Source organism: Haemorhous mexicanus, chromosome 14 (assembly GCF_027477595.1).
Source record: "Haemorhous mexicanus isolate bHaeMex1 chromosome 14, bHaeMex1.pri, whole genome shotgun sequence".
In the NCBI taxonomy this organism is placed as follows: Eukaryota; Metazoa; Chordata; class Aves; order Passeriformes; family Fringillidae; genus Haemorhous; species Haemorhous mexicanus.
Genome location: NC_082354.1, coordinates 2479262 through 2750892, shown reverse-complemented (window position 1 = coordinate 2750892; position 271631 = coordinate 2479262). Strand labels below are relative to the sequence as shown.

At 51.1% G+C, this 271631-nt stretch overlaps 2 protein-coding genes across 3 annotated transcripts; both read right to left on the bottom strand.

Moving 5' to 3' along the window:
* Positions 1–56341: 56341 nt before the first annotated feature.
* ARHGEF9 (Cdc42 guanine nucleotide exchange factor 9) lies at positions 56342–259254 on the bottom strand. 2 transcript variants are annotated; one of them, XM_059858909.1, is made up of 14 exons: positions 258982–259254; positions 233289–236014; positions 227311–227458; positions 224414–224523; positions 119849–120028; positions 108269–108460; positions 101998–102177; positions 99319–99551; positions 95216–95345; positions 86812–86943; positions 70899–71142; positions 70193–70261; positions 60060–60219; positions 56342–57657 (listed from the first exon to the last, which is right to left on the bottom strand). In XM_059858909.1, the coding sequence occupies exons 2-14, from the start codon at positions 235944–235946 to the stop codon at positions 57651–57653; spliced, it is 4443 nt and encodes a 1480-aa protein (XP_059714892.1). In that variant the 5' UTR covers positions 235947–236014; positions 258982–259254; the 3' UTR covers positions 56342–57650. The 2 variants fall into 2 exon arrangements, with proteins under 2 accessions (XP_059714892.1, XP_059714891.1); XM_059858908.1 differs by having other exon boundaries at positions 56342–60219; positions 258982–259253.
* Positions 167781–168413, bottom strand: LOC132333824 (uncharacterized). Its single transcript, XM_059859295.1, has one exon. It carries the CDS (start codon positions 168065–168067, stop codon positions 167888–167890), a length of 180 nt encoding a protein of 59 aa, XP_059715278.1. The 5' UTR covers positions 168068–168413; the 3' UTR covers positions 167781–167887.
* Positions 259255–271631: the final 12377 nt, after the last annotated feature.

The following is a 271631-nucleotide window of genomic DNA, read 5'->3' as shown; positions in this document are numbered from 1 at the left end:
CAGGCTCCAGCCTGCCCTGTGCCTTTGCCCTTGCCGTGCCCGGCAGGGTTTCAGCAGGGATGGGCACTCCAACCCTTTTCCCTCCACCCTGGAAATCACTGCCCAGTCCTGCCTCAGGGCTGCTCCTCCAGCCACGGGGACCCCCCGGGCCAGCACAGCCTCAGCTCTGAGTGTCACAAAGCTTCAGGAGATGTCCCAGGGCACGTAAGGGACATTTCTGCAAGTGCAGCCAGCACTGAGGTGACCAGGAGGGAGCTCTTCTGTGCTATTTCAGTGCACATACCAGATATGTGGCTCGTAATGTAAGAGCACTGAGAATGAGAGAGTGCTGGAAGCTCCACAGCTGCCCCCACAGATTTTCCTTCCCAATAATCCCAATAATCTAAATAATCCCAACAATCCCAATAACCCCAATAATCCCAATCCCAGCAGGTGAGCTCCTGGGGACACTGGTGTGACAGGACCTGCAGAGCCTTACAGGAGAGCACTGCCAGTCCCTGTGGCTCAGTGGTGGGGTTGGTTGGGTTTTTTGTTCCTCTTGCTCAGTTTGTTTGCAAAAGAAAAGCCAGAGCCAGCAGGTGCACCAGACTTTTACAGGATGGAGATCAGGGGTTGGTGACAGGGCTTTTTCACACCTCAGCTTAATCCAGAATCTAAACCCTTAATGCCCATACCAGCTCTGAGCTCTTCACTGCCATGCACTGGAGCAAAGGGAGACACAGGTCCAGTTCTGAGAGTTACCATTCCAAAGGCAAATGGGCTCTTCAGAAGGTCAGGATTGACACCTGGTGTAGAAGTGTCCCAAATTCAACAAGAAATTGAACCCAGGCCTCAGATATTCCCAGGTTTATAAACAAGAGGCTTCATTTCTCATGCACAGTGGTAACTCATGAATGCTTTTCTCAACACGATCTTCATATAAATGCCCAGATCATTGTCAAGATGAAAAATTGCATTTTCTATGCCTAAAATTAATTTTTAGGATGTACAACGTTCCCCAGCTATGGGTTGGTTACAGTAAAGGAGTCCTAAATAACTATGGATAATGGTAAAGACTGATCCCATAGGAATTTAACTGGAGAATCAAAACTCCAACATAATTATAGGACTGTAGTTTATTTGTAATTTATGGGGAAGTGTTTAGAAATTTATTAGAGGTTACTTACCAGCTGGTAATAAATTGTGTTGTATTTGTGTAATGCCCCAGCTAATCTTTTATCTGTTGATAAATGTAATTGATCTTTTAATTAAGATTAAATTCCTCTAGTGTGTCGTTTCACTAGCAATTCAGTATTAGAACCTGGGCAAGCAGTCCTCAGTTTATAATACTTTATTTTCCCCTCAAAATACACAAAATAAAAGTAATTAGAAGGGCATGATTTGTTCCTGAGCACCTTCCTGTGCCTGGAGCAACCTGTTAGAGCTTTTCCAAAGGAAAGCAGACTTCCCTGGCACAGCAGCCTGTTCTGCTCACACAGATGGGAAAAGCCATTTGCTAGCTGGGCTAGAACTCTTCATAATAACCCAGCTCATTTTCCATGACAGATATTCCATCCCAGGAGCTCAGAGCTCTTTACCAATATTAACAAATACCAGCCTTGCCACGCTCAGGGGAGCAGGAGCAGGGCTAGGAAAGGTCATTTCCCTTCCTCATGAGGCACTTTGGGCTTTGCAAGGCACCCAGCAGTTGCAGCAGTGTGACCACAACTAAATAAAAATAATCCCAGCCTGGGGGAGTGAAGGTTGCTGTGTCTGTGTCCCAGACAGCTGGGGTGGGAATTCCTGCAGAAACCTGCAGGAGTTTGGCTGGAATTGCAGGGTGTGGAATCTGCTCTTTGTAGGAGCTGGCTGACCCCAGGAGATGCCCAGCCAGCCTCTGTGGTATCTGCCATCCTTCCACTGAGGATTACCTGTGTCGTGTTGGTGCCTTCTGCCAGCTTGGCACGGAGCAGTTCCAGAGCTGGAACCCCTTCCCTTCATCTCTCTCCTCTCTTGGTGCTCATCCATGGAAAGGGACAGTGGGAATGCCTGGGGATTGGGTCTGGAATTGCATCCTGTGCTGCTTTTAGCTTTAAAGGTAAAACATTTCTATCCCAGTGGAGTTGTCCAGCTCTGGGCTGGTTCCCAGGCCCAGTTCCAGCAGTCAGAGCCAGGCTCCCCTGACTCAGCCCCTGTCTCACAAATTCCCTGCCAGGTTCCTGCTTCCCTCCCTCAGCCACAGAGGGAGGAGAGGAGTTTAGCCCCTAATCCTGAATTTTAGCTGGGTAAATCTGCCCTGTGTGTTGGGGTGGGTGCCCTGGGGTGCCTTGGCTGTCAGCTGCACACACAGAACCCTGGCAGATTCTGTTCTGCAGGGTGGAATTGTTCTCCAAAGGGGCTCCAAGGCAGCTGGAGAGAGCTGGGACCCCCAGCCATGGCTGAGCTGGGGTGCTCCCAGAGCTGAGCTTTGCCTACAGAGTGAGAAGCAAGGAGGACAGAACAAGGGGTTGAAGGTCATTTCTCCATGTTGGTGATCTTGGTTCCGGTGCCTGTGACAGCCTTAGGGAGTTGGCACAGCCCCAGGCTGGCACTGTGGCCCGTGCTGCACATCCTTGTCCCCTTCCTGGATGGACAGTGTCCCACCTCCTGCAGACTGAGCCCCTGGCAGAGGTGGTGGAAGAAGAGAGGACATTGCCAAGGTGCCTTGCAGCTCTCTGTGGCAAATCCCTGCCTGCCCCTGCGCTCAGCTGTTGTTTATTGGATGCCCAGGCTGCCTTGGAGCATTCCTGCCCTCCAGGACAGGAAAGGTGCTGATGGATACACCTGGGATGTGCTCCCGGAGCCACAAGCAGGAGCAAAGCCATCAGCAGCCAGGGCACAGAGTCCGGCCCAGCCCCACCTCCCTCCAGGACAGCAGCAGTGCCAGCAGTGCTCCCTGATTCCCGGGAAAGCTGCAGGGCTGGGTGTGCCCCTGCCCACAGCCCAGGCTGGGTGCCCTGCACACATCCTCCAGCCCCTGGGCAGGGAAATCCCAGTCCACATCGTCACTCTGCGGGCAAACAGGGTGGAGAGCTTTCAGATAAAAATATTTTTCCCTGGAAAATGGCATGTTATCAAAACAGAAACTTTCTGTGGGAGAGCTCTGGCTGGAGTCACTTCTGCGAGGGATGGGCTTTCCAGGGAAAGGAAGCACCATCCCAGCCTTGCCTGCAGCTTGGTGATGTCCCGGGTGCCAGGCCTGGTTTTGAGTCATGAGCCTGGTTTGGGTCAGAAAACTGAATTTTCACCTCTTGCCAAACTCCTCAACAAGTCCACGGGCTGAGCTTTGGCCACTGCAATCAGCTCCTTGCAGACGTGTCTGCTTACTTATTCCTTTGTTTAGAAAAAGAAAAAAAGGCCTCAAGAAAACCCCATTTGGCTCAAGCACAGAATGGGAACAAAATGTTTCTCTAGCTGGGAAAAACATTTCCTGGCCAGCTTTGTTCAGGCTCCCAGCAGCACTCAGGGAGCTGTGGGAGCAGCAGGGCCATGGGCACGTCCTGGTGTCCTCTGTGGGGTGGCAGTGTCACAAGGGAGGGACAGGAAGCACACACAGCCACTGGCAGAGCTTCCCTGCAACTTTCTGCTTTCTGCAAGAAGGGAAAACAACAACCAAAAATGGTTTTTATGAATAATTCAAAGCTGGAAGAGGCCTGCCAGTCACTTCTAACAACAGCAAAGTATAGATAAAGTAATATACTGCAAGAAATTTTATTTTTGTATAAAAGCTCTGGAGAATGAGGAGTTTCCCTCGGGTGTCACCTTTTCTCCATTGCTGCCTGCCATCCTGACAGGTCCCTCCCTCCCTGTCCAGCTGAGGTTTGTCCCCCCTGCACCCATGGGCATCCAGCCCCAGCCCCAGCCTGTCCTGCTGCCCTTCCCTCCATCAGCCTGAGTGGAAAGCTCCTCAAACACATGCTCAGAGGGCAGAGGAAAGCAGGGCATTTCCTCCTAGTGCTGCAAACATGGGAGAGGAAAGGATGAAGAACACTCACCTCCCCTCCCATGGCTGCAGGAGCTGGAATGTTCCCTTAAAATTCAGCATGGGAGAATGGCTGATGATCCACCTCTTGTGTTCCCTCTCTGAGGTTGTTTTGGAGCATCTCCTTGTAGCTGTTTGACTCGAATCCTTTATTTCTGAGTCTGCCTGGGGAGATCCTTACAGCTTATAAATATAATGTAGGCCTTGGGCCCATCCAGCTCTTACAGAGAATTGACTGGTTTGGAGCAGCAGCCAGACTTCTGAGCCAAGAGAACAAAACAAGAGCAATGGTAAGGAAAATAAATAGCCATCAACAAAAGCAGACAGGCACGGGGTTTGATCTGCTTTGTTCTGCCAGAGTCTGTGGCAGGAAGACAAAGATATCTACCTAATGGGGGAGAAACTCCTGAGCCAGGTCTCGTCCACACACAGCATTTCAGGTAAGGAGAATATCCCAGCCCTTTGAGGTACCTTCATGCAGACCTTCTCCCAGCACTGACCTGAGTCAGAGGCCAGATTTTGTGTGCAGGGTTTTCCTTTGCCAGAGTATGAACTTCAAAGTGTGAGAAAAAATATGTTTCAGCCAGCGACCAAGAATGCTTGTTTTATTTATTTTAGTTTGGATTCTAATTCCCTTCTAACTCCTCCTCTCTCTGTGGGGATAAAGCAGGATTTTCTTACCACTCAGACTGGGAATGAGAAGCATGGTTTGTGTCCTGGTGCTCTGCAGACATTCCCTTCCCACTGGAGGCTCCTGCTCACGTCTCCAGTGAGATGAGTCAAATGATTCAAATATCAGCAGTGCAGGGAGGGAAGCTGAGAGGGAGGAGCAGCACAGGTGGGCCTGGACAGTGGCAAGGCAGGAAAACCACGAGTGTTTGCATTAATCCAACCCCATCCATGTCAGTCCAGAAGTGTTGGGGTTAATGCAGCCAACAGCACAAGGCTGTGTGCTGTGAACTCTTTAATTTGGCACCAGAATGGGACCAGTTGATCACTCAGCTCTTACCACGTACCACTGCTTGCTCTGAAGGGTTTCAAGCCAATGTTATAAATGCTGCCCCTCCTCCTGCTGCCTAATCCAAACTGGGGTGAGGTCTGGATTAGCCTTCCTGGCTTGTTTCCTCAGCCCTTGTGACTGCAGGAGCCACAGAGAGCATCTGGAGCAGGGTGAGATGTGCCCCCAGCACTGCCCTGCCAGGACAGTGGGGAGAGGCCAGCTCAGTCCCAGAGCTCCCAGTTCAGCCCCAGCAGTCCCAGTTCAGCCCCAGAGCTCCCAGTCCCTATCCAGCCCCAGCAGTCCCAGTTCAGCCCCGGCAGTCCCAGTTCAGCCCCGGCCGTCCCAGTTCAGCCCCAGCAGTCCCAGTTCAGCCCCGGCCGTCCCAGTTCAGCCCCAGCAGTCCCAGTTCAGCCCCGGCCGTCCCAGTTCAGCCCCAGCAGTCCCAGTTCAGCCCCAGCAGTCCCAGTTCAGCCCCAGCAGTCCCAGTTCAGCCCCAGCTGTCCCAGTTCAGCCCCGGCTGTCCCAGTTCAGCCCCAGAGCTCCCAGTCCCTATCCAGCCCCAGCAGTCCCAGTTCAGCCCCGGCTGTCCCAGTTCAGCCCCGGCAGTCCCAGTTCAGCCCCAGCAGTCCCAGTTCAGCCCCAGCTGTCCCAGTCCCATCCAGCAGTGGTGTGGGTGTCATTAATCATGGCACTGCTCTTCCTCCCTGCTGCAGGTGCCCCAGGAACGTGCCCAGCCCTTCTGTGCCTGGGCTGCCACAGCTCTGTCAGATTCCTCAAGTAAATGCTCCTTGTCTCCATAGGGTGAGCACTGGGATCATCCCTGCTTTATGCTCTGGCTCCAAAGTAAACCAGCACGAGCTCCATGACTCAGTGCAGCCATGAGGCAAAAATAGCAGGTTGGTGTGCTGAGATGATGGGGAGAATCAAAGGGACACTGTCTCCCAAAACTAAAATGTCTGCAAATGAGCTCTCAGCCAGCACAGGGCCAAAAGAAATGTTTCTTCCATGGACTTATTTATTTTTGAGATCTGAAAGGAAGCAGTTGCTGAGGACAAGTGCACATTGTGCTGAAGGTTTGAGAAATGAGACATGGTGGCACAAAGACCCTGATAGTGGAGCTGCCATCACTGATCTGCATTGTCCTCACCAAGAGGGACTGAATAAAAGCTTGAACTGGGGCCAGTGGGAGTGAATGGAAGGGAATGGGGAGATTCCCACTGCCCTTAATGAGCTTTGGCTCTGAACCTACATCAAGAAACATCACTAGCAGGGAATAAAGTGGATTGTAAAAATCCTTTCACCTTTGACAGGACAGGCTGGAATTAGTGAAGTGCCAGAGGGAATCTGTTTATGGTGCAGTTTTTCCCAAAAGTGGCTGTGCCCCACTGCAATAGAAAGGCTGAGCTGTGAGTGTTGTCCTTGCATGGGTCAGCAGCTGCAGCCATCAGGCTGGGACCTCAAAGCAGGAATCCCAAACGTGTCCTGGTTCCACCACCTTTGGCAGCCTCCTCTGTCCCCCTCCCCTGTTACCTGGAGTCAGGTGTCACATTGAGAAGAGCAGCTGTGAACAGCTCTGGATATAAACAGAAAGTGCTTCAGGAAAATGGGCACCTGTCTCCAGGCTGTGGTGATTCCTCTTGCTGGAAGGACTTGGTGCAGCCCTTGGTGCAGCACAAACAGGACATTGACACAGTTAATTGGAAATTTAAGGGGGAAATGCAAGGAGAGCTTATAGAAGGACAGCAGGGTTCATTTGTCTGTCCAGTTCCTGCTCATCCCAGGCTTTGGGTGTTGAAGGAAAGCAGCAGTATTCCATCTTTGTTCATCATCCATGCTTTGAGTGGAATCCAGTCTGAGGAGACCACGATGGCTTTTGCAGGCAGGCAGGGCTGGATGTGAGAGCCTTTCCCAGCAAGGTCAGCAATGAGTCAGTGCAGGGCCAGGAATAGTGCTCAGGAGCAGCCTGGTGTGGAGCTGGAGACAACAGGCCCTCCTTTGTCCCCAGGAGTCCCCAGCCCTGCTCAGGCCCTTGCTTCAGCACTCTCTACCCATTAATTCCAGAGATAAAGCACACATTTCTTTCCCAAGAAAAAAGCTGGTGAGACCTTGCTGTTCTCAGTGAGTGCATTCTGCTGCTTGGGCTGCAAATAAATCAGATATGTTCTTCCCATTTCTTCCCTTTCCCCAAATTTCTCCCTCAGCAGACTCAGACCCAGTGGGATGTCAGAGGTGGTGTCTAGGTTTGGAAAGCCAAGTGTCTGCTAAGGAGGGCAGGAGCCTCCCCTGAAATGGAGAATGCAAACCCCCTCCCTCTGAATTGCTGTAAATTTTAAATTAAGGGGCTCTCAGGCAAAAAACATGGGAGCAGGGAATTACAGTTCTTTAATAGGGAAGAAAATAAAAAGATAAAATAAACAATGCAGTACACTAGAACAACACTGACAGAGTCAGAACACAGCCTGACACCCTGTGGGTCAGGATGAAGGGTGCAGTCTGCCTCTGAAGATCCAGGGGCAGAGGAAGCTGCTGTTCCTCTGGGAAACCCAGTGGAAAAGCCGTGCTGGTGTTCCAGAATCTCCAGGTTATATCCAGTTAGGAATGCTTGGCTCCTCCCTCTGGGCTCACATCTCCCAGTGGGATGCTGCAGTTCTTATCAGCCATGCAGGGACATCCAACGGCCTCTTATCAGCAGGTGTCCCCCAGAGGGAGGAGTGGGTGTGGAAGAGATGAGGAAAACTGCCCACTGAACAGAAGACAGCTGCCATACAGATGGCAAATAGATACAATGTGCTTGGCAACCCAGGACAGGGGGGATGGGAGGAACCATCTCCCTGTCAGGGCATTCTGATCCAGTGGTGGGATCCAAACTGCTCCTGCTCCACAGCTCACCTGTGTGCTCCTGGGAAAGCCACGGGGGCTCCATGTCCTGCTCCTCCTCTGCACAGCTGGGTGAGGATTTACCCACGTTCCCATCAGAGCTGTGCTCCAGATCTGCAGTGACACAGGGGCTGAGGTTATCCTGAACAAGGAGCCTCAGCCTGGCAGGATCCCACATTTGCCAGCAAGGAGGGAATGTGCTTTGGGATTAAATAGGAGAAGGATGGCAGTGCAGCCTCCCGTGGCCCCCTGGCATGGGGCTGAGCCCAATGGGCCCTGGCAAGCTGAACTGGAGCTGCAGTCCAGTAAAACCTGTACCCATGGCTGGGAGTCCTGCTTCTTCCTGCCCATGATGTTCAGTAACAGGTGAAGCTCACAGGTAAAAACAAAAAATGCTGGTCCTCTTTTCTCAAAGCCCCCAAACTCTGGGCTCTCTGCAGGCCAGGCACCTGCCATCTCCCAGCCTTTAAGGAACAAACAGTGATTTTATAAAAGCCCTGGTATCCCTAACAATGCCACAAGGCTCTTCTCTACAGAGGCTCTTTGTCTTCTGGGCACCAGGAAGAAGGAAAATATTGCAGGGATTTCCAACTCAGAATGACAGAGGTGGAATAACAAGGGCTTTCAGTAGGAAACAAGGATTTAAAAATCAGCAAGGTGGGCTCTGAGGACTGGCTTGTGCATTTCTCATCTGCTTCCTTCTGTTATCATCTCCTTGTCCAAGCATTTGGCTCAGTCTCTGCTGCTGTGTTTGGCAGGGAGGGTTGAGATCCACCTTTTGAGCTTGTACTTTTCTCAGATAAGGGTTACATTCATAGCCTGGCTTAAAAATGAAACCACACCATGAAACTGCTGCTTCATCTTTTTTTCTCTGAGCTTTAGCAACTTGAGCCAGGCTTGCTGCATTTCTCCAGGCAGTGCTGAGCCCACACTGGCTGCTGGAGGATTTTCTGCAGCTAAAGGCACATTTGGGTGCTGTGTGTTACTCAGAGGTTTGTGGCAGCAATTAGTAGGTCACTGAAAACTTCTCCTCTTCTCCAGAATCCAGGGACATCCTCAGATTTATTGCCCCTTGCTCTGGCTTCATCCAAGGTGGGAGTGCTCGGTGTGGAAGTGCAGCCTCAGCCTTTCTTCAGGAGGGGCCCAGAGGGGATCTCCACTGGGACTGCTCTGGGTTTGCCTCAGTCCTCACTCAGATGTTGGAAAAAAGGACCAAACCTCTGAAAAAAAGTTGGGCAGGAGGGGAGGACTTGCACTTCTCTGTGTCCACACAGTGTGTCACCCTTACTCTATCCGCAGTGCTCTCCTTTACCATCCCCACAGGATCAGGGGTGGCTTTCAGAGGAGCAAACTGCCCTGTTTGCTCTCAGCCCTTGAACTGGCACCGAGCAGTGAGATTTCCCTGGGGACACCCTCAGCCTGCAGAAGGATGGAGCTGGCAGCTTCTTCTGAGGCAGCCCTGGCTGCAGAGCCACCGAGGGTTGCTGCCAGCACCCGTGGTATGAGGGGTGTTCCAAGGCCAAGAGCTGCCTCTTCCTTCCCAGCATTATCCCAGAGCACTGAGGAAATCAGCTGCCCTTTGAGCCCTTCCTTCAGGAAGGTTTCCCATTTCCACCTGCTGGAGCCAGCAATTGGCAACACCAGCACTGCCAGAGCCTCTGCAGGAAGGTTGGGCTGGTCTCTTCTCACAGCAGCATCCCTCCCCTTTCCCTGGTGGAGGTGTAAAGAAGGATAATTCCTGTGGAAAAGGCAAGGTGCAGGATCTGAAAGTCACCACGTGTCTCCTTTCCAAGGAGACAGAGGATTGTTGGAGGTGTGCAGTGCTGGGGTGCAATTTAGCACATCTCTGTTCCCCACCTGGGCTGGCCGTATTGCTCCAGCTCTGCAGAGTTGTGGTGCTCTGTCAGGGGAGCACAAAAGTGCTCCCACCACTTTCATGGGATTATTTCAGGAGTAAGGGACTCTTCAAAATGTACCAAGGTAGCAGAATCTGGCAGATTCTGCTACCTTGTAATAAGGAGCATTTCATAAGGTAATTTCTGCCAATTTTATCTGCTGTATTAAAATTTAATAGGCATGAAAGCACCCAGGTGCTGTAGAAAAATCTAACACTGTTCTACAAAAATGTTTTAAAAATCAAGCATTTTCTGTGTTTTCTCTTAGTGCAGATTGGCACAATCAGAAGTTCTTCTGCTGTTCATGTCTGTGCCATAAACTGAGGGACAGAGGGAGTTGTCTGCTGTGGGCTGCTGGTCCCAAATTGTGGGCTGAAGTTATCAGCCTGTGCTAAAACACTGAGAATTCTCCTAGAGGAGTTTTTCTGTTTGCTCCAGGAACATCAAAGTGCTAGAGCTTGATGGCTGAATAATCACAGAATCAGAGATTCATTGAATGATTGGGGTTGGAAAAGCCCTCAGAGACCTCGGAGTCCAACACTGCCCAGCACTGCCAGGCCACCCCTGCCCCGTGTCCCCAAGTGCCACATCCCTGTGACTCTAAATCCCTCCAGGGATGGACACTCCACCATAGCTCTGGGAAGCTGTGCCAGGGCTGGACAGCCCATTCCAGGAGGGAAATTCCCCAAATATCCACCCTGAGCCTGCCCTGGCCCAGCCTGAGGCCGTTCCCTCTCCTCCTGTCCCTGTTCCCTGGAGCACAGCCCGACCCCCCTGGCTGTCCCCTCCTGGCAGGAGCTGTGCAGAGCCAGAAGGGCCCCCTGAGCCTCCTTTGCTCCAGGCTGAGCCCCTTCCCAGCTCCCTCAGCCTCTGCCCTGAACTGCTTTCCCCCTGCCTGGGAAGTGCTTTGGGGTGGGAGGTGCCAGCACCCAGCCGGGCAGAGTTTTCCAGGTGATTCTGAGCCACAAACAAAAGGTTCCCATCTGTCCCTGTGGGAGGGACGCTGGTGCTTGGGGTTCCTGCAGAGCTGTGGCACGGTGGGGCATTCCATGGGGTGGGATTGTTGTTGTCCAGGTCCTGCACACACACAGAGCAGTGGGGCAGGGATGGGAGCCACTGCTGTCTCCTCTTCTCCAGGCTGAGCCCCTTCCCAGCTCCCTCAGCCTCTCCTGGGGCACCAGCCCCTTCCCAGCTCCTTTCCCTTCCCTCCAGCCCCAAAATGCCATTCCTGAACTGCCCCCGGGACTGGATGTGTGGCATTGATCACTTCCCTGCTGGCCACACTGTTGCTGAGACAAAGTCATGTAATAAAATTATACCATCCTTAACAAAACAATAGCACCCTTCAGACCCCTTCTCCTCACCCTGGAAATCCAGGCTGGATTTTACAAGTCCCTTTGACAAGTGACCTCATGACATCCTCACATGGTATCAGCTCAGTTTTGTGAACAGTTTTTTGACTGTTCTTTATCCTCTTCTTTGAATCAAGAAAGCAATGCCTCTGGATGACAAGGGAAATATTCCTGGGTCAGCTGCTAATTTTTGCTTTTTGCCCTCCAGTTTGGCAGTAGCTTACTACAAGTGTTGGCCTGCACAGCAATTGCAGAGATTTTGCAATGCAATGTTGTGGTGATAAAGAATTATTTACTGCTTCTGTCTCACAGCAGTGCTGAAGTCACTCCTCCACCCCCACCAAACACAAAAACAAGGTAGGGAAAATGGTTTGGAGAAGGAGGGAAAGCGTGGATCTCACTTTAGTAGTGACTGAACAGTTCCCTAGCCTGGATGAGGCTCCTTTCCAAGGGCCACATCCCTCTGGCAGCTGTAGCAGTTGCTCACTGAAAAGTCCTGTTATTCAGCTGTACTCCTGCCTTTTTTAATGCAGTTTAGCAGCTGGAAATCAGGAGGAGAGCCAGGAGCAGCCAGCTCCCAGTGTGCCTGCACAGCCCTGGCTGCAGGGATGGAGCTGCTCCCAGCACAAAGGCACAAATCCTCCCTTTGGCTCCCACATTCCTCCTGCTTTCTGCACAGGCAGGTTTAAAACTCTGCCTTTGGATGCTTGTGGAGAGCAGGGAATATCTAAGGATAGCAGGGAATATCTAAGGATAGCAGGGAAAGGAACCCAGGAATGGGAGAGGGAGAGGCAGCTTCCAGTGATGTCCCCACTCAGCACCAAAACATTTCAGAACATAAGATCACCCACAGTGGATCCTGTCAGAGATTTACCCACCCCAGCACCCAGGGGCTCAGGCTGGAGCCTTTGAGAGGGCACTGAGGAAATTGTCTTTTCCAGGGTTGGTTTCCCAGCCTGGCACAGGCTGCCAGAGAGGTTTTTGGTTTAATAGTCCTGACTTCTTTGCTGTGACCTTCCCATGCTCCTCTGGAGGGCACGTGATGCTTTTAACACCCACAGCAAGGTTTTCCAGAGCAAGGTGCACACAGGAACCTCTCCTTTGCCTTCTTTCCTGCACGTCAACTGCTGCTTTCAGCTGCTGCTCCTCAAGGCTCTCAGTGCAGCTCTTGCTGCCTCTTCACCTCCTTGAATTTAAAGGCCTACATCATTCCCACCCTCAGGCTGGAAACTCACAGTTCCCTTTGCCATTGCTGGTATTGAAGCTCTTCCATCTCACCTTGTCATTTTTATTTTTTATTTTTTTTTTTTTTTACTTTTTCCAATGGAGTTCCTAACTTGATGCTGATAAAAGAAGCAATTCCTTCCTCTGCACCTGTGGAACAAACAGCCCAAGGAGGGGTGGAGCTGGCCAGGATGTTGATGTGGAAAAGGTTTTAGCCCCCATAAACCCGTAATATATTCTAAGAGAACTGCAGGGAGTTCCCAAGAAAATGAGAAGCAGAGCAGAAAGCACTCTTGAAGCTATCTGGGAGAGGTTCTGAGACAGATTTCCCACCTGCCTGGGTCTGTTTATTCCCGTGCTGAGCTCTGTTTTCAACAGGCTCACACTTTGTGCTTGAGGAAGCCACCTGGGCAGGACAGCCCCAAGCAGAGACCTGAACCCCTCATCCAGAAACTCCATCTCCCCAGCCCTGCAGAATTCCATCCTCTCTCCTTTCCCTTCCATCAACTGAGCTGTGCAACTCCTCACCCCAGTGGCAGCAATTTTAGGGTCCCTCCACGCTCTGAAGCTCAGCCTGAGGTGCCTCAGAGATCATTAAAGAGAAAGAACTTGTTTATCTCTTTCTCATTCTTTTAAACACGCCCAAGATGAGCATGCAAACTCTCAGAGGTAAATCCCAGGCACAGACTGTGGGATGAGCCCACAATTCTGCCATGGAAGTCACAAAGGACACCTGATAGTGCACCTGGCTGGGCTTTCACTCTCGTCAGAGTGGAAAAACCCCCCAGGTTTTATGCTGGCCACTGTTCCCAAGGCTGCCTTGCCCTCTCCCTGCATGCTCTGACAGTTAAAAGCAGAGCCACAGATGATTAGATCATTTGTCTCCCCAGTGCCTGTGGTCTTTGGCCACGTGCTGTCCCCAAGAGCCATTATATAGGAAACTCCAGGGAAAATGGGAAAGCTGCTTATTTTTCTTGGCATCTGAATGATTGTTCTGGCCAGGCTGAGTCCAGTTTTGTGTGTGTTTATGTCACACTTTATTATTTGCATGGCCGGCCCTGGTAAGGCTTTCAGGGGCTGGTGGTTTTGTAATTTGTACAGCCCTTGCTCTCTCTGCCTTTGCTGCTCTCCCCTGGAGTTGTGGCTGTTTCCTTTTTGATGGCCACTTCCTCCTGAGGGAGCAGTAATTTATGGTCAGAGGTTAACCTCATTTGCTCAAGTATCCAGCTCCCATGCCAATAGATCTATAAAAATGGAGAGCAGGGATGAAAAGATGGGAAATAAATAAACCAGATCTTTTTCAAATGACACACAGAGCCCTTCTTGGAGAGACACAGAAACAAAGGAATTCTTGCAGGGTTTGAGATCAGGATCAAACCCAGTGTTCTGCCTTTGTTGGTGCATCTGCTCCCTGAGCCAAATGGGCAGTGATGGACACCTTGGGGCAGAACATTCCCAGGTTTTTATGGAGTTCTGTGCAACCCTAGGCCCTCCCCTGGTGTGAGCAGCCCTGCCAAGCTCCTGACTGGGATGAGATTTTGGGGTAACATTTTTCCACAGATCAGCTGGCAAAAAGGTGTTTCCCTTCCCTTCCCTTCCCTTCCCTTCCCTTCCCTTCCCTTCCCTTCCCTTCCCTTCCCTTCCCTTCCCTTCCCTTCCCTTCCCTTCCCTTCCCTTCCCTTCCCTTCCCTTCCCTTCCCTTCCCTTCCCTTCCCTTCCCTTCCCTTCCCTTCCCTTCCCTTCCCTTCCCTTCCCTTCCCTTCCCTTCCCTTCCCTTCCCTTCCCTTCCCTTCCCTTCCCTTCCCTTCCCTTCCCTTCCCTTCCCTTCCCTTCCCTTCCCTTCCCAAACCTTCCCTTCCCTTCCCTTCCCTTCCCTTCCCTTCCCTTCCCTTCCCTTCCCTTCCCTTCCCAAACCTTCCCAAACCTTCCCAAACCTTCCCAAACCTTCCCTTCCCAAACCTTCCCAAACCTTCCCAAACCTTCCCTTCCCTTCCCAAACCTTCCCAAACCTTCCCTTCCCTTCCCAAACCTTCCCTTCCCAAACCTTCCCTTCCCAAACCTTCCCAAACCTTCCCAAACCTTCCCTTTCCCTTTGTGCTGCCCCAGGATGAGGGGAAGGACAGGGCTGGGTTTGTGTTCCCAGATGTTGTGGGGAGCTCCCAGCAGAGTGTGAGAGCTGAGCTGACCCCTCTGCAGGTGGCCCTGGCTCTCGGAGCTGTGTGCAGGTGCCAGGTGCTGGTGTCAGGCTTTGGGTTTGTTTCGAGGTGGATTCCAGCTTTTGCATGTCTGCGTGGTGGGGTGAGCTGGGAAATGGGAGCACTCTTCCTTCCAAGGTGTACCAGGACTTTATCACTGCTGTGGAAGAAGGAAACTGAATAAACACTGAATTCTCCAGGCTGGGACAGCAGCCACAGACTTCCTGGCCCTCCTCCAGTGAGGTTTTGGGCTGTTGGGCACAGTGCTCTGTCTCCTGGCTCAAGAGGGGCTTCTCCAGAGCCTGGGCTCTGGGCAGGGTCTGGAGCTGGCTGAGACCCCTCCGGGCTGTACCAGCCCCAGGGCTGGGCCTGCAGAACTGCACAACATCTCTCCAGGCCCGGGATGTACCTTATCTATTTCATATTTAGTATTTTTGTACATTTCTGTACCATGCTTCCATGAGATTTCTGTAGTACCTCCTTTTTGTTTGTTTGTTCCCACACATGGAATGTGTCTATAAAGCTCCCAGGATTTCCAAGGCCTGTATTGAGCTAAAAACACCACAGGATTTATTTCCACTTACACGTTCCATCCTCCCCTTCCTGCCCCAAAGTGACTTTTCCTGGCACTCCACATTCACCATAAAGCAATTTTCCAAGAGCTCATCACTGGTTCTAGGGCCGGATCTGCAGGTTGATTGGCAGCTGTCAGGAATGGCTGTTCTGGGGGATCCCCCACATCACAGCTCACCCAGCCACCTCTGCTGCTGTCTGACCCCTCACGGAGAGCTGTGTGATCCTCATGGAGATCTCCTTGATCCCTCATGGAGAGCTGTGTGATCCTCATGGAGATCTCCTTGATCCCTCATGGAGAGCTGTGTGATCCTCATGGAGATCTCCTTGATCCCTCATGGAGAGCTGTGTGATCCTCATGGAGATCTCCTTAATCCCTCCCAGAGAGCTGTGTGATCCCTCATGGAGATCTCCTTAATCCCTCATGGAGATCTCCTTAATCCCTCATGGAGATCTCCTTAATCCCTCATGGAGATCTCCCTAATCCCTCATGGAGAGCTGTGTGATCCTCATGGAGATCCCTTTAATCCCTCATGGAGAGCTCTGTGATCCTCATGGAGATCTCCTTAATCCCTCACGGAGAGCTGTGTGATCCTCATGGAGATCTCTTTAATCCCTCATGGAGAGCTGTGTGATCCTCATGGAGATCTCCTTAATCCCTCATGGAGAGCTGTGTGATCCTCATGGAGATCTCCTTAATCCCTCATGGAGAGCTGTGTGATCCTCATGGAGATCTCCTTAATCCCTCATGGAGAGCTCTGTGATCCTCATGGAGATCTCCTTAATCCCTCATGGAGAGCTCTGTGATCCTCATGGAGATCTCCTTGATCCCTCCCAGAGAGCTCTGTGATCCTCATGGAGATCTCCTTGATCCCTCATGGAGAGCTGTGTGATCCCTCATGGAGACCTCCTTAATCCCTCCCAGAGAGCTCTGTGATCCTCATGGAGATCTCCTTAATCCCTCACAGAGAGCTGTGTGATCCTCACGGAGATCTCCTTAATCCCTCCCAGAGAGCTATGTGATCCTCATGGAGATCTCCTTAATCCCTCACGGAGAGCTCTGTGATCCCTCATGGAGATCTCCTTAATCCCTCATGGAGAGCTCTTTGATCCTCATGGAGATCTCCTTAATCCCTCACAGAGAGCTGTGTGATCCTCATGGAGATCCCTTTAATCCCTCACAGAGAGCTCTGTGATCCTACATGGAGATCCCTTTAATCCCTCACGGAGAGCTGTGTGATCCTCATGGAGATCTCCTTAATCCCTCCCGGAGAGCTCTGTGATCCTCATGGAGATCTCCTTGATCCCTCACGGAGAGATGTTTGATCCTACATGAAGAGCTGTCTGATCCCTCATGGAGATCACTTCAATCCCCCATGGAGATCTCATTGATCCCTCACAGAGAGCTGTTTGCTCCTGTCCCCAGGCACTGCCTGTCCCCCAGTGTCTCCCGGTGGTTCCCAGCAGCCCCAAGGGCAGGTGCTCACCATCCCTGCTGCTGGGCATGGATTGGCAGATCAGTTCCTGCAATTAACCATGGCTCAGGTGCACTAAAGCACAGAAGGCTGTTCAGGCAGGTGAGCAGAGCTGGAATGACCCAGCTCCTCTGCAGAACTGTGGGACTTGGATCTCTCCCTTCCCTTTTCCCTGGGTGGGATTCCTGGGACAGGCTCCAGCCCTGGCTGGGTGTCCCCTGTGTGTCAGCCAGGCCAGCCCTCAGCTCCACGGGGGTGATGAAGCCACTGCTGCTCCCTGGGTGCCTGATTTTGGCTTGGGAACAGATGATCCTGTTAGCACCTGCTGCCCTGAGCAGCTCCTCAGCCTTGGCTGGCTCTGCAGTGCAGAAATCACTCTGTGCTCCTCATTCTGTCCCCAGAAATGGGCTCCATGTGGCCAGGCAATCACTTCAGGCTGCAGGAGTCACGTTTGGCTAAGATGAGCTGGCAGCTTCCCTGAGATGGAAAGAAAATATTTGAATGTAATAACGAGCACTATAAAGCCTGGCATTAAATAAATATTAGGCTTTGACACCAGCTGGGAGTAGCCAAATTTCCAGCTGCCCAGGAATGTCATCTGAGGTCTTTGGCTCACTTCATCTCAACAATTCAAAAATCGTTTGGGCTGAAAAAGCCCCAGAGTGTTGTCCATCAAAGTGATTTTGAGGATGGGTTAAGGCTGTGCAGAACAATCCCCCAAGGCTGCAGCCCAGCCTGGGCTCTGCTCCTGGCTGCTGGGATCCCCTCACCCCAGCACCTTCTCCCTCCTGCTCCAAACACTGCCCTGCCCCTGGGGGCTCAGCAGAGCTTGTAACACAGGGGTGACACCAGAGCCTGGCCCCCAGGCCTGTGCAGAATTCCCATGAGAAGCCTGGTTTGAGGTCACTCCTGGCTGTGGCTGCTTTTTGGCAGGCCCTGTTTGGTGAACTGCCCCGAGCTCTGTGTTTACTGATGGGAACAGGGTGGAGATGCTGCTGTGATTATAAATACATTCCACATCCTTCCAGCCACGGATAAAGCAACTCCCCTGCTCTGAACCAAGTGGCTCCAGGTCAGCTTTCAGAGCACCCAAGCTGTGTGATCCATGGGCTGCAAGATTCCCTGGTGGCAGACAGAACATCCTGGAAAAAACCCCAAAGCCTAAACAAAGCATCCTCCAGTGAGCTAAATACAGGGATACACAGGAAAAGCTTTTAATCTTGGAGAGACAGTCATAATTGTCTTCCTCCCTCTGAGGAAAAATGAGAATCCTATAAAACATTTTCCTGCCCAAGAAGCTGTCTGATAATGGGAGAGGGGAAGTGAGAGAGGAGGGAGCACCTTGTGGAAGAGTGAAGTGCTGGGCTTGGATGGAGGACATTAATACAGAGCACACCTCCTGCTCACAGAAAAATAACCACAATCCCTCCAGGAGGATTGTAGATGAGCAGCATCGATGTTGCATTTAATTTTCTTTCCTCTGTCATGGCCAGTTGTTTTCCTCAGGATCAATAAACACTTTAATGCTGGAAATCCCACCAGGAGAGCAATGAACTGCATTAAAAATGTAAACCCCACTGAAACAGATGCACTGAGAAACACCAAGTCAGCTCTACAGAGACCAGAGGGGGAGATCTGGGGCTCGTGTCCATTGGAAATTGTGCTCAGGTTATCTCTGGGGCATTCAGAAGAGGTTGGGTTCTTTTTCCATATCTTAGGATCATCTTTTCCCCCTGTTAAATGCCTCCAGAGCAGCTTCACCAAGTATCTGTGCTGTCCTAGGCCTTGCAATGAATATCTGTGTGGCTCCTGCTCTTGAACTTCAGGGTCTTGATTTGATCATAAAAGATTTCACTTCATTTCATTTCATTTCATTTCATTTCATACTGAGGTTAAAATCTGGATTTTGGGGTTGCCTCTCTCAGCTTCCTCCAGTTCCTACCAGCTATTCCAGCTTCCTCCAGTTAGAAATTCCTACCAGCTCTTCCAAGGGTGTTTTGTACACACAAGTCAAGGTCTCACACCCAGATCCAGACCTCAACAGCATCCACACATCCCTAAATTAATTTCTAGCAGCAGCAGCAATGCCTTGTTCTAAGACAAAAGCAGGCAGATGTGGCTGAGGCTGAAGGGGAGCATTAAATGTTCCTTTTCCAGCAAGGCTGGGCACGGTGGAGCAGCCAAGCACTCCGTAAAAGTTGTTCCTATGAGCTCTGCTCTGGTGTCCAAGAGCTGAATTCCACCCCCTGTACCTCGAGACTGCTTTTTTAGCACCACCCTTCCTCCTGAACAGCTTTGTGGTGCAATAATTTCAGCTGTACAACGAGAAGGAAAAAGAAAAACAAACCAAAACCTTGAGTCAGACCCTCACCTGAGGCAGCCTTCAGAGAGGAGCCAAAGCTCCCCCAGACCTGGGTCTGTTTCTCACCAAGGCAAGAGCTGCTGCCAAGGTGTGAAAGGCTCTCCCAGCAGAGAGACAGGCAGCTGCTTTTGTGTCAGCTCGATTACTTCTTCATCCTGAACAGGTGTAGCATGTTCAGGACACTTCTCACACTGCAATCTGAAGGCAGAGCTTGAACCTTTCAAGCTTCAGGAGGGATTTCAGCTTGGTTTCCTATTTTACCTCTTGTTATGTGTTCCAGCAGGACCCACGCATCGTCCTTCTGCAAAGCCTTTTATTTAATCACTTCAAAATGCTTTGAAACCATTGGACTTTGTAATAAGAACTGGGTCAGTTCTGCCTTCCTCATTTTGGAGATGAGGACAAACAGGTAAAGAGGTTAAACAGTTTGCCCTGCAAAAAGGAAATGTATGTGTGGCACAGTTTGGAGGAGGGCTTAAAACTTTTGGCTCTGTTACCTCTGTACTCACCACAGGAATGAATTTCCTCCTTCTGTGACCATTCTTCCCTCTGTGATTACTGGCAGGGAGGCTGCCAGCCAGAAAATTGCAATTAAAGGGATCCCAAAGAAGATCAACATGGCAAAGCTGAGTCTATCTCTACGACACATGGGAAGGATGATTTAGGGGAGCTTTTGGAAGGGAATGGGGCTGATGGGGCTTCTTTGAGAAGAAAATGGGTTCACTGAAGCAACTGCAAGAGGTGTCAGGGCCTCCCAAGGCAGCCTTGGCCCTGCTGCCAACAGCCCTGGGCAGAGCTGCAGCAAGACCCCAAATGAGAGGGGATTTACCTCATCCCTACAAATGCTTCAGGGAAACTGCAGAGCCAGTGATGAACCTGGCTGGCCAGCACACCTCATAGGGCTTCTCCTCTCCATTTCTGCTTTTTTTCATGGCTGTCCTGGGTTGTAAGATATGGTTTGGGGCTGTGTGTGTTCTATTCCCATCTGTCAGAGCTGGGGCAGTTCTCTGCTCTTCACTGGGCAGTTTTCTTTATCTCTCCCACAGCCAGCCCTCCCTCCAGGAGATCTCTGCTGTCCATGGCCACTGAGTGTCCCTGCAGGGCTGATCAAATTCCACCATCCCATGGGGAGATGCTCCGCCCAGGGGAGGAGCCAAGCATTCCTACCTGGATCCAATCTGCCCTGGGAACAGCCCAGCAGCCTTTGCCCACTGCATTCCCAGAGGAGCAGCTTTCTGCTGCCCTGCATTCCCAGAGGGAGAGCAGGCCCATCTCCAGCAGCCCTGGAGCTGCAGAGGAAAACTCCCCCCTTGTGCAGGATCCCTGCTCCAGCAGAAGCACAGCTGGCACTGCAGGAGGGCTGAGCCCCCCTGGGATGGGACTGTGCCACCACCCTGAGCCCCCCTGGGATGGGACTGTGCCACCACCCTGAGCCCCCCTGGGATGGGACTGTGCCACCACCCTGAGCCCCCTGGGATGGGACTGTGCCACCACCCTGAGCCCCCCTGGGATGGGACTGTGCCACCACCCTGAGCCCCCCTGGGATGGGACTGTGCCACCACCCTGAGCCCCCCTGGGATGGGACTGTGCCACCACCCTGAGCCCCCCTGGGATGGGACTGTGCCACCACCCTGAGCCCCCCTGGGATGGGACTGTGCCCCCACCCTGACACACAGGGCCCAGGGCATGTTGTTGTTTTGTATTATTGCAATTTTTAATTTTTTTTTTCCTAGTAAAGAACTGTTATTCCTAATCCAATATCTTTGCCTGAGAGCCCTTTAATTTCAAAATTACAATAATTGACAGGGAAGGGGTTTACATTTTCCATTTCAGGGGAAGCTCCTGCCTTCCTCAGCACACCCCTGGCTTTCCAAACCAGGACAATGGCTCATCCCACCCTGAGTGTGGCACTCATGGGAAGAACATTGCTTGAGCATCTCTTAGTGCAGGGTCTTGATGCTTTGTGTTTACCTGGGGCTGTGTCCTGCAGACAGGAGGGAGTGGCAGAGACTCACTTTTCATGGGACAGGGAAGTTTGCACAGATCACAGCTGAGGGGGAAAGCCCAGGTGAGAGCTCCCAAATTCCCTGTGTTGGGGAGTCCCAGGCTGGGGAAGCAGGAGCAGCTCTGCAGCACTGTGTGCCAGATGCACCCCCAGTGCCTGTGGCAGTGCAGTGACTGCAGGTCAGGAGTAACTGAACAACATTTCAATAAAGCCTCAACAAAATCTCTCAGGGAGCTTAAACAGAGTGGTGTGGTTAAAAAGTTAAAAGTGTGGTTTTGCTAAAAGATCTTAGAATTAAAAAAGAATGATCTGCATTTATTTAATTCCTTTCCAAGGCTGATGCAAACTAAGGGGCCCTTCACTGCCCCAGTGCTGAGTCACAGAATACCTGAGGAGTTCCTGTGGGGAAAAGTCACTTATTAAACAGAACCCCATGACAGTTCCTTGAGCTCTGCCTGTGTTTGGCCTTCACCTTGGGCTTGATTTGCTTCTGTTTACCTGCAGTTTTGCCTGCATCACGTCTGCTCTCAATGATCAGGTCTGGAATTATGAAGGAAAATTCCCCAATCCAGTGGTTCCTGTGGGATCATCTCAGTGCCACCCCAAGCAGCATCAAGTGCTTTGGACAGCACTACAAAGCCTGCCTTGGAGGAGAGTCCTTGGGCAGAAAAGCACTCTCAGGCTGAGGATGGGCAAATCCACACCCCAAATTTTGTTTTGGGTTTGCTCCTGCAGGATTTCTTCTTGCATATATGAGCAGTGGGGTGATACAGGCTGGGCAGCTCAGTGGTGTAAAGGAGGGATGAGCAGGAACAGAGGGTTTAGGCACCACTGCTGGTCCTGGGGACCCCAAAAATTGCCCAGGTGGGACCTCCAGTGAGGGGCTGTCCCTGCTGTGACTGCATCCCCACATCCCTGTGGGAAATGGGTTTGTGGAAAAGTTTAGAACAGTTTTTAAATATATTTTAGTTTTAGTAATTTTTTTAGTATTTGTTTAGGGTAAGGTACTAGGGTAAGGTACTAAGTTTTTTTTTAAATATTTAATTTTTATAGATAATTAGCTGTAAGGCATCTTCAGTATAGTATAGCAAATCTGATAGCCCAAGAAACACTTACAGTGTATTGTAATTAAGAAATAGCTAACTTCTAATTGTAATAACATAAATTATAACATCTGTAGTGTCTCACCCTTCGCATGAGACTAAAAATAAAATAAAAATTTTTAAAACACCTCTCAGTTGCCCATCTCTAAGTCAGAAAAGGACACAGCCTAGTGCCCCTGGTGCTGCTCAAAGTGCAGCCACTGCTCCTTCTGGTGGCAAATATCCACCAGATGCTTGTCTGTGCTCTCCAGCAGGGCACAAAAACCTCTGCAGAACCAGCTCAAGGCTCTTATCTGAAATTTAAAGAGTAACACTCAGGTGAGCAAACCCCAGTTTTATTATCCTAACAATTTTCCTGCCCTCTGGGTGGGTCCTTGCAGAATAAGGGAGATGAGGGATCCAAAGACACGACAGGTTTTCCTTTCTTTGGAAAAATCCATCTTTCCTAGCCAGGCACCCAGAGCCAAAAGTGGGATTGACTCATCCTAAAATTGAGAATGTCCAATCCCAAAAGTGGGATTTCTCATCCTGAAATTGGGAATATCCAAGGAAGGACATTCCATCCAGCAGGAACAGCAGCATGTTCTTATCTAGACACTGGAAGGGGAACGGTGGCAAATTCATCTGGGACTATTATGGAACAAATATTTAACAAATGTCTCCATTTGCATGTTGTTTATAAATAACTGTACTTTTAAATATCTCACCAATATCTCAGGAAGCTTAAAAAGAGAAGAACAAATGTGTGATTTTGCTACAAGATCTTAGAATTAAAATAAGAATAATCTGCATGTATTTACTTCCTGTCCAAGGCTGATGCAAACTGGGATGCCCTTCACAAGCCCAGTGATCAGCCACAGAATCAGCTGGGAATCTCTGGTGGGATCCTGCTCAGTCTGGAGGCATTGTGTGAAAACCAGCACCTTTTTTCAGTTCTCTCCAGAAACCCGGAGGTGTGGGAGCCCCTGGAGCCCAAGAGATGAAGGATCAGGGAGTTTTTTAGAGCAGTTCCTGTTTGAGCAGGGCCACAAGGTGCACAGAGCTGGGAGAGCCAGGGAAAACGTGGAGAGACCCCTTGGATCCACCTGGAATATGGCAGGAGCTGCAGGAATGACCCTTCCAGACAGGAACTGATCTTCCCAGGATTGTCAGGAGAGAAGAAATGTGCCTAGGATTAACAGAGCACAGACAAAACCCAGGGTTGGCTTCCCTCTCTCCAAGTGGACAAAGCATCAAGAATTTCAATGCTGAAGGACCTGAGTGCCTGAAAAGTAATTTTCAGTGAACCTGCAGGTTGTCTTTCTGTGGGCTGAAGGACAAAAATAAAATAAAATAAAAATAACCTGCTCTCCCTGCTGTGGTGCCAGCACGTCTGGGCTGGGCCAGGACAGGATCAGGGCCTGCCCAGCAGCTCCAGGTGGATTCCCTTCCCAATTTTCACTCCCTAAATGCCCCTTGGAGATTTGCCTTGTGCCAGATGATCATTTAATGGCAATAACAGTGTTTATTTCAGACTACTACATCTCAAACAGCAGCAAAAAAGAAAATAGATGATATCTTTAAATTCCAATCTGGAAAAAATTATTGAATTTGAATTAGCTCAATATGTGTCAACAAGACAGAGCTCATTGTTTCTTCCACACTTTTCCTGTTCCCAGGCACGGGAAAGAGGAGACAGAGGGGATTTTTGGGGTGGGATGATCAATGAGCAGCAATTTAGGCCTGGAAGTTCAACCTCCTCTCAGGACCAGCCCAGCTCCAGCTGAAAAAATCATTGTTTTTATAGAAACTTGACAATTAGTCAAAATCTGTCTCTGCACATCGCCTGTTAAATATTTTCTCCCTCCTATTTGTGAACAAACAAAAAAATTCTTCCTGGTTCAAAATGTGTAGGGAGGGGAGGAAACCAGGAAATCTGTGCAGAGCAGAGAGAGAAGGGGGAAGGCCCCCAACACACAAGTTATTAGCAGGGCTCAGGATGTGTTGTTTTACTTGCAATAACCAAAGAAACCAGCTAATAAAGGAAAATTATGTTTTAAAGGCAAATGAAAGGTAGTCAAGGAAACACAATATCTTCCCTTCTCTCCTGTCTAGCCTCAGGAAAAACACATCTCTGATACTGATGCCATCATGATAAAATCAGAGTTTAGGAATATCTCTGCCTGTGCTGCCCGTAGATTATTACAAGGATGAGAGCTGTTCCCACTTGTGTGGCAATTTCCATCCCTGCCCGCCAGGGCCAGCCTTGTCTGAGGGAATTGGGTGCTCAAGGGTTTCATTTACAGGGAGAAAATCATCTGAAGAATGGGCTGGGGATAAATTGCCATGTCTGTGCTGCTTTCAGAGGGGAAAACTGCATTAAAACTGGGATGTGGCTGCAGCTGAGAGAGGGGAGGGGTGAGGGCAGAAACAGGAGCCTGGTGTGGGCTTTCTGCAGCCTTGGTGCTCCTGTTCCTGGGAGGGATGAGGGTTGGACCTGGCATTCCATGTGGGAATGTGGTGGGAGTACAGCCAAGAGCTGCCAGCAGGCACTGCCCTCCCCACTGCACACAGGATCTGGGCAGGGATTTGGGATCTAGGGATGCATTTAGGATCTAGGGATGTGTGGCAGCAGCTCTCTGGCCACAGAGAGCAACGTAAAACTTTTCCCAGTCCTGGGGAAGGCTGTGAGAAGATCAGAGAAAAGAATGAGAAACAATTCTTACCTTCACTTGCTGCACCTGGTGTTGTGAGCATGTGGAATGTGTTATGGAGATTTGCTTACTCACCAGAGGGTGGTTTCTTAACTGGCCAGTGGTGATGGTGTTTGGACTCAAGGACCAGTTGGGTCCACCTGTATTGTGACTGTTGGGAAGCAATGGGTTTCTTAGTAAGTATGGTAAAATAAAATGAAGTGATTGGTCAGCCTTCTGAGAACCATGGAGCCAATGCTAATTATTACCCAGCTGGGGGCCTGGGGTGACAGGCATGAATTGAAGATCTAGGGATGAATTTAGGCTCTAGGGATGAATTGAAGATCTAGAAATTAATTTAGGACCTAGGAATGAATTTAGGATCTAGGGATGACTTTAGGCTCTAGGGATGAATTGAAGATCTAGAAATTAACTTAGGACCTAGGGATGAATTTAGGATCCAGGGATGACTTTAGGCTCTAGGGATGAATTGAAGATCTAGCTCACCTTTGTTTCACCACCCATCATTCCCTCTGTTCCTTCCTGGCTGGATAACTCCCTGGGCAGGGATTTTTTGCAAGGCTTATGCTTAACACTCAGCTTTGCCTTGTTATGGAAAATGCCCCTTTTTGGTGGCTGTCAGTCCCAAAAGCCCTCGGGGCTGACTTGGAGGAAGAGAGGGCAGTCCAGAGCAGCCTGGTGTGGGAACTGCCTTGGGGTCACGTTAGAAAGGAAATATTTCCAGGTTTGGGGCTGATAAAGCTCCATTGTGACACTGCCAGTTTCCTTCCAGGGCTGCCAGCACGGCTCCGGCGTGGCTCGGAAGGAAACGGGGACGGGGTGGGGACTGCCCAAAACACCCATGGAATATTTGACAGATGAACTGAGGAGAATCCACAGGGAAGCCAGGGCAGTGCTGGCACTGCTGGGGTAACTGGGCAGGGAGTGGGGGGCTGAGATCAGCTGTGAAGGAGTTTCCTGAGCTGTTAGATAGGAGCAGAAGGGTGATCAGCACCCTCCCCCTGAGGTGGCACTGCTCCTCGATGCCCTGCTGGCTCTGCCTATCCATGCAGGGAGCCCCCAGCCAGGGAATGATGTGCTCTGACTCCATGCTCTCAGAAGGCTGAACCAATGCTTTATTGAGCTATTCTATGTTACACTAATACTGTACTAAATTACATACTAAAGAGAGACTTGACCATACTATAGAGCTAGTATACTGCTGAGATACTAAAGAAAAACCCGTGGCTGTCTCAGACAGTCAGGACACAGCTTTGACCCAATTGGCCAAGGCATGAAAACAACCCTCACCGGTGTCCAGTTAACAAATCCCTTTGGGTAAACAATCTCCATAACACATTCCACACGTGCCAAACAACAGGGGCAGCGAGTAGAGATAAGAATTGTTTTCCTTCTTCTCTCTCTGAGCTTCTCACTGCCTTCCCCAGGAAAAATCCTGGGAGAGAGAATGATGTCTGTCTCTGTTCAGAGAATGTGAATGCCATGAGTGCCCCCCCTGCCCTAGCACCACCACCCTCCCCAGGAGCCTCTCCTGCCCTGGCAAGAGCCACCAGCAGGGCTGAAGGGCAGCAGGGGAGATCCCAAGGACTGAGGACTGACAACTCATTCATATTTCCACTGCTGACACACTCAGGCAGCACCAGAGGCCTCCATGCAGCTTTGTCATTTTTTTCCACGACATTTATTAATGATTTTCTGCAGTTTGAAGAGCACCCAGCATTTCCACCCAGACGATGGTGACAGTAATGTGGGGGCTGGCGGTGAGACAGCCACAGTGAGTAATTCTCAGGGTGAATTATTCACTCCAGCTCTCCAGCCAGAGTGGTTCCCATCCCAGGTGATTCCCTGCCCTTGCAGGATGGCCCCTGTTCCTGTGGTGCCTTGTTGGACTACCTAAAAACAGCGGCCAGACCAAATTAAGGATTAAAACAGTGGTTATATCTATTGAAGGGCCTTCAGGTACATTCTGGACAGATGAAGCCACCCAGGGGCTACACTCAAAATGGACAGTGGGTCACAGGTTTGCACACTTTTTTTTGGTCCATTTGCATATTGGGGCTTAATTTTCCAATTAAAGCTTCAGCTAATCAAGTCATTTACCCCAAGTTTGCTCCCCCCAACTCACTTTTTTTTCCATCTCTCAGGGTCTGTGACAGTGAGGTGTCCTTGATTCCCAGGCCTGGAGAGGGATTTTTGTGTCTGCCCAAAATGGGAAGACAGCAGCTCACACTGTGTGTGGAGTTTAGAGTTACACACTAATGAATTTTGGGATTACAAATATATGAAAGATATAAAAGCTCAAATCCTGAGGCATCAGTGCCAGGGATTGATCACTTCCCTGTGCCTGGCACACAAATTCTCTGCTGGGGAGGACACACGTCATTGGCAACCTGCTCTGAGCTCCTCTTTTACTCCTCTGGCTTTTCCTCCTCTTTTTACTCCTCACAGGCTGGAGAGGGGCTGGGAACACAAACCCTGGGAGGAAGCCCTGAGGGAGCTGGGGGTGCTCAGCCTGGAGAAAAGGAGACTCAGGGGTGCCCCCATCACTCTCAGAGCTCCTGAAAGGTGCCTGTGCTCAGCTGGGGCTGGGCTCTTCCTCCAGGAACTGACAGACCCAGAGCTCACAGCCTCGAGCTGTGCCAAGGGAAATACAGGTTGGAAATCAGGAGATAGATTTTTACAGAAAGGTGATAAAGTTCTGGAATGTTCTGCCCGGGGAGGTGGTGGAGTCCCCATCCCTGGGTGTGTTTAACAAAGCCTGGATGTGGCACTGGGGGCCAGGGTTTGGCTGAGGGGCTGGGGCTGGGCTGGACTCGATGGTCTTGGAGGTCTCTTCCAGCCTGGTGGTTCTGTGATTCCTCAGCACCTCCCCTGCTTCCTCCTGACTGCTGCTGGGATTGAGAGTCCATCAGGACGCCCCAGAAGTGCCCCAGCCAGCAGGGTAGGGTGCATCACAGCTGTCCCAGTCAGCTGGGAGACCCCACAGGACTGGAGCCTTCTGTGCCTCAGAACTGCCACCCCAGGGCAGAGCCCCTGGAACCACCCTGGAACTATTGTAGGGAAGCCGAGCTTTGCTGAGCACCTGGAGCAGCTGCTGAAGAAATGCCAGAAGCTCCCTGTGCCAGGTGAGTCCCCAAAGCATCTGGTCCCACCTGCAGAGCTTGAGAGGAGCACAGCAGGCTGGGGACTGGCTCTCTCAGGGTGAGAAATGTGCACTGCTGGCCCGTCCCCCTGGCACTGCAGGCAAATGATCCCTCCTGAGGAGCACAGGGAGAGGGGGAGGGAAAATTGCACTTTAAAAATGAGCTGCTGCAGGCAAGTCCCTATAATTCTTCTTGGGTTCATTTTTCCAACTTAAACAAACATGTAAAAAATGAGATAAATAGGGGGAATATTTGTTTTTTTAAAAATTTCAAGTCCTTACATGATTAATCAAATCAAGTTTGATCATGAGTCATGTGACACTGAACAAATGACACAGAAATAGCCCCAGTAACCAGGTGGGCAGGTTGCAGTGAAGGTTTTAAAAGACATAAGGATTTTAATATATAATATACATATTAATATTTTAAATAGTTTTCTATATATTAATATACATATATAATATATACTGCTGTGTATTAATATATGCTTATAATATATCAGTTAATACATTTAAATTTATATTATATTATATTATATTATATTATATTATATTATATTATACTATTTGTACTATTTAATATTTTATTTAATATTACTATTATATAAAATACATTAAGTATCAATATGTATAATAGAAAAATATAATCTGTAATTAATTATATTTAATATATTTAATATTTGTCCCATCCCTGGACATGTTGCAGAGCAGGGTGGAGCCCTGAGCAGCTCAGTCCAGGGAAGGTGTCCTGGCCTTGGCAGAGTTTCCAGGAGGATCTGCTCCATGCTCTTGCCAGGCACAAGTGAGCCTGACTGGCCTGGAGTTCCCAGCTCCTCCTCTTCTCCCCTCTTTAACCATGGGCTCCTGTTCCACTTTTCCAGGCAGTGAGGTTTCACTGGATTGCCACAAATTCCTGGCTGTGATGGGATGGGCTCAGCTGCTCCAGCTCCCTCAGGAGCCATGGGTGCCTCTCACCAGCCCCGTGGATTTGTGACCTTCAGCTTCCTTGGATGCTCCAACCTCAGATTCTCCTTCCTGGCCCCAACCCCTGGATGCCTGCAGGGTGTGCCTGGGGCACTGTGTGTCCCCCTGCTGGGATGTGCCGCTCCTGGGGAAGCTGACCCTCGGGGATCATCCCAGACCCTCTTCCCCCCAGGGTTTGTCCCATGGCACTGTGCCAGCAGAGCCCCAGAGGGGCCAGATCTGCCCTCCTGAAATCCAGGATAAACTGCTCAGTGCCCTAAGGATCTCAGCTCCACCATTTCCTGGTCACTGCATTGCAAACCAGAGTGGGAATGGAAAAGTGATGTGATAAAAGATTGGTGAGATGGACATCTCTAACGTGCCGTGCAGAAATGCTCTGCACTTCATTAAATTATTCCTTCACTTCAAGGAACAACATTTAAACTCAGTAAGATTAGGAATTTAAATGACTTCAAGAGAGCTTCATTTCTCAGAAAGCACATTCAGGCACACGGTGACATTTAATTTCTTAGCAAGCTGCAGAGCGAAGCTACAAAATTGGCCACAATTAACATTTCCTTAAAACCTGGCTCCAGTCTTGCAGGGATTCAAACAATGAAACCTCAGTCAAAAAGGAATAATTTTCTCACTGACTTTGCCTCTTCATTTCTGCTCACAAAAGTTTTCTGAGCAGCTTCCAAACAGCTGCCAATTCTGTGCAACACCCCCATTCTTTCCTGGGAGGCACCAGGTATGCATCAGATAAGTTTTATGAGTAATTCTCAGTCTTTCCTTGCTCAGTTCTATATTTAGAGTTTCTGCTGCAGTGGCTAATCTGGAGGGGAGGCTTAGGTCACCCATTACTATTTCCATTCTCTGGCTGAGTGCAAACACACAATTCTGAGCTCAGACTCCACTTCAAATGCCCTCTGATTCCTGCTCATCTCCTCGTCCTCTTCAGCACTGGGCAGAAAGGAATTGAAAAGGAAAGTGTACAAATATTAATTGACCTCAGCACCATTCTGGGCTGCTGGGGCAGATGTTTGATGTACTACACTGCCAGTGCTGATTTTAAAACCAGAGGATACAAAAATCTGAAGTGACATTTAGAGGGGGTGGTTGGAAACTACCTCTCCACTTAGAACTTTGCCTTTGGAGAGCAAGCTTAGATGTCCAGCTTAGATAGAAAATATTTTTTTTAGACATCCATATCTGCATGAAATGAGTCCTGTTTGAAGTCAAAAAAACCCCCCGAAAATCTCAGACAGCATTTAGTTGAAGGAAGTTTCCTATAAGAAAGAAAAATAATTTTAGCAGACACATTTCAGCCTCTGGAATCTATTTTTGCATCTCTGCAAATGCATCCCAACCCTGTATATTTTGTTTGGGCTCAGCTCTACAATTTTTCTTAGATTTGCTCCCATTCCTTCTCTGTCAGCATGGATCACGCTGCCAGGCACAAAAATCCATTTACATCCCAATGATCCCAGATCCCAGACCCTCTGTGGCTCCTGAAGAGCCCCACTGCAGGGTCTCCGTGCTGGATCAGCCAGATTTTGGGGGATAAGCTCCACCTGAAATGGAGACGTTGCAGCTCAGGAGGTTTCCTTGCTGTTATTCAGGGCTCCTCATGGAATGCCAGCTGCATTCCCACTGCCTGGAAATGTCAGGGGCCGTGTGTCTCCCCAGGGGCTCCCCAAGTCCTCGCTCCCCTCCCTGCTCCCCAGTTTAGATGCTGAACATTTCAGACTGCAGTGTTTGACTCAAAAGTCAACAAATAACCAGCACTTAGAGTGCTGCTCCACACTGCTTTAGGAGAGAAATTGTCCTTGGAGCTGTGAAAAAACAAAGTGTTGGACAATTTCAGCTTGAATCCCACCCCTGAGGGAGGTTTGGGAAGGAGCTGGGCTGGGCTGGGGCTGCAGGAGCTGCTGAGCAGCACCAGGGGCTGGGACTGCCCTGAGGGTCAGAGCAGAACCCTTGGAGGGGATCTGTGGGCCAGAGGGATGCCCTGGGAGCTCCTGGAGCAGAGGCTGGGCAGAGTTGAAGGAATAAAGCAGGGATTTATTAAAAGGCCTTCACAGGTTTCACCTTGGGCAGCACAAGAGCCCAGCCAGGGCTGCACCCCAGCTGGACGAGGGTCACCAGTTCTCACACTTTTATCAGTTTTGGTCCATTTCCACATTGGGGTTAATTGTCCAATTCCAGCTCCAGGGGATGCAGTCCCATCCTCCCAGACTGCTCTCCTCAATTCTCTGCTGTTTGCACTTTTTGGGCCTGAAGCTGCAGTGGTGTCCTTGGTTCTGGGGCTGGAAAAGGATTGTTCTGTGGGACTGAGCTGTGAGGAGAACTTGCTAACACTTGATATGAAGTGCAGAGTTATGAACTAATGCAGTACAGAATCTGGAAAACATGAAAACTAAAACTGAAGGTGTCAAGAGGACATGGGTTTGGAGGCCCATGGGAGGAACCTCGGCCATCCTGGGGGACCCAGGGGTTCTCCTTCCAAGCCTCACCTCCAGAAGAGCCCCAAGCAGCCTCTTGGGGGTGATGGACTGGGGGATGTGTGTGACACACATCCAGTGGTGTGGACACAAATCCAGGCTGGGAATCCAAATAACCCCAGTGCTAGTGGTTACCTGTGCCCTGCCATGGGCCAGAGGGGTGCAGGAGGGCTGCAATTCCTGCAGGAGCAGCTCCCAGAACCTTGGGCTGTTTTTCTGCACTAGCTGTGAGCACACACACGTGGTTCTGGCTGTTTTACTGAGGGCCACATCCTCCCACTGTTCAGGTAAAGCACTCAGGCACCTGAGGGAGCTGTGCCTGTGCCAGTCGTGGTGCAGCTCCTTGAGGGAGCACAGCCCTGCTTGCTGAGCCCCTCCTCACTGGCAGCTCAGGGTGCATCCATCCTTTACTGAGGGTTTCACTAACCTGCAGGAGCTGGTTTTGTCTGGGCTCTGACACATTTTTCTAAAAACTTAGAAGATTTGAGACTCGTGGTCACCTCTGTGCTGGGGCAGATTGCTCAAGACCTCACTGGGGGGTTTGTGCTGAGCTCTTCAGCTGCACTGCCCCTGCTGTCCCCTGTCTGTCTGTCTTTCCTCTTTTTTTCTGTGGTTTCCTCCAGTAGACAAGATCAGATTTATGCAAAAAATTGTTTAGAGAAGGCTCAGCTGTGTCTGTGTCAAAAACCTGTGCAGGTGTCCCTGCAAAACAGTGGGTTCAGCTTGAGGGGCTGCCTGGCTGCTCACTTTGGGCTTTAGGTTGTTTGCTGTGTTCAAGGAAGTTTCTGGAGTCCCTGCTGGAAAAAAAGACATGGAATTGTTAACAAATGTCAGAGTGTAGTGCTCTGTAGGTTGAAATGCTCTGAACCATCTATTTTTATTGTGCTTATATGCTGGAAATTGCTGACCAAACCACAGTGATGTGCTGGAGAATTTTTCCAAGAAATCTCCTCTGGTAAAGATGGGGTGAGGTGAGTTCAGCACAGAACCAGCAGCTCTCAGATTAATGGATTTGTTTAGAGGGTGAGGAGGAGAATTGGTGGCTGTGACTCACTGGCCAGGCCTGTTTTCAGAGGACTTCCAAAGTCAAGATGTGCAAAAGGAAGGGGCTTGGTACCAGCTGTGCCCTCTGCCCAGTGCAGACAGGTCAGGATCCCACAGGGAGCTCAGCAGGAGCTGAACCTGGCTGGGGCTGCTGCTGCTCCCACCCTCCTGCACAGCCCAGGGGCAAACCCAGAGCCTGGCCCTTCTCATGGCTCCCAAGCTTTTTGGAAAAAGAACAATTGATGGTGAGAAACTGAGCAGCACAGAGGGTGGTGCTGCTTCTCAGGGCTGGATCAGAGCAGAGGGCAAGGAGACAAAACCCCAAATCCTTTCTTTCCTCTGCCCTGTCTATCCTTAAGCAGCAGAGGCAGGGCAGGTGGGGAAGCTGTGGTGGTTTGGAGGGAGGGAGCTGCCCTGCAATGCCCACTGCCCTGCCATGCCCCTTCCCCTGCAATGCCCCCTTCCCCTGCCATGCCCCCTGCCCTCAATGCCCCTTCCCCTGCAATGCCCCCTGCCCTCAATGCCCCTTCCCCTGCAATGCCCCCTGCCCTCAATGCCCCTTCCCCTGCAATGCCCCCTGCCCTCAATGCCCCTTCCCCTGCAATGCCCCTGCCCTCAATGCCCCTTCCCCTGCCATGCCCCCTGCCCTCAATGCCCCTTCCCCTGCAATGCCCCTTCCCCTGCAATGCCCCTTCCCCAGCAATGCCCCTGCCCTCAATGCCCCCTGCCCTCAATGCCCCTTCCCCTGCCATGCCCCTTCCCCTGCCATGCCCCCTGCCCTCAATGCCCCTTCCCCTGCAATGCCCCCTGCCCTCAATGCCCCTTCCCCTGCAATGCCCCCTGCCCTCAATGCCCCTTCCCCTGCAATGCCCCCTGCCCTCAATGCCCCTTCCCCTGCAATGCCCCTGCCCTCAATGCCCCTTCCCCTGCCATGCCCCCTGCCCTCAATGCCCCTTCCCCTGCAATGCCCCTTCCCCTGCAATGCCCCTTCCCCAGCAATGCCCCTGCCCTCAATGCCCCCTGCCCTCAATGCCCCTTCCCCTGCCATGCCCCTTCCCCTGCCATGCCCCCTGCCCTCAATGCCCCTTCCCCTGCAATGCCCCCTGCCCTCAATGCCCCTTCCCCTGCAATGCCCCCTGCCCTGCAATGCCCCTTCCCCTGCAATGCCCCCTGCCCTGCAATGCCCCTTCCCCTGCCATGCCCCCTGCCCTGCCATGCCCCTTCCCCTGCAATGCCCCTGCCCTCAATGCCCCTTCCCCTGCAATGCCCCTGCCCTCAATGCCCCTTCCCCTGCCATGCCCCTGCCCTCAATGCCCCTTCCCCTGCCATGCCCCCTGCCCTGAGTGCTCACTGCCCTGCAGCTGGCACCACGGCTGCCCCACTGAGGAGCAGGGCATGGGGTGGGTGAGGCCATCCTGCTGATGCCAGTGCAGTGACTGCCACCCCATCCTGAGCAAAACAAGCCAGCCCCTCACACAACTCTCAGGACAGCTTTGTTCCTGTCTGACAGAGAAAAGTGAGGAGGGGGAGGCCATGATGAAAATGGAAAAACCCGCTGTGATTCTGAGTTATATTTTAAGCTAATCCACATAAGAGGAAAATTTTTTTTTTTTTAAATGGGGACAATGGTAAAAAAAAAAATCAGTTTGTTCCTCTAAATAAAGTGCAGAGTGGACCTTGGATAAACATACATAAGCAGCATGTGACCCAAGAACATTATTGATTAAAGAGGAGAGCTCCTCACCCAGGTGCTCCTGGAAGAATGCAGCATTGCCATTTGAAATCCACCAGTTTCTGCTCTTAATGAAAATGCTGTAAGTCAGAAATCACTCTGCAGCACGGTGGGTGCTCTTTGCTTGCTTGGCTCAGCACAGAATTTCATGGAGGGACAGGAGGGAGCTCAGCTTGTTACCCTGCTGACCACTGGCAGACAGAATTCCAACCACTGTCAGCCAGCAGTGGTTTCAGATTTTCAGATCAGAGTTAAGAAATCCTTCCAGCAATCTGGGTGTTTATCAGTCACTTTGGAAATAAAAGTTATTCTGTTTACCAGCCTGTGAGTGAGTTTCCCAAAGTCCTCATGTCCTGTTCTGGGAAATAAAGTGAGATGAGAACTCAAGAATTCCCAAGGCAATATGCCTATGGAAAGGAAGGAATTGGAATAGGCTGAGGAAACCTTTGTTAACTGAGAGTGGATGTGGATAGAACAAAAATGTTTAGGTGGAAAGCAGGGGTTTGTTAGGAGCACAGTGATTTATTTCTCTTTGGGGCTGTTCCCTTTAGGAATTGTAGGGAAAACTGACCATAGAACTTTGCAGAATAAAGAGCTTTGATTTTTCTTTTTTTCCCCTCTCACTGCTTTTGAGCCCTACCTTTGTGTTTGCTGCAGGAGGTTAATTGTTTCCAGGGCTGGTTTACAGAATCAGCTGTTCTGGAAGGCAGCCAAGGATGAAGGAAATAGTTAAAAGTGCAATTTTAATGGAGAGTGGAGTTTGCTGATGCATGGCAGAGCCTGAGGATTTTGGGTTTTAATGCAGTGTTGTGCACCCAGAGCTTCCCCAGCCCAGCTGTTCACTGCTTGCTCCTCTCCAAAACAATGCTAAAAATGGATTTTAAAAGGGATTAAAAAGCCACAGAGCTCCTCACTGGCAGGGCAATGAGTGAAGGGCTGCCCCAAAACCTGGCTCCACAGCCTTGTTCATCCCTGCAGGGCCAGGACAGGGGGACACCTGAGCCCCCCTCTGCTGCCAGGCTGAGTGTGCTGCCCTGCAGGGCCCCACCAGGGCTGGCTCTCTGCAGGCACTGCCAGCTGGGTTTAGAAAACTCCCTGCTCTGGCCCCCAGACTGGGCTGTGCCCAGGTGCAGCTTGCTGGGTAAATCCTGCCAGGTGGATTGTGGCTGCTCGGGCATTCTGTGTTCCAGAAGTTAGCTCAGCTTCCCTCAGCAGCTCTCTGGGGCCAGTCTCCAGGCAAGGCTCAGCATTTCAGTCTAATTCAGAACCCTTTTTTTCCCTTTTCCCTCCTTCTCTATTTCCTTTTCTCTCCCCCCCCCCCCCTCACCTTTTTACTTTTTCCCTTTTCCTCCCTGTGGAAGTGATTGAATCTAGTTATGGCAGGTGGAGGAGAACCAACCAAACTGAAGCCCTGATCCTTTTCCTCCTCTGCCACGAGGGCTTTTCAGTGCTTTACCCCAGTGATCCAGCTCTTGTCACCCGTGTGTGACTCCCCTTGCAATCCCTGTGCTGTTCTCCACTTTGGCACAAACTGTGGGGCACAGCTCTCCTTTCAAGGTTTGGAAGCTTTTTGGGGTGGTTAGGGAGGACTGGAGCATCCTCATGGCACCTGGAAAGCCACCCAGGTGGGTGGGGAACCTGCTGGGAGGGATTTTCCCAAAGAGGGGCACAGAGGTGGCTCAGGTGTCAGCTGGCTGTCCCCAAAGCAAGGCTAAGGATGCCCTGGGTGATCCCAGCCCTGGCAGGGGCAGATCCCTGCAGTTCCCACTCTCAGGGATGCCAGGGGATCACACACCTCTCCTGTCCCAGCCCTGACAGACACTTCTGGGAACTCCTTGGCCACTTCCATGGGTCAGAGCATCAGTGGCCACAAACCCTTTCAGCCACATCTGCAGCTCTTCATTGTGCTGAAGGAAAAGTGAGCAAACTCTGCAATGCATTAACCTTTGTCCCAGCAATGGGGATCTCTTGAGCTGTCCCTGATTCCTGGAAAGCAGCACTGGTACATCACAGAATTCATTCAGCACCTTCTGTTTTCATCATCGAGTGTCTTTTCCTTGTATGATGTTCTCCTTCTTTTCTCTAGTGGATACATTGCCTGCTTTCATATTTTCTCAGTACTTAGGAGTGGAAAAAATTGAAGATCTTTCTTCAGAGAAGTTCTGCTAGAGATGCTCTTGAGATCCATCCTGCTCTGTCTGATGCCTGACATGCAGCAGGAGTAACTGAGGAAATGTTTCTGCGTCAATGGCAGTAAATAATCAGTGTCTGTTTTCTCCCACAGAAAATGATTCCTGGGCTGGTTTCAGAAACTGAAGTGACTCTTGTTTCCTTGAAAGGAATTATATTAAATGGCTGATATATTTCCACCACTGCTGTTGTCAGAATCACATTCAAGGACAGGATATGGGGATTTTAAAAAATAATTTAATAACACAGAATTGTTTGGCTTTGGCCTGCAATAAGAATTGTGTGAACTGCTCTGCTGCACACTCAATCCCAATAAGATGGCTCAGGGAAACTCAATGGTCTTCAGCAAATTTAGTTCATTTGCAGCCACTCCTAATCCTTCTCCCAGTCATTCCCACTTCCTTTGACTCACAGGCTCATCCTGTGTCAGGATGTTGTGTGGGCTCAGTCTCCATCCCTGCTCCCCCCTGCCCTGCTCAGGGGATCCTTCCCTTCAATCTTTCTTTGTGCCCCAGACCCAGACCCTGAGCTGCCTCGAGCACCTGGGGACACGGAGGTGCTGCTGGGGCTGGGTGGGACAGGGGGTTCAGCTGCTCTGTCAGGAGCCCTGGCTCTGGGGCTGCATCCCTCATGTCCCAGGCACTTTGGTACATCTCCAGAGGACAGGGATACAGTGCTCCCAGCCTGGCTCTGGGGCTGCATCCCTCATGTCCCAGGCACTTTGGTACATCTCCAGAGGACAGGGATACAGTGCTCCCAGCCTGGCTCTGGGGCTGCATCCCTCATGTCCCAGGCACTTTGGTACAACATCTCCAGAGGACAGGGATACAGTGCTCCCAGCCTGGCTCTGGGGCTGCATCCCTCATGTCCCAGGCACTTTGGTACATCTCCAGAGGACAGGGATGCAGCCCCAGAGCCAGGCTTGGAGCACCACACCCCTCATTTCCCAGGCATTCAGCTGTGGCATCTCCAAAGGACAGGGATGCATCCCTTCCATCTCCCTCTGATGGTGGGAACACCTCATCCCACAGAGGGCAGGAGGAGCAGACAAACTGCTTGGAAACTGCATTCCAGAATCGTTGGTGGGAGCATTAGGGCAGAGCAGAAAAACCAGATGAAGGTGGGGCAAGCACAGCATTCTGCTGTTGGATTAAAGCCTTTTCTGACCCAGGGATGGGCAGCTGAGAGGAGGGTTAAAACTTTTCTTCCATTTCCAGTCTCATGAGAAGGGTGAGACAATACAGATGTTATAATTCACACCATCACCATCAGAAGCCAATTATTTCCTAATTACAATGCACTCTAAGTGTTTCTTGGCCTATCAGCTTTTGCCACCCCATGCTGTAAATGCCTAAAACCAAAAATCTAAAATTACCCGTCGTGGATCCTACTGCAGTGCATCTTTCATAGTTCTGCTTCTCCAAAGTATCCAGTCTTATTTACAAGGCCATCCTCTGAAACTTGTTTCTAGCTCCATTTCTCTCTCAGCAATGTCTCTCCTATCCCAGGGCATTTCTAACTCAGCATTTCTCATCTCAAGGTTTGCATACAGGTGCACACTGTGTCAGCCTTCTGCCAGGCTTGGAGAATTCCCTACAAATCCACTTCCCACATTCTGAAATAGCAAAAGATGGAGTTTCTAAGAAGTTTCTCTCCAGGTAACTGAGGGCTCTCAGGTTGGAAGGGGCCTCTGAAGCTTCATCTGCTCAAAGCAGGACCAACTTCAGCCATGGATTGGGGCATGAAGCCACCACGTGTCATGGTCCCCACTGCTTCCAACTGCTTGGAGAAGATCCAGCCTGCTGGAAAATTGTAGGTGGATGAGTTGAAGATGACTTGCATTTTTTGCTCTCATAAATGCTTCTCTCACTTGGGTTCTTTGAGGAAATTCTTCCTATGGACACATTTTAAAGTGACAAAATTAGGGCATCTGCTACTGCCTGCACTGTCTGTTATGTCTTTGTATTTTGAATTTCACTTCCTGTGGTCAGTAAAAATACCAGATTATTAGATTTTGCTTTAACTTCTTCCTGTCCATGTTTTCCATCAGACTCCTCAGTGGCTCCCTGCAAAGTGTGAGGCTTTTCCTGCCTGAGGGATAACTCACCTGGATTTGGTGCTGCCATCAGAATTTTGGGGGTTGCTTATAAAATCTGATGTGCTGCAATGCTCCTTTTTGGCCAAACCTTAAATATTCCCAGCCTGCTTAAAGGAATATCCTCTGCATGGCAGCTCAGCTCACCCCTTAAAGGCCTGGAAATTCCCAGTGGGGAGGTTGAGGCGTGGGTGTTGGGTGGATGCTGGGGGGGGTTCTTCCAACACAGTGATCTTTCCTCAGGGAGCTGCAAGGATGTGTGGAAATTCTGCATTTCAGAGGGTGCAAAGTCAAGTTTCTAAGAAGGAAGGGGGGACCAAACTGAGCTCGAGGTGTGCAGAGCAGCACAGGGACAGCTCGGGGGCCGTGCCCAGACCTGCCCGTGCTCCAGGGCCAGAGCAGGATGGCTTGCACGATTTCCCAGTGGCTGTGTGGTTTGGTATCTCCAGATGTGAGCTCCCTGGTGCTCCCCAGCAGGGCTGGTGCTGAGGAGAGCAGCAGAGCTGGACGAGGCAGAGGAGAGAGCAGAGCAGAGCAGCAGCTCCGGGCCGGGCGCGTCTCTGAATGTTCAGGGAGAGGCTGGGCACACACAAAAGGTCAGCACTGCCCAGGCTGGCAGCGAAACAAAGGCCAGCTATTTTTAACTTCAAGTGGGAAGCCTCAAGCCATGAGCTGGCCTGATTGCAGGAGGCCTTGGCTGTGGTGCTGATCAGAGCTCTTGGCATCGTGGGAGCCCAGGCTGCGACCCGACCCCGGGAGCTGCATCCCAAACCTGCCCTCACACCTGGGGATGCTGCAGGTGGGGCTGACCTCCTGGAGCCCTGCAAGCACTGCCCCAACAATCCCATCTTGTCTTGGAGAGTTACTGTGTTTGTGAGCACACAGAAAATGGGCATTACTTAGCAGTGCCCCCGCCTGCAGCTGTGCACTGCCAGGGGGTAAAACCCAGGAGGTTTGCTGGGCAAATGGGGCAGGTGCCATAAGATCCACAGCAAAGGGATCTCCTGTTCTGCTTGGAGAATCCAGGGCTCCTTGGATGTGTCCTCTGCAGGGCACAAAGCTTTGACTCCAAGGCCATTTTCAAAAATCAAAGCTGGTGTTTTCTTTTGAAGACAGATCTGCAGGGACCCTGTCATGCACCTGCCAGCAGGAGTATCAGCACTGGCAGGACAAGGTCTGCACCTCTGGGTTTTTGGCTTTCTTCACCCTGGTGACAGAGCCGAGGGAAGCCAAGTTCTGGTCTGGGAGCACTTGCAGGTCTCTGTTCATTCCTTGTTTCTGGTATTAAAAAAATCTCCTCAGACTTCTTGCTGAACCGTCAGGGTCTGAACAGCCCCTGGGGAGGGGAAGCAGTGCCAAAGTTGCAGCACACTTCTGGCAATTCAACTTTTCTGGTCCTGTGTCAAGAAAAAAGAAAAGGCAAGTCTGGAGCAGCCTTACTCCCCCTGATCAGTACTTGCAGCAGGGTTTTTCTCAAATTAATGGTGGAAATATGGAATATTTGCCTGGTTTCTGAGCTGCCTGGCAGTGCAGGCCCCGTGCTCAGCAAGGTTTCCCACTGCAGCAATAACAGCCCACAGCTGATTTTCTGTGCAGCTGTGGAATGGGATCACTTCCTGATTTTGTCACTCCAGAGGAATGAGAAGACTTTTCCTAAGAATAAGCTTGTAAAGTTGTTTGTTTCCTTGAGGTTGCTGAGGGCTGGGGACACAGAGTGGCTCCTGGAGCTCCTGAGCCCATCCTGGCCCTGGGATTCACCCTTTCCCTGGAAGTGCCTCTGTCAGAGCTGAGCTCTGGGGCTGGAGTGTTCTGGGAGCTCCCAGCCTGCAGCAGGGCTGGAGCTGGGCAGGGATTGTGGCCAAATTAATCAGTGCCCCCAGAGCAGCCTGGCCTGGCTGTGTCCCCACAGCCCTGCTGGGATGGGTGGTGTCACAGCGAGGGGTGACAGCCACCCAAAGGGACCCCAGGGGATCCTGCAGCTCCCAGCCCTCAGCTGCTGACCCAGCCCCTGCCTCCTGCCATGCAGGTGACCCCAGGGCTCAGGTGACCCCAGGGCTCAGGTGACCCCACAGCTCAGGTGACCTCATGGCTCAGGTGACCCCATAGCTCAGGTGACCCCAGGGCTCAGGTGACCCCACAGCTCAGGTGACCTCATGGCTCAGGTGACCTCATGGCTCAGGTGACCCAGGGCTCAGGTGACCCCATAGCTCAGGTGACCCCATGGCTCTGGTGACCCCACAGCTCAGGTGACCCCATAACTCAGGTGACCCCACGGCTCAGGTGACCCCATAGCTCTGGTGACCCCATAGCTCAGGTGACCCCATAGCTCAGGTGACCCCATAACTCAGGTGACCCCATGGCTCAGGTGACCCAGGGCTCAGGTGACCCCATAGCTCAGGTGACCTCATGGCTCAGGTGACCCCACAGCTCAGGTGACCCCATAGCTCAGGTGACCCCATAGCTCAGGTGACCCCAGGGCTCAGGTGACCCCATGGCTCAGGTGACCCCACAGCTCAGGTGACCTCACGGCTCAGGTGACCCCATAACTCAGGTGACCCAGGGCTCAGGTGACCCCATAGCTCAGGTGACCCCATAACTCAGGTGACCCCATAGCTCAGGTGACCCCATAGCTCAGGTGACCCCATGGCTCAGGTGACCCCACAGCTCAGGTGACCCCATAACTCAGGTGACCCAGGGCTCAGGTGACCCCATAGCTCAGGTGACCCCATAACTCAGGTGACCCCATAGCTCAGGTGACCCCATAACTCAGGTGACCCCATAGCTCAGGTGACCCCACAGCTCAGCTCCCAGGCCAGCCCATTCCAAGGGGAATTCTGCTGCTGCCATGGTGCCTCCATTCAGATTTGTCCTGCAGGGAGCCTGCACAGCTGCTGCTGCTGCTGTGTCCAGATGTTGTGGCGCCCCCAGCCTGTTCCCTTGTCACAGGATGGTTTCCCAAAGCCCTGTGGCAGCTCTGGGGCTGAGCCCAGGGTGAAGCCCAGCCACCCATCCTGAGGGATTTGAGGAGTGCCCGAGCTCCTGAACACCTCCAGCACAGCTCTCTCTCTAATGCTCTGCACTGCCCCGTGTTTGTGAGGAAATCAGTGTGTTCCCAGGCTGCCAGAGCACACTGAGAGCATGGGCACACCTCATTTGCAGGATTTCCCTGGCCCCAGCCATCCCACATTCCCTGAGCAGCTGCCAGGAGCAGCAGTTTGGGATCCCAAACTCCATCCCAGTGGAGGTGCTGCCCTCACCTTCCCACCAGGGGCAGAGGTGTTCTGGGGTTTGCTGGACTCATGGAGTCACAGAATGGGCCCCCATCAGGAGCACCCAGTGCAGCTCCTGGCCCTGCAGTGGGGGAAATGGATTTGTAGGGAATTCTCCAAGCCTGGCAGAAGGCTGACACAGAGTGCACCTGTATGCAAACCCTGAGATAAGAAATGCTGACTTAGAAATGCCCTGGGATAGGAGAGACATTGCTGAGAGAGAAATGGAGCCAGAAACAAGTTTCAAAGTGTCCTGGTTTGAAAAGCCAGGTGTCTGCTCAGGAAGGCAGGAGCCTCCCCTGAAATGGAAATGTAAATTGTAAACCCCCTCCCTCTGAATTGTTATAATTTTGGAATTAAGGGGCTCTCAGGCAAAGATATAACAGTTCTTTATTAGGGAAGAAATTAAAAATAAAATAAAAAATGCAGGGATACAAACCAACACTGCCAGAGTCAAAGCATGCCCTGCCCCCTGTGTGTCAGGGAGGTGGCACAGTCCCATCCCAGGGGGGCTCAGGGTGGTGGCACAGTCCCATCCCAGGGGGGCTCAGGGTGGTGGCACAGTCCCATCCCAGGGGGGCTCAGGGTGGTGGCACAGTCCCATCCCAGGGGGGCTCAGGGTGGTGGCACAGTCCCATCCCAGGGGGGCTCAGGGTGGTGGCACAGTCCCATCCCAGGGGGGCTCAGGGTGGTGGCACAGTCCCATCCCAGGGGGGCTCAGCCCTCCTGCAGTGCCAGCTGTGGTTCTGCTGGAGCAGGGATCCTGCACAAGGGGGGAGTTTTCCTCTGGAGCTCCAGGGCTGCTGGAGATGGGCCTGCTCTCCCTCTGGGAATGCAGGGCAGCAGAAAGCTGCTCCTCTGGGAATGCAGTGGCCAAAGGCTGCTGGGCTGTTCCCAGGGCAGATTGGATCCAGGTAGGAATGCTTGGCTCCTCCCCTGGGTGGAGCATCTCCCCATGGGATGCTGGAATTTGATCAGCCCTGCAGGGACACTCAGTGGCCATGGACAGCAGAGATCTCCTGGAGGGAGGGTTGGCTGTGGGAGAGATAAAGAAAACTGCCCCAGGAACAGCAGAGAACTGCCCCAGCTCTGACAGATGGGGACAGAGCACACACATTATTTTACAGTCCAGGACACAAAGGATGGCCTTGTAAATAAGACTGGATACTTTGGAGAAGCAGAACTATGAAAGATGCATTGCAGTAGGACACATGAGGGGTAATTTTAGATTTTTGATTTTAAGGCATTTACAGCATGGGGTGGCAAAAGCTGATAGGCCAAGAAACACTTACAGTGCATTGTAATTGGGAAATAATTGGCTTCTGATGGTGAAGGTGTGAATTATAACATCTGTATTGTCTCACCCTTCTCGTGGACTGAAAATGGAATAAAAGTTTTTAAAATGCCTCTCAGCTGCCCATCCCTGGGTCAGAAAAGGGCTTAATCTGACACTGCACAAACCCCCCAAAAATCCCACCCTGTGCATCCCTGAGAGATCTCAGCATGGGATGTTCCTGATTTTCCTCTTTCAGGTCTTACCCCTGGCTCTGCCTTTGTGTGGAGCTTTCCTGTCCTTCAGAAATCCCCACATGTGGGGGTTGTACCTGAACCCTCCCTGTGCTCTTGGGGAAAACCACCAAACCAAGTCCAGGCTGCATCTCCAGCATGTCCTGCAGTATCCCCTCAGCTCTGGGCACTGCAATTAACAGCAATTAAGAGCAGCAGGGGAGGGGTGCCTGTCTCACTCTCTCCAAGCCCTTGCAGGTTGCAGCTCCAGATCACAGCAGGGAGGGAATGCCACGGGGAAGGAGAACTGGTTAAAAAAGCCCTGGCTGCTTCCCAGAGAGCTGAAGGATTAATTAGGGCCATGGACTAATTCAGCCCTTAATGAGCCCTGAGGGACTGGGAGATACCAAAAGCTGGGAAGGAGCAGCCCTGGACAGAGCTGGGTTGGGACTGAGAGCCTGGACAGGAGATGTGGCTCCCTACAGGCAACTGGGAGGGAATGGTGGAGCAGGAGCCTGTGGAGTCTGGGCTGTGGAGGCAGAACCCCCTCCTCTGGGGCAGATTTCACCTGCTAAAAGGCAATGTTTGAGATGTCTGCAGTGGGAGCTGCAAAACTGGGCTGTTGGCTTGGGGTTGGAAAGAGAAATTAAACCTCTCCAAAGGCGGGATCAAAGTGTTCATCTTGTTTGGAGGAACTCTGGACTGGAGCTTAAATTTCTTCTCTGGGCAGTAATTTTGGGTCTGTGGTCTGCCCTTGTTCCCCTGTGTGGGAGCTGACCCTCTGAGAGACAAGGGCAAAAAATGCAAGGCAAAAAAACAAAAAAAAGAGAAAAAAAAAGAGAAACCCTCAGAGCTGGCTCTGCAACCTCCGCCCAGAGAATCCCCTGCAGCTTTTTGTCCCTTCAGTGCCTGGGCCCTTCACCTGGAGCCTTTGTGGCCCTTCCCAGCAGAGCCCTCCCCTCTGGGATGTTTGCTAAATGTTTAACTGAATTATTCTGAACTCCACCATGAGATTTCCTTTTTGGGGGTGTCCTGGCAAAGCTGGGGCTGCTCAGCCCAGGGGAACATTCCCAGCTGCTCCTGCTGCCTGCCAGGGCTGAGCCCCAAACCCTTCTGGGGTCTGCCTTGCTGCAGGAATTCCTGCCCCATTCCTGCCCCTTTCTCCTCCTGGCCTTGACTCACAGGCTGCAGCATCAATGGTCTGCTTTGAGCCTGCTGGAAATTTGGTTTTCTTCCTGTGATTTTGGGTGAAAGCTATGATGTCATGCAGATTTTTCAATCCAAATTCCCCCGTGGCAGTTCTTCTGAGCCAGCAATTTTTAGGAAGCAGCTCCTGGAAGTCTCACCTCCCCCATTCCCAGCTCCCAAACCATTTCAAAGAAGTGCAGCCAAAACTGGGAGAGTGCTAATGAGGGCTGAGGGAATGAAGCACCACTGAATTCCACTCACCCCACACATTTTTCTGCTCCACCTCTCCCACATCAGCTCCTGGCTCCCTCTGAGCCTGGCACTCGGCAAAAGGGGAATTTTGGGTGGAGAAGGGAATTCAGACACTTCTCTGCCTGTGCCTGCGCTGATCCCCTGGGCTGGCAGAGGTGTGCTGGTGTTGCTGTACAGGTGTTTGTCCTCAACCACTGACTCTTGGAATTGTCTCCCTCCCAGCCAGGAGGGGATGATCCCTCTCTGTGTGAGGGATGTGATGTGTGTGTCCACTGAAAGGAAAATAATGCTGCCCTGTGAATTCCTCTGGATCCTTTGCCTCTTCCTTCCAGCTGAGTGACATTTGTGGATGCTCTGCTGGGTGGGTTTGATGGGGGTACCAGGAAGGAAACAACTCTCTTCTGAGCTCTGAAGGAGTTTTTATTCAATTATTTCAACTTAAAAATATGGGAAGGCAAATCCCCCTTCTCCCTCAGCAGCCTCGAGCCCCCAGGCCTGTAAGGAGCACAAAGAAATAATTTTATGTGTGAATCTGGCTCCCCCCAGACAGGGAAATACCTGCAGAGAGGCTGTGGAGCCAGGAGGGGAGAGAAGGGAAATACAATTCCCTTCCAGCTTTGTCATGAGAAAACTGAGTAGAGAGCTGGGTTTGGGTCAGGAATTCCTCAGCCCTCAGGAATCCCTCGGCTGTGCTGAGCTCCCCCTGCCTGGCAGAGGAGGGCTCACCAGCACGGCAATGATGTACTGGGGGGTCTTTTCCTTTCCTCCCCTCCTGCTCCTCGGCTGCTTTCTCCAGCACCCTCTCTGCTCTCACATTTTGGGAGTAACAAGGCCCTGAGGGGCTGTGGTTTATTGATTTCCCTCTGGGATGCCTTTCCCCTGGATTTTCTCAAGTGTTTTTCACGTGGGGAATGAACCCTGCCTGGTACTTTCCCTCCTCACCAGGGTTTGATGGCATTTTCTGGCACAGAAATGCAGGAAAAAATAATTAGCAAAGCTCCCAGCAATAACAAACTGTGCAAATCTTTGCCCTCCAATTCCACTGTTTGGCATTATCCAGGAGAAGAAATGTGAAAATGGTAACACACTCTTTAATTCATTAACGTGCTAATTGATTTCACAAAATTAGTTTGCAGGCACTAAAAGCAGTTTCTCTTATCTGCTTTTCCTGAGCTGCCAGTACAAAGCAGAAGCAGAAGTAGGGAAGAGACTTGCACAAATAAATGGAAATAGTGATACAGCAAACGTTGCCTGAAAGCAAAAATCAAATTCTTCCCTGTTCTGCTGAATTTGGCATGCTTCAAAAATACAAATTTTCTGCATTTCCAGCACTCTGGAGAACAAAAGGGCCAATCTTTTACCCCCCCAGTAACAACAAGCACTTAAGGGGCAGTCAGAACCCAGGGACAGGGACCAGCCCAACTGCCTGGATTTATTTTATTGTCAGAAACCCCCTCACCACTGTTTGTCAGAGATCACAGCTAGAGAGAAAGGGGACAGAGAAATGAAATGGAGTCGTTGTCTCCTCTCACAAGCCCTTGCAGTGGTGTTGATTTTTTGTATTGATCTCCAGCACAGGTCCTCTCTGGCCTGGATGCTTCCTTGGGGAACTTTCTCCAGGTGTTTTTTTGAGCACAGGTGGACAGTGGAGAAATCAAACCAGCAATGCAGCAGGCAAAGGCAGTGGTTTCAAAGTTTCCCCTGGAATGGTTGGTGTTTGGCATCACTTTCTCAGCAGCTTTGCCTGGATCCTTAAGCCAAAGGCTCTGCTGCTCTGGGGGAGAAGAGCCCTCTTCCCCTGTGTCATGGTCTGAGTCTGGTGAAATGTCAGTGCTTCCATGAGAATACTTCTTTTCTTGGTATCTACTGTGAGATGTGATCAGAGACAGAGCAGAGCTGGCTCCAACTTATGATTGAAAGAAAAAAAAAACTTTATGAACTTAAAGCTACAGGGAAAAACACACAGAACACAGGATGAAAACCTTCCAAATTTCCTCCTCCTCCCCCCACTAAATTTCTTAATTCCGCTGCCACCCTTTGGATAATCAATTCTCAATTCTTCGAGAAGAGAGGAGTCTCTCTTGCACCACAGACTTCACCCAGGAAACAGTCGAAACTTCTCGTGTCTCTGTGTCACGTGTGGTACTGCCCGGAGAACATTTTGCCATCGTGACCTCTTCCTTCCATGTCCAGTGCTCTCACCACTGCACATGGACCAGAGCTGCTTCTAGGGTTTTTTCCCTTTAAGGATGCTTTGTCCAGTTCCAAAAAAGAGCACAGTCCCTCTCCTTTTGGGACACCTGTCCCCCCCAGGTTTCACCCCCTGGGGCTGAGGGGTCCCTTGAACAGAGATCATCTTCCTCTTCTTCTTCTTCGAAGATGGAGGGCACCACCACAACCCTCCTCCACCCTTCGTCTCTGTTCACACACCTTCACATCACCGCACTCTCCTGGCTCTGAGCCATTGCCTCCCCCTAGAATGCAGTCTCTGTGTCACAGGAACTCAAGGGTTCTGTCCATAGCTATCCAAGAAAAGTCCAGCCAAAAGCCACTCCATCATCTCCTCCCACCTAGAATTCTTCTCAACTTCTCTCAATCTCACCAACTCCAGGAGGAATCAGCATTTGCAAGGTTTCCATCGTCCCAAGAAGGGTTAAAAGTCCCAGGCTCTGCTGGTTTGGTTCATGAACTCCCACGGCTGGCTGCCCTGCTGGGCACCCCCCCCCTTCTCCTTCACGCCAGCCGCGCTATCACAAGCACAGGCTGCTCTCTCTCTCTCCCTCTGGGGAGGGGGGAATGGGGGATGGCTGCCCGAAGCCCTCGAAGCCCTGGCAGTGCAGTGCTCCTCCACCCTTCGGCCCAGGCCTGGCCTACCTCCCTCCGGCCACATGGCTCCCCTCCCCCCTGCCCAGCTCGGAGCTGGACAGGGGAGAGGTCTCCTCTGGTCCAGGGCCGGAACTCAAAAGGAACTTCCAGTGAGAGTTCACAGCTTTTAATCCCCTGTGTTCTCAGAGGCGTATCCATGCCCTCAGTAGACAAATCAAGTGCCAATATTAAAATCTGGACACCGATTGGCGTGACCACACCATCCCAAAAAAAAAACATTTCCCCTCAAACCACGACACCCTGCTTTCCCTCTGACCCACAGCCAGGGGATAAAAATGGTGCTCTTAGAAAGAGGAAAATAAAAGTGCAGATTGCTCATTTGGAAAGAAAACATTTTATTTTTTCTCCTGTTTCAAGTGAAGATGGGCTTTAGTAAAAAGGAAGGGAAGGGATTTGTCCTCCGTATTTCTGATGCATGCAGAGAGGGCTGGGCAGGCACTGCCAGGCAATGGGTGTTGCCCTCAATGAAATAAATCTCAATTTGCCCTTCATGGCTATTTTCAGGTATTTTTTGCTGGACATTTTCAACTACCCAACCAGTCTGGGTCATCTCCATGTCACCTTTGATTTTGGGAAGTAGTTCGGGGCTGACGTGGGGCTGCATTGAGGGTCTCTGTAGCTGAGCACAGAGGAGAAGGCAGTCCTGGCCCTTGCACCAAGGAGGGTTTGTTCCCATGGTTTTCCAGCCTGGGAACAACCTGCCCAGCTGGGGATGGAAGGAATGTTGAGCTGAACCTCGGGATTGTGGCTACCGTGGAGCTTCCAACTGTTTGGGGTTTAGGAGAGGTTCAGCCATCTGAAAGTGCATCATCTGAACATTTGGCAAGATGGAAATCTGGAGGAGAGAGTATTCAGAATTTACTTTTCATTAACAGGAGCTAATTAAACCAGCCAGCCAGCACTCTCCGTACCCAGAGCAGGCAGCCGCATCTATTCTGAGCTTTCCCTTCTCCTGCCAAGTCCAAGTCTCCAGACCAGCTTTATTTTTCAGTGGGAGCTGAGGACTTTGGGACAATGTCAAGCATCACGCTCTGGATCTGCTAATTTGTGGCTGGGTTGTGCAATTCTTGCCCAGCTAATTTTAGCTGTGCCTTGCAGGGTGAGAGTGGGACAGCCTTGGTAAAGAACAGGCCACAGGAGCAGCCCCCAGCTCAGAGTTTAATTGTGTAAGAAGCCAGCAGAACCATGGGTAAGGCTCATCTGATGGAGCCTTTCTTTAATTCTGCCTTGTTAATGTGAGCTCTGCTGCACTCCAGCTTTCCTGAGGATATCATTTATAACACACTTGCTTCCCAACAACCTTTTCTTTCTCAGCAGCAGAACCTCACCCCTCCTGTGGCTTCAGCACTAAGTCTGGGAAAAGGGGAAAAGGAAAAGGGAAAAGGGAAAAGAAAAAAGGGAAAAGAAAAAAGGGAAGAGGGAAAAGGGAAGAGGGAAAAGGGAAGAGGGACTTTCTCCTGGTTTGTTGTGCCATCATCTCTTTGCCATCATCCCCTCGCATCTTTGCTGGATGTGGACTTTGTTTTCCTTGAATGAACTTATTTTAGCTCAGTAAAGTGCACTTGAGATCCCCTCCTTCCCTGGCAGCCTTGCTGCTGCCTGAGCAGCCTTGTTCTTCCTGCAGCATTTAGGGGAGGGGGGATTTGAAGCTGCACTGAAACCCTCGTGGTGCTTGGACTGGAGTTTTGTTTCCTGGGAAAGGGTGAAGTCCTGGAAGCCCAGAGTAAAACCCTGACTGGCTCTGGAGAGGTCAGGATGAAAGGGGAGCAGCCAACATCACCAGGATTAAAACTGGGGATCCGAGGGTGTCCAGCAGGAGCAAACCTGACCCAGCTCCTCAGCTCTCAGAAGCCCAACCAAAGCACCCCCTGCTCCTGCCCCACTGCTCAGCTGTGGGGGACCTGAACTCAGGGCTGAGAGCTGCTCCAGCCCCTGCGTGCCCAGGGGGCCTTTCCAGGGGCTGGGAAAGGCTGCAGAGAGCCTGTGGAGCCAGCTCTGTGGCCATCCCTGCAGGACCATGTGGCCAGGAACGCCTCAGAGGGGCTGTGCTGTCACAAATTCCCAGCTTGGGGCGGCCCTTGGGGACACCCAGCCAGGTGGGAAGGAGGCACCAAGGGGCTCTCAGCTGTGCTGTGTCCCCAGGTGTCCCCTGCAGCAGCACTGGGATCTCTGCACACACTGCCTTTGATCACAGCTGGCTTTGGGAGCCCTCAGCCCCTGCAGGGATGTCCCTGAGGCCACCTCAGCCTGGCAGCCCAGTCCAGTTCTCCCCAGCTCCAGCACTGCAGCCAAACAGAAATGAGGATTTTCCAGAGCAGCTTTAATTTGTTATGAGCCACAAGTCAAGAGGAACAATTTTTTAAAAATTCCATATATTTTACCTAGACAAGTGTTCCCCTGTCATTCATTCTGCCTTTGCTGCTGAGGCTTTTTCCAGCCCCTCAGCCTGGAGCCTCCTCACTCCAAGCACAGCTGGACAGAGCTGCTGGTGGCTCTGCTGGCAGGTTCTCCATGCTCAGCTCCACCTGAAGGATCCCCTCCACAAGGTTTGGATAGAAACCCTCCCAGCCACGGTTATTTATTGGGACCATCTGTTTGCAGTGGCACTCTGGGAGCCCAGCACAACATTTCTCCTGGTTTCCAGACTCTTTGCACCCCTGGCAGATCCCAGAGAGCAGCCCCTGTGTTAACATGATGTGGTTTGGTGCAGGGATGAATAATCCTGGCACTGAAGGCAGTGCCCTTTCTCTGCTGCCCTCTTGGAATTTCTCCTGGGAATGGCAGAGAGATTATAGCTGGGGTGCGGGGTGGAATTCAAACATTCAGACTGGCACTTCTCCAGCAGTTTGGATCAGCCTTTGTTTGTCTTTGCTGCAGGAGGAGTGTGGCCTTTACCCCCCTTTACCTGTCACCAATGTGCCTTTTTACAAAAAGCCAGGAGAATCACAGGGTCAGGACAAAGCCCAGTGCTGAGCAGGTTTTCTCCCCCTCTCACAGCTGTTTTCTCTGGATTTTTGGGCTCTGGTCATTCCCTGAGTGCCAGCCACCCCCACTAACCCTGGGTCCACCCCTCACACCCAGGGGCTCTGTGTGAGGAGTGGGATGAGCTCTGGGGTGAGCGTGGGCTTTGCTGGAGCAGCCTCTGGGAATGGGCTCTGATTTCTTCTGCACCCTGCAGGAGATGACAGAGCTCAGCCCCTGCCACCTCAGCCTGGTTTCCCTGTGCTGGGATCCACAGTCAGCATGTCCCAGGTGCAGGGATGGCAGAATCCAAGCACCCATTTCCCCTTGCCAGGGAAGTGTCATTACCCCCCTGCACCACAAACCCACCTGGGACCCCCACACAGCCAGGGATGTCTTTAATGGAGCCCTTGGAGGATGAAAGCACTCAGCTGTGAGCAGGCAGCACAATCCAACTCTTTAATGGTGCATCCAGACAGAAGGAACGGGGCCTGGCAGCACGGGCACGCCAGCCTGGGCCAGCATTTCTGCTTCTCTCCATCCTTCTTCTGCCCCAGCTGCCCAGCAGGCTGGGCACTGCACAGGCAGGGCATGGCAGCCAGGGAGGGGCTGGGATACAAACCTGGGGTGCCACAGTCACCTGTCCCAGCAGCAGCAGGTGCCTCCAGCAGGAGATGCAGCGGAGCAGGCACGCTGGGGCTCTGGGAGCTGCTCAGTCCTTGGGCAAGGGCTGCAATCCCTGCTGGGCACAGCCAGAGGCCTCAGCCCCCCCTGGCTCCCAGCAGTTATGGGTATTTATTGTATGAGCTCCTATTCTCCTTTCCTGGTCCAAAGATTCGGGATTTCCTCTGAATTGCGTGAAACCACCGCAGCAGCAGGGCTGGCCAGGGACTCCTCTCGTGCTGCCCTGGATCTGTGGGGGAGGGAAACTTTGAGGAAAGCAGAGTGATCGTCACATATTCCCTGAAAAAGCTGTGGGACAAGGCTTTGTTAAGGCAGGAAGGGACAGCTCCCCTTGGAGCTGCAGGGGGAGTGTGGCCTTTACCCCCCTTTACCTGTCAGCAAGGTGCCTTTTTATGAAAAGCCAGGAGAATCACAGAGTCAGGACAAAGCCCAGTGCTGAGCAGGGAAAAACCAAAAACCGCTCCCTGTTCCCTGTGCACACAGCCCCACCCTGGTAATGAACCACCCGTGGGAGTGGGAGGGCTCCTGGGCTCTGTCCTGGGCGTTTGTGTCACCTGGGTGTCCCCTGGGAATGCCAGAGCTCTCTGCAGCTGGCCATGGACACCCACACAGCAGAGCTGGGCTCCAGCCAGGCCAAAAAATAAATCACAAATCAACTCAAATAAATCACAGAATACAAACAGTCTGGTTTAGGACAGATAAGGCAGCAAGTGACAGAGATTTTGACAATTGCACTGTCAGTGCAATTTGCTTGTCTTGTCCTTTGCTGATTTAGGGCCGTGTAAAAACCAGGCTCTGTAAAGAGCACCCACTTTCCTGTCAGCTGAGCTTTGTGCTCTCAGGCTGCTCTTTTTTTGGCACAGAAGAAGCACAGTTTGGCTGCTGAGGAGTTAAACCAGAGCAAATGGCACTTTGCTTTATCCAACTTCCAAACAGAGCACAGAGAACTTGTGTGATGGCTCAAATGTGTGGAAAGCAATTCCACTCCAAGATGTGCTGCCATTCCTCAGACTCAAATCTCCCTGCACAGGAGTGACTGATGAAGGAAAAGCTGTCAAATGTCCAGGTCAGCAGCACCAGATTGATATTAAACCAGCCTGGGCAGTGCAGCTCAGCAGAGCTCTGCCCAGACCATTCATCTGGAGAGGCCAGGCTGGAGGAACAGCAGTGACAAAGGACTTGGTGACACAGCAGCAGGGATTGACTCCTGTAAATGTCTTCTTTGTTCAAACCTGCTGCTCCCCTCACGTTTCTGCAGTGCTCAGAGTACCAACCCAGCCTCTGTAAAACCAGACTTAAAGACTGCTGTCTTTAGGATGAGGCACCTCTTAAGTCCCAAACCACTTCCACCCAGGGCAGACCATGCTGTGGGCAAGGGACAGCTGCTTTTTGATCTCCTATGACCTTGCAGAGGTCTGAATGCACATCCACAGCCTCTGAGGATTTACTGAATAAAAGCTGTACAGCTTTTGTAAAGGTGACTAAGAAGAGAAGCAAATACACCAACAGATCCTGTAATTGCTTCTCCAGATGAAAAACAGAGAAGGAAACTTCTCTGCTGAAGTTAACTCCACTTGCTCCAGGGCTGGCCATGAAGGCAGCCCTAAGTGTCTTGGAGCTGATTCTCAGAGGTTATTTACAAGTGAATTTAGTGGCAGGATTTGTGGGGAATCCAGACCCTGGCAAAAACCAGATCCGGCAAAAATGTGTTTCTGTTCCAGCTGTGAGACAGGAACAAGGCCAGAGGGGCTCTAGGTGTGTGTTATGGGTCTGTGTGTGTGCAGAGCTCTCTGGGAGTGAACAGGATCTGCTCGTGTCCAGAGCCCTGGGGGTGCAGAGGTTTGTGTGTCCAGAGCTCTGCTTGTCCAGGATCTGTGTGTGCCCAGCTGTGTCCAGCCCCTTGTGTGTCCCAGCTCTGTGTCCAGCCCTGTCTGTGTCCCCAGTTCTGTGTTCCCCCCTCCTGTCCCCCCAGTGTCATTCCCAGCTCTGTGTTCCCCCCTCCTGTCCCCCCAGTGTCATTCCCAGCTCTGTGTTCCCCCCTCCTGTCCCCCCAGTGTCATTCCCAGCTCCCCCCCAGCTGGGAGCTGTGACAGCCAGCAGTGTCATATGTGGCAGGTGCCCCAGACCTGGCACTGCTTGCAGCACGGATGATTTCTTTATGAGACACGTGTTCCTGCAAGGGTAGCGCCGTTAACACCCTCTCCTGAATGGAAAATAAATCCTCCCCAGTGTTGCCTGTCTTGTTTTTTTGGTATCAGGAGAAGAGGAAAGTGCTCTGTGTGCTCAGACAACACACAGGCCACCCTGGTTTTGGACAGGGACAGGCTGGAAGGAAATTGGGGGTGTGCCCTGAGGGGCTCTTGAAACAGGGAAAACTTCTGAGCCATTTCCAGCCTGGGAAAGGGCTGAGCACAGAGATCTGTCAAACCTCCAAGAGGTGACAAACTCCTGTGGCTCTGACAGGAGAAGGTGCAAATCTTCACCAGGATGAATTTTGCCTGGAGAGAGCTGGAAGAAAAAAGGATGTGAGCATTAAAAGCATTTCAGAAATACCTTCTGTCTCTTTCCTGTAGCAAAGGTGGGAGGTGCAGACAAGCAAAGACAGTTTTACAATTTGTACCCACAGCTTTGGGGATTATATTTGTATTTAACAGCTCCTGTCCTTCCTTAGCAGGTGGCTGTGGAACCCTTGGTGGACAGGGCTTGGAAACACTCTGAAAATTCCAGTTATTCCCATTCCATCTCCCCAGCACATGCAATTTCAGTTTTCCTTATAAACCAGCACAGATGGTGCATTACATGCTTTGGGATGCTGCCCTGCTGCTGCACTTAGTGCAGAACCCAGTGCTGCTTCTTAGCTCCAGAGTAAGAAGAAAATGGATTGTTTGGGGTGGATTGGGGTGTGTAATTCCTGCATCACCACTCAGACTGAAAATCTCATTCCTTAAAAAGCAAAAGCTGCTCTGTAACACCACGGACACACACAGGGATAACCCAGAGCTGGCTTTGCCATAGAGCCCTTCCCAAACCCTCCTGCCATTCACAAACACATCACTCGCTCCAGGAGGAGCCAGGCCCACCCTGCCCGTGGCTGTTCCCAGCTCTACACGAGTTCCTGCGCTCCAGGTGAGGCACAGACACACCGGGGCTGTCACCCTGGAACACACCCCAGCCTCCCCACAAGAGAAGAGGGGTTGAAATGGGTTTCTTTGGTTTTGCTTTTTGTTTTATGCGAGCAAAGTTTGGAGTAGCTGAATGCTGGCTGGCTGGAAAAGCTGAAACCAAACAGATCACACGGGAGACGGAATTTGGCCATCAGCTCCAGGCGGCAGCAGCGTTCCCGGCCATGGAGAGGCAAGCCGGGCTGGGAGCAGGCTGCAGGGCTGGGAGCAGGCTGCAGGGCTGGGAGCAGGCTGCAGGGCTGGGAGCAGGCTGCAGGGCTGGGAGCAGGCTGCAGGGCAGGGAAGGGCTCCTTTGGAGCTGAGGGAGCCTCGGAGGTGCTCCTGTGCCAGAGCACAGCCAGAGCCGGGTGCCTGCGCTCCTCCTCTGGGTGCCCTGCCCATCCATCCCCGGCGGGTCCTGCGCTCCCGGCCCTCCCGGGCTTCCCCTCAGCTCCTGCCGCAAACCCGGGGAGTGCCGATCGCTGGGAGGCTCTGCTGGCCTGCACAGACAGCGGTGGCAGCAGAGGAGCTCTCCAAGGGCGGGTCTGACACGGAGCCGCAGTTTGGGGGTGCCGGCCCTGCTGTTCCCCCCTCCCCTCAGGTACACCCAGAGGGAAACAGCACCACTGGGAGAGGTGACCCCAGCACAGCCCCAGCGTCCTCTCCACTACAAGCAAGGCAAGCAAAAAAGCTCGGCTGGGGGCGTTGCTGAAGCAGGAGGCAGATGTGAAGCTGGGATGTTTGGGGTCGGGGCGAGGCTGCTCCTGAAGCTGCTCCAAGCGCGGCCCCGCAGGAGCCTCGGCGCGGCTTTGCCTCTCTCCTCCCTCATTCTCTCAGAGCAGAGTTCCTTGGGCTTCGTGGGGTTTTACCGCCCTGACTGCTTCCCTCACCTGTGCGGGATGTGTGATAGAGCCCTGGTCCCTCCTCACCCCGACAGGGAGCCCAGGGCAGAGGGGGACGGGAGGAAAACCTTCCCTGAAGAAGGAGCAATCTGGTAATCCGGGATTATTTCCAGCACCCGGCCCCTGTGCCCGAGGGACAACGAGCACCGCTCCCAACCCCTTCTCCTGGTTATAATCGCATTTTTAGGCTGTCTAGAAATACACAGCTCACCTGCCTTACCTGGGAAATGCCACTGGGGCTGCAGAGAGCACCTGGTTTTTCAGGCATAAACCCCATTCCTTGTCCCGGGACAGGACCCTTTGCAGCAGGGCCGGGTGTGGCCGGGCTCCCTCCCCTCCAATCCCTCCCTGCTCTATTCCACGGGTTCCGAGCTGCTCCTGGGCTGCCCACAGCACTCCTGGGCTGCCCACAGCACTCCTGGGCTGCCCACAGCACACCTGGGCTGCTCACAGCACACCTGGGCTGCTGACAGCACACCTGGGCTGCCCACAGCACTCCTGGGCTGCTCACAGCTCACCTGGGCTGCTCACAGCTCACCTGGGCTGCTCACAGCACTCCTGGGCTGCTCACAGCTCACCTGGGCTGCTCACAGCACTCCTGGGCTGCTCACAGCTCACCTGGGCTGCTCACAGCACTCCTGGGCTGCTCACAGCTCACCTGGGATGCTCACAGCACTCCTGGGATGCTCACAGCTCACCTGGGCTGCTGACAGCACACCTGGGCTGCCCACAGCACTCCTGGGCTGCCCACAGCTCACCTGGGATGCTGACAGCACACCTGGGCTGCTCACAGCTGCTGACAGCACACCTGGGATGTCTGTCTGTCCCCTGGGGGCTGGGAGCCGGGCAGAGCAGGGACAGAACGGATTTAACCCCGTGTCTGATCTGAGCTGCACTCGGAGCAGCCCCTGCCAGGGGTTCTGTCCTCATCAATTCCCTGGGTTCAGAGGGAGGGCACAAAGCAAGGGCAGGGGGATTTTTCCAGGACAATCCTATTTTTTGGTGGCACGTGGCTGTCTCGGTGGCCACTGGAGCTCAGCCCACCCGTGCTCAGCCTTGGGAAAAGGGTGACCCCGCTCTGAGGAAAATGATTTAAAATGCCTTCAGATGCCTTTTCACTTCTTTTTATTTAATTCCATAAATATTTTCATAAGGCTCAGTGTCTTTACAACACTTTTTTAAACACTTTTTTTTGTTTTATACACACAACTTTGACACTTGTTTGACAGGGTCAAACAGTCCAATATAAACAAAATAATAAAACTGGCAAGTGCGGATCAGCTGGGTTACCAAAATCCTTTTTTTCTTTTTTTTTTTTTCTTTTTTTGCTCTTACTGTTAAAACCCCAAAAGCACTAAAATATCAGTATTTGGCTTCAAACTAGAATTTTAAAAACCTTTTTTTTTTTTTTTTTAAATTCTCTGCTACAAGTCCCTGTCGTCATAGTGCCTTTAAGCTCCTACAGACTCTTCTTTTCTTCTTAAGGAAAAATAAGCTTGGTGATGCCATGCAGAACTTACAATAGCTACTAAATATACATGTTCCCTGAAATGTAGCTGCAATGAAAAGATGACAGAGCATAAAGAGAACAAAACCAGAAACCCAAAGCACCACAGTGTACTATCAATAACATTGCAATGGACGGCTGGTGCCCATCCAGAAACTGAAACAAATTTCAAATATATTTCTCTATGTAGTATTTTCTATTTACAACTGTTAGATGCACCTAGGTTGGTTCTTGTTTGACTTTTTGGAGAGGGTGGGGAGGCGAAAGTCTTGAATTTAGATCCTCTGTTCTAGTGTCTAGGTTAAGAGTAATGCATGTCATTTACCTAGGGAAGAGGGTTTCTTTTTATTTTTTTATATATATATATATATATATAGATTCAGCCAGAGAAATACCGTAAACATGTAAGTTTGTTACAACTCTCTTGTTTCTGCATATGGAATGGGAAGTGGGTTCCTCCTGTCTGGCATTGGAATGAAAAGTCTGTACCAGATGCTCAGTCAAGTCACCCCCGTCTGCATGGGCGCTGCTCCCAGCGCTGTCACACACACGCTCCAGCCCTGCTCCCTGCTGGGACAGCCACAGCAGGGGCTCAAGTGGGACCCAGTGCTGGTTCTTCTTTGTGCCAATGCTCCATCTCCTGCAGCACCTTGGCAATTTATGGAGGGGAAGAGCTTTCTTGAAGGCCCGAGAGCCAAGCCCCTCGTCCCTGCGGCCGCTGTGCCAGCGCCAGCGCGAGCGGCGCTGCCCGGGCGGGCTTCCCACTTAACAAAGAAGCTGTGAGTCCAACAAGTGGCCTTGTCAGATCTTGATTTATGATGCAAATAATGGTGTGGCGGTGGTGTTTCTTTTTTCCTAGTGCTGAATACTTAGGAAGCATCTTCTCATAAAAATTATGGATGTCTCATTCTCACTCTCTGAGGCACAAAACAGTAAATGAACAGGCTTAACTAATGTGCTTTTTACTTGGTTGGTTTTTTTTTTTCCCTAAGCAATTAAAAAGGCAAAAGGAGTAAGTGAAATTTTTATCATGTTGACAACATTTTGGAATCTCTCTCTTTCTCTCTCTCTCTGCTTCTCTCCAGCCATTCAGAAATAGTAAAACATTTCAGTTAACTGACAAGAACCCATTTCATGCACTGCTTTAAATACCCATTCTGTTAAAGAAACAAAACAATATTTGCTATGTATCCCACATTAAAATCTAGCCACAAAAACGCGAAGATACAAAAGAGCAAAAAAATAATTTCAGATAAAAAAATGGGGTTGCTTCCTATTTGGGATTCCTGGTGTTTGCCTGCTGCCTGTCACAGAGGGGCCACTCCTCCTCTCCAAAACACTAATCTGGCTTTGCTGGTTATTGATAGTTTCTAGATTATTCAAAAGTATAAGATAGATTATTTTTGGATTTAAATAAAAATAATGCCGCCCTTGTGACATGCCCTGAAATAAAACAGGCTCCATGGAAACAATGAAATCACACTCTCTGCTCTTCCCATTCACTTGGATTTCTTGGGGGCAAAAAAAAAAAAAAACCAAAACCAAAAAACAACAAAAAAACCCCCATATCTCCACGCTCTTTGTCCTGGGGTGCTTATGTGGTGGATCAGATTCCAAAGAAAATGACAAGTACCCTGATCAATCACTTCATCCCACATTTTCAAAGGAGCTTGCAGAATAGCTCTGCAAAGATTTCAAGTTCATCTTCTAAATCTGGTTACACAGTCTCATTTGCCCCAGGAAAAAAAAAAATCCTCCTCCTGACAATGGTCTGTTTTACAAGCTTAACCATAAGCTCCTGCACTTACAAACAAATGTACTTAAGGCTGAAATTGTAGGAAGGGTCTTTAAAAATAGAGCTGTGAGTCTCCAGAGGGAGAAAAAGAGAGAGAAAGAGACCTGGAGGCTTGGGCTGGTCCATCAGCCCAGGCCCAGTGCTCTGACCCCTCCAGGGGACATGGAGGGGCCTGGACTGGACCAGCACCAGCTGGGACTGGGCACAGAAGCATGGCCACACTGCCCAGTCACACCCACAGCTGCCTCAAGGAGCTCTCAGCTCCTCTGCAGCTCGGGTTCACCTCAGGTGGGCACTCCCAGGGCTGGAGCAAGGATCCTTCCGCTAAGGGGGCTCAGGGGAACCCGGCATGGGGGGGGCACTGAGAGCAGCCATGGGCCTCACTTTTGGGGTCACTGCTCCTGCAAATGGCAATTAGTGCTTCGTTAGGTGCTGCTGTGCAGGCTGAGTGCGGCCAAAGGATGGGACCTTAGTTCCTGAAGACAGAAAACTGGCCGCTTGTCGGAGCCTCGGAGCCAATTTTCCTCTCTGCAATGGAGGCATGAAGCCATTGGATTTAAGCTTTTATCTTTGCATGGAAAACAAAGATAGGAGTGGGCTTTTCAAGTGTCTCAGCTTGAAAAGAAAATAAATCAAAATTAAGCCCACAGAAACAAAGCAAAAAGAAGAAAAGCCTCTGATTCTCTTTTCTCCGTCTTACTCCGAGTGTGAACAAATCACACCGAACTGAGAAAAAGACAAGTGCTTTAAAAAACGCAAAAGATGAACTGAGGAAAACCCATCCCTCACTTCCTAAATAGCTGCTTGCCCTTCTGCTGGGTTTCACCTGCCCACGAGAGAACAGTTAAAGCCAGAGAAATACTGTGCAGCGGAGCGGGAGCACAGGGAGCACATCCAGACAGGCACGAGTGACACCGGGGGATGCAGGACAGGGACAGCGCCGGGCCCGCCCCGGGCTGGGGACCGGGGACAGCCAGGGAGGGACAGAGAGGGAGGGACAGGGAGCAGAGACCTCCCAGCACTCCAAAAAACAAACAACACCCCCCCATAAATAAAATCAAAGGAAATATACACCAATGTAGTCCATGAGGAAGTTCCATGACGGAGTCACACAAGCGAGAAAGCGTTCTGGGATGCCAATGACGACTCGGATGGGAATGAAGGAAAACAGGAAAAAAAAATCCCAACAAAAAGAGATGTCCAACCAATGGAGTAAAATAAAATAAAACAGGTCACATGGTTAGAAATCATTGGTGCTTCCTAGTATCTAGTAGCAGATTACTTCCCAAAAACAACAAAAAAAGTTTTTGGTCCTTCTATATATATACATATATGTATATATATTATTATTTTTAAAATGTGTGTATACATATATATATGTATATATATTTAGTTGCAACAGTGCTTCTCCGAAAAAAGGTCCATCTATAAATATAATTTTATTTATTTTTATTTTTTAAATTTTAGTTCTTTTAAGTTAAAATTCTCCATCTCTCTAGGTATTATTTTTTGAATGGTGTTAACCTGCTGAAGTTTTGCCAGAATGGTGCCTGGCTGCGTCTGGGTTCGGTGAACTCGAAGACCTGGGACTGGGATATGCCATCTGTCACCATGTATTGTCCCTGATTTAATGGATCCTGGGGTGGTGGGTAGGCTGGAGGAACCGACTTGGAGTAGCTCACACCTGCATCGATGATTGGGGGGAAAAAGAAACAGATCAGTCAAAGAGCAATCGGGTCAATAGTCGTTCTTCGTCATGCTACTGCTCCTTATCACTCTTCATCTCGCTCCTTATCACTCCTTATCACTCCTTATCACTCCTCATCGCTCCTTATCACTCCTTATCGCTCCTTAACTGGTCCCACACACCAGGACCTGCCAGGCCTGGCCAATCTCCAATCTCTGTGCCTGCCTGACCTCTCGGCTCCGAGGCTGCCTCCCTAAGCCAAAGCTCCAAGGCTGGGACAGGATCCATTACTTTTGTTGGGCAGAGCTCTGCCCGCCCTCATGGAAAAGTCCTGTGTGAGGCAGGAGAGCCAGGACAGGCCCTGCCCCGTGAGGCCAACTGATCCTGCTCCCATGTAAGAACTCCTGTTCCAAGCTCCTGCTCACCCTCCCTCCCAGCTCTCCCTGGAGAACGGCCTTGCCCCACCATGCCCCGCTGACCAGCCCCGAGCACGACCCCGAGCACCGCCCCGCTCCGGTTCCCGCACAGAACGGAGCAGAGCTGCTGTGGAAGAAGCCCTACCCTGCAGGGATGCACCTACACAGAGGGCAACTCGTTCTTTAGAACAGTTTAGGACTTTTCCATAGGGTTTGTTCTCAATTCACCAGTCTGGTTTCAGCCTGAAAACGGCTGCACACAACGCAGAAAAGGCTGATTCTGCTCAATCCAAACTGGGAGCAATCAATGGACTGGCAAGGCTACGCTTTTAGGGTTGAGATGTTCAATTCCCACACAGGTGAGGCACAGCTCCTGTGCAGGATCGGGGAGAGGGGATGCTGCCCTTACAGCTTTCCCATGGAATGAGGGGGCTTTGGCATCCTGTTGTAGAGGATGGAGAGTAAAGGGTGACTGAAGTGGAACACAAGGGATGTGTGTCACCACCAAAGCGCAGCCTACGGGGCACAGTGACACAGTCTGGATGTCCTTCCCCACAAAGACAACCCCTCCTTCAGCCTCGGGGCAGCGGGGCCAGCTGGAAACCATGACTCCAGGAAGGAGAGAGAAGCAGGGCTGTGGAGCAGCTTGCTGTAAGCTCTGGCCATCTCTGGATCATGCAGAACTGCTCTTCCTTCTGCAGGAGGGGCCGTCGCCTCCCCGGGCTTTAACCACAGCAGCGAGGCCACTGTCCCCAAGCAGCTCAGTGTCCTCATCTGGACAGCGGGATGGCATCCCCCACCTACCTCACAGGAGGGTTGTGAAGCTAAATTAATTAATGTTTGTAAAACACTTTGAGATCCTCGGCTGGGAAGGTGCTGGAGAAGGCAAAATACGGTGATTAGCGCCCAGGTACCAGAGCAAGGTGTGCACAGCAATGCGGCTCCTACCACACACAGACACACCAGCGCTGGCCGGGCACGGACGGCGGCACACGACGGGCACTGACACACAGGGAAAGCCTCACGAGGGCACCCACAGAGCTCACCACACAGCTGGGCCAGGTGCTGCTTGGGCAGGCAGGGCCTCTTTGGGGTAGGAGCTAAGGCATGTCTTTAGGGAATTGATTCTCCCTGCTACGGAATTCACCGACGGAGGGTGAAAATGCTCAAAGGGTTCAGATCAAACGGAGATGTCTTGAGGACATCTAACTGATTTCTCCTCCTTTACTGTCTTTTGTGCAGCTCTCTGTCCACTGTAAAGAATAACAAAGATCATTCCTCACAGTGGGCAAAAACTGCTCTGCGATTCACGCTCGTTAACCTTTAATGAATTCATCACAATTAGCAGTTCAAACTTACTTGGAAACATCGACCTGGAGATGTTCTGCATCTGTACCTGCATGCTGGAATAGTTACTCATCAAGGACTTCTCTACTCTGTCTTCCCAAGTCTGTCTGCCAACTGCAGAGCTGAGGGCAGCCCCAGAGCTGTGCCAGGGTCACACCTGGGCAGGGGCAGCTGCAGGAAACCTGACACAAATTCTGCACCATCCTCCTTGGTACAGAACTCCAAGGAACAGTTTGAATTTCAATCACTGTGTGACTGAAACCCACAAGGGCAGGGCACTGAGCTCCTCTCTGTCCACCTCTCCCATCCCTTCTCCTGGCACTGTCCTGCTCCAGGCTGGCCAGTGTGTGGCCAGTGAGACCAACTGCAGAGGACAAACTCCAGCCCTGAGCCCATACAGGAGTGTCAACCTTCTCCTGGAGGCCAATTTTCCCAGGAGAGACTGGTGAGGGATTTTAGGATCTGTGGGACTGTTAGGATCTGTTACAGGTCCCTTACATGCCTAGAGTGGGAAATAAATCTGCTTTGGCTCTCAGACCGACCACAAATTACCTCAAACAGTCCTTGTGCCACTAAAATTACTCATATTCTCTAACAGCAGAGCTGTGAATCTAAAGCTGCTACTGGGGGGGAACACAGAAATTGATTTTAGCTTTGGAAGCCCTTGAAGCCACCTTGCTTTAGTGACATGGCCCCATGGCTTTGGCATCCTGTGGCTGGGCTCTTTACTGCCTCTAAACCAGTCTGAGGAGGGTCAACTAATGTGTTTTAATGATGATACAAAATGCTAGGAAGTCTCCTGGATCAGCAAAATGCTGTGCACTTGGAAAGCTGAGGGAGTAGAAAAAGGACAGTCTGGCTGATGTCCACTGACAGTGATGGACTTACTGCAAGGAATGGAACCCATAGTCTGTCTTCTCCAAAAGGGAAAAGGGCAGACTCCCCTGGCCAGATCACTTCTAAACCCCATTCAGTTCTTTCCCAAAACTCCTGAAAGATGTCTGTCCTTGCCTGAAACGCACCCATGCACAGCCTGCCCCCTCCCTCAGGAAAGCAGCTCTTCACACAGGTGGATGTGTGGCCCTGTGATCTGATCAACATCTGGGCTGGAGGAATGCCAAAAGCTCCTGGCTGGTTCTCCTGGCATAAGCAGCTGAAGGTTTCACATTTCTCTTGTTCCTCCAATGGCCTGAAGGATCAAACCTGTGGATCTCAAGGACATGCACCCTCGCCGTGTGTGGGACATGCAAACACAACCACTGTGCTCTCATCATTCCAGAACGCATTTCCTTGTGGAACTGTGAGACAGCACTTTGCCATAGCCTCAGGTGCCCCAAGAACGACTCCTCTATTTTTTTTGGACACACCCATGTTCTGGAAAACAGAAACTGGGAGGGCAAGTAATGTGCACATCTTCGAGTCCTAAGAAAGAGCAGTTCTGGGAAAGGTCTGGCAGGCAGGTATTTTTCTGTTCTGCTCTGAAGTAGTTTGTTCCCTCATCAGAACTTGGGGCCATCGTGCAAAATTGTCTCTTGAGTGATATTTTTTAATATGCAAAGCCATAACTCCGCTGCAATTCACCAGAAAGAAATGGGCAAAGCTTTTTTCCAAGGCAATTTTGGGCAGCGTGGCAAACGGAATTCAAAGCACAAAGGGAAGAATCAATGGATAAGGAACGATTTCCAGGCACAGCAGCCAACTCCACCCCACGGGCAGAGCTGGAGCTCCTTCTGCTGGTTTGTGCCTCATTCTGCAGCGCGGCTGCAGCTGCACGGAGGGATCGCTCACAGGGCGGGGCTGGGAGAGCTGCTCACGAGGAGAAGAAGAAAATTCCCAGATTCATAATTTGGCTAGACAAAACTGGTGAGAGATGCTGCGCTGTCACTTGAAATCGTGTCTTTTTATAGCACCAGGCAACGTCACTTGGAGCCTTCTGGATTTCTCAGCTCAGAAGGAAACAATTAAAAAGATTTAAAACTGTCTCGTTTTTCCCTTCTAGGTTGGGGGGCTTTTTTTGTGTTTTGTTTTTTGGGTTTTTTTCCAAAGCGTCTCTTCTCTTTGAGGTTACAACACGACTGGAGCAGCACGTGAAGCATGCTGGTAACCCACAGGCAATCCACAGGGACTCGTGCAGACAGATCATCCAGCAGGACAATGCCCCTCCCCGGGCTCACACGACACAGACACAGAGAAACACGCACATCTCCTCCACACAACCATGGAAATTGCCTTACAAGCTGTTTACTCCATCCTCCACCTCGGAGATTTCAGCTTATCCTTTCATCAGCAGTTGTTTCCCAGGCTTGGCCCCCACCCTGCTGTCCAGTCCCAATGCTGCTCATGAGCCAGAGCTGGGGAGGGGACAGTGACATCGCCACCCCTGCTGGCAGTTCTGCCCTGGCCAGTGCTGCCTAAGGACCCTTCCAGCTCCCTCAGAGCTCAACAGCAGCTCAGGCAACTTGCATCTTTCAGGAAATGCTCAAAAACCCCACAAATTCAGTTTCCTCCTGAATACCGTACCCCACACGCGGGGAAGCCATGGACACACCTCTAGAGCACTAAATGTTGTATGTATAATTAAATTAAAATGTTAATTACTCCTGTCACAGCAAAGAGTTTAAGTTAAAGAAAAGAGCATTACTGGCTGGGTGGGTCCAGCCCTTTGCCCTCTTCAGCACATTTCAACAGAGGATCTCAAAGCACTGCCCCACCACTGCCTGGGCCAGGTGCAGGGCTGGCCAAGGATGATGTGTCTGGAGCTGGCTGTCCCCAAGGTGAGGATGGAGCTGGGAACAGGAACCCTCTGCCTCCTCAGGCAGTCCTGACCAGCTGGATTTCCTCCTTTACACCTCCCTGCTGATTCACCCAGCTCTCACTTTGCTGCACTTGCCCAACTCCAGAGGAATTTCAGTGGTGCCTCAGGCACAGCTCTTCACTCAGCCAGGATTTCTCCCCAGGCCCTGCTATTCCCAAGGATGGTGAACATGCCCTAGCTCCCCTTTCTAACCATGAACCTCCCCTCTCTGTTCAGGAGGGAGAGGGCTGGCTGCAGTTTGAGAAATGCAGGAGGAAACAGTCATCTCATGTCCTGATGTTCCCCAGACAACCATAACATCTACCTACACACACTGAGCTAACCCGACCTTCTGGAGTCTATTTATTAAGTCTGCTGCTGCAGCCTGATGTCATTACAGCAGCCATTAAGATAATGATTCCTCGTGTGATAAGAAAAGCTAATCGAGGCAAGATGGAATAAATGATACTGGGGCTTTATCCATCAGAGCTGGGTGAAAACCAATTCCTGCCATCCTGGGTTTGTACAGCCTGCCTCTCCTCCAGGCCGATCACACAGCTCACTCCATGGGTTTCCTGATAGGAAAGGGTCAGTTCACACCTGGAATGCTGCTGCAGCTTCTGGGGAGCAGCTCCTTCTTAAAACCCCTCACCAATTCAAGGTGCAGGAGAATCTGGGCTCACAGACTTATTCCAGTGGGAATTTCAACATGTCATTGGTGTCAACACCTTGGCTCTTCCCACGAGGGCCATTAACACCTCACCAAAAACTGCCCTGGGATTTGCTCAGCAAATGTCACCAGTACCATCCTCAGAGACCCCCCCAGACAAGGATTTATTCCTCATTTGCCTTAGCTGATAGATCTGACTGGTTCCTGGGGGAGGCTGAGGATCCCAGCTGGATTCCAAATGCCATCAGTGGGATGGTGCTCGTGGACCCACAGCATTGGTAGGGTTTGGATTTTACAAGAAATAGGGTAAACTCTGAGATTGCCCTGAATCTGTGGGGAAATACCACTGACAACACGATCAGCTCCACCCCTTCACCTCCTGTGCTTCGAAAATAGGCAAGTGACCCTGATTATCCAAAAATGCAAATGCCCCTCTTTGTTTTCGAGCAGTTGGGCTGGGTTGCTCAGGCTCTTGCAATCCCCCGAGGCTGTGCCTACACGTGTGAATCGATGGGGAAACAAGGCAGGACCACGTCAATCTCCTCAGCGAGGAAGATGCAATAAAATGGGATTAAACAGCCGAGAGAAGCACGGGAGAGACCCTGGTCAGCCCTGCTGGGGGAGCAGAAGTGCAGAAGTGTGGGAAGTCAGAGAAGCTGCTGCATGTCTGGGTCAGGGTTTTTATGACATAGTTGGCTGTGAGCTCTAGTGATCAGAAAGGAATAAATTAACAGGAAAATCCAGTGATTCAGAGGGTGTTTGGTGACAGGCCAAGGCAGTTCATGCTGGCTGATGATTTAACCCCTGCTGGGTCTGCATGGCTGAGTGCTCATGGGCAGGTTTAGTGGCAGCATCTCAGGTGATGCTCACTGAATCTCTGCTTACCTCATCCCAGAGACCTGTCAGGGCTGAAGGCATCTCCTGGGGGAAGGGTGCACAGGGCAGGGAGAGGAGCTGGGTGCAGTGTGGGGCTCAAGAGCTCTCCTGAGGTGGGACACACCCCCAGCTCACATTAAGGTCACTTATTTAAATCTCAACAGACATTTCCTTTTCCAGAAGTGGACAATGGTGCTTTAAGAATGGAGTCTCCTTCCTGGAAGGACCTCTAATTCCCTGACACCACTGGCTGGCAGCTGCTAGGAATGTGAACCATTATCCCTTCTGTGGACAGGCTGTCCTGAAAGGGGTCAGATGTGGACAGAGCTGGGGATCAGAGAGGGACTGAGTGCTCCTGCAGGCTGCAAACACCAGTCCTTGGAGTGGGGATCACAAGTGGCCAGGGAACAGAGGCCCCTCACGGAGAGAGGCACTCCACGAGCTTCTGCTTTCAAATGCTCAGAAATGGAAAAATGACCCTGGATTAACCTTTGTCTACATTAAGAAAGGACTGGAGATCCACAAGGGATCCATTCTCTAGGCAGTTTCCACACCTTTAGTCAGTGACAAGCATGGTGCTGGCAGCAGAGGCCAGTGCCACCCTTGTGCTGCCCTGTCCCTCAGCGGGAGCCAGGCTCTGCACAGAACCTGCCCTCCTGCCTGACTGCAGCCTGCAAAAGGGCTGCAGGGAGGGGCTCTGGCTGTTTTTCTAAGATAAAGCAAATCAATTTCTCCAGTTACTTCACTATTTCTAGGAGACACCAGACTGAACTCTGTTCCCAGTTCCTACACTGCTACCGAAGGGCAGAACCAAGAGGCAAACCCTTGAACAATCAATGCAAAAGGCAAAGAGCAGCAACCAGCCCTTTTCTCTGTCACTGGGGGGCAGAGCCAGCACCACCCATCCCCTGGATGTCTAATGGACTTCAAGAAGGCCAAAAATTGGTTTAATGCTGTCTTAAGGCACCTGGTCTAATACTGTTATGTCCTGCCCAATCCAATAAGGAGTGCAAATCCTGGGATGCTGCCCATCATGAAGTGGGTCTGGCAGGGAGCCTGGCCCTGCACACACTGCTGGGCACACCTGAGAGCCACGAGGGGGCTGCTGTCCTACACAGCACCTTCAGCTGGGCAGCAAACACTTCTCAAAACGCTCTGAGAGTGTTCTCACTTAATCATCTGGATAAAGGTCCTGGTAGTTTAAAAAGCAGAGTTTTAAGGTTTCTTCTGCTGCTCTCAGCTGCTCTCCCCCTCTCCTGCTGCAGCCAGCAGAGGTTTAAATGCCTCCTTCTCAAAAACATGCCAGCCATCTCCAGAGCAATACTTCTGGGAGGTGTGGTACAACAGTGCATGAAATAAGCAGCAGTTTATACTATTTGAAAAATGTTTTTCTGCTTCACCTCTAACAAAGTTGATTGCATTTTCCATTTCACCTCCTTCACGGCTTTTCTCTCTTCCTTAAGTGTTCTGTGACAGGGGAATTACCATGGTTTCCCATTTAAGAGGTGCAGGGAACAAGTGAGATAATCTAGGAACAAGTCTGTAATAGGCATCCTGTGACACAGGAGCCGGGCTGGCAGCACCTCGAGCTGCTGAGCTGCCAAGCCCTGCTGCAGCCACTGAGACCATCCTGCATTTAAATAAATAAATACTTCTATTGAATACAGTGACCTATTCCTCCTTCTGATGGGCTTCCCTGCTTTTCAGGTATTTCTGATGCTCCAAAAGCAGCTCCAAGCCTCTTCCCAAGGCGCTGCAGGAGGGCAGAGGCAGCAGCAGCAGCCCCTGGCAGAGGCACACCTGCAGCCCCAAGTGCTGCCAAGGTCTTGGCACAATAAAACATTGTCAATATCTGTAAAATGCATAGGGCAAGATTTAAAAAATCAGTCACCAAAAGCCAGCTCTCAGGAGTTTCCTCCTACCTCCCTCTTCTGAGCAGCGCCAGCAGCTCCCTGCTCTGGCAGCCTCGTGGCTCTCGTTGGGTCTTGGGCACAAGAGGACAAACCATAGAGTAACAAAATGAAGAGTTCTCAGTGTCAATATTTAATTTAATCAACCTGAGACTGGGCTATGATCACCATAGTGTAGGGCAAAGCATAGAGAGCTATCATTTTAATGACACTATTTGTTGTTTTTCAGATTTCACATCCTAAAACCAACCAGGCTGTGCTTAACTCAGGGCTGGGGTGTGACTGAACATCTGTCTGGCTCAAAGACTTAATCCCAGAAAAAGAACTGCCAGTGCCACAGCCTGAGCTCGTTCTTCACGACAGAAATGCTGACTGCTGTTTTAGGAGCTAATGAATTTCATAGTCCGAGAAGCTCAAGATAACAACCCCTCCTTTTTCATCTCAGAGAGAAAGAGAGAGAAAGACAAAGAGAGCAGACAGAGAGCAATTGCTGTGTAAGACACAAGTCCTGTCAGGCAGATTGTATTTGTCAGGATGCAAGTCCAGTAATTTACGTGGGAATACTGGCAGGCATGCTCAGGCACCTCCCAACTGTGTCACTTACTGGCTGAACAGCACAATTATTAATTAATACCTCTATTAATTAATAATCTAACAAACTGAACAGCAGCAATAACTGAACCTGGTTTTGTCACGACAGTCATGCAAGTCAGGCTCTCTCATGGTGCAGCTCCACGAGCCCTGTGGATGCTCCCGTGCTGAGGGACAGACATGCAGGTGCTGAGGGGCTGTGACAGGGGCATGGGGACACTGTGAGGCACCTGGGCCTGCTCTGGGTGTGCACACTCTGAGCTTAGAACATCTGGCCAGGAGAGTTTTTAGAAAACATCTCAGGAGACAACAGAAGTTAGTAGAGAGGAGAAGACTGATGACAATGGAGAGACACAGCAAACCAAGAAGTTCACAGCTGGCCTGGCAAACCACTCCTGGACCAGCAAAGCCAGTAGACAACACACAGGTGAGGCAGAAAGCAAAGAGCTCCTTCAGCTTCTGCAAAACCCCCCAAAACATCTGCACAGAGCAGGGACCAACCTGCCTGCACCTGACCTGAGCCAAGCCTTGAGGAGCTCTCTCAAAACCCACTTGTAGGCCTACTTGTGCTATGGTACTTTGGTAACAAATCAATACATCCAAGACTGTGTGAAGCTTTGGAGAACTTGAGGAATGAGCTCTCTGACCTTCCCTCTGTGTTGAGTATTTCAAAACCTGTAGCTGCAAGAGTTATTGCAAGAGAGAATTAACGCTGGCTTTGGCCAGCTGAGGCTCTGCCTAACACCAGGCAGGGTGCTGCTCAGCTGGCTGCAGCCTGCCTGGCTGGGGAAATGAATCTGACATTCCAGAGGTACAATGTCTTTACTAAAATTCTTTATTTCCTAGAGTTGATGCTACTGTGCTGTCTTAAAAAAGTTACAGGCAGCCCCAGGAAACAAGAGTGTCCCTTTCCTTCCAGCAGCAGGAAAGGGGTACTCCCTCCCCAGTTCCAGCATTTTAGCTTTTTTTTTTTTTAAATTTTTTTTTTTTTTTTTTTTTTTTTTTTTTGCTAATGGGAGACTTTGGGAATTAGCAGAACCTCTACACACCTCCGCACTCACTCCCATTTCAGCCTGAGATAAACAACTGAGATAGATTTCTGCCCCCAGGGACAGCTTCTGGACATCAGACTGGAGACACGAGATCAAATTCATCTCTGGTGCAGTTCCACTGGCTTTCAACCACCCTCGACCAGAGATTAATTTGGCCCACAGATACATTAAGGAAGGATACAAAGCACAAACGGTATTTGATATAAAAAGAGAAGGGAGGGGAAGTTGAGGGGATGCTGGATCCCAGCCCAGCAGGATTCAGCCCAGCCCGCTCCACCCTCACATCACCAGGCACAGAGCGTGTTGCCGGTTACCTTTTTGCTTACTGACTTTCTTTACTGTCATTGCCGCTTGCCGCTTTTGATTCTCAGAAATTTCAAAGCCTGGAAAAGGGAACACGGCAAACACAATTCAGAAGGTTGCTCACAAAGCTTCACTTCCTTTTGGGGAGGGGGATGCTCTGCACTGTTTGCAAACACGGAATGCTCAGGGTGTTCTACTGAAAAGCAACTCTTCCTTGGCCTCCTTCTAATCTCACTTGTGCAGGGGCTGGATGAAAAGTAAGATTAGAGATATTTTTATTTATATAGTGTCATAAATATGCCCAGTGCTTTAGAGCTGAGCCACAAACTGAGCCTGGACTGACACTGGTCACAGTCAGTTTAGGGGCTGGTGCAAGGGAAGGGCTGCCACTGACTTTGCTGCCTACCTCTGCATGAAACATCCCTAACCAGAGCACGAGGATGCAGCCAGGAGACCCTGAGGTGGATGGCCAAAGACTTCTCTCTCCCACACACCCACAGAGCTCCAGGCTTGAGCCATGGGCAGAATTTGTTTATTGAGGGCCAAAAAGAACTGAGCTGGAAAGAGACCTATTTATGACTAGGAGAGCAACCAAGGACATTTCAACAAGGTTAAACTGTAATTCTACCACAAAGAAAATACGGGCTCCTCCACACATTGGGACTAAATGAAACACTACCAACAACCTCCTTTCAGATTCATTTCCACATTCCTCACCTATCTTTTCATCTTCTTTTACCATCTTCCTTTCTTCTCTGAAAGCTCTAAGCCATCGTAACTTCTCCTCCAGTTTCTTGGCAAAGAATAAGTGCATTTCCTCAGTCTCCTTGTTATGCAGTTTGAAGGCATTCTTCATGCTGACATTGAAGTCATCATCTCTCCCATCTTCTATATCCACCACTTCATATTTATCCATGTCTATGCGCCCTTTGTAATACAGGATATCCCTTCTGATCAGATCCTGCACAGGGAAAAGGAGACAGGGACCATGGTGAGATCTCATGGGGAGCCTGAGCTCAGCAGGGAATTCCTGGGAGAGCTGAGGGAGAGAAAGAAGGGATGGTGAAACCCAGTCAGATCCTTCAGTTCCTGGAAAAGCTGAGGAAAATAAAGAAATTATGGTGAAACCTGGTCAGATCCTTCAGTTCCTGGAAAAGCTGAGGAAGAGAGAAAAGTGATGGTGAAACCTGGTCAGGTCCTTCAGTTCCTGGGAGAGCTGAGGGATAGAAAGAAGAGATGGTGAAACCTGGTCAGATCCTTCAGTTCCTGGGAGAGCTGAGGGATAGAAAGAAGAGATGGTGAAACCTGGTCAGATCCTTCAGTTCCTGGGAGAGCTGAGGGATAGAAAGAAGAGATGGTGAAACCTGGTCAGATCCTTCAGTTCCTGGGAGAGCTGAGGGATAGAAAGAAGAGATGGTGAAACCTGGTCAGATCCTTCAGTTCCTGGGAGAGCTGAGGGATAGAAAGAAGAGATGGTGAAACCTGGTCAGATCCTTCCAGCCTCACCTCTGTGAACACACCTCTTGTTGGCCGAAGAGAGCAGACCATAGGCAGAGAGGAACAAACCACACATCCCTGAGCTGCAAAGTTCAGTTTGTAGGCACAAAGAAATGCCTCTGAGTAGGTGCCGTGTTCCAGCATTTCCATCTGGGAGTTTCTGCTCCACAGGGTGAGAAATGTGAGGCCCAGGCCTGGCAGGGGCCCAGCAGGCTCTGCACACACCTGGAGCCATCACTGCTCTGGCAGCACAGTCCAGATCTGTTTTCCACACACACTCCCACTCCAGGAGGGACTGTAAAACACTTTGAGATCCTCCTTCTCCTTGGGCCCATCTCCCATTCACAGACAGCTCATGGTGAGAACCCACCCTGATTCCTAGCTCAAAGCACTCCTAACCTACCTCTGGGCTCATCCCTTCCCGGATTTAACCTCTTGATCCAGCTTAGTTTTTTTCCTTTTTCTCTCCTTGGTAATTAGAACCTTTTCAGCCAGACCTGTTCACGCTCACCTCCTTTCTCAGTTGGTTGTTCCTTGATTTTCAGCAACAGCTCATTTCTCTGCACTGGGAAGGGAAAAGTAAATTCCCCACAGGCCCCACAGCTCTGTCCCTGTTCTCTCAGATAACAGAAGATGATTATCAGAAAACAGAATGTTAATTCTCTAGTCATGGCCACACAAGGCGATTCGATTTTTTTAAAACCAAATTCAGCAACCCACAATTAAGATTTACTTCCTCTAACCACTCTCAAAAGTCTCTTAATATTTAGGCATATTAAATCAATTTAACCTTAATACCTTTGGATTTTTCAGAGTGCCTTAAAGATAAATGCTATGTCAAAGGATTCATTTGAGAGGAGAAATGAAGGCAAATATACAACATTTATTTATTGAAATAATATTTAGCAGTGAGGCTTTTTCAAGATAAGCAGTAGGTATTATTTTAAACAAATTAATCTTGAAAAATAAACTCCACATCATAATGATTTAGGAAACTTGCTCATGAATCTGCCAGACAGTATTAACTATCACAAGACTAGCCAGAAGCTCACAGGCTTTAAATCCTGACTTCTTCCTCTGGAATGCTCTGGGCAGGGGGGAGGAATTCCATTAACAAATATCTTGTACAAAAACCTTCCTCTGGTGCAGGCCTGAAATAGTGACAGTCCAAAACAGAAGAAAAAGATATTTCAGGCTGAATAGGCAACAGAAAATCTTTTTAGTCTCGTCCTAACTTAGGCAATTGTTTCTTCCCCTCGGTGCTGTGGAAAGGCTGCAAGAGCCACACGGAGCTGATCAATCAGTCAGTGCCACACATGGTGTCTATGGGAGGCTGGGGCTTGTTCCCATTTATCTGCACCACCTTCTCAAAACCACCTGACAGCAAACCTCTCAGCAGCAAGGATGTGCTCCTTCCATCAGCTGCACAGCAGCTGCTCCCCTTCCCACTGCTGCTGAGAACTTCCACAGCCAGCCCCAACAGACCATGCTCCTGTGAGGATGGATCCAGTGCACCTTGCCAGGCAATTCTCATGATTGTGGAGAGATTTGTTCATAAAGGTGTTCAAGAATCAACAATCACAAGCTCTGAAAATCTCTGTGCAGTGCTTGGGCAGGATAATAAACAGGACCAAAGGAACAGAGCCAGACTGTGAACAAACCTATGAACAAATCTCTAATCCTAGAGATTAATAATTTCTTCATTTCTCTCATTCAAATTCCCTCATTTATCCCTGGATAAACTGGAACTGTTGGAACCCTGGATGCTGAGAATTTTAAACTCTCTGTGCTGAAAGGCACAGACCCACAAAAGAATACTACATTTGACCCGAGGCCGTGGAGAAGGCTTCCAAAATAGATTGATAGCACTGGCATTGTGGGTGTGGAGTTTGAATAGAAATGTGTGATATCACAGGGTGGAAAACTTAAGAGTTTAAGGTTTTTGAATATAAATAATAAATAAATAAATAAACAAATAACTAAATAAATACTGTGCATTCTTTCCTTACACACACAAAACACATTTTCCCCCTCTTATCTCCCCAATTTTGACTCAGAAAACATTATGAGCGATTTTTAACAGCTTTGTGCTTCCAGAGGACAATCCATGGGTTAGGACATTTCTGATTGAGCTGGTCCACACACTTCCCCTCCTGGGATGCAGCAGGAGCTGCCCTGTCTCCAGGGAGGCTCCTGAGCTGCTGAGTACTGGATGTGAAGATCAAGGTGCTGCCCAGGAGTTCCTGAAGGAGCAGAGAGGAGACAATGGAATCCTCCAAGTGCTTCTGGAGATGCAATGGCCCCACAGGTTATTGCTGGGGAAATGCAGGAGGGGGGAAGCAGCAGAGGAAGAAACACTGTGGTCTGGCCTTGAGCTGAGCAAGAAAAAAGCAACAGCACAAATCTCCTGTCTGCCACTTCCACTGTCACTGGAAGAAGGAATTCAATAATGACTCCAGAAGAAATGGATCATCTTTTCTCCCAATGTTTTCCTTCCAAAGGACCATTCCTCCCTTGCTGGCCATGAACTCCACACTGGTACCCTGAATTATGAGACTTTATTCCCCACACAAACATCTCATGAGCAGCACGTGCCTGGACATGGAGGACTTTGTCCACAGCTGGTTCCAGAAAGTTCAGTCCACAGATTAACAACTGTAACTGGATATTTTCATTTTTAATGGGCTCAGCATTTCCTATTATCATTCTCCCTTTTTCTTGCCAACACTCAGTGGATGGATATTATTTCCCAAGTGACTAAATTTTAACACCCATAATATGGGAAGCACAATAATTATTTGATCCATGGCTATTTTATCACAGCTTTTAAACAATAAAAGACACTACTCAGCTCTTTAGTGAAGCATGGCCCTCTTCAAACACCTTGCAGTGTAACTGACCTCAGAAAAATGCAGAGACTCATCAGGCCTGCAGCAGACAGCAATCAAGGCCAAACCCTTGTTTTAAGGAGCTTTTTATGCAACAGACAAGAGGAAATTGAGAGAGCACAGAGGCTGTGAAGGGATGGTGGTGGTGTGCTCTGCCAGGTGCAGCAGCAGTGCTCAACCTGCTGCTCCTCACACCACTCTGTCCAGCACAGTTCTGTCCTTTTCCCAGCACATCCATGGAGCCAAAGAAAAGATGAGATTAAGGAAAGCAGCTGTGAGGCTGAGGAGGGAAATGGATTGCTCCATCAGCCTGGTGTAAGCACTGCATGGCAGGAGGACAAAGCAGATCCGTGCACAAAAATGGAGATTTATCTGCTGCAGAAGCTGAGGAGAGCTCTGGCTTTGCGAGGACAGGAATGCTGCTCCTGCTCCTGCTTATCCCTGAAGGTCATCACTTCAATCCTCACACGGGGCACCACCAAATGCTGATTCTTTAACTTCTTTTCTGCCTCTGTAAGGGCAGGATTGAAGCACTCAAGATGGTATTTGGTGTTCAGACTCAAATGTTTATTATATCTTATCTTAATCACAGTCCTACAAGCTGTGAGTCGTACATATTCTACTAACAAGCTACAAAATGGCTAACTATCTTTCTCTACAAGGTCTTTTAAGGCTAAACTATCCAATTAAGAAATAAAACCTAAATTATTTTCACTTTTAACCCAGCAACTAATCACTCATGTCCCTCAGTGTGGACTTTTCTGTCCGGTTACACAAAACCACCCAAACCCATGGAGAAGAAGGTGGAGAAGAAGGTGGAGAAGAAGGTGGAAAAGAAGGTGGAGAAGAAGGTAAAGAAGGTGGAGAAGAAGGTGAAGAAGAACAGCTAGCCACCACCCTAAAACGTCCATCTTGCCTTATATATATTGCTATATTCTAAACCCTTAAAACTCTAAGTTTTTCACTCTGTTACATTACACACTTCTATTCAAACTCCACATGCACAATCCCAGTGCTATCAATCAATTTTGGAAGCCTTCTCCAAGGCCTCAGGTCAATAGTATTCTCTTGTGGGTCTGTGCCTTTCAGCACAGAAAGTTTAAAATTCTCAGCATCCAGGGCTCCGACAGTTATCCAGGGAATTAGAGTGAGAGAAATGAAGAAATTATTAATCTCTAGGATATAGCTCTGTTCACAGTCTGGCTCTGTTTCTTTGGCCCTGTGTATGATCCTGCCCATGGCTCAGCCAGGGTGACCAGTTCTGAATGTCACACGAGATTATTTCTTGTAGTTCAATCAGGCAAGACCAAGAAATTACAGAAACCCCAGAAAAGACTCTCAAAACCTAATCAGTGGGGAAAGGCCAAAGAAATTGAGCTGTTTCATCTAGAAAGGCCATAACTAAAGAGGAATGTGCTGTTGGTATTCCAGTATGTGAAAGCTGCTCCTCTTTTAAGGAGGCTGGTGATCAGTTATTCTTCATTTTGATTGTGGCTTGGCCTTATTTACCACAAGGGAGAACAGGATTAGAAACTTGGGGAAAAAAATGTTTCTATCTAGAAGAGTAGTTAAACCTTAGAACAGACAAAGTAGGGAAGTCTTGGGATGGCACTCCTGGGGGATTTTCAAAAGAAGGTTAGACAAACATCCATCAGAGATGATCTGAGTGTGCTTAATCCTGCAAAGGGAATAGCTGCTCTCCCGGGCTGCTCCCCAGCTCTGCAGCTGCATGGTGTGAGAGGAGGCTCCAGATGGAGCAGGGCTGGGAGCAGGTAGGATGAGCAGGACCTGGGGCAGTGTGGGGCCAGCAGCAGGAGCAGCAGTGGCACAGACTTGCAGCCTCTGCAGAGCACCCAGCCTGCCTGCCTGCCTCTAAAGGAAATTGATGCATCTGGGTCATTTGCACTTATTTGTCTAAATATGATCTTTTTTTACCCTACAGCTTCTACGATTTCCTTTTTTTCCCCTCGCTGAGGTTAATTAACCTCTTCTGAATAATGCTCTGCAGTCTGTTCACGTAATCTGTACTGAGGATGCACAGGGAAAAGATGAAGCCAAAAAAAGTGGTTTGACAGGAGCACAAAGCAAAGTTCTGACACGTTACATAAGCCCCCCAGAGCTCTGCTCTCCAGGTGCTGGGCTGGGCTTTGTGGCCACACTCAGGGCTGGCCCTGCCTTGGGACCTGCCTGGGCCACCCCCTCTGCCCCACGTCCATCACTATCCCCTCCTGGAAGGGGGAAGGTGACTTTATGTAACTGTGCTTGGAAGGAAAGAAATCTTTGTGGCCATCATGAGGAAAGCAAGGCTGAGCTCTATTAGAGCACCTGGACACTGGGATGGGCTCCCACAACCAATTATGCTCCAGTTGGAGTGGATTTAGACACCTGCAAGAAGGGTTGCACCTGTAAATCACTGGTCAGTAGCTCTTTGAGTCTTACTTGTCTTCTGTACTGCTTCTCCTGCTCTCTAGTTTTCATCTCTAACTTTTTTTTGCCCCACTAGTCCAGAGCACAGCTCCTTGTGCCTGGCACTGCCTGTGGGAGAGGAAAGGTCAAACCCCCCTGGGACACTCCAGGGGAAAAAGAACAATAATGACAAGGAGGGCAATCTGCAGTCACCAGTGCAAAAAGGCATCACCAAAAGCCATTCAGGGGTTCAGCAGCACAGGGCACCCAAGGAGGAAACGAGCCTTCCAGAGCCTTCCCCATCCTCGTGGCTCCCTCTGGATGCTCTCCAATGGCTAAATGTCTTTTTTGTATTGTTGTGCCCAAAACTGCCCCAGCACTGGAGGTGAGGCCACCCCAGCCCGGGTCAGAGCAGGACAATGCCCTCCCTGGCCCAGGACAGGGATGTCCCTCATGGCTCCAGGGCACTGCTGATGTTCTGTGGAGCTGCTGGGGATGGAGTGATGATCCCTCCAACAGCACAGGGCACCAAGGAGGAAATGAGCTCCTGAGGGGACCTGGCCTGGTCCCAGAGCTCCATCCCATGTGTGCAGCATTCCAGGAGTTCCATATTCCCCCATTAACCCCTGAGGGCAGGGTGTGCAGGGGTGGATGGGGAGGCCTGAGGCACGGGTTTGGATTTAGGATGGTGCCTTCTCCCAGGAGCTGTGGTTTACTCCGTGCTGGGTCACACTCCACTTCTCATGCATAGAACAAATCATCTGTGAAGCACAAATGGGGAAAGAGCCATTTCCAGCCTGAGTCATCAGATCCCTCTCAGGAGCTGACAGGACAGGAGATGCCAGGCACAGAATCATCCATTACAAGCTCCTCACTGCATATGTAGGTTATTGGTGCTCCTGTTTATCAAACCCTGCACATTCCAGTGGCAAAGGAGTCTCCAAATGACTCGAGGAGGAATTATGTGCTCTGAGGGCATGGATGCAGCCAGGCCTTGGGAAGGCAGCTCCTGGGGCTCCAGGGGAAATGACATTTCTCCCTCAGCCCTTCCCCATCTCTACCACGGGATAATGGTATTTATTTATTGTACAGATCAATGGGGAGCTCTAAGCAATCAGTGAGACTGGAGGGCTCTGATGGTGGGTCTCAAAGCTGCGTGGGAACAGGTCAGCATTTCCCATGCCTTGGGATCAGAGCTGACAGAGCCCAGGGAAGCAGAGGAGGCCCGTGGGCAGCACAGCACAGCCCCTCCAGCCCTGCGAGGCACAGGAAGGGAAGAGAAACAGGCAGCACGCTGGCTCTTCCAACAGAGATCATCACTCCATCCCCAGCAGCTTCACAGAACATCAGCAGTGCCCTGGAGCCATGAGGGACATCCCTGTCCTGGGCCAGGGAGGGCATTGTCCTGCTCTGACCCGGGCTGGGGGGGCCTCACCTCCAGTGCTGGGGCAGTTTTGGGCACAACAATACAAAAAAGACATTTAGCCATTGGAGAGCATCCAGAGGGAGCCACGAGGATGGGGAAGGCTCTGGAGGGGCCTGGAGGAGCAGCTGAGGGCACTTGGTTTGTTCAGCTCGGGGAGACTGAGGGGAGACCTCAGTGAGGTCTTTGACATCTGAGGGACAGCAGAGGGACAGCTCTGATCTCTCCTCACTTGTGACCAGTGACCACCCAGGGGATGGCCTGGAGCTGTGCCAGGGCAGGGTTAGGCTGGAGATCAGGAAAGGTTCTTCCCCCAGAGGGTGCTGGCTCTGCCCAGGCTGCCCAGGGAATGGGCACAGCCCCGAGGCTGCCAGAGCTCCAGGAGGGTTTGGATAATGCTCCCAGGGATGGGCAGGGTGGGATTGCTGGGGGGTCTGGGCAGGGATGAAAAGCAGCAATCCCTGCAGATCACCTCAGCAGAGATGAGTGTCCCCAGAGTCCAGGGGAGAAGAGCCAGCCAAGGATGAGGCTGGACACTGACCCACCCTGTCCAGCCCTGCCCAGGGGAGCAGCTGCCATGGAATGGGTGATGACCAGTGAACAGCTGGTGCTGGAGTTAGGCAAAGACTAAGCCAGGGCTCCCAGCAACTGCACCCAAACACCAGCTCACGCTTTGGGAAAGACAGAGGCTGGGAAGAGGCTGAGCTGCCTTTTGCACTGAGTTGTGGGTGGGTCTCAGACCCCTCTGTGATTTCCCACTGCTCTGGGCACTGACTGCAGAGCAGAGGAGCAGAGTTTTCCAGTGTACTCCTGAAATTTGTCCTGATTTTCCTGCTAGCCTGCTCTGTCTCTCCCCTCTGCCCAGGCTGCCGTGAGCCATGAGAGCATGGCACGCTGCCACTTCGCCATGTCTGTGGGTAGCTTTCAACGTTCTTTGACTTCTAAAAAAAAGATTCTGAGTCTACATTTTTAAAGTCTAATTTACCTTACAGAGAGCCTTTGATGGAAGCAGCCGAGCCTGCTTTTCATGAACACCAAGGGGACAGTTTTCTGTAGCACTTGTACATTTAATGTAACCCTCCAGTGGCTGAGTGTTCAGGTGGGACAGTAACAGTGACACATGGTGGAGCCCAGTGCAGCACCACATTGGGCCTCTCAGACCAAACGAGACCCTAGATCTCAATGACCCCTTTGGAGTGTTTTTGTCCTAAATATTCTTGATATCAGGAAATAAATCCAAGCCATGCTAAGAGTTTGGATGCCAGAGCCTGCGAGCTTTGCTCTGAGCCCACAGACACAGCATCTAATGGCATCACCAAATGCCATTCAGGGGTTTCAGCAGGACAGGGCACCCAAGGAGGAAAGGAGCTCCTGAGGGGACCTGGCCTGGTCCCAGAGCTTCATCCCATGTGTGCAGCATTCATGAGACACACACTGGAGGGCTCTGATGGTGGATCTCTAACAGCTGGGCTGAGGGAAATGGGGTCTGCTCAGCCCAGCCAGGAATGAGCTAAAGGATGGATCCTATCAGGGACAGGGGGATGTCACCACCACCTCCCCAAAACGCTCTCAGCCACTCACCTCCCACCCCAAACCTGCCAGGAGTGTCCCTGGGGAGCCGAGCTGCCAGCTCTCGGTAACTCCTCCTGCACAAGGCCAGGGGAGGGGAGGTCAGCACATCCCTGCCCAGGTATCCAGCACATCCCTGCCCAGGTATCCAGCACATCCCTGCCCAGGTATCCAGCACATCCCTGCCCAGGTATCCAGCACATCCCTGCCCAGTTCTGCAGCACATCCCTGCCCAGGTATCCAGCACATCCCTGCCCAGTTCTGCAGCACATCCCTGCCCAGGTATCCAGCACATCCCTGCCCAGGTATCCAGCACATCCCTGCCCAGATATCCAGCACATCCTGCCCAGATATCCAGCACATCCCTGCCCAGTTCTGCAGCACATCCCTGCCCAGGTATCCAGCACATCCTGCCCAGGTATCCAGCACATCCCTGCCCAGTTCTGCAGCACATCCCTGCCCAGATATCCAGCACATCCCTGCCCAGTTCTGCAGCACATCCCTGCCCAGGTATCCAGCACATCCCTGCCCAGTTCTGCAGCACTGTCTGGCTGCTGAGTGGGGAGGAGAGGTTGGACTCATCCTCGGCAGCTCCGTGGAGCTATTCTGTGGGATCCCAGAGGGGAGGGCTGGGGCTCAGAGCGTTTGTGTGGCAGTGCTATTTTCACTCCATGGATTCAGTGGAGCACCACTGGCATTCTGGTGCCTTCTTCCACCCTTGTTCAATCCCTCTGGCTGCAGAGCAGCCAGGTGAGGGTGAGTGCCTTTCCAAAGCACTGATGGCAGGAGGAGATGTGTAGGGATGTGCCCCCCTGTTCACGGAGTGACCAAATTATCCTTTGTCTCCTTAAAAAGGAAAAAAGCCCAGAAGTTTCTCTCCTCAATTAGGTAAAAAGACACCTCATAGGACCTGGGGGACTTCACCTCAAACTTAAGGATAGCCAATTGGACAGGAGCCAGAAAGTCCCACCTGGGCAATTTACCAGAAAAAGAAGAGAACAAAGGAACTCATGGCTTTTGTGAGGTGTTTTACCAGGAGCAAGAACCTCTTGCGCCTCGCTTGGGTTTTCTCTGTAAAGAGCTTTATTATTTTGCCTTTTATTAAAACTTTTCTGTTTCCAACAGTACCACAGAAGCCATCCTGCTGATTTTATGCCATCTGAGGTGGCTGAGCTATCTCAGGTGTGATAGAGATCTCCAAGAGCTCCTAAGACCTGGCTGGAGGAGACCCCTGTATCAGAGATGGGAAACCCTTGTACAGCCAGGTCTGTACTGCTCTGCTGGCCTCCCCAGCTGCTCCCACATGCTGCTGATGAAAGGCCACAGCAGCAGGGGTACGTTTTCAGCTCTGCAGGTTTGCCTGTGGACCAAATTTGCACCCCCTGCCAGTCCAGGAGGGGTAAGTGAGGCACAGAGTGCTTTGCAGAGCATCCTGCAAATCTGTATGGTCACAGGAGGCTAAAAACAAGCCTAGATGTGGTTTAGTGGATATGTAAGGCCATGGGTTGGATTGGTGATCTTTAAGGTCTCTTCCACTGCAGTCATTCTGTGAGTTCTGTAAACCTGATCCCTGCCCAGACAACCACACAGAGGTGTAGAACTCCAAATTCAGCCCTTTCTGGATTTCAGCACTCTTCCTGCTGTCCCTCTGGATCCTGCTCTTCCCCCTCTGCTGCCCCTGGCAGTGGAAGGGCAGCATGAGCCCCCTGTGACACTGTGACACGAGGCCCTGGGACATTGTGGCATGGGCCCGTGTGACACTGCTCAGGGCACTTCACCTGCACAGCCCTGCAAAGGCTCATCCAACATTCCAGGCTGTGGGACCATTCACAGGAATGTTCTCCTCCCTGAGTATCCCTGCCTGAAAGCTGCAGTGCTGTTTCATCATTGGTTTTAATTGCTGGACTTGCCTTCCTTGGCTACCTGCTGGCCAAGGGACTGGTGAAGCATCCAAATTCCTTCCATGCCCTGTGCTCCCACAGAAACCTCCTGCCTGCAGACAGCACCAGCTGGGCAAGAGCACAGGGGTCTGTCAGAGGGGCTGGGGCAACCCTGCTCTCTAAAAACTTCCTTTCACACTTTGTGACCAAGCCACTATGTTCTCTCTGGTGGTCTCCATGCCACCTGATGGAATCACGGGATGGCCTGGGTTGGAAGGGACCCACAAGGATCCTCAGAGCCCAGCTCCTGGCCCTGCACAGGACACCCCAGGAATGACCCCAGCTCCAGCAGCAGGCTCTGCCTGTCAGGGCAGCACTGAGTCTCTCCTGAGCTGCTGCAACCCAGCCTGACCCACTTCCCCACCGCTGCAGGCTGGGCCCAGGCCTGACCCAGACCTGGCATTCTGTGGAGATCTGTGTTACTGGGAGAGAAAGAGAACAGCTGGGAGGTGCTGATGAAGTCAAAAACCCACTTAAAGTAATAAGAACTGTCCCAGGGCTGCTGTGTGTTTGCAAACAAGGTTTCTGGCTGCTCCCACAGGCCCTCTTTAGCCCGGAATAAAATCAGGGCCGTTGTTTTGGAGCACAGATCACCTCGGTGCTTCCACCAGAAGCTACATGGGAGCTAAACCTTCTTCCACTGAAAGGGCTCTGAAGTGTCTCTTTTATCTTCCCATTTGGAAACCTGGCCTGCAATGGAGTCTGACAGGATTATTTTCTTTACTCCATCTCCTGTAGCTCCGCTATTTCTGGCTGGCTGATGCTGCTTTAAACTGGTCTCATTTTGCTTCCCATCCAACCTGCTCTGCTCAGGCAGCTCAAGGGAAGACAGCAACAGCAATAAACCACAAGCTGGAGCTTGCATTGCCTCCTGATTACAAGAGACACATAAAAAGCACAAATGAAAACTAAATGTGTTTCATGCAGTCACTGATCTTTCTGCACTGTCAGAAAACACTGAACACGGGGCCCCATCAAGGACTGCTCAGCTATTGGTGAAAGAAAAGTGGAATTTAGAGCAGGAACTCTGTTAACCCTTCCTGCTTCACACTGTCATCCCCAGCCTCACACCACAGTGCCCTGGAGCCCATTGGGGGAATCCAAATTATTACCCAGAACAGAAAAAAGAAGATCCTCATCAGCTAAGAACCTCAAGCATCCCCAAAGGTACCATAATTAATGCTGTGTGTCACAGGGCTGGATGTTAAGTACCATGATTTGCAAATCCAAAGCATCTCTGTGTCAAACTCTCTCAACTTCAGGGTGATAAGGAAAGTGGACCCTGTGCCTTTAAGGCAACATTTAGTGTTACCATCATCCAGGATTGCCTTCATTTCTTGGTAATTACGGCCAGCATCCCAGAATAGGCATTTTTTTCCTCATTATACACATATGGCAAGGCACACTGAGGCACTGCTTGTTCCTGCCCAGCCTATTCCCTTCTGCCTTCCCCACAGGCAGCTCTGAATTAGGGTCTCCAACCAGCTCCTTGGAAAAGGTGCCACCTTGTCCTCGTGCCCACGGCAGTGTCCCAGCCTGTGCTTCAGGAAACATCCCCTGGGAGAGTTTCACATTGATCCAACAGCTGAAAGTTACCTGGCTTTGCAAGGAAAACCTGGATCCTGAGCTCTCCCAGTGGCTCTGGATCAGGAACTGCTGCATCCAGCCTGGTGTTTCAGCATTCAGTTTGTGGAACCCTGGAACAGCTGACAAGGCCATTTCACCTGTTCAAACTGCTCACAGCCTGACACCAGGAGAGCATTCACTGGTAATGTTAGCAAGTGACCAGTGGCAAAATCTAAGCCTTATCTGTAAAGCCTGGAAACTATTTTTGTGAAAATGATCCCACACAAGTTGCTCTGCAAGGTGTTTGCCAGCAGGGAGAGGTGCCTGCCACAGTGTCAGCTTCTCCACTTGCTGCAGCCCCTGGAAACCTTAGTGCAACTTTCCTGCTTGGAAGAAAGACTTCAGTACACCCACAGTGGTGGAAATAACATCTGCCAAGCACACCTGAGTGCAGCCCTGGGTAATCACTCATTTCCCAAGCCAGCTCTATCTGAAGGTGTGCTGGTCATGGAAATGCATCCAGGAACTCCCAGTCTTGCAGCAGGTGGCAAAAGCAGGCAACAACCAGGTGACAATGTCAGCAATGATCACCCTGAGAGTTATTCCCCTCACAGAAATGCCCTGGCCAGGTGTCCAACAAAAAGCAGCCCTGAAACCTTGAAACATTTGCAGACACCAAGAGAAAGGGGAGGCAAAGCCTCTGGAGGGCAGGACCCGAGCAGAGCAGATGGGCTTTGGCTGGAAATGTGTTACCTGCTGCTGAGAGCAGGCAGCTGGACACTGGAGATACCTGCACAGCCAACAGTGTTCCTCACCCAGGGAACACTGGATGGGCCAGCAGGGAGACCCCTCATCTCCCACTGCATGAACTGTGAGCAGGAACCTGCAGGGTGAGCCCACGGGGAATAAGGTTTGGAGGCAATGGAGCTCACAGGAGTGTCAGCAGCAGAACTGTCACAGAGCTCTGGGACATACCTGGTTATGAATTATTGGATATCAAACTCTGTCCCACCAGAACTCCTGTGTCACCCTCCCCAGCCACAGATCCATCTGAATTACCAGGGGATGCAAACACCTTGACAGCTCAGGAAGGAGAGGAGGATGTGCAGGTAACTGCAGTGAAGGTCTGGAGGAGAGAGGGATCCTGTCTGAAATGTCTGTTTGCCTTCTAAAGCCACTCAGGATCTCTCCCATGCCTTCATCAAACTGAAGTATCTGTGGCATATTTAAATAAAGAATTAGATCCCTATTTCTATTAAAAATCTCTTTGGGCCAACAAAGAGATAAAAATCACCATAATAATTTGTACAAAGTATTTTCATATAGACTGTGTCATGATGAGGGATGTATCACACCTGTTAATTTATTACACCTGAAGAAAACCCACAAATGCAGATTTTCTGAAGATTCACTGAGATGTGCCATCCTAACTGGTTCCAAAGCTGCTCTCGGGGGTGTGCAGATCAGAATCCACCCCTCCCTCAATTTTAGAGCAGGGAATAAGGAAGGCTGGCCCCAGCTTCCCACACCTGGAGGTAAATGGTGCCTCCCTGAGGGGCCCCAGCTCTGAAGCAGAGCTGATCCTTCCTCTTGGCATCTGCCAGGGGGGTCAAGGCAGCACAGACTACACACCACTCATACTTATTTTGTACATGGGATGTGTGGTCCCAAAATGGAGCTAAAACTCCTCTGATCTCCAGACTTGGAATTGGAATTCCAGAATTGGAAGATCCCAGCTGGAACCTTATCTCCCCTCCTACCCCAAGGCTGAAAAGCAGCAGCTGCACTTTGATGCTGGGAACAGACACAGAGGGAGAACTGCAGTGGGGTCTGAGCCCTGTGCCAGGGGTCCCAGGGGGGCTGCCCGCTGTCACCCCCGAGCTGGGTGGGCACACACAGCCACGAGGCCCTGGCAGGTGGTGACACGGAGCCAGTGGCACTGCCAGGAAGGCCCAGACCCTCTCACAACCCACTGGGGGCTTCCAGGCAGCACCTCCACACCCCCCAAAAGCCTTTTCCATGCAGAAGGGAGGAGGACACTGAGACACTGGCACTGGCTGGACTCTGATGAACCCTGAGGCCCCCAGGAGCCCACTGTGAACTGCTGACCACTCTCCACTCGTGCTGATGACCACAGGAATCCCAGCCCTGATTTTCCCAGAGTTAAAGGAATGTTCAGTATCTCTCTGGACCAGAGCCAGTGCAAGCCAGACTGGATGCTGCCTTCTGAATTGGGAATTCAGGGTCACAGTCCCAGAGCAGGTCAGCATTAGGAAGGAAAGCAGCTGTGCCCTCCAGGCTCACTGCAGCTCTCAGTGCTGCTCTGTGGCTGCTCCTGTTCAGGGCTGAGCCAGGAGGGAAAGGCACAGCACCGAGGGGGGGAAACAAGCACAGGCATTCCAGAAGGCAGAACTTCAGTCAACCATGACTCAGGAGAAGCAAGTGCCACCCACTGCAGTGCCCGGGCCGCCGAGGGGGCAGTGATGCCACGCTGAGTCAGGAGCCACCCACGTCCCCACCCACACCCTTCCCACAGTGCCAGGGCCTCCTCAGAGGGTGCCAGGCTCAGCCTGTCCTGAGCCCAGGAGCTGGGACAGGGACACAGCCCTGTGCTGTCCCAGGGACAACCCCCTGCACCCTTCTGTGTGGCTGCAGGGAGTGACAGCAAATCCTGACCTGTCCCAGCCAGCACTGAGGAGCTCTGTCCCTTCCTGTCACACAGGCACGGTGGCAGTGAGCTGGGGTCACCTCAGTGGGCCACCAGAGCTGCTGCTGGACACAGTTTCTGTGGATCACAGCTCACCTGCTGCTATTAACACCACAGCACAGCATCCTGCACTGCCCTCCCTCCTTCCCCATGGCTTCCTCCAAGGAGGGGCCCCATAAACCCAGAATGGCAGAGACAGGAGGATGAGGCTTGGAAAGCCTCTCCCCAAGCACCAGCACGGACACCCAGCACAGCCTGGCTGCTGCTCATCACCATCTCAATGCAGCAATTGGGCTGTCAGCCCCAGTGCCAGGTTTTGTAGTTCATGCAGGAATTGCAGGGCTATCTAATCCCAGATCACACACTGCAGCCAAAACCTAAAACGAGAAGGGAGGCAACGAGCCAAACCAGGGGCACATGAGATAAAGGCATGAGAAGAGCAAGTGGAGGCTGGATTTGCTATGAGCACAAAAATCCCTCTGTCACAGAGTGCTCCCCACCCCGAGCATGCAGACTGTCCTTCCTCAGGGCTCTCCACATCCTCTTCTGCACGTGCAGCCGACAGCCACCGTGCCCTGAAAACCACTTGGGACTGGCAAGCCTGCCCACAGCATGCCCTTAGCTGTGTCCTTACCTTCTTGCAGAGAACCATCTGGTGATCAAAGAGAAAGAAAACTCGCTGCTGGTTCCGTCCATAAGGCTGGTAAATCCAGGACATCTCTCCCGTGTAGATCAGCTCCGAGCTGCGGTCCAAGATATCGTCTCCCTGGAGGGCACAGGGAACGAGCCTGAGTCAACTGCACTGGCAAGTTTGCCTTTGCACGATGGGCAGAAGCAGCAATTTAGAAAGATTTTGGCCCTTCTGCAGCTCTCAAAGCCACCCCATCTGATTTCAGACCAGAAACTGGGATTGGGGATAATTCTGAAGGAAGGGCAATAAGTGAAGGAGGTGTGGATGCTTGAAACGTGGTCACTGCAGCTCCCACTGCAATGGGGAAAGAGCTGCCCCAGACACGACCCCCACTGCCCTCTCCAGGTACCCCCAGAGCCTTGGATCTCGCTGCAGGTGCTGGTGCATCAGGAAAACAAAGCCCCTTCCTCCTCAAAGCCCACCCCAGAGGCACTTTGAATTCAGGGCACCAAATTCCCTGCACACCCTCCCTTTAGAGGAGCATCCCAAAGCACTTCCCCTCCTGAGATCTCCAGCCAGCTACAAAAGCCTGGGACACACTGGGGCAGCAGTTCCCCATCTCTGAGGCTGCCAGAACTCAGCTCTCTGGATTGCTGCCTCTCTTCTCACTCATCCAGGCACTGCCAGTCCCTTCTCCCACAGCTCATTAGAGCTCCCCACCTCCAAAATCCTGTCAGGACCACCCTGGCTCCTGTGGCAACCCCGGGCCCCCCCTAGCTGGCCAGGCCTCCCTGCTGGCTACCAGAGTACCCTCACCCTTCCCTGCCTCCAGCTAATGCTTGCTTTTATCTCCCGAGTTTTTTTTAAGGATTCATGAGCAGATGGTCTTGAAAACACAGTGCTCTCTCTCCCCCACTCTCTGAGAGAACAAATGCAGTCACCCTCCACTAATTGGAATGAGCTGGACTTTTTAAAAAGTTAATTAAAATCTATTTATTAAAAATGGGTGAATTCACCACCACCTGCCCTGTGGGCATCTCAGCAGAGCACCGTGGAAGGAGGCAGGATGGCTCCAGCTGAAAGGTAAGGCAGGATTCAGGAGCAGCACTCAGGAGCAAGACAGAAAAAAACTCTTTTTTTTTTTTCTTTTTGGCTGTGAACTACTGCAGTTCTGGCTTTGATGCCAAGCTGGAACCGATTTCTGGGCCGAGAGCATCCCAAAAATCCCAGCAAACAGCTTGTCAAGGTTCAGCCAGCTATGGGGGGCACCTAGCTAGACACACACTTCTGGTGCTGCTCACACTTGCAGGTGCCAAGGCAGCCAGGAGTCCCCCCCCTTGGTTCCATGGTGAGGATTTCAAACTGCTGCTCAGGTAAATGTGTAATTAACCTCTCAGCATTGATTGGGAGCGACCGCCTGTGTCCCCGGGCCCTGTGACAGCAGCAGCTTCATTAAGTCACTGCATCACCAAGCTGCAGCACAGACTTCCAAACCGCCTTAGCCAGGGCTTGGTCCAGCTGCCTGCCCCACCCCTGTGCCTGTGCTGCCCCAGGGGCTAACGAGGGGTGACTCCCCAGGGACAGAGAGGGTCAGTGCCCACAGAGATGGGCTGTGACCAGCCAGTGCTTTAGCAGGTCCCACTTCAGCCTGGCCAGAGCCCAGGGACTGAGTGCTGCTGCCACAGCTCAGGGGGACATGAGCCCCAGAACAAGAAGCCTCTGCAGAAAACACATCAGCCCCAGAAACTGTGAGATTTCCTGGCTACACATGAGTGTACACGAAGAAGATTCCTACAAGCCAATGGATGGGAGCTTTAGGAGAGGAGGCGAGCTTAGGAGAGGCTGGTTGCTAAAAATAGAAAGCCAGCTTTGTCTTTTACTCCTGTGGTAGCATCTGAAGCCTGAGGACACACAGAGGGCTCTGTAAACACTTCTACTTGATTAGCTGAATCCTAACTGTGTAGTCCCTGCAAGCAACATAACCCAAAAAACATCCAGATCCGAAATGATGGGATTTGTATTGCATTTCTTATGTGGGGAAAACAATTTCTATATCCAGTCTCTAGGCCAGAAATAGCTGATTTCCCACTTGGGGTGAGCAAATTGGGAAATACAGATTGCACAGAGTTTGGGACTGGCACGTGGCTGTCAGGAGCAGCGTGCCCATGGTCCTGCCCTGCTCCTCCAGCCCAGGCTGCTGTGCCAATTCCCACAGAAGAGCCTCAGGGCACAACCTCTGAGCCTCCTTAGGCTTTTCTTGTCCTGACACAGTTGGACCCTTCTGAAGAGCACAAGTTGTCTCCTCCTGGTCCCCACTGAGGGGCTTGGGGGGCAGTTGCAGGGTGGGGGGCAAAGAGGGACGTTGGCTCCTCAGCACACCTCGATCCCTGCTCCAAGCAGACTTCCCCAAATGTCTGTCCCAGTCCCACACCTCCAAATCTGTACAGAACCAGGAAAAAATTTCCTGTTTCTTCTCCATTTTTTTCCAACTCCCACAGAGGCTGGATCATCTGTATCCTTCTGTAAGTTAAGACAAACCCTGCTGAAAAAGGAAGAAGCTGAACTTTTAGTTGCTCTGAACTGGCAGACGTTCAGCAGAGCACAGCAGCAGAGTGGCCAAGAGAAGCCCTGACTCCTGACACCCTTTCCAACCTGACTTTTGTCCCTTAAGCCTCCAAAAACCCCCTCAGCCCTCCCCAGATGCACCCAGGCTTTTCAGTGCACATCCTGCAGCATCCAGAGGGCAGCCAAGGAAAGCTGACCCCCCTCTCCACGCCGTGCCAGGCAGAGCCCCAGTCCCTGTGTGCAGCAATGGGAGCAGAAAGCCCCAGCTCTGGGCTGGATGTGAGCCCCCTCGAGCCCTCAGTGACACATGGAGTCCCCAGGCCACTCCTGACTGTGACAGCTCAGGGTCAGCTCTGCTGCTGCTGCCTGGGAAGATGTGGATGCCCAGCTCCCCAGTGCTGCTGCACTGGCCGTGCTCTGTGATGGGCAGCTGGCAGGAGCCACAGAGCTTTAAGAGTGCCATGAAATAAATGGGAGCACCAGGGAAGCAGGGCAGGGCTGGCACTGAGAGCTGCTCCCCCTCCCAGACACCTCCCTGGGCTCAGGAATGCCCAGAGCCCACCAGAGCTGCCCCCTGCCCCCAGCCCACCCCAGCACAGCCCTGTGCTGGGCACCAGGAGGGGATTTGTGCCCTCTGCAGCTGCCAGGGAGGCAGCAGGGCTCTCTCGTGCCTGACACTGCTGTTCTGCAATTAGAGACTGACAGGCTGATTAGCACCCGGGGCTACACTGAGATCACACAAAGGAACCGCAGCGGCAGCGAAGTGTTGTCCTTTTCAACAAGCTCAGTTCTGATACCTTCTGTTGCTGGGGGGAACAAAATAAAAGAAGGAGAAAAAAGAAGGCTCCATTTCAGTCTCTGCCGTGGTTTTTTTTTTTTTTTCCCAGGAGGATTTCTCATCAGGCTGCCCCCACTTTGGTGGTTCCAGGCAGCTTCCCTTCGTGGCACTCTTGGATTCACTGATGCAGTATCAGGCTGAGGCCAGTGATTATAGATTACATAATTAAGGGCAGCAAGTCTTGATTTAAAGGACCCGTAAATAACAGGAAGAAGAAGAAATTTAAAAGGACAATGCTCATTAAATTTCTCAAATATATATATATGTCTCCCTTCATGGAAATTTAATACTCTTGGAAGCTGCCATATTGGCAACCCAAGAGAATCTTTGGTAGAAATATCTAAATATCTACACAAACCAAAGTCATCTGTTTAAATAGCAAGTTCAAACCCATCCAGGCTGATGAGCAAGGCTCTGTCCTCTGCCAAACCTGGTTAACTGTCCCCTGTTGGATCAGGGACCTCCAGAGATCTCCTCCCAAGGAACAGGAGCCAATTTTTCCTCCTCCTGTGAGAAAAAACTGGGCCAAAAGGGAGGAAAATGCTGGTGGAGATCTGGAGAGGGAGCCTGAACTGCTGCAGTGATTGCTGCTTCATTTTGTTTTGATGCACTTCAAGAGCTGTGTGAAAAGGCATAAAATTGAGCAATTCCAGGTGTGCTGAGGCACGGACCTGTTTTCCATCCCCACATCATCCATACAGGGCACTCAGGGAGACTGTGCTGAGCCCTGCCCATGGGAACAGAGGCCAGGTCTGCCTAGGAGCAGAGCCCAGCGAGCTGGGCATAGTGGCATAGTGGCACAGTGGCACAGGTGGCACAGAGCTCCTCAGGCTCACAGGATCCACCTGGGGGGCAGGAGACAGGGACCAGGAGCAGAGGGAAAGGCAGGGATGTGCCTCTGAGGGGTGTAAATCCAGCCCTGGGCCTGGCAAGGACTTGGAAATGGTGATGGGCTTTGTGGCAATCTCTTTTAATCCTGCTCTGTGAGTGTGTGGTCTTGTATTTGTGGGGTTTTCAGACAAAGGAAGGAAAGATGTATTTGATTTTATGTTTTTGAAGATTTATTTATTATTTTATGATACTATATTATATTAAAGAATACTATACTAAACTATACTAAAGAATAGAGAAAGGATTCTCAGAGAAGGTTAGGAAGATAATAATGAAAAGCTCGTGACTCCTTCCAGAGTCCTGCCACAGTTGGACTGTAACTGGTCATTAAGTTAAAACAATTTACATGAAATTAATGAAACTATCCCTAGTTGGATAAACAATCTCCAAACACATTCCACATGTGAGCACAACACAGGAGAAGCAAATGAGATAAGAATTTGTTGGGTTTGGTTTTTTGGTTTTTTTTTCTCTCTGAAGCTTCTCAGCTTCCTAGGAGAAAATTTTGGCGAAGGGATTTCTCAGAAAACGTGACGGTGACATGTGGAGCTATTCCCACCAAGCTCTGAGGGCAGGAACAGGGAAGGGAGAGAGCAGCAAAGGCTGCCCAGGATGCTCTGGCTGCCCCCTTTGAAGGCAGCTCTGTGTGAAGGTTTGCCTTTAAAAGTCACTGCTCTGATCTGAGGGTGTGTCACTGCGAGCAGGGGGACGATGCTGAGTGGGGGAAATGGAGCTGGAACATCAGGGAGCACTTCAGAACTGAAAGGCACTGAAAGGGCTCGGTGGGAGGTGGTGGAAGCCCCAAATTCTGAGCCATTACCAGCTCAGAGGACTGGAGGACTGGTGTGGGCAGCACCTCTCTGGGTCTGTTTATACGCTGGGAATTCAGGTTACAAAATAAATGAGTCACACGTGGCAGCAGACCAAGGCAGGCTTCTCAGTCAAGCCCACATTGCCACAAATTACTCAGGAACTCATCTCAGAGTGACTGGGATTATTCCTGATTTACAGCAGCCAGCAAGATCAGAATCTTCCCTTACAATTCTGCTCAGTCATTTCTTGTCTACAGATGCCAAACTGCCAATAATTCCTTAAGACTTCAGGCCTGGCCACCCCTTCCTGGTCCCACTGGCAATTTAAACAATCAGATCCTGCTTGCAGGATTTCTTGAGGAAAACCTCTGGCTTTGCTTAACTCAAGGATGTTTGCAGTTTTCAAACACTCACCCTGAAATTCACCACCATGGGGCCAGACATGTGATAAATTTTTATCCCATGGAGGGATAAAAATGATTCCTAAAAAATGGGATTCAGTCAAACCCCTCTGCTTAAAGCAGCTTGGACACACCCTTACTTTTCCTATTTGTTTTAGGATCAGCATTCCCAACACCACCTCTCCCTGCAAGAAACTGTGCACACATTTTATACACCAGAACATTTCAGATATTCCCTAAGTGGTTTTTGTTTGGTTGGGAATTTTTCCTTCTTCTTTAAAGAATCTTTTTCTACCATCTCCTGACAAAACATGGGTAAATTTAGAAATGAAAACTTCAGAGCAGAGAATCAGCATCATCAGTCTGGAGATGCTGAGGAAAAACAGACATTCCTCCAAATGAAATATCTCCACGTGCTGCAACTCTCAGCCACTGGAATCATTTGTGAAGTGCCAGCGTGGTAGGAATTTGGGATTAGCTCTATCTAGTGCCCTGCCTGCATTTTGGGTGGAAAAGGACTGAATTGGTAATTTTTTATGCCTGGTTCCTGTTTTCTTGAGGTCAGTGACGTTTCCAGGGGGTCTCAGGAAGGCTGGGCTGTGCCTGTGCTCTGGAGCCACTGGGATGGACAGAACAGGTACAGAAAGGTCAGATTAGAGCAGGGCCAGGAAAGCTGGGAATTACAGCTGGGGCTCCTCTCTCTGCTCAGGGAACTCCACAAGACTGGACAGGCCCTGTGGCAGCACAGCAGTGACAGCAAACACCAACTGGAGCTGATCTTCTCCTCAAACCAGAGCTGTCCCTTCCCCAGAGCCTGGAGAGGCTGGGGACACACACCAGGAGGTCCCTGCTGTAGCCCAAAACTGCACAGGAGACAAAGCTCTGAGCGCTCAGGGCTGGGTGAGGAGCCAACCCTGATACTCCACGTCCTGGGGACATCCCTGCAGCCTCCAAGTGGGATTTGGGGTCTGCAGTGCCAAAGGAACACCTGCACACATCTCAGCACATCCAAGCACTTCCCAAAGTTCCAATCTTTTCATTTCTCCCACTCTCTTCCTGCATTACACTGTGGCTCACTCCCGGGTATTTTGGGTTTCTGTGCATCCTTCTGGCTGTTCCATGGACAGCTGTGCAGTGGGGGCTGGATCTGGTGATTCAGAACTGCTTAAGAGGAAAGAATCAAGCAATGAATTCCTCTGCTGGGTCCAACTCTCATCCTCTAGTGTCTCATCAAAACTCTGTGACTCTTCTTGATCCAAAATCCAGAATAAAAAGGGCAAGGAGGGTGTTTGCCTTTGTCCAGGAGCTGTGCTCCCATGGGATTTCTGAGCATACCAGCAGCAGGCTGGGCTATGTTACGAGAAGCTGAAGGATGCTGCTGCAATAATGTGCTCAAAATCTGGAATAGCTGAAAAAAGCCTGGAAGAATAATTTGGCGAGTGCCTGAGGATGGGATGGAGATAAAGAATGAGTACTGCTAAGCAGGAATGAATTATCAAGGACAGGGCCAAATAAAAATGAATTATCAACTGAGCTAATGTAAGAGAAAAAGCAACTGCTATTCCATAGATCCTGTGTGGAGGTCACCTTGGCTTCCCTCTCACACATGAATATTCACTGGCTTGGAATGGATCTGTCCTTAATCGAGATTTATTTACAGTGAGGGTCTGGGAGCTCCTCACAAATGACCCCCATTAGCTGATGCCATGGAACACTCCAGGGCTAAGCAAGGAGCTGATGGTCCTGTGCCTCCTGCAGAGCAGTTTCCTCATTCTGGAAATGAGTCTGCCTGGCAGTGAGAGATGTTCCTGAGCAGTAAAACAATCAGACACATTGTCTGTGCTATCTGCTCTCCCAGCCAGCCACAATCCCAGCTCTGATTGCTGCATTTATGTGTTTTATTGTGTGTTTTATCACCAGATCCAGGGTGATAAACCTCCATCCTCCATCACAGCAATGAAACCAGCTCAGCCAAGGAGGACACAAGTGATGCACCTGTATTTCTTTCCCTCTCCTCCAGCCTTCACAGATCTTTGCCAGAAATAAATTAATTAAAGGATGAATGCCTCTTTCCCATACACTCACTTCCACAGTAGGATCCCCATGACTGGAATGTAGAGTTATTTCAGACTTCACAAGTGAGGAAGCAGAAAGGCTGCTCCATCACTCTGATTATCTCCTTGCTGAACACATGGGCTGATGACAACAGCGAGAGGATTTACAAAAACGTTTGTCCTCAATCTGCTGCAAACCCTATTTATGGATTACTTCCATACAATGATTTTTAAAAATCAGGGATGAAAAGAAACAGAGAACATAATTTTAGTATGGCTTTTCTTCCAAACACATGGCACAAACGTAGAGACTGAAGGCCTGCTGGTGAGGAATCCTTCTGCTGACTCTGCCTTCCCTGTGCCTCTCAGCTCCTTAATTACACCATCACTACATACAGGGCTGGTTCAGAAATATCTTTAAGTGGGATGTCATTTATAAAATGCAAATAACATCTCTAACTCCAGTTTAACAGTTTGGCTTCCAGTCATAAAGCAATCACCAGAAGGATTTTCTTAACCTCTTGCAATTTCCAGAGCTTTTTTGCTACGTCTTTCCCTCCCTCCTCCCCAGTGACACAGCACAGAGGCAAAATGCACATGGGGTTTGCTCCAAGTCTCACCTACTACCAGCACTGCAACCACAAAAGTCACTCCAGGTTGCTAGTGATGAAATTGGAACTGGATTTTCCTTAGGGCACCGTTAACGCTTCAGCCCCGCCCCAAAGTCACGACTGTGCCTTCTCCGCCCCAGGCTTCATCCCAAACCATGGGAAATGAACTACAGGGTCTTAGATAAGCCAAGAGCAGCCTGGACTTGGCCAGGCTGCCAGGGCAGGTTTACTGTACCTCCCAGTCCAGGACAGAGGCCTGCCACTGAGCTATCTTGTCGATGTTCTCCAGCCTCCGCTTGCGCTCGTTGATCTGGAGCGTGACGTTCCTCATGACGGCGAGGGCAGCGGCCACGTACCTGTAGTCACTGCACACAGAGGGAAAGGCCATCAAAGGCAGCAGGGCATGCCCAGGAGTCTGTCACAACCTCCCCAGCCCACAGGGACACGGGCAGGGGTGACCCCTCAGTGCTACCACGGGATTTTTCCATCTAGATTGTCATGACGGAGCAGCTGGATGGAAAGGGGAGCTGGGAGCCCAGTCTGGCCTCTACCAACCCAGCACTCTGGGTGAGCCCTTTGCAGCCTCAAGGAGCCCAGCTGAAGAGCATTCTAAAGACAGGCTGAACACTTTTACAGCCTCTGTCTTTGGGCCTGGATTTTTCTGGTTTTAAAACAAACATTTAGTGAAAGGATCATTTAGACTAAAACCAGAGCACCTTCCAAGCCACTCCCAGAGCAGCCACCCCATGGAATTCACTCTCACTGCAGATTTCAGGTGAGCAAATCAAGCAACTTTTTTTTTTTTTTTTTTTTTTTTTACCCTGCATGGCCCTGTGAGTGCAGTAACACAGAGTGAGAACAGGCTCCTGCCAGGGCCACTGAGGATGATGATCAGTCTTTTCAAAAAGTGATGCTGAAATCAATGCCATTGATTGCTGCCCTGTGCCTGCTTTCCCATTCCAAGGAGCTGCAATGTTCATTTCCATTGGGAAGACAGGCAAGGCCAGCTGCCACAGCACCACCACAATGGATTATTAACTTAAGGGCTGCTATTGATTGCTGACTAATGAGAAAAACTGCCATCTTGGGCAGCTGCAGGGGGAATGGCTTTATTGATTATTGCTAAGGATTGTGCTGGTGACAGCTAAAAGAGGGGTGAATACTGGGAATTAGATACCTCCCCTCCATGTGTTCCCAACAGGATAAATACTAAGAAACAAACACACCGTGATATACAAAAAATATTATTTGCTCTTCTGGCATCCTTGCTTGGGTGAAATCTTGAGCTGAGTTTTCATTTTTTCTTAAATTCTTATGTCAAAATTCTAGGTGAGGTTAAAAATAATCCCACAAATTCCAGACAGCAGGACTGGGCCTTCAGCAAAATAAAGGAAAATAGAGGATGGGCTGCCTGATATGTCCTATCCATCACAGAGAGCTCTGGGTGAGGAGGGACTTAAAGGCCATCCAGCTTCACCCCCTGCCATGGGCAGGGACACCTTCAACTGTCCCAGGGTGCTCCAAGCCCCATCCAACCCAGCCTTGGACGCTGTCAGGGATGGAAGGGATGTGCTACACAATGAAGAACTTCTTGTGCCTCCCTTTGTGCAAGCATCTGTGTGAAGGGAGTGTTGGTTGTGTCAGGCAGGAAAGGAGCTGTGCTAGGGGGACATCAGGGTGGCCTGGAGAACATCCATGAGCTCTTCAGAGAAACAGGGAAGTCTCTACAGCCAGGAAGCATCTGGAGAGGCAGGGAGAGATGCAGGGTTTACAGACAGTCACCAATGATCTCCCTGCAGTGATGCCCATGCTCAGAAGGCAGGGCACTCCCTGGCAGGGTCTCCTCACCTCAAGTGTTCCTACATTCCCAACTCCAGCTCCCTTCTGCTCTGGGAATGCTCAGGATTCCAGCAAGCTGCACTTAGGACCTTCCTATATTTAATTAATATTAAGCTGGAGTAGATCTTTAAGAGGTGAACAGATGTGGCTTTGTGAAAAATTCAAAGGAGCCAGGCTGCAGACAGGCAGGAGGGAGGGAGGCAGGCTCTGAGCTCAGCCCCATCCTGCCTCCATGAAGAGTGGGACGGTGCCAGCCGTTCATCCTGGGAATGCTAATTCCCTAATTCCAGGGGGAAAACCCCAGCAATGTCTTCCTGTCATGCTGTAATGAAGAAAAAGGCTCAGGACTGAACTTCTTGGGCTCCCAGCCCATGTCTGTGGCAGAGCTGGCAAAAACTTAGAAGAAAAAAACAGCAGGAGCAGAGCATTTGGCCATGAGGCAGTAATAGGATCCCATTAACCATGAGATGAAGGTAAATAAATGGTTTGTCAATTCTATTGGGGCTGCAGTGGCCACTTCCCAGTGCTCCATCAGAATCCAAGGCTAGATCCTTGCCAAGCATCACGTGCTATCCCTGGGGAGCCTGGTCTGGATGCTGGTTTCAGCATTGTCCTGACCTGGTGCAGGGAAAACCCACAGCTCTGCAGGTGTGGTGGCAGTGAAAAGGAAAGAAAAAAAGAAAAAGAGGACATGTTCCTCTGTTAGATGAAGCTCACACTCCTGCTTTCCCTGACAATCCTGTGTTTCCCCATGATTTGCCTCACTCCAGGGCTGGGATATGGCACCACTGTGCAACCACAGGTTTCCTCCCTGTGCTGTCAGAGCTTCAGGGGTTACTCCTCCTAATGCAAGGTGAGCAAACCTCACCCTGCCTTCCCTTCCCAGAGCACAGAGGAGCAGGAGAAATGGAGTGTCCATGGCAATCCAGTGCCACAGAGCCCTCAGGCTGAGTCACCCAAGTGCTGCTGACCACAGGAGAGCTCCCAGGGCTCCTCAGAACACGACTCTGTGGGATTCCTTAACAACATGGTGAGTTTAGAACATCCCTAAAGGAACAGCAATGTGCTCCCAAAATAACCCAACCCTGGTGTTATCATACTGCCCACATCCCCTTTGCTGTGGCTCCCAAATAACTCACAGAGGGTCATCTGAAACACCCTACTGGTGGGATGCCACATCTGAGCTCCCAGCCAGTGCTCTGGGTCATCCTGTGGCTGCTGAAGGGGAAACCCACAACCTGTGGGATCCCAGAGCTGCTTTCTGATCCTCTGAGGTTCCCACGAGTCCATTCCAAGTTTGATTTGGTCTTTGGAAAAGCAGGAATTGGATCTGAAGCCAAAGGCTTGTCCAAATTGGTGATTTGGGGCATTTGGCTACCCTGAGTCACTCAGATTTATGGGTCAGGTCAAAGCAGATCAATGCAACTCTGCTCCCATCACACTTCTGCTCTGGGCCTGGAAAAAACAAGCCATCAAACACTTGCAGAAGTTTCAGAAACATCTCTGGTCTTTTCTGTTCTCGCTTGCTTTTAAATGGGTTTTGGAAAAAGTAAGAAAATTGGCAGGGCAGGAACAAATCTGCTCTCACAGGGCCCGATTTTTCTTTCACCTTATTTTCACAGCAGTAAATCCCAAGTGGTATCACAGGCACTGCTCCTGATTCACACTGTCAGGCAGCCAGGCTGATTGTCCTCAGCAGCAGCAAAAGAGATGCTGGAAATTTTGGGAAGCAATCAAACTGCGGGTGCTCCTCTGAACCTAAACTCCACAGCAAAACCAGAGATGGGACTGAAAAGCTGAGCAGGTTTGGAGCTCTCCCCACATCAGGCTCCAGCTGCAGACCCTGGCCCTGTTCTCACTGTGTGCCCAGGGCCTCCCTGGGAGCAGGGAAGGAGCCCCTCAGACCACTGAATGATAATGAGGTAATTTCTCCAGTGTTACTGGTAGCATCAGAAAGTACATCCAAGGGTAATTAGTTCACATGTCTGATTAGAACAGAGCTGAGTGTGTCTCCATCGAGAATTGCTGCTTGGAGAAGACTGAACTGTCTGCTAACCCTTTGTCCTGCTCCTGTTTATCCAGGATGTCACAGGGACAAGAGCTGGACAGAAAACCCCAAGCCCTGGTGGGGATGGAGCAGTGGACAGAAACCCCAAGTCTTGTAGGGAAGGAGCCCTGGACAGAAAACTTCAGGCTCTGTTGGGAAGGAGCACTGGGCAGAAAACCCCAAGCCTTGTGTGGGAAGGAGCCCTGGACAGAAAACCCCAAGCCTTGTGTGGGAAGGAGCCCTGGACAGAAAACCCCAAGCCCTGGGTGGGAAGGAGCACTGGGCAGAAAACCCCAAGCCCTGGGTGGGAAGGAGCCCTGGACAGAAACCCCAAGCCTTGTGTGGGAAGGAGCACTGGGCAGAAAACCCCAAGCCCTGGGTGGGAAGGAGCACTGGGCAGAAACCCCCAGCCCTGCAGGGCAGCAGCCCTGGCCCCATGCCTGCAGAGGTACCTGTGCTCCTGGGCCGTGTACTTGAGCAGCTCTGCCAGCTGCAGGGGGTACTTGCAGATCTTCTGCACGGGCGTCAGCAGGAAGCCGTCGATGGCGATGTCGATCATCTGCTGCAGCAGGCGGCACGCCTCGAAGAAGTGCTGGTACCTGCTGTCCTTCATCAGCTTGGAGAGCTCCATGCATGCGTCCAGGTGGTTGTTACAGTACTCAGAATAGATCCAGAAGCCGTCTTGCTGTGAGGGCAGGAGGAGGAGGACGGGTCAGGCAGAGACCTGGCTGATCAATGCCACACCAGGGCTGGGAAGGGCAGGGCTCTGTGGAATCTGTGGGGCCGGTGGGTCCCACAACTCGCCCCTGGAGGGAGAACCCTTCAGGCACTAGGCTGAGAAAAAGGCTGCTCCCAGCCTTTTCCCTTGCTGTGACATGCAGATTCAATGGATCCCACTGGCCCTGGTGCTCTGTCCTGCCCCTCAAGATCCCTATATAAACCCCTGCTTTCCCTGCCTCAGTGGCTCCTTTGTCACCGGACCCTTCGGGGAGAAGCTCAATAAAGGCTCTCCTTGGAACCCCACAAGAAGACCCCATCTCTCCTCCTGTGTCTCCTGGATCCCAGAAGAGCTGAAATCACCCAGTGTGAGCACAGACATGCCTGTGCCCCCCAGGTGTCTTTTTCAAGATCCTTCTTCAGGAAGGTCATAGCACTCTGAACAACACCCATCATGACAGGGATACTGGGAGAAACTTCTCCTGGGAGGGTGAGGAGGCCCTGGAATGGAATTCCCAGAGAAGTTGTGGCTGCCCCATCCCTGGAAGTGTTCAAGGATGAGCTTGGAGTCTCATAAGTCTATAAAGGTGTCCTGCCCACAGCAGGGTCTGGAACAAAATGATCTTCCCAACCCAACCCTTCCAACCCAAACCAGTCTGGATTTCCAAGAAAGCTCAGCTCAAGCAGGAGGAAGGACAGATCCTACAGTGCTCCTCCTGTTTGGAAGAGGTGCTGGGAAAGGAGGGACTGCAGAGAGGGACCTGCACTCTGACACATGGCCAAGGTCCCTGCAAGGTCCACAGCTCTGTGCAGGGCTCACATTAACACCCGAAGGTGCGTTCATGTGAGCCCTGCACAGAGCTGTGCTTGCTCTCAGCTTCAAATCGTGCAGGGAGGGTTTGAAAGGCACAACCCAGCAGAGTTCTGGCTTTGGTAAGACAAGAGGACAACCTTGTTATTTCTAGAGCTCTTTCCCTGAGCCTAAAGCACCTAGCAAGTGTTTGGGGGCTGGGTATGTTTGAAATTCCCTTTACCAACGGGGAACCCAAGGCACTGCCTGGATTTCCCCAGGAACAGAGCCCCAGAAAACACTGAAAACAAACAAAAAAACCCAGTGACAAGTGTGCTCCTCCACCTTTTGGACTGGTCTAACAAGTTTTCTGGTGTCTATTTTGCTGGGATGTCCTTTTTCTGCCTTCACTGACCACAGACTGTCACCTTTAACTTGGGCTTGATTCATCTGGGCCATGCAGACAAGGCAATGAAAGGGCAGAGGAAGATTTCACTGGGAAGGAGGTGGGCACAGCCCAGCACCACAAATTAACTCTGAGACAGCCCAGGTCAAAGGCAGGTGTTGCAAACCAGCCAGTTCCACCGAGCTGTGGTCAATGCCTTCCGAAAAAAGGACAGATTCTATTTAGCCAAGACATGCCTGCCCAGCAATTACTTCTCAATCCCTGAGGGTCAGAACAAGCTGCTTCTCTGGGAACAGGGATCCAGTGTCCTTCCCATCCCCACAGCTGACCCAGCCATGCACTGACAGCTCTCTCTTCCTGAAGAAAATGAGGAACAAGATGCTTTGGAGATCTCTAAACAGGATCTAAACATCCTCACCCCTCAGTTTCCCAAATGGCTAAGCAGGGACAATTTATCAGGAGTTTATCAGCCAGCTCTCAGCCCCTGTCTGGTGACAGGCAAGTGTCAGATCTTCCTCTGAATCGCAGCAGCAATTCTTGCTATTGTCACTATCAATGAATTGACAGCACAGCCTCAAGTCATGACATCTGAGTTACTGATTCTCAGCAAGATCTCCTACATCTTCCCAGCACAGAGGTGGAATGTGATGCTGCTTTTTGCAGGCTCTGATAAGAACCAGCCATGTTAACACCTCATGCACCTTCTCAGAGGAAACCCCAATGAGAGACCCAGGGATGTTTAAAAGATGCTGTGAAACTCTTAAGGGATGTCCTGCTGAAGTTTCAGGAAAGTTAATCAGGAGTTTCCCTGATCAGCAGTGAACTGCTGCCCTGACACAGCACAGGAGCTGCAGCACCTGTGAGCTCTGATACCCTGCTCCCCTCTCCCTCCAGGAAAGCCTGCAGCTCCAGGGCTGGCATTTGTTGGACACTTTCTGCCATATTTACAACACTGGCCAGTTTATCAGCTCTTGCAGGAGGTGGTTTATGGAACAGCAGGATGGGCTAGGCAAAATCCTCCAGGATCTTCTTATCCATGTGACTCAGATGTACTGGGGGTTATCCAACTGCTTATCCAAGCTCTCCCTCCTCTGTATCTCCCACAGCACACGGAGACCCAGGGAGCAGTCCCTGATCTGTTAACAGAAGAGGTTCCTGCCTTTGGGGCTTTCCCTCCCTCCCAGCCCAGGCCTGGAGGGACAGTGGCCATGCACTCACGTGTTCCAGGAAGCAGGGCCCGATCTCGCTGAGATGGGGGTCCTCGTTGTTGTACTGCTTCTCCAGGTCCCGCACGAAGCCCATCTGAAATCTGTAGATGTCTTCAATGTTTCCAAAGATGATTTTCAGCTGCTCGTCACTGAACATGTCCCTCCTCTTCCGGCACTGCTTTAAGTAACCCTGTGAGAGTGAGCAAGAAGGATTTGTAGAGAGCAGCAAGAGCCAGGGGACAGCCCCAAGGAGGGGTGCTCAGTGCTCCTGCAAACCCCACTGCCCCCAACACCTCCTACCCAGGTCTCCTACAAGCACTGCTGCTTCTCCATCCTTCCAGCGGCTCAGCCTCCACAGAAAGCTGTGAGAGGCTGTTTGAGCCTGCTCTGATTTCTCCTTTCAGCTCAGTAATCAGGACAAGGAAGCTGTTTAATACCATCAGCAAGTTCTGTTTAGTATCTTTAGCAACCACCTGGATGGTTGGAGTGCACCTGGAGGGGATAAAGTGCACCCCCAACAAATTTGCAGCTGGTGTGCTGGAGGGGTGGGAAGGTTCTGAGCAAATCCCCTCATCCTCCCACACTTCACCTGTCAGCCTGATCATCCCTGAATCACAGAATTGTTAACACTGGAAAAGACTTTAAGGATCATTAAGTCCAACCAGAATGATTTAGACTAGAAACTTTGCAAGGCCAGATCTCAGATCTTGCAACTGGCCTGGTCTATTTTGCAGCATCCTGACAAGAAAGAAACAACACAGGGATCATCAGGAGGTGACTGTGCTTACTTTGCTTGCCTTTATTATATAGGAAGGGGAAAAAATGAAGGGAAGAAAACGCCAGCAGCTCCAGTGGAATGGCTAAATTTGGGAACTTGGGATGCTTAGTCACACTGCCAGCTGGTGACATGCAGCTGCTGGGCCACAATGAACACTGGAACCCTGCAATGAACTGTCCTTCAGCCACACCATGTGGTTCCTGGCAGGGACAACTTCAAACATGAATGAGAAATGCAACTCTGGCCGACCTGGCCTGGACCCAACCTCTGCCATGTGCAGCTCAGCTCAGAGGATGCCGTCACCCTGAATTTCCTGGCTTTTCAGCTGAGAAGTTTGGGTTATGGAACACCTTCTACACTTCCTAATCTAGGTCTCTCTTCCCCCAGGAGCTCCTTGATGACTCATTTCCCTGGGTTTCCCCCTCTGATTTTCCAAGGCCACGAGGAATGGGAGCAGGCTGCTTCCCACGCTGTGGGATGGTCACAGGGCAAACCAAAATCCAGACTGGGGAGAAATGACACAGAGCATCTCTCCATGCAGATTTTCCTGTTTACCTGATGATCTCAGAACAGCCTGGGAAAAAAAACAGGGAAAAAGCCGGGAAAAAGCCAGGGAAAATCCCTCCCTGTGCCCATAGGGCAGTGTACCCTCACTGTGCTCTGTGACATCCCTCCCCTCCCAAGAACACAAGAATGTCTCCCAGCCTCAGGGCTGCCATTGGCTGCAATTCCCATCCTCACTATTCCCATCCTCCCTGTGCTGCTTCTTCATTTCTCTGGAATCACGTGTCTGGAGGAGCTGAAGCAGCACATTTCTGTGCAGGCACCTCTGAAAGCACAGGGAGAATAAAGGAATGTGAGGAGTTCCCAAGCCTCATCCTCTCTGTGTGTTTGAAGGTGGTTTCCAGCACAAGACAGGAAAAGGAGACTGAAGATTCCTCCACAACACACAGCAGAGGAGGCTGCTGCAGAGTTTTTCCAGTAAATTTACTTCTGTTACATAAAACAATGTCATCTTCCTTCTGCTCATCCCGTCAGGTTTGCTCAGAGAAGGGAGAGCTGACTGATGAGCAGATGTTGGAGGGTGTTTTGCTCAATGAATACCTAAAAATAGCTGCCAAACTGTCTGTCTTTAAAGTACTTTTCCATGTAGTCCCTGAAGTATAGGCCAGAGTTGGGCAGGATTTGCAGAAGGTTAAGTGCTAAGTTTTCTTCACCCCACAGTGGGCTTAGAAACAGCCAGGAGAGGTGGTCAGTCTGTCCATCCATCATCCATCCATCCATCATATATCCATCTATCCATCTATCTATCCATCCATCCATCCATCCATCCTCCCTCCATCCATCCATCCATCCATCCATCATCCATCATCCATCCATCTATACATCTATCCATCCATCCACCATCCATCCATCCATCATCCATCCATCCATCATCCATCCATCTATCCATCATCCATCCATCCATCCATCATCCATCCACCATCCATCCATCATCCATCCATCCATCATCCATCCATCCATCCATCCATCCATCCATCATCCATCCATCCATCCATCATCCATCCATCCATCATCCATCCACCATCCATCCATCATCCATCCATCCATCCATCCATCCATCCATCCATCATCCATCCATCTATCCATCATCCATCCATCCATCCATCATCCATCCATCATCCATCCATCCATCATCCATCCATCCATCCATCCATCCATCCATCCATCCATCATCCATCCATCATCCATCCATCCATCCACCATCCATCCATCATCCATCCATCCATCATCCATCCATCCATCCATCCATCATCCATCCATCCATCCATCCATCATCCATCCATCATACATCTATCCATCCATCCATCCATCCTTGTCTGGCTGGCAGCAGGGGGAAGGAGAGAAGGAAGAGGCTGCAGGCTGTAACTTCAAAGGCAGCTGTGATGATATTCTGCATTTTTTCCTCTCTGAGCCAGTCTGGGGCTCTTTACACTGCCCTGGAGCCATCCCCAGGCCAGGCCCAGCAGCACTTGGGCTGCACCCCAGGGCTCTCAGTGCAGGGCTCCCAGCACAGGTGAGGCTGGTGCCAAAGGGCACCCAACCAGAACCAGCACAAGAGCAAAGCTCAGACTGTTTCAACTGGAAAGACAAAGCAGAGGCAGAGCTGGTCCCAGGCAGCCAGGACTGGGACACTGGTCCACAGCAAGCCATGGGAGCAGTGGGGCTTTGCTGTGGTGAGGAATTCCCTCTAATCCACCTGCTTCCCACAGGCCTTGGCTGGTACAGGGGATTTTCATCCTGGTGCTGGCCAGCTCCTGAGCTCCCTGCCTGGCCAGACTCGTGCCATGGGTGTTGGGAGCAGTAACAGGGTGTGCAGTGACACAGGAGCAGGGAGTGGAAATGCATCCTGAAGCAGAGGAGAGCAATGGGAGGGCTCTTCATCACCACCCTCCAGGAGCAACCTCCATCCTCAGGTGCCTCACTGGTATCAGGATTTGTTATTCACTGCAGCTCAGAAACAATAACCACACACTGCTAAACTCAGCACTAAACCAGGCTCAGCCCAGCCAGAGCTGCTCTGCCATCCCCTCTCACACCTCATCATTTGTCCTACACCTAAAACTCCCTAAACCAAAGAGCCCTGGGAAGAGGGGGATGTGCCACTGTCAGAGCAGCTCATCGGGGCTGTCTGCTGCCTGCTCGTGCTGTGGCACAAACAACAGCCCTGTCCAGCCCACCAGGGGACAGGGACCCCAGCCCAGCCCATCTCTCCCAGCCCAGCCCATCTCTCCCAGCCCAGCCCATCTCTCCCAGCCCAGCCCATCTCTCCCAGCCCAGCCCAGCTCTCCCAGCCCAGCCCATCTCTCCCAGCCCAGCCCAGCTCTCCCAGCCCAGCCCTGCTCACACCCCGCTGTTCCAGCCCCCCGGCTGACAGAGCTCCAGGAGCCTTCCCCAGCAAAGGGATTGCTGGGATTAAAGTGAGCATAATGAGCCCCTCTCCAGCAAGGCACAGCCCATCGTTGCACAGAGGAGAATGCCCATTTCAGCCCTCCTCCCTGCTTAGCTGAATCACTTCCTAGTGCTCTACCTGCAGGTAAGATTTATCCCTTCAATTCCAGTCTGCATCACTCAGAGCAAAGAGAGAGCTTTCTGGATCTCTCCTGTCTGGGATACATCATTAGGGGCAGTAAATCAGTGCTCCCCCACTGCAGCTGAACCTGTCTGCACCTCCTGAGAATCCCAATTGGCAGAAACATGGTGACATGGCTGGAGATGCAAGTTAAGGTTTATTTTAGTTTCTTTTGTTTTCGTTTCCAACAGAAAAGTGCAAATGCAGGAAAAGAAACAAAATGTGGAGAAGCGTCTGCAGTCTCCCCTTCTCCAATGCAAAGCTCTCTGACCAAAATAGCACATTGAAATTAGGCTCATTTGTTTCCAAATTGAAATCCCCAGGCTCTTCCATATTTGAAAAGTGTCATAGATGCTTTTTGGATGGCTGCTGTGCTTTGCTGGGAGAAAAGCAGCAAGGATGAAGGGAGGAACACATTCCTCTAAGCACCATCTCCAAGGGGCTTCACCACATTGAGACTGGGCACAGGCTCACTAAATCCTAAACATTGTGAGGGATGAGCTGAAAGCCATCCCCAGACTTTGATTTCAGGGCTTACAAACTTCTGCCTCTCAGTGATAAGGACATCTCCACACACAGTGCCCAACTCTGGCACAGCCACGTGTTCCCCCTCCCAGACACCCAGCACCACAGGCTCTGCACTTTGGGCTCAGCTCAGGGCACTAATCCTGAACTTAAGGGGTTGTAGAGGTTAATTGTAACCTAATGAACAAGAACCAAGTTGGGAATTTGTGGGGTCAGTCACTGAAGTCCATTGCTTGCTGGTTCCCTTCTTCATTTCCCATGGTGGAAACATTTTGCCCTCAGTCTCACCATAAAAAAGGCAAATGGGGGCCATCCTGAGCCAGGGGAAATTGTGAACCCGACATGAAAGGCACAGATGACATGGGTAACTGATTGGTTTAATTACAACCTAATTTCCTCAATCACAAGTTCAAAAGTAGATGGCATTGGGTTTTAATTAAGAGGGCTGCTTGAAGGATCTCAACCTCATCATGTTTTAGTCAAAGAGCTATGGAATAAAGGTCAGGAAATTGCACTTTTGGTTAATACAAACTAAAGGAATTATCAGATCCAGCAGGAAATTCTCAGAACTGTCAATACATATTGACAGATGCTGCTCCTCCATTAGACACAGTCCTCAGACACTTCAGCTTGTTCCCAAATCACCCAGGGACAAACACAGGTTCAACCCTTGCCAGCCGCCCACCATGGGCAGGTGTCCCAGCCCAGGTACCTCACAGATGTCCTTGAGGTGTTTGATGTAGTGGGGACAGACCCAGGCCAGCCCCAGGTGTCCCAGCCCAGGTACCTCACAGATGTCCTTGAGGTGTTTGATGTAGTGGGGACAGACCCAGGCCAGCCCCAGGTGCCTCAGGCAGGTACCTCACAGATGTCCTTGAGGTGTTTGATGTAGTGGGGACAGACCCAGGCCAGCCCCCAGGTGTGCCAGCCCCAGGTACCTCACAGATGTCCCTGAGGTGTTTGATGTAGTGGGGACAGACCCAGGCCAGCCCCCAGGTGTCCCAGCCCAGGTACCTCACAGATGTCCCTGAGGTGTTTGATGTAGTGGGGACAGACCCAGGCCAGCCCCAGGTGCCCCAGCCCCAGGTACCTCACAGATGTCCCTGAGGTGTCTGATGTAGTGGGGACAGAGCCAGGCCAGCCCCAGGTGTGCCAGCCCCAGGTACCTCACAGATGTCCTTGAGGTGTTTGATGTAGTGGGGACAGACCCAGGCCAGCCCCCAGGTGCCCCAGCCCAGGTACCTCACAGATGTCCCTGAGGTGTTTGATGTAGTGGGGACAGAGCCAGGCCAGCCCCCAGGTGTCGCAGCCCCAGGTACCTCACAGATGTCCTTGAGGTGTTTGATGTAGTGGGGACAGACCCAGGCCAGCCCCAGGTGCCCCAGGCAGGTACCTCACAGATGTCCTTGAGGTGTTTGATGTAGTGGGGACAGACCCAGGCCAGCCCCAGGTGTCCCAGCCCCAGGTACCTCACAGATGTCCTTGAGGTGTTTGATGTAGTGGGGACAGACCCAGGCCAGCCCCAGGTGCCCCAGGCAGGTACCTCACAGATGTCCCTGAGGTGTTTGATGTAGTGGGGACAGACCCAGGCCAGCCCCAGGTGCCCCAGGCAGGTACCTCACAGATGTCCTTGAGGTGTTTGATGTAGTGGGGACAGAGCCAGGCCAGCCCCCAGGTGCCCCAGGCAGGTACCTCACAGATGTCCTTGAGGTGTTTGATGTAGTGGGGACAGACCCAGGCCAGCCCCAGGTGTCCCAGCCCCAGGTACCTCACAGATGTCCTTGAGGTGTTTGATGTAGTGGGGACAGAGCCAGGCCAGCCCCCAGGTGTCCCAGCCCCAGGTACCTCACAGATGTCCTTGAGGTGTTTGATGTAGTGGCGCTCGGTGCTCATGATCTCGTTGATGACGTTGGCTCTCATCTGGTCGCGGTTCTGCACGGTCCTGCCCAGGCACAGGCAGTCGGCGCTGGGGTCCAGGTGCCCGTTCTGCACCTCGCTGGTTCCCTCCTCCACGCCATCCTCCTGGTTCACCCATAGCTGAGGGCAGAGGCAAGCACAGGGATTACTGCCACAGCAGCTCGGGCTGGCTCAGGGCTGCAGGGCTCTGGGAGATGTTGGACCCCCCCCCTCCTCAGCCCACGGGGTGTGCACACAGCTCCCAGCCCCCCCTGTGGAACTGGTTCCATACTGGTGCAAGCAGCCCCAAACGCTCCCCACACACTCCCCACCTCCTGGGGATTGCAGTGCTGGCTGCTTTGACCCCAGAAGTGAAATCCCCTGTGACAGGGTGAATGAATGAGTGAATGCTGCCAAGAGCTCTTGAGCGAGAGGGACACGAGTGAGACGGGGCAGCCTGAGGAAAACTGCAGTGCTGGTGGCAGGCACACGGTCCCAGCTCCTGCCACCCCCAGCTGGCGTCCCTCTGAACACAGGATCCTCTGGGAGCAGGGGTAAGCCCTTCCCAGGGGACTGATTCCAGGTGGAGATGTGGCTGGTCCAGAGATCTGAAGTGCACATCAGCTCTGGGCTGCATTTCTGCAGCTCTGTGACCTCCCAGGCCAGGGGCTCTGAAGGAGCCCTGATTCCATTTCTCAGCAGCTTTCCTCATCAGCTCAGAGGGACAGCCTTCCTGGCTCAGGTAAAGCCCACATCTCAGCACCCCAGCACCGGGATCCCCAAACCATGGCACCCCCAAAGCACATGGAATGGACACCCCAGAGCAAGTCTCCTAAACCTGGGGCCTGAGGGCAGCTTGGGACAGCTGCACTGGGCACTGAAAATTACACAAAGCAGTGGAAAAGGATCTGAAGCTGCCTTCCAATCTCAAATAAAAAGCATCCACAGAAATTGCAAATTCCACCTCTCCTGTGTGTCTGAACCACCCCGTGCTCTGCACACACCATACAGATCAAGGGCTCCTTCTGTTACCTTTTCCCACAAATCTTGCTTCAGATAACTCTGACTCCAACTGGGCTCAGGGTAGTTTGCAAACAAACATTAAATACAACTTAGAGCTGACAGAAATACCCCTGTCTTTCACAGACCACCTCAGCTGTGATGGAAATGAGGCAATTTCTCTCCTCAGTGTTTGAAGTCCCCAAATCCTGGGGACTTTCAAACTAAAAATACATTTTCCTGTGAGCAGTGGAACTGTCCACACACAGAGTACAAGCAAACCAGGCAGCATCATTAACCTGATCTTCAGGTTTCCTTTCAATGTTAATAGTGTTTCCTGCTTCCCCATTATTCAGTTTAAACTGGGCTTTGCACAGATTGTAAAGGGCAGTGTTCCTGTAAATTGGGAAAGTGAAAACCTCCAAACCTGCCCCTGCTCTTTCCCTGCATTCCCAACCAGCAGCTGCTCTGCTAAACCACCTCTTGCAGCTCCCACGTTCTGCCCTCCCACAGGGAGTTGGAAAGGCCAAGAAAAAAAACCAAACACCAAAAAACCCAAACCAATCTCTTCTACACAGGATGATAATGATGCTGCAAATCTGGGGGATCAAAAAGGGGGTTTGTAGGATTTCTATCAGCACTGGGAGGCCTGGCTGAGGTCACTGTGAGGGAAAGTAGGGAGCTGGTGATCCAATCCCACCAAATACAGTGGAATCCAGCATGGAAAACCTCTCCTGCACACGGAAACAAATGTCTCTTGTTCAGAAAAACAACCCAAAATCTGGCTAGAAAAGTGTCTCTTTCAGCAAACCCACCCTCCTCTGGGAGAGGTCTGGGGTCCACTGAGCAACACCCCATGAATGTGAGCAGTGGTTTCTGCTGAAAAATAAATAAAAAGGAAATTAAAATTAAATAAATAAATGAAACAATTGTTGCTGCTGAGCAATGTCCCTGTTGGGGTAAGAGCCTCAGGGCCAACTACTGACAGCAGTGCCACCAGTTTCAGTGCTGGAAAAACCTGGGGACACCTTGAGAAGGGAAAATGGGTCCTGGGAAGGCCTGAATGGCACAGGGAGTCCTGCAAGGGACATGTCCTGGTGGCAGCCTCACTGGCATTCCAACAAACAGATGTGGAAAATCCAGCAGGACCAGTGTGGGGATTACACCCTGTTGGTTGAAATTTAAAATAACTTCCCACCCTGCTTTTCCTCTCCTACAGAAAGGGATTCTGCAGCCTTCCCAAACCCAACAGGAACATCCTGTTTCCAAGTTTGAGGACATTCCTGCCAGTTTGGCAGCAGAGCACATTTTTAAAGCTCTACCTCCTAGAGTCAGGTGATCATGAGAAAAATTTTGATTTTCACTTAAAAAAAACCCAGAAAGATCTAATCATTACAAAGCATGTGTGTGTAAGCCTGAGTCATGAATCTTAAAGGCTTTGAAACTCCAAGGCAGATAGCAAACTTACAAACTTCCATGATTCCTCAAATTCAGGCTGCCTTTTGTGCACAGCAGGAACACTCCCCCTCCTTCCTCATCTGTGAATCTCAGGAGTCCTGCTTTCCTCCTTAATGAAATTCTTGCTCCTTCCTGCTAGAATCCATGTTCCCAAAGGGAATAAAAAATACAGTTCTAGTCTAGATGACTTCTGCCTTAGATTAAAAACAAATGCAACAGTTTTATCAGCTGCAGAGGAAGCTGAAGGTGTTTCCACCCTGCACCCTCCAGCCTCTGCTGCTGGAAGGATGAATCCCACTGTGTTGTTCAAACACTCCTGTTTCCATCTAAACCTCTGAAGTTGCCTGAAATTCCAGCAAGGATCCTTCTTCCAGAGCATCATTTGAAGTTGGGACCATGACTAATAAAAGCTGAGGTGCAGTGGCAGCTCTGGCACTGACCTTGGGCCAGTCCCTGCAGCTGGAGGAGGTTTCCTCACCCACACCCAGGGCTAACCATGGAAAGACTGATGGAGCTGTTGAAATATGGGCTGAAGTGCATCACCAGACTCTTGTTCTCACCCAGGAGCAGCACTGGTGAGACACATACGGGGCTGGCTTTGCACCTCCAGCTCTCAGCACTGGCGGGGAGCTGGGCCGTGCTGGGCCAAGGGAAGGTGGCACTTCAAGGGTTAACTGGGCCCCCTGTCCCAGTGCCACCAGCCCAGGCTGGATCCTTGTGCCTCACTGACAGTGATGGGGCTGCAGGTGACAGCAAGGTGGCCCAGCCACACTGGGGAGATGCTGGCCTTGCCCAAAAACTCCTGCAGTGTCACACTGAGTGATCTGGACACAGCTGCAAATGCTCCTGTTTTAACCCAGCACCTCTGACAGGGTGATCCCTCTGTTCCACATACATGGGGCTCCCAAAATGCCTGAATTTCCCTCCTTGCTGTGGGGAACAGCTGAGCTCACACTCCTGGAAGAAGGTCTGTCTCTCCCATCTCTCCAAGGGGGCACACAGGCACAGCTGCCCCTCCCTCTCAGAGCAAGTATCTCCATTCTTAGAAAAGAAACTTCAGAACTCTTGTTGTCTCCCAGCTTCATCTCACCTCTCCAGCACTCCCAGCTCGGGATGGGTGGCTGCCATCCCTGTGGGGATCTCCAGGGAACCCTACAATAATAAATCCAGGGTTTCTTTAAACACCTCTGCAATGGACAACATCAGGGGCTGTAAAATCAAACAGCAATGGGAGGGCTTCCCCCAGGCCATGAAAACCACCCAGCAAGCAAACCACCAAGCCCTGAGAGCCATTCTGAGCACTTTGTATCAAGAATTCATTAAAAGAAATCAGTAAAAACTATAGGGAAAAAACATCAAGTTGCATAATGCTGGTCCTACGTGATGCTTCCCATGGAAAGGCCCCTCCATGTGGAGAGGAACAGACTTACAGTGAGGCTCCCAGTCCTATTCCAAAATTCAACCCTAATTGGGAAGTCATGACCAGCTCTTTTGTAATGCAAGAGCTTGGAGAGGCAGATAAAAGTAAAATAATCATATAAAAAAGGCCTTTTTCCCTAAGGACCTCTTCTGGGAGCCAGGGAGAGCTGATGGCTGCATTGTGCTAACTCCTGTTCTCCATGACTGACATCCTTTTGGAAAGGGAAAAAAGGAAGAGCCAGGGAGCCACAGGCCAGGCAGGCTCACCCCAGTGCCCAGCAAGAGCACGGAGCAGATTCCTGGAACATGTGTTCAGGCTCATGGAAGGCTAGGAGGTGACTGGAGAGAGCCAGCAGAGCTTCCCTGAGGGCAGAGCCTGACACATTCAGTGACCTGGGACAAGGTGTTACAGAGCTCAGAGCCCTGCCAGGGCCTGAAGGGGCTCCAGGAGAGCTGGAGAGGGACTGGGGATAAGGGATGGAGGGACAGGACCCAGGGAATGGCTCCCGCTGCCAGAGGGCAGGGATGGATGGGATGTTGGGAATTGGGAATTGTTCCCTGTGAAGGTGGGCAGGCCCTGGCACAGGGTGCCCAGAGCAGCTGGGGCTGCCCCTGGATCCCTGGCAGTGCCCAAGGCCAGGCTGGACAGGGCTGGGAGCAGCCTGGAACAGGGGAAGGTGTCCCTGCCATGGCAGGGGTGGCACTGGGTGGGCTTTAAGGTCCCCCCCAGCCCAAACCAGTCTGTGATTCTATGATACAAAACTTCTGTCAATACAATTTATCAGCTTGCAGCTTTACCCAAATGGCACTGGGCCAGCACCACTGACCTGCAATTATTGCAGATTTGCCCTGCTCAGGGCAGGCACTGGATGGAGAGGACTTTTTCCTTCAACAGGCACCGAGGCCTGACCACCTCATAATGATCAGAAACCACAACAAGGCAAACATGTTACCAGCCAGCTGGATGATTAGCCTGCTGCCACTGGATATTCACAAGGAGAAATCCAGAGATAATGTGCCATTCTGGATCCTCACTCCCAATTAACTGATGTGGCAGATTAATGACACACACACATCCTTCAGAGAGCTGCTGCCATCCAGAGAATCTGCACTGTACAGGACAGGTGTGGGCAGTGCCAGGGGATACAGTGCCCATCCCCACCCTGTGCAGTGTCACACCCTGTGCAGTGTCACACCCCCGTGCAGTGTCACATCCTGACCCCTGTCCATCCCCAGCTCTGTCCATCCTGACCCCTGTCCATCCTGACCCCTGTCCATCCCTGACCCCTGTCCATCCCTGGCCCCTGTCCATCCCTGACCCCTGTCCATCCCCAGCTCTGTCCATCCTGACCCCTGTCCATCCTGACCCCTGTCCATCCCCAGCCCTGTCCATCCCCAGCCCTGTCCATCCTGACCCCTGTCCATCCCTGGCCCCTGTCCATCCCTGACCCCTGTCCATCCCCAGCTCTGTCCATCCTGACCCCTGTCCATCCTGACCCCTGTCCATCCTGACCCCTGTCCATCCCCAGCTCTGTCCATCCTGACCCCTGTCCATCCCCAGCTCTGTCCATCCTGACCCCTGTCCATCCTGACCCCTGTCCATCCCTGACCCCTGTCCATCCTGACCCCTGTCCATCCCTGACCCCTGTCCATCCCTGGCCCCTGTCCATCCCTGACCCCTGTCCATCCCTGACCCCTGTCCATCCCTGGCCCCTGTCCATCCTGACCCCTGTCTATCCCTGACCCCTGTCCATCCTGACCCCTGTCCATCCCTGACCCCTGTCCATCCCTGACCCCTGTCCATCCCTGACCCCTGTCCATCCTGGCCCCTGTCCACCCCCAGCCCTGTCCATCCCTGACCCCTGTCCATCCCTGACCCCTGTCCATCCCTGACCCCTGTCCATCCCTGGCCCCTGTCCATCCTGACCCCTGTCCATCCCCAGCTCTGTCCATCCTGACCCCTGTCCATCCTGACCCCTGTCCATCCCTGACCCCTGTCCATCCTGACCCCTGTCCATCCCTGACCCCTGTCCATCCCTGGCCCCTGTCCATCCCTGACCCCTGTCCATCCCTGACCCCTGTCCATCCCTGGCCCCTGTCCATCCTGACCCCTGTCTATCCCTGACCCCTGTCCATCCTGACCCCTGTCCATCCCTGACCCCTGTCCATCCCTGACCCCTGTCCATCCCTGACCCCTGTCCATCCTGGCCCCTGTCCACCCCCAGCCCTGTCCATCCCTGACCCCTGTCCATCCCTGACCCCTGTCCATCCCTGACCCCTGTCCATCCCTGGCCCCTGTCCATCCTGACCCCTGTCCATCCCCAGCTCTGTCCATCCTGACCCCTGTCCATCCCTGGCCCCTGTCCATCCCTGACCCCTGTCCATCCCTGACCCCTGTCCATCCCTGGCCCCTGTCCATCCTGACCCCTGTCCATCCTGACCCCTGTCCATCCCTGGCCCCTGTCCATCCCTGACCCCTGTCCATCCCTGACCCCCGTCCATCCCCAGCCCTGTCCATCCCTGACCCCTGTCCATCCCTGACCCCCGTCCATCCCCAGCCCTGTCCATCCCTGACCCCTGTCTATCCCTGACCCCTGTCCATCCCTGACCCCTGTCCATCCCCAGCCCTGTCCATCCCTGACCCCTGTCCATCCTGACCCCTGTCCATCCTGACCCCTGTCCATCCCCAGCCCTGTCCATCCTGACCCCTGTCCATCCCTGGCCCCTGTCCATCCCTGGCCCCTGTCCATCCCTGGCCCCTGTCCATCCTGACCCCTGTCCACCCCCAGCCCTGTCCACCCCCAGCCCTGTCCATCCTGACCCCTGTCCATCCTGCCCCACCCCTCCTCTGGATGAAGGAGGTCTGTTGCCCATCTGCAGCCCAGGAGGGCCCGTGGTGCAGAGCTCTGCACAAGTAAAGCAGCAGCAGCCTCCAGGCTCAGCCTGTCCTGGGCTCTGCCGAGGAGTTCCCCCTTGCCAGCCTCCAGGAGGAGTGAGGAGCTGCCTGAAGAGCTGTGTGTCCCACGGAGCTGTCCCTGCCAGCCTGGCCCCTGCCCAGCAGGGAATCTGGCTGGGATGCAGTTTGTTGGGGAGCACAGAGCATCTCCTGTATCCTCTTCCAGGATGAAGAACAGGACATTTGGCAGCAGAAGGAAAGGCAGCTGAAGCAAGGTGCTTTCCCCTCCCCTGGTCCTACCACTCATTTCCTTCCCAGCCTGAATTTTTCCCTCAGTAATCTGGCCCCAGCCTCAGTGACCTCCACACCTTCCAGCCCACAGGTTCTCTTCTCTTTCCTCCCTCCACTACACCCAGCTTTAGCAAAGCCTCTTCAGCTCTTCCTCTCCTCTCTAAAATTCTCATTCCCAGCCTCAGAAATTCCCTTTACCCAAGATGAGAAAAACCCTTTATCCATTTCTGGGAAAGGAAAAAGCAGGGGATCCTGTAGGGACAGCTTCAGGCTCTGTATCCCTGAGAGGTGAACAAGAACAGCTCCAGAGAACAGGCCCTGTGCTCCCTCCCTGCTCCCTGCAACCCAAATGCACATTCCTAGGGGCTGCAGCTCCAGCAGGGACCAAAAGCTGCTTGGACACTGCAGCAAACTGCATGTGCTCCATCCATCCATCCATCCATCCATCCATCCATCCATCCATCCATCCATCCATCCATCCATCCATCCGAACCCTGGGAATTAGGGCTCAGCCCCCCATTTCCCAAAGCCCAAGCCCTGCTGGCACACAGGTGGGGAGAGCAGCAGCTCAGAGCTCACTCAGAGCCCGGCCAGGCTGAGGAAGGGCAGGCCCAGGGAAGGGGCTCTGCAGATTTGTGTCTGGAGGGGCTGTGGAGACTCCTGCCTGCTTTGCCTGACTCAAAGGAAGGCCTCAAAACTCTGTCCTTGCCCCTCCAAACCAGCTTTTCCAGGCAAGGACACAGTGCCAGTGTGGGACCCTTTGGGGGCCCTGTCTGGGCTGCAGGTGGCACAGGGAGCCCTGGGCTGCTCCTTGCCTTTAGGAACCCCAAACTCTGCAGCTCAGCCTGTCCCCAGCAGTGCTGCCCGTGCTGGGCCCTGCCTCCAGCACAGCTATTTGTGAGCTGGATTTGCCACAGGAGAATCAAATCTCCTTTAGAAGGCTCTGACTGCAGCTCCATCCTCTTTCTTTGGGAAATCTGATGCCCCTGGCTCTGAGGGAGTGCTAATGCAAGGGCTGCAGAGGGGGAAAGCAGGTGAGTGATGAGCTCAGCAAGATACAATCAGATTTTACAGGCAAAAAGAAGCAGATGGGGCAGCAAAATGGGGAATTACAATACAGAGCAATACAGAGCAGGCACAGCCAAAAGCTAAACCCAGCTGCCCAGTAAAGGCATGAGCTGCCAGGCACTGGGACCGGGCTCTGGGTTCAGAGTCTCCTTCTCCACAGTGCCTTAAAAGCTCACTCCAATTTATCCAGCACTTCTCCTTTAGCAGCAGAAAATAAAGTGGGTCAAAGGCAGCTTTTCAGCAGGAAAATCAATCTAAAATTACAACACTTGGGGGAACCAAGGCAGTGGTGAGAGAGAACATGGAGCACTGCCACCCCTGCACCTCTCCACCCCTGCACCTTCTCCTGGAAGATGAGACCATGAGGATTTTATAGCCCCTCCTTGCTCCTTGGCAGGACCATTTCTTCCCTTCTTCAGTCACCAGGCACTACAAGAAGCTGCAGTAAAAGCTCCTCAGCCCCAGTTTTGCTCTTTACTTTGGCTTAGTAACATAAGGAAGGGAGACTCAGCATTGCTGAGGTGAGAAGAAATATATTCTGCAAGCTCAGTCTGGTATCCAAAGAGACTCTAGTGAGCTTTACACAGGAATAAATCCCCCTCTCTGCCCAGGACAGGGGCACTCTGCCATGTCTCTGAGGAGAGATTCCACTGCACAGCATCCATAAGCTTTGCTCTTTGTATTTCTCTTGCAGTGGAAATATGTCAGAGTCCAAACATTAAGCCATTTGATTTCCTGTGTTTGGAGTGTCTCACCTGGGCTGTTTTGGAGCCTTGATGAGGAGCTCTGCAATCAAAACTTTGTTTTGAGGATTGCTGTGCTTTCTGAAGGAGACCTCAAGGTACAGCAATGGGTCCATGGGCAGCCCTGGACTGTTATTCTGTGCTGAAAATCCCTCCCTCCCAACACTGAGCCTGTTTTTCTGAGCCACTGTCAATGTGCTGGTTATGCAAAAACTCATCTGTAGTCCACGATGTTCAGACAGCCCAAGGCTCTGCCATCCACAGAGGGGAAAAAAGTGGCATTTCCACCACAAGAATGTGAAATCTTGTTTGAAATTCCTGCTGGTTTTTCTCAGCTGTACCTCCCAACCTGTCAGACCACTGGAAGGTGACAGGATGTTCAAAGACACCGTGCAGCCACACAGCTGTGCCCTGTGGGTGTCCAGTGTGCTCAGAACAGGCACTAAAATACACCACAGACACCTTCACCTGTCTAATCCCAGCTTGTTGCTGGGTCTGAACTTTAGTTCTGGAGTTCTTATCCACCTTTCTGACTTAGGGGTGTCCATGACCTTCTCCCTGAGTGCAGCAGCTCCCTGCAGAAACCATTCACCATTCCCTGCTGGATCCAAATTTTACTTCTCCTATGCTGTGCTATCTCTTCCCCCCCAAAAAATACATTGCTTTATCCATCCAGTTTCTCCTTGAAAGTTCCTGAGCTCCCAAACCTCTGTGGTTTCCTCTCCCCACCTTCCTTCTATCCAAGCCCCAAGCTACTAAGAGGATTAGAGCAGGTATGAGCAGGGAGACAACAATTTCTGTGTGTGCAGGGAATTCAAGGAGCCTTTCTGTTTGCCACCCCTGGCTGTCATGTAAAGGAGGCCAAGGGAATCAGCAGGTTCCTGTTTTCCTCTCCACTTGCAAATGTGAAGTTCCCTGCTATGAGATTTCACGAGTGCCAAATGCTTTGCCAAAAGTTTTCAGATGATCTGGCTGGAGAGCAAGAAGCGTCAGACAGCTCATTGCAAACTGGGTTCCCAGCCCAGTTTTGTCCTCAGAAGTGATTCAAAGGACTTTGAGAGGAGCCCAACTGTGCAGTGATCTTCTCCTGCACTCCTGTCATTACCTACAAGAGGCCTGAAGTCTGAAATATCCTGAAATTAATCCTATTTGGCTTTATACCTGTCTGGTCTGTCTGACATCCCTCACTTGAACACTATTCATATTCTGAGCAACATATTATTCCCTTTTCCTTCTGTGCATGCAGAAGAGAAATACAGATATAAAGAAAAGCAATTATTTTGCAAGTAAAACTAGAACCACACAGGCTAAATCAGGCAGTTTTCTGGCATCCTCTTAAAAAAGCAGGGCTCAAAGTACAACAGAGAAAAATGCAGCCTGCTCATGATGTGAGTGATCACCTGCTCTTCTTGCAGTTCTTTCATTCCTTATTCAGCTGCTTTGGAAACCTAAGGGGCAAATCTTTCCCTCCAGCCTCCCTTCAAGACCTGCAGAAAAAATGGGCCAGAGGTGTTGTTTTTAAATATTAATTCTCACTAAGGCAGCAGAGGCAGGCATTGCTCCTCTCTGGGAGGGGAAAGGGCAGCTGGTCCCTGCCTGCCCTCAACAAGTGATTCCCAGATGGAACAGCCAAGCCAGCCTCTTGCAGAGCTGATGGAAGGATTGCTCTCATTGGGATACTGGACAGGACAGGCAAGAAACCTGCCTGGTCAGGCTGTTGTGACCCTCAGCACCAAGGATGAGGATGCAGGATTTGTTCCAGACATTTGTCTGAGATTCATTGATTCCCCTCCCCTTTGTTCCCCAGTTTCTAAAACCATCCTCCCAGCCTTTGGAAAGTGCAGGGAGAGATGAGATGGGGGATTCAGGCAAGACCATGATCCATGGGCTGGGGCCCTAGAGACACTGGCTCATTTGTTTTTCTGTTGTGTTTTTTAAAAAACAGGACAGTGTTTTCCAGACTATTCTTAAACCTCCTGCAAACAGTTTGTTTGTGACACCAGACCAAAGGGCTGTTAAATCTTTTCCCCAGAACCACAAAAAAATCAGCACTGGTCAGTGCACTGAGAGGGTAAACTGGCCCAGAATATTTCAGTGTTTAAATTAAGCAAACAAAATGAGATTGTTCTGTTCAGCCTTTGCAGCTGCAGCCCAGAGGAGATGTGTTAGTGACAGGGGTGAGAGTGTTTCTGCAAGAAGGCTTTCACCTCAATCACACCTGACACAAATCCATTTTCCAGACTCATTGCCACCATTGGCTGCAGGGTCAGACTCAAAATACCAAACACAATTTGTTATCCCAAAATACCCAAATCCCAAAATACCAAACACCATTTGTTATCCCAGACCAGAGTCACAGCATGAACTTTTTTGGGCAGCCCAGCTCCAGCTCCCGTCATGGATCTCTCCCTCTTGGCACTGGCCAGACCTGGGGGAGACAAGAGCTGCACCAGAGGGGAAACAATTGTGTGCTGGGGAGGCAGCAGCAAGCAGAAACCTTTTTGCTGCCCATTTTTTGGACAGAAAACAGACAAAGAAGTGGGAATCAGCATCAGTGAGAACAAACACAGTAAAAACTGAGTGAGAGCTCAGTTCCTGATGTGCTGAGCACGGGCAGGGACTCCTTAGGGCAGTAAAAAGCAGAAAATCACTCACCCTCACGAAGCTGGCGGGAAACCATCCCTCCTCATCGTCGATCTGACCCCACCACCAGTCCTTGTTGGAAGCATCCAGGACCTTGATGACGTCTCCTGCTTTAAACGCCAACTCCCGGTTGGCCATGGTGACGTGATCCCATACTGCCTCAGCACTGACAATGGAACCACCACTGATCAGCTTGGGGAGAGAAAGGCACAGTTAGGGCACAGCCCCAGCCCCAGCCCCTCACATGCACAGCAGCACAGAGCACAGCTCGCAGCCAAACCCCATCCCCATGGCAGCTCCACCCTGCCCTGCCCTGCCCTGCCCTTCCCACCGCCCTCATCCTGCTGCCAACCATGCCAGGCAAGCTCCAGGTGTTGTGTCCTGTGTCCCCCAGGGCCTGGCACCTCCCCTCCCCCTCCATACAGGCACATCTGTCAGGGACAGCTCCAGTGACACAATGTGCAATGCCCAAAAACAAGCAGTGGTGTCCCGCAGGGGAATCTTCACTTTGGCTGAAATGTCAGAGGCTTTCCATGCAGATCCAAGCAAAGTTAGTGCACATATTCAGAAGGGGTTTTTGAAACTGGAGCCTGCCTGTTTTAGTGCTGGTGATGTACTGACACCCCTCACTAGTGACACACTGCTGACCTGCCCCAGCCCTGGCCTGCTGCTCCTGGCTGTGGGGACAGGCTGCATGGAGCAGGTTGTGGGCCCTGGACACTGGATGGGGCCAAGCTGGTGTGTGACAGGACCTCAGGAACACCTCTGTGGAGCTCGTGGAGCCTCAGAAGTGCACCAGCACAGCCCAGGTCTCCTCTGTGACAGCCATGAAACTCCTGCTCTGTGCTGACAGGAGGGAACATCCCAGCACTGGTGCCTTCCACACCACCAGCCATCCATCCACAGCCAGGACACCCGCTGCCCCTCTGAGTGACAGCTGTGTGCTTTCAAAAGAGCAATAAATTGTGTTTGTGTGTTGCCCACTGCAGGCATTCTGTGCTGAGCACTGAGGCTGCCCCAGAAATGCAGATTTTGCCCATGTGCTAATCAGCCTGTCAGAGCCATCCTGGGTTCCATGGTTCTGCCACTGAGACACCCTGACCATGGACCTGGGCTGCCTCCAAGTCCCAGTTTGAGCTCACAGGGGCAGAGCTCAACCCTGTGGCCATTGCAGACCTTGCTGTGGCGAGGCTCTGAGAGACACAGTGTCCCCTCAGCTGGGGGAGCAACACAAGGCACACAGACAATGACCCCTGACTGTGGGTGAGCAAGTGGAGAAGCTCTTAATGCAAGTCTGGCATCCCCAAACCCCTGTTAATCACTGCCTGCACAGTGAGAACCTGAAGGAGACCTTCCAGCACAGCTCCAGGTTCTCAGCATCAACAGAGAACACTGAAGTCATCCAGACAATCCAGTCAACAGATTAAAGGGCCTGATTCACCCTTTGCCTTGGACTGGCTCTCCTTTACAACTCTGATCTCCTTGGCTTTGGGACAGCTGGAGCTGCACTCCCAGCCCTGCAGTTGTGGAGTCAGTCACACAAAGCAGCAAGACCTACAAGGCTTAACCTGGCAGTGCCTTTCATCCCCCAAACCCAGAAAGATCCAGTCAGTGGGCAGCAAAGTAAAGCTGTGCTCCTCCCACTTTGACAAATTGTCCCTTCTAATTCAAAATCAGCTGCAGAAGAAACCTTTGTCCCCTGTGTGTGACAAACAGGGGATTGCCCACACGAGCCCCACGAGGCCCTGGGGCCAGGCACAGAACAAGCCCTCAGGGGATGGCTGAACTCGTGGGCACCTCCTGCTTCACTGAGGGGTCATTCCACATCTGGGCTTTTGAGACACAGCTGAAGGGAGCTGGCACCACAGGGTCCCACCCAAACTTGCCGTCAGATGATGGTGGACCCCCAGCTCACCCCAGAGCTGGGCTCAGCAAAGCAGGGAAGCCACATCTGGAGAAGTAACAGTTATAGAGACTGATTTCTGACCCCAGTGCAACAGCTGGATGCTCAGAGGTGTTTCAGTGCCTCCTCACAGCCCCTTGCTCTGCTCCCAGTCAGGGTTCCTGGATGCTCTCATAAATAAGGATCAGTTTAAAGCATAGAGACCCCCAGGACAGATCTGGAGGGGATGAGACTGCAGAGCTGAAGAAACCCCACATTTGATACATTTCAGACTGGGTACCATTTACCTGTTCATCTGCCAGGACTGAGCTCTTGTCCTTCACCAGGAGAAGAGCTGCCATATTTATGGACACTGTCCAGGTCTGGTTTCCCAGGTAAGGAAGTTCTGCCCTTCCAGCCCCCAGCTTTTCCTTCCCCCAGGCACTCCACCAGCCCTTTCAGGCTTCCACATATCCTGCCTGCATTCTTCTGGAACACAGATGACCAGAATTGCAAATACTATTCCCAAAGGGACCTTACCAGAGATTTGTGGAACAGCATGAAATATTTATTCCAGTGTCACAGAGATCTCCCAGCAATGCTTCACATGTCCCCCTTTCCCCACGGCCACCTCCCACCCGTGGCTCACAGGGATCCTGCACCCCGCTCCTCTCAGGAAATGCTGTAGAGTACGTTCTCTTTGGCTGGAAAATCAGTTTTCTTGTCAAAAAATGAACAGGGTTGGCCTGACACTTGTTCCTTTTGTTAATGCCATTGGGTATTTCAGTCCCTTCTGCACTGATGAGGAACCAGGAACAGAGCTATTACGCAGGAGCCGTGTTCCTGCTGCTTCTGCTTCAGCTGACAGAGACTCTGCTGTCACTTCACACACAGCCAGTTCTGGGCACAAACTGCCACAGAAACGTCACTGAGCCCAAACTTCAGAGGGACTGTGCTTCAAACCCTCCCAGCCTACTTTGTAAAAATCCATTCCCGAGCCCGAAGCACAAATCCCAGCTCTGAGAAGCAGGCAGGGACTGCAGAGGGACACAGAGGGACAGACAGAGGGACACCTCTGCCCTTTTGTGCTGTTAACACACAGGTCTGAAAGGTGCTTTCAGGGGATGTCAGGAGCTGGGGGGACTTTGCAAGGTGCTTCTTGATCTCAAGGAGAAAGGCTCCAAGTCCTTGGTTCTCATGGATCAGTGCCAGCCCCTGGCCCTTGCTCTCAGCTCCAGGAAGGGATCCACATCCCAGGAATCCTGCAAGCAAGCCTTGCCCTTTTGGAACACAAATCCAGCTCAGCCTGTACCAAAAGGACGGCGAGAACTGGAGCTCCAGCCATGCCACGTGCTGAGCCCACTGAGAGAATGTCAGGGCCCCAAATGAAAAGATCCAGTTTAATTTATCTCGCAAGACATCTTGCTGCATCCATGGAGCCATCCAGCTCTCTCAGGGCAGGGTTATGGAGACAGAACCTGACATCTGCAGCAGCAGGAGATGACAAACTGGAGAAAGGTCAGCATGAAATATTATTTTCTCAGAGAATTCAACACACGAGCTCTTCACTCCAGAAAGTTCACATCTCTCGGCTTCAAGGCTGAGCTCAGTGCTGTGGTCAGAGATATTCAGCCAAAGACCTTGGAAAGAACTTCTCTGCCATAAGGTCAGGTTCTCCCACACTGCAGCTGAGGGAGTCATCTGGACTTCCTGATAGCAAGTGAAGAGAAAGAGGCACATCTGGAGTGTGATTCATCCTGGCTATTTCAGCAATCTACCTTCCAGCCAGGTGAATCATGCCCTAGAATTCACTCTGTGTTTAACTGGCTGAGGCAGAAGTTTGCATTTCCCACATCTTAATGCTCATCCCATCTAAGATCTGGCCATTGCCAAAACCAAAGAATGGAATTTAAGAATAATAATCACTATAGGAATAGTGAAATATTAAAGCACACTCTCCCAGACAGTGCAAGTTTCTGAAGGGTGAAGGCTGATGGAAATTAAGTCATGTTTTCTGTGCCCACCAGAGCAATTCACAAAATCTTAGCCTTGTAAATTTACAAAAATTAGAACTTAGATATTTGGGAAAGTGTCCTACCCATAGGAAAGGAGAAGCAGTGAGAAGACATGCAGCAGGTGACAAGGATATTCAGTGTGACATCCTCTGCACACTGCCTGTCTGCCAGGTGGAAGTCCTACTTCCTATTAAAATCAATTATTCCTGTCAGTTGCTTGTTCAAAGTAAAGAGCCCAAAGAGAAAATTCCTCAATGCTTTCACCTGGTAACACGAGTGCAGCCATGCCCAAGAGCATTTGGGAACTACAGGCCTGGGAATAATGATTGCTGCTGTACAGGAGCCTGCAGAGCACTTTGGGGGGTGGAGGGAAAACTTTCTCAGTGGGCAGAAGAGAAGATGAACTCTTGGAATGTTGTGTGGGCTGGGCTGGGCACCAGGCACTGTCCAACACACACCAGGGCACAGAGAGGAGGGGCCACTTCCACAGCCCAGCAGCACAAACCAATGAATTTAGTGAGGAAAAGAAAGAGGGCAAAAAGACAAGGCTCTGTCTAACTCCATGCACAGCTTCAGCACCCTAAGAGCAGGGGGTGATCCCTGAACCACCAGCACCAGCTCAGCCTTCCCAGGGATTTCCCCCAGAGGTTTCCACAGCAAACCTGCAAGAACTCAGTCACAGACCCTCCCTCTAGAGATGCTCCTTCCCCCCCAGCACCCCAGCACAGCAGGTGAGTGCTTTACAACAGCAAAGCCAGAGGAAAGGAAGGAAACCATTCCTGCTGAAGGGCTGGGAGGATTTTGCTCTCTCTTCCTGTCTGTGGCATTTCCAGGATGGAACATGGCCACTGTAAATCCAGAATTACATTACAGGTGCTGCCAAAATAAAATGACAACAACAACAAAGAGTAAAAAAGGGTTTCAGGGGATCCTGCAAGGCCCCACCTCTGCCAGCATGTGCCAGGGATGCTGAACTCTATCCTCACCAGGGCTGGAAAAGCTCAGAAAGGTCCATCTGGCCAGAGATCCCTGCTGCCTCCCTCTCCCCTTGCACTTTCCAAAGCCAAAGGGCTTTAAGGTGCCATTAATGCCACACAGGAGCTTCCAAGGAATAAAAAGGAGGTGCTCAGAAGTGGGAGTCTGACTCCAGATTTTACAACTTTCTCTTCCAGACATGCCTTTGTGGCACCTTTATCAAGATCAGATAAATGTCCCCATCAAAGTAAGCAGGAAAATAAAGAATAAAATGAGTAACAGGAACAGCTGCCTGTTACAGGTGGGATCTGTCTCACCCTGTTACTGGAGCAGGTCTGGAGCAAATCCCCACGAGCCAAAGGAGAGGAAGGGAAGGGGAATGCCTCTCCCAGCCTGTATCCACAGCACATCCTGATGAAAAAAGCCCAGGAACACCACCTAGGATGGCTTCCCAAAGCACATTAACAGAGTGACCTCTGAGCCAGGGGTCACAACTCCTCCCAGGCCACTGCAGGGGTTAAATCTCTGAGCCGTGACCCAGCTGTGCCCCTGCAGAGGGACTCTGCTCCAGCTCCACATGACAGGGCCAACTGGAAAATTATTCTGGGGACTGGGTGAGCCTCTGCCTCCAATCTGCTGCATTTTCCCTGGCTCTGCTCACTTCCCAAGCCAGGATGCACAATTGGACAAGAACATCTGCTCCACCTCAGCCCCTGCCTGCAGTGAGGCAGTCGAGGATTAAACATCCTTGAGTGAAAGCAGCCACTACTGCAATGTTTTGCTAAATATTCCCAACACACCACCACTTACTGGCTTCTTATGGGCCAGCCTGAAGAAGAAATCAGGGGCTTAGTGGTCCATGGAGACTGAAATGTGCACAAAAGGGCCATTCAAACCACTCTCACCTGTCCATTCCTCTTTCAGGGATAAATAATCACCGCCAGCCCACAAGATTCCAAGATCCTTTTCAGCACAGAGCTTCTCAAGAGTCCAAAATGCACTTTATGAAGAGCCACATTCACAAAAAACCCTAAATAAATCTATCATCATTCACCATCTCCTTAGAAAACTTCAAGGACCTCAAAGTTTCCAGCACCATGGTCTCTGGGAATATGAATAATCTTTAAGGCAGGAAAGTGTTTCTCTATTGGATCACTTATTACTGCATCAGTAGAGTTGTAACAGTAAAAAATGAGAGCTCTGGGTAGTTCCCTTTCAAATCTGTGTTACATAAACTGTGTCCTCCTCCACGGGAGCAGGATGCAGGAATAGGAGCAGGCTGTGAGGGGAGGAGGGAGAAATGTGGTGAGTGGATGCCATTTGCTCAAATTGTTCTTGTACAGAGCTGCCCTTTGTTCAGACAACATAAAAGCCCTGTAAAACCACAATAGCATTTCCCACACTGTGTTCACCGGCCCTTCCACAATGGAGACAGCCAAAACAGCTTCAAAAGGATACACAGAGGGTGTTCAAAGAAATCACTGCTGGGGGGAAGGACAGGGCCCAGCAGAGCTGCAGAGCCCAGCCAAGGGAGAGCAGGGCTCTGCTCCCCCTGATCCCAGAGGGGAGGCACCTCACACTGCCTGAGTGGCAGCAACCACACAGCACAGGCTGCTGGGGCTGGGAGCCTGCTGGGACCTCCCAGACCCTCCCCAGCTCTGCTGGGACTCACTGCCATCAATTCCCAGCACTGCCATGCCCACGGAGTGAGGAGGGGAGCAGTGCATGCCAGGTTTCAGTCCCACACCCTGCTGCTCCTCCCAGCCAGGACAGGGCTGCTCAGCTGATGGAGCAGAGCACAGGAGAACATCCTCCAGCCCATCCTGCTGCACTCCTGCTCTTGCATAATCTCCCCAGAGTCCCTTTGATGGTGTGTTTATTTTTAAACCTCTCGTCAGGAATTATACAAAGTGAATAATGCCCAATCTCAGTGAATGGCCCCACGGCTCATTCACAAACACAGGGGAGGGCAGCTCCACTTGATTTGCTCATTCTCTCAAGAGGTGCAATCACCCGAAGGTTAAGCACAAGTCAAAGAATTTCCCTTTCTGCTTTCAAGCCCCTTGATGAATTTAACTAATGACTGGATTTCAGCTGAAAGAGGCTGATTGGAGTGAGAGTCTCCCATATCCCAGATTCTGGGAAGGCTGCCACACTTGGTTGGAAGCTTTATCTATCTTTCATTTATCTATATGTTATGTGGAGAGTCAGTACAGACACAAAGGTTCCTTAGGACTGGGTTGTTCTGTTTTTCATTGATTTCCATTTTCTTGAGCAGATCTCACCTGGCAGATAGGAAATCACCTGGCCTGAGCCAGGCTGCAGCAGCAGAGCCCAGGGGATGGCATTAGTCTCATTTTCCACCTTATTTTGATTATTGCCCGTGTCATTCCTATTAATAACAGCAGCCACAAGGCAGGGCCATGGATGGAGAGCTGAGTAAAACCCTGGCAGCAGTGAGGAGGAGAATGGAAGGTGGTGAGGAGGCAGAGGGGCCCCACTGAAGCACAGCCCCTCAGGTGTGAGGTGTTGGGATGGAGCATATGTCACCCTAATTGCTCCCCAAGCCCTCCTGTGAATGGGGCACATCAACCTCCCCTTGCCTCACGACATACCTTTCATGTAGAGTAATTACAAATAACCACCTGCCACCATCTTTTAACTCAGTTAAATGATGAGACTGGGGCTGGAAGTCCAAGTTTGAACTGCTCCAGGGCAAGCAGCACCTTCAGCAAGCAGAGCCAGGGCAGCTGCCAGGGCTGTGGGCTCGGGGCAGGCAGGGGCTGTCAGCACAGATCCCTCACTGCAGCACTCAGCAACAAACAATAAACACCCTCCAAGAGCCAAACCTAAGATACTCACACAAATCCCAGCCTCCTGCCCCCAGAAGGGACTCCTGACATTCCCAAGCCAAGGCCACAAGAGCCTCAAAGACCTGGAGTTGTATTGAAATCCCTCCTGAGCAGGGGGCTGCAGCTTTGCCTCACACCCAGCCCAGCCCCAGTGGCTGAGCCTGCAGGAGGCTGCCTGGGTGGGGAGCAGCCAGGATTCCCAAGGTGTGCTCCCAGCTCCACAAAGCCCAGCCTGCTGGAGCTCAGGACATCCCTCTGGCTGCCCTGGATGGCACGAGGCCCTGCCAGGGGGCTCAGAGACCCTGGCACAGAGCCAAAGACACCTGTGCTTTTGATTTTAACCCATGGAGAAAATGACCAACTTTGTGTGAAGATTTACAAGCCACAAGAGTTTAAGTAGAATGACAGTTAGTTTGTCACTAGGTAGAAAAGTAGAATTTTGGGATTTTTAGAAAGGGGGTTCAGAAGCCAAGATGTAGGGATTTGGGTGTGCCTTGTCCTTCTTCTTAGCCTCCATCTTCTGGGTGATGGTGGCACTTTTGGATTGGTTTAGAGTAGAGATGGACTGTCTAACATAGGTGATAGGCATTGGGAAATGATTGTAAATGATGTACATGTAGTTTTTAGTTAAAAAGCTAAAACCTCCCTGAGAGTGGTCAGTGTGCCTCAACCCATCCTGCTGGACAGACCTCAGCAGGTCAGAAAGAGAATGTTGTGGATAACAGAGAATAAACAACCTTGGAAACCACAGCTGAGGAATCCTGACTCCTTCTTCGATCTCGGGGCTGGGAAAAAAAGACTTTCCAACACCTCGGGGTCATCCTGAGCACAGAGAGAGCAGCCCAGCAGCAGCACTGGGCCCAGTAACAGAGGCACCATGAACAGCCCAGGGCAGCACCAGGAGGGACCTGCTGCTCTCTGTCACCCAAGGGGCAGAGTAAGGCAGATAAGCAAACAGAATATTACTAAATAAATAGAAACATTACTAAATAGCTATACATTCAGCTCTGGGAATGTACAGAGAAGGACAAGATGCTGCTGGGGAATGCTGAGCCCAGGGCTAAGGGGCACAGCATGGACAAACAGCATCAACACCATCCTGAGCATCCCTATGCCCGTGGTGCAGCCAATTTACAGCCTCAAAACCCCACCAGGGATGACCAAGACTTGACTGGAAATGTCAGGAATGCCAAATCCACGCTGGTTTTACCCCAAAAGCCTGTCCTGATTCAAACTGGAAAGCAAACAACTTCCCTGCCATGGAGCAGACTGTGGGAAAACTGAGTTCATCTGACTAAATGGTGTTTGCAAGGAGAGGAGATAGAATTGTCATTGCTCTGAGGAAAGCAAGAGTAACCCTCCTTTTAAAGGATATTTATGTTAAAATGTACATCACCTGTTACTCTGGACATGGAAGTTTCCAAAGCAGAAAGGAATTAAGGAGAAAATCCCAAAAAGGCCTCTCGGTGGATGGAATTATTTAACACAAGTCCTTACAAAGGGAACAACACATGGATCTGCTCATCCCAGACCTGGGATCTGTGTCCCTGCAGCTGCAGCAGTGCCAGCAGCCAGCCCAAAGCTGGTGACACACAGCTAAGCCATGCAGCTGTCCCCAGCAGGAGGGATGGCACAGACACACACCAGGGGCACCCAGAGCAGCCACTTCCCTCCCCCAGAGCCAGGAGCTCCCAGGGGAATGAGAAAGGGACAGGAGCAGAACTCACAAAACTCTGTGTGGATACTCTGTCCTCCAACAGCTGACACAGTTGGCCAGGTTTAAAAATCATGGAAGGAAATGAATTCAAATGAAGGGCTAGGAATACAAACCAGGAAGATCACTCCTGGATGGCCAGGAACAGGGAAGCAGCAGCAAGAGCCCCTTCATGACTGAGTCACTGCCACGTGCTCGAAAACCCCATTTAATAATGAAGCAGAGGCCTGGACTGTGTCATACTGGACCACAATGTATTAAACACATCCCCAGGAATCCTCAATAATGCATATATTGGTATTGTAGCAAGAGGCCAACATGATAATATTAAAAAAAAGGATATTTTTAGTACTGACAACTTGGAACTTAAAAAGTGGTGGCTGTTATTAGAGCAAATCAATGTCCAGGCTAGATTAAAGTCCAGATGAATGTATTACACTGATTAAATTCACCACCTGGGCTCCTTATTTGCTGTTCTCATCTCCTGGTTTCAGGGTAAGTCCCTGCAGGTCCCATCTACCAAAGTCCAGGAGGGGCTTGTTGGCAGAGGAGGGGAATGACATCTACAAACTGCTTCCCAGAGCCTGAGCTCACAGAAATTTAATTAAAGGAGGCACAAAAGGAGCAATGGCTGGAGAAGCAACACCTGACCCCAGGAAGCAGCCTGGCCTTTGGGTGACTGCAGGGCAGTGAGAGCCTTTTCTCCCAAGCCAGGGGGAAGCAGAGCCCATCAGCTGCCCTGAGCAAACCAAGAGCCACCCAGTGAAAAATCCCATTGATTCCACTTCCAGCAGAAAAAGGAAAAACCAGGATGAGCACCCAGAATAAGAAATGGCCAGACAAAGCTTTTTGCCACCAAAATGATGATATTCATGAGAATTACTCCAGCAAAACCACAAGCCTTCCTCACGATTTCCAGGATTCCAGCACCTGGACCAAAAAGCAGCCATGGGCATCCTGAGGGAACACAAGGATGAGCAGTCCCTGCCACCCAGCATCCCCATGCTGGCAGCAAGAGCACAGCAAACCCAGCTAGGCACAGCTCAGGTCCTCACAGCAACCACGTCTCACACCCACATCTCAGCCCCCATCCCCCAGCTCTGAGAGGGCAAACAGGCAGGACTCCAAAGAGATAAAGCCAGGAGGTGAGAGCAAAGCAGCTCCTCCCCTTGAGACTCTTGCTGAGCCAAAGCCTGTGGCACCCCCTGGCTCTCCCCACTCTGGCCCATGCCCTGCCCCACCCAGAGCTGGAAAGCTCTGAGCACTCCCAGGGCAAACCCTGCCTTCCTGCTGGTTTGGGAAGCAGCACCCAGGGCAATGGAGAGCACAGGGGTGGCACTGCAGGGCCATGTCACACCCCACCTTTGTCCCTGGCTTCCAACAGTGACAATCCAGCTGGGATCTGACATCATGCTCTTATTCCCAGCACTTTTGCCTCCTAAAAGCTGAGGGCCAGTGCTGGCTGGGAAGGCTGTCATTACAGGAAGGTAATTGTCACTGTGATATTTTATGAAAAATCCTTTTGCTAGCATTTCTTTTCCTGGGAAGCTGGGAAGCTTCAGCTTCTCCCTGTTTTGTTGTTTTGGAATGTGATTTGGAGAATTGTTCATCTAATATGCGAATTGTTTTAATTTAATGACTAATCTCAGTCCAGCTGTGTCAGGACTCTGGTCAGTCACGGGTTTTTATTATTTCCTCTTTTCTAGACTTCGGATATGTTTTTTTTCTTTAGTATAGTTTTAGTATATTATTTTTTTAATATCATATCATAATATAATAAATCAGCCTTCTGAGAACATGGAGTCGATTTTTCATTTCTCACCTCGTCCTGGGGACCTCACAACCCCACAGTAATGACTGGGTGCTCGTTAGAGGCACGGGATTGTCCTGCAGATTGCCATGGGATCCTCTGAGCCTCTTACAGGGACTGGCCAGATCAGCACAGGGATGTGCAGCCTTCCACCTCTAAGCTGCTTTGTTCAGCTCAGCCTAGCCATGAATGAAGTCATGGCTGATGGCTTCTCACCTTTCATGGACAACTTCCAGAGCCAAGATGTCCCTTCAACAGCACTAACTCAAGGCAGCCACTGGCTACAGCCTGCCACGGCCTGCATGGCACTGCCACGGGATGGAAAAGTAAGATCAGGTGTTTTTCCAAGCCATGGCCACATTCTGACCCAGGAGTTCTCCCCCAAGCCCCTTGGGGCTGCTCAGGAGCCAGCAGCAATCCAGGCACAGTGAGAACAGCCATGAGCATCCCCATCTTCCTGCTCCCATCTCCCAGCCTCACACCCTGAGAGCTCTGGCAGGAGCTCTGAAAGCCCTGCCAGAGGGGTGGGATGGGCAGGGACTCCGCCAGGACACATCAGTGTCACCTCATCCATCATGTAATTGTCCCTTTCCCCTCTCTCCAGCTCATGCTGCACAGGACACGAGCAAGTGCTGTCCCTTCCCTGTCCCACTTCACCTCATCAGGGGGCCACATTTGCTGCCTGCTGCAAGGAAATGAGCACCTGGATGGCGCTGGAGAGATCAGCTCTGCACCAAGATAATACTACTCAAGGTCTAGAGGGCAAAGCAGCCACAGATGAAGTATGTCTGTGCATTATCAGTTGGCAAACACGGGATGTAATGGCAGCCACTCAACTTAATGGCTCAGATTCCAGCTCCTCCAAAGGAGCCCATCGCCCTGCATGCAATCACAGAATGTATTTAAAAGTATGATTTCCATCCAAAAGGACCAGAGCTGGAGCAATATGACTCATGCAGCTCCCTGTGCATTGGGAAACATGTCAGGAAGCCTGGGAATTTGTGAGCCCGTTGCCATCTGTGTAGGAACTGGGCCGTGGACACGATTCCTCAAACCATTCCTCTGGCATCCATGGGAGCCTGGAGGCTGCTGAGCCCCCACAGTTGGGCCTTTGCCTCTGCACCCAAGGGAGCAGAAACACTCTGAAGCACAGGGATACAAATACTAAAGAGAAAGGCAATGGAATTAAAAGGCATCTCTCCCCATGTACCTATTCCAGCACTCCAGAGCTCCACAGTTACAGCTGCAAACTCAGCTCCATTTCTGCCATAACAAAATCATCTCCACAGCATAATTAGTGTGCTCGTGTTAAAATGGGTACAAATGCAGGGGAAGAGGCATCCAAATATGATTTGTTTTTCAAGACAACATGATGTTTTCCCTGGCTAATAGATTCGATTCATTAAGGAATAACAAGAGCCAAGCACCACTTGCAGCAAACCTTGCTGCTTTTAGCAGTGAATTATCCATCCCCAGACTGGTTTGCACACTCTTCTTTTTTACCTGCTATGACTTGACAACTTTTTTTAGTCTAACCTGCCTACACACGGCTTACAAAATATCTCTTCTGTAACTCCTGCTTAAAATCCTGCTTATTCCTAATTTCCTTAATGGCTCAATTAAGTCCCCGGCACTGCTCTGCTCTGGGACTGGATGACTTCCACATTCACAAGCAATTTTCAAGGTATTTGGACAGTTTGTGTGAGCAGGTATTTGCACTAGGATTTGCAACACTCTCTCAGGGCAAACATCTGAGTTGTCTGAAGGGGTTTTGAATGAATAATTTCCTGTGTTATCCACCTTCCTCTAGAAATAACGCTCCATCTGTTCATGGAACAGTTCCCTTCTCTTACCCAGGCAGGAGGAAGGTCACGCAAGGGAAAGAAAAATTTGCACATCCCCAACGCCCTCCAACAAAACACAAGGCACGTACCTGGCCAAGGTCATTAAGCAGTCAGGGGAAGAAATACAGCTGTCAGGTTAAGGGGAGTGAGTAATCACCCAGTGCATCATTGCTGCGACAAGCACCCCAGGACACGGGCTGGAGTCACAACATGTCCTGTGCAATTAATCACTCATCACAACCTGCTACAGAGAAGGCAAATGGCAACTCCAAAGACCAACCAAAATGTTACCTTCAAAACACCTAAGCTTAAAAACAAAAAACCCCAAACCTGAAAAAAACCTCAACTGTCCAAGCTGAGGGGAAAGGCAAATGGAGTGTGTATAAAATGCCTGGCAGCCTCTGGGTGGGAAGCAGCTCCTCTGGGACGTGATTCACCCCAGAAGAACTGGCAGCAGCAGAGCCCAGGTGAAGCTAATCCATGGCTGTGCTGTTGTGGAAGATCTGTCCTCTCCCTGGCCTGTTCCACTGCCTGGTCCACAGAACCCTGCAGTGGTTTCCATGAGAACAGCAGGACTCTGCTCATTCTCCCTGGCTCCCTGTGCAGACCTTCTGCCTCGCCTGGGCTCCTTCCTCCTGCATGTCTGGGATAATCACTGGCAGTAAATTGGTCACAAATAGCAGCTGGATAGCCCTCGACCCAGGAGCACTCCCAGTTACAGAGTTACCAAATCATTAAGGCTGGAAAACAACTCCAAGGTCATCAAACCCAACCTTTGACCGGATGCCACCACACCATGGAGCGCCAGGAAGGAACAGGTTAAATGCAAGAGCTGCTCTGGCTTGAGTTCAGAAATGATCCAGGAGCCTCAGGGACAGCTGGGCTCCTACTATGAAGAAAAGCAACCAAATTCCCTCTCAGTCACATCTCCAAAGCCTCTGGTGGAAAGGGGCCCCAGGAGCAGCTCTTGGATGGAGGTGATGCATTCCTGGGCTGGAGCATCTGATCCATCCCCCAGACTGCCCAAACTGCAAGAGGTTCTTGCTGCTCCCTGCTTGGACAGGGCTGGGAGAGGCTGGGATTTCCTTGCAATCCTCCTGCACCCAGCTGAGCACAGCCAGCCTTGTGTGAGACTTTGTCCTTACTGAGGAGTGACACCAAAGTCCATGGGAGCACCTGGGAGCCCATGTTCATCAAACACCTCGGGTTCTTCCCTCAAGGAACACACAACCCTGGTGGCTGATGGACAATTCCAGTGCTGCTTTCCATTTCTAGAGCAAAACTGGAGTAAAGCATGAATGGCAGTCCAGGAGGTTGGCACACACAGGTACAGAGAGATCTGAGAGCACACAGAGCTTTGGTCTGCATTGAAACATGCCCAAATGGAGCTGTCAAGGCTGAGTCCAAGGAATTCCCATCCAAGGATCCACTCAGGCTCAGCCTCAGCTATTCCATATATTATCTGCCTGGCAAGCAGTCTACATTCAATTATATCCAGTATATAATTATTATTCCTTTCAGACATAGGTTTTCCCAATGCAGAACATGGAAAAGATGCCTTAAAGGACTGGTACTTCTAGGACAGGAATATCCAAAAAAGGGACCAAATAACAAAGGTGGGAGATTCTGACCTAATGGGAAATCTCCAGATTTTCTCAGTGTGATTTTTTTTTTTTTAGCTAAAATCAGAAGTTGAGTGTGTGAGCTTCCCTCAGGTGTTCCGTGGTGTGCAGGTCATACCAACCACACTATGGATGGGACAAGCACGGCAAAGGGATCCACCCAGGGAACTCACAGGGATTTTACAATGCAGTAGCACAGGAGATTACATTAACTGATAGTGAAATATGGCCAGATCTCTGAAATAAAACTTCAGCTAGAATTATTTTGACTAATTGCTGAAAAACAGAGCATGTACCCTCACTGCTCTGCAGCCCATTTCACTCCTCTCTCTATCACTGGAGCAATTTCCAAACATTCCCAAGGCTATGCCAAGTCCTGCCCCACTCTCAAATGTACCATCATTAAGAACTGATTCTGCTCTTTGAAGGCATCCAAGATGTTCTCTTCAGGAAAGTGCTTGCTAAGTACCCTCCTGAAGACATCTGTAAGGAATTTTTACTACTGGCCTAGATATTTACTTCACCTGGAAGAATTAAGTGGCTCTAAGGAGCTTTTAGTTGAAGTAAATCCTCATTTAAACAAGCCCCAGGAAAGTGGACAGGGAGTTCCAATTGCCTCATTTGCTTTTGTTTTATGACCCACTCAGAAGAAAAGAAACAAGGAAGATGGAATGTGATCTGTGTCTCCCAGGTTTCTGTTGCTATTCCATACCTCACTCCTCAGTGCTCTTCTCTCCTCCAGCACTGCCATGGAAACAATAAATTATCCGACTCTCACAAATTTGCACAATCATTTTTATGGTCAGTGCTGCACAAGAAAGGAGCTGCCTTCCTGGAGCTGCACAGCTGGGGCAGCCAGGCTGTGCATCCAAAAGGAAGAACTATGGAAAGAGAAACTGGAGACATGTGGCCAGTGGCAACAGGGCAACTGGGCCAGTGCCCCTGATGATGGACAAACCCCTTCTCCTTCCCATTTCATCTGTGATAGCTGGAGTCAGGCAGAACCTGGACATCCCAAAAGCATGGAGAGGTTCTTCCCTGGGTCTGTGTTGGGTTGGCTTCCTGGCTGAGATCCTGTATTTCCTGGAGTGACACAGGTGGGAGAGGCTGTCCCAAGTCTGCTGTTACCCCACAGGAGATGGCATCGTTTCCACACCAACATGATGGAGGAAAGGATCATTTCCCCTTCAGTTCAGCTGCAGTCTTTGATAACCTGGATCACAGCCTGAGTCTGCTGTCACACAGGTTTAGGATCCTGTGATGCAGCACAAAGCAATAAAAAACAAGTGCAAAAAACCAAAGCCAACCTTTGTTGTGGTCTTTGATAGCTTTCCATCTCCATGGCAGTGTGGAAGAGGTGATGCTCTTCCCTGACATTCTCTGCTGATATCAAACAGGCAAACCTTGGGAATGCATCTGAGAACTGAGAAACAGCTGATAAACAGGAGGGAAACTCATTCCAGCCCCATACTCAATGGGAGAGATGCTCCCAGGGCCAGGAATCACAGGAGCAGCAGTGGCAGGGAGTCAGAGAGGAGCTGGGAATGCACTGAAATGAGAGCGAGATCCAGGGGAGTCTGTAACATTCCCTCCTTGTTCTGCACCAAGCAACTCATTCCAGACAGATATCGACAGCGTGGGAGGCATTCAGAGAAAAAGCAACAAATTTTATCAGAGGTTCTGGAAGGATTAATACCCAGGAAAAGATTAAACCCGTTAAAAGCTCAGCTAAACTCCCATTTCAGAGCCTGCTAATACAGCTTCAATAGTTCCAGAGAGGTATTATTATGTATAATGGGGAGAGCTGGGAGTCTGAAATGGAGAAAGGCTCCATTTTAGCCATCTGAAAGGAAAACACCAGCAAAGGATTTCAAACAGAGGATCAACAAGGTGAGAAATATAAAATCAATTAAGGAATTTTCCCAAGGCAGTCCAGGAAGGCTGGAGGGAGCAGAGCCAGGGGTGAGCCCCTCTCTGCACCAGGAGCCAGAACTCTCCAAACCATGAGAGCTTTGGATCCACCTACCCCAGCAGCCCCAGCCTCCCTCCTGGAAGGAACACAGTGCTGCCAAAAACTTGAGGCAATTCCTTCAAATCCTTCCATGCTTTTGTGCCAACAGCCTGTGGGTGTCTGGGTGTTCAGCCTCACCTTTCCTATCCTTCTTGGAATTCACTTATCCCAAAAAGCACCTAAATACTTGGACACATCCTCTTTCTTTCCTTAAAAAGGCAAAAATAATCCCATCTCTGTTATTTATTATATTCCTTGGAAATGTAGCTCCTCAAACAACTTTTAACAACTCAAATCACCAGCCAGTAAATCCAGAGGACATTCGTCAATGTTTCAAAGCACTTTAGTGCCCAAAATAGCCTTAATTAAGTAGGAAGAGATATATAAATACCACAGAGTTGCAATAAAGGGGCCTGCACTCTCACTAGTGCCAGCTTAGAGCACTGTTGCACTGGACAAAGCCCCCGGGGTCACTCAGAGGAAGAACTGGCAATATTTTTTTGCACTTAGAGCTGGAGGAATTAAAATCTAGATTAGGTGCTGGTATCAGGCCTTGGCACAGGTGTACTCAGGGAGCAGCAGCTACCTAGGGGAAAGGAAGGTTTTCCAGGATGCAGCATTCCTGTTTGACAGGGGCAACCATGGAAAGAGAAAATAAAAGCACCTACTTTTCTGTGAGCTCTGGACACTGGGAACACATTTTCCAGGAGCTCCTGTGTCCAAAGCTGCTGCCTCAGGTGTGCACAGGCTGGGGGCACCTGTGGGACCTGTGCACAGTGTCACCTGGCACAGGGACTAAGGACCCACTTCCCAGGAGAGCACAGATCTGGCACAAGGAAAGGCACAAGCCTGCAGTGCCCAGAGATGAGGAGAGGCTGAAGTCTCATGGGGGAACCTCCTTCAGTCCTTACCCTGTTAGTCCTGCTGCACACGTGGGGAAAGGCAGATTGCTCAGAGCTGCTGGGGATGGCAGCACTGCCCCCACTCAGTCCCTGCTCTCCAGCCAGGGACATGCTCCAGAGCAGCCAAACCCATAACCAAGCAGCCAAAACCAAAGCTGATCCTGCTGATGGCACCCCAAATTCTCCTGCAGCAGCCCCAGTGTAACACCCACCCCATCCTGGAGATCCAGCCCCAGGGAAAACCCCTCAGTTCCCTGCCTGCAAATGTCTGACCCCCCAGTGCCAACAGCTGAGACTGCAGGACCTCTCGGTGCTGAAGGCAGCAGAGAGTTTGAAGATCTCATTAAGAGCCCTGAAGTACAGTCATTATTTCCCAGGGCTCCTGGTGGCTGCAGGTAATTGCTGCAGGAGCAACAGGACCGAGGCAGGCAGCTGTGGATCACAAGTCTCCACCAAGTTTTGTGAGGTCGTGGCCACCACCACGCAGGAGCTGCTGAGCCCCAGCTCCAGCTAATTAAAACTGCAGGAGCAGAGCATTCAGCAGGTCTGAGGACAATTACCCAAGGAAGAATTCTGCCAGGACACTGTGACTTAGCCCAGTGCTTTGTGCACAAAGTGCTGAAGGAGTTTAATTGTCACTACTGATGGGAACCAGGTCTGTGACTCATCCCCAGCACACAGGGGCTGCTTTGCCCACTCCTGATTCACTTCCAAGGCCACCACTCCACCACCAGGACCACGCTGGGAAGAGGAAACGTCCTCTGCATTTCAGGACACCAGGACGGATCCGTGGTCTCCCTCTGGGCCATCTCTAACAGCTACCAGAGCAACTGGAGCGAGAGCCAGCAGAGGGGGCTGGAATTTGGGAGGAGCCCTCAGGAACTGGAGGTTTTTTCCTGACATAAAATACTGTAGTCTTTAAACGTGCATTTTTTGATTCTTTCAAGCATTTAACTTCTAAAATTGACTTGGGCTTTATTTAATATTTTAAACACCAAAAAAACCCGAGTTGAAATGTCATAACAAGGAAAAAAAAAAAAAGGAACAAAAAAGCGTAACTGCTTGAGTTATGCTCTTAGACATTTGTCAGGATAATTTTATTCCTTCCAAAACACAAACCCTTTCCAAATGGTGAGCAAGGTTTCAGTCTGAAAGCTGCAAGGTCAGAGTAACACAGGTTTGTGTTATCTGGAGCAGTGTGAGCTCCATCCCCAAGCACACCTTTGGAGTGGCCATTCCCAACTCTTCCTCCCAGATCAATCCTGTCAAATTAATTCATCAGCAAGGACAGATTTTTTTTTTTTTCCCTGGCTACTGTGCGTTAATTAGCGCAAGGGTTGCCATGGGAACCCAGCAACACTCGTTAGCACCACAGAACTCACCATGCTGGAAGTGAACGTGGGCAAGAGCACCAGCAGCAACAGCCAGGGCTGGGGACGTGCTGCAGGCAGACTGGCTCACTGATGGAGGCTCTGATGTCTCTCTGCTCAGTGGAAGTTGGGAAAATTTCTAAAAACCTGGATATTGCAAGGATCTGTGGTGATGGGACAAGGGGGAGTGGCTTTAAACGGAAGGAGAGTGGCTTTAAAAGGAATATTGAGAAGAAATTCTTCCCTGTGAGTGGTGAGGCACAGGGTGCCCAGAGCAGCTGTGGCTGCCCCTGGATCCCTGGAAGCGCCCAGGCCAGGTTGGACATTGGGGCTGGGAGCAGCCTGGGATGGTGGAAGGTGTCCCTGCCATGGCAGGGGGTGGGATGGGATGAGCTCCAAGGTCCCTTCCAATCCAAATCCTTCTGGGATTCTGTGACATCAGGACCAGTTACTGTGAGGGTCAGTCTGAGCACAGGCTCCATTTTCCTCATGTTTTAACAAATACAATTTAGGACCCTGGCAGGAATCAAAGTGAAGCAAAACAGGTTAAGCTGAGCGTGTATGAAAAAAGCTCAGGCATGTGCCCAGCCCCAGGCACTCACTGCAAACAGTTATCAATAATTATCAATAAACCTTGTCCAGCTTAAAGCCTGGGGCACAAACTGGGGTCAGCAGCAGGGTGAGCCATGGCAGTGACCAGGCTGCTCTTGAGGGGTCCCAAACACCCCCTGCCTGGAGGGATCTCCACTCCCAAGCCTCTGTTCCTCTGGATTTGCAGCCCTGTGACACCCCAAGGGAGTTTTGTCCATCACCACATTCCTGCCTGGTGATCAGACACTCCTCCTAAGAGCCTGGATTTTGCTGGGATCATCCCACAGCTGCTGGTTCCTTTCCCTGAAGCAGTTCTGCTCAGCAGCTCTGTCCTCAGAGCACTCAGAGAGCAGCTCCTGCTCCACCAGCACCCTGCCAGGCCAGCCAAGGCTCTCTGTGCTCACCTGCACAGACACATCCTTCATTGCCCTGTCCTTGTCCCTGTGGAATTCCACTCCTGTGCAATGCTGCCCATCAGTCTGCCCAGTCCTGTCACTGTGACATTTTCTGAAAAATCCCTTTGCCAGGATTGTTTTCTCCTGAGAAGCTGAGAAGCCTCAGAGAAGAAATATAAACGATATTATCTGATGGCTTCTCCCAGGGTTTTGCTGCTTTGGAATGTGGCAGGTGCATATTTGATTAGTTCCATGTGAATTGTGTTTAGTTAATGACCAATCCCAGTCCAGCTGTGTCAGACTTTCTGGTCAGTCACGGGTTTTTATTATTCATTCTTGTTTTAGCCTTCTGATGTATCCTTTCTTTTTCTTTAGTATAATTCTAGAATAGACTAGACTAGACTAGACTAGAATATCACATCACCCTTCTGAGAACTTGGAGTCAGATTCTCATCTCTCACCTCGTCCTGGGAACCCTCACAACACAGTCCCAGTGAGGCTGCCCCACTGTCAGCCACAGGGCATTCACCTCTCCTTTCATTAGGAAATCCATTTCCTAATCCATCCTTGAATCATACCTTGCTTTTTCCTGGCCATGTCACACTGTCAGCTCCCCACAGGCCTCTGATGCCCGGGAGGAGGCCAGGCTTTGTCCTGGCACGGGCTGGAAGCTGCAGCAGGCCCTGCCATCCCTGGGAGCCTCACCCTGCTGCCCTGCACTGCCAGGGACCTCAGTCCTGCTGCCTGCTTAGCTGGAGCCCTGGAAATATTCCACATCCTCCTCTGCAGGAACGTTTAAGGCTTCTACCACCTCTCTAAATAGTCCACTTTCACCATCTGGGTAAAATTAAACCCAAATCTCAGCACAGTAATAAGGAAGGTATTTCACAAGCAAAACAAGATCTCAGCTTCCTCCAGCCAACAAAACCTGAAATAAAGCAGGGATTTGCCTGCACTGTGCTGAGCCAGCTCCTGAGGAAGGCAAGGCCAGGTGCTCACCAGGTCAAGGCACATTCCCTTCTCCTCCACTTACTGGAAGAGAAAAAAATTTGGCTTTTCCATCATGTGAAATAGCAGCGACCCCAGGCAGAGCCCACCCTGCTGAGGGCAACCACCCCCCCTGCTCCTACAAATGCTTCACAAGGAAGGAAGAGCCAGATATGACATTTTTAACCTTTTCCCTTTCTTTCTCTGCAGAAGGATGCACATGGCTTGTGGCAAATCCTGAAGAAGGACCAGGGAACCAGCCCTGAACGTGTCCCTGCAGAAGGTGGGGTGGCTTCCCACATTATCCCACCTCCAAACACCTCCCACTCCAGGACTGCTTCCCACTCTGCAGATCCTCCCCTCTCACACCACAGCACCAGCCATGCCACAGCTCAGCACAGCTGTGCAATGAGAACCAACCCACACACCTCTGGGTTTTAAGGGAAAGAAAGGGATGTTCAGGTTCACCAGAGCAAGTTATGTGGGCAAGCTCAGCTTTTCCAGGAGTATCCACATTAAGAAAATTTAATTTCATCAAGCCATTAAAGAAATCAAGCTGAAAAAGATCCCCATTGCCAAGTTTTTCCAGCCCTTCACATAATTTTCTAGCAATCCACCCGCAGGAGTTTTTCTCATCTTGAATAAATAGTCATTTTTGCACCTAAGGGAAGACGAAAACATTTTCTATACTTTCAAACCTTCTCTGGCATCTCCATCAAGCTGAAATCCCTCCTCAAAATACCCTCCAAACTCTTTTTGGAGAAAACATTTGTGCTTTGTGCTAAAAGCTCCAGAAACTTTCCTTCACAGGCTGATGTTTCTGCAGTGACTCGCTTTCCTCTTACATAAATCAAGGGCCCAAAAAAGACACAAACAGTGAGGAACAGAAATGCTAAACCAAGGCTGGTCTCCAAAGCCCAACTGAATGGGAAACCTACAACAAGAGAGACTCAGCCTCTGGAAAAACAACTTTTTGACAGCGCAGAGCATCTGCCACGCCCCCGTGCCCGCTGCTCCACCTCAGGTCAGAGGGACTCAGAGCTTTCATGTCACACAGCCCAAGTGGAGAGAGCCCTCCTCAAACCAAGGGCACTAATTGTATTAATGAAGGCTGAAGGTCAGTACATCCCCATCAAGCCCAAATTGCTGTTGCCTGAATTAACAGTTCTCCGTCCAGTTTCAGGCAGATGGGAATCCAGAAAGCACCAGTGGAGCTGGGAAATCAATGTCAATATGTTAAATCCAGCAGGTTTAATTTTTGGGTTTTAGGAGAATGAATGAGATCAGGATTGGGTCTTCTTGTGCCAGGGTAGGACTGGGTTACCTACTCCTGCAGGATTCCTGCTAAAGGGAAGAATAACAAGGGAGATCAAGAATTAAGGGGAATGGAGAAAGTAGACAGGTCATTCAAATTTGCAACAAGATATGACTATACTTGGATAATTCCCAGGCATTTTGTGAGTATCCAAGCCAAAAAATAATCCAGGAAAAATAATAAACATGCACAGAGCCCCAAGGGCCACAGCCATGCACTACCAGCCCTGTACATGCAGAGGTACAGGTACAGCCCACACACAATAATGCCATGATCCGATTCCAGCTGCTTCAGGCCATAATTCCTTATACAAAGTGGGGCTAATGGACTTTCTATGCCTTCGTTACAGAGAGAACCCAAAAACTCCTGTGAACTGCTCAGTGGGTGTGGGTGCACAGTTCTGTCTGTCAGAGTCAAGCCTGGATGAGCCCAGGGGCAATAACGCCCTGCTCTGGCCACTCCCCTGCCCCCCCCGGAGCCAGAGCCGTGTCTCACCCACACAGCTCTCACCCCAGACGGAGCTGCTGTGACTGAGGCCAGGACCTGCCCCAAGGAAGGGCTGGGGACAGGCAGGCAGAGGTTAAAGCAGAGGAACACAATGTGTGAGGCTGGAGGCGCCGTCACTGGCGACTCAGCAGCATTCAGATGGAGTGACCTGACACAGCACAGCTGCTCTGGGTGCTCAGCACAGATCTGAGGATCTGCCTCCTGAGAGAATCCCTTCCCTCCTGTAACCCACTGAGCAGCTGAGGAGAGCTGCTGGGCCCAGGCTCCTGCAGCTCTGGAACACGTGGAAATGTGGGAGTCTCTAGGCCTGCCAATCTCCAGGAGTGCTTCTTGCTCCGGTGTCTGACCTGGGAACACTAAATGCCACCAAAACTAAGCAGCTCAAGGAGACAAGGGACATGCTTGGAGAGGGAGCACCAAGAAGCAGCACAGCAAAACCAGCCACATGCCCACAACCCTTCCCTGCAGCTCCTCAGCTCTGCCTCAACCATTACTGCTGCTTCAGAGTCTCTCAGAGCTACCAAAGGTGTCTGTCAGCCTCCACTGCAAACCTCCAGGGTAAGAGATGGAACTGATCCTGATCCTTCCCTCCACCACTTAATGACTTTTATTTGGCCAGACTGGATGGTCTGACAGTCACTGCCCCCCTCCAAGCCCCCCGTGTTGGGCAGGCACAGCTGTGAGCCCCCCGAGCTGGGGCTGCAGCTCCGTGTGTGCTGTCAGCTCAGCTCTCCCCTCATCTCCCCTCACTGCTCTTCCTAGGTCTTCTCTCCAGCAGCTTTCATCTGAGCATTGCCCTGAACTGGGAGCTGCAGTGCTCTTGCTGTCAGAGCTTTCTGGGCAAGGCAGATTTATCCTGATGCATGCAAATGATGCCAGCGTGCAGGAACTTGCTTCGGACAGAGCCGGGAGTTTGCAGTGCGAGGCTGCTCTGGAAATGTCACTGTGCAGGATCCGAAGGGGCCTCCACCACCTCCTCATTCCCAAGGCCATCAAGGTGTGTGCAATGCTTCCTCCACCTGGGTGAAAACACTCACGGAGTCATCCATCCATCCGTCCATCCATCCATCCGTCCGTCCATCCCTCCATCCATCCATCCATCCATCCATCCATCCATCCCTCCATCCATCATCCATCATCCATCCATCCATCCATCATCCATCCATGGATCCACGGATCCATCCATCCATCCATCATCCATCCATCATCCCTCCATCCATCCATCCATCCCCCATCCATCCATCCATCATCCATCCATCCATCCATCTGTCCATCTATCCATCCATGGATCCATGGATTCATCCATCCATCCATCCATCATCCATCTGTCCATCTGTCCATCCATCCATCCATCCATCCATCCATCCATCCATCCATCCATCATCCACTATCCATCCCCCCACCTGTCCATCCATCTATCCATCCATCCATCCATCCATCCATCCATCATCCACTATCCATCCCCCCACCTGTCCATCCATCCATCCATCCATGTATCCATCCATCCCTCCATCCCTCCCTCAGGTTTTCCAGGCTCACAGAGAACAAACATCCCAGCCGTGAGGCAGCAGCACTGTGCCTGTGCCTGGACTCCCTCAGGGCTGCAAAGCATCACTTGGCATTACTTATCTACACTTCCAACCCCAAAATCCTCCAGATTTCTCCTAAAGAAGAGAAATACAGTACACAATACTGTACAGAAGACAAGTACAGTACACAGCTCAGCAGGTCACAGATACATGAGCTGTTACCAACCCTGCATTTTCAGCTTCTGAACATTTCACAGCATCTCATACCAAATTCCTCGCTTCAACCAGCACAGAAAGTCCTTTTCTCCAGCACCTTGGATGTTGAACAGAAATTAAGCTCCACACAACACAACCTTCTCCCATACCCTCCTAAACCTCTTTTTTCCCCACTGCAAACCCAGTGCAGTGGGGCTGAAAAGACCAGAGTGAGCCTAAGAATTCTAAAGAGAAATACAAAAACTGAAGAAAACCTAAAGAAAAATGAAACTGAAAACTGGGTTCCCCCAGCTGGACAACAAGGAAAGCACCTGGAGTCCATGGAAAAGCTGTCATGGCCCTGCAATTCCCTCCCTGCAGTGCCCCAGGCAGTACCAGGAGGTTTTAAATCACTGTTACCTCAACCATCCTCTTTTTATTTGGGCCTTGCAGAAGGGAGATTTCTCTCTGTTATTTTTAAACTGGAGACTTTACAGATGCCAACCTTTGCAGCCCAGCTGGCAGCTGGGATGGTGCCCGTGGGAAGGCACCAGAGCCATGCCTGGAGCTGTGGGGATGCTCAGCCTTCTGTGGCACAGCTCGGGAATCAAAAGGAGCTTTCCTTGCTTTCCTCCACTCCCCATCCTCAGTGCTGGAAAGAATTCCAGACTCAGAGGGACCCAAGGGACATTCTGCAGAGGAAACTGTGGGCAGCTGATACAGCAGGGTAATTCTGGAACTGAAAGCTGGAGGGACTTCCCTTTATTTTGGCTTTTTTTGAATGTTTTTTAAGTGTCCTGAGTGAAATTCTCTTCTTTCAGTGGTGCCTCTAGAAAATTAACAACAGAGATTTGCTCTGAACTTGAAAGCTCCTGTCTGCAGTAATCTGCAAACACTGACAGAAGATTTTTTTGTGTCTGTGTGTGCCTTGTTTCTGAAGGACCATGAGTGGGATGAAGGTCCCACAACAGCAATTCCCACACAGCGTCCATTCACTGCTTGAGAGTTTGGCACAGAATCTTCTGAGGGCCCAAAGAAAGGGTGCACACACCTCCAAAACCTCTGTGCCATGCAGATCCACCCTCTCAGAGCTGTGCTGCTGACACAGGAAGGACACTGCCTCTCCCTGCAGCAGCCACAGACACCAGTCACAAGGCTGGAGAGGGGAGCAGAGCTGCCTCACCAGTTATTGGGCTAACCACACTCAAATCCCTCTGGGAGACAGAAGGCCAAGGAGATGTGCAGGTGGATGGTAAACCAACCAAAAGTGTTGATGTTGTGGTGGTTGTGGTGAGCACCAGCCCAGGCTGAGAGGGCACATCCTCCACCAGGGAGGAACAGCAGCCTGGCCAGGGCTCCCTGCAGTCTTGGATTGATCTTTCCCATTTTCCACCAGCACAGGATCTCAGAGTGTGCAGCATTGCACACAGTGGAAGAGCAATTCACCTCAGAGCAGCTCACCGTGCTCAGTCCCCTCTCCTCCAGACAACCTGGCCAGAGGATTTCCTTGGCTGGTCAAGTTTGAACAGACACCATTCAATCCCTGCTTCCAAACCAAAGCTCAGTTCCCTGGGCCAAGCTGGGAGTGTCACCCTGACTCCAGAGCATGTGGGTGACTCCCACAGCCCCTGCAGAGGAGTTAACTATTGAAAATTGCTGGTGCTGCTGCCTGGGGTGTGCAGCAGCACCAGCATCCATCCCTCCCGAGGCTGGCAGAGCCACTCCTCCCAGGAAAGCCTCTCTGCCCCAACAGGCTCCAGCCCAGGCACTCCTTTGATGCTTCCTTCCAAACCCTGACAGCCAGGACCATGGATGTCAGGAGAGGATGGGATCTTAACCGAGAGATAAGGTGAGCACTTTCTGCATTTCCACTGCATTTTCCCTTGTATTTCCTACCCATGTCCTTCTGTGGGCAGCCCTGGAGCATTCCTGGAACAGCTCTGGGATAACACAGCCAGACCCGAGTGCAATCACTCTCCCTTCTCACATATTCCTCCTGATTTCTGTGTTCTAAACACACAGCAGCCCTGAGCAGCCACTACTAGAGGGTGAAGGCTGCTCACTCTCTGCCTTTGCAAGAGGCCAGCCTCAGGGATGGAGGGTTTGGAGTGATGCCTCAGGTTTGAGCTTTTCTATTTCTCAGGTTCTGTGCTGCTTTAGGGTGTGGGTCTGGGCTTCATATGAGGGGATGGTGAGCTCTCTGCACAGAGCAGGGAGACAAAACAATTCCTGCTCTAGCTGGGACCAAGGACAAATGATCCAAATCTCAGGCCCAAGAGCACAAACACTGTGGGCTGACAGAGAAAAACAAGAAGGATGGGACTGCATGGGCTAAAGCTGGAATGGGACAATGAGCTCCAACATGCAAATGGAGCAGAACTGATCAAAGTGAGAGACTCCATGTTCAGTTGTGCATTTTGGGACCATTTTGGGTTGTGCTGCCCAAGGTGGATCTGTTGAAGCCTCTTAATAAATCCCTACTTTATTCTTTAGCTCTGTCCAGCCTCTGTTCTAGGCCAGCCTTCACAAGGCATCCGGAGGAATAAAGTCTTGGAGCAATGAATTCTCAGCTCAGGCTCCTCATCAGGCAACACTGGAAAAAGGGAGGCACTATGGGATCCCTAAAAACCTCCCATCTGCATGGAACAGCAACAAACTATTCATCAATTAGAGGAAGGGTAAAGACCAAAAGCTCCTGTGGCACAGTGTCCTGCAGCCTCTGAGAGCTCATGTGAGCTTCCTGCAGGAGAAGAAATGCAGCCACATGCTTGTACCACCTCAGGGAATTTGGTGTGCAAAGGAAATACAGGAATATTTATTCTGCCTGCTCTTCCCAAGTGCCACAGACAGCTGAAGAGAAGGGAATCTGCTCACCCTGTAAACACACAGAGATTTGGGAGCAGAATTCCAGGAAAGACTGCAGGGCACAGAGCATCCCACCTGCAGAGAGCACAGCACCAACACCCTCTGCCTGCTGCAGCAAACTGGGCAAAGTTCATTCAGGGATGAAGAGAAAAGGAGATAAAAGACAAACCTGGCATCGCAGGGGAGGAAACATCTCAGTGCCACAGAATTCTGATGTGCACCAGCTCTCAATTTAAACCATTAGGGGCTTTGGATTTTCAGACACAGAGTAAAATTCCAGCTACAGAAAAACATCCCTGCTGCTGCTGCATTTTGGGACTTCTCTCTAGGTCTGGTACAAAGACCCTGCCACCCCTCCAGCTATCAGGAAACATCAGCTGTAAACAACTGCCAGGTCTCCTCTTTATCCACAGAGGTCTACATTCCCTCAAACTCCCAAAAAACAGTATATTTTGTTATACTGGTCAAAAATAACCTTGAAAATATGCAAAGAGTTATGATTTCTGACCTTCAAAATATTGTACTTGTGACATTTCACTTTGTTATTCCAGCCATGGACAAATGGTTCTGCTAAAATATCTGTCACAAAGCAATCCCCTATGCCCAGACCACAATAATCTTTTTAGCAACTAAAAAGGTTCTGCTAAACCATTATGAACTTAACTCCAGGCAGGAAAGAAATGGAAGAGCTGAAGCACCAAGGCAGCAGCTATTCTTGTTAAATTGGTCTCAATTTTTCAAGGATCCTGTTGAACATTATAGAGGTCACAGCCTGCACCACTGTGAAAACCTAAGAAGTCTCTAAAACCCACGGAGTTTAATAAGGAATGCCATATTCCCAAACTGCCTCAAATGTTTTACAGGGTATTAGGACTTCCAGTTCTATAGGTCCAAAACACTAACCAGATAAAAAGTCTATTTCCTCCAGATTTTCAAGGTTCAGTTTTTAAAAGGCCAGAGGCACAAACTGGTCCTGTGAGCCAGGGAAGTCTCAGCCATCAGCTTCCATCACAGACCCAGGTGTCCTTCCCAGCTCCCAGGGCTTGTCCTCCCTGTGCCCAGGAGTTGGTTCCCATGCTAACCTGGTGCCATTTACTTTTCCCAGTGCCCAGGAGTTGGTTCCCATGCTAACCTGGTGCCATTTACTTTTCCCAACTTTCCTCCTCACAGAATCATGGAATGGTGTGGCAGCACCCAGCTGGTCTGTCTGTGTCACCAAAAGAAGGAGGATTGCAAAGAATGGTTTGGGTTGGAAGGGACCTTCATGCTCATCTTGCTCAGGCCATAGGCAGGGACACTTTAAACCACCCCAGGTGCTCCAGCCTGGCCTTGGACACCTCCAGGGATCCAAGGGCAGCCACAGCTGCTCTGGGAAATGATGTTCCAAGGTCTGAAGCTCTTTTTGTATTTTTGAGATAAAACTTCTCCTAAAAATCTGAAATCACCTGTCATGGGACCCTTCAGGCTGAACAGCATCAGATGATGGACCTCAGGATCCCAGGGAATCATGGTGCCCACTTTCCTGGGCTGTAGAGTTTCCCCTAAATCTCCTCCATGGAGGTCCCTATTTTCCATGAATGGACTAAAGTAATTCCTTTTTTTCTCCCTCCTCCTGCCCTCATGGCCACGCTGCTCTCCCCTGGCAGCCTCAAGCCCTGCCTAAGGCTGTGCCACACCAATTTGCTGATGGACACCACAGGCAATCCTGGGCTCAAGGCAGTTCCATCCCTGGCCTTGCCAAAGATCTGCACACAGGGACAGGAGTTATGGCAGGGATGGTGCTGCTGGTGCCTGTCCTGCTGGACTGAAGCTGGGACATTCCCTGGGGTCAAACAGGGCCTTTCCAGGCACTACCAGTGGATTTACACTTTTCATCTACTCAATGCTGGGGCTGTAAAATTCCATCTTTCTTTCCGTGCTGCCCTTCTCTCCCAGATTAATTTCATTAATAGCTCTTTTTATGGACACTATAAAGCACCATGCCACATTTGGGCACTGTCCAAGAGGACAAATCTCTACAGGGACTTTCTGGGATCTGAGGGTGACTCTTCAAGCACATTCCTGGTTTTCCTCTCTGGATCAGACCTCTTTATCCCCTTCAAAGGAAGGGACCTGTGACACACCCAGTCAGGTACTGCAATACTGCAGCTGCTTTCTCTAGGTGCAGATATTGAACATTATCACCCCCAAAATGCACACAAAGATGCTCAGGACCCACAGCCTTCAGGTCAGCTCAAATCAGCTGCTGGAAAACCTATGTAAACTCTGTTTCTTTGGGACTTCTACTTGACTTTCCCCCCTCAGGTTTCCCAAATAAAACCCAATGTCTCATTTCCCACTGACTGACAGTGCTGCGCTTCAGCAAATTAACAAACCCGTGCAACACTGTGCCTTGATTACTCCCTCTCTTTTTTTGTGAAAGAAAATGTCAAATCCTTTCATTTGACTCTTTGAGAAGCCTTGAGCAGTTCAGGAGCAGTTTCTCACCTCGGAAAGGGGCTCACAGGGGCTGCTCCACATAGCCCCAGCTGCCACAGCTGATCCCAGCAGAGCTGCAATCCAAATCCTGCCAGGCTGACTCCCAGCAGAGAGGCCAAATCTCTGCTGCCTGGCACTGAAATTCTTATCAGATATGGAGACTTTAGGCCGGATTTTCATCTTGATGCTGAGCTGCAAACAGCAGCTCTGGGTAAGCCGAGCTCTCCCGAGACACCCATCCAGCCCAGGGGCCATCACTGCCATCGTGCCCCCTCAGATTAGGGTGTCACCACAGGCCAGCCCTAAGCACCTGCCTCCCACCAATGTTACAGTCCCTAGACATTTTTCACTCTCTGATGTAGCCTCCTCCACCCTGTCCCAGTGTTGGTGCTCCCAGCAGGCTGCACGCAGCCGTGTGGCTCCAACTCAACATATTAATGAACTTTTGATGGAGCACTCAGCTCCTGCCAAGTCCCAGGGGATGTTTTCCAGGGAGCAAGTGAGCCCATGCTGGGGGCTGGGGGCAGCCCAGCCCTGGTGCTCAGCCCTGCCTAGAAAGCAGAGCCAGCAGCACAGTTCTGGAGTGTCACTCCTCCATCCATCCCTCACCACGGAGAAACATCCTCTGTGATCCTTGCAGAGGGGTAAAATGCTGCTGTCCTCACTTTCCAGAGCTGTCTGGAGTGCTGCAGGTTTGCTCCAACCACAGCCATGCTTGCTGCTAAATGCTGAGTGTCTCGCTCCCTCCTCCTCTCCCTCGGAATTTTTCCTCCCCTGTTCCAACCAATCGTGCAGGGGAAAATTCCAGCCTGAGCTTCATTAGGGTAAGATATAAAAATAGAAGTGCATTATCTTCTGTAGTTCTCTCAGTTGATTCAGTAGCAGCGTGAAGGTAAAATAATTAAATGTTTGTCTGGTGATAAAAACAAGCCCAACAGGAGGGACTGGGACTGGGCTGGGCTTTTCTGGAAGCTGAGCGTGGAGATCTGGGGACTCTTGTGCTCCACAGGCTTTGCCCTCCCCACTCTCCATAGCTACCAAAAGGATGATGATGCCTCCCTCCCTCCTTCCCTCCTCCTCAGCTCCAAAATAAACACAGGATGGAGGCTTCAGGAGAAGCTGGCAAATGCCTCTGCTGCAAAGCACAGCCCTCCTGCAAGAACTTTTCCTGCCATCTCCCCAAGCCCTGCCTGGCAATTCCCTCAGCACCACCAGAAGCTCTCCCAGAGCCAGGAGAGCTGCAGGAGCGGGGGATGTCTGTGTGGACCAAGGTCAGCACAGGAGATGTTCAAAAAACATTAGTGAGTTGACTTGATCCTTCATCAAAATACTTTCTGCTCTTCCTTCCTAACACTTCACTGCCCACGACGTGGCAGGCTGAGCCGATGTGACAAACTGTCGAAACACATTTTTTTGAACAGAAAAAAAAATTAAACCTAGACTTTAAAGGTAAAACTGGCCCCTTTGAGTCCCTCTATCATATGTGACATTCCTGCTGGAAAAAAAGGGCTCAGAGAGCAACTTGCTGGGAAAAGGCTCCAATCAGCTGGTAAGAGCTGCAGTCTGCAGGGAGCTCCTGGGCTTCACCTTGTCTTTTAAGCTCCCATTAGTTAATAAAAGCAAGCACAGAGGTGCAAAAACACCTGAGCATTTGTCAATCCCCAGACACAAACCTATGATAAGATGCTGTTCATTGACTGCATACAGTAACCGGAAAAAAATTCCCAAAATCATTCTGCTGGCACCAGCAAAAATACCTGCTACCAAAGGGAAAGGACCATCATTTCTCCCTCTCCAAATTGCCCCTCTGTGCTTTATTCCTGCTGCTATGTTGGTAATGACCTATTTACCACCAGGCTGTGGAGGGTGGCAAATCCCACCCACCTCCGAGTTCCCTGCTGGAGCCTGAGATTGCTATTGATGAGCTCTGTGGTTTGATGGGAAGGAAATGAGTTGAGTTTAAGGGCTGCTGGCACTCTCTCTGGAGAAATGCCAGGGAATTTTTAGACAGTCTTCAACCCAACAATGAAATGCCATGGCTGTGAGTCAGAGTGGATATGAGCGTCTCCGTGGGAATCTGGGAGCAGCCAGCTCTGTCTGGATGTGCAACATCCCTGCCCAAAGGAGCCACCTGAGAGCACAGGTGTCCAAACCCCCTGGTCTGGGGCTCTGGAGCTGCACACAGCTCAACACTCCCTGCATGCACAGAGGGTCACCTTCACTGCCCTGGGATCCCCCAGCACCTGGGCAGGTCATTTCTGATGTGTGGGGCTGCAAATCAATGCAAATCAAATTTGCAATCAATGCAAATCAGCACAAATCAATGTTGTGCTCACACTGTAAGAGCCTATACAATTTTTATATTCTTAGCTTATAAATACATCAGGTAGTAAAAACCAGCCTTTTCTAGGGGTGGATGGGGAGTAAGTGTGTGTAGAAAGCAGCTTACGAATGCCTGGCCATTTTCATTAATACAGACTCCAAAGAAATGAAACCTTTATGTTTGTCTCCACAAACTGGTTACATACTTACTTTTCTTTCAAAAGGATTCTCCTGGAAGTGGAATGGTTTAAATTATTTGTATCTTATGTCAATGCAGGACAGTGTAGGACTGTTAATTTTTAATTTTTAAAAAAATTAAAACCTGATAGCTGAAAAAAATCTTGTGATTTCCTAACACACTGGAAAGCGCCGAAGACTCAGCTAACCAAGGATCTGGTTCATGATTTTAAAGGTCTTGGGCTCATGGCCAAACTCCCAGAATGTCCCCTGTGTGCTCCATTTTTAGGTCCATCAGGATGAGCAAGATCCCTGGAGTTCCAGCTCACAGATTTAAAATGGCTGGAGCTACTGCAGGGAGAGAAAATGGGGGGAAAGTCTGTTCTGCATTTATGCACCAACACCAGGTGGGGAGAGGCTCTCATAAGGAGCACAGGATGCAACAGAATTATCTACAAATTAAGGCCTGTTTTATGTTAGAAGAAGAACCCAGTGCTCTTGGTAATAAATACAGGAGCCTTTTTAAAAATCAGACCTTGAAGCTGCTGGACACAGATATAGCTCTGTGGCCTTGTCTCTGCAGCACCTCAGCTCCCCCAGCACTGCCTGTGCCTTTATAAGCTTCCTAAGGTCATCCATAAATCCAGAGCCCTTCTGGCCACACCACAAACACCAGGAAGGCTTGGGGCAGGCTGCTGAACTGCCAAGATAAATCCTGCTCCTGCAGCCAATCCACCTCCATCCATCTTCTCAAAAGCAATAAGCAAAACACTCATTTGCAAGATCTCACTTACTTGTTTCTCCTTCTCTAGGACCAGTGCCAAACCCAAGACTTATGTGCAGCTCCTGGCACCTCTAACCACAGCCTGCACCAAACCACCACCAAAGCAAGCCCTGACCTTCCAGTCCAGCAGCTCCCAGAGCACTGCTGGGACATTGCAGCCAGGATGGATGGATGGATGGAGGGATGGATGGATGGATGGAGGGATGGAGGGATGGATGGATGGATGGATGGAGGGAGGGATGGATGGATGGATGGATGGATGGATGGATGGATGGATGGATGGATGATGGATGGATGGATGGATGGATGGATGGATGGATGGATGGAGGGATGGATGGATGGATGAATGGATGATGGATGGATGGATGGATGATGGATGGATGGAGGGATGGAGGGATGGATGGATGGATGGATGGATGGATGGAGGGATGGATGGATGGATGGATGGATGGATGATGGATGGATGGAGGGATGGATGATGGATGGATGGATGGATGGATGGAGGGATGGATGGATGGATGGATGATGAATGGATGGAGGGATGGATGGATGGATGATGGATGGATGGAGGGATGGATGATGGATGGATGGATGGATGGATGGATGGAGGGATGGATGGATGGATGGATGATGGATGGATGGAGGGATGGATGGATGATGGATGGATGGATGGAGGGATGGATGGATGGAGGGATGGATGGATGGATGGATGGAGGGATGGATGGATGGAGGGATGGATGGATGGATGGATGATGGATGGATGGATGGATGGATGGATGGATGGATGGATGGATGGAGGGATGGAGGGATGATGGATGGATGGATGGATGGATGGATGGATGGAGGGATGGATGGATGGATGAATGGATGGATGGATGATGGATGGATGGATGATGGATGGCTCCACTGCCCAGCTTTCCAGGACAGCCAAACTCGCAAATCTGTTAAAGGCTTGGATCCACTCCAGGTAATAACAATAAAACACTGCCCTTCCCCTGCTTCAGCTCACCCACGGCCCATTTCCAGAACCCTTCTACTCCTGACTCCATCTGTCCTGGGGAGATTGGCTGCCCCTCTCTGCAGTCATAAGCAGAATAAACTCTATTTTGAGCACATCCTGCTGGTGCTGCCCCTCATCAAGCTGTGCTGCCCAGAGGTGCTGCAGGAAAAGCTGTGCCTCTCGGAATTCGAGGGGCTCTGGGCTCCAAAATCAGATTTAAATCCTCTGTTCTGCTCACAGGCCAAAGGAAGACTGTCTCTTTGAGAACCTGTTCTGATATTTTCTCTAATCCCGTGAGAACTGCCCCACGTGAAGATACTTCAGTTATTTTCCAGAAATACAAATCCATGGCCTAGTGGAGTACATTTTCTGCATGTTCTAATTTGTCCTGACCTCCAGCCCCAGATTTCCCTTTATAACACACTCCTCTATTCTTAGTTTTACCTCCTGCATTGTATCCTTCCCCCTCTTCCAGCTGCACTCTCTCAATTTGGAAAAGCCTGAATGTTCCCTTTCCCTGCCTTCTTCCCACAGACTGAGGATGGCTCCTTTGCATGCAATCCCATCAGATTCATCCCAACTCATCCCAACCTGCTGCAAACTCTGTTCCCATTTCTCACTGCTGCTCCAAGCCAGTATTCTAAACACGAACACATTTAACACCCTGCAGTGATAGCCTGAGAGTGACATGGTGAGGGGGACATGCTTGGAAGCCAGGAGGGAGGTGAGGGTGAATTCCCTACCTGGACCCCACTGCTTTTGGGCCATTCTGTGAGGAATGCCAGTGTCTGGCTGTCAGGAAGCTCAGCTGCTCCCTGGATTGCTGTCTCAGAGCCTCACCTGCCAGTGAAGCTGCTGTGTGATCTCTGAGGAGCCTGGCTGCCTCCCGGGGAACTCTGTCCTTGCCTCACCGCCTTACTCCCTCTCCAGGTGGGACAAGAGGCAGGAGCAGAGCAAAGGGACACTCCAAAGGCCATGGCAGCACAGCCTCTTCCCTCCAGGAGCACAGGGATCCTCCTGCAGCCCCAGCTCTGTCCAGACCCATCTCTGGGCAGTCTCCACAAGGCCCTTGCCAAAACTGGATTCAAAGCAAGGCACCCTCAGCAGCCCCCAACGCTGAGGATGGACCAGAAACAAGGTAAAACCTCCCTCACAAATGCCACCAAATCCAAGAGAAATGTCATGCTGGCCTTTCAGGAGACTGCTGGGAATGACATGGATGACATCTGTGAAAGTCAGAACTTAATTCTGCTGAATTACCCAAAGCCTTGAGCACTGATGGACTTTCACCAGTCTCTTAAGCTGGGAAATCCCTGGGAGTGAAAGGACTCCCAGATAATGAGGCAGCTCCTATGCCAGTGCTACACGACCTCATCCCATGGATTTAAAGGAGCTGATCAGAGAGAAGAGCACAGCATGGCCCCAGCTCCAGCACTCACACAGAATTCCTGCCCAGGGAAAACTCCCTGTGAGGGGACAACAGCCTGCCCTGCCCCCTCAGCCACACCTGGGAGATTTGGGGTGATGCTAGAGAAACCCTGGGGCTTCCACATTCCAACACCCCATTGCCATCACCAAAACCACTCCAGGGCCTTCCTCAAGACACAATGAGGCAAATTCAGAGCAGAAAGCCCCGGGACAGCCCTCACTGCCCACCTCCATCTTTCCCTGGCCACTGCCAGGAAGGAGGGACTCAAATAAACTGTGGGAGGAAGCTGAAAATAACAATCCAGAAAGCTGCAAACATCTGGAAGGCCAATGCTTTGCTCTACAATTCTGCATTGATTTCTTGCCTCAAATAGATTTCTAGATGGATTGCAATTAAAATGAGTTACACAATGCTGGAAAAACATCACTCATTTCCGCTTATGATTTTATTTTTGCATCTTTGCTTTCTAGATCCTTTTGCATTTCAACAGCCACTCCTTGGATCTCAACTTTTTTTTTTCTTTCCACTCTTCTTCTGGCCAAATTGCTCTGCATCCATTTTTACATTTTATTCCAGCAAGGATGCTGCTGGTGGTGGCTCACACAGCCCTGGAACAATTCCCTGGGCAGTGGTAAAAATCCCCACTGTGAGCCCTGACTGCAGCTGCTGAGCAAACCCACAGAAACCTCTGAGCATTTATCAGAGGCAATTCTTTTGTGAGCTGCCCTGAGCCCTCAGGATCCCCTTGTCACATGCCTCCAGGACATCAATTTCCATCTACTGTCCTGATTCCTGCTCAGAAGCCACAGGGAGGGAGGAAAACGGTGAGGAAGGCTGGGCTGCAGGGAAAGAGATTTACTTTGCTGCAAACCTTGTAAAGGCAGGCCAGCTCCCCTGAAAAGGGCAGAGCTACCACTATCCCTGCTCCAGCCCCTTGCTGGGCATTCCTGCACTGGGATGGACGAGGTGCAGAGCCCCTCTCTAGTTTTCTTTAGTTTTCTCTTCTTTTCAAACAAGGTGACAGATCGTGGGATTTCCATCCAGGCAGCAGCAGCAATGTCAGACACCAAGCCCAGCTCTCCTGAGCATCAAGGCTGAGTTTCACAGAGTAGCTGGGACAGATTAACTAGAGACCAATGAGAGAGAGCAGATTTAGAGGGGATATTGAGGAGAAATCCTAAATCCTTCCCTGTGAGGATGGGGAGGCCCTGGCACAGGGGGCCCAGAGAAGCTGTGGCTGCCCCTGGATCCCTGGAACTGCTCCCTGGATGGGACTTGGAGCAATCTAGGATAGTAGGAGGTGTCCCTGCCCATGGCAGAGGTAGAATGGGATGAGCTTTAGGGTCTCTTCCAACCCAAACAATTCCATAATTCCACTATTGCATCATTAGGAGCACAGCAGTCCCTTTGCACTTTGCCAATACAACCTCAGTCTCGAGCTGCTGTGAATACAGAGAGCTGCTGGTATTCCCAAGCCTTTGATCTTCATTTGACTTTTGAGGGTTTTCAGGCACCATTTTCATTTAAAAATAGAAGAAGTACTCAAGTATTTATACAGCACAAAGGCTTTAAAGGCTTTAAAACTTCAGAAAAGATTTTTAAGATGCCGGGATGAAGAATGTCAAGTATTAATATCGCTTGAATTTCAGCCCGAGTTGGAAAAACCCTGCAAAGGTAAAACTGTCTGCAGGAGAAACAGAGAGGCAAAAAGGGCAGCAAAACCCACTGCAGTGATGGGGAGATGTTTCCAGCTGTGGGAGACCTGTTCAAAGGAGGAGCAGAAGTCTTCCCTGACCAGCTGAGAAAATCACTACAGACACATCCTACCCGTCCTGACACAACAGGAGGGAACATGCCCCAGGGAAAAGTCCTCCTTTTGGGGAGAGGATGGCCGAGCACAGAAGCTCAGAAAGGAAAGATTTCAGAATTAAGATGTGAGCTTGTGCCACTCAGTCAGAGACAGCACTTCCAGGCCATGCCAGCACCCAGAGCAAGGCTGGGCTGCCTTGGGTGCCTTTTGTGCCATTCCTTTGTGCACCATGAGCCTCTCCTGGCTCTTTTTGGTGGCTTTGGGGTGGGAATTGTGGATACCCTGCATGGTTCTGCCCCAGAGCTTAGGCCACAAGAGGCTCAACAGCTACTCCAAAGCTCCTGGTTTTACTGAGGTACTTCTACTTAATGCAGATTAATTTCTCAACAGCACAGAAATACCACAAAAGGCTTAGAGAAACAAAAAAGCCTCATTTAGATGAATTAATAACAGAGAGCAAGTGTATTATTATTGAAGGCTCTAACGAGGTGCAGAGCTCTTCTCTAGCTGCAAAAACAGAAGGCTGAGCTCTGACGCTGCATATGCAAAATATCTGAGGCCAAATGAATCTTTGGTGGAGCCCTGCTGACATCACTGTTGGGATCTCGGGTGGAATTCAAGATGTTGCTTTAAATTAAAGCAGGGAGCTCCTGGGTGGGAGCTCTGCTCTGCCAGGGGCCCCCGCAAAGCCCCAAAGGGTGAGAGGCATTTTTCATCCATCTGCTCCAATCCCACCTGCCTCCAACACAGCATTTTTCATCCTCACTTGCCAAACCCTTGAACAGGAAAGGGCAATTTCCTTCTGTACATTTTACAGAAAGAGAAACAAAGACATAGAAAGATGAAACAGCCCCTGCAGCATCACCCTGGCAGCAAGAGGTGGGGAATGGGGGGCAGATCCCCCAGGGCTCAGCCCTTGGAGGGCCCCATCATTCCCCAGTTGCTCCAAACACAGGGCAGACACAGCTTTTCAATAAATAATGGAGAGCCCTGATGGACAGTGGACAGAAAAGCCCATCCCCTCTGCTGAGCTCATTAGAATTTCTGGTTGTAATAGAGACTTTTGGTTTTAAAAATATAGAAGATTTAAATTCTCTTGTCTTCAAACACCTGAAACTCGAGAGCTAATGGAGGTGAAGACTGAGTGCTCTGGATAAACAGGTTATTCTGTCACCACCAATTGTTGTGTCTCTCTCAGTGTGCTCTGCAGCCAGTGGCTCAGACACTGTCCCAGCCAGGGCACAGAGCTGCCTGCACTCCTGCTCTCAGCCAGCATGGCAATTTTCAGCCTCCTTGGGAAGGCTTTGATATTGGAAAACCACAACCGAGCTTTCTCTTTGCTTGAAAGGCACCCACGGGCTCAGCCACTGCGAAAGCGTTTGCACTGCCCTGAGAGATCAAAGCGGCTCAAAACCTTTCGCTTTTATCGGACAAATTAAAAACAAACAAGGCCTTTCCTTCCTTTCCTTTCACTCTGCTAACGCCCATTCCCCTCCCAGGCTTTCCAGGCATCCTGCAGCAATACAGGGATTCCAAGAGCAGCCTGGAATTAGGGCTGGCATTAGAGATGGAGGAGCAGAGATGCAGCACCGTGGAGAGCTGAGAGCACCCGCCCGCCGCGCAGGGCTCCGTGCCTCCTGCTCCCATCCCTGCCCGTGCCAACGCTCCCACGTGTGCCCAGGATTCAAACCCCTGACACTCCTGCTGTCTGACTCCTTTGGGTTTTTGTTTGTGCTCCTCTGAATGTCCATAATTCCTGCTGCTCCCCCCTCCCTGCCCGGCCAGCATGGAGCAAACTGCGCATCCCTCTGATCCCTGATGCTCCAGCACAGATCCCCCCGTGCCAACGGGAGCAGACAAGTGCTCATCCAGCTGCAGGAGCCTTCAAACGGTGATGAAACCCTTCTGAATCCTGTGTGGGCAGGACATGCACGGCGAGGGAGAGGGGGAGAGCCGAGGAGCAGCAGCCCAGGGCTAAAAGTGGCTGTTGACTTCACTCTCCCATTTGGGAGTAGGTGGAGGAGGTGGGTGGCCGTGAGCAGAGGGGAGGTGGAGGGGGCAGCAGCTATTTCCAGCTGCACTCATGTGCCATTTCTCTCTGTGCTGAGATCTGAGAGAAAACAGCAGGAGGTGGGGAGTGGGGGGGAACCAAAAAGGAAAATCACAGACTCTGTGCAGGAGAACATGTTAAGGAACAAGGGAGAAGTCGTTACCAACAGCACAGCCCTGAGATTCTACCAGTACTGGGGGGTTTAAAAATATAACAAAACCCAAGGCTGCTGGGACTGCTCCCCTGCATTGCACACGAGATGATATGATGGAAATGAGGCCACTGACCCAGGGGCCCAGGCCAATGTGTGGCCCCAAAATGATGGTAAAAGCTGCTACTTGCAGAAAGCCTCCCTCCTAATACACTGCGAGGTTTTCTTGGCTCCCAGAGATTATGTAATATGTTCTTGCCTGCTGCTGCTGCTGCTGACTCATATTTTCCAAAATATATCTGGGAAGGAAAACATATGCACATGTGTTTTAATGCATAGGTTTCCCTGGCCATGTCCAGAGTGACCCACAGGGAGGTGCAGCACTGCCTGCACACATGTGTACACATGTGTGCCCTGACATGGGTGGGGAGGAGGGACAGGGACAGCCTGGCAGCTGCTGGAAAACAGAGATTAAAGCAGCACTGCTTTCTGGGGCAAAGCACACAACTCTACCACAGTGCAGGAGGGACCAGGGGACAGGGAAGCCAGGGAGGGAGATAGCAAAGGGAGAAGCACGGAGCACGCGCTGCCAACAACCTCCAGCCAGACCTGGGCTCTGGGGACCAGACAGACCCATACTGAGCTTCAAATCAGCTGGGAAAATGGGCTTTGTGACAGCTGGGGCCACGGTGACAATCTGCAAATGGCAGTGGGCTGAGAGGGACATCAGGGCTGGCCTCAGCACGTGGCTCAGCAGCACCCACCCCTGCACAGGGGTGCTGGGGGCAGCAGGGCCACTGCTCCCTGAATTCCATAAATCTACAGTCTGGCTCCTGTTCATGCCTGGGAACACACTTGCCAGGCTCTGGGTGTGCACTGAAGAAGCCAGGCTTCTCCTGGCTGAACATTTCTAATTCTAAGGCAGCCCATTAGTCTTAAGCAAATTTGTTCCCAGCCTGCAGGTTTGGGTGGTTTAGCTCCTCTGCTCCATGCCTGGGTGCTCTTCTAATTCCTCAGGAAAGACTTTTTGACAATTCTGCAAAACTCTCAGTATCCAGGAGCTTGGATCGATCTGCTGCTGGGCATTGGAACAGAAATCCATCTCCCCTGGACCAGAGGAGACTGAAAATCTATCCAGATGTCAACCCCTGATCACCAAATCACGGCAGAAGCCTCGCACTGATGACAGCCTAGGTTCATGCACTGCCTGCTCCTCGTGCCTGTGTGCTCGGGCAAAAGCAGGGGACAATTCCCCACACAGGCACAGGTGACAGTGCCCCTGTCCCTTCTCACCTTACACACACCTCTGGAGAGGGAACGGGCCCTCTCCTTCAGCCCTGCATCATCCTCATCCCCATACAAGGGCTCTGCTGATTATTTCCTGCCTTACTCAGCCAGCACCAGAGTTAAGACAATTCTATTTTAACACCTGAAACTTCATCAGAGCCAACTGCTCTTTCTTGTTTTACAGCAACTTTAAAATGTTTCATCTGCATTCAAAACTGGTTCTATAATTGCTACTTTTTAACTTAATTCTCCTAGAACTTCACAAAAGAGCGAACATCCAGCATGCCTAAAAGGCTGTGGAATAAACCTTAAAAACAAACATTAAAGATTGATCACGCTTTCTCAAGATTATACTAAAACTGACTGAAGCTCAACTAGATAAGGAAAGAGAGTTGCATTAAATTAATCAGCACCTTATCAAGCCAGGAAGAAAGACTGTAGATAACAAGCCTTCCCTAAATTTGGTATCAGAACAGAAACTTCAGTGCACAACGTACTGAAAGAACCTTGTCAGATTTACTGAACACAATACAGGGGAGTGGAGCAGCAGAAATAGCAGGGGAATGAGGTCCACAGAAATGCTTTGAAAAAACCCTGTTTTCTGGTAATGCCAGCAAGAGCTGATGCTTTTGTCAAATGGAACAATTTAATTTGACAAAACTTTTCCCCAGATATGCCCAGCAAATTAACCCACTCCTATTGGGGTAGAAGACGGATCCTTAGGGGTTTGCTGTGCACTCCTGTTTGCGTAGCTGAGGCCAGACTGCATTTGCCCGATGACAAGGGAACAGTTCCTACACAATTCTGTCCCTTCTGCTTTCCAAGCCCTCAGAGCCGGGCGGATTACTCCCCCGGCATCTCCCGGCTGAGCTGCAGCCACTCTCACAGCTCTGAGCTCCCGTGCAGGGGCTCAGAACCCCCAAAGCTGGCACCAGCAGCAGCTTAACCCTTTGGAAACTTCGGGGCAAACATCCCGAGTCCCGGGAGTGAACAAACCCAGCCAGCAGCACCCAGGGATTTTGCCGGATGCCTGGCGAGGCTGCGGGCTCTCTGCGGCACAGGGCAGGGCATCCCTGAAAACCAGACACTGTCCTCAGCATTCCAGGCGGGACAGGAGGGGAGCAGGGCTGGGGACAGAGGCCCTGGCAGGGAACAGGACAGCCAGGCTCGCTGCTTCCCCAAGCAGAAGCAGCGGGAAGGACATTCCAGCCTCAGCCCCTCGGCAAAGCGCAGAGCCCCGGGCGCGCCGGGCAGCGACAGCCTCGCTCCGGAAGGACAGGGGACACCGGAGCACACACGGCTCATGTCACCACTGTGACCAGCCTAGAAAGTCACTTGGGGCTCTATCCAGGGACAAAGAGGGAAAACAAAGAGCCGAGCTGCTTTAACTGCGGTGAGCCTGCTCTGCCTCCCTGGAAGCCAGGGTGCGCTGCCGGCTGTCCCCAGGAGCCACAAGGGTCAGTGCCTGCCCTGCCCATCCCGGACAGGTCCTGGAGGAGGGCAAGGGGCTGGAGAACAGCTCATCCCTGGAGAACAGGGGTACATCCATCCCTGGGAACAGCTCATCCCTGGAGAACAGGGGTACATCCATCCCTGGGAACAGCTCATCCCTGGAGCCTGAGCCCAGCCCGGCGAGCAGGGCGGGCTCAGCGCGGCCCCAGCTCCGCCGAGGCGCAGATGCAGCCGAAAATAGCCCCACGCCGGCTGCCAGCAGCCCATACGTTGTGTTATATATGTCTCGGCTGATGCAAAGGAAGGGGCAGGCGCTGAGCCACATGGCCCTTCACATGGGCACGGCCACACTCGGCTGCTCCCGGCTCCAAAATCCCCCAAACGCAGCCTCAGCCCACAACGCCCGGCACCAGCCTGGCCCCCGACGCTGCCCCCTGCTCCAGATCCCAGCCCCACTAACCCCCATCCCAAAATGTGCCACTCTGCAACCACCCTGTGCCTCAGTTTCCCCAGCTCTGTGACAGCACAAGGGGTAGCTGTCCAAAGCAGCACACTCCTATAAAATTATATCCCTGTGGATAAACGAGAGTCAGTTGAGATCCAGACCTAATTCTTTAAATCCTTGCATGCACGCACTCCCTTCATCTCCCAAAATTCTCTTTAATTCAGGTGGTAAAGCTTTCAGGCTGCCCAACACAATCCCCACCAGCACAGCTCTGGGGGCTTCCTGCCCACCATCAAGGTGGTGTTTCTGAAAATGCCAGAGTAATTCCCAGGAAAGCCAGGAATAAGGAGCAGATGCCACATGGCCCTTTGCTGGTTAGAGCCACCCCAGCCGTCTGTCGTGCTTGCAGATTAAGACTCATTTCCACTCAGGAAAGAAATTCAACTACAACTAATAAAATAAAGACAATAAATCACAGCTCCTCCAGCAGCTCTTCCTCCAGGAGCATCTATTTTTAGTGGGAAGCATCAATCACCACAGCTCCTGCTGTCTACAGCAGCTCCAACAGGCAGAACCCAGGTAGGCAGAGCTGGGCCAACATGGGCACATACACGTTCCCCACCTGCACAGCTAGCAAGGGGACACACAGGACAACATCAGCATGGTTACACCTCAGTGCTGTGTGATATTCCTCTATCCCAGATGGAAAAGAGAAGCCACAAGCCAACATAAGAACAAAGGAAAGTGCTCAAGGCCGTACAGTAAATCAGTGGCAAAACCAGGAGCCGGCAGAATTATCCTCTGCCAGCCCTGGAACCCCTGCACAAGCACCCTCCTCAAACAGGACAATTCTTACACAATTTTTAACATTTGGGAGTTTTCCTCAAGCTTCCCAACTTCTCCTCATTGGAGCCTCCGCAGCTCTGAGACAAATCCTTGACTTTTACCAAAATATCCCTCCCGAGGTTTCACTGGGAGAGACACACCAAGCACACTGTCACACCCAGCTGAGAAAATGCACACAGGAAATGGAACACACAGGAGGCTCCCCGGGAGGGATCACCATTCCATCACGGAGCACACGGACACGCACGCAGGCAGGCACGGCACACCGTCTGAGCACACAAACCAAGCACCACAACAAAATGAAATGACAACACAGACAGGGGTTCTAGTCACAAATTGAAACTAAAGCAACTAAAAAAAACAAAAACAAAACCAACAAAACAACTAAAAAAAAAACCCAACCAAAAAACTTACATGGATTTTTGGCAATTTTCCTTCAGACATTATACACAGCAGCTGGGCTGTGTACTGAATACCTGATCCAAAAAGAAATATAACCACATTATGCAAACAGATGGGGGCAGGAGTCAGGTGAACATGCAGCTCCTAATAACAGTCATCTACGGGCTGAGAAAGCACCTCTGCATTCCCACAGAAGGGCTGACATCGGGGCAGATCTTCACTCCCTACCCAGCAAACGCCAGGGCTGTGCTGCTGCCATCCCGGGGGAAAAGCCAAATGGCAGGACAGGGCAGAGCCACCGCGTCACAGACCTCGGAGCTGTCCCATCCCCTCCAACTTGTCATGTGAGGTTTTAAACAGAGGTGGGAAATAGCCAGGGTGGGGGAAGAAGCCTTTAGAAACCCGAAAGGAAAGCACTTTATCTGCCTTAAAGACAGAGCATTAGAAGTGCCGTGCAGGCAGGACAAGCCGGGATCATCCCGACACTTAAGCTCCCAGGGAAGCACCCGGAGAGGGGCACATCCCCCTTCCCCTGCCGAGGAGGGTGCCTGAATCTTTAAGACGGTGGATTGCTGCTCGGGAGGAATGGACTTTTTATGGACTGTGGGAAACGGGGTTGCTATGATACAGGCAGAGGCATTTTCATGAATCCTGTGGCAAATAACATTGAATCCTGCTTAAGCAGACAACAGCAAGGCAGGTCTCCCATCACCCAGCCTCAGCAAACACAGCAGAAGCGCTGGAAGAGATTATACGCATCACAAAAACGCTATTTGCAGACAAATCTGTATTTTTTTCCTCTGGGGCCATATTTTTCAGAGGGTCAGCACTTTGATTCCTTTAAAGGAATGATCCCTCTGCCTCATCCCTGGGTCTGAGCATCCCCAAAAAGGTGAAGAAACCCAGGGGAGTCACGAGGCTGAAGCACCCCCAGGGACCCGAGTGTGACCCCGATGGTCCCATGGAGCTCCGGGACATGGAAAGCTTCAATCCCAGGGAATTTCACAGCAGGCAAATGCCACCCAGAGCACTGCAGGCACAGTCCCTTGGGGGCACAGGGATACAGTGGGGACTGGCAGCAATGTCACCCCAAAAAGCTCCCGGTGCGCACCATGGGCTGAGCCGCTGTGCCCAGCTCGGCAGAACAGAGGGACTCCTGCACGCCTGGAAATACCAAACTGCAGCTGCCAAAATACAAAACTGAGGCTGGGGCAGGGCTGGAGAGGTGGTCACTGAGGCCTGGGGTGGGAGACAAAGACCAAGCTAAACAAGCAGCAAGCCCAGCCCTCGCTCACTCTTTCACCTCTCACTTCCTCTCTTTCCCCCCAAAATTCCATCAGGAAGCCCGAGATAACAAGAACGGTGCTGCTACAATAACAAAGTTGCCTGCTGCCAACTTTCCTATTGCTCTGCATTAACTTTCCTTCTTTAACTCCACCAGCCTTCAGGAGGATAAAAGGCAAAAAGTTGTAATAAAATCACAGGAATTCTCCCAAGCAAGCACGTTCTGTGGCGGGAAGAACTCAGCTCCCGGCGCTCCCTCCCAGCAGCTGAGCATGCACAACCCCTCATCCTCCCCATGCAGCCCCAGCACAGCCCCCAAGGGCTGGAACCACAGGGGCACTGCAGAAGGAGCCGTGGGGCATGGCAGGAACATCCAGCACCCAACACACACAACCCCCAAATATCTCCCCAGGAGTTCGAGCTCTGGATCAAGGAATGCACCAAGAAACTGTGGCAGGCACCGGGCATTCCTTGTAGAAATCATATTGAAAGGTAAACCTTAGTGCCAGAGAGCCCTGAGAAAATAAACATTCAGGCACAGCCACGGCCCATTTTAACTCGCTGGTCAGTTTTGGGGTTGGGTTTTTGCTCATTTTTCCAGCCTTTCTCCTCCAAATCCCTTTGTTGCTCACGGCCATTCCCCTGAAAGGATGATTTTGGCTGCTGTTTGATCAATTCCCTCTCCATGGTGATCTCAGCTCATTTATTACCTTTCCAGGAGATTCTGCAACCTATAAAACTAATGACACAGAATGGCCAACAGGCAAATAGAGCAAATTTGAGCTGTTTAACAACCAAACCCATTGTCAGCATCAATTTTATTCACTGGGGTTTTTTTAGGGAAGAAGATTGACTCAGTCTCCTGTGAAGTGAAGCAGGTACCTCCTGCAGATAGCTACAAGTGAAGAGGGCAAACGGAGCCAGCAGGCACCAGAGCATCTTCCTGGGCTTGGATCCCTGGCTCCTGCCTTTCCTCCCCACTAAAACAGGCTCCTGCCCCACAACACTTCTGGGGATGATTGTTCCCACCCTGGGACTCAGGGAAAATTTTTTCTCTTTTATTTAGAGCTAAAAGCACTTTGAAAGTGCCAAATTTGCAGGGTTTAACTCCATTTCCAATCATGCCACCATGCAAAAGCCATCGGCTCCCGAGCCCTGCTCGGCATTCAACTCCCAGCACACAAATCCCCACTGGGAAACAACTCCATGTCTCCATCTGTAACCTCCAGCTTTGTCTTTATCCATCAGTTACATGTCGTTTTTTTTTCCAGAGGACATCAAATAAATAATAGACAGCCGGAATAAGCATGAACTAATTAAATTATCAAGGCAATAAAATTCCAATGACCATCAGCAAAGATAAAAAACATTTTCAAACTGATATTTCTGTTTGTTTTAAGCAATTCTGATTTTTCTGGAGGGTGAAATAATACATTAAAAAAATCCTGAAGACCTCTAACAGAAGCACAGAACAGAGACATATTTTCCAGAGGAAAAGGCATTACTCTTTCCAGACATTCCCTTCGTATTCTCTCCAAACTTCTCGTGCTGCCACTGGAGCCCCCAGCCAGCCCTGCTCCCAAGCTGTAAACATTGCAATTTTGGGCTAGAAACACCTCTAACTGCTGGACACCTTTCCAGCAAGCCCATAATACACAACTTAGCACTTCATTTTCCAGAAAATCAATGTAAATAAAGTCACGCAAAGCAACCCATCTCAAAAGCTCATTATCCTTGAGGTGGGCAAAGATTTTTCTTAGATACATTCCCCAAAATTTTATAAATACACACACACATGAAAAAAATAAAAGCAAGCCAAAATCAGATCTGTAGAAAATCAAAGCAAAACCCAACCCCTCCGTATCTGTTGCTTTAGCAAAGAAAAACAAAGCTTGTATTTCCCTTTGATCTTTCCTTCCCAATTTGCAGAGACAGAAACCACGTACAACCAGAATAAAAACCCAGCAGGTTATGTTTTGGTGCCTCTCACATCTCTAAAGAAAGGAGCTGGGTTACATCAGTGTGGACATATAGAATTTGGAGGCTTTGGGGCTGAATCTTCAGAAATCAAATCAGATCATCAAGGCAACACAGATAAATACAGTAAGTAGAATTTTTCTCTTTTTTTTTTTTCTGTGGCTGAATGTTATTTTAGCAAAGATTTAATCCTTTAATAGGATTTCTCAAACACCACCCTCCCCCCTAAAAAATGCCCACAGCTCGATTCCGTTGCACACAGCAGCACCTCTCACCTGGCACCTACACGGTTACTCTCACAGACATTGCACATTAACTGCTTGCTAGAAATCGCACACAAAACGACTTATTATTAACTTGAGCCTCTATTTGAAAGGAAAGCAAAACAACACAGCCAGTGCTCACCCCAGACAGATCATTTCCACTCTGCTGCTGCCTAAAGAAGCCCAGCTCTGTCTCGTAGCACAGAACCACGGAGCACTGGATCGCTATTATTATTTATCACATTTAAAACCCCAGCAAAAGCAGCTACACTTACAGGCATACTTAAAAGACAAGACATGACAAAAGATTTAGGGAGAGATAATAATACCAACGTCATACATATCACAGCGAGGCCATGTTGAAGCTCAACGCGTTTCCCCCCTCAGTAAGAAATCTCTCTCTCTCTTTCTCTCTCTCTCTCGCCTTTCTCTCTCTCTCTCTCCCGCTCGTGCTCTCTTGTTGAATTGCTAGTGGTAGTAGTAGCCCCCAACAGCTCAGGAGAAAAAATCCATTTAACGAGTGCCCAGGAAGAACATGAGTATGACATTCACAAGCAATAGCACCACAATCACTGCAAAAACGACCACCGTTTGAACATCCAAGGTCATGGTGCAATGCAGAACACTGTAGTGTTCGAGGTGTGGGGCTGGCAGATTTGGAGAAGTCAACCTCTGCTCTGTAAGACTGTCCATACATCCACCATGCTAGAATAGAGGAGAAAACTGTTCCTGGTTTTGGGTTGGTTCGTAATGCTTTGTGCTCTGCCTTTAGTTTCTCCCCTATCTGCTGTCTCTAGCTCATTCTGAGCCCGCTAAGTGAAGCATCATCACAACCAGTGAGCACTCGGGATGCAAAATCCTTCCTTTAGGAAAAGAGCGAGCGCTGTCTGCAAGCTTCTCTCTGTCTCGTCCCCCCTCTCTCTCCGGGTCTCTCTCTCGCTGGCTGGCTCGCTTTTTAATTCGTCAAGCCAGTGCAGATACGGAGCCCGTGTGAGTGTGACAGCTCTGCAAGCTGCTGCGGCTGCATCCCTCGGAGCGAGGCGGACCCTGGCGCATACTAATCAGCTCCAGTGACCAGGCAGCGACAGCATCCTGGCTGTCACTCAAACGCAGAAGGAAGCGCTGGCTCCATAAATACGCGAGGCTTCCGCCCGCCGTGACAGCGAGCGCCACGCAGCCGCGGCTCTGCCCCGCGCTCCCGACGTGGCGCGGATGCTCCGGCCCGGCGGCTCCGAGGCGGCTCCGAGGCGGCTCCGAGGCGGCTCCCAGCGCTCCGAGCCGCGCACACGGCGCTCCGCACCGCCCCGGGATGCGGCTGCCCTGGAAGCACCCAGCTTCCCTGGAAAACACAGCCCCGAGAGCCGCTGCTGCTGGGAGCCCGGTCGGAGCGGGGAGGGGAGCAGGAGCAAAGCGGCCAAAATAACAAAAAGGCAACTCATGGTAACCTGGGAATTTGCTGTGAGCCTGAAATGTGGGAGCTGGGCAGGGGGAATCACGGTTTTGCTCTGTGCAATCGTTCTCCCATCACGAATCCTGTAACCTCTCCCCTCAGCACTGCCCTGGCTGTCTCCAGCTAAGAGTTAAACTGAATTCTGACTCTACAGACAGAGATCTATAAAGGAGGGGGGAGGACAGATGGAGGGCCTTTATTCCCTCTGCAGCAGCCAGAAATGCTCGTTCCTACATTAAAATCACACTCACACACACTCAGAGTTTATGGTCCAGGTGCCAGGTGCTATATCCCAAACCTCAATCTCAGTTCCCAGAACCAGCAGGTACCTCAGAGAGGCATCACAATGCACACAGACCAGATACACTCAGCTGGAAAAAGCAAATGATTTTCCAGACAAAGACAAATATAGAAATGCTGCCAATGCATATGCATAATGCACTAAAATGTGCATCCGGGGGCTGAGCACGGCACCTTCCAGGAAAGCTGCGCCTCCAAACGCTCCCACACAGACACGAGGCCAACAGGCACCACACAGCACCTGGTCTGTTCTCCTGCAGCAAACGGGGAGAGCTGGGCAGCCCTTTCATGTCTAAACCTGGCCAGCTTCATGCTTTAACCTCAGCCCCACCACCAAGGGGCAGCCTGTCCTGCAGTGCCCTCCTGGGGAAGGGGAAGGGGCAGGGGGTGATGCTCCTGCCCCAGCTCACTACTCACACCAACACCAAACACAGCTGTTCAAGCAAGGCTTGGTTTTATTTCCTTTCTTTGCCAAGAGGGCTCCTTCAAAACCAGGAGGGTCCTGTATCCACCCCAAACACCATCAAAGGAGAGACCATGGCAGGACTGAGTCTTCACAGGACATCGATGGCCTCCACTCAGACCCTCTGGTTTGTGCCAGAGCAGCACTCAGCCAGCACCATCCTGCTCATTTCTGACCAGCTCTGGAGCACGTGCAGGCTGTGATGCATTCGCAGATGCAGAGGCTGGGCTGTGTTGAGCAGCATTAGAAACAAGGACAGTTTGGGTTCCTTAGGTGGTGTATTTTGGGTGATAAGTGCCAGCCAGAGGCTCCCTCCAGCATCTGAGGCCCCTACTCCATCCAGGCAGGGTGTTTCTCATTCAGGAGGGCCGTTAAAAGCCCTTTTTCACCTGTAAAATCACAGGAAGCTGCTTTAAATTTGCCCCAGGCTGCCCCATTAGCACACATGCCAGGCTGGATCCAGGTCATGGATCTGCCTCATCCCCAGCTTCCAAACCTGCATTTTCTATCAAGGATCCATTTTTAGGATAGCCAGTCTGTCTGATGTAATTTTAGACTAATCAGAATAGCAAACACAGAATGATTTGGGTTGGAAGGGACCTTGGAGATCGCTTAGTTCCAACACGTAATAGATGTGGAATATTTATTATTATTGCTACCATCCTTTTCCAAAACAACGCAGGCAATTTTCCAAACCATAAACCTGAACTTACAAAAACAGCCAGGAAATTCCAGTTTCAATCTCAGAAGCAGCAACGACTTCCCCAAAACATACAACCAGCCTGAATTCAGAGGGATTTTACGGCCAGTTTATCTTTTCCTCTAAACTGCAGTGAGCACAGAGGGAGCCTGGGTGTGGAGCCCAGAGGAAATGTTAGAAGCAGCCCGGTGGAGATGTTCTGCTGGTGCACACCCCCCGGGGCCTGGGGACCCTCAGCAGGCACAGCCCATCCCTGGCTCTGTCTCCTGGAAGTGCCAGCGAGGTTTCAAGGCAGAAGCCGTGAGGCTCTGCAGGGAGCCAGGGGAGCCGAAGCAGGGCAGGGGGGGAGCAGCAGAGGCTGGGAAACCTCCAGAACGAAGGTGCACACCTCACACATGCTCACTAAGCACTTCCGGAGCCCAACGGGAGGGTTTCACTGCCAGCACCGAGCCTGGCAGTTCTGGGCTGGCATTATGCGAGAGCTGAGCCACTCAGAGCGCGGGGGAGGGCACGGATTGCAAACAGAGCCACAGTGCCACGGAGCCAGCCCCGCCTGAGCTGCTGGCCCCAAACCCCCCCACGGGAGCCTCGGGAGGCTGTGGGGACCCCACTGCTGTGCTGCCTGCCCTGGGGAGCCCGGGGGATGCTGCACCCGGGGGATGCTGCACCCGGGGGATGCTGCACCCGGGAGGCTCAGCAGCAGCATCCCCTTCACCAGCTCCAACACCCCCTCAAAGACCAGGCAGGAAAGCTCCGGGTGCCTCCCCTCACCCAGGGACAGGTTTGGGGCTCCAGAGGAGGCTCTGTGTGTGTGACAGCAGCACAAACAGATTTACTGCAGAGAAGCTTCTATTTAAATTATATTCGCAGTATTCCCAACAGTACTTGCTGCTTTATATAATTTCCCATGCCTTCTGCGTGCACTAAATGTTAATTTTACTACGAAAATGGATGGTACCTTCTCTTAGAAGCCTTCCTGATAAAGCACACCTACACAGCAGGGGTTTATATAAAACCACGGTGAAGTTGAACTTCATGGAATTCTTTCTGGGAAGTTTGGTCTAAGGCTCTGTACAGAGCGAAACGAGGAAGGGGGAGATTTGTATCAGTTACATAAAACACACATCCCTCAGTGCACAGAACACGCCACAGGAGCTTTGGGGAGCCCAGTTTGTGATGCAGGACCAGCCAGGGCTTGTGCCGGGCCAGAAAGGAGGGTGGGATTTCAGCACCCCTGCGGAGGGACAGCAGCCGGGGAAGGAGCCGGGGCTCGGCTCACATCGCACCCACCCCGCTCCGCACCCGTCTGATGGACACGGGTACAGGACAGGCAACTCTGGGCACCCGGGGAACAAACTGAGGGGCCCTACACTGACATTAATTACAAGACGAGAATTCTGGAGGAAACGGATGAAGCCAAATCCTCCCGTGCGGAACGCGCCGGGCTCAGCCTTGTGACCACGTCTCCCTCCAATGGATGTCTCCAGTAATTAGCACATCCCACTCCTTGCGGCTCGGCAAACACAGCAGCCGGGATTTGGGGCTGCAGTGTGACAGCCCCTGCACTCCCCGTGCAAGGACAGCTCCCAGGTCCCCACATCAGGTGCCAGGACAGTGCAGGGACACGGTGTCAGCTCCAATTCCCTGTCCTGTCATCGATCCCTGTGCAGAGTAACAGCCTCCACCCTGGGACAGGCAGAGTGGAGTAACTTGTTTTAGATGCTTAACCTTGGAAGAGGAAACTCAGACTAAAGATTGTGTCATAATTACAAAGGAAGATCATGTTTTCATTATGTTGTGTTTCCTACTGTTAAAACCAACTGAAGGCTGACATGAAGAAATGTAAAACCACACACACAAAATAAATCAGATAGACTCCTCAGAGGCAGTCTGGGGAGTTAGATGCTCCTGTGGCAAGGACTTGTACCCTGCTGGGCATCCTTTAGACTGGTCAGGGCTCTAGTCCATCATGAACAACTCCAGAGGACTGTGAGGAGCAGAGTCCTGACACAACACACCAGCTCCACCTTCTATTAACTGGGAAAAAGAGCCACAAAACTCTTAACCTTAATTAACCAGAGAATTGTGGCCATGCCACTGGAGGAAGTGGTGTGGCTAGCCCTGGGATGGGACAGGAGGAGCCCAAATCTGCTGCCCTTTGGCCAAAGGAGCTAGGTCTCAGTGAAATGGGGGAAATTTCACACAAAGCAGTGTGGCTCATGATTCTGAGCAGGAATAAAACTGGTCTGGTTGGATGAAATCCATGGCCAAGGGGAAACCACTGCTGGTGGCTGTCAGCCCCAAACTGCGTCAGCTCCTTTGCACTCCCACCTGGAGCACGAACCCCACTCCAGAGCTTTGTGGTACCATGAGGGAAGTTTAAACTTTCCAGCTGAATTAATCCTGCCCCCAAGAAGGAACAGGCAGTCATGGAATCCAGGGATGTGGGAGCACCTGATCCTCCATTCTCAGGGATGGTACCCAGGAATGGTACCCAGGGATGGTACCCAGGGATGTGGGAGCACCTGCTCCTCCATTCCCAGAGATGTGGGAGCACCTGCTCCTCCATTCCCAGGGATGTGGGAGCACCTGCTCCTCCATTCCCAGAGATGTGGAGCACCTGATCCTCCATTCCCAGTGTCCCACACTGGGTGCTCACAAACGCTGCTGTGACACTGGACACTGTGGGGGGGGACTCACAGACTCCAGCAGAGATTATAAGAAAACCATTAAATTTTTTTTTTTCTAAATCTAGGCAGGAATTAAACTCGGGGTTTCAGAGATTAAAGGCTAGTGAGATTATGATTTGCTGTTTCCAAAAAGGAGTATTTCCTTAAGCTGGGAGTTGCCTCTTTTTCCTTTCTCTTCACAGAATGCCTGGCAGAGCCCTCTTTTCCATCCTGGGCCAGATGGGAGGCACCAGCCTGCGAGCTGCAGAGCTGCTGCAAAGGGCAGATTTTTTCCTCAGGAATCTCAAAAATCTTTTATGTTTATGGAATGGTTTAATGGGAACCTTTAAAAATCCCCAAACACCTAAAATTCCTTACCCAGACTGCAAGATGGAGGAATACTTGTAGACACTTGGACTTGGGCCTGATTTTGGCTGTGAAAAATCAACTTTCCAGTCACCCACAGCTCCTTGCCTGTCCACTCCATCCCTCAAATGGAAAGCTTCCTCACTGTCCACATGAACTTGGGACTTTTTTCCAGTAATTTCCTCTTCCTAAAGGACTGCGTAAGTTGAGAGTCAGCAAAGCAGTGAAGTGGGAGAGAAGGCAGATATGGGACAGAGCAGGGAAGGACTACATGAAGCAAGATGCCCTTGTGGCCAGGCTGGGAGTGCTGGAAAGAGAAGCAATTAAGTTCCTAAGCTCACTTCTGCAATGTTTAGGGCACACAGGGCACTGCTGGAGGTTGAATTCAGCTGCACCTGCATGGCCACCTGGCCAAGAGCTGCACAAAGCTCCGAGGCCATGGGGAAGGACCTGAGCATCTCCAGGTCACTTCTCCAAGCATTCCATGGAAAAACCCCACAAGAATTCCACCCAAAGATGGGCAGCAGCTGAGCCACAGCAGCGATGTCCCCACGGAACCAGTGCCACAGCTCCTGGGACACTACACAGACCAAGCTGAAATGGCACAGAGAGCCTGTCTGGGGGGCTGAGTCCACTGTGCTCCTCTGGATTGCACTGAGAACAACAAATCTTCTATTTTTAAGTTGACTTGAACTTAAAGCATTAAGACAGACTAAAATCTCCTGCCCCTGGCAATGGTGTTCCGAGTGCTTTCTGCTCTCTTTGCATCTGCAGCACACTCCAGCCTGCACTCCAGAAGCATCTTCAGATTCCCAGTAGTAAAAAAGGAAATAAAACCCCCTCAAATCTTGCAGAAATCAGATGTGGTAACACCAATTACCCTGGTCACAGAAAAAGACTTCAGGGGCCGAGCAAGTTCTGTTTAAAAGGACCCATCCAATTCAGATGCTGAACCTTATGTAAGATCTCCTTGTCTGAAAAAACCTCAGCCCCTGGCCTAAAGGAACTCAGAGACCTTCACTCCTTAATTTCATTTCTCAGCTTTTGGGCTCACTGTTGAGCCTGGAAAAAGGTAAAGAAAGCAAAGCCCAAACTGCAGAAAAATGCAAGCCAGGTCCCTTGCTTGGGGGAAGACAAGTGCTCCCTCCAGGCACTGTGACATTAAATTGCAGGATCTTCACATCAGCACATCTGGGCAAAGTACTGTGTGAAAAAAAATTATTACATGCTAGAAACTAAATTCTGAATTCTGAATTCAGGGTCAGTGTCACCCAGAGAAATTCAGCTGCACAGACACAGGGAAACTCTATGGCATGAAAATCAAAGGGTGCATTTCAGCACCTGCAAGGGAATGAGGAGGAAAAGCAATCGGCCAGAGCTCTCTGCAGCCTCCTCACCCCCTCCTGTGACACTTGGCTCTGGCTTCCCTGGGCTTCTCCTTGTCAAGACACTGAGAAAAGGAAAAAACACCTCATTAAGAAGCTGACCCACGGGTCTCATGTTCTTCACACAAATTAACCCAGAGAATTGGATGTGTTTCATATAAATCGTTTTCTCCCCCTCTCTCTGCCTCCCAAAAAAAGGAGAGGGAACAGCCTATTGAATCTGGCACTCTTTTAATGAAGAAAACAGTGCAAGCCAACCTAATGAAGTAGGAATTCCAGATGGATGGCAGTAGGTGTATGAATAGAACATAGTGCACTCATTTTTATCAGCAATATCAGCATTAAAAAAGAACTTTAGAGCCTCTCTCCACTTTTTTTCCCTTTCTCCAATCAAGGCAGGGGATGCCAGTAGGCTCCATTCCCTCTCCCAGCTCAGTGGGACTCCTTGCAGTGACAGTGAGCACAGGCTGCTGCCTTCCAGGAACGGCCAGCACTGCCCTCCTGCAGCTCGTGACAATGTGTGACAGCCAAGGGGACCCTGGCTGTGCCAGAGGGATCCTGGCTGTGAGGGATCCCAGGGACAATCCCCCCTGTGTGGGACACAGCTGCACACACAGGCACAGGAAGGCACCTGGTGCTGTGCTGGCACAAGCAGCACTTTGGCAGGTCTGTGCTGGGGATCAGCAGCACCAAAGGGAAAATCCAGTGGGATGGAGCTGAGGTTTGCTGTCCTGCCTGGAACATGGCCCTGCAGGAGTGGGGAGAGCTCCGGGTGCTGCCTGAAACAACCTGGCAGAGAAGGTGTGGTGCAATTCACTGCGTGCCCAGCGTTATCCTGGGTCTGAATCCAAGGAATTCTGCAGCAGGGCAGAACGGGGAGGAAGGGGCTGGGATCCCCTCTGAACACACTTCTGTACAAGAGCACAGCTCCTTGGCTTCAGCAGGAATCACCAGAGCTCCAGGCAAGGAATTCTGTACTTCTCATCCAGACTGAGCTGGAGATGCCACAGCCTGAGCCTGCACTCCTGCCTTTCCCAGACACAGCCCTCAGCCAGTCCCTACCAACACCTCTCCTCTCCCTGCCCATATTACATAATAAGCATCTTTGTATTTTTTTTTCATAAGTTGTCTTTTCATAACAATAGAAACTATTGGAGCCCGAGATAACTTGATGAATTTTTCCTATTATCTAAGAGCTTAGTCACTCAGGGAATTAGTCATGTTCAAAATAACAGCCAGGCTCAAAGAGATTCAGAGCAACCACTCCAGAGCAGAAGCAGCTAATGTCATAAATACATTAAGATGTCAGCTTGAAGCATTTCAGAGATTTTTCAAGAAGTGTTCAAAAAAGAAAAACCCTTTGATGAGATACAAGGAAATCAGGTTCTCAGCAGTTAAAAACCATTGTGGTTTGCAAAGGCTGCGGTGCTCAAACACAAACCCTGAGCAGGAGGGACAGATGGACACAGTGACCACATGGGGTGTGTGGCTTCCCAGCAAGCACAGCCTGCTCAGAGCTCCACAAAATCCTGCTTCCTATGCCACAGCCTCCCAGGGCTTTCCAGACATCCCTGATGTATGTCAAGAGACAGAGGAGTTACTGGTGTGTCCCTTATCCAGCAGGTGGGAACTCCATGGAAATGGAGCCAGGCCTCCTCCCAGCCCCTCCTGGGACTGACACAAGGACAATCATCAGCACGGAGCATGGATTTATCAAACATTTTTATTTACCACAGCATCAGCTCCTTCTTATCCTGGACATCTGGCATAGCAGCACCAGCAGGAGGCTATAACTGAAAGGTTAAAGCAGCCCCAAAGTGGGAGAGAAATGGAAAAGTGAACAGCAACTATGTAAGAAAAATCCCACAAAGAAATGCATTTGGTGGGATGGACTTGGGGCTCTGGGGGCTCCATGGCCCTGCAGCACCCACGGAATTCTCCACTGCATGCAGAGCTCAGGCAAGCCAAGCACCAACCTGCAGTGACAGGAGACCTGGACGAACAGGAACAAACTTCCAAATGTCCCACTCTGCTGGAAAAGCCCTCCCTGCTGAGGCCACAGGGCATGGAGAGCAGGCAGCATCCTTTGCAGGACACCCACAGCACTCAGGAGCTTGCCTGGGACTGCTCCAGCAGCAGCCAGCACTCCCTGCTCCCTTTGATCTCTGCAGGAATACGGCTCAGGGCCTCTTCAGTCCCATTTTTCCCTAGAGCCTGGATACCACAAGCTCCTCTTTCCATCCTGCCCTGGCCTGGCTGCTCTCCACCAGCTGCTTTTGCTTACCCAAACTTTCAAAAACGAAAGTCAAACCCAAACTGCTTTTTTCTACTTCTCTTTTCCAGACTTCACATTGAGATTTTTAGGATTATGGAGTGCAAAGAGTACTTTGTGGTTCCAATTCCCTGTGATTTTTGGACTGACAAGTGGAAAAGAATCAGTGAGGAAAAATGCTGCTGACCTGCCCCACTCAGGGGCATCTCCACCACTTGCAGCTTCTGGCCCTTTGATTCACTGAATTCCTCCTCACCATATTTAAGGTTGTTATGATTTACAAGAGTTTTACTTTTTGCTTACAAGAGAAATGGAAAATATCAACAGCAGCTTGATTTTAAGTATTTCAACAACAGGCAGTGTAAAAATATCACTATTTATGGCTGTGAAAGAAAAAAGCTGCAACTGCACCTATTGAAGGTGATGGCTGCACTCCCCTGGACTGTCACAGGCACAGCATTAAACCCAAAAGGAGACCCTTTGTGAGGAAATACCATGGAAGATTCACACTTGTGTTACTTGCAATACAGTCAAAGACTGGGGAAAAAACTGTGCCCTTGTCAGATAAAAAACTATTCCAGAAGAGGCTGTATTTTGTCCTGATTTAATCCAACTCATCTGATTACCATGCTGGATCAATACTCTCTGAAGAATGCCAGACCAAATAATCATTGCACTCACACACTGCTCAGATGTGCAGATTGATTCTCATCACTACCAATGACAATTAGTTGAATTTTTCTAGGTTAGGAACAGATACTAGAGAGTTTAGCAACGTGGTACCAGTGAAGCATGGAAAACACCCCCGTGGGATGCCAGCATAATTGGCAAAAGATTAATTGTTTAAAAAATGGGAAGCAGCACATGCAAAGGAGGGAAAAAAGAAGCTCCAACAGCTTAATATTATGGGATAATAGCTTGGGTTTAGGGGCTGATTTGGGGAAAAAAAGCCACCTGCCACAAGAACAAAAGGTACTATCACTTGTAAAGCATTAGTGACACACTTCTTAATGATGAGTAACTCTAAAAGGGAGCAGATCTGAGTCTTGAACCCAAGCTGAGAACAACAGAAAACAGCATTTTTAACAAATCAGTGCTGTGCAGAATCTGGGAGAAACCAGGCTAAAATCCAGGTTTTGACCAATGTGCCTGAGCAGAACAAAGTCATGGGATGCTGCCAGAATAAATGTGTATTGCACACTGGTCTTTAGCACACAGAAAATACTGGAGTAAAAAAGACAGCTGAAAAACCATAACAGAGACTCAGTGCCCATGGAAATGGGTCTAGTGATGCTCAGGATGAAAGGCTGAGGTTGTGCACAGCATGGCAGGCTGTGTGAACAGAGCAGCCAACCCTCACTCAGGAGCAAGCAGAGCTGGCTGATAGTTCCACAGTACATTTTAGCCAGCAGACTGAGGTGATAATATTCCCACTGAATTACTGAAATGCAGCTACCCCGGTGTGGAATAACTCCCTTGTTTAGCACAGTCCACCAAATGATCAACACCTGAAGTACTAAAATTTCAAATAACTTACCAGTGGGGACAGCAAGGAAAATCTGCATTGGAGGGAACACTGCTATCCACACTAGCACTCAGCCAGGACATCTGGACCAACACATCTTGTCTTGCTAAAGGAGCAGAACTTGTAGGGACCAAGTGTTGGCAGGACTTTGGCTTTAGGTGCTCCAAGGGCAGGAGCCCCTGACACCTCAGGCCACCCATGCCCAGGGAAACAGACTCCTCACCACCAGGGACTGCAAACATCTCCATTGGATTTATCTTATTTGGTTCAGTTTCATTTTGCTGTTTTGAAATAATTTTTTATTTTCAGATATCTGAAGACATGTGGGTATCTCCAACTGTACTGCTGAACTGCTGTATGAAATTAGGAAACCACAGCTCTCTCTTTTATTTTTCCCTTGTTAGAAGGAGCAATATTGGGGAATTCCTGCTACAAAACCAACTAACGGAGTTTTACTTTCCCCCAAAAATATCTTCTATTACACCCTACAGTAACCACTGTAATTTCTCTCAAAAAGAAAGCAAAGATTAGACTAATGAGAACAGAATAACACAGCCGGCAGCAAGGAAGGGATCTGGGAAGATGAGAGGGCAAGAAGATGTCAAGTCCTGTGCTGGGGCAATTAGAAAAGCACTTCGTCCTGCAGCACGCCAGCCCGGCCCCAGCGGGGCTCAGCAGCCGCCTGGGAGAAGAGGGAAAGGGAGGCAAGAGCCGCCCCGGCTTCCCGGCACCACTTTTATCCCTGACACGGCACGGAAGAGGGCACGGTGCGGGACAAGGAGGACAGAGGAAGGACTGCCATCCCTCCTGATGCTCCGAGGGTGGAAGGTGGCAGCAAACCCCCCGAGGCGCTGCTGGGGTGGCAGACAAGCCTTACACAGCACCCCAAAGAAACCTGTGCTGTGCTGCGGGCTGCTGCCTACACCGCACACGGCACTGCCAGCACCGCCGGAGCCCTGCGGGAGCACAGACCCCCGGGCCCGTGTGTGTGAGGAGCGGGGAGGGCACGGAGGGCAGCAGAGAACGGGCAGCGATCCCTCCCGAAGGCTCCCCGCCGGCGGCAGCATCTGCCGGTGCCCCCGGAGCCGGAACGCGGGGGCTGAGCCGGGTGACGCCAGCTCGGCCTGAGCCCGAGCGGTGCCGAGCCGGGAGCAGCCCGCAGGGATGCCCGAGCCTCCCGCAGCACGGAGAGAGCCGGGAAGGGCAAATCCAACAGCACCTGCAAAGCCCAGCCCCGCACGGAGCCGTGCGGGAAATGCCAGCGCAAAGGCGGGCTGGGCAAGGAGGGCGAGCTGGGGCGGGAGGAGCATCTCCGAACACCCGCATCGCTTCCCGGGGAAGTTTCTCAATGAGACGGGGGGGCCCTGCTGGGCTGGGGGAACTTCCCCGCTTCTCCCCGGCCACGCAGCCCTCGGAGCCGGCTCGGCTCGGCTCGGCTCGCAGGGCGGCAGGAGCTGCCTTGGCGGGGCTGGCGGTGCTCGGCGGCTGTGCCGAGCCGGAGGAGTGTCTGCCAGGCTGCTGCAGGCGCGCCCAGCCTCGGCACGCCGGGCTCCCCCCGCACCGCAACTCATCATCGGCGGAGGGGCACAGTGACAGGTCCCGGCTGCCCCGGGCACAGCCAGCCCTGTGCCGGCACTCCTCTCCTCCAGCGCTCTCCCACCGCACACCCCACACGCCGGGGAACCGGACAAACCCTCTGCTCCCCCGCCGAACCCACCGGCTCGCCCTACGGAACCCCCTCCCACGCCCCGAGGCATGCCCACCCTCCTTCCTTGCTTTTAATTCCTTCTTTTGCTCAGCAGTTTGGGAACGCAGAGTCTATAAAATGGCTACAGAGTGATCAATGGTTTCAAGGACAGGGAGTAAAGGAGGAGTCAGGAGATAGGACGGAGGTTCATTTCCCTGTCAAAGTACTGCAATAAGAGGAAAAGAGAAAGACATAGCTACCTGAACTCACCATTCCTGTTCCATCCCTTAGCCACTGCATCTTGCTTCTGATGATGTCCTTATTATCAGGAAGGGGAAGGAAAAAAAAAAAAATCCCTACTGCCTGGCGAGAGCTGGCAGGAAAAAAAAGAAGCCCCCCACCCCCACCCTAGCCTGGAGCTTTCAGTCAGCCATCCCTCAGCCCGGCAATCCCGTGCCTGTCAGGAGCACGTTATTAGCAGCCTCCTCACTACCTGTGATTGTGCTTATTTATTTCAGTCACGGACCGAGGGATTTGAGGGGAGGGGGATGTCCTTTTTCTTTTTTTTTTCTCTGCCGTGCTTTGAAACTCTGCAGGAGGAGAGGAGAGTGGAAGGGAGGGGAGGGAGGGGGGAGCGATACGAACTTGGGGAGGGTCCCCGCAGGCACCCAGCGCCCCGGGTACCCCGTGCCCTCCTGCCGGGGCCGGTCATCCTCGTCCCCAGCGCTGCAGGACGCCAGCTCTGCAGAGCCAGCACATGCTCCACGCTCAGCAAGAGCTGGGGATTTTGCTGACGTTCAAAGGGCAGCAGGTTCTCGTTCTGCTCTGCACATGAACAAGGATGAGTCCCCTTCCCACTGAAAGCAAAGCTCCCGGCCCAGCCCAGCGCTGCACCTGCCCGGGGTGATCCTCCCCCAGCACCGGCGTCCTGCTCCCTTCTCCGGCTGTTCATCCCCTGCCTGCTGCCCCGGATTTCCCCCACTTTCTGGCCACAGCTGCACAGTTAAGAAAGCAAACACACTCGCTAAGCGTTGCTCATCGATCCGGCCACCCACCACGTCGAGGGAGAGGAGCTGGCGGTGTCTGGCGCTGGTTAGAAGAGGCGGCGGCAGCATATGGGATGTGTAGAGCCAACTGGGAACGGGGCTGAATCCTCGCGGATCCTCCAGCTGGGACACGCACGTCGACATGGTCCTGCCCATGCTGGGACAGCACACGGGGCTGCCAGCACCTGGCCAAGGCCGCTCACGGCGCCGGTGGCGCAGCCCCTGCCGCCATCCCGGGGCTCGGTGCCCACAGGAAGGGGCAGCCCGCAGAAGGACTGACACACCCCTGAGGACAGGAAAATGCCCCACCAATATTCCCAAAATCCCCTCTTTGGCAGCTGAGTCTGCAGCTGGCTTCAGGGACAGGAGGGGGCAGGTAGGAACCCTGGAGACAACGCGGGGAATGGCTGGCAGCGTGCTCTGGGCACAGGCAGGACACTGGGGACACTGGACAGGCTGGATCCACGCACAGGATATGCTGTAAAATCTGAGCAGGAGCTCCAATCTCCTCACTTACAGCTGCAGAGGATTTAGGGTTGCATTTGCAAGGGTTTTTTCTCCACGCCTCAAGGGCAGAAGGGCATTTGGATCTCCCGCTCCTAGCCTCTGGAGGAGTCAACATTTTTCCTGCAGCTGGAGATTTTGAGTCAGGGAACAACACGCAGCTCCTCGTGACTGCCACTTTCTGCTGGTCCTGTGCCACTCAGCAGGATCAGGGCTTAGGTGTCTTCACTTATTTATTGAAATGGGACAGACCAGAAGTGCAGGCAGGACTGAAGGGATGCTGCCCAGCATCTCTGCACTGCTGGGGCCCCACACAGCCTGCTCCAGTTCCATCAAGCCATATCCCATCACCTTTTGCACAGGCACTGACAGTCATCATTATTCCCAGAGATGGCTGACAAAAGAAGGAGTCAGGAGGCAAATGCTTATAGCTGTCCAAACTTTGGAATTCTGCCTAAGTTTCGAGTGACAGAAACACCAGGAAAGTTATTCACATCCACAGGAAGGCTCTGGTTGGAAAATCCCACCTCTGACAGTCAGTCTGTGTGTTGTCAATCAGGGTCCTCTCTGAGGAGGGCCCCATGTCCTGCAGCAGGTGATGGCCACAGTTTTGTGCAGCCCTGGAATTCAGATCTCACAGGTACCTCACCTGCTCAGGATGTCAGACACAGGCAGCACAGCTTCACCCACTGATTCAAAACCTGCAGGGGCTGGGAGAGCTGGAACAGCAGAACTGACTGACAGACAGACATCCTGAGTGCACACTTGTTCCCCCAGAAACTTGCACTGAAAACAGAGCAACGTTCAGGTTATCTCTAACTGAAGGGTAAATATTTTTTCTACCAGGAAATATTAAATGAGATCTGCACTGTTGTCACCACACACACATCATACAACAATATAGAATATTGAATAAAATATACAGAATATAGAATATTGAACAGAATACTGAATAGAATATATATAATATAAAATATATATAATATAGAATATTAAGAATACAACAATGACCCTCTTAAGCACAAGATCAGCTTTAAACCATGCACTGCATCATCCCAGTAACTCCACTCACTTTGCTCAAAGTTGTACCCTGGCAGTGCCAAGGGAAGGGATGTCTGGCACATCCCAGCCTACTGCTCTGACTGGGAGTGTAGATCTGGAGGAGGAGGAGGACAATTTCTGTGGAGGACTGCTACACACGAGCAGAATGATCCCAGTTTGTCTCCTCCTGCCAGCTGCTGACCAGGCCTGTCAATAAGGCTTATGTTCCACAGTTTCACTGCCTATGCCTTGTTTACACCAAGCTGATTTGAGAAGCAAACCAAGAGTTGCCAGGTTAGTTCTGGCTCCCTGCAAAGGTGCTGAAAGGCAAGAATGCCCCAAGATCAGCTAAATCTCTGAATGGGCAGCAGGCTGCACACAATCCCATCCTGCCCAGAGCGCTGGGGCAGCCCTTCTCTCTGGCACAGGAAACCTCAGAGAGAACCCAGCTGCATTTCTCTGCCAAGAAAATGCACCTCTGCTGCTTCATTGTCAATGCAAAGTGCTCTGCAGGCAGCCAGCGGGCAGGGGACCAAGCCCAGAGTCCCTGCCAGAGCAGGGGGAGCAGGGAAAAGCCACCTGTGAGCTTCTTCTGGGTCCTGTGCAGGGCCAGGAGCTGGGCTCTGATGATCCCTGTGGGCCCCTTCCAGCTCAGGATATTCAGTGACTCTGTTTTTCCATTTCCACACACTGGAAGAAAGCATCTTCCAGGAAAGGGCACCACGTGCTGGCCTCTCTGCCTGGTGTGCCAGGGAATGCTACAGCCCAGCCCTCCTGAGGGCACAGTGGGCTCTGGGCCCACCCAGCACACCCCAGACATGGAATATTACCAGGCACACCCTGAGCTGGGTGTGAGTCACAGAGCACTGTGGGATTGTGCCATGGGCACTGCTCTGGTAGGAAAACCCACAGTGCCCACAGGGAAACAGAGGCAGCTTCCAGTGTGTGCTGCTTGGGCACAGAGCTGGCACTGCAGGCTCCTGCCCTGGCATTTAGCCTGCAAACAAATGGGATTTCTACCACCTGTGTGAGCACATCCCACTGGGGAGGCAGGGACCAGGCTTTGCTCAGGTGGTTTGTCTGGGGGATCACTCCAGAGGAAACCCCCAGAAGAACTCCAGGATTGCTCATCAATAACACAATGTCCCAGTCAGCCTCAGCAGAGCTGTGGTCTGGTCATATTTGACCTGTCACAGCCTCCAAAAATTTCTCACTCTCCAGAATAAGGACCAGCTGCTGTGCTCCAGTCCAGTCTGGAGTGTCCTTGTGACTGCCAATGACACCAATAATGGGCAAGAACCTCCCAGGGGAGCAGAGGAGTGAAGGCAGGGAAGGAAGGGGCAGTGAATACCTCTGCAGAAGCAGTGACTGCCTAAATTATCAGATTAATGCCACTTTTCCATGTGGAACTTATTTTCTCCTCATTCCCTGCAGCTGGAGAGCCACTCAAAAGCCAAGCTGGCTATGAACAGGAGGACACAGTCTCACATCACAGTGAAACAGCAAAAATAACCTCCATCCCTGTGCCTCATCCAACACATCTGGAGTCATGGAAATGGCACACAGGTGACTTTACCAACATTCCCACCGCAATCCAATCTCCAATCCAACCCTCCCAGAAGCCACCCTGCTCTCCACCACTATTTACAGTATTGCAGGGCAGCTTCTGGGAGCAGAGTCCTGGTTTGAGACACCCAGACCACAGCCCTGGGATCCCAAACATGAAGGTTCCTTTTCCTGCAGCCTGTGGGAGCAGCACTGCAGGATTTCACCTGTCTCTCCTCTTTTCTTCCTGCTATTGTGTTACCACATCAACACTGAAATCTCCTTCAGATCTTTAAGGCTTCCCTTCCTTAATCCCACTGAAGAGTTTTGCTCTAAACCACTCCCTGGATGTGCAAACTTTTGCCAAAATGCTCTTTCCTCCACCCTGCTGCTGTTTTCATGAGGGGATTTCCCTTCTTTTGCTTTTCAGCCTCTGCCTTCCCTCCCCAGCTACGATGCTGCATTGGACAACATCCCCCAGCCAGCAGCTCCCCACTGAAATTTCAGCCTGGAATTTCCTCACTGAGGAAGCAGAGGCTGGCAGTGCCCTTTGGAGGCACTGGTATTTCACTGCTGCTATTTCACTGCTGCAGAAGGCAGATGTTCTCCATTCCATATCAGAGAGCACAAATATGTTCCTGCAGTCATTGTCTCTACTGAACTGCAAAGAACAGGCACCAAATCCTACAGGTTAATTAATGAGAAAGGAGGGGAATTTGTCTAACCTCTACTAGGAATTACCCAGCCTGGCTTTATAAACCAATCAGCCACGCTACACAGCTATGAACCACGCACATTCCTGCAGGAAAAAAGCCCAAACCCCATGGAATACTCTCATAATGGCCCAGTGCCTCCCTGATTAGCACAGCAATAACACAGTGCTGCGGGCTCTTGCAAAGTATTATTATTATTTATGGTACATTACAAGGGAGTTTGTTTGTTCTTTAATAGGAGATGACAGATTCAGAAGCCCAGATACGAGTGTCCTCCTGAACTAACTCTGACACAAAGATAGTTTCAGTCATAAATTATAGAATCATAGAACCATAGGACTGGAACAAGTGCCTGGAATGCTTTGCTCTGATGGATGTGATTGGGATCTGGCTGTTTACCACAGCAGGGGAGAGACATCATTACCTGAGAGAGAACCAGGGGCTTCCCCTGCCCTCCCAAGGGGACACAGTGGCCGCTGGCAGGGACAGACAGGGCAGCCCAAAGCTGTCTCCCCCTGCTCCAAACCTCTTCTCCAGTCTGGATCAGCTGTGAGCACACTCTGTATGCTGGTACAAACTCGAGTTATTTCTAATTTAGTGATGTGCATTGGGCATTATTAATTAATTGCAGTATTTATATTTAGCAGTCACAGAGCAAACAGCCCCCATCTGGCTGCAGGCAGAGGCGTGTGGCACACACTGCCTGCTCCATGGGGAAGGAGGGAGGGCATGGATTGGGCATGGCCATGCTCCCCCAGACTCCTCTCAAAGGGCTTCTTGTGGGATTTTACCAACAAAATGCCAGCTTCAGTTTTGGAGAGGATCAAAACAAACTGGAACTTTTGTAAAAGCCCTAGTGGGGAAACCAGAGTTTGGAATCCTGTTTGTAAAAATCAATTTTTTTATTAAGTAACCTCTTCAGCTCACTGTCCACAGTCAGCCAGACACACAGAGGTTCCTCCCAGCCCTCTCCAGTCCATTCAGCCCTTGGGAAAGCAGGAAAACAGGCAAATCCTGGATCTGCCTCCTTCCAAAACATCTCCTTCAAAACAGTCTGCATGTTGTTTACTATTCCTTCTCCTGTCACCCCCGCCTGACTGACAAGACTCCTCATGCCTCAACCCATTTGATTTGCTAATATCTCTCAACTTTTTCCATTTGCAAACCTCCCACCTCTGCTTTAATGAACCCAGGAATCTGTTGCCAAGGAACGCTCTCTGTTGCCATGCCCTCTGCTTTAGAGGTGAAAATTAACAGCCTGCAGACAAATTAAACTCGTTGGGTGATGAGGAAAGCACCCCAGTTCAGATCCCCAAGCCCAGTAAAGTCTCTCCAGCATCCAAGTCTTCTTTATATCCATCTGTCACGAGCACTGCCCTAGTTCTGCTTATTTAGGGAAAATCCTATGGAGATTAAAAAAAGGACTAAAACTAAATTTGAAACTGAAAGGGCTTTACAAGCAGCACAATGCTCATATATAAACTCATTTCATTTGTCTACTAAGAGATCTGCAGCCAAAAAGATATATTTTTTTAAAGAAAACTAGAGCTTAGCATTGCTGTTTGTGAGAAGATTGACAGGGAAACAATAAATGCTGCCCTGGGTCTGCATTTGGAGGTCACAAGGGACTGGTAAATCCATAAACCCCGAGGCTGTGCAACTCCCTAGTGCCTGAAGAGACATTCCATGCAGGAGCCCACGATGGAGCTTCCAGGGCCTTCAGCATGGCCCTTTCTCACGGTCTGGGGGCTCTCAGAGCCCTGCCCTCTTCAAAAACCAACAGCCAGACTCACAGCTCAGCTCCTGCCTGTCCCAAACCAACAGCCAGACTCACAGCTCAGCTCCTGCCTGTCCCAAACCAACAGCCAGACTCACAGCTGAACCCCTGCCTGTCCCAAACCAACAGCCAGACTCACAGCTCAGCTCCTGCCTGTCCCAAACCAACAGCCAGACTCACAGCTCAGCTCCTGCCTGTCCCTAACCAACAGCCAGACTCACAGCTCAGCTCCTGACTGTCCCTAACCAACAGCCAGACTCACAGCTCAGCTCCTGCCTGTCCCAAACCAACAGCCAGACTCACAGCTCAGCTCCTGCCTGTCCCTAGGCAACAGCCAGACTCACAGCTCAGCTCCTGCCTGTCCCAAACCAACAGCCAGACTCACAGCTCAGCTCCTGACTGTCCCTAAGCAACAGCCAGACTCACAGCTGAACCCCTGCCTGTCCCAAACCAACAGCCAGACTCACAGCTGAACCCCTGCCTGTCCCTAACCAACAGCCAGACTCACAGCTCAGCTCCTGCCTGTCCCTAACCAACAGCCAGACTCACAGCTCAGCTCCTGACTGTCCCTAACCAACAGCCAGACTCACAGCTCAGCTCCTGCCTGTCCCAAACCAACAGCCAGACTCACAGCTGAACCCCTGCCTGTCCCAAACCAACAGCCAGACTCACAGCTGAACTCCTGCCTGTCCCAAACCAACAGCCAGACTCACAGCTGAACTCCTGCCTGCCCCAAACCAACAGCCAGACTCACAGCTCAGCTCCTGCCTGTCCCTAACCAACAGCCAGACTCACAGCTGAACTCCTGCCTGTCCCCTCTCCCCCACCCAAAGCCTGTGGGGATCTCACTGGAGCTGAGTGCTTTGGAGGAGGCAGCCCAGCCTGGTCCTACACCCACACATACACTCAAAGCCCTGAACAGAACTGGTTTTCCTGCCATGGAAAGCACAGCAGTGAACTGGCACTGCCTGATCCAGGCATGGCACAGCTCCCACTCAAACCCATGGGATTCCTGCCTCAAAACCAACTTTACAGCTTGTCTCTCCAGCAGCAAAGCACAAGGCAAGGAGGTTGGTCCCCCAGGACTTCACAGCTCCAGCAGGCAGGTGAGGGTTTAACAAGCAGCTGGCATTTATGGCCACAGTAGACTGGAATGCACGGAGCCATTGGAGGAGCCTCTCACATTCACTCAGCACTCCTCCTGCTCTGTTATTTAATTCAAGCTGTGACCTCTGGCCTTGGATGCTGAGCTGAAGCAGCTCAGCTCCCAGCCCTGTTTTCATGGCCTCAGTCAGTCTGAGTTACCAGGACGTGTTGGGAGCCCCAGGGGTGCAGGGAGCAGCACACAGCAGAGCAGGGAGGGCTCCTGGAGCAGCCCAACCTCAGCCCTCCAAGGGGGACTGTCCAGTGATGGACACCCGGGACAAAGAGGAGTGTTTTGAGCAGGATGAGGTACATTCAGTCCCTACATGCCCATTTTTCCAGTGTGCCTGGGTCAGGTCAATCTCAAGGTTTCTAGTGCCCTCCTGCACATTTCCCTCCCCGCTTCCCTTTGCCTGCCCTCAGCTGTGCCAGCCAGGGCACATCTGGGCAAGACAAACAGGAGGGGAAGGGAGCAGCTGAGACCAGCCCCAGCCTCACCAGGAGAACTTCTTGAGCTGGGGCATCATCTGCATGGATGCTCTATCAGCCTAAAGAAACCTCTTTGCTGAGCCTCTCTATTAACTGGAACTATTCACTTTTAGGGCCAGGAACATTTCCCAAAGAAATGCTCTCTTTCAATACTTCAGGCTGCTAAAGCATCGTGAGGCTTCCCCTCTGAGAGAGCCTTGCCTTGAGTCACCCTCTGGAATCAAAAGCAAAGCAAAGCAAAGATTTTCTCTTCCCCACTCACCACGTGCAGAGGGATGTGAGTTCCCCTGATACACTCCAGACCAGGGCTTGGCTCTCCAAACCACTCAGTGTGCTGCTTTCACTCCCAGCTACTTTTTCAGACCCCTCCAAATCCCACAGTCCCCTCCTCAGATTTCCATGGGTCCTCCCCACTGGGCTCAATCTGCAAAGGAAAGTTTCAGTCCTGCCTGACTTTTAAAAGAATATAAAACTTACTTTCTGACATTGCCTACTTAAAGCTCCCACCCCTGCTCCCACCCCTCAGCCCACAACTCCTTGCTGGTTCCCTTTGAAATTGGTACAACTCATCTGCCTACAACAATTACTGCCTGGATGCTTTCATTCCAAATGAAACCAGCTGCCTCTTGGGCCTGTTGGATTCCAGCAGAGGGAACAGGCCATGGGCTCCAGGAGGCTGGAGAATGCAGCAGAGGGAACAGGCCATGGGCTCCAGGAGGTTGGAGAATGCAGCAGAGGGAACAGGCCATGGGCTCCAGGAGGCTGGAGATTGCAGCAGAGGGAACAGGCCATGGGCTCCAGGAGGCTGGAGATTGCAGCAGAGGGAACAGGCCATGGGCTCCAGGAGGCTGGAGATTGCAGCAGAGGGAACAGGCCATGGGCTACAGGAGGCTGAGGCCAGCTGGGTGAGGGGAAGGGCTTTGGTGTGTTGGGTGCACTGGGCTGTGGCTAACGTGAGCAGACAGGCACACCCAGCAGCAGCCAAAGGTGTCCCCAGGAAGCCATGTCACAGCAGGGATGCCATCTCACAGCAGGGATGCTCAACACAAAGTACAGGGTGTAAAACACGGGCAGGGATCACCCAACAGCTTCCAGAGCGTTTCAGTCTGAGGTCGTGTGCCAGCCAAGCTCTCCAGGTGTAGGAAAGGCATTTTGTGCTGTTCTTGAGAGCCAGTGAAGGCTTCCTAAAGATAAGGAAAGCCCCGTATCTCTCTGGAGGAAGACACCAAGGCTATCCCTATGACAACGTGATGGAAGAGAGAAAGTTCAAAGATCCAGACTTCAGCTGGCTCACAGAATGACGTGGCTCCTTGATCACCTATTGAGAAGTTTGTTTCTTTCTTATGATCAATGGGCAGTGAATGTGTCTGTTAGGTAAATGTAAATATCTTGAAAAATTATAAAAGCAACATGTTGCTCTAATAAATCTCTCTGATGCACCTTCTGATGGAGTCCCGGTGCTCTGTGCCACGTCGCGCTCTACGGCGACATCCGGGAGCAGTCAGATCCCAGGAGCAGCTCTAAAACTACCCCGGAGACAAGAAGGGGTTAAACCCAGTGTCGGGACTGCCTGGCAAGCCTTGGTGAATTCCTTCATTAAACACATCCCCACGCGCACACGAAGCCATAAATATGTGGCATTCTCTCCCTCTAGTGGCTGGCGGCTTGGAAATGAAGGGGATGGAACCCGACCCTGCAATCTCTGGGAACCAAGGGGGCTGTCCCGGGCCGCCTGTCCCCCAGAGCCCCAGGGAGCCAGCCCAGAAATGGGATCACACCCTCTGCCATGGTCACCCCCCAGCACTGCGAGGGGCTGAGGCTCCCCCTGCTTTCAGCAGGCACCTGTGGGTGACTGCACCAGTCACTCTCCTGCCTGTTTGGATTCCCTGCAGTGTCCCCACCTCACCAGACTGCTCCTTGTTCATGCCCCACTGCCAGGAACACACAGGAGCTACTCGGAATTACTGTCACTGTGTCACTGTGTCACCCCACAGCAGCCAGGCTGCCAGCTCTGCTCACTCCTTACAACACTCCCAGCTTGTAGGAAAGCATGAGACACAAAAAGGCACCCAGAGAGGCACGGAGACATCAGTGAGACAAACCAGGGAGTAACTCAGTATGACACAGGAGGAAAAGCTCCCCAATAAATTGCTGCTGAAGGATTTTAAAGAAACACCAAGCTCTGCACCACACCTAAGGTTCCCAGATTTGGTGATGTGGTTACTTCAGTTATGGGAGAGCTGGGACTTGTTCCCATACAAGTCTTCCTCTAAGGACACCTAGCAGGGTCCAGGACCTTAATTTGCAATAATGAGTGCTGTTTTTAGGAGAACAGCATCCTTGGAAGGAAGACAACAACATCAAAACCAGTTCAACACAGCTCCTTTCCACTCACTGCAATACAGCTCTACCATTTCATGTATTTTAGCTAAAAATCCCAGGGCTCTCTGTCAATAATGCACCATTACATCACCACAGAATTTGAGTGTGGGTATGAATGTGGATGAATATCCTCAACAACAGCAGAAACCTTCTTACAAAAGGACAGGAAGAAGGGAAGAAAGAGGAGATGGATGCTGTCCAAGTGAGGTGGTTGGTTTGATTCAAAGATAACACTTGCAAATATTCTCTGCAGTTTTTCCAGGCTGGCATGGCAGACAGAAACACACCTGAGGTTTTCAACAGCCTCGAGAAAAGAGGGGGAGTTTGAAGTGGGAAGGCCTCAAGCTTGAGACAAACAAGAAAAAAAAAATCCAGAAGGAAAACACATCCAGAAGGAAAAAAACCATCCAGAAGGAAAACCTGTTCTGATCTCACGTGGGAAAGGTTACCAGAGCTTCCCACAACCCCTGTGGCTCTCTGGCCATGGTTTCAGGCACTGCTCTCCCACTACCCCAGGGGGACATGCTGTGACAAGCCTGGCAGGGGCCTCTGTGAAATCAGATCCCCAGTTTGACCACAGGCACTCCAGTGTGATTTTGAAGTGGATGCAAACCAGGATACATCCACCCAAGCAGTGCCTGCACGAACCAGAGAGGCAGGCAGGCATTCAAACCCACAATTACACCCAAATCCCATTAAACCACATTTAATCCAAATCCCATTAAACTGTGTCAGCCTTTTCCTGCCTCTCCTTCCCTGCTACTCATGATCCATGAGTCAGGATGCCTCTGGTTTCTGCCTTCCAAAACTGTCCTTCACCATTTGGTACTTGGATTGGCAGTGGAGCTTGTAATTAGGTCCCAAATGTGCCACCACATCAGTGCTGACTACAAGGGATTACACTGAGGTAAAGACTTTAAGAGCTCGTGTGATGTGAAGTCTGAGCACCATCCATCGCCTTCTGGAGTGCTAAATATACCCATATTTTACTACTTACTTGTCTGCTTAGCTATCTCAGGAGCAGTCTGTGGCAGTCCCTAAAGAAGGCACTTTTCTATCTATATATAATGTGCTTAGCAATTTTTGCCACTGAAGTTGCACAGATATATTCCACATGGAGCTTTTCATCCTTAGAAACTTCAACATGGGGAAAACCCACGCTGCACTAATCTTCACAGGTTCTTAGAAAGGGATGCTGGCAGGCAGGATGAGTGTCCTAATGCCCCCAGCCTGCAATTCCTGTAAACTGCCAGTCTGAACCACCTTAAGGAACACGGCATGAGAAATAAGTGATACAGGCAGGCACTGGAAATTTCCCTGCCTTCCACCTACAAGAATAGATTTTGTGGTTTACCCTCAATTTGCACAAAATACAGATAGATGGATGCACACTCCCTCAACAAAGAAATCAAGATTTTTTGCCTAAACCAGGTAAGACTGCAAGATCAGGTGTTGAGATTTTCCCCCAAAGCTCAAGCTGCTGGAAACACAAGCAGCTCACGTGGCTAAAGACAATCCCTGAGATTCCTTCAAGTCTCAGCTGTGAAAAATCCAAGGCAGTATCCAAGAGGTGCTGAGATAAATGATGGGAGTGTGGCCCTTGCCTGCTTGCACTCTGCCAGATGGGCCCTATAATGGCATTTGAAATCCATGAAAAGCACAACACGAGCTGTGCCCGAGGCTGGAAATGCAGCCAGAAAATTCCCCTGCCTGGTGCTGATCCAAGCACTCCACTGCCATCTCCCACCTGCATCTGCTGGGGTGGGGTTATTTTGGAAAGGAGTGGGTTTGAAATGTACAGAATTGTTGCTAAAACACCATTTTTCTTAACTAAGCTGTGTTGTAAGGAGATAAAAATAGCCTGTTGGGGAGAGCAGACTAACTGTGGAGGCATCCCAAAAATATCCTGTGTGAAGGGAAAGGTGTGAATGCATGTTCTTGAAAAGGAATGTGTGGCTTATGCTTTACTCTGCTTCCACTACACAGCCATATGTTGGCTGCTGGGTTCTATTAATAACTTCAGTTATTTATATTAATATCCCACTCGGTGTCTGGCTGAGCACAACTCTGGGTTCAGGAATCCTTGATGCTGGTACCTCCAATTTATAGGAATGCTCAGATGTCAGCTCTGCCAGAAAGGGAATTTGATGGAGTTTCCTGCATTAAGAACACTGATCCTGATACCTCAGGTTTAGCTTTTCTGTTTTTCAGGTTCTGTGCTGCTTTAGTGTGTGGGTCTGGGCTTCATATTATGGGATGGTGAGCTCTCTGCACAGAGCAGGGAGACAAAACAATTCCTGCTCTAGCTGGGACCAAGGACAAATGATCCAACTCTCAGCCCAAGAGCACAAACACTGTGGGCTGGAGAGAGAAAAACAACAAGGATGGGACTGCATGGGCTAAAGGTGGAATTGGGCAATGAAGTCCAACATGCAAATGGAGCAGAACTGATCAGAGTGAGAGCCCCTGTGAGCAGTTGCGCTCTTTGGGACCATTTTGGTTCATCCTGGGTGCAGTCCTGGCTGGGCTCTTGTGCTGCCCAAGGTGCATCCATGGAGGAAATCCTTTTAATAAACCCTGCTTTATTCTTTAGCTCTGTCCAGCCTCTGCCCTAGGGCAGCCTCCACAAGGCATCAGTCCCATGCAGTTCATGGAGAGGAAGGAGGGAGGGGCTTCCTCTGTGCCTCTAAATGACTCTAATCCCTCACTAATACACGGGCATTTTTGTCATAAAGGCACAGAAAACTCATACAGAGCCTCCAGCTGGCCCTGTCCACCTCACATTCAGAACAGCAAGCCTGGATTTGATATTTAGGATCAACCCTTGTGGCCTGCCAGTTGTTGTTCCATTCACAGCCACATTCTTTCATTCCTTACTGGATGCCCAGCCTCTGTTTCCTGGTGATACATAAACTTCCCAGAATATTTTGGACTTGATGGCTACAAAAAAAAAAAAAAAAAAAAAAAAAAAAAAAAAAAAAAAAAAAAACCCACAAATGCATGGAGAGGGAAAATGGCTCATTATGAGATCTCCCCCCAGAATGAGTCTTTTCTTTTTCTGTTCTCCCCCTCCCTTCACTTTTCTTGTATTTCAGTGTTATTTTTAACACCATTAACAGCTTTGCTCCCCACCCCTGATGGGGCCAACCCCTGGGACACCCCAGGACTTCTCTGCCCCCATTAACTCCGAGCCCACACAAACCAGCCCAGGCAGAGGGGCTGAGCTTTAGTGCTCTTCAAGCATTCACTTCTTTGTAATAATTTTAATGTTCAATCCTGTAAGAGATTTTGCACTCCAGTCATTTTGCACTCATTTGCAGGAATTACAATATCCCCTTTCTCTTTCACTGAAACAGAGCTGGCTGTTGAGGGCTGCCATTCATGGCAGCCCACAGAAAACCCTACAATAGATTAAGCCCCAAAGTAAAGAGCACTCAAACATCCATTGTGCCCCAGCCAGCACAGAGCTGATCACTAAATTGTGGCTTTTGCACAAAACACTCACATACATTAAAGCTGCCTTTGTTTTTGGAGGGTTTATTTTGTTTATTTTTTTTAAATGAGCTTTCTGAAGAAAATTTTCACCTGAAAGCAAAGTGTAGAGACTTGATTACAGTTCAGAGCCTTAAAACTTTCTGATTTTTCTCTCTGAGCTTTCACTCTCAAAAAGAAGGGAGAAACTTCCAGATAGCAGAATGAAAACAAAAATTCGTTGTAAATCTGGCTTTCTGACCAAAAACCACAATGGAAAATGTCCAGACAGCCCTTAAGGAAATCATTCAGCAAAAGCCTGGATGTCCACTGGCCTGTCCCTGCAGGGTTAATGATGAGCAAAGAGGAGGAAATGGGCAGCAGGAGTTTTATATCTGGATTTACTGCAAAGCCCCAAAATGCTGCATTGCTCACCCAGTGGCTCTTGGTTCAGCAATGCAGGATGGGCAATGGTGCCAGCAGGGACATTCCCTAGGGAACACCTCCAGCAGGACTCCCAAATGCCTGGCAGTGCCAGTGCCAGTGCCAGAGGTTCCTGGGTCTGACCCACCAAGGTACCTGCACAGCTCCCTGAGGATCAGCTCTGGGACTGGAGATGCTCTGAGCACACTGGCAGGAACAACAGGGCCCCTTATCCTTGAGAAAATTCCCATTTATTTTTTTGCCCACCTGCTTTATCTGTTCCCTGAAGGAGGTTAGAGCTTTCTGGAGTTCAGGAGGATTACTGAACCCTGCAAACTCAGGCTATGTGAAGCTTGCTGGGAAAGCACCTCTGCTATATTCATACAGTCCACTGGAACACAGGCTGGCAGCACATTAAATTGCTTCTCCCACTGAGTCTGCTAATTGTGTGTGCTTTTAAAAGTTACCAGTGAATTTAGAGTTGGCTAGAGATGCTAATTTAATCAGCCCCAGCCTCCAAAGCAGGCACAGGATAAGCAGCCCCAGCAGAAGCCTCCCTGCACTCTTCACTGATCAGGGCTGGGAGAGAACAGCCCCCCTGAGCAGCAAAGCCCAGCCAGGCCATTCCTCACCCTTGCCACTGCCATCAGAACCCCAGCCAGGGCAGGAGCCCACCCAGCCCTCCTGAGGGCAAACCCCTCCTCAGGGACCTGAGCACAGCCCCTGCAGTGCTCCTGGACATGGCAGATGTGCCCTCAGAGCTCTCCAGTCCCACCTGGGCACAGATACTGGCACTGGGCCGTCTGCACAGGAGGCACCAGCACCCCCCATCACAGAGAGGCTGCCATCAATCCCACTGAGGTTCCCCAGAATAAACCACTGCTTCTTCCCCCTTTTAGAAGCAGTTTCCCTTAGCACACCATTCCCCCTGCCCAGTCCAGTGACACCAGCTGGGAGCTGCTGCTCCTGTTGTGTTGGGCACAGTGGGAAGAGCTGACTGTGAATCCTCACCCAGAGCCTCTGCTCTCTCCCTGAGAGCTCAGCATTTAGTGTCAACCTTCCATGTTCAACTTCCAGGCTGAAAACACGTCCCACAGTCCAAGCTCTGAGCCAAGCTTTGGGAATCCCAAAGCATCCCTGGGCTCTCAGTGCCTCTCACTCTGATGTGTCTTCTGGAGCTGCTCTTCCAGAGCTGAGGGATGCCTTTAACAAGGCACATCCTAACAAAGCAACAAATCCTTCTCCTTCATCAAGGCTTTTGCTCTTACTCCCAGATGTGCATTCATGTGCATCTCCTGCCTGCTTTGGAAATCCCAGCTGGAACTGCATGCCAGAACAGTTAGAAGATTCATAAACTGATATGGTGGGAGGGAAAAAAAGCTTTCTTTGCCCATGAAAGCTGCCTGAATGTCTCTGAGACAATGAAACAGCAGGACTAATACCTCAAATACAAGCATTTCTTCAGTTTCAAAAAACTGGAGTCTTCAAACAACAGGTTGGACTGGATGACCTTAGAGGTCTTTCCAAGCACAGCAGTTCTGTAATTTTGTGATTCTACTGATTCTATCCACACCCTGTGCCCCCTCCACACTCCAAAAAACCAAGGCACTGATACATCCTCGCACAGAAAGGAAAACAGGTAAGCAAAGGAATTTATGAAGCATTTTCCCCTGCCAGTTCTTTCATCTGCCCACCCTGAGCCAAGTTAAACACCTTTTTTTCTAATAGCAAATAATTAATCCAACCACACTGAGTAGAAATTAAAATGACACATAAAACATGAAAGCCATAAAATGCTTTCCAAATATCCTTTTGCCCTCTCATTTTGCATTTCATTTAGAGTCTGGTGTATTGAGTGAGCCCATCTCTCTGTGCTCACCACTGAAATCACACTGGCAGCTCCTCACAGCAAGCACGGGGCATTTTTCAGCAGTCATTTAGCCAGCTGGCTCTGGTACTCACAGCAGTATGACCAATCCACTAAAGCAGACTTCAAAGTATTCAACACTTAAAATCAAACAGAGGCTTTAGGAGTGTTGGGTTTGGGGCCTGGGTGGTAAATGTAACACTAAAGCTGACAATACACTTCAATTACTGCTACGTGATGCTAAATTGCCACCATCAAGAGAAGCAGTGCCAGCGCAAGTGCAAGGAAATAATTAGCATTTAATATTTCATCAAAACGTTGAATTTTTAAACATTGGAGTTGTCAGGGGTTTTTTTTTTTCATTATTATTATTAGTTTTAATTATTTAGCTGGTTTTACAGCGTCCTTGAGAATGGATGCCAGTGCCTCAGGTGGTTCTGATGCCAACTGCTCACCAAGGGATGCCACACACGGTGTTTTTCAAGGCACCAGCTATCAGGGAGCTGTTTAATTAAAACCTCTGCTCCTGACTGCCACTCATGATTCACTCATGAGGAGAAGCACGTTCCCCTGAGCTCACACACCCCTGGGAGAAGCCCAGCTTTTCTTCAGGCAGCAAGGCTGGCTCTGTCCCACACCTGCCTTGGGTTTGGTGCTCTCTGCACACAGGTGAGGCTTCCCTGAATATTCCCTGGGCATTCCAGCACTGCTGCCATGGACACATCCTGATGGAGCCCATGGCCAGCCCAGGGGCACAGACATGGCCAGGCTGTGCTGCTGCTGCAGTCCCAGCAGTGCCTCTGCTCCCAGGGCAGCCCCCGTCGCAGCCCATCAGCTCTGGGGAAGTCTCACATCAGCCCTCACTTTTCTTCCCTCAACCCCAGGACAACACAACCCCCCTTCCCCATGGAGTCCTTCCCACCTCCCCAAGAGCCAGAGGGATGCAGAGGCACAGTACTGCTCACTTCCCTCTCCCCCCAGCAACATGACAGCTCTGGGAGCACAGCAGAGTTCATGCTGACCTGGCTCTGCCTGACAAAAAGGCTTTTTTTAACTGTGACGTGCACATGCAGCAGGAGCACACACACCTGCCAGGCCCCACTCAGAGCCTGCAGGGGCAGTGAGCAGGGAACAGGATCATCCCTTCCCTGCAATCAGAGCCTGGATGGCGCTCAGGGAACAAACCCCAGCCTCTGCAAGCCATTCCCACTCTCACTTCCCTGTCTCTGATCTGCCCTTTAGCATCCCAACACAAAGGCACCGGGAGCTTTACGACACGACAAGCTGGCAAATCCTGCACAAATACCCTGCCAAAACTCTGACTTTAGCACCAAGCCTGACTAAAAGCATCTCAGGACCTGCTTGTGTGCAGCAGAACAAAGCCAGCGTGTTCCACAACTCTCTGTACCTGGCTGGGGCTGGCATGGGACGTGCCTCCCAAACAGTACTGCCAGGATCAAACACAGTGCTCAACAATTTCAATCCTTCTTGTTCTGCCACTTCCACAAGCACAGCTTTCAATGGCTCCCCACACCAAGAGCTGGTGATGCAAGAGCTTGGGAGGGTTTTCAGAGCCCACTGCACCGAGCAGCCAGCAGTTCACCTGGAAACCAGGACATGCAACCAGATTCTTGTTTTCCCAGCTTCTAAGAAATAGATGGGGGAGCTAATAGCTCTTCCAGGAATAGTTAGGTGGCTAAAAAGAGAACAAAGGTGATAAAACAGCCTGTCTGTGCGGCTGCAGGTTTTATTCCTCCAGCCTGTCTGTTGTTGGCTTCAAGAGCCTTCAGCTGTCACTTGCTGGAGGGCCTGGGCAGAGCCCTTGGGTCAGCCCGCGACACCCACTGGCAGAGGGGACAGCAGTGATGCACATCAGCCAAAGCTGATACACTGCTGGCTTTGGGCCTTCTCCAAATCAGATAAGGAAGGAAGACCCTCTGGCCAGCTCAGGTGGCTCTTCCTCACTCACCTCCCTCCTGACCACACAGCACTGCAGGCCCAGGTGGGGAGCAAAGGGGTGGAACTCTCTGTGTGCCCCTCACTGCAAACCCCTAGAGGATTCAGGGAACTGAACGTGCATTTGCAGATTTTCTGCTGCCCAAAGAGACAAAGGTGGGTTTGAGCCAGAGCCCAGGAGCCCACAGAGCTGCAGTGGGACCCTGAGCTCCAGTACCATCTCTGGGCTACCAGGTGTGTTTGGCCCCTGCCATCCCCTTTTCCTCATTTCTGCTCCCACCACACAGTCCTGAACATGGGATCCCTGGGATGAAATTACTGCTACCCTTTCTGTACAGCCGTTTCTTTAATTTTTAAACTATAAATCACCTGATGATTCTGTGTTCACTCTTGGTTCACCTTGGCCAGGAGAGGGAAAGACCCAACTCCACAACAAATGGAAATGAAGCAGGGCTTCTGCTACTTTGCAGAAGCCCTGCTACAACTAGATTAGAGCATCAAAAACCACGAGTTAAATTTCCTTCTGGATGCTTCATTTTCAAGGAGCTGGATAACAGTAGGGAACTGCATAATTGCATAATTTGGTTCCATTTTCATGACTGCATTCTGCCTTTTTGGGCCGCCACCAGGCCTGGCTTTAATGCTTTGCAAATTACACAGAAATAGTCATAAAGTGTACTGAACTACTAAAGGACTTTATTTCCTTTTTTCTCAGAAACAAAAGTTGGACTTGATGAACCTGGAAGCTTTTTCTAACCTGAATGATTCCATGAAAGGTTTGACACATTGTGGCCTTTTTAAGCCCATCTTGAATGTGCCTGCTTGGACGACTAATTACAGGAATTTAGGAGGGTGCTTTGTTTCACCAGCTAAAAAAACAGGGAGCTAGAGGAAATGGAAAATGAAAGACCACTAGACACAAAGAAGTTTTCCAGGAACCACATGAGAGAGTGTGAGGAACTCCTGTTTGTGGAAAGGGATGATGTTAACCATGACAAAAACAGTCATTAACCAAAGGACATCCAACAGGAGCACAAGGAATATTTGGGGATCCCATTAGATGGGAAGTGTGCCCTTGGCTTGACACCCAGGCAGGATCTGTCCCCTTGTCTGCAGAGCCCAGCTCTAGCCTGTATCCATGGCCATACCCTAGATCCATGGCCATATCCTCCATCTATGGCCATATCCTATATCCATGGTTCTGCTCTGTCCTATATCCATGGCCATATCCTATACCCATGGTTATATCCTATATCCATGGCCATATCCTATATCTATGGCCATATCCTATATCCATGGCTCTGCTCCATCCTATATCCATGGCCATATCCTATACCCATGGTTATATCCTATATCCATGGCCATATCCTATACCCATGGTTATATCCTATATCCATGGCCATATCCTATATCCATGGCTCTGCTCTGTCCTATATCCATGGCCATATCCTATACCCATGGTTATATCCTATATCCATGGCCATATCCTATATCCATGGCTCTGCTCTGTCCTATATCCATGGCCATATCCTATACCCATGGTTATATCCTATATCCATGGCCATATCCTACATCTATGGCCATATCCTATATCCATGGCTCTGGTCTGTCCTATATCCATAGCCATATCCTATATCCATGGCCATACCCTATATCCATGGCCATATCCTATACCTATGGCTATATCCTATACCCATGGCCCTGCTCCATCCTACATCCATAGCCATATCCTATATCCATGGCCATACCTTATATCCATAGCCATATCCTATATCCATGGCCATACCTTATATCCATAGCCATATCCTATATCTGTGGCCCCACTCCATCCTATATCCATGCCCATATCCTATATTCATGGCCCTGCTCCATCCTATATCCATGCACAGGGAGCCAGGAGAGGAAGTTCTACCACACTGTGAGCAAGGTGGGCTCACTCCACAGCACATTCTGAATTTCTCAGTGCTGTGTCCCTCATTCCCCCAAAAGCAGCCAAGGAAGGCAACACCCCAGAGCAGAATGTGGATATTACTCCCAAACCCCACCTCCCCCAGGAAGCACAGCAGCAGCTTCCAGTGCTTCAGTGTTTGTTTATGGAGAGTAACAGCACACCAGCTCTGGGATGCTGCCCTGATCTCAGCCCCAGGAACAGCAGAGGCTACACAGGTAGTGCTGGCATTTGGGGAAAGAGACCTTTGTCCAGGAACACAAGCCTGGTTTCACTCATTTTTGTATTCCTGCAAACTGCACAATTCTGCAGTGGAAGGATGTGGATTTTCCTAGATGTGCCCCAAAACTCAAAATCCACCCCCTGTCCCAATTCCTGCATAACCCTCCCATACAGACAGGGAACATCTGCCTGCACAGGTCTGGGAACTAATCACTATTACACAAGAAAGGAGCTTTTGGGGTGGATTTTTCCCTTGCTGATTTGGACAGCTGAGAGCAATAACAGCTTGTCACTGCTGCATTCTCCCTGCAATGAGAGCAGGCCTGGGAATCCCACAAGAGATGCGTGGATGTGATCCTGAGATGAGTGTCTGATTTGGATCAGCAATCAGCGAGGTACCTCGGTGCCCTGGTGCACATCACTCCTCCAAACAACTCTGCATCTATCAGCAGCATCTGCTGCTAATAAATAAGGAGAAGCCAAGCTATCAGCTCGCTGCTATTTTTGGATGAGAAGCTTGTTTTGAAAGCAGAGGAAATTTCCAGCCTTCACAAAGGCCTTTCACCTTCTTTATGTGGGAAACTACCTGCTGCACATTCCCACCAGGCAGGCACTCACATACAGAGCCTTTAAATTACCTGAAATGCTATTAGCTTCATTTCCAAATCAGAAGCTGCCAGAGAGAGAGAAAAGAGGTTCTAAATTAACATTAGCCACAAGTGGGACATAAACCCCACTCAGTGCTGCCGAGCTGGTGAGAGACAGATGAGCCATCAGCTGGTGGTGCAGAAGGGCACTGAGCAGTGAAGGAAAATCCCTTTTCCTGTGCCACTGGAGCTGGGGGAGTGAAGCCACACACTGTGGGATGTGGGCAACAAGAGCCTGCTCAGCCCCTGCCAGTCCTGAGGAAACTGTGAGCTCAGATAACAAGCAGCACTAAGGGTCAAAAAATCTGCTATCTGCTGTCTTCATGGACAGATCTGCAAGAAAACAGGGAGCTCTTTACCCCTCCAAGGTGCCCCACAGCCCAGTGCCAAACCAGCACTTCTGCCACACTCCTTGGGGTTAAAAAATAATAGTGGCACACTCCTCGGAGTCCAAAAATGGTAGTGGCTGCAGACTGGAGCTGAAGGCAGGTAGAGGGATCTCTCCTGTGATGAACACAGCACCTTGCCTTGTGGTACATCTAGTCCTGACACTTTTGTCTGACTAATCCATAAAAGATATCAAGGGCCTCAAGCAAACCCACAGATCTTCAGTAATTCTCTGCCTCGCAATCGAAATCTCAGTCTGGTTATTTGAGTCTTTTACCAGCACAGGGTGTTCCCAGCAGAGTTCTGCCAGCACCTGATTCTGCCTGGGGGTCCCAGGGCACGACAGGTTTTGAAGCCTGGCTCAAGTCATGGATCCCCTAAAACTCCTGTATTTCCCAAGTGCTAATTTTTAATTCCTTTCTCTCAAGTGCCACCAGCCTGCACGAACCTGATGTGAACAAAACCCGAGGCAGGGAAGCACAGGACTGAGACACATGAGCCAAACCAACACAACAACTCCAGCCCAAAGGCCACTGTGGAGAAAGAACCCCAAACTAACATATTCCTTTTATTTCCACCCAAAACAAAGATGCAATTTTCCCCCTCAGTGTTATAATTTGGGGTAGGTGGTGAGGGCTGACTCAGGACTCATGAATGCTTCAGGCTGGCAGTGCTGCAGGGATGGGGAAACCACCATGAAGTGTCCTTTTCCTCAACTCTGCAGAGTATTCCTGCAACCAGAGAACTGCAGAGCTGCAAGAGCAGCAAGGGACCACCCCAGGAGGGTCTCCAGTGACATTGTGCTGCTCCCCCTCACCCAAACTCTCCCACCCACTCCAGTGTCCCCCTTTCTCTCCCTCCTGTGCTGCCTTTGCCGCAGGGAGTACAATCCAGAGCCCTGAATATTCACTCTGAATATTCACCCTGAATATTCACCCTATTCCAAAGCCATCCAGGCTGTGATTAGGGACTGAAGCATGCGTCACTGGATCTGCACATCAAAGCCCTGGCAGCCACAGCATCCGCAGGGATGGAGAGGGAAGAAGTGCAGCAGAGGTGACACCGGCTCTGCTTTGGCGTAGGGGAGCTCCCCACTGAGAATTCTGTCAGACTGGATTTAAAGATCTGGGATGCTGCAGCTCCTCCAAGCTTCCAGAATTCCTGCTCAGCATAAAACTGGCTCCAGCAGCCCTCCTCCCTCTCCCTGCTCAGTATCCAAAGTGTCAGCCTGAGACTAGTGTCAGGCTGAAATCTACTGGCAGAAGTGGCTGTTTTTGCAGTTTTGTTTTTCCACTTAAGTCTGTGTTATCCACAGAAACGTGAATATTCCAATAGCTCAGATAACAGGAACGGATGCCTCCAGCCTGTGCTGAAAGGGGACTGTCAGAAAAGAGAAGCCCATCTTTTTCAAATGCCCCAAGATGCTCAGATCTTTTCTGGTTTTCCTCGACAGCCAAGTGCCTTTCCCCCCGGCCCTGCTTCCCACTCCTTTGATATGATCACCAAAATAAATAAATAACTTGGTCTTTGGATACTAATTTCACCAGCAGACGCTCTCTGAACAACCCTTGCAGTCACTTTATGCAGAAAAGGTGCTGGAGTTGTCTCTTCCCTGATCCTGGTGCCACTCTCCCCACAGCTCCTGTTGCCAGAGGTGTGCAGCTGTTAGTTTAATTTTCTCCAGATCTTTCCAGCTGCTGGACTGCTCCACAATGGCCATGGCTGAGCAGTTCCAGGTGCCTCACCTCAGGCTATCCAGCCAAATTAGCTTGTAGAGCCCCAACAAATTTCCACGGAGAGAAGCACAGGGTAACAGATCACTCCAAGATGAATTTAAGCTGCCCATTATTTAGACTCACTTCTCTTGGTTATTGTTTGGAGACCCCACCAAGGCAGCAGAGAGAGCACAGTTCATCAACCACAGCCTGAAATGATTCACCTGAGGCACCAGTTCCTGGAGCCTGGCAAATTTCCAGGGCTTGAGGGCTGCCCAGCAAACCTCAGCTTCAGCAGAGAGAGGGAGAGAATGCTGGGGCGACAGAGAAGGGTGAAGTTTTAGGCTGTGACCTCTCTTTGAGCCAATACCCTAATTTTGAAGTCTGTTATCTCCTCATTCTCAGCTGGGTTATCTAGGAGTGTCCTGAATCCCTGGGTGAAGAACCCCCCTACCCAGGTATCCATGAGGAGCCCATCTTCCTTCTGTGCAGCTACTGAGGTGCTGGTGCAACTCCACGCTGAACAACCCATCCCACCTTCTTCAGAGCCCTGCAGGACCATCTCACCCACCCATCCTGCTGGATTTGGTGCAAGTGGAGCTGCAGCAGCCATGCAGATGTGACGGGGCTGCCCTACCCTGCCTGAGCTGCCAGGAGCACAATTCCAGCCCCCAAATTCCACTGAAAGCCTTCCCAGGGTGCTGACAATTAAGATTCCTTACATAAGCAAGCAGCACAGTGTGAGCTGCACTCAGCAGTTAATGCTGCCTAAACCACGGACCAGATTTCCCTTTGGGAGAATCCTCCTGCTCCAGGGACTGAGATTTATTCTTTAATGAACACACAACTCCAGGTATTCATGTGGACACAGAATCAGGGATCAGAGGAGGGGTGTGCACATACCTTAATCAGCACTTCAGTCTGTTTTCTAATATTTTGTAGATTTTTTCCAATCCTTTTCACAGCTCCAACAAAGAATAACCCATTAGCTGAACTCCAAAATAAAACCCAACAGCTTCAAGCTATAAATAACCAAGTCAGACATGCAGGATTCTATAAACTCCTATTTTCACCCTCCAAGGAAATAGGAAAGGCAAGGAGAAAGGGTGGAGTTAGAGCCTTTTTTTTTTTTTTAAACAGCATATTCCTGTAACAACAGATAAGAGATCTACACAAATCCTGTGCAGTGTCAGGATGCCAAACCCCACACTGGGAAAGCTTGGAATGGTGTCTGACACAGGAAGGTTGGAACCCCAGGTTTGTAGCAGGAAAGCCACAGCACACAGATTACCTCAAACATCCTTTCCAGGCCTGGAAAGAGCTCTGGAAGTGCAGAATGCAGTGAGTGAAGCAATGACAGAGAGGGGAGTAAAGAGAAGAAATTCAAGAAAATCCAGTGCTGCAACACTGCCATGATCACCTGGCTCCTCACTTTGCCAAGCCTGCACAAACAGGGGAATATTTCCCCACCTGAACAATTCCCTCATTCCCACCACACTGGCACACCCCAGGAACCAGTGACTGAAGCCACACCACTCTAGCCCGTCAGGAAGAGGCCATGGAGTCCCTGGAGGATGTTTGAGGGCCCTCCTCACAGGAAAACATCTCCATGAATATCTTAGGTTGGAAATGGGGGTGTGAATTCTATTCCTATCTGAGCTGGGGCAGTTCTCTGCTCTTCACTGGGCAGTCGTCTTTATCTCTCCCACAGCCAACCCTCCCTCCAGGAGATCTCTGCTGTCCATGGCCACTGAGTGTCCCTGCAGGGCTGATCAAATCCCACCATCCCATGGGGAGATGCTCCGCCCAGGGGAGGAGCCAAGCATTCCTACCTGGATCCAATCTGCCCTGGGAACAGCACAGCAGCCTTTGCCCACTGCATTCCCAGAGGAGCAGCTTTCTGCTGCCCTGCATTCCCAGAGGGAGAGCAGGCCCATCTCCAGCAGCCCTGGAGCTGCAGAGGAAAACTCCCCCCTTGTGCAGGATCCCTGCTCCAGCAGAACCACAGCTGGCACTGCAGGAGGGCTGAGCCCCCCTGGGATGGGACTGTGCCACCACCCTGAGCCCCCCTGGGATGGGACTGTGCCACCACCCTGAGCCCCCCTGGGATGGGACTGTGCCACCACCCTGAGCCCCCCTGGGATGGGACTGTGCCACCACCCTGAGCCCCCTGGGATGGGACTGTGCCACCACCCTGAGCCCCCCTGGGATGGGACTGTGCCACCACCCTGAGCCCCCCTGGGATGGGACTGTGCCACCACCCTGAGCCACCCTGGGATGGGACTGTGCCACCACCCTGACACACAGGGGGACAGCTCCTGTTCTCACTCTGGCAGTGGTTTTTTATGTTACTGCATTGTTTGTTTTATTTTTATTTTCCTCCCTAATAAAGAACTGTTATATCTTTGTCTGAGAGCCCCTTAATTTCAAAATTATAATAATTCAGAGGGAGAGGATTTACATTTTCCATTTCAGGGGAGGCTCCTGCCTTCCTTAGCACACACCTGGCTTTTCAAACCAGGACAATGACCAGTGTGGATGGACCCACCTGGAGGGGTGGAATTTGCTCACCCTCAGCTCCAGGAGGCTGCAGGGGATGCTCACACCTCTCCTCACCAAAAGGGCTGCACAATTCCTGGCCTGGCCCTTTGCAGGTCTCCATGATCAATACATTGTAGGATATCTTAAAAAACCTCAGCACCTTCCTCCCAATCCACTCTTATCCTGCTTCTTAATTACAGCTTCCAAACCTCATTTTAAAAATTATTGTTCTCATCACATTCAGGCATAACAGTTTTTGTTTACAAATGGAACAAAGAAATGGTATAAATTATGCTCAAGAAAACCCTTTGGCATTTTAACAGGCATTGGAAAGAACCAATTTCAGAACAGTATCTCATAATGGATGTCTCCATGGATACCTCTTTGTCAGCACCTCATTAGATAAGAGCTGAGACACCTAAGAGTTCTTCTCCTGCATTTCAGAAGGTACCTCAAAAACACTAATTATGCAAATCTCCATCCTCTTAACTGATGGATACTTGGAAGTTCAGGTGACAAAGTGGATAAGCTGAGCCCTGGCAGGAAAGGAAACACATTTCATTTAGACTCTTCTTCTTTACGATTGCTGAGGCTTCAACAATTACTGGGGCCACAAAACTCCATCCCCCACACTTCTCCTTTTCCCCTTAACAGCAAGAAAACAGAAAGGAGACAAATGGAGATTCCAGGAGCAGCATGAGGAACACCTGTGGTGTTTGAAAGCAGGACAGGCAGTGTGGCAGACCCACCAGGATTCCATGATTTTGGACTGAGCAGGGACTGCACTCACATTGAGTAGATAAAATGTTTCTGTTTCATGTGTCAGCAAACACCAGTGGATTTAATTATACCAAAATTGGCTCCCTTGTGGCCCATGTTCATTATTAGTCCTTTACCTGAGGCCGTGTGAGCAGAAATTTTGAGTTTTTCTAATGACAATTCCTTGTGTTTCCATAATGGCATACCAAAGAATCCCCCAGAACTGTGAAAAGCACTTTATTTATTTATCCCTGAACTGCAGCCACCTCAGCAGTGTGAGGTGGCAGCTCTAACACAACACAGTGACCTGAGAATGAGACGAAGGAAGTTTTCCAACCTGTGACCAGAAGACAAAAGAAAAAACTTCCTACAGCATGTTTTTCATCCCTGAGACCTTCAGCACAGTCCTCCCAGCCCAGGCAGTGCCCTTGGGACACTGCCATGCAGACACAGGGGTGGCTCTTCACAAGCACAGAAAACACAGAAGCTTTCGTACTCTGAATGTGGTGAAAACAGATTTGTTTTTTTTTATTTTTGCTCAGACCTTGAGGCTGGAGCCACAGAGTCAGGGACCCTAAAGTAAACATTGATGTCCTGCAGCTTGGGGAATGCTCAGAGGAGGTGCAGGCACTGCTCAAACACAGGAAGGAAACACTGCAATTTACAGAGAGCACTCGGGAGTCTCCAACCCTGCTCATTCTTTAAAGGGCAGACTTATGCAAACCTTGAATTTTGAGCATTTTTTCTCCCAGCTGCTTTCTCTAGGAATCCTTCCCAGAGACCACAGCCTTGTTGTGCATGAGAAAGGAGATGCATCCACCCCTGACAATATCTTCTTCATGTAAGGAAGATCCTCTCAGAGACTGCTGGCTCCCACCTGTGCTCCCCTCTCCCAAGAGCAGCAAACCAGGGCTCCCAGCTGCAGCCAAGCACCCCTGAACTGTGGCTCCCTGAAGATTCAGTGGCACAATCACATTGTGGGAGCTATTTGCAGCTGAGCAGCTCCTTCTCAGCAGGTGTAAGGGAGGTGAGTGGCTGGGGTTAACCAAAGCCAGGTTCTCCAGATTGAATGTGACCTCAGAAATGCCAAGGCCTGAATAAAAACACTCATAACCTCCAGAGAGGGCAGGAGTGGAGAGCAGGTAATTCATTTCCTCCAATTCATTTCCACCATGACCTGGAGGAAATCATCAGGCTTTTCTGAGTTTCACTTGGCTCTTGAGCCTCACAGGAATGATGGCTCAGAGTCATGGGGTGCAAAGCTCTGGGAGAGCAGCCATGCCAGGCCCCCTCTGTGGATCCTTCTGGGAGGTGACATCCTTTCTGTCACAGGACTGCTTTTTATTCTCCATGAATTTCCTCAATGACTGCAGCTTTCAGAATACATTTCTTAAGACAAAGATCCTGCTTGAATATTAATGCTATCGAAAAATAATGGCAGTTGAAAGGATGTCCTTGATCATGTCTAGACAGGACCAGCTATAATGGATTTCTAGGATCAGGGTAGTAGATATAAATAGATTAATATTACTCAAAGACCTGCAATGTCTCTATGCATTATCCAGAGAGCTGTGATCCTATAGCCCTTCATGAATATCTGGTGTCTAATGAAGAGTGAAGGAATTGTTCCCTGTGAAGGTGGGGAGGTGCTGGGACAGAACTCCCAGAGCAGCTGTCGCTGTCCCTGGATCCCTGAAGTGTCCCAGGCCAGGTTGGACATTGAGGCTTGGAGCGACAGCTGACCCTGGGACAGTGGAAAGTGTCCCTGCCCAGGGCACAGGGTGGGATCTTTAACGTCCCTTCCAACCCAAACCATTCTGGGATTCTGTGGAAGTCTCTGGGAGAAAATGGTCAAGGGGTGCTGGGGAGTTGCTCAGAGTCCACTCCTGCTCTGGTAAAGGCAGTGACGAACACCACCAGAACCAACAAGAGAACTGAAGCTCAGTAAACTTTAAAGATGAGGAAATGGCATCCAAAGAACACAGGCAAAGAGCCCTTCCATCCTCTGAGTCAGAGAGGAACCTCAGTGCTCAAGTGGCCAAGAAAATCTGGGTCTGATGCCCATGGCTGTGCTTCAGAACCCTCACAGGCAGCAGGTGAATTCCTCACTCTGAACTCCTGAGAAATTCTTCTTCCCATCCTGTGACAGCCCAGCCAAGGCATGAGCTGAGCTCCTCCAGCATCTCCCCCAGTGCAGTGGAGGCTGCTGTGCCCAGAGCCCCTGGGAATGCCCAGCGTAGGTCCATGGACAGCACAGAGCCAAAGGGATCCAGCTCCAGCTGCATCCAAACTTTGTGTGAGTGCTTGTGTTCTCACACAAACTTTGTGTGTTTCTTGTGTTCTCTCCCAGGCAGATTTGATTGATGGTCTCACACAGTGTCACTGCAATGCTGTCCCTGTAGGCCACCCCTCCTTCCCTTGGGAAGGGAGAATGTGACCAACATGAATGGGCCCCAAACTCCTCCTCACCAGTGCTCAGAGTGACCCCTGCATCAAGCTCAGAGTGCTAACCCTCCAAATTCCTCTTTCCCTGAGAAAAAGCCTCCATCAGGAACTGGCAGATCTTTTTGGGAAGGCTCAGCTGGTTTTGAGCCATGGGCCAAAGCAGCACTTGCTCCCCACCAAGGCTTGAGTATCCCAAATGTTCACTGAGCAGCAGCAAATCCAGGGAATCTCACCCAGACCTGGCTGCTGAGCAGCAAATCCAGGGAATCTCACCCAGACCTGGCTGCTGAGCAGCAAAACCAGGGAATCTCACCCAGACCTGGCTGCTGAGCAGCAAATCCAGGGAATCTCACCCAGACCTGGCTGCTGAGCAGCAAAACCACTCAGGAGCCCAGGATCCCTTCCTGTGCTTCAGCCAGGCCCCATTCCCATCACTCATGGCCACAGGTTTGTCTCCCCAAGAGCAGCACAGAAATGCCCATCTGGACCCAGAACTGGCCAGTAAAAGCAGCAGAGTGTTGGCTCAAGAAGCATTCACACTTAGCCAGGGTTCAGCAACATGAAGACCACAGCTGGCAAGAAAGAGGAAAAAATGAGAAAGGAAGGAAAAAAACCTGAAAGCACAAGAGCAGGTTCATCGATGAGTTAAGGCTGTTTTAGGTATAAGCCTGGGGGAATTAGTTTAACACTCCATTTCAGCTTCTTTTTCCCATTTTCTTTTGCACCAACTTGCATCTCTCTCCTGTCAGACTTTGATGGCTTTATGTAACTGTTTAAAAATTGAACAAGCTTCTTAACTTAGGTTTAGAAGAACACACTTTTCTGCTTCTCTGTCTCGAATGCACATTAAGAATAAAGATTTCTGGAGAAAACAAGACCTTCTCCATGCTCTGACATCAGCCACTGGAGTACACAAAGCCAAGTCCTTGAGGAGTGGATATTTTGTACATTCTGTTCCAGCACAAGCCTGTGCATCTGCAGCCCCAGTGGGTTTTACAACTGGAGAGGAAAACTCATGCCAGAGAAAATGCACAGGTTCCCCACCCCAGCAGCACCCTGCAGTGGGGGAGAATCCTAGAAAGCAGGAAGGAGGGAATAAACCCAAAACCTTTGCAGGGAAGCCCAGCAGCCACAGCCCTGAGAGGCACAAGGGCTTTGCCCCTTTGAGAAGCAGCCTCTGACATGATTCTATTGTGAGAATAATTTTTCTTGTTTTTATTAACCTTAATACAAGCTGAAAATATTTCTCCTCTGTGTGACTGGATGTAAAAGCTTGAGAAGAGCCTCCCTCAAGGCTCAAAAACCAGAGGTAAATAGCCCCCACCCTTTTCTGTGTTTGCAGTTCCTAATTACACCCATCTCTAAGCCAGAACTTTATTTGTTGATGCTTCAGCTTGGCAATGCTGGTGGAAGAGGCTTTCAGGAAAGCCAGTAAAAACATTCAACGTCAAGATTTGTAATTAAAACTCTTTTTTTCTCATGTTTTGTCTGTTAGAAAGTGTTTGTGTTTGCAGCGTGGGCACTTGAGGGCAAATGTTGCTATTTGCTGTTTGCACAAGCTCAAAACAACAGAGCCAGCCCCAAGTGGTGCCACAATCTTGCCCAAGCCAACACAGAGCATGGACACCTCTCCATGGGCTGCTCTGCCTCCAGCCTGAAGCAAAACCACAGGGCCAGGCCTGCAAAAGGCATCAGCATGGAATAGCCCAGCTCCAGTTATGGGGACAATGGCAAAGTGCTCCTGGTTCATGGGATCTCAGCTGGGAGGGACCACATAGGGCTCTGGTCCCACTCCCTGCTCCAGCAGGGCCATCCCAGAGCACAGCACTGCTCTGGAATATCCCCAGAGAGGGAAACTCCAGCAGGGCCATCCCAGAGCATGGCACTGCTCTGGAATATCCCCAGAGAGGGAAACTCCAGCAGGGCCATCCCAGAGCACAGCACTGCTCTGGAATATCCCCAGAGAGGGAAACTCCAGCAGGGCCATCCCAGAGCATGGCACTGCTCTGGAATATCCCCAGAGAGGGAAACTCCAGCAGGGCCATCCCAGAGCACAGCACTGCTCTGGAATATGCCCAGGAAGGGAAACTCTCTGGGCAATCAGGGCTCTACCACCTGCCTAGGGAAGAATTTCTTCTTCATGTCCAGGTGGAACTCACTGGGATCACTCCTCTGGTGCCATTGCTGGACCCTGCTCTGATCCCTCCCTGCACACAGGGACAGACTGACAAAATCCCCTTCTCATGCCTCTTCCTGAGGTCAGTTCTGCTCCTGGCCATCCTCTGCTCCCAGAGCATCCTGCAGCAGCCCCTTCCTGCTCCTGAAGCATTCCTAGGCTGGGTGATTCCAGCCAGTAGGGCCAGAGTTCACCTCCCAGCAATGCTGGGCTTCCCTCAGGTCACCAAAAATTCCCAAGGGACACGGCTGCCTTGAGTAGCACAGCCCCAAGGGCACAAGCCAGAACCATCTTGTACCCAGCAACTCTCAGTGTGAGAACCTGGGATGGGTGGAGGCCCTGCTGTGCTGCCCCTGCCAGGGATGGCAATGCCCAAGTGCAGCCAAAATTAGGAGTTTTCCTGTGTCACACAGTGAGTCAGCAAAATCACATTAAAAATCAGCCCCATTTGCTGTGACTGTCTGCTGCTTGTGGGGCTCTAACCCAGCCCTGCCCACACCCAGCCTGCTGCAGGGTGGGCTGGCAAACACCAGAAATGAGCTGCTAAAGAGTCACCAGAGTCTGCCACTCACCAGTGCCCTGCTGCTTCCCCCTCTGCTGCTTCCCTGCCACTTCCCACACCAAGCTCCCACATCCCCTCAAGGATACTCAGCCCTGCCAGGACCCTGCTTCCCAGGGCTCATCCCTGCCAGGACCCTGCTCCCCACCTGGGCACAGGCAGCTGCAAACTGGAGCAAAACGTTCCCCTTCCAGATCAGAGTTAAAACTGCAAAATGCTGCCCCTAGCCCCCACTCCTCACCCATCCCACACAACTCCCCGAGGATCAGCACCCCTGGCACCCTGGCAGAGGTGCCCAGACCTGCAGGACATTACAGAGCCATATGGGGGGCAGCTCCTGTGGCACCCCAGCATTCCCTGGGCACCCCCCTGAGCAGCAGCCCCACGGTGCCTGCAGCAGCTCTGCTCACTGCTCTGTGCCAAGGCAGAGTTACCCAACTTCTGACCTACTTCTGCCTTGTGCTTCTCCCCCTCCCCGCTCCTGCCCTCAGCCCCCAATTAAATCTGTGTGAGATTTCCTCAATTATCCCCTTCCTGCTAATAGAAGTGGAAAGAGGATGCCATAACAATGTATTCCCCTGGCACTGGTTCAAAATACATCTCAGAATTAATGTTGAGGAGTGCAGGATGCAGGAGCACTTTAATTAAACAGACATGTATAGGAACCACAGCTAGGTTAAGAAAGCTGATCTTTTGCTGCCACCACAACACTTCATCTCAGCCATGCAGTGAGAATCCTCGTGCTCCTCTTTAATTGACAGGCCAATAAATCAGCACTAATCTCCCCTCTCTGTGTAGCTGTGCATGCTGATGTTCAGCTATTTTGGAATTCAGCAACATTCCACTGGTACAACCTAAGCAGCAACACGCACAGGAATCCTGCATGGAAACACTCCAGGCAAACCTTGAAGCCTGTAACAAAACTTGGAGGGGAACCTGAGCAATAAAAACCTGTGTTTGGGAATTGTGGCAGGAGTAAAGCTGTATATACACCTTTGGAAAGAGGAGGAGCAGGAACAGAGAATCCCAGCTGAAGCCATTCAGATGTTCTGATAGGCACTTGCAGTTCTGGATGAACACAGAGATAATTTGAACACCATTTCTAATTGAGACAAAAACTGTCTGTGAAGAATAGGGAATGAGCCTGGGAATCACTCTGCCCATTACAGAAGGCATCAAGCCTCTGCTCAACTTTATAGCCCCCTTCTGCCTCATCCCAGAAAAGTACTGGGAGATAAGAAATTGCAAATCTTCATAAAAAGGAGGCTTTAATCCAATGGAAGCTACATCTGCACACCTCCAGCTGCATTTTCCATAGCCAAACTCCTGCTTTATCTCCTCTCCTGGCCCAAAACCATCTCCTAACAGCTTGATAACAAACTGCAATTAACCACATCACTGCAAAGGGAGCTGGGGTGCTGATGGTACAGAAGGAAGACACAAGGTTATTTTAAGCCCGGTGGAGAGGAACTTGAAGCACTGTAAAGGAATCCAGACCCCAGCCCTGCTGCAAACACCCAGAAAACTCCCAGGCAGCAAATCCCTGTACACAGCAAACAGCCACTGGGGTGATCTCAAAATTATTTAGGGCACTGTAGTGCTGGATGAGGCTGAAATGAAAGGAGATGAAGACTCAAGCCCAGGCAGCATCTCTGCATGAGATGTGAAGCCAGCCCCCAGAGCTCTCTCAGAATCCCAGGGGAACAGCAGGGACCAGGCTTTCCCCGTGCTGGAGATGCTGAGCAGAGGAAGGAAAGGGAACATTTTTTAACTTTCCTTCAGTATTTCTTCATGCTCCGCCTGGGACCTGGATGTTAAAATTACCAACACCTCTGGGACCACAGTGCCATCTCTCAAACCCTCAGTCCCCTTCATCTGTAAGGAAGGGAATAACTCCCATCCCACTGGCATTACAAGCAGCAACACTCTGCTTGTCTCTGGAAAATACACGAGGCTCTAAGGAAAAAGCTGCAGCTTCCCCTCTTGCCTCCCCTCCCTGTTTGCTGTGTACACCAAAGGCCTTCTTTTCCACCTTACTGCACATGTACTGAAGCTATTTTTGGCCAAGAGTGACGTGGCTTTGTTTGCATAACTGGGTTCCCACCTCATCATCTGCCGCTCTAATAGTTTGCAAAATAATAGCTGGAAAATGTCTGATTCCAAGTAAGTGCCTGCAAAGTTCAGTTTGCCTTTATCTTAAGTCCAAAAGAAAGGAAAAGAAAAAAAACCCAAAAACACAAAACAGGAAACAAGCCTTCCTGCAGCATCACTTATAAAATGCTTCAGCAAGATGTAATACAAATTATTTAGTGATGACCAGCTGGGATGTGGAGATTTAATTCTGCTTCTGGTTTGGATGAGGGTATGAAACCAGAAAAGGCAAGCCCAAAGTCACACAGGAAGAAAACCATTTTACACAGTGGGGCCTTAACAATTCACGTCAACCCAAAATATCATCTGCAGGAAATGCAAACTTATCACTGATGGCTAAAAACAAAAGCACAGCTGAAAATAGCAGCATTTCAGATGAGGCAAGTACGTTGGTTGGACTATTCTCAACTGTCAGAACTGAGCTGCAATCACAGATCTCTCTTGAGGAATATTTGGTATTTGTCCAGTATTAAAAATAAAATGTGAGATATCTTAGAAAAGAAAGAGATGGCTCAAAGAAAGAATGGATGGAAATAAATCCTGCATACAGAAGGATCCAACTGCTGGTTCTTCTTGTCCAAGTCCCAACTCCTGGCAAAAGAGGGACAAAATCCATTTCTACAAGAACTTTGTCACTGCAAAACACTGTAAAGGTGGGATGAACACTGCCCTAGTCTGCAGAGCCAGCTGAGCCAGGGGAATTGGCCATTTTTGTTTCAGCACAGGATGTTTTGGAAGTACCAGGTTCTTCCTTCACTCCCAGGATGGTGCTGCCCAAGCAAGAACTCCACATTTGGGCAGGATTATTGCTCAGGTCCACTTGGGACATCTCCCTTCACTGTCCTCCCCCTCATCCCTCACCCTCAGCCACCCTCCATCCAACATGAACAGGGCTTGAGACATTTCCCTTCCCACTTCCCACACTCCCTGGCTCCAGGGAAGCCCCAGAGCAATGAATGTGTGAAGTCCCAAGTGTGGTTATTAATTGTTGTGGTGTTGTGAGGGTCTCAAGGTGAGGTGAGAGCTGAGAATTGACTCTATCTTCTTAGAAGGCTGATTTATTATGATGTGATATGATATGAAAATTATATACTAAAATGGCACTAAAGAAAGAGAAAGGAGACATCAGGAGGCTAGAAAAGAATGATTAATAAAAAACTCGTGACTGACCAGGATCTCGACATAGCTGGACTGGGATTGGTCATTAAGTAAAAACAATTCACATGGTGGGTAAACAATTTTCCAAATCACATTCTAGAGTAGCAAAACATGGAGAAGCTGAAGCTTCCCAGCTTCTCAGGAGAAAAAATCCTGGTGAAGGGATTTTTCAGAAAATATGTCAGTGACATCCAAGGTCATGGTTAATGAGGGGAGTCACAGGAGGAGCTCAACCCCTGCAGAGCCCAGCCACAGTGAAGGGCTCTCCCTCCTCGTTTCTAGGCAGGAATTTCTCACCTGCACAAATCCCTGAGCTGCCAGGGATGGGAGGAGAGTCCAGAAACATCTTTCTTAGCCTGCCCTGGAAGGACAGCATTGTGCTGTGCTGTATTCCAGCAGGAATCACAGACAAGCACCAGGCAAAAACACCTGGCAGCACACAGTGCAGCAGCTCTGATGGCAACAAAATGCCAAACAAATGTTCAAAGAGCTCTGCTTTGGTGTCTCAGCCATTCCAGGGGGTCACTGTGAGGTGGAAGCTCCCCCAGTGCCAAGCCCAGGCCTGTCCTGGGGAATCCCCAGAGCTGCTGGAGCCAGCAGTGGCACACACAGCTCCCCTCTCCATGGCAAAGGCAATGCCCCAGCACAGCTGCTGCCAGCACTGCCTGTGCCACTCATGCCTCAGGTCTGGGCTTTTCTGTTTTTCAGGTTCTGTGCTGCTTTAGTGTGTGGGTCTGGGCTTCATATGAGGAGATGGTGAGCTCTGTGCACAGAGCAGGGAGACAGAACAATTCCTGCTCTAGCTGGGACCAAGGACAAATGATCCAAATCTCAGGTCCAAAAACATGAACAACAGTAGACCAGAGAGAGAAAAATGAGAAAGATAAAACTTCATGAGCTAGAGCTGTAATGAGACAATTACGTCCAATATACTAATAGACCAAAACTCATAAAAGTGAGAGACCCCGTGACTGGTTGTCCATTTTGTGACCATTTTGGGTTCACCTGGCTGGGCTCTTGTGCTGCCCAAAGTAGATCTATTGAAGCTTCCTAATAAATCCCTACTTTATTCTTTAACTCTGTCTAGTCTCTGTTGTAAGTCAGCCTTCACAAGGCATCACAAGTCCAGAGCACACAGCATGGCCAGGGCATCCTATCACTGCCACCAGAAGGCTCCAAACACTTCCATTCACCTTTGTCTGTTTTCCTGCTTGCTGGAAGATTTCTGACTGCAGCCTGTTCAGGTGCCTGGCAAACACCTGCAGCAAGGCAGGCCTGGCCCTGCTTGCACTGTGCTGCTCACTGATCAACTCAGCCCCCTCCCAGCACCAGGGTGACACTGATTTGACACATCCACTGCCACATCTGAGCAGCTCAGACACAGCCAGTACCCCCACAGCACAGCAAGTCCCCTGTGAAAGACAGACAAATCCCTTCCTGAATGCAGTGGGACAGGTTTGATTCTCCAGGAGAGGTTAAACCCACCTCAAAATTTGGAAACGTGTCAAGAGGCAGAGCTAAGGAGCACCATACAAAGCCCTGGAGTTACTCCTGCTTTTAGTGAAGTCCTTGCACGAGGAGGGGTGGAAAGGGACTCATCCCACAGGGACTCATCCCTCCTGGAGCTGTTCCCTGGGCATCCCACTCCAGCTGCAGCTTGCAGCAGCCCCTTGCTGGCTTGCAGCAATTGTTCTGCTTCCCCATCTCTCCCCAGATGACACACAGCATCCCTGGGGACAGCCCTGCAAGGGACACCAGCACAAGGAGTGCCAGCAAGCTGGGACAAAGACAGCACTGGCTGAGCTCAGAGATTTGCAGGAAAAAGCTTCACCTGGGAAGCAGCTCTCCACACTCAGAGGTGAAACCCACTGCTGAGGGCAAGAGTGCTCCAAGGCCAGTGGCCAAAGGCCCCCCAAAAGTGGTCCCCAGTGGCCACAACCTCTGTGCTGTGACTCTGCTGCTGCTTCCAGAGGTGCAATCCCTGCAGCCTCCCACTCCCCAGAGGATGCTCCCTGCATGTGCTGCTGCTCAGTCTAGCTTGGTTCTGGGTGAGAAATGGGATTTCCCACTGGGAACAGCAGCACTGCAGCAAGCTGGCATTCCCTCTCCTTTCCCTGAACCTAGCACAGCAGAGCTGCCATGAAATGTCTATTTCTGTCCAGAAAAGACTGATCTCAAGGTTTTTGGACAACAGGATAATATATTTCCCTAGATATTAAAGACTGAAAGAGATTTATTAAGGGAATTATTGTCTGTATTCTGTGCAGCCCAAGAAGAGATGAAGCTTTCCCTGACCCACTGAGGAGCTCACTGCAGGCCATGGGACTGCACTGATACAACACCCAAGTCCCCTCTGCAGCCTCTAATCCTGCTCATTTCATACTCCTCCAAGTACAAGCACAGTGTTGGGTCAATATCCCAGTTCAATTCACGTGTGAAACCCTCCATAAATTTGCAGGACAAAACAGGGACAAAGTTAGAGCCTTTATTCCTGCCTTTGGTACTAGGGACAGCTTGTTACCAAATCCACTTCAGCTTCTTGAATGCCAAGGGCAGAGCAAAAGTCAGAGCAGCTGCAGTTTCCCTGTGAGCCCAAATTTTCAGGTGCCAGCACCTCAGCAGTGTGTGCAGGTGCTCTGGATTTGGGGTTTATGAACACATCCCCTCCAAACTGCATGAGGATCATCCCATTGAGCAGCTGGGGTGAACAGCAAAGGGGACAGTCCCAGATGTTCCTTCCAGGTCATCAACATAGCCAAACCAGTGCTCTGGACACTGTGGGATCACAGAGCTCCTCACAGGAGCAGGATGCTCCTGCCTCTCCAGGATCCCAGGGGAATTGCCCTGGGCCATGTCAGGCTGTGAAGCACCCAGAGCTCACCTCAGAGTCCAGGGAGCCACACACAACCACACCCCACCTTCCCCTGGTGACCTGGGTGTATCCATCCACCTTGTGGCCTAAGCAGCACTTCTGGGATGCATCTCAAACCTGATGCAGAAGCTACAGAAGACATTTTGGAGCTCTGACCTGTGCTTTTGCCTGTCCTTCCCAAATTTAGCTCCTTTTCAGCTACACACTGGTGACACCAGGGTGGCCTGGAATCAGGAGCACAGCCAGGGCTCAGGAAGCACTACAAAAGCATTTGTTCCATTATTTACTCAGGGATTTTTCATGCTACACCTACCACGGCCTTTAGTTTATTGGGAACACAGTGCACTGGGGAAGGGCAAACCACAGAGTCTATACTGCTGCCAAGCAAAATGTCATTAAGGTTTTAGCAATGCAACACAAATTGAGTTTACATTAAAGCTTCTTTTGTATAAAGCATATCCCAGAGTGAAACACGGTGACAGAGCTGAGTAATGACTTGGAGCAGAGCAATCAAGGTGGAACTACTGAGCAATAGGAAAAAGGAGCCATTCCAAAGTGCTATTTAAAGTTAGGCTGAGAGCTCCATTTGAAGTATAGAAGTGGTTATGTACAGTCACCACTGCACACAGTTAATGCCATGTAGGATGCAGTACCTACCACCTGCAGCTGCACAGAGCCACCCCGAGGTTCAATGGCACTATAAAAACCATCACCAACTGGAAGCTGAGATTCTTCTTAATAGAGACTTATACATAACTGCTGAAGGGCTCAGGAGTCTGGAACTTCAAATCTCTCTTGTGCTGCCCAGCACAGAAACCCACAACTCAAAGGTGACCGTTTGCCATTTCAAACCTCTCTTTCCTGCAAGATTCAGAGTCCCTGAAGCCCTGTTTGTCCCCAGGAGTGCTGGGGGACACCTGGGTAATGGCACTGCTGGAGCAACACCCAAGTCACCAGGGGTTATGGCCCCCAGCCCTGCTCTGCACAAAACCACAGCACTTCTGAATGATTTTCTAAACACCCAGCAGCCCTGCCTATTATTAGCATAGGGGATGTTAAAGAAACTCCTCTCATGCAAAGTTTCCAGTCTAGCTAATTAACAGTGGCTTCCTCCAGCGTATAAATTTGGGCTTTAGTCCTTTGTACACAAGTGTGGTGGTCCCAGGATGAGATGAGAATCTTGACTCCATATTTCAGAAGGCTGATTTATTATTTCATTATATATATTATATTAAAAGAAAATGCTATACTAAAACTATACTAAAAGAATAGAGAGGAAAAGGATTTCATCAGAAGGCTAAAAAAGAAAGGAATGGAATGATAATAAAATCTTGTGACTGCTCACAGCCTCAACACAGGTGGCTGTCACTGGTCATCAAGTAAAAACAATTCCACGTGCTGGGTAAACAATTCTCCAAACCACATTCCAAAACATGAAGAAGCTGAAGCTTCCCAGCTTCTCAGGAGAAAAGATCCTGGCAAAAGGATTTTTCAGAAAACATGTCTGTGACACACAAGTACACAGGGCAGGAAGGGAGGGAAGGAGCAGAGGACAGGAATGGCTGCAGTCATCTTTAAAGGCTGGAAATTAGACAGAGAGAATTAACACACACGGACAGGAGGCTTCCAGAGCAGGGTAAGGGTGGCAATACCTCTCATTTCTAGTTCCAGGCTTCCTGCTGTGTGCTTTGCACTGCTCCCCATGGCAGTCCCTGGGGAGGGAGCCCAGAGCAGGCCCATGCATGCGAGAGGGATGCAAATGGGCTCAGGCCTGAGCTGCAGCTCACACTCAGCTCTGCCTGCTCTGCCCAGCTGCCAGACCCAGCACATCAGACACAGCTCAGGTGCTGAAAAGGCTGCAGTGCTGCAGCCAGGGGTGCAGGGACCCTGCCTGGGCACTCCTCATGCAGACACATGGGGCTGGATCACAGCACTGCAATATTCTGAAGCTCAATCCCTGTTTCCCCCTCAAATGAGCAAGCCAATTTTGACTTATTTGAACAACAGCACACTGAGTTTTTCAGAACTTGCAAAAAACATTTATAAATGGCTAAATATATTTAAAAAAAAAACTCCATAAAGACTTCAGAGCACTGCTAAGTAGAGCAACTGAATAGTTTTATCAAGATATAAAGCAGCCCTGCCCAAAATATATGGCTCAGACAAACCCTGCCAGCAGAAATACTCAATGTTTAAGATGAGGGAAGAGAGATTCAATGAGGATTTGTTTTCCTGGCAGCCCTCCATACGTGCACATAAACCTCTTGTAGCACCACACTGATATTTAAACTAATTAGCACCAGGAAAGCCTCAGGACTGTGCTTTTCTCCCAGCCTGTTCCCAGGGACACAGGGGCTCCAAAATCTGGCTGTGATCACATCCCAGGATGCTGCAGCCCAGGAGCCCCAGCACAGCCCCCTTCCTGCCCAAGTACACAGGAACACAGGGCAGGACACTTGGCAGAGGGAAAAAAATCCCCCCTCTGCCCAAACTGCCCACTCAGCACTATGTGAGAGGATAAAAATAGCAGGCAGGAGAGCTGGCCCTGAATATCAAGCAGCATTCTCACCCAAATCAACTTCCCCTTCACTCTGTTCTCCTGCAGGCTGCACGTTGCCTGAATTTCCTATTCCTCATAAACACAGGCAGTGGGGATTTAGCTCTGGGGAGCTGCAGACTGGCACATCCACCATCATTGCTCTGGCAACCCCCCCACCAGGCCTGGAAAGAGCTCCTGACTTCCAAAGGAGAAGGGACAGGCTGGGGGCTGGGTTTTGTGAATATTCAACACCTCTGCACAGCAGGCCTGCCTATTATTAGAATAGGGGATGTCAAAGAAGCTCCTCTCATGCAAAGTTTCCAGTCTAGCTAATTAACAGTGACTTCCTCCAGTGTATAAATTTGGGCTTTAGTCCCTTGTACACAAGTACACAGGGCAGGAAGGGAGGGAAGGAGAAGAGGACAGGAATGGCTGCAGTCATCTTTAAAGGCTGGAAATTAAAACTCTCAGGTAAGAGAGAGAATTAACACACACTGAGAAGAGGCTTCCTGTTCCAGAAGGGCTGAATCTCCCTTCTTTTAAAAAAAGACTGGATGTGGCACTCAGTGCCATGGTTTAGTTGAGGTGGTGTCAGGGCATGGGTTGGACTCAGTGATCTTAAAAGATCTTCCATCCTGGTGGTTCTGTGATTCCTCCTGGAGCACATCCCCAGAGCACCTGTCTGGAAAAGGTGAGATGATTTTGACTGGGCAGCTAAGAAGAAGCAAAGAGTTCCCTCAAAGGGGCAGCAGAGGCCAGTGATTTGGGTCAGGGTGGGACTGTCACCCTCTGCCTCTGACACTCAGACCATCAAACATCTCCCAGCACTGCTCTGGGGCTGCAGAAGGGAACTCACTGCTCCCCTTGCTCCAAGGACCAGCCACATCCCAGCTGGCAGGACTTGCCTGAGGGGAAATCAGAGGCAGGAGAGATACTGAGGGTCCTGTCAGGGCAGCCTTGCAGGGCACTCTGAGATCTCTGCTGCAGCAAAGCCTGCACTTCAGGGCACCTTGAGGTCTCCTGCAGGTTGGTCCTGATTGTGCCAAACTGCTCCCATAAAAGCAAAGGCTTTAAGGGACCTAAGTGCTAAACCAAAATGCTCTGCACATAAAGTGCTTCAACACAGAGTCTTCTCCAGGCTGAAGAGTGTGCTCTGGGAAAAAAAATTAAAGACTGAAAACTGTTAAAAGTCTGACCTTATTTATTTTTACTTGCTTCTTAAATTAGGAGAGAAATAAAAAAAAATATTGCATGGCTTCACATGTATCACCCTCCAGTGCTTCAGTTTCTTATTCCCACCTCCAAAGTGGAACAATAACCTTATCTACTCCATAAAAAACTTCTCCAGCTTGTGCCCAGATTTCAGACACTCTTTCTTGGAAGTGTAAATCCCTCCTTTCTGCACTGCTCTGCCACCTCCCTGGTGTCAGCTGTCAATGAAAGCACCTGACCAGAGACACTCAGACCCACAAATCTCACCCCAATACACATTTGCCAGAGCAGAAACTTCTTTCTGGCCAAGAGGTGATGTGCAGCCCTGTAGATCTTCATTGAGCTTGGGGCAGAGGTGATAGCAGATTTTTTTTTCCAGCACTGCTGTTGTGAACCACATTTCTGTATCCTGCTCCTGCAGCACTTGCACAGCACCTCTGGTTTATAAACCAAAGGTTTCAGAGCTGCCTGCTTGCCAGGATTTAAAAAGAAGCTGAACAGACCTCCCTAAAGCCAATTCTCTGCCTCAGGGGGGCACATGGCATGGCCATGTCTGAGCCAAACAGCACCCACAGATCTCTGGGGGCATGAGCAGCTCACTTCCCTTTCCAGCTCCACATCCCTCCCAACCATCACCACAGGAGAAGCAGTTTCTTAGCTAACCTTTCCCAAACTTCAGCAGGGTGTTTGTTTGCTGAGGTTTCAGTTTTCCACAGCTTCTCTAAGGGTCTCTGATGCAATCTAGGCTCTGTTTGAAATCTGAAACAGGCCTGGCTTTAGGATGCTCAAGGCACAGATAACTCAGGAGCAATTTTGTGTCAAAACAGCAGCTTGGCTTCCAGGAGGGCCTCCAGGACAGCTATGAAAGCTGCAAGGCTCCTCTTAAAGGATTAATAGTGATTAACTAAGGTGTAATAAAGTGACTAATTAAGGACCAAATCCATCGATGCACTGGTCAGTACCAGACCCTGAACAGGGACACAGCTCATGGATAACACACCTGAGACACTCCAAGGCAGCCCCTGCACACTGCACAACAGGATATTTCACTGCTCTGCAGTCACCTGCCTTTATCCTGGCCCCAAGGACAAACAGCTTTATTGGACAGGGATCATTTCATCTTCCAGGAAAACTTTGTTCAAAGCTTTAGATGTTCAGCTTGTCTGAAACCAGAACAGCTTTCCTGAGTTGAAAGGAGCAGTTCATGTCTCAGCAGCGAGATAGGACCCAAAGGGAAGGAAGAGAAAAAGAAGAGCTGAACTCCTTGTCTATCTCTCCTCTGCCTTTGTACCTCAGCCCACAAAAACTCAGCAAAGAAAACAGAAGTGATGCAAGATGGAATCCCAGAAAGTCAAAAGTGACCAAAAATCCAGCAGTCCATCCCTGCACGTGTTCCCTGGAAAACAACACCCAACACAAGGAGGGTGGAGAAGTCAGCATCACTCACTGCCAACTTCCTGTGATGGAAAAGCACAGAGGCCAAGAACCCCTGGAAATGACATTTCAGGAAGGCAGCTCATCAAATACCAAAGGGGAAAGGAATACAAGAAAGGTCTGGTGAGGAAGGACAGCAGTGGGGTGGGAAAGAGCCACAGAGACACAAGAGAAGGTCAGTTCCCCTCTCCACTCCAGCAGGGAAATTCCTGGCTCCCAGACCATCCTTTGTTCCTGTGCCCTAGAGGAACAACAAGAGCTAAACTTCTTCTGCCATACTTAGTAGAAAACTGCCTGCATCACACTGCAGGCTGGGAAATCTGCTGGGTTTGGGACAATCTGGATCTGTTGGGTACCAGTGAAACTCACACTCCTGAGCAGTACAAATCCAAAAAAAGACCATGAAAAAAACCAAAGTCTCCAGACCTCAAACACAGGGCACAGGGGAAAAAAAAAAAAAAAAAAAAAAAAAAAAAAAAAACAACAACCCACACCCCAAGCAAGGAAACATATCAAACAAATTATACCATTTTTGCCATCTTTTCTGATTTTTTCCCAGAGAAAAAGATGAACGTCCCCAGGCCCACAACAGCTTTTACTTCCCCCACTAGAAGCATCATTCACCAAAAAAGAAACAAGTGGATTGTGCCTATATTTGCAAAACACTTTGGGAAAGAAGCAGTGACATGAATTTGTCACCAAGATGGTGCTGGGAGCAGCACCAAACCCAAAGGACACAGGGCTAAAAAAGGAAGGAGAAAAAATAAACCCATCAAAACCAGGGAGCACATCTGAAGGCGATGAGAAACGTCACAGTTCCCTCCACCTGCAAGGAGCACTCAGCCACAGGCACAGGAGGCCCAGTGACAGCCCAACAGCCTGTGCTGCACATTGAAGGGACACTGATTCGGGGAAAAGACAATGCACCTGAGCTTCTATTGCTACAAAATAACACCAAACCAAAACCATCCCCATCTGTGGCTGAAGGACCCGGGGACTGAGGAAGCTGTTAGTCAGGCATATTGTTCTAAACACAAAGCCCAGTGCAGGCAAATCCCAGCCCTGCAGCAGGCAGGGGCATGTTCCACACAGTTCCTTACCCGACTGATCTGCAGCTTCTCAGCTCCAGGCTTGAAGAGGTTCCATCGACGGCCGCCGTTCCTGCAGTTCCCGCGCACCTTCAGGGTCTTTGAAGCCTGCTCGTTCTCAGCTGCCAGCAGAAAATCCACAGGAACAAAAAAAATAAAAAGGAATGACAAAAGATAAATGCTGTGCTTTAGCTCAGGCTGGGGGCGGAGGCTGTTCTTTTAAATGAAAGAAACAAAATTGTTTGCAAGAGACTCATTCAACCTCTCCTTTAGAAAAAAAGAGCACAGAGTATATTTAGGTGCTTTATTCAGTGCTTTTGGGATGCGAGAGAAATAGTGCAGCTTGGATACTACAAAAAGGCAGAGACAGGAGCCACATCCCAACGTGGGGTCAGCCCAACTGGGTGTGGAGCCAGGATGTTCTGCCAGGAGCTCCAGGAGCAGGAGACCCTCATCAGCCTGCACCAGTGTGCCCAGGGCAGCAGCTCCCTGGGTCCCAACTGCTCCAGCAGCAATCCCAGCTGCACACTCACCGTGGTCCATAGGTGAGTGCACCTTGGACCTTTCCAGGCCTCGGAAAAGAAACAGCTCCTCCAGTTTACACACAAACCAGAAATGGGTAAGGCCATAAAAGCTGGCTTTTTTTAAGGAAACTGGGCTGGTTCTCACCCCCAGCATTTCAGACCAAGCCCTCATAGATGCAGTTCTGCTCTAGCTTTGTGTGATACCACTCACACCAGACCCCAGCCTGGCCTTGCAGATGGCACTACACAGGCACACAGCAGCTTGTGAAAAAGAGGCAAATGAGCTCTACCTTTCCCGTCAACTGAAATTCTCAGCTCCATATCCTATCTCTCTCTTTTTTGGGGTGAAGCTGCCATACTGTATGAGACCAGAGCTTTCCCTCCCACATTTAGCAAGCTTAGATTTTAGTCCCTTCTTCCATCAGGCTCTTTACATCCCCTGGGCTGGAGGGAAGGAAACAGAGCTGAGCACCACTGGCACCCCCAGAGCAGCTGCTGGCAGAGGTACATGTGATCCAGACAGTGCACATATGTGGTACATGCACCCCCACAGGTGTTTCCAGCACCTGGAGGCTCCTCATCCCAGTCATGGACCAAGGATCTACAGAAAATAGCCACGTTCTGGAATTCTTCCCTAAAAGATGCACAATGCTCAATTTCTATCTCCTGATGTACCTCTCACTAGGCAGAGGTTTCAGACTGTGTCAGTCCTGAGGGGCTTGAAACCAGACTAAATGATTCCAGGCTTTGGGAGAGAGGACGCCCCCAAACCAAGCAGGTGGGGGCTCTGCCCTGCCCAGGCCAGAGCGCAGCAGGGCTGGGATGCTGCTGCAGGCTGCCTGGGCAGCCATCCTGATTTTCTTCCAGCATTGTTGGGAGAGAGATTGCACTGAGACCTATTTCCTCAATGCTGATGCAGGCAGCCTGCTGCTATTTTTAGCAGCCCACGTTTCACTTTGGAGACTCTTGGAGAGCCAGGCTGCAGCACGGTGCTGGTTCCAGCAGGAGGAGACGATGGATGGAGCAGCGTGCAAACAGGGAGGGCTCACTCTGAGGGGCTGTGTGACCCCCTGTGCTGGGAACCACTGCACCCAGCAGCAGAGCCATCAATTAACAGCACAGGCAGCTAATTGGCCTTGTCCTCCCCAGCTCTTCTGAACCCTGATGTGCTGCCACCATCCATCAGCTGCCTGGATCCCCAGAGTGCTCCCGAGCGATGCCAGCACAGCCTGGCAGAGCTTCCCTGCTCACCCAACACTAAATCACAGGATCCTTCGTGCCAGCAGTGGCCCTTCAGGAAATCATTTCCTTTCTCTCATTATCAATCTTTTTAATTAGGAGGTTCAGAAAATGATGTCATCTATTCAGCCATCAGCCAATTTACCTGCCAGCAAATACATTCCATGGTGCTCTCTCTGGTGTCACTGTGAGCAGGACAAATGCAGAGAGGTCATCCCAGTCTTTGGTTCATGAGACTCCTTCCTTCATCATGAAAAGTACCCAAGCACAAGAGGAAAAAACCCTTCACTTCTTGTGTTTCCAAACAAACATCAGATTTGAGTTGTGATCTCAGTATCCATCATCACTCACCACCTCCAAACAGTGAGTACTCAGTGAGTACTCACCACAGAGGATTCTTAGAGGACAGAAATCCAGGAGAAAACCGCCAAATATAAACTCACACAGCAGCTGCTGAACAGCTTTACACCTCACGTGCCTGCTCCTGTTCATCCTCTTATAACCAGATTATGGGGACTGTGTTCAGAGACATCAGAGAGAGAAAACAGCCTTATTTCATAAACACACTGTACACAAGAAGATCCTATTAGGCAGCAAGAAACTCCTCAGCATGTGGCTCTCAGAGCTCCCTCACCTGGTGTCAGGGATGTAACCAGCACGGATGCAAACCACATTCCTGTCTTTTCCACCCCTGCAGCCCTTGGCTGGCTCTGCAGCCTGGGTGACACCAAAAAAGTAAAACTGGCAGACAAGAGGCACTCACCATGGTTCTAGAGCATGGGAGAAGAGAGGAGAGAGAAGAAGAGAGAAGAAGAGAGAAGAAGAGAGAAGAAGAGAGAAGAAGAGAGAAGAAGAGAGAAGAAGAGAGAAGAAGAGAGAAGAAGAGAGAAGAAGAGAGAAGAAGAGAGAAGAAGAGAGAAGAAGAGAGAAGAAGAGAGAAGAAGAGAGAAGAAGAGAGAAGAAGAGAGAAGAAGAGAGAAGAAGAGAGAAGAAGAGAGAAGAAGAGAGAAGAAGAGAGAAGAAGAGAGAAGAAGAGAGAAGAAGAGAGAAGAAGAGAGAAGAAGAGAGAAGAAGAGAGAAGAAGAGAGAAGAAGAGAGAAGAAGAGAAGAAGAAGAGAGAAGAAGAGACGAGAGAAGAGCACTCACCACGCCTGCGGAGCAGGTGCTGCATGCGCCCGCCCAGCTGGTCCAGCCCCATGGGGGTGCTCTGCGAGAGCGGCTCCGAGCGGCAGCGCTCCACCAGCGCCTTGAAGGGCTCTGCCTGCGGAGACGGCTGCGCAGGGGGAGACGTCGGCTGCCAAGAGAAGGGGCACAGGACAGTTTTATCAACAGCACTCAAATCTCAGGCAAAGCAAGCACAGGACATACAATAATACACAGAAGTACCACAGCACAGCTCGCTGCAGTCTGCACCTGGTGATTTTCTGACCGCTGGCCCTGGTGTGCAGCCCCCATTGCAGGGGGCTCAGACCTTGGACAGCTTTGAGCCCAACACTTCCAGTGGCACTGAGTGTCCCAGGAACTTCTGGGAGTGACCCTGATGGAGACCCCCTTGCTGCTCTGCATTTTGGGGGTAAAGCTGCTCTCCCATTCCAGAGCCCCAGCAGGAGCAGACACAGGGAAGGAATTAGCTGGTGCTGAGGATCCCACACCAGCAAGGCCTGGCTGCTTCCAAGGAGCAGCAAAGAGCAGCCAAACAGGTTGGCAGCTCACTGATGGCAACAGCTAACCAGACATGTCCTTGCATCTACAGCCTACAAAATATTTACTTGAATAAAACAGTTGCAATTGATTGAAGCACCCATAAAATGGTCAAATACCTCAGTTATACCTTAATGCTTGGTAACACTAATCCAAAGAATCAGCATTTACAGCTAAGTGGGGAAAAATGTTGGTGTTTTCCTCACTCCAACTTTTATTATTCTATTCCAGGAGGAAAAATTCCTGAAAATGACAACTGTACCGTGACATTTTGCAGAATTGAATGTTCTTTTTAAAAACATCACAATTCAAATTCCTACTTTTCATTTTATTCTCTGTGACATGTGACACCATGGAAGCCTTGTGTATAATCTTAAGAGTCAAGAAATCAGAAGAAAAATCATTTGAAAAAGGTCAAGGGAAGCAAACAGGAGGTGTTCCTCTCCAAGAGGTTTCTAGGCTCAATCACAGACACATCTGTCACACTTCCAGGAGCCTGCTAATAACTGGGTGCCTGGGATGGCTTGGTGGATCCATACTCAAGACTCCAGCAGCTCATTTTCACTGATGTGCTGTTATTTTCATTTACAGATGAAGAACAAAGCAGACAGGCTGTAATTACCCCAGAAGAAAGCTGCGGATGAATTAAGGCTCCATCTCCCAGCACCAGCATCATATCCAGTGAGCCAGTACACTTCTCTTGGCTGGAAAGCAGCTGGGAGGGAGTAAAAGCCAAAGAAAACCTTCCATCCAGGGAATTTTCAACACAGAGTCCCTCTAGCATAAGGCCAGCAAGGCCCAGAGGTGCCCCTTCCCATCCCTACTCTGACGCCCTGGTTTCACTTTTGAAGCTGGGAATGGGATGAAGGAAAGACACAGCATGTGTTTAAAGAAAACATGTGGAAATCTGAATTATCCATGTGTTCCATGGCTGGCTCTATATACATGCAAAGCCTATCAGCTTTGCAAACTCAACCTGCCTTTCCCTGATGATGTTAAAAATACGCTTCCCAAAAAACCCTACCCCACTACAGACAGCACTAAATATAGGCTTTAATTCAAGATTTTGCTAGCACCTCCTGGTTATTATGAATACAAGAATCTGCACAGCTTGAAGACAGGCTTTAGAGGTTTTGTCTCCTCTAAAAATAAAATGATTGTCAGACACAACCATATTAAAAGCCATAAATACCCAAAATCTTCATTCTGCAAGTAAATTGCACCTCGCTGCAGACATGAATACAGCACTCTTTTGGCAACAGCAAGATTTAGAAAGTGAAGTACTAATTCTTAATTTGGAAGGACTATAAAGTCTTTTGTTACAGCAGGCTGAGACACAACCCAGAAGCTGAATAACCAGGAGATGAAGAAAGCTCTGAAGATCATCTCTCCCAGATACTGTTTCCTGGTCAGTGTCATTCAGCAGTGGGAGGAAAGGGATAAATCCACTCAGCAATCCCATCTCTGCAGGTCCTCCCACAATGAACCAATCTCAAGCCAAAAGTCACTGTGGGCATCACCTGCAATTTCTCCACAAACACAGATAAAAAAGGGAACTTTTCCTTTGTGAAAAGGCACTTGGAGCTGCACTAAAGCCAAACCCCAAAGCTGTGGGAGGATCTGAGCTCTGCCCCAGCTATCAGGCAGCAGATCTGCAAACCCACCCCCTGGCATGCGCACATGCAGGCAAATCAGCAATGCTGCGCTTCCAGTCGGACCCACCGCAGCGAGAGGCTCCTGCTTTCCCACACGGAGCACTGATGGCACAGGAACCCAAACAACCTCCTGAGGCCCTGACAGCACCCATATCCATGTGGGCCACTCGGAGCAGCAGCACACTCTGCACCAAGGACAGCCTTTGTGGCAGTGGGACAGTCTGGATCCGAGGCCAGGACTCGGAGGAACAACCTCAACACCTGCTCCGGGGAAACATCTGCAGTGACTCAGGAGTTTGAGCACACGGCCCCTTACAGAGCCCTGAAAGCAAAGCCAGCATCCCATCAGCCTGGCACTTCATCCTATGGGACACACAGCTTTTGCCAAGGCTGACAAGCCTGTAGAAATCTCATTTGCACACTTCTGGCAATCCTAATTCCCCCAGAGAACAGCCTCACAAACCCAACTGGGGACTGGTGCAGAACAGCCAGAAGCAAGCTGCAGCCTGCAAACCCTTTGGAGATAAAATTCTGAGCCCCAAGGAAAAGATTTGGCTTTCTGGTCCATCAGAATAACCTCATATTTCCCAAGCAAGCCAGCAGAGGGCACAGAAAGACTGCAGTGAAAGCCTCTGCTCTGTCACTGCGAGGGAGACACGAGCCCAGAGGCTCCGAGATGCTCCTGGTCACGGCCCTGGGACAAGCAGGGACCTCACCCTATCTCTCTGCCAGAAATAAACCTGACACTTGCTTCTGGGTCCTCAAAACCCCAAACTGATACCTGAAATATGAATTCAGTTGCCCATTTTGCAGCCTTTCCTCATGGAACTCCAAAGGAGGTATCAAATCACCCACAAACCCCATCCATGGACACACCAGCCAGTCTGGAACCCTGATGGAAGGCTGGAATTGCAAAATACATGGTATCAAAGCTGCCTTCCATCTAAACATCTTCTCAAGCTACTGGAAATGCTCAAAGACAACTCCTGGGGCTATGCCTGACCTCCTGCAGCAGCAGTTTCTCTACTGGGATGCTGAGGTGTTTTTAGAGGTTGGAGGAGGATAATTCACTTCAGCTGAGTCATGGAAAATGAAACTGTCCAAAACCTAGTGAAACCTCCATGTCATCTTTTACTCCATGTCTCATGTCTCAGAACAAGCATGGCACTGTGACTCCAGAGCTGCAGCAGCATGAATGGAGTAATGCATTTCCCAGTGACAATTTGTTTTGACCTCTACTGTTCTTCCAATTCTTCAAAACATTTTATCTCCACTGTTTCACAAGTTCCCAGAACACATGAGAATTTGGGATGGGTCTGAAAACAACTATCAGGGATGTGCTTTTCTACTTTTCTGCATCTGCTTTTGTTAAATGTTGCTGCAATGTATTTCCTTTAAAGCATCAGAATCAAATCCTATCAAACTGCTTGCCTACATCAACATTCAGCTCCTGCCCAAAGACATTTGAATTTTAAAAGACAAGACCAGGAAAGCAAAAACCAGGTGCATTAATTGCAGATAACTAAACAGATTTACTTACTGACAGAACCAATGTACAGATCATCCCCTAAATCCCACTCCAGCATCCCTTGTGCTGCACCAGCCTCCGTTTCTCACACCCTCTCCCCACAGGAGCCTCTGTGGGAACAGGCACTTTTATGCTTTTCTTGGGGTAATGTTTAAGTTGTTTGGGAAATGCTTTCTGCCCCACTCTGCTCACACACTGTAAAACTGCTGGGAACTTGCTCAGAGCAGCTGGCCTGGCCAAGCCACCCTGTCCTGGCAGCACCTTCTCCTGCCTGTGGTTGAGCACTCCCCTTGAAATACAAATCCTACAGTTCATCAGAGCAGCCTGGAGTGGAGGCAGCAGGGCCAGTGACTGTCCTGAGAAACAGGTGCCAGCAAAGAGAAGGACTGAGCCCTAAAACAATAAGAGGCTGCAGTTTGCTGCTGCTGTCACGCTCAGGCTGAAGTTACTCCTCTTCCATGTTTATTTTCGGTAAAGTGTTTCAGAGTGCCGCTCCCTGATGGGAGATAGGCGAGCAAATCCCTGGGGTATCTCAGGTCATTTGTTACTGGAGCAGCTGCCAGACTCTCCAAGGCTGTTCCTGCCCAGGAGATCCCTCCTTCAGCCTCCCTTTGCTCTGGGTTTGGTGGCACCACCCGATGGCCATGCACTGCCAAACCTGCAGCGGGAGTTCCTGGGGTGCAGGAGGTGTCCAGAATCCAGGAGGGGCTGTGTGCTTTCCCTGCCCTCTGCTCCAGCCCCTGCCCGGGAGGCAGCCAGCCCTCCCTGCCAGAGGAAGCCTCAGCAGCCCAGAGGCCGTGTGCTAATCGCCACGCTCCACGGGAACTCGGGGGAGGTTTCCTTGCAGTTATCTCAAGCACCATATTTAAGTTTCTTGGTCATGTTAGAAAGCTGCAACAGCTGAGCTGGGACTTAGGGCATCTCCTGCTCACACAGCTGAGCTGGGAGAGCGCTGGGATTGTGGCCTGAGAGCTCTGGGACCAGACAGGCAGGCCCTGCCCTCCCAGCAGGGATATGGCTGCTCTGGGAAGTCTCCTGGTATTTCCCTCTGCTCCACTCCATCCTTCCATGCCACTCTCATCTTGCTCCTGCCCAGAATACTTTCAGCTTGGTCCCTGTGAAGGGATATCAAACCACAGCTTTCTTAAGCTCCTCCTAAAAATGTTTCTTCCAGAAACCCCAAGAAGTGATGACCAACCACTACTCACTCCTCTGGAGTGCCTGGGATTACACAGAGAGCTTCTGTAACTCTTTGTATTACACAGAAACAGGGAAAAACAAAACCAGGAATAACTAACAATACTGCTGCCTGTTTTAGCTGCAAGTCAGAAGTTCAGATTTTTTCCCCCAGCATTTCTAATCTGCTGCCAATTTTCAAACACTTCCCCTCTTGGCTCAGAAGTTACTGAGACCCCTTTTCCAACAGGCAACAGTGTCACCACCTCTGGAATATCTCTCATCTGTTCAAACCCAACAGGAAAAGAGAAAGTTTCTTCACAAATCAACCTTATTTTTCTATCTGTCACCTTGAAAAAAGAAAAAAAGTCCTCATTCCAGCCTCAGCTAACCAGCAGGTACCCCAAAGAGCCCTAAAGCTGGGCTTCATGCTGGCTCCACAGGGCTTCTGAGGTTTCATAGCAATAAGCTGGACAAGGCAGATTTGTAACACCCAGAACCTAGCTGAAAATGCAATGTCCACTTACATGTTCTGAGGATTTTAAGGGCTTTGAAAGACTTGCTTGTACCAGACAGGAACGTCCTGCCATGACTGGAGCCACTAGCATTGCCCACCTCTCATTCATCACCCACCCCATCACTCCTACAACTCTTTAAGGCAAAGAATCACAGAGGTCAAAGTGCAATTGCTGAATTCTGTTTGCCCACGGCACACTTAAAAATCTCCGTTTTTAAAACCCCTCTTCTTAGGAGCTTCTACTTCCAATGAACCTAAATGCAGAGAGGAAAAAAACTAAAGCTAGTGTCTAGGAATACATAAACTGCTACACCCTCTTCAAGAGACGCTGATACACACGAAAGGTCTTAGGAGAAGCAGCTCTGGAGGTTAAAGAGCTCAGACTCAGACTGATCTAAGAGCTGTGTCTGCTACCACTATTCACAGAACAACCCCCTTAGCTGCAAATCCCAATGAGGGATGCAAAAAAATGCTTTCAAGTGCAAACCAGCTTCTGGAGATGTACAACAGTGTGGTCTTATTGGAAACCTTACAAAGCTGCTCCTACCTTTCCATTTTTGAGGCGTCCAGAAGCAACAATCCTCGAGACGTGCACCTGGAAGGGCCTGCACTCCGTGCTGCAGTCAAACTCTTCCACTCTGTCCATGATTTCCACAGAGTTTTGTTCCACAAATGAAGTGGTTCCCCGCTTTTTAATGCGGCCACCGGGCTGTTCCAAACCCTGCCTTCTCACTGTGGAACACTTTAAAAAAGTCACTACAGAAAAGTCCACATCAGCAACTGCAGAACAGCCCATGTCCGCAGCATCCAGAATATTCTCAGGAATGTTGTGAGAAGGTGGCAGGTCCCTGCACGCGACCTTACTCTTCTCCAGAGTACTGACAGTGTCTTGGATCTCTTCAGTCACAGCTGCCTGGGGAAGGTGGATCAGAGCCTCAGGTGCTGCAGAGAAGTCACCATTGGCAGCTGGGGAATGGTCCAAGTCCACAGCACCCAGTTTATTCACAGAAAGATCAGGAGAAGGTGGCACATCCCTGGCCACAACCTGTGATGTCTCTGGAGTACTGCCCAGGTCCTGAATCCCTAGCTCACTTCCCAGCAAGTCTTGCAAAGGCAGCTCAGGGTTTCTCAAGTCCTGATTATCCAGTTCTGTCCTTGAAATTTCCTGAGCCGCAGCTGGAGATGGATCCATGTCTTTAACAATCGCTGGGGCATAAGCCACATCCTCAGTATCAAGTTTAGTCAGTGATGTCTGTGGAAGGTGGGCCTGAGCCTCAGTCACTGCAGGAAAGGCACCATCAGCAGCTGGAGAGGAGCCCAGGCCTGCAGCATCCAGATTACTGACAGGAAGACTGGGAGAAGGTGCCAGGTCCCTGCCCACGACCCTCTCCAGGGTACTGCCAGTGTCTTGAAACTCCGGCTCACTTCCAGACAAGTTTTGCAAAGGCAGCTCAGGATTTCTCAAGTCCTGATTATCCAGTTCTGTCTCTGAAAGCTCCTGAGCAACTGCAGAAGATGGATCCATGTCTTTAGCAACCATTGGGGCACAAGCCACATCTCCAGAATCAAATTTAGCTGGCGATTCTCGTGGAAGGTGAGTCTGCACTTCAGTTTCTGCAGAAAAGTCCCCACTGGCAGCTGGAGAACAGCCCAGGTCCACAGTATCCAGACTATTCACAGGAAGATCACGACAAGATGGCAGATCCCTGGCCATGTCCTGGGTCTTCTCTGCAGTAGTGCCCAGGTCCTCAATTGGTTCAGCCACAGTCATCTGTGGAAGTTCAACCAGATCCTCAGAGGGGTCTTTGCTGTTCAGTTCAGTGAAAGAGCCATCTGCAAGCTCTGCCTGGTGGGACATGGATGGCTCTGGCCCAAAGGGAGAAGGTGAGGTTTCATTAAGCCTGTCATTGCCACTGTCCAGGCCAGAGGAACCAACGCCTTTCAGCCCATCTGTGGTTTTGCAGTGCTGCAGGGACTCCTTCCCCCCCAGACTCTCAAAGCTCAGGTTCTCCCACGTGCCTGAATCCGGGGACTGCAGGCAGGCTCCCACCGTGCAGAAGGCCTTCGCGCTCTCGTTCTCAAAAACCAAGCCCTCTCTGGCGGAGGCCACGTCCTGCCTGCGGCCCCGGAAACTGCGCTGAGGCCTCTTCTCATCGGGGGAGAATGCCCTCGAGGAGCCTCGCAGCCGCCGAGCCGCCTCGGCCACGCTGGTTAAGAACCTCACAACACCCCCAAAGTGAGTGGCTTTGGCAGCACCGTTTGATTTTTTTCGCTGGCTGAGATTTTCCTCACATCTCGTATCAAAGTCAAAGTAAGAAGCGGAATGATCAGTTGTATTTTCTAAGTTCTGGAAATTGGTTTCAGCCCTTTGATCTGGGAGCTTTGAATTATCTTTGCTAGCTAATGAAATTCCTTTCAGATAGCTCCAGACATCAGAGCTCCTTCCTCTCCTGCTCTCCTGTGGGAGCACAGCACACCTCTTTTGATTGTCCCCTTCTGTAATTGCAGGACTCTTAACGTGCTCAAAATTCAAAGACTCGCTCTTCCTGGCCGGTATTCTGTGGCAGTTACCATCATTATCCTCACCGCGTAATCTGCCACTGATATCCCTGAGACATTTACTTTCAGTGGCATCAAGTTCAGGAATGCTGATGTTCAGCTCTATGTCCTCAAAAGAAGAGTCCAAATCCTCAATGTACCCCGCGTACGAGTGGCGGGAGGGCCTCCGGCCATCGCCCAGCTTCCTAACCCTGTAGACAGCTCTCTGCCCACTGCCATGAAGGTCCTCCTCAGGGTCACACATGTCCTGCACTCTGGATGCTCTCAAATCCACGTTCTTGGGTGTCCTGGAGGATCTTCCCTTTTTTGACGAGCGTACCCTGTCCATGAAGGATGGCTTTTTTAATTCTGATGCCTCAGAGGCAACTCCAAGCAGAATCATGGACTGGGGCCTGTCTTTATTCGTGGAGAGTCCTTTCCTTCGTCTGACAAAATTCCAGATCCGGCTGCCCTTGGTTGTCTTCTTATACCTGTGTGTTTCCTCCTGCTCACCGGGGATTGCGTCGCCAGAGGCGCAGTGCTCAGCACCGCAGGCCTCCAAGGCATCAGTGCTCCCTCCCTCCATGTTTCCTTGGGAAATCCTGTTGGCACATCCATTGGGAATGCTCACGGAAGCAGTACGCTGGAGGCCCTCTAGAACTTCCATTGCCCTGGCTCACAGGCTGGTTCCAGGAGTCACGGATGCATGGTCCTCAGATTGCTTTCTTCACAAGACTTTAAGGGAAAAGAACAAAGGAATGCAATTAGAGCAGAAACCTTTTAGAAGATGTATTTCTTAAAACATCACGAGTCAAACCTTATCCCGGTGGCGGTGGTGGTTTTCCCCACTGATTCCAGGGAGGCCAAAGTTTTGCTTCCAAACCATATAAATTTTAAAGCTACTTAAATCTGCTTTAAATGACTGAACACTTAGTGACCGCAAATAAACTTCCTGCACTAATAAAGTTAACACAAAGTATGCTCAGAATCCCAAGAATCACATCTTCGTTTTGCAAGCCACAGAGACTCAAAATGCATCAGAGTTCATGGCAGAAAGGAGAGAGGAAATTCCAGTCAGTGCCCCTGCACATGTCACTGTCATCTCCACCACCCCCATCTGCCAGGAACTGTCACCACGCTCCCAATAGCTCAGTCTCTCCAGGCAGCCATTCAAAGAAAAGTCAGGATGAGCCTTTTCCTGGAAGCAATGCAACTGTAAAATACTACAACATCAGAAAACTCGTGGAATATCCAAGCCAGGTTTTTCATACTGTAGCAATGGCACCAGCATTGGAAACCCTCCTGGCACTGGTCTGCTCAATGAAAGCTGCTTGGCCACCACTCAACACTACAAAAAACGTGTTCCCTCAAGTGAGTTCCAGTGGACACGATTAAAAATCCAGTTCCCCCATCCAGAGCAGCAATGGAAACCACTCTGAACCAGCTGTGGGAATACAGCTGAACTCCTGCTCAGCTCCTAAAGCTTCCCTTCCACTGGAATACATCTACCCTGTCTCGATATTACAGCTTCATGGGGCTGGACCTGCTGCTCCTGGGTTTGCTGTCTAGAAAGCAGAACTACATGCCAGGCACTCAACGGGGTTAAATTCCCTTAGCTTCCAATCCTACTCTTAGGAGGAAGAAGAAAGAAATAGTGAACCCCCCAAGACATAGGTTTGATGATGGAGAAACTCTCCATTTTCCCCCAAGCAGCAGGAAAGCCACACCAGCACTGTGAACAGGCCCAATATCTACTAAAAACATTTAAACTTGCTATTTCTGCTAAAACTAAGGTTATAAATGCAGCAGCTACTGCCCTGGGCATCTTATGGGCCTTGCATTCAGTCAAATAAGTCTGTCTCTACCTTGCCACCATGTCTGCCTCCATCAAGGGACACCATGAGACCCCCAGGGATGGCAGAGGCACCACGGAAGCAGAGCACAGCCAAGAGAAACAACCAGCATCCCTCTTTTTTATGGACAACAGTCATCTGGCTTTCCTTGAGCCCTGCCACAGGGCTTGTGCCAAGCATTTTTGGCACCAGCTGTACTTAGGGTAGCAGAAATGAGTGTTTGCTGCTCTGGTGGGCTGCCAGATGTCCATTCACTGTGCTGCCCACCCGAGGCAAGGGGGGAAATAAGAGGAAAAAGCTGATGGGCTGCTATAAAAATACAGTGACCCCTTTTCAATCCCCGGTAATTTGATTTATTGCCAACCGATCTGGATAACAAGAAACAAAGATAAAACTAACACCATGTCTTACCCCCACCCACCATGGCTCAACTTCCCCATCTTCTGAGAGGATCTACCTCCCATCAAGGGGTGCAGAAGGATTGGGAACTGGAACAGGTACGGCTGGGACATGATAGTTGTCCCTCCTTCTCATAGTTATCCCAGGTTCCGTGAGGCCTTCACAGGCCACGGCTCCTGACAAGAGAACTGCTCCTGTGTGGGGCCTCCACTTGTTACAATTTCTGCCAGGAATCAGCTCCACAAGCTACAATTCCTACCAGGAACATCCCCCTGGTCCTGTGGGGAGCCTCCAGAGGTCCCATTCCTGCCTTGTGGAGCCATCACAGGTCCCAGTCCTGTCAGGGAACCTGCTCCTGTGTGGGGCCTGCACAGGCCACAACTCCTGCCAGGGATCAACCCCTGCTCAGCACCTCATCCTCACCATCTCCACCAGCCTCAGAGCTCACAGAGCTGCTTCTCACCTTCTTTTATCTCCCCTTCACTGCTCCTGGCCATTTTTGCCATTTATTAAAGGGCAAAAAATCACCTCACCATGTGAGGTGCTGCTGCCTCTGCTCAGGGCTGTGGTGGAGACACTGGTGGCACTGCCTGTGCCCAACACAGCCCACAGTGACACAGCCCACAGAGACACAGCCTAAATCTGCACTGCCCAACAGAGCCCACAGTGACACAGCCTAAATCTGCACTGCCCAACAGAGCCCACAGAGACACAGCCTAAATCTGCACTGCCAAACACACCCCACAGGGACACAGCCTAAATCTGCACTGCCCAACACACCCCACAGGGACACAGCCTAAATCTGCACTGCCAAACATACCCCACAGTGACAAAGCATCACTGGATACAGCCAAACACACCCCACAGGGACACAGCATCACTGGATACAGCCACACACACCCCACAGGGACATAGCATCACTGGATACAGCCAAACACACCCTACAACTTCACACCTTAAATGGACACTGCCAAGTACACCCCACTCAGTTACACATCCTGAAGGAATACAGCCAAATACACCCCACAGTGACACAGCCTAAATGTGCACTGCCAAATACACCCCACAGCTGCACAACACCACTGGATACAGCCAAACACACCCCACAGTTACACATCCTAAATTCCCACTGCCAGATACAGCTCCCCAGCCCAGCCACCACTGCCACACACCCTGTGCAGTCCCCCAGCTCAGTGGGTTACCTCCAGTCACACCCCAGAGTTGCCCAGCCCAAGCACAGTGCTGAAGCTCTGCTCTAGCTGTCTCTTCCCTCAGCCTCCTGTACCCACCACCATGGAGGTTTTAAGAAAGAACCTCCTTCCCCAGGCACTTTTGGGCCTCAGCACCACCTGTCTACATTTAAGCCCTGCAGCAGAAATTCATGCTGGAGCTGTGCTGCCATGGGTCCCTGCAGAGACCACAGAAGCTTTTGTTCCCAAAAAACCAAGGGTTGAGCAGGATCTGGTGCCTGAGGAGAAGACCAGCTCCTCATTTCTCAGTCTGTCACTTTGGGATATGAGTTATTCCCAGACATTCCTGCTGCAGCTTAAAGACTAACACATTGGAATGGGTTGGAAGGAGTGGTGGGGCAAAAAAAAAGAGCACTTCAGTCCTTTCAAGTCGTGCAGCCAACTGGCAGCAAAAGACAGAAATCACAAACGGCCCTGGTTTTTTGTTTGTTTTCTCTTTCCAGTTTTATGTTTTATTGTTTTTGGCTGGGTGGATCCTGCATGAGGAAAGAAGATTCAAAGGGAAGAGGCTTGCCTGTGAAGTCTTTGGAGGGATGCTAGCACAGAGGAGACAGGCTGTTCCTCATGTGGCAGGCAAAAGAGAGCCCATAACAAGGGACAGATCCTGCACAGCTCTCCCCAGAGAAGCAACAGAATCCAGAATCACAGGGCACATGGGTGGATTTAAAATTAAATAAGGAGGGGTTGTATTTTTTTTTTTTTTAAGCAGCTTTAAAGCAGATGTAAATTAGAGCTGCCACCATGAAGCCAGACCCGAGCACTCTAAGCAGAGCGGAGAACCATTCTGTGACCAGTGCTTGGTTCTTCCTCTCCATCTCCCCTTCCACCAAAGCCTCACCTGAACCTCTCTTCATCTTCAAAACCACCTTGCTGGTGTTTAAATTCCCCCTAGTCACATCTGCAGGACAGCACACACTGAAACTGATGCCTTGAGAGGCTCCTGGAGCAGAGGCTGGGCAGAGTTGAAGGAATAAAGCAGGGATTTATTAAAAGGCCTTCACAGGTTTCACCTTGGGCAGCACAAGAGCCCAGCCAGGGCTGCACCCCAGCTGGACGAGGGTCACCAGTTCTCACACTTTTATCAGTTTTGGTCCATTTCCACATTGGGGTTAATTGTCCAATTCCAGTTCCAGGGGATGCAGTCCCATCCTCCCAGACTGCTCTCCTCAGTTCTCTGTTGTTTGCACTTTTTGGGCCTGAAGCTGCAGTGGTGTCCTTGGTTCTGGGGCTGGAAAAGGATTGTTCTGTGTGCCTGAGCTGTGAGGAGAGCTTGCAAACGCTTGATATGAAATTCAGAGTTATGAACTAATGCAGTACAGAATCTGGAAAACATGAAAACTAAAACTGAAGGCATCAAAACCAGAGGCAGACCTTGGCAAGAGCCAACTCCCAGCACAGCCTCCTCAGCACCCACAGTCCAGCACTGCCCCTAAGCCAGCTCCAGCCCCAGGACTGACACTGTCTCACCCAGAGCAAACCTCCCACCCCCGAGGCAAATTTTAGCCAGCTTCCTTCAGTGTTCCTGAGCAGGAGCCAAAATCTGCTCTGCTGCACTGCCTGCTGGAGCTGCTGAAGGCAGCACCCACCGCTCTGCAAACACCTGCAGCAGCTGCCTGGGGCAACCTGTGCCTCCCCCAGCCAAGCAGGGCAAAGGTGACTTTACCAACCAAACCACAGGGCCTTGGGGGCATTTAGGCCCATCATGACAAAATAAAATTTGAATATGGAGGAAAGCAGTCCTGAGAGTGTCAGATGAACCACTGCTCACCTTTCTGGGGTGCAGGGGAAAGAGGTTTTGAAGAAACGCTGTGGGAACAGCTATTAGTCAGAAAACTACACCACTTGTCAACCACATGTTTATTTTTCCACTTCTTGAGCTGCAGTTGCAGATGTCAAGTAGTAGCAAGTCCCCTCCCAGCAGCTGAGCTGGGACTACCATCACTTAAAGCAGGGCTTTAACCACACAATTACCTTCCACCTCTTCCACTGCCCGCAGATCACCTGAGCCTAAGGAGAGTGGCTCAGCCAAGTTTGGAGACCAAAGGCTGGTGTGTTTGCTCTCCAAAACACACAGAATCTCACCTGGAGGGGAAGATGGCTTTATAAAACTCCAGCTACCAAGCAAACACTGCCAACAGCTCCAGTGTACAGGGGCTGTGTGGGTCCCTGCCTTGCCCTGCTCTTCCCAAAGCAGCCCTTCAGTCTGAAAATTCACTTTCTTTTTCCAGGTCACTGAGGGGGATGAATATGCTGGGATTAATAAAATCCTCAGCCAAGGGCACCAGGTGTGTTACACAAACATCTGTATCTGCAGCCATGACTCCCCCTCCAAATTCTTTCCATATTTTTTGTGTTATCCCAATCTCTACGAAAGAAATAGATGCTCTGTACCTCACTCGTGGTTGCACAATATTCCCTTGGCAACAGGCTCTTCCGGCACGATACAGGTGGGAGTAAGAGCAATTTTGCTCCTTTTCAGTGTGATTTAGCAGACAGCCAGCAGAAATACAGCACAGGCCCAGGGAACACCCACTAAAGTTGACAGCTCTCAGAGACTTAAAGGACACTAAATCAGGCCCAAGCAATCAGGGCTGTCACAAGCCACCCCTCAGGGAGTGACACTTTCCATGGGCAATCTCCTGCTGCTGAGCTGCCCTACACAAGTTATCCACAAGCAGCACAAAACCAGCCTGTTTAACCAGGCTAAACCACGACACCAGGTCCAAAAGCAGAAGGGTAGCAAGACCTACTAGAAAGGAGCATCATTTAGGAAATAGAATTAGCCTGATCCAGGCTGAGTTTTCTCAAGAGACCCTAATGATGGAAAGAAACTGCTCATTTAACAGCACACACTTCAGGCTGTTTGCCAGGCAGGCACCACACGATTCCTGTAATCTTCTTCAGAATTCTGCAGGTTTTGGACAACAAACAGAAGTAACTTTTATAAAAAATGTATTTAGTGCTCTGAAGCACTAGGAGGGCACTGGCAAAGGATGCCCAGAGAAGTTGTGGCTGCCCCTGGATCCCTGGAAGTGTCCAAGGCCGAGCTGGACTGGGCTTGGAGCAGCCTGGGATAGGGGAAGGGGTCCCTGCCCATGGCAGGGTGGAATGAGATGGTTTCAAAGGTTCCTTCCAACCCAAACCATTCTGTGCTTCTAGGATCCCTTGGTGCTGTGGCATTCTGAAGCACGCATCTTCCAGGTTCCCAGCAAATGGTAAATCCCTCCTATCAAGTGACCCGAAAGAACTGTTTTGACTGGGGCCCTGAGAAACAACAAACCTTTGAAAGGAACAAAGAGGAAATTGGTGGTGGGGTTGCCCTTGGGGCAGCCTAGACAGGATCATGTGCCAGACACTGTGCTCTCCTCCACAGAGCCGCTGGCTCACAGCACCTGGAGAGACCCCAGGTTGTCCTGGAGGTTTTGGAGCCAAAGGCAGAGAGAGTCTGAGGCTCAGTGCAAAGGAGAAGCTGGGGGTTCAAACCATGTCAGAACAGTCAGTAGAAAAGCCCAGCTCCTCCTGGCACTGTTACAACCTGCGCTGTGCTGGATGTTCCAAGGACAGGATCTGCACTCACTGTGGAGCAGTGACTCCAGACACCCCTCAAGGCTCTCCATCCCTTCTCCTCTCACCTCTCAGCAGTGCTAAATTTGCTTCCAAGCCCAGTGTCCCCCCCAGGAGCACAGGGCTGGAGCGAAAGCCCCAGGGCTGGCGCGGCCCAGGCGCCGACAGCCTCGCCGGGCGCTGCCAGAGCTGGAATGCACCAAGGGCCCCCAGGGACACGATCTTCCACTCGGCTCTTCCTCTGCAGGATCCAAAATAACAAACAAGAAGGAGCCTTTGGCCATTGTTTCTCGGGGAAGGGGGGTGACAGGGAGAGGGCACGCGGCGCAGCCTGCCAGAGGCACGGCTGAGCTAAGGAAGTCCTGCCTGGGCTTCGCTGTATCCGCTCCTCTCCAGGAGGGGCGGGGGGAGGCAGGAAGGAGAGAAAATAGAGAACAAATGATCATATAACCCTTGAGAGAAACCTGTCTGCTCTCGGAGAGCGTATTTAGCCCAAGCATGCAGAGCCTCTTGCTATACAAAAGAAAAAGAGGAAAGAAAACCCCGCCAGTTCTTCCGTTACCATGTTCTACCACTGAAAAAAAATGGGAGGAAACAGATGTTAAGCTCTCCAGCGTCAGGAAATTATCTCTTTCATGGGGGTCCAGTTACTTCAATGTATTTAGGTCAAACAAATAGGGAGAGAATCGTGACTTCTCCCCCTTTCTGTTTATGTCTCCACAGACATTTCAGACTTGCTGGGTGCTGCATCCAAGGACCAAGGGCAGAGCTGTGTTTGCTCACAGAGCACACCCTGAGGACACAGCTGATGATCAAGTCCCTGCCCACCTGGCAGATCCCCACCCCATAAACCAATGCAGCCTGTACAAAAATCCAGCATCCTCTGCTTCTGGGTCAAGGAGGACGGTTTGCTGCTGGGCCCCGGCCAGGCATGGCAGCACTGCAGCCTGATTGTTCATTTATTTCAATCGAGGTGGAAGGAGAGACCTGGGTGAAACATCTGCAAAAGGGATCTCCAGGCCATCAGTGAGCTCAGTTACGACTTTCCGGCACCGGGCTCCCCAAGGAGCGCCCCCGTGCCCATAGGAAGCGACCAGAGAATTGAACCAGCATTTCACATGCTCTGCAAAATCCCTTCCACAGGAAGCTAAACCCCTCCATTAGGAGCAGGAGACAGACAGAGGAGCAGTCTGAATCCCTTCCCAGTCAGGAATGGACAGACATTATCAAAACACTGAGTTTTAGAATCACAGAAGCATTAAGGTTAGGTAAAACCTCCAAGATCGATTCCAGCCATCAACTCAGCACCACCACCACCACGCTGACCACTAAACCATGTCCTCAGGTGTCACATCCACACACTCTTTTAATATTTCCAGGGATGGTGACTTCACCACTTGCCAGTGGCAGAAGGGACCCTGCAGCAATGGTCTGCTCCATCACTGAGGGCAGACTAGCAGACAAGATAAACCCAGGCAAACACGACACGTTCCCTGTGGCAGCAGCATCGGCCCCACATGGTTTGCACTGGTTTAAGCCAAAGCTTTTACAGTCCTGGATCTGCATTTGTGCTCCTGCTAATTCAATCTCCACCAGGCAGACAGATGGATGCACAGACTGATAGCTCCAGCCCTGTATTTATAAGGACGGAACTCAAAACTTCAGGCTGAGTAAATCAGTTCACTCATGTATAATTTAAACATTACTTCCTTCCCATTTCAGGGAGCTTTAGAGTTTGTGAGATGGCCAAACACAATGAAATTAGAGCAGGAGACTCATTTTGCCAGCGGCCAAGGGGGAGAGAGAGCTGCTCCACTGCATCTGTCAGACAAACTGGGCCGGTGCTGGTGCTGCCAGGCAGGGAGGAGCTCACTGAAAACACCACAGCTCCACACTGGAGATGGGCTGGCACTGCAGGGAGCTGCCAGGCAGCTGAACAGGGCACCAGTCCTGCGCTCTGCAGCACACAGAGCACTAAAACCTTACACCAAGCCAGGATCAGCTTTACACACACAGGGAAGGAGAGAGCCAGCAGCCAGCTCCTTGTGCAAAGCTGAGCAGAAGCTCCAGATCAAAACACAGAAATCTAAAATCACTGGAATACAACTGGAATGAAATAACGAAAATAATAAATCAGTTCTTGCTGAAGGTGGATTTCAGACCAAGCCTCTCACAAAACCCACACACCTCTGGCACTGCACCTGTGCTAAATGTTCCTCCAGATTCACACTGCTGATCCAGGAACTGCAGGTGCAGATTCACCCTCTGCCCACTGAGCCTCAGCAGCAACACCCTACACATCTCCTTTTTTTTCCAATTCTGAATTCTTCTGCTCTACAGAAAATAAACCTGAGGTGAGGCCTGAAGAGATGCCAAAGGATCCTTCTGGTACTGGCAGCCAGGATGGACAGGGACCCCCAGGAAAAGGAGGGAGTCTGAAGGAGGAGTCATCTGCCAGCACAAGGTTGTTTTGATGCACAATAGCTGTTTCCCCAACCTCTCCAGCTATTTGGCACCAACTGTCACCATTCTAATACCAAAATATCTGCCATTACATGTAGATTATTTAAGCTGTTCAGCAGTCAGTTGAAAGTAGTTAATTATATGTAAGAACATTTAATTACTATCCAGTAGCAGCTGTAGGTACTTTAATACCATAGTGATGAGCCAAAACACAATGGAACAGGCAGATTCAGGGGTCTACACCCATCCACACCCCATTAATGTCAGCTGAACAACACTGAACCACTGGGTGCCAACCTTTGGGAAGCAAAGCGCCTGTGACATTGCTCTGCATTCCCAATTAGTCAGTTTGGTAGAGATGCCTCAGGAACTTCACATTTCTCAAAAATCCTTGCCTTCTCTACAAGTCCCTAAGCAAGAAAGCACAGTCTGAACATCAGAGCAGAAATCAGTAGCCAGCATTTAATTGTTTATATCTTGAGACAAAGATAGTGTCAAAATAATTGTCTATTGTATCCCAGAGACAGCACAGGAAAGCTCTTCCCCTTGCTGGGAGCCTGCAGGTCACACATGCTTCTGCCATAACATTTGCTATAAATAATCCTCGCTGAGCCCAGCTAGGTACAGACCAAGGCAGCACTGTGCTCCTATCGGTTTCAGCCATTACCCCTCCCCAGAGAGTGCATATCCTACCCTATTGTTCCTGCTCAAATGTTTGAAAGAATTATTTTTTCCTTGCTCCTTTTGTTTGGGGAGTTTATTTATATTTCCTCTTTGACATGGAATTACTACGAGAAGAAAGGAGTGCCACCTTACACGGCACCCGCCGATGGCAGCGCTGAGATGAGGAGCGGAGGGTCACGTTTGGAGGACACTGCCATAGTTACAGACCTCCCAGTCTGGGATTCTGTGCTAATGTAGGTTCAGCACATTCAGAGGATTAGAAACAAAGAGCTGGGTGCCAATGCCAGCCCCAAATTCACAAGCAGAGACTCGGAGCACAGGCAGCAACCCGTTCTGTTCAAACATTTTGCAGAGATTATTTCAGCAGGTTACTCAGCAACTCCCTGATGTGGCCCTGGTGATGTCAAAGAACACCTTACCTCTACTTCACTGTCTCACTTCCAGCCCTATTTCTACCTCCCAGCAGATCTCAAGTGACCTGTTCCTCTCAGGCAGCTGCATGGGTGGAACTTACCCTTGTCCTCCTTTCCCCTTTCCTCAGAGCAGCTGAACACAATCATACAAGCACAGAGCTTGGCTCTCAACTCCCCAGGCACCTCACTGAGGAAAACTCACCTCATCCAGCACAGCCTTTTGAGTACTGGTGAGGTATCTCCGTGCCCTGCTTTGAAACTGGTGACAATTCTCACTTTAGAGCCCCAGGTATCAAGTGTACAAGTGTCTTTGCCCTCAGCACCAAACAATTCCTTAAGAATGTTTATGTTTTTCCATAAAATAATGCAGTTTCTGGCTGTTGGAAGGTGTGATGTCCCAAACAGGGCAGTGACACCTGCTGTGCCTCTGTCCATTACAGCACTCCAGGATATCCAGCTCAGGAAGGCAAGTGGCCTTGCACTAAATTGCCTTTAAGCACATTAAAAAACTGCTCTGGTGTTTCTAGAAAACCACAGTGACTGCCACATGCCTGGCCTGCTCTCAGGCTGAGGCTTTTCACCCCAGAAAGGCACTTTTAGGGCTCACACAGAGAACTTTTGGTAGTTTGACACCTGCCTGCACTTTTATTTTTCCCTCACAAGGTTGGTGCAGAACACTCCAGTCACAAGGTGCCTCCTAGACAGGCTGACACCTTTCTGCTGCTTTCCTCCTCAACAGCAACAACCAAAACTCACCATTATCTGCATCCAGAGCCACTGCACACCAGGCAGCAGCACACACTGAGCCCAGGCTGGCACACAGTGATGCCCTGCAGGAACTGCAGGTGGGTGATGCCTTGGTGGGAATGCTGCTGAGTTATCCTGCATTCACGCAGCCCAGCTGTTCCTCACCTCCTAACCCAAGGCTTCAAATCCACAGCTGACCAAGGCCAACCTGCCAGGACCATGCCACGGGGACACTAAAGCAGCTGAGGGGAAGGGATGGGAGCACAGCCCCTGCTGGCCATGCCCGTGTGCCCAGCATGGCTGTGCCCTGCCAAAGGCTGGCAGCTCCCATTGCTCCAGGGCCTGCTCCAGCCAGCTACACAGGGAGCCAACACTGCACCCAATTAGCATCACTGCTGATGAGCTCCTCAACCCCTGCCCCCTGAGCAGGCTCAGGTGGCCACACAGCTGTGTCTCCTCTGCCTGCCCCCCCTGATCTCCCCAAGAGTGCTCACCCCTTTTTATCAGGGACCAACACTCAGCAGAGCAGGAGCAGCTAAAAGTTCCCTTTGTCCCTGTTTATGGACCAAACCCTGAATCTCTTTACAAGGAGCTGGGGGTTGGATTCTGAGTATTAGGCACTTTTCTATTTCACCTTTTCTCTATTCTGTATATTCTGTAATCTCTCCAATTACTCTTTTTCAACAGCTAACAAATTTATTGCCATGTGTGGCAAAGGTCTATACAAAAGCCACAAGCAGGGGAGGACAGGACCAGTCACCCTGAAAGTGCCCATCCCCTCTGAGGTGCAGATCCAAGGATGAGCCCAGCACACCTGCAGCTTCACCCAGGCTTTAAAACACAAACAGGCTGGGAACACGTGCAGGCAATATCTAGTTTCTGCAGGAAATTGCACAGCGTGGATATCCAAACATTGCCACTAAACAAAAGCAACATCTTGATTTGCCAGCTCATGTCACACAAACCTAAATTCTTTACAGGAGGCAGTGTACAGCCAAAGCTGAGCAGCAGTGATACACTTCCACAGCTCTGGAAAGCCCTGGGGCTCCACAGCAGCCAGACATGAGGCTGCAAATCCTCAGAAAAGACAAGGATATGAGTTCTGCAAGGATGTGAACCCTGTGGAGGGTGCAGTGAGCCAGGGCACCCCAGCTCGTGTTTCCTCAGTGCTGGGTTTCAAACCCTGCCCAAGCTGCTGCAGGAACTCCCACGCAGGCTCCACGTGCCTGCACAGGCAGGGCAGCACCAGCCCCAGCTCCCAGGAGCTCCCCAGCACTACCAGCATCCACAAAACCTGCTCAGCTCTCTGCATGCCCCTCCAGAGTTGTGCCTTTCTTGTGGCTGGAGCACCAGGGCAAAACCCCCTTGGCTTCCAGGCCATGCGCTGGATCTCTGCTACGTGCTGAAACATTTCCTTCCTGTAGTAAAATCACCTCCCATCCATAGGCTACAGCACTGCCTGGAAACTCAATGCTTTAAGGAGCCAATCCTTCCTGCCCATCCCCCTGAGAAGCACCAGAAGTGCATTCTGAGCTGTGGTCATACCCATTCTTTGGCACATGGGCTGCAGAATGCCTCAGGACATCGTGGTGAAGGCAGCAAATATTCTGACAGGTGACAGGTCCCAGTAACAGCACCTTCCCAAAACCACTGTGATTCACAGCTCACGTCAGCAGTGTGGAAAAAGTGACCCCTTCTTCCTTCAGAGGAAACAACAGACATGCTTCAACAACAAAAAAAACACACATTAAAGAATAAGGGCTTGTCCAGCAGAAAACCTGAGCAAAACTCAATACCCACAGAAGCAGAGGGATCTTCCACTGACTTTAATCCCTCTTTTTCTTGTCTGTCCTTAATTCTCTCTCCCTCCTCCCCACAGGAGCAGGCAAACGAGTGCCAGCCCAGCAGTGGCACTTGCAGAACAGCTGCTGTTTCACAACTACCTGCAGCAAGAAAATCAAGAAACCTGACAGAGCATGCCAGAAATAATCTCCCTGAAAGACAGAGCAGCTGGGAAGGGCTGCAAGGAGCCATCCCTGGCACAGAGCAGGTGGGTGCTTCAGTCCTGCCTGTGGACAGAAGGCAGGCAGTGACCCTCTGCCCCACAGCCCCCAGGGGTGACAGGACAGGTCCAGCAGGGCAGGAAGGAGGCAGGAATGAAGTCCCCAATGAAAATCCATGAAACCCACTGAAATCTCTGTGACCCTCACATCCAAGGCATCACCCTTGTTTCATTTGGTCCAGCCCTGGCAGAAGCCCGTGCTGAACTTCCCTCCAGGCTGCCCCTCCACTGGGGGTAGGAGCAGAGAAGGAGCAAAGGAAGAGAGAAATTAATCCAACCCCTTATCTGGGAGCTGGATTATTTGGTGATTTTGGGGGTTGTCCTGTGCAGGGCCAGGAGTGAACCTTGTGGGTCCCTTCCAACTCAGGAACACAAAGTTCTGACCCATCTCTACAGCAATGCAGCTGCACAGCCACCAGACCAAACCCAACTGTTATTTATCCAGCTTAAAATGGTGCTCCCACACCTCCACAATTAGAAATCACAATTTAAGCCATATGAGGCTGAACCCCACCCCTCTACCACCAGCAGAAGAGCAGATTAACAGCAGGCTCTGAAGGCTGCTTGGCTGGACTCTGCAGAAGATCCTGTCCCAGATTATTGCTTCTCTAGAAACCCTCCTGCATGCTCAGGAAATGCTCCCAGACACCCCTAATCCTGCCCCCTCCCAGTGATGCCTTGTGAAGGCTGAGCTAGAGCAGAGGCTGGAGAGAGCTAAAGAATAAAGCAGGGGTTTATTAAAAGGATTTCCTCCATGGATGCACCTTGGGCAGCACAAGAGCCCAGCCAGGGCTGCACCCAAGATGAACCAAAATGGTCACAAAATCCCTGACTGCTCACTTTGATCAGGGTCTCTCACTTTGATCAGTTCTGCTCCATTTGCATGTTGGAGTTCATTGTCCAATTCCAGCTTTAGCCCATGCAGTCCCATCCTTCTTGTTTTTCTCTCTCCAGCCCATGGTGTTTGTGCTCTTGGGCCTGAGATTTGGATCATTTGTCCTTAGTCCCAGCTAGAGCAGGAATTGTTTTGTCTCCCTGCTCTGTGCACAGAGCTCACCATCCCCTCATATGAAGCCCAGACCCACACGCTAAAGCTGCACAGAATCTGAAAAATATAAAATCTAAAACCTGAGGCATCACCAGAGAGAAAGCTGTGCCCTTAACACCAAAATCAGATTTCCCACTGACACATGCCAAGGTGTATTTAGGTGCCTAAACTAAACTCAAATTAGTGATCTCAGTATTCCTCCCTGCCATGTGTTATCCTCATTCAGCAGAAGAGACAGAAAGAACCAGGGAAGGTCCTCCAACACCACCTAAATCCATGGCTCCCCCCTGCTTCCAGCCAAAGGTGCACCTCCTTTTGTGTGTTTGAGGGAGGATGGGCAATGCTTTGGTCCAGCAACCAATCCACGTTCCATGGAGTTGTCCTGCAACACTCTGCTGTAAAGCTCTTCCCAAAAAATTCTTCCTTTTTGACTGTCCTAATCAACACATTCTGTAGCTGTAAATAAAGGTGAGACTCTCCAGGAATCAAAGCAAGGTGCCTGGAAAGATTACAGAGCAATTATCACACACAACGTTCCAGCCTGAAATCAGAGGAATGGACTCCCTGTGTTTCCTGCAGACCTTTTCTGTAGCACTGCCCTGATCCTTTATAGGTGCAGAACCCACAGATCACAGAGGAGCTTTGAGGAGTACAAACATGCCAGCCTGGATCATCTAACTTCCATATAACCTGCTGCTTCCTCCTGTGCTCTGGACAAGGGCAAACCCTTCAGAGCAAAGAGGCAGGAACTTCATTAAGGAGCAATTATGGAATAATCTGTGTCTTGGAGAAAACTGCTTCTAGCTGTGTCAAACACGGGCTGGTTATGTCATTTATTTACTTCCATTTTATACAAATATTTCTACCTAATGTAACTCATTATCTTTACAAAAGTTTATTTAAATAGTTGGCTTTAATTATTATGTCAAGAAGTCACAGAGACCAATTATAGACCAGAGAGAGGCCACAGAGGAGTTCCTGCCCTTGGAGGATTACTGCAAGGCACTGCTGCTGCATCCCAGAGCAAGAAAACATCAACTCCTAAAGGGTCAGAAGCAAAGATTTGGCTCTTGCTGCAGCAGACCCCTTCTGCAGGATCCCTGTTTGCAAGCACCAACTCATTTACAGAGCTCCCAGCATCAGACCCGGCCAGAGGCTCCTGTGGACAGCCCAGCTGAAGAGTTCAGCTCTGGCAGAATCCTCGTGGCTCAAACATCTGCATTCACAAGGGGCTTTTGCGGCCTCCATTTCCCTCACCCTCCACACCTGAGGTGCTAGGACAGCCCTGCCACCCTGAGCAGAGGGGCAGCACCTCACCCCATGACTGCCTTTTTTCCTGTTTTGCCCTCCTCCAGCAGCCTCTCTCAGGAACAGGAGTGCAGCCTGCTCAGCCCCGATTGTTCGGCGGCGGCCGGAGCCCTCCCAGCTCTGTTTGCCACTGGGAAACCCGGAATTATTCCTTTGTCTTGGGTCACCACAGCTGATCCAGCACTGCCTGGCACAGGCCCACGCTGCTGCCCTCCAGACCTTCCAGAGGAAGGTGTTCCTGCCCAGCCAGAGACTGGAACAAGATGTTCTTTAAAGTCCCTCCCAACCCAAACCATTCTAGGATTCTGTATTTCTGGTGGCTCTGCTTTATATTCAGTTTGTCCACTCAAAACAAATTAAAAACCAAGCAGAAGGGGGTTTCAGATCCACCCCCATTCCCAGTGGAATATTTATGGTCTGGCCTTAAAAATCTGCCTCTGCAGGAGTGGAAACAAAATGCTGTGACAAAAGGAACCATCAGCTGAAGGCACCAGGGCTGAGACCTGGGATAGTCCCACAACTCCAATCCAGATCCAAACACAGCCTCACGTTGTCTCAGCTCTCATTTTAACACAAGCCTTTTCTCCAAGGTCTTTGTCCTTCATTAACCACCTCCAAGAGCAACTGAAGAGATAATTCATAGGAAATAACATCATATGGCTGTGGAGAGTCCCAACACAGACATTCCTTAAATCATTTAACTAAATCTAACTCTGAAATTTAATTGAAGGACTGAGGAAAAGTCACCCTGGGAACTGCTGCTCAAAGCTCCCAGCTCAGAGCAGCAGAGCCCCTGGGAGAAACCAGGTCGCTGCAAAAGGTTCTTATCACTTCTCTAAAACTGGAGCAGCAATAACAGGAAGAAATTGTTTTGGGAGGACTTGCACCACATAAAGTCAACTCATCAGCCAGTGGTGTGTGAAATCTCCCTGGAAAACAGAGAGAGAGAGAGCACAGGGTGCAGAGAGCATCCCCCCAGGCTCAGCTGGGCTCCCAGACACCCACCCCAGCCATGCTCAGCATTCCCTCACCATGGGGCAACACTGACCCTGCTGCCATCACCCACACCATGGGGCAACACTGACCCTGCTGCCATCACCCACACCATGGGGCAACACCGACCCTGCTGCCATCACCCTCACCATGGGGCAACACCGACCCTGCTGCCATTACCCTCACCATGGGGCCACCCTCACCATGGTGCCATCACCCAGCCCATGCAGCACAGGGCACTCTGTGGACTGCCAGGACATCCCCCTGAGCCCTGCTGCTTGTCCCAGCTTTCCCCTTTATCCCTAAGTGGATGCTCTCAGGGTGACAGCAGAGGGACACAGGGTGTGCTTCTCTCCTGCTCTCACAGCTGCCAGAACCTTTCCCAGCTCCAGTACACAGGCTGCAACCCAGTTTAGGACGTGCTCTGCGCCCAGAAACGTTGTCCAGCTCCCTGGAGAGCAAAGGAGGGATGAGATGGTGGTGACAGACCCTGGGGTTGCCTGATGGGAAGTGCCCTTTCAGTGCCCAAAGACCCAGTGAATCCTCTCCTCCTCCTCCTCTCACTCTCAGCTGGAGAGCCGAGCTCAGGCAGGACCCTGGTGCCAGCCCTGCCCCAGCCTGGCAGAAGAAGGTCAGAGGTGCTGTGATGGAGCCCAGCTGCCTGGTCAAAACTCCCCTCTGGAGGTTCTGCAGCCACCACAGGCCAGCGGGACGTGTGACCTCCCCCCGCAGAGTGCTGGGGACGGGCACTCACACAGTGCTGTTGTTCCCTCACACAATAGGCACTCCTCCCAGCCACGAGTGACACAGGGCAACTTTAAACTGATTCATGGCTCTCTCAAACAAGCTCTGAGCGTGCAGGAGGCCCTGGCAGACAATGCCAGCCCAGTGGCAGCAGGACGGCATCAGCTGGTGCCCTGTGCCAGCGTGAGAGCAGCAGCAGCAGCAGATGAGCTACAGGCACTGCCAGCGTGGCTTGTGCAGCTGAGGGACACAGGACAGCTGCTGCCAGGCTCCCCGTCCCTCTGCCAGGCACGTGGCAGCACGGGCACAGCACAGAGGCTGCTTGGGTCCCTTTCTGTGCCAGCTCAGCCACCCTGCTCCACAAACCCAGCACCGCCTCCCCCTGCATAGCCTGCAGGGCTCTACTGGGGCAGGAGCAGCTCAGGAAAAAGCCCTGGGAACCTCCAAGCTGAATTCTGCCCTGGTGTGCAGCAGGGCAGCAATGTCACATATCAGTTTCTCTGGGTCTGGATTGAAGGCACTTGAGGAGGTAGTTCATGTTGGGACCCAGGTGTTTATCTAATTTTTTATCAGTGAAACAGCCTCACAAGCACCAGTTCTGCAGCCTTTCATTAGAAGGCACAAAATGGCTCACTATCTCTTGTTACAAGGTCTTTTAAGACTAAACTAAACAATTAAGAAAGGACACCTCAATTATTTTCTCTTTTAACCCAATAGCTGATCCCACAGAGCCCACAATGAGGACTTTTCTGACCCAAACCCAAGAAGAACAAGGAAGAAGAAGCATGAAGAAGAAACTCAGGACAACACCCTGTGCCCTCCATCATGCTTCCATCCACAACACACTAAAAATCCGAAAACCTACATTTCTCACTAAGTGATATACCTACACTGCTCTCTATAATCTATTTCACACTTTTGCGGATTCCACACCACACTTTCTCCATGGATGAGGGTCAGAGTCAGTGCTCCCCTGGGGGTCAGGGCACCCCAGAGCAGACAGAGAAATATTCCCAGTGCCCTGGGCTTGCACAGTCAAACGTGCAGCTTCACTCTTTACACCCGCCCTGGTTTGGTGCCTTCCCTCTTTTGGGATGGCAGCCAAAAGGGAATGAAAAACCCAAGGAGGGTGAGCAGCCAACCCTGCACAGCCCGGACAACAAAGCTCTGGGATCCTCCTGCTCCTGCCAGCAGCCAGAACATCCCAGTCAGCCTGAAAGGAGCTGTGGCTCACACGGGTGAGTGAGGAGCAGCCTCTGCAGCCCGCAGAGCCCAGCCTGGGAAAGGCAGCTATCACTGCCAACCATCAAAACCACAGGATCAGTGCAGGGGGAAAGGCAAAGCGAAAGCAAACTCGGGCAGAGCAGCTCACTCCAACACCCCGATAAGAACTGAGGCATGGCCAGGTGAACAGGCCCTGGTCACACCACGAGGCTGTGGCAGGTGAAAACAGAGCTGCCAGGTGCTCTGCCTGCCTGCACACATCCCGAGAGCCAGGCCACGTGTGCTGCCATCTCCAGCAGCGCTCAGTGGCTTCTGCATCCCCCAAACCCTGATTTTACACCCCTCAGGGAGCACCTGCTCCACCCCACGTGGCTACACAAGGTGTCCACCACATACCATCCCCAGACAGGAGCGGGCTGAGCAGCAGAACGCTGCCAACTGCAACAAAGGACTGTGACCTGCTCAATCCTCACTCCGAGTTTTCCTTAACCCCGAGGTTTCCCATGGAAAACCAGAGGAGCGGGTTTGGTCAGAAACGCAGGGATCTGGGCTAAACACAAACTCTGCACAAACCCAGCTCGGAGTTTTGTGTTCCTCCTGCAGCCCTGGCTACCCCACCACATCCTTTCAGCACAGTGAGACACTGGAGGATGTGAGCAAGCCCGAATCCTGCCCTTGCCCCAAACAATAGACTCTGCAATAATGGTGCAACCAGAATTTCCTGTGCGGCGGCGCGCGCCAGCTCCCGGGAGAAAACACCCTGGGAAAGCTCTGCCACAGGAACACGGTGTCAGGGCAGCCCCTCCAGGCTCCTGCCCGTGCTGAGATGCTCCTCTGGCAACAGGGAAAGCAGCACAACTGAGCCCAGGCTGGGAAGAAGGGAAAAAACCACACCGGTGGCTTGGAACAGGAGCCGTCCAGGCCGGGAATGGCTGGGGATAATCCATTACTGCAGCAGCCTCTTGCAACATCTGGACCTGGCTTTTCTCTCACAGATGTTTCATATCCTGCAGTGCTTGGGAAAGCAGCACAGAACATGCTGGGGTTTGGGAGGCTCATGGAAATCTCTCCATCTCTCCTGGAAAGATGGCACAGATGCAGCAAGGACAGAGCTGCTGATGGCATCAGGCACCAGAGGCTGCAACTGCAGCCAAAATGCTCCAGTGTTGGAGCTTCTATCTGGAACAAGGGATCAGCACAGCCCCAAACCCTGAGAAAAGCCAAGGACAAGCTCCTATAGCAAAGCAGGAATGGTGGATTATCCCAGGCTGGAGCATGAGAAGGAAGGTGTGAAGAGACAAGGTGTGAGGAGCTGGCCACAGCCACCATTGTCCATCACCCCGCACCACCAAGGGGGAGAAAGGGAAGAAACTGAGAGAGAAGTCAAGCCTGGGAAGAATGGAGAAGTAGCAGCAAGGTGTTTTTAAGATTTGGTTTTATTTCTGCACACTTTCCCCATCACCCCAGGAAGCCCATCACTCTGGATGTGCAGAGAGATCAGCATTTACTGCAGAAGGAAAAAGCTCAGGAAATGGGTGATGCCACCTGAGCCTGGCTTAGCACCAGACCCTGAACCACTGGGGATGCTCCAGCACGTCCATGAGACCTCCTGGAATGAACACAAGTGCCCAAATTCAGTCCCTTCCTGCTGGATTTAGCACACAAACTGTAGGCCAGCAGCTGGCACATCAAAGAGGGAACCAGGGAAACATAAACAAGGTTTTCACCCTATTTCTTCCATCAGCTCCCCTAATTTGCCTCTGCCTTGCTCTCCACAGGGCTGAAGAGAGGACCAGCTTCCCACCCACACAGCAGCTCCCACCAGCCAAGGCTGTGGGCACCAGGGCAGGGCTGACCCCAAGCAGCCTCTAAAATCCCCCAGCACCTACAGCAGGTAAATGTTGAAGGGCACAGAAAGCTAAGCCTTGATGCCAGAATTAAAGAGGGCTCTGGGTTTGGGATGGGGACAGAAGAGGTGAGGACAGAGCTGGCGAGGCTGGAAAGCACACACTGCCTGGGACCCCAAATCCAACACACAGCCCCCACAAAAAACCAACCCCCAGAGCCCAGCACAGCTCCTGGTGTGCCTCAGAGAAGGACTGGCTTTACTGGGCAGGACGAGCAACGGGCGGCTCAGCACCACCTCCCAACAGAGGGAACACAGAGCTGAGGGCTCCACACCCTCCTTCCAGAGAGGAACGGCAGAGAAACCTCGTGCAAGAACTCCAGAGCTCAACCCGCAGCAAGAAACAATTACTGCGAGATAACTGGAAAAACATTTTCAAAGAGCTTCCTCGCAGAAAAACAAATCCAAGGCCACTCCACAGTTTCTTATTTTACCAACTACTTGGAGCCAGCAGGCTGCAGTGGGACTGGGAACTGGCCTCCTTGCACTCAGCCCTCAGCACTAAATGACCCAAAATTCATTTGTTAGTGTTTATTTGCATGAGAATTTTCCCCAAAACTCCGTGGTTCCCAGACAAGCATTGCTGCCCAATCCTCCAGCCGAGCTCACCCTGCCCATCTCCCCATCACCAAAATCCTTTGTGATGTTTGCAAAATGCCCCCTTCTGGCAAATTCCAACTCAGGTTTTCAGGTCAGACTGTGCAGATGAAGAAAACTCCAATAAATCTGTCATTTAACGGAAAATGAATACTGTGTCCTAATGTCAGCACCAACCCAGAAATAACCTCCTTCCCACAGCTATTGACTGCTGGGTGCAAGAAGGCCAAATACAACAAACTTTTCATAAAAAACACCCCACAAAAATCCAAGTTGGTGACATTTATGCCCTGAAACAAGGCTGGCAGGGGGCCACAGGCTGTAGCACACGTGGTGACATCCCCAGCTCCTGGTGCCAGCAGGAACCTGGCCCATGGAGGGGTGGGAGTGGAGCAGCTCCCACCCATCCTGAGGCAGAGGAATTTTATTAAATCAGCTGATATCAGTGCAAAACCTGGGAAAATCTTTGGGATCACCAGACACAAATACCGCAGCAGGAATACAGAGAGAAGTAACTGCTCCAAGTGTCACTGAGCTCCAGTAATTAACTGTGGGGTTTTCAGCTCCCCAGCTCAGATCTTGGGATGCCCCAGACTATTGCTAAGACTTAGTAAAGTAAATTGAAAAGCAAACCTATGCTTGAACTTGACCTGGAAGTTTCAGAGGAGCCTGCAAGCTGGAGAGAACAAAAACCCACTGAACAGGATGGCTGAGAGCAATCAGCACTCAGGAAAAGGAGCGGTAACAGTGGGCAGGAGCCTCCAGAGCCTGGGAACCACGATGGGAAGAAATAACCTTTAAAACAGGTGTGGGATGAACCAAAAAGGACCAGAAATCAACTTGTTGCACCTGTGGCTTTTAGTTCATCTTTCCAAAGCAGACCTTTCTGCAGCACTTCCAGCTGAATTTATCAGGAGGCTCCCCCAAGGAGGGGATGCATTTTCCCTCCCCTTGTGATGATGCACCTGCCTCTTCCTCGTCTCCCCACCAGCAGCTTCTTCCCTTGGACCATCCCTTTGCTCCGGGGAGTCCCACCTGGACAAGGTCCTGAGCTGTGGGACAGTTCCTAAGGCAGGAGGAGAGCAAGGCAGCAAGGTCACTGTCACCCCCCTGAAGGACAGAGCCCTCCCTGAGGCCACAGTGGGCACCTCAGTGTCAGACAGTCGGGGTGGCTTTGAGTACATAACTTCCCTGGACACCAGGGAGGAGTGGCAGCACAGTGTTCCCTCTCCATCCAACACTAACACCCAGTCAGCTCTCCTTGCAATGCACATAAATCAAATTAATTCCAGGAAAACGAGGTGACACAGCAGAAATTCAGCACTCCCAGTCCCTGTCTGGTCAATGAGGCACCAAAAGCCACAGGAATGAGCCATCCTGCCAGCACTGGAGCAGGGTACCCAAACCCTCTGCGCAGGAGCTCCAGCAAAGCATCCACCTGCTCCAGCACTTACTGTAACAGACCTAAATTTGGCAATTTTACTTTCTACAAAGCCAATCAGAGACGATACCGAGCAGGGAGCGAGCAGCATTCCATAAATACTTGATTTCAACAGTTCCAGCGGGTTTGGATCCGGCAGAGCGAGGGTTTAATCAGTTCTAAGCACCAGCCCCGTGGGCTCAGGGCTGTCCCGGGCACCGCAGCCCGGTCCCGCCGCAGCACGGAGCTGCTGCCGGGATCTGTCGTCACTCGGGGAAGGAGTCGAGCCCTGTTTTATAACAAAACCTGAGGGAGGAGCAGGGAGGTGAGATCAGCCATTAATCCCCGCATTTTGAAATCTCTCATCTCATAAATGTTCCGGTGTAAAACCAACGCACCAAGGTGGAGGTGGGAACAGGAGCCCTCCAGCCAGGCTCTATGAACACCTGAGTGAGACTTTCTCTCGGTCAGCTTCCCCAAAACCACTAAAACCAGTAATAAGCGAACGCTCCTAAGCACGGAACTCCCACCAGAGCCCACAGAAATGTTCCCCTGGACTGAAACGCGCCCTGAATCACCCTGGGCGAGCAGTGACCCCGTTCCTCGGGAGCTCACACGAGTGTAAACCCGGCTCACACCACTCAATTCTGACACACGCGGCGGAAAATAAACCCAGACCCGGGCCCGCGGCAGGAACTGCCCCGCTCAGCTTCGAGCTGGTGCTTCCTCAGCAGCTCCAACACAGCCAAAAAAACCCAACAAAGAAAAGATTCCCACGTGATGTTCTATAAAAAAGGGAGGTTTTGCGAAACTAATCCGAACTTCGCGGCTTTGTGCCCGTTCTGGGGGACAGGAGGGTTTGTCCTGCAGGTACCTGCGCGGCGGTGACACGGATTTCTGTGTCACAACACAAAGAGAAGTGATGCGACATTTCACTCTCATTGAAGCCGCGGCTCCGGGGGCAGCCCCAGCCTGGGACGGGGCTCGGGGGTCCCGGTGCCAGCCCCGGTGCCAGCCTCGCTCTTACCTCGCTCACCGCATGGCCTCGGCGCCGCACGATCCCGCGGTGCCGGCGATCAGGGCAAAACTCTGCGCTGGCGTCGGAAAGTTGAACTGTTTTGTTTGGGTTTTTTTTTTTAATCTTAAAAAGTAAAAAAAAGTTATAAAATATCAAAAAGAATAACAAAATCAAAATTTTTAACGCGCCCGAAGGTGCGAGCTCCTGAGAGGGACTCGAGTTGAAAAGCCAGAGCAGGGAGCAGCCCCGCTCCGGGAGCCGCTCCCGCCACCCTCCCGGCTGCGCCGGGCGCTCCCCGCCGGCCCCGGCCCGGGAGCCCCGGCAGGGCCGGCGGAGCGCTCAGGGGGCGGCGGCGCGGCCCCCCCCGAGCCGGGCTCGGGCCGTCCCCGGCGCCCGCCCGCGGGCAGCGGGGTTCGGGGGGCGGCCGCCGGGGCCCGGCGCGGGCCGCGCTGCTCCGCGCATCCCCCGCAGCCCCGTCCCGTCGGGGCCCGCCCGGCGCTGCCGCCGCTGCGCGCACAGGCACCGACGGCGAGCGACGCGAGGCGAAGCGGCCGCTCCGTGCGGTGCCGGCCGCGCTGCGAGCCGCGGGGATCGCTGCGGGATCTCTGCGGGATCGCTGCGGGACCGCTCCGGGATCGCCGAGCGCCCGCCCGCCGGGCCCGGCCCCCCCGCCCGCCCGGCGCCGCCCCGGCCCGGCCGCGCTGTCCCGCCGGAGCTGCTCGGGGCTGGGGGCGATGCCCGCACGCAGCGCTCGGGGGTCGCTGTCCCCGCTGTGTCCCCGCCGTGTCCCCGCCCCGCTCCGGCGAGGAGAACAATCGGAGGAAGCGCGGCCGCGGCCCCGGCCCGTCCCACGCAGCCCCGGCACCCCCGGCGGCGCAGGCCGGGCTCTGAGGGCCCCGCGCTCTGTCCCATGAAGGGGCCCGAGGCCTGGAACCAGAGCATCCCCGAGGTCCCTTCCAGAGTGACAGGAGGGCACCTTGCCTTGTCCCAGACACACTCAGAGCACCCAACACCGGCTCTTCCATCACTACTGAGCAAACCACGTGGCGGGCATTTAATTTACCTAGATTTTATCCAGGGTTCTGGTTCCCAAATGGAGTTGCTCTAACTCCATTATCTCCTATGTTATCTTCTTTCGAGCTTCTCTGTGCCCTGTCGGGGAGGAAGGTCCCTTCTTTCCCCTGCTGGGAGAGAGACCTTCAGGCCAGCCACAAACCCACCTGGGCAAGCCCAGCTCATTTGGGCCTGACCAGGTGTTTCAGATCACTGCTTGAAACCAGAAACACCTGGAGAACTTTACCAGCACATTCCCCACACAACCATGGAATCATGAAGGCTGGAAAAGCCCTCTCAGACCATCCAGTGGTTACCCCAGCACTGCCAAGGCCACCACTCACACATGTCCCCAAATGCCACATCCACACATTTTTTGAACACTAAAAGCTTAAAATTAGTTTTCCCACTGTAACCATGCATCCCCCTCTCCATAAATCCCTGCAAACCCAGGCCTGCTCTCCACCCATGTTCCCACATGGATAAATAGGAGATCACACACAAAAAAAAAAGAATTGCTTTGAAGAAACTGCCTTTGTAACATTAAAAATATTACAGGGAAATGAAACAATTATTTGGACAAGGCTTAGTGGATTTAATTGCTGCTTTTCCATCACGTGTAATTGTGTTTTAAGTGATGTTAACTGTGTTTCCCATGGAGAGGCAGGTGTGTGCCACAGAACGAGGCTGTTGTTAATAGGATAACCACAATTAAGTGTAATTGGGAGCATCATATCAATCACTCCTTGGAGCAGCACGTGTGCAGAGTTTTCCACCTGCTTTTCCCATGGTTTCAAGGATGCATCAAAGCCAAAGAAAATACCTGAAATTCACCAGAGGCAGCAAGAAACTCCTTAACTTTCTGTGCCATTGGCCCATTGATGGGGAGTTAATCTGAGGGGTAAAATTCCATCCCAGCTCCTCCCAGGACCCAACATCTGATGGAGCAGCATCATGGCAGGGCAGCGTTTGAGGCTGAGGTGTGTCCCAAGGAGAGCTCAGCCCTGCTGGTGGCACACAGGGGTCACATCCAGCCCCCAGCCCATGCCAGAAACACCTGGCACCACGGGAGGCACCCACAGAGCTGCTATCCCGGGTATCAGACACCTGGGGCAGGGCAAACGGGGGCTCTGCTCCAAACTGTGTTTAATATTCCCACTGAGAACATCATTAAGTGCTGTCATCTCCTGTTTTCCTCCTCAGGGGAAGTAGCTAAAAGCTCCCTTTTCCAGGAAAGCTGAGAATCCAAGGGGGTCACTCAGCTGCCTAAGCTGGGCTTGAAGAAAACTTTCAGATGCTTTTAAAAAAACCAAGAAAGATAAAAATCACAATTAGCACAAAATCCAGGGGCAGCAACACTGACATGCCCAAATGGCTGAGGGTAACACCTCACAACCTCCAGCCCTTTCTTCCCCCTAAACCCTAGCTTTGATGATGTATCAAAGGTGAAATTTTAAACATGACCCAGCAGACAGGGCCACAGCCCTTGGGGTGGCCTCCCCAACCACTGTCCCTTCCTCCCTCCTCACCTCTCCCCCAGCAGACATTTTCCTTCCAGAGCCATCCAAGGACATAATCCCCCAGGGCCATCCAAACACATCTCCTGAAATATCTCTGAAGTGCAAAAAACACAAAACAAGAGTGATAAAGAATTAGCAGCCTCTTGGAAACCCAAACAACATTTCTGCAGTGATGAAGGAGTCAGAAAATGTGATTAAATGTGATTAAGACACCCCCAGCACTCCCTGCTGTGGTGCCTGACAGGAGCTCAGCCCTACAGAGCTGCAGCTGCCTTGGCCAGGAGACCTCAGCCTTCTGCAGGGGTTCAGATTCACAGCTGGGTGGGGTCAGGAGTGGGTCACAAACACCCAGGTTGATAAAAATGGGTCTTGATAAGCTTCTCCTGGTGGGTACCCAGGGCAGGGACCCACAGTGTCACCCCATCCCATAAGCTGCAGTCCCTGCCACTCTCAACTCACTCTCACACCTCTCCATAGGTGATGTGTGCCCTGAAATCCATGAAAACACAAGCTCAGGAACTCCTTAATCCTCATTTTTAATACAGACCAGGTGCTGCAGGCTCCTTTCCCTGCCCAGAAGGGCTCAGCACTTCCATACTCCCAATATATTCCTTAGCTTTTACCTTCATTGAGTCCCAGCAGTTTCTTGTCTCCTTTCACATTCTATTGCATTCAGTTCAAATCGTTTCAGCTGATGAGGACACCTGGGCCCAGCACTCTCCCACCTCAGCTGGGCATCAAATCCGAGCTGCCAGGTGGGCACAGGCTGAGCTTTGCCTGGATGCCATGCCCTGATCCTGGCAGGGAATCCCAGGAACTCCCTCCAGCCCCCACCACGGCTCAGGGGAGAGAAACACCCCCACCCCACCCTGGGAGTCAAACCCAAACACGGCCTCCTGAACCCAGGCAATTTCCCACCCCGCTGTACTTCTGGTGCTCCCCCTGGCTCTCAGGGTGGACAAACGCCTGTACCTGGGCAGGGCAGGCTTACATTCAGGTGCTCGTGTTGAGTGGGCTCCAAGGAGACAGGCACGGCGTGGCTTAGCCCAACACCCCCTTCAGAGCCCCCAGTTAATTCATTAAGGGGCCCCTGGGCCGGGTGTGGTGGCCCTGACGAGCTCGGGGCACGGATGAGGACAGCTTTGGGCACCACGGCTGGATGCCAGGTGAGGGGCAGTGGGCTGCACACACATCCCAGGGCCCAGGGGCAGATTTAATGCAGATTTTAAATAAAGCTCAGCCCTTTGGCTCCAGCCCCACTGGGAGGGGGTGCAGGGGGAGGTGCCCCCGGCCCGGGCAGGGGACGGTGCCCTCACCCCGGCATTGGCACCATCACCCAGGGCTTGGTTTCACAAAGATGAGATAAGGCAAGGCAGGCCCACCCACAGCAGGAGATAGAGACTGGTTTCTCTTCCTTTTAACGTTTTAGTGGCTGCGGGACGGGGCAGGGAAAAGCTCAGCTCGTTACCAAACCCCACTCATTAATGGCGCTGTAATTAGGGCTCATTGTGCTCCTGCCCCTGCACCCAGCCAGGGTTAATCCAGGGGTGACTCCTGTCCTTGCCCTGGGCTTTGCTTCTTCCTCCTCTGCAAGGGGAATTGTTTAGGGAGGGGAAGAGCCTGGGAGCACATCCCTGGGCCAGCAGGAGCTGCTCAGCATCACCCACACCACAAACCACGGCAGGAAATCAGCGAGGGAAACCTGGAGGAGAGGGTGAGATTCCAAGGTAAGAGCTGAGCGTGGGGCACATCTCCGGAGCTGCTCTGCTTCCAGGAAATCCTTCCTGCTGCAGCTCCTGGCTGGTTCTCCATAACTCAGCAGAGAGATTGCAGGATGTGTTTCTTGGTGTCCCCGTTTTTCGAGCCTGGCTTTGCAGGACTGATGTGCTGCTCCATCTGTGGAGGTTTCTTCATGTGTGCACCCACTGCAGAGGTCTCCTTCCATCCCAGAGCGTGTCCTTGGCTCCAGCTCCATCCTCTGGCTCTGCTCCCCGCAGGAACGCGTGAGGAGGATCCTGTCCTAACGAGAAACCAGCCGGCAGAGGAGCGAACAACAAACCACGTCAGGAGTTCGCACATCCCCAAATCCGCCCCACGCCCAGGAGAGGCCGAGCCGTGCTCTGCCCCGCCACAGGCTTTGGGATTTGCGGGAGAAGCTGCTCCTGCCGAGGTGAAGCCTCGAGGTGTGCTTGGGGTCAGAGCCAGGGTTACAGCCCCAAGCTGCCGGGACAGCGGCATCCCGCTGGGGCAGCATCCCCGGGGATAGGGGCATCCCCCGGGACACCATCCCGGGATAGGGGCATCCCCCGGGACACCATCCCGGGATAGGGGCATCCCCCGGGACACCATCCCGGGATAGGGGCATCCCCCGGGACACCATCCCGGGATAGGGGCATCCCCCGGGACACCATCCCGGGATAGGGACATCTCCCGGGACAACGGCATCTCCCCGGACAGCATCCCCGGGCCAGCATGCAGCTGGAGGAGGGCAGGAACAAGCCGAGGGGTGGGAGGGGGCTGAGGGGGTTTAGCCAGGGCAGAGCCCGTGCCGGTGGCGGCAGGAGGGGACCTGCCGGCGTGGGAAGGGCGGCGGGGCTGAGTCACGGAGCATCGCCCCGGCCCCGCGCAGCCCGGCCTCCTTCTCCAGCTCCACATCCCGCACGGGACTGGCCCCAAATCCACCAGGAAAGGTGCCTTTTCCCCTCTTCACCCCAAGGAACAGCCCCCACCCTGTTTCTAAGCAGCTCCAACACACCTAACACTCCTTTTGCCTCCTGTATCCTCAGAATCCCCGTTGAACACTGCTTCCCCAGCTGGGCTGTCTCAGAAGCACCACCCAGCCCCTGAGCCCTGGCACAGCCCGGGCTGGACAGGAGTGACAGGGAGCAACAAGCCAGCCCCGAGCAGCAAGTGGGAAAACAAGGAAACATTTCCATGTATTAACTTCATTTCCTCCCTTTCCTCCGGCCTGGCAGCCTCTCAGCGGGTTATTAATAGCACAGGGTGGATGAGAGCTATGGCTGGGGCTCCAGGAGCCCAGGGCCTGCCCTGACACCCCTCTGTGCCCAGGAGGGGATGGTCCTGGTGGGATCCAGTCCCTGAGCTCACAGCACATCACTCCTCAGTGAGATCCTCTCTGAACCACATCCCTGCAGCTGCCCTGCAAGCGCCTCTCAGGAGAACAGCATTGAGGGAAGGTCAGGGGAACAGCCACGTTCTCCCTGCTCCTCCAGCCTGGGGCTCTGGGAATGGCACTTTTAACATCAAACCTCCTGCAGTCTCACTAATTTCTCTCTGGGGAAGAGGAAGCTGTGCTCTCCTGTGTTTGCAAAACAAATGGTGCTGGCACCTAGCAGGGCAGAAGGAGCAGAGAGTGGGCAGCCAAAGTCACCCCTTGGTGATGTGAGGGGACCCAAAGCCCCATTTCCCCACCTTGAAGGGATCCAAAGCCCCATTTCCCCACCTTGAGGGGACCCAAAGCCCCATTTCCCCACCTTAAGGGGACCCAAAGCCCCATTTCCCCACCTTGAGGGGATCCAAAGCCCCATTTCCCCACCCTGAAGGGATCCAAAGCCCCATTTCCCCACCTTGAGGGGACCCAAAGCCCCATTTCCCCACCTTGAAGGGACCCAAAGCCCCATTTCCCCACCTTGAAGGGACCCAAAGCCCCATTTCCCCACCTTAAGGGGACCCAAAGCCCCATTTCCCCACCTTGAGGGGATCCAAAGCCCCATTTCCCCACCCTGAAGGGACCCAAAGCCCCATTTCCCCACCCTGAAGGGATCCAAAGCCCCATTTCCCCACCCTGAAGGGATCCAAAGCCCCATTTCCCCACCCTGAAGGGATCCAAAGCCCCATTTCCCCACCTTGAGGGGGCCCAAAGCCCCATTTCCCCGCCTCGGTGTCCCTGCTTTGCCACTCTCCCTGTGAGGACACATTTCTCCAGGGACACCCTCCTGCCACAGCTCACCCCAAATCCTCCAGGCAGAGGGGATGGCGTTTGTGGGACCACCCCCCGAGCCGGGCTGGGATTAGAGCTGGAAGAGCGGGGGGAGCCCGAGCAGGAGCCCCCAGTGCTCTGCCCAGCCCCGCTCCCCCGAGCCGGGGGTGCCAGAGCACTGCCCCAGCTGAGCAGCCCTGCCCGAACCAGTCCCGGCGTGCTCGCTGCAGATGGGCACGGGCTCCAAAGGCAGGAGCCGGGAGCAGCCCGGGCAGATTTCTGCAGCCTGACTCACGCTCTGCCTCTGCAGCAGCGCCGGGATCGGGCAGAGCCACCGGGACAGCCCGGGACAGCTCCTGCCCGACCACGGGCACGGCCAGCTCCAGGGAAGCTGCAGAGAGGTGGCAAACACAGTGGAATGCTGGCAAAGAGCCCTTTCATCTCCGGATCCCCCAGAAATAGCCCCCAAGGATCCATCTCCTCCATGGGCTCTGCAGTAGTGCAGCTCCAGCAGGGAAAAGAGGGGAGAACAGAGGGTCCCAGTATCCTGAAAAATATTGCAGCTGGTTTTAAGCATGAAAGACATAATTTTATTTATCCAGACTAATCTGAAACCACGGAGTTTCACCTACTGCTGCCCTGGAGATGCTGCTGGAGGTAAAACCCACAATGCAGAAAACACCTAATTTCAAATAAAAGCCTTCAGAGCAATGGGGAGTGTCCCACCCACCTTGGAAAAAATCTCAGCTGCCAAATACCTTCTACAAATCCTGCACCTCGTGTTTGGGGAGGTTCCTGCCCCACAGCTTCCAGCCCAGGCTCTTCCTGAGCAAACTCTCCAACACCATAGCAGCAGCACGACCACTCCCAGCCAGACCTTGGGAGGGTTTCCTGGAGTCCTGGCAGCTCCTCCTGGAATGGGGAGATGGAGCCACAATCCCCAGGAAAGCCTTGTGGAGGGAGGGAACTGCTGAGCTGCTCCAGCAGCATCTGGGGTGGCTGCAGGTGATGGATGGAGCTCCCTCATCCAGCAGGATCATCCCATCCCCATCCCCATCCCCATCCAATCCCATCCCCATCCTCATCCCCATCCCCATCCCCATCCCCATCCAATCCCATCCCCATCCCCATCCCCATCCCTATCCCATCCCCATCCCCATCCCCATCCCCATCCCCATCCAATCCCTATCCCATCCCCATCCCCATCCCCATCCCATCCCCATCCCATCCCCATCCCCATCCCATCCCATCCCATCCCCAGAATTCACAAAACCACCAGGTTGGAAGAGACCTCCAAGACCATCGAGTCCAGCCCAGCCCCAGCCCCTCAGCCAAACCCTGGCCCCCAGTGCCACATCCAGGCTTTGTTAAACACACCCAGGGATGGGGACTCCACCACCTCCCTGGGCAGAACATTCCAGAACTTTATCACCTTTCTGTACAAAACCTTTCCCTGCTATCCAGCCTGTATTTCCCTTGGCACAGCTTGAGGCTGTGAGCTCTGGGTCTGTCAGTTCCTGGAGGAAGAGCCCAGCCCCAGGTGAGCACAGGCACCTTTCAGGAGCTCTGAGAGTGATGGGGGCACCCCTGAGTCTCCTTTTCTCCAGGCTGAGCACCCCCAGCTCCCTCAGGGCTTCCTCTCAGGGACCATCCCCATCCCTCCAGGTCCCTCTCAGCCCAGCCAGAGGGGAGATGCAGCCCCCCCGCAGTGTGGAGCTGTGGTGGCTGACACACCCTGAGGCACAAATAACACCCTTGGGAACCTTGGCTTCACAATTCCCTGCTGTGTTGTCATGTCCATAAATCAGCCCAGTCCCAAAAACTCCTGGTCACAGCCTCTGTTCTGTGGCCACTGCAGCTCTCCTGCTCACAGAGTGTTACTGTCATGTTTTCTTAAAAATCCTTATGTCCAGGATTTCTTTCCTGGGAAGTGAGAAGCCTCAGAGAAAAAGGAAAACAATATTATCTCATTTGCTTCTCCTGTGTTTTGCTGCTTTGGAATGTGGTTTGGACATTGTTCACCAACAGGTGGTTGTTCATTGTTCATGGGAATTGTTTTTACTTATTGGCCAATTGTGGCCCAGCTGTGTCAGAGCTCTGGAGAAAGTCACAAGTTTCATTATTATCTTTTAGCTTTCTGATTGTCTCCTTTCTGTATTCTTTAGTATAGTTTAGTATAGCATTCTTTCATATAATATAAATCATAAAATAATAAATTAACCTTCTAAGAACATGGAGTCAGATTCATCATTTCCTCCCTACAACAGAGGACCCCAAAAACACTACAACAGAGCTCAGTGTCCCCCTAGACCCAGATCCCAGAAAATGGTATCCCAGGTTTTGTTCAGCAGAAAGCAGAGGTGAACCTCCCCCGGGATGAACCAGCGTTCCAGGTCTCATTGCCTCCCCTTCCCCCAGGGCACAGGTGCCTCATGAGCCTCAGAACTCCCAAAACAAGGAGCTGAGGCTGCTGTGTGAAAGCAAAAATATTCCCAGGGTAGCCAGGGGTATAAGAGGATTCAAGAGGAGGAGAATGGGCGAGGCAGAGGGGCTGACAGGTGAGGTGTGCCAGTAAAACACCCAGGGCACCCTGCCCTTATCCCAAATCCATCCTTGCTCCAGCCAGGGAAGAGCCCTGCAGAGCTGCAGCTCGCTCCAGCCTTCAGAAACACCTGAGCTGATGCTGTTTTGGGTCAAAACTGGGGCATTTTCTCAAATGGAGCTCAGCAAAATGCAACAGCCCCATCCCAGAGGGTTCTCAGAGCTGGGGCAGGTGGGAGCCTGGCGAAGCCGAGCTGTGCCATCCTCCCCAGGCACCTGAGCAGGGAGCCACTCACAAAACCAACCCCCCACGAGGGCAGGAGACACATTTGGGATGTGGAACGGGAGCAGCAGAGCCCAGCTTTGCTCCAGGCACTCAAACATTGGCACTTGCCAGCTCCAAGTGTCACACTGAGGAAAATCTACAGGAACATGCTGGGGAGTTTTCTGTTTTGGACTGGCTCTTGGGGCTGTTCTGGAAGAAACAACAACAGAAAGCAACACTCCTCCTTCCCTGGGCCTGGCTCACTTCCAGATTTTACTTTTTCCTCCTGGTTTCACACCAAGAGGCACCTTAATATCATAAACAAATAGTTTATCCAAAAGGAGATGGGAGATAACAGCACATCCTTGGCACAGGAATAACTTCCCTGGCTTGCACAAAAGCTCAGGGAAAGCTGCAGCAGAGTGTGGGGGGAGGAATCTGATCAAACAGCTCAGATCAAACAGAACAAAGCTCAGATCAAAGCTAGAACAGCCTCACACGTCACTGTCCCACGGCAGTGACCGGGAGCAGCAGCAGCAGCAGCAGCAGCAGCAGGAGGAGGAGGAGGAGGAGGAGGAGGTGGAGGTGGAGGAGGAGGAGGAGGAGGAGGAGGAGGAGGAGGAGGAGGAGGAGGAGGAGGGTCCTCAGACGTGCTGGAAACGTGTGGGAGCTGCCACAGAAGTTGTGCCCAATCTCACCTGGCTTTGTGGGAGGAAACACCAGTTCTTCCAGCACTGAGCCCTCAGCATGGACACCCAGATGGGGCTGGTCCCAGGGGGATCTGTCCCAGCAGGATCTGTCCCAGCAGGATCTGTCCCAGGGGGATCTGTCCCAGCTCCCAGAGGGGCTGCAGGGGCTCCCAGCACAGCTCCATAGCGAGTAGGTCCCTAAGCCCCTCCGTGGTGGGTGGGGTATTCCCAAGGATAAAACAAAAAATCAGAGCAGAGCTAAACTTGTGAAAAGGGACTGAAGGAGAAATCCCACAGGGAGCAGAGGGGAACAGGAAAAGGGTGGTGGAAAATCACTGCCCATCTTTGGGAGATGCCAGGTAATGCCCAGGAATGCTTCCCGTGCTTTCCCAAAGGGTGGGGAACAGGAGGGAGCCTCCTCAGCCAGGAGCCAGGCTCGGGGGCCTCTGGGAAGGGTTGGGGCATCCCTGGCACCCTCCTGCCCTTGTGACATCCCTGCTCCAGCCTGGCCTGGCCCCAGGACACCCCTCAGGGGCTTTTGGGGACATCTGAGGGCAGCAGGGGTGACACCAAGGGACGCCCCCAGCTCTGACCCCACGGTACCTGAGCAGGACCAGGAAGGTGGCCCATGCCAAGCAGGGCACACCAGTGAGGATGGGCAGGTTCACACCAGGCTGGGAATCAACCTGGGCTGGAATGAGCTCATCCTCGGGGGTCTGGAGCCCCGGGAGGGCTGGAGGGCCGGGCTGGGCTGAGTTGTGCTCCTGGGTCCCCGGGTGTGGTCCCGGGTGAGGCTGCTCAGGGCTGCCCGTGCCCCCAGGGCTCCAAAGGCATCCTGGGGAAGGAGGAAGAGAGAGATGCCATGACCAAAAGAAGGATGAACGGATGGAAGCTGGGGCTCAGGGAGAGCCTGGCCACTGCTGGGGTCATTGTGGCTCTCAGCAGCCCTCACAGGGGCTCAAGCCCTTTCCCCAGGCTGACCCTGCAGGGAAGTCCCTCTGTTTGTCCTGTAGAAATTCTTTCCTCTAGTCCTGTTTTTCAGACTCAGCCTTAATCACTTTTTAATCAGATTTGTCTCCTTTGCCTTTGGCATTCCTTAATCTCAGAGATGCTTCCCATAAATCACTCCCAGGGCTCCCACAGGAGGTTCCAGGTCCCATCAGACAATCCTGACCTTCACACCAGTGACTTTTCCAGCCCTGGAGAGCCCAGGGAGATTTCCATCACTGCTTCCTGCTCTGGAGCCAGTGCTTAAAACCCCAAATCCCTCTGCAGCTCTCCTGGAGCCCTGCAGGCCCTGGCAGGGCTCTGAGCTCTCCCTGGAGCCTTCTCCTGGCCAGGTGAGCACCCCCAGCTCTCCCAGCCCGGCTCCAGGGGGCTCCATGGCCTCCTCCAGCTGATACTTGAGGAACTCAGCCCCTCATTTACTGGGGTGGGGGTTTTGGGGGGAAGTTTCTGCTTGGAATCATCTCTCATTAACGACGGGCAGTGCTCGGACATCAAATCCTGGTTCTGCTTTGCCAGCCCCTCGGAGCTCCCTCCCATCCGTGCCGAGCCCGTCCTGCCTCAGGCACTCCGGGTCCAGCCCGCCCTCCTTCGGAAAACAGGAATTTCTCTTTCAGTGGAACACGAGAACTCCGCAGGGGCAGCTCTGTCCTGCTCCCAGCCCGGGCTGTCCCGGGGCAGCCGTGGAGCCCAGACCTTCCTTCCCTGCCTCTTGGGCTTTGCACACTCCCAGCTCCGGGCTGGGGCTGGCAGGAGGGGAGGGGTACAGGAGTGCGCCCTTTGTTGATGGAGTGACAAAAATATCTCTTGTCTTCTCAGAAGGGAAAGAAGCCCAGAATCTCTCCTTGATTAGGTGAAAAAGCCACTTCATAGGACCTGGGGGACTTCACCTCAAACTTAAGGATGGCCAATTGCACAGGAGCCAAAAAGTCCTGCCTGAGCAATTTACCAGAAAAAGAAGTGAACAGAGAAACTAATGGCTTTTGTGAGGTGTTTTACCAGGAGCAAGAACTTCTGGCATCTAGCTCGGGTTTTTTTCAGTTTGTTATTTTGCCTTTTATTAAACCTTTTTGTTTCCAACACTGCAACAGAAGCCATCCTGCTGATTTTTATGCTCTAAGGGTAGCTGAGCTATCTTGGCTGTGTTGTAGTCCTCCAAGATCTTATGAGACCTGGCTGGAAGAGGCTGCTATAACAGAGGGGGGCTCAGTGGGGCCGTGGTGCCCACACTGGGGCTTTGGGGTGGGATGGCATTCCCCCAGCCCAGCAGGAGCTGCCACCAGCTCTGCATCGGAACCCAACCTTCAGCAGGCTCCAGAGGAGATAAAACCCCAATAAACATAAAACCATCCCAAAGAGCATAAACCAGCTGTGCTGGGGGACAGCAGTGGGGACAGCAGTGCTGGGGCTGTGAGGGGCTGTGGCACAGCACAGGTGTGCAGCTCTGCCCCAAAGGCAGTGCCCCAAAGTGCCCATCCCTGGGGTGCCCCGGCAGCCTGGGCACGCTGCAGTGCTGGCTGTGCCTGCCTGGCTCCCGCTCCTGGGGAGCCACAAAGATTTGGCACCCAGGGTCCCCTCGTGGTGTGGGACCCCACAAACCCCCACAGCTCCCAGCACCTGCAGTCCCCTCACACCCAGGTGTCAAT

What these genes read in the sequence shown, in the direction of transcription:
- LOC132333824 (XM_059859295.1), bottom strand. Translation starts at nt 168,067, where the DNA reads ATGGACAGTCTTACAGAGCAGAGGTTGACTTCTCCAAATCTGCCAGCC.
- ARHGEF9 (XM_059858908.1), bottom strand. Translation starts at nt 235,946, where the DNA reads ATGGAAGTTCTAGAGGGCCTCCAGCGTACTGCTTCCGTGAGCATTCCC. An exon ending in TACACGGCCCAGGAGCACAG is followed by an intron (nt 95,346 to 99,318) that starts GTACCTCTGCAG and finishes CTCTGTGTGCAG; the next exon opens with TGACTACAGGTACGTGGCCG. An exon ending in CCTCTGTCCTGGACTGGGAG is followed by an intron (nt 86,944 to 95,215) that starts GTACAGTAAACC and finishes TGTGCCCTCCAG; the next exon opens with GGAGACGATATCTTGGACCG.